The sequence below is a fragment of the Hylobates moloch genome, unplaced genomic scaffold (genome assembly GCF_009828535.3).
Source record: "Hylobates moloch isolate HMO894 unplaced genomic scaffold, HMol_V3 SCAFFOLD_17, whole genome shotgun sequence".
Lineage (NCBI taxonomy): Eukaryota > Metazoa > Chordata > Mammalia > Primates > Hylobatidae > Hylobates > Hylobates moloch.
The window spans coordinates 70,025,023-70,313,380 of NW_026652292.1; the positions used below are offsets into that span (position 1 = coordinate 70,025,023).

The following is a 288,358-nucleotide window of genomic DNA, read 5'->3' on the forward strand; positions in this document are numbered from 1 at the left end:
AGTGAGCAGTTTCAGGTATCTATAGCAATGCAAGAACAGACTAATACAACACCTATATGCTATTTCTTGATGTTTCTGTTTGGGACATTATTCTGTTTGGGACATTATGACATTTTATTTGTTGTAAACCTCTTGTTTACACTGGAGGTAATCATTATCTAGAAAGTAACTAGCTTGCTTTTGATATTACAGGCTCATAGGCAGAAGGCACTTGCCTTGTCTCAGATGAAACTTTGAACCGTGGACTTTTGGGCTAATGTTGAAATGAGTTAAGACTTTGAGGGACTGTTGAGAAGGCATGATTGGTTTTGAAATGTGAGGACGTGACATTTGGAGGGGCCGGGGTGGAATGATATGGTTTGGCTGTGTCCCCACCCAAATCTCAACTTGAATTGTATCTCCCAGAATTCCCACGTGTTGTGGGAGAGAGCTAGGTTGGGGGGGGTAGGGGGGAGGTGGGGCGGGAGTAATTGAATCATGGGGGCCGGTCTTTCCTGTGCTATTCTGGTGATAGTGAATAAGTCTCACAAGATCTGATGGGTTTATCAGGTGTTTCCACTTTTGCTTCTTCCTCATTTTTCTCTTGCCGCTGCCATGTAAGAAGTGTCTTTCACCTCATGCCATGATTCTGAGGCCTCCCCAGCCATGCAGAACTGTAAGTCCAATTAACCGTCTTTCTGTTCCCAGTTTCAAGTGTGTCTTTATGAGCATCATGAAAACGAACTAATACAACTAGATCTCACATCCTCCTCTTTCTTGTTTTATGGAGCACATCTTCCAATAGCTTCTTGAGAAGATACACAGGGACTAAACTTTCTGAGATTTTTTGCATAAGAATTCAAAATGTCATTATTCTACCTTCACACTTAATTGAGAATTTGGTTGGGTTTCTGAGATTTTTGCATAAGAATTCAAAGTGTCATTATTCTAACCTCACACTTGATTGAGAATTTGGTTGGGTAGATTTTTGCATTGCAAAGCATTTCCCTTCAAAATTTTGAAGACTGTGTTCCATTGTTTTCTGTGTTGCTGTTGAGAAATCTGAACCAATTTTCCTATTCCTGTTTATTTTACCTTTTTTGTTGTTGTTTGTTTTGTTTTTTATTCTTTGGCCTGTTTTTTATTCTTTGGCCTGTTTTTTTCTATCTGGAAGTTTCCAGAATTTCCTTCTATTCTTAGGAGTATGAAATTTCAGAGATGAACTTGGGCAAAAGTAGTTGTTTTTCATTGTACTGGACAATCCATGAGCCCTTTTAACCTACAAACTCATGTCTTTAAATACTGAGATATTTTCTCAATTTTTTGGTAATTTCCCCTCCTCCAAATTCTGTTTTCTCTTTCTGAAATTCCTATTACTCATATAGGAATGATTTCCTTGTTAGACTTCCTAGTCTCTAATTTTCTATATTTTCCTCTTTTTTCTTTACTTTGTCTTCTTATACTTTCTTGACTATAAATTTATCATTATCTTCCAACTTCTCTGTTGATTTTTTAAATTTATACTATATATATCTATATATACATATATATACAGTTGTGTTCTACATGTTCAGGTCTTTTTGCTTTTTATAATCTTCTCTTGCTGTTTTGTGAATATTTCTGAGGCTTTTATTACAGATGTAGGTTTTTCATTTTTCTTTTAAATTTTCTTCTGCCAATGTCTGTTTCCTTTGAGTGCCTTATTTCCGTTTTGGTGACTGGCTTTAATGTGAGAAGTTTCCCTCAAATAAACTGATGACCTTTGGCTGATTATTTTTACAAACACAGGAAAACATAAGGAACTGTATTAGTTTGTTGTCGCACTGCAGATAAAGACATACCTGAGACTGGGTAATTTGACAGAAGGCAACAGGCATGTCTTACATGGCAGTAGGCAAGAGAGAGCTTGTGCAGGGGAACTCCTCTTTATAAAACCATCAGATCTTGTGAAACTTATTCACTATTATGAGAATGGGAAAGACCCACCCCCGTGATTCAATTACCTCCCACTGAGTCCCTCACATGACATGAGGGAATTGTGGGAACTACAATTGGACAGTCCGTTTTTCCAGAGAGTATTATTCCTTTTTTTTTCTTGCGCCCGCCACCACGCCTGGCTAATTTTTTTTGTATTTTTAGTAGAGATGGGGATTCACCATGTTACCCAGGATGGTCTCGGTCTCCTGACCTCGTGATCCTCCCACCTCAGCCTCCCAAAGTGCTGGGATTACAGGCATGAGCCATCGTGCCTGGCCTAATATTCCTTTTTTCTACCTGGAAGGATATAAGCCTGGATGTTAGCAATGTGGAGCTGAGTCGGGGAAGGTGGCTGGGAGAATCTCACTATTCAGTATAAAGATTTTCACTTATCCCTCCTCTCTCACCACATTTTTAGTAGAAGCTCTGGTGTCAGTGATGCCTGGTACCCCACAACATAGAATCTTTGGTCTACTCTTCAGGAAATATGTTGCTGCACAGGATTAGGAAGGGCATTCTTGGACTTCCAACTACCTTTTTGACTTCCAGCCCTACATCCACTCCCACTTTCATCTTAGTGACAGACCGTTCTTCCAGTTCCTCTTCCTTTTGAGGGTTCGTGGCATCAAACAACTTTCTTCACAGCTTACATTCTCTTTCCCCACTAGCCAGCTGAGGTTTCGGCCTTCACTGGCCAACTAAATTGTTACCCCTTCCTCATTTTCTTTCCACCATCCCAAATTCTGTTTCTGACAATTCCTTTTCTTTTCTCTTTTCCCTCATGGTTTACTCCTTTTTCATTTTGTTTCTATTCATCTTATTTATTGTCATGGGGGATGAGTTTGTTTTGAGGGAAGAAGTCTTTCATACCTCACAAACCCTCAAAACATGACTTCATCTTGATGTGTGAGGCAACAGGAAATACACAGCACCACTTCTGAAGTATCCATGCATCTGTCTGTCTATCTATCTATCTAATCTGCATCTAGCAAACCTTCAGATTTAACTACAGTTTTCAGGAAATATAGAGGATAGAGGGTCATGTTAAATGATACCACAGGCAGTCATGCACTGAAACTGGCTGACAATATTTGACAGATATATTTTCAAAAATGTATCAAAAATCTGTGAGCCATTTGTTAAACACAGTCATATTAAAAATTAAATTATATAAACTTACAATAAAATAAATTATATTAAAATCAGGCTGGGTGCAGTGGCTTACACCTATAATCCCAGCACTTTGGGAGGCCGAGGTGGGTGGATCACGAGGTCAGGAGTTCGAGACCATCCTGGCTAACATGGTGAAACCCCGTCTCTACTAAAAATACAAAAAATTAGCTGGGCGTGGTGGCGGGTGCCTTTGGTCCCAGCTACTTGGGAGGCTGAGGCAGGAGAATGGTGTGAACCTGGGAGGTGGAGCTTGCAGTGAGCTGAGATTGTGCCACTGCACTCCAGCCTGGGCTACAAAGTGAGACTCTGTCTCAAAAAAATAAATAAATAAAAGCAAAGGTAATAAACATCCAAAATACATAACTTCTTAATTATTTTACTACATGTTGCTATTATTTATGCTCTTGGGGATATTTATATTTATATCTATTTTATTTTCGGTCTACATACCAAAAGTCAGAAAACAAATTTATGTATTGACATTTATCAAAGCTAAGAAATTCTGCTCTTCAAAAAGTGCCACTAAGAAAATGAGCAATCCACAAATTGGGATGTATTTGCAATACATGTATCTGACAAAGGCATGTATCTAAAAAACAGGGTTGTCCAATCTTTTGGCTTCCCTGGGCCACATTGGAATAAACCACACATAAAAAACACTAACACTAGCATAACACTAACACTAACTTCAGCCACACATAAAAAGCACTAGCATTAGCTGATGAGCTTAAAAAAAAAAAAGAAAAAGTTCTGTGTGTTACATGTAGTTAGACAGGCATGAGTGGAGCAGGAGAAGGCTCTTCCCACACCCACTAGGAATGTCAGGTGATGGTTTGGCACTTATTACATTGCCTCTTTAAAAGTAATAAATTGGCAGCTGACACCAGGGAGAGGCCATTTCCTTATGGTCCACACCTGCGGCACTAAACTGTTAATTGAATGCAGAGACCAGGGAGAAGCAACTTCCAGGGCATGTACATTAAGAGACAAAATGGTGCAGTATGACTTGCCGACTTGCCAGGGGCACTCCCCTGGAAAATGGAAGAAAGCCTCCGATGGCATGCATACAGCTTCCTAAACACATTGCGCATGCTCACCTCCCAAGCACATTAAATAAAAGCAGTTGTTATGCTTGTGTGCATGGTTGGCTGGAGGCCCAGAGTCCCCTTTCCACTCGGATGGTCTCCCATTCGACCGGGCATGGGCTGCATGGTAGCTCTCTTCCAGGATTCTACGGCTTGGGTCAACAAATCATGCCAGGCTCTCTCTCCACTATGTCCCGAAGTCCAACACCCTGCGAGTCAGCCCCCGAGGACCATTCAGCTTCCTTTTCCCGACCTCAATTTCACCTTGTGTCTGTCACCACAGGGGGAGAATTTGGCATTCCTTGGAAGCTTAATGGGATGCCATGAGCTTAAGCCTTTCCAGGAGCTTACCCATCAGTCTGCCTTTAGTCATCCTCAAACAGATGTATGGTGGTATTGTGGTGAACACTTACTGGACACTCTGCCAGGTAACTGGAGTGGTACTTACGCTCTTGTCCAATTGGCTTTCCCTTTCACCCTGACATTTCATCAACCAGAAAAAGAAAAACCACAACACCTCCCCCACCAAAAAAAACAAGAAGAAGAAAAGCCCCTTATGGGTCTTTTGACTCTCAAGTTAACATAGACGTCATTGGAGTCCCACAAGAAGTGCCTAACAGATTCAAAGTCCATGACCAAATAGTTGCAGAATTTAAACCCATATTTCCACCGGTAACTATTAATAAAAATGTAGCTTGGATAAATTACATCTATTATAATCAGCAACGGTTTATTAATTACACCAAGGATGCTATCAAAGGAATAGCTGACCAGTTAAGGCCTACTAGCCAAATGGCTTGGGAAAACAGAATAGCTCTACACATGTTATTAGCCAAAAAAGGCGGGGTTTGTGTTATAATTAAAACCCAATATTGTACCTTCATCCCAAACAACACTGCTCCCAATGGAAGCATAACAAAGGCCTTGCACGGATTTACCGCTTTATCCGATGAATTAACTAAAAATTCTGAAGTCAATGACCCTATTTCAGAATGGCTAGGAAAGTGGTTTGGTAAATAGAAAGGAATCATAGCCTCAATTCTTATTTCTCTTGCAATCGTACTAGGTGAACTTGTTAGGTGATGTGTCATACCATGCATCCATGGGCAAATACAAAAGATTGTACAAACAGCACTTACTAAAGCCTCCCTTAGTTCTCCTCCACCTTATTCAAGTAAGCTTTTCCTTTTAGAAGATCAAAACAAACAGCAAAGCCAAGACATGTTAAAGAGTTTGAAGAGAAAAATCGTAAGAAAATTTAAAAGGGAGGAATTGTAAGATACAATGAATTTCTCCGAGTTTCTCTTCAAAAATGTAGCCTGCTAACTTCCTTGTCTTTTGTTCTCAAATTCAACTTTCCTGGCTGGGCGCGGTGGCTCACGCTTTTAATCCCAGCACTTTGGGAGGCCGAGGCGGGCCGCTCATGAGGTCAGGAGATCGAGACCACGGTGAAACCCCGTCTCTACTAAAAATACAAAAAAAAATTAGCTGGGCGTGGTGGCGGGCGCCTGTAGTCCCAGCTACTCGGAGAGGCTGAGGCAGGAGAATGGCGTGAACCCAGGAGGCAGAGCTTGCAGTGAGCCAAGATTGTGCCACTGCACTCCAGCCTGGGTGACAGAGCGAGACTCTGTCTCAAAAAAAAAAAAAAAAAAAATTCAACTTTCCTGTTCCTCCTTGCCCCTAGTTACTGTAAAACAGCCTACCCTTTTTCTGTCATCCCTAATCAATAACTCACATCTGTTCCCCTGGTTACCTGCACCCATCGTGTCCCCGAAACTGCACATCTCACATGCTCCACCTCTGTACCTCACATCCCCCTCCCCTTTTATATTTAGAAAAATATGTACAAGTAGCCAATAGGTTCAGCTCAGATCATGCAGTCCAACCCTAGCCCATGGGGGAGGGACACAGAAGTAGGAATTGCGTTAAGGATATAAAAACCCCCCAGTCTCCTTTGTTCTCTGTGCTCTTGCGATCTTAATTGACACAAGTGGCACCCTTCTGCTGAAGTCAATTGCCTTGCTGAGAGGATTAAACTTTTGCCTGAGTGCTCGTTTTACTTCATGGCACCGAGCATTTATTCCTGGAGCTTTTTATATCCAACAAACTCAAAAATAAGAAAGACAACCACATCTTAAAATTGGCAAAATAGTTGAACAAATGCCTCACCAAAGAAGATATTCCATTTCTAGGTATTTACCAAAGGAAAGATGAAAATACATCTATGCAAAGATTTGTGCCCATGTTTGTAGCAGCTTAATTCGTAACTCAAAACAGTAAACAATGCAAATGTCCAACAAGAGAAGAATAGATTAATAACTTGTAATATCATCATATAATAGAGTATTATTTAGCAATACAAAAAAATGACATCTTTTCAAAATATGCTGAATGAAAGAAGCTAGATGTAAAAGAACACAAACTATTACTCCACTTATATAAATTTCTACAAGAAATAGTAGTATGCTGATATACACAGGTGGCGGAAAAGAGATTTCAGATGGAACGAATTGCCTGAGCAAAGGCAGAAAAGGAAAAACCGTGGAGCTTCTGAAAACAGTTGAAAGTTTAGTTTGATTGGTAAACAGGATGCAGATGGAGATTGGACAGGAAAGTTAGGGTCATATCTTAAAACCATTGAGCACAATGCTAAGGCATTTTCACTTTGTTCTCTTAATCATTATGAGTTATCAATAATTTCTGAGCTTCCTTATTGAAAACTGTGTTTCTTTTCTTGGCCAGAATTCTTGATTGCCAGAGAATGAAGAGAGATTATGCATTTAAAGGCCTTAGAATAGTGTTTCATAGTGTGCTCTCAGTGATGGTTTTGAATGCTTATCTAATACGTTCTGTGTGTTTATTGTCTGTTGTGGAAGGCTGAAAAATAGCCCAGCAAAGATGTCCATGTCCTAAACTCTGGAGCCTATGAATACGTTACTTTACATAGTAAGAAGGCCTTTGCAGATGTGATTAAATTAAGGATCTTGAGATGGGGAGATTATACTGGATGATCTGGATGAGTCCATTGTAATCTTAGGAGTCCTTACAGGAGGAAGTCAGGTAAATCAGAGACACAGAGAAAATAATGTGATGGCAAAAGCAGAGAGATACTTGAAGATATTATGCTGCTGGCTCTGAAGATGCAGGAAGGAGCCATAAGACAGGGGACGCAGGCAGACTTCAGAAGCTTGGAAGGGTAAGGAAACATTCTTCCCTGAATAATCCAGATGGAATGAATCCTGCTGACACCTCGACTTTTGCCCAGTATACATTGGACTCCAAAGAAGAATAAATTTACGTTGCTTTAAGCCACTATGTGGCAATTTGCTAAAGCAGCAATAGGAAACAAATACAGATTTGGGTACCTGAAACCATCACTCTTTCTGCCCCCTTTTCCCTTCATTTGTAAGGTTGTACTTGGGAATCACCAGGAGTAGGACTATTATTCTTGTTTAATCTTGACCAGAGTCCACGAGGAAGGAAGAAAAAGCAAGATTGGAGAATAGGTGAGTTCAGTCATCGAGAGAGATTTTTCTGGCCCCAAATTATGACAACTTTGCTGTAACAAATACTAAAATTACAGAAGTAATTTGGATTTGGATAATCTGTAGAGAGACTGGAAGAATTCTTAGGAATATGATAGAAGAGGCCTAAATATGCTCAAATAGGCTGTTAGTAAAAATACGGGTGTTATGAGGGCTTGGAAGTGAACAGCATGGTAGAGAAATCCTGTATCATATCAGAGAAAATCTTAACACACCATAAACTATAGAAACATAGATGTTAAAAGTGCTGCTGGTGAGGGCTCACAAGAAATTGAGAAACATATTTTTGGAAACTAAAGGAAAGAGGGTTCTTGTATACAGTGGTAGAAAGCTTAGATGAATTATGTCCTATAATTGTAAGAAAACAGAACTTTTAAGCAATGAACTTGTATAGTTGAAGTTTCCAAGCAGTGGTTAAGGTCTGACTTGAATTTTTCTTGTTGCTTTTAGAAAAATGAGAGAGAAAAGGGATAAACTGAGAGAACTGTTAGAAAATGAAACTATGATTTGATGATTTGAGAAATTCTCAGCCTATCCAGATTGCAAAAGATGCCAAAGCTAAGAGATCCACTGTAAGGAAAACATGCTCTGGTGAGAAAGCCAACAATATGGCTGCACATCCTTCTTTAAAAAGTTTTTGAATTTTAAATTGTGGCAAATATGAAATTTATTATCTTAACTATTTGTAAGTGTGGGTAGTCTTTTGCTACTGCTTAGGAAGCACAAAAGATTACAGTACTCAGATACACAGAGGGCTCTTTGAAGAGCCATGTGACTCACAAACCCCCTCAACCAATCTCAGCAGAAGCCCCAACTAGAGATAGGATTATTCAGGAAACATCTGTTGAGAAGCCTCTTTCAATGGAGTGAATCCCTATGACTCACAATGCTTTGTTTACCAATAGAAACACTGTCAAATTGGACTAAAAGGGACAAAGTCGTTGAAATGAAAGAAGGCAACCAAGTTCCCTAAATTCTACCAGCAGGAAATGGGCTAATAAAACTATTTAGTAGCAGACATGTGGTACTCCTCATCAAAAAGGATGGCTCTGAGGGTGGACCCCCCAGGTACAGAGGGCAGGTGCAGGAGCCACAGCTATTCCCAGGCTTAGTAACCTAATGCAGTTTGTCCATGGGATTTTGAAAGGGATTGGCTGGTGTCTTCTTTTTAGCTTTCCTTTTCTCCCTTTTTGAATGGGAACATCTATGACTGTTACCCTATTTCTGTCGCACTACTGTTTTAGAGCACAGAACTTGCTTTCTAGTTACATAGGTCCTTAGATAAAAAATTTTGCCCCAGAATATACTCAGAGCTGCACCCATATCTAATTTAGATATGAGATTTCGGACTTTTTAGTTGATGAAACTTAGATGAGATTTGAACTTGAGCTGATGCTATAATGGGTTGAGATTTATGGGGACCTTAGGATGGGTGAATGTATTTTTCACATGGGATGGATGAGTCTTTGGGGACCAGAGGGTGCTAGAGTAGGCTTAATAATGGCCTCCCCAAAGATGTCTACATCCCACTCCCTGAAACCCATGAATGTTACCTTACATGGTAAAAGAGATTTTACAGAGGAGACACACAGAAACACACACTCTCTGGATCAGAGACACAATTTCTTATTCATAGCAAAAACAGCAGCCAGAGTAGCATTGTGTGTGTTCCCTATGCTCCAATTCCTATAATGTAATACAGTAAGGGTCAGGTGTTACCTCTGCATGGAGTGGGTTGCACTACAGAAGAGGAGCCCCAAATTTTAAGTCTCTAGGCTTTTATGGGGCTGCCGACATGTCTGCCCATCTTCTCCAGAGAGATTACTCATTATTTCTGGAATGTAAGCAAATTCCCCTCCTGGCGTGAGAAAAGAGAAGGCTTTATCTTTACTTCCCTGGGATGTCTCTAGGGGAGGTGCTATCTCTAGCTTCACTATCCTGGAATGTTTCCTTTATACATTCTCAATTTGGATGTGAACACGGTCAAATAGGGGATTCGGACTGTGCAGAAATATGAGCTATTCACAGAGAATTGTTTTTCAACACTTTATTTCAAGCATCAAAAAAAAGAAAAAATCAATTACCTTCAATAGAATAGAAAATCTGAAAAATTAAATAAGGCTAGGCATGGTAGCAGATGGAAAGGAATTGCTACCCTGTATGGTTTTAATGAGAATGACCATGCCAAATAATATCACCCAGTGGGATAAGGGAGTACACAGAGATGCAGAAGTTGAAATTAGTTTGAAGACTATATTGTATATTACGCAATATACCTTGCTTAAGCATCAGGAACAACGTGAAGAAGCAACATCAATGCCGTTTCTGGATGGTTACAGAAGTTATGTCAAAATTAGATTTTTAAAAGTAAAAAAGGCAAAGAAATTTGCCACATATTTAATAATTACTCTTGGGAATGACTGCAAATTAGAGATGTTAGGTATTATTGATTCATTTATTCTTTAGCAAATGTATATTGAATACATACTATGTATCAGGCAAATGGACATCATCTCCCCTACTATGGAAGAATAATAGTAATCAGATAATTAAAAATTATATACTCCAGGGTGGCAGAATGACAATCAGTAATCAAAATTATTACAAATTATATACTACAAGGAAAACAAAGAAATAAAAGGAATAATGGAAGATTTACCCTAGGGTGGTTAGAAAAGGTTTTTTTTTAGGGAAGTAACATTTAAGTTTTTTGAGACAGGGTTTCACTCTGTTGCCCAGGCTGGACTGCAGTGGTGCAATCATAGATGACTGCAACTTCAAACTCCTGAGCTCAAGCCACCCTTCTGCTACAGCCTCCTGAGTAGCTGGGACTACAGGTGTGAACCACCACACCTGGCTTATTTTAAAAACATTTTTAGTAGAACAAGGTCTCACTATGTTGTCCAGGATGGTCTTGAACTCCCGGGCTCAACAGATCCTTCTGTCATGGCCTGCCAAAGTGCTGGGATTACAGGTCTGAGCCACCATGCCCAGTGAGGGGAAAGTAACATCTAATTCACACTTACCCTAAGAATTTAAAATAGTGACCAGAGTGTCTTTTAAAACCTAGCTCAGATCATTTCTCTCCTTCACTTAAACCCTTCAACTGTTCTCTAGTCCACTGACAAAAGCCAGAGGCCCAATAATGGTCTACAGAAACCTTCATGGTTTGGTTCCCCAGTGCTTCCCTGACCTTCCTTCTTACTACTCTTTCCATAGCACTTAATAGCTTCTAAATATTATAAAGCTTATTTATTAGGTTTATTGTCAATTTATCCTTGCCAGGATATAAACTCTACTAGGGAATTATCTGTTTTGTTCACTTTTGTATCCCAAATGTCTCTGGAATAACTCCTGGCCTCTAACAGAAATTCATTAAATTTTTGTTCAATGAACATAAAATAATTTTATTAAATATAACAAAAATTAAAACATAACAAAAGTATCACAATGTTATAGTACCATTTAAATATAACATAGAAAATACTACAAAATAAGAAATACAAAAACAAAAACTAGGTAAGATTTTTATTTACTATGATGGGTGTGCTTGCCTGTTCATAAGTTCATTCCAGTCTGGAACACAGGAAGATAATGCTACCCGCATAGCTGCTGCACAATTCAGCCCATTTCTTTCCTTTGTTTTTAACTGGGTTAAGATGGAAAACCCTAGTTCACACAAACTAGTTGTTGTGAATGGTAGTAATAGCAGGACACTCTTTCTACTTAACAATGGAAAGTCTTCCTTTACCTTCATCCAAAATGCTGATAAACTTAAGGTCTCATAATCATTCTTCAATGTATATGAAGAACTAAGCTGCAATAATTCATTCTCTTCTTCAGGCACCAAGTTTAACTCAATTACTGATTCAGGGTTTCGAAAAGCAAATGGATCTTTTACCCAACTGTTTTCCCTTAATGTTTCAAACTTTTCTTCTGGAAAGAAATGGTTAAAAGTTTGAGACAGAGAAGTGAGATGCAACAGTATCTCTAATTTTATTTCTTTCAAAATGTCTTCATTAATAATATTCTCTTCAATATGTTGCAAAAATCTTGGAAACATGTAATAGCTAGGACGATTACTTTTAAGTCTTACTTGCCATAACAATAATGTCTTTCGAAATCCCTGGATACGTTCAACATGTTGGAATACATCACTGTTTTTCCCCTGTAGTTTTAAACTCAGTTCATTAAGAATGCTAAAAATATCAGTTAAATATGCCAATTTTGTTACCCAAGTATCATCTTCAAAAATATTTGCCAAATGAGATTTTTTTTCAATGAGAAAAAAGTGAATCTCATTCCTGAGCTCATAAACCCTGCTTAGTATTTTCCCTTGAGACAACCAACGAACTTTGGTATGATATAGTAAGTGGGTATGATTAGTTCCAATCTCTGAACAAAATGTTTCAAGAAGCCGGCTATTCAATGAGCTTCCTTTAATAAAATTAACAACTTTCACTGCATTTTTCAATACTTCCATGAGATTCTGTGGAATTTCTCTGGATGCTAAACCTTCACGATATATAAAACAATGATTCCACACAGCACCATTATTAGTAACTTCTAGTAATTTTTTAATTACTCTGCTATGTTTTCCAGTTATGGTTGCTGTGCCATCACTTGTAATTCCTTTACAGTTTTTCCAGTTTAATTTATATTGGCCAACTATGCACCGTTCTAATTCTGTAAAAATATCTAATCCACTTAGGTGTGAGGTTAAATTTAAAAAACACAAAAAATCCTCCATAAAATCGTCTTGCCACGCATATCTGACATACACTAAAAGTGTTGTGCAGCTTCCAATATCAGTGCTTTCATCAAGCTGGATTGCGAAATCTATACCAGACTGTAAACGAGTAATAAGCATTGTTTCTAAATGTTCTGCAATAGTACAAATTCGAAGAGATACTATGTTATCATTAGGTATAGTTTTTAATTTATCAGCTGATTTATCATCAAATATCGTACGCACCATATCCAAACATGCTGGAAGAATAATTTTTTCAGCAGCTGTGTTAGCTATTTTCTCTTTTGCCACACGATATGCAACTAAATATGATGATAATAAGGCTTTCTCACTAACAGTAGTAGAACAACTAAGAAATTGTGTTGATAACTTTATGTCTTTTTTCTTTCTTTGAAAATATTCAAGAGGCTTATCAATAAGTTCAGCATGCTGAGTTTCTAAGTGCCTTTTTAATTTCGAAGGTTTTAAGCTTTCATTCGCAAGAATATTATTACAAATAACACACTGAGGTCTGTCATTTTCAAAGGGTTTTTCACATTTGATAAAGCCATATTTTAAGTAATCTTCATTATAACGTCTTGCACTTACTTTTTTCTTTTTGAAATGTGGCTCAAATGAAGTTGAAGTTTGCAGATTGGAGTCAGTATTTTTCTCAATATTGTCACTATTCACAATTCCAGATTCAACAGATGAACTTGAACATGCTTCTGTATATTTCACTTCACTATTCCTCTTTCTTTTAATAAAGAAATGATCCATTTTAATAGCAATTTGTTCCAGTTTGATTAAAATGTTATAAATGGCACTAACTCAAAAAAGAAGAAAAAAATATAGTCTAAATAACATCTTTTCAAAAACTACACTCAAAGTTTGCAATTGAATTGAATATCTCAGACTTCACAACTAGTTGCAAGTAATTGTAATATAAAACTTGACTATACAACATTAACCTTGCTATTAAGAAAATCAAGCAAGACACCCAGGAATCAATGACTGAAAACCATTTCTTAGCCAATATACATTCTATTCATCATATCTCCTCCATCAAATACCCGTCTCACATATTGAAATTGACCTCAGCATTCCTTGCTATGTGCACAATTCAGGCAAAGGATTCATGCAAAACACTTTGGCATTTTACATTTTATTTTGTTTTTTAAAAAAACGTTCATTGTGACTCACAGAATTGATTTCATGCCTCACTAATGGGTCTCACATATACCATGAAAAATACTGATATAGAGACATTTTGTGCCTTTGCTGTGTTGGTACCTTGAGTATGTCTGCTTGATGATGAAAGAGACTAGCTGATCTGCTAGACTGTTGACTTGTATAAGAACATCTTGAAGTGGTGGGAATTTATCTTAGATTTTCATTCCTGAATCATTTTTATGGTCTGATCTAGTGAGGAGCCAATGAGGTTTTCCATGGCTAGGTCAAGTATCAGGTTGGAGTTGATGGTGTATTTTTATGGAACTTTCCTGGAATGCATCCTTGACCTGGGAATAAGACCAGAGATAAGACATTAAAGCATCACAGTACAAAGTAATATTACTGCCAGCTATGGGGGCCTTTATGATATCCAAGATCATGGATGGTGAGGCAAACAGTCTATAGTTCTCTTTATCACTATCTTATATTGGCTTAGGCCTATTTCTGTAAGGCAAACCACTTCAATTGAGATTGGTAAATAGAAAAATAGCGACAGTAAAACCCAGAAGTTGGCATCAGGAGTTGGAAAGTATATTAACAAAACAGAATACAGCAAGCCATGAAGGAGTATAGCTTATTCACCATACATACTTCCTTTTTGCTTGGCCGTACCTATCTTGGTCATGCCTGCCTTGGTAGTGCTGCACTGCTCTCTTGGATCATAGTATATTTCAGTCTTATGACCATAACAGTAGTTTCAACCCTTCCTTACACACCTTTCCATCAAATTATCTCAAATTTTTTGGGAGGGGTGCAGTCTTACATTTACTGTAGTGTTTATTTATTAAAATTTCCACATCTTAACTATGTTAATACTGTATCTTTATATGACTGTTTGTATTAATTGTACTTTCTTATTTTTGTATTGTTAATCATTTGGTATCTAGGTGGGTCCTTGATGACTGGAGAGGTACTACCTCTCCCAGGGTTAGCTAATTCCTAAGCAAACTAACCAATCCAGAATCCCTCTACTCCCAACACAGACATCTTGGGTTCTTATACTCCTGGCCAATAGTGCCCTATCCTAATCACTCCAGACCAGCTACCAGGCAACTAGGGATATCCCCGATGCCCCAAGTCAGCCAGAACTATTTAAACTAGCCAATTTTAAACCTGTTCAAGTCTGCTTATCCAGTTTTGCCCATTCCTTCCTAAGAAAACCAAATAAAGGCTTTCCTGCAGTTTCCTTGTATTTCCTCTCCCCACTGACCCTGCTGCTTCCAGGTATGGCACCCTTGCATGGTGTAAGGTGCCATGCTTCCTGTTTCTAGGGATCCATGAGTATAAAAATTTCTTCTTTAATAACAATCATTTTCACATCTGCATATCTTACCATATCTGATTAAAATAAATCCTGGGTACATTTTAAAACACTTTGTGTTATTGGTCTAGTTAAAAAGTTGTATAGTTTGGCCCTAAACCTCTTTTTCCTGATCAGGTTTTTTACCTTTTAATACAATTATTTTGTAGACCATGAGTTCTTCTAGGAAATCAAAGTCCTAAATGCTTTAACGATGGTTAAATAGCTACAGATTACATATGGTACCTGATTGCACCTTAAAAGGTGTGCATCTGGGAGAGAATTCAGGACCTGGTAGATGCCTTTGACTTAATCTTGGTTAGATGCTTCCTTGAAAGATGACATGTCACAAATAGTTAACCTTGGCTGGAAAGAGACAAAGCTTTTCTTAGGAGGTTTTATGTCCTCTGCCAAAGACATTAGCAGGACCAAAGAGTTTATGGTACATACATCTTGGATGTCCCAGCACAGTGGGTGGTCATCAATGTATTAGACCAGAACCACACTGCTGAAGGCAAATGCATCTAGATCTCTTTCTAATGCATAAGAAAAGTTGAAGGGCAATACACAGCCTTGAGGCAGTCTAAGCCAGATAAACAGCTGCCTGAAAGGGAATACTGACTCTTCCTTCCATAGTTAAAGGTTCATATACGGATGCTAACATGTTTTAATGCTTCAACTTTCCCCCAAGAAACCTCAAACTACTACACTTTTGTCCTTCTGCCACCTCTCCCTAGATATTTACCATATATAGCTCCAGAAAAAGTGCTAAACAAAACGTTAAACAAAACATGCTACAGTCTTTTGTTTGACTTTCTTTACTTGTATCTCTGAAAGCGGCTTTAATGAGAAGCCAGAGGAACTTTAGGGGAGAAGTTCAAACCTGAGGTTCTGGCCTAACCATAAGTTCCAGAACTTTAATTTAAACAGACATGCTCAATTAGTACTCAATGTAAATCAGAGCACGTTCTACACAAACACGATCAAGTACACCAGTGTGATTCCATAACCCAGGTGGGTTCTGCTGGCCAAAACACCAAAGACCTATACATGTGTACACTGATGCTTAAGATGTGCGCACTGAAATTGGCTCCTGTGGCTACATGGCAACATTTCCAAGTAATAACTTTATTCAGCTATCCATCTACTTAGCCTCCCTTAAGAATTGCAATTAAGGTAATCAAATATTTGTAGTTGAAAGTTTCTCATACACCAAGGTGCATTAACATGGTTATATGATGTGGTTTTAGGTAAGTGATTTTCCACTAATAAATCTTATCTACCTGTTCCTAGAATAGTGCTTGCTGTATGGTAGTTACTCAATGCATTTGAGAGAATGAGAAAATTAATGACACCTGTAGTAAACTGTACACTGTACCTTCTATTTTTATCACAGTCAGTAACAAATAAGTTATCCAACTATATTTGGACAACTGGGAAATATGTAAGACAAAGGCTAATAAAACATATTATTTCAAACAGGATTGTCAAAGATTCTACTTCATAATAAACTGCTTATGTTAAGAAATAGTAGAAACAATGATCCTATAAAAACATACATGTAAATTTAGATTTAGCTTTTAAAGCTTAGAACCTAAATCTACCTGAAAAAAAGAAACATACATTAAAAAAGTATCTTATTTTTATATTACTATATATGGATCATTATTCTCTTAGAAGCAATTGTCTTTTAACTATTCCATTCTTTCATATTCTTACTATTCATGTTTCAATTGCCCCTTGAAAGTTTATAACACTAGTTCAGTTACTATTGTATTAAAAAGGCATTTTTAAAGGGTTTACTCTCCCTCCTAAATCAGACAGTTCATCTATAGTAATAGCAGTGGCAGTATATTAGGGAACAGGTCTGGTAGATGTGGTGATGAAAGCATGGGGAAGTTCTTTTTTAACTGAATAGGATGTGAGGTATCTTCTAAGTGAGAGGCCGAAGTAGAAAATGTTGCAAGTTTGTCAGAAGAAAATATGAAATATTAGTAATTGTTTAGGAATGTGATAATATGATGGACTAGGAAAATGTTTTAGGATTTTTAGTCTGGCTGGTGGTCTTACTTGCTTAATGCAATGATTGTTATTGTTATAATGCTTGATAGTCTAAAATTCCCTGTCATTGATCTTTTATATCCTAAGATATATCTCTAGTGTGCTGTGAGTATCATCTTCTGAAAATACAGCTCTAATCAGCTTCTTCATAACTGGAAAAGCATTTAATGGCACCGAGCTTGTGTAAGCTCTTCAGGATAATATCCTTTAAGCTTAAGCCTCATCTTTCCAGGTTTCTCCTTCATCACATGATCTCCATACATTCTACATTTCAGTACTAAAAGTATGGAAATTCTTGAAATAGTTCATGCACTTTCATGTCTCTGCTTTTGGCTAGTATTCCTTTTGCCTGGAATACTCTTGTTGGGTCATATTAAGTCCTATTTATTCTTTTGTACTTAGTTCAAATGCTACAGCAGCCATACATTCAACTAACATTTAGCTACCTACAGTACCTAAAGTATGTCAGGCACTGGAGATACTAAACAATGAACAGTGACATATTAAAATAACAGAATATCCGTTCAGCTATTAAGATGAATAAGGTGGAGTTACACAACACTGACAAATCTCAAAAACATTATGTAAAACAAGCTAGCTCCAAAAAGATGTACACATTACAGATTGCATAAAGATGGTTGGGAGAGTGGTTTCATTAGGCAAAAGGGAAGAGAATGAGATGGGGTAGGGCTGACAAAGGACTTCCATCGTTTATATAATCATTTATTTCTCCAATTCAGTGGTGAGTACACATGTGTTATAGTTTTGTTTTTACCTTTTGTCTGTTTAAAATCGTCTATTTTAAAAAAGGATTTATAAGGCTGGATACCTTCCTGAAGGCACTGGAAATCTGTCATACAGCCACTAACTTAAAAATTACCTTCCATCTCTTGCATTTCCCTTTGTTTCCTGTTTTGACATTGCGCACACATTAGTACACTAGGCCTAAAGAGCGGAAACTGCCAGGTACCAGCTTTAGCTAGATTAAAACATGACCCTCTTCCCAGGAGACTCCCGACCGGTTTTCTCGTCCTCCAGGGACCCAGCTAGGATTTCAATGAACTTTGGCCTGAACCCGTCGGCCGACCCTAGAATAATAGCCCTTCAGGCCCGGATTGCTTCTGCTCTCACCTTCCCTGAATTCATACGGGGGTCAAAACCAGACTGTACTTCCCGCAACGAACCCTGGAATGTTTCGCTTTAGCGGACTCCGGTCCACTCCCATCAGAGGATGCCCTTCTTTCGCCTCACCTCCAGCCCAGCGTTGCAAGCCTCAGGTCTCTCCAGTAAAGCTGCACCTCCGCTCTTCCCACAATTCCCTCCGCAACACCACTTCCGGCCTAACTCACAAAGTCCCCATTCCAGCCGAAAAAGAACTGGATCGGCCCTCTGCGCATGCGTGAGACCGGGGCGGTCTCCGGGGGTGCAGAGAGCGGGCGGTGCAGGCTCCACTTTTCCACTTCCCTACTCTCTGTTGGCAGTCTCGCGGGATTTCCGCCTCTCGCGGGAGTTATTTGAATGCCAGGGCGGTAACGACTCCCTAGGCGCCTGGGGCCCTCTGACAAGAAACCCGAGGAGACGCCGCGGAGAACTCTGCCTCTGAGCTGGTGGGCGGGCCGGCTGTAGGCCAGCGCGGACAGGGCTAGTCCGGACAGAGTCCCAGAGCCATGGGAGCGAAAAGAGACTGCTGCGGATTAAGGAGGCCTTTCGGTTGGCGCAACAGCCACACCACAACCAGGCGAAGCGGGTGGTGGCGCTGAATCGCTCCTGCCGCGGGGTAAGCGCTCCCGGCCCGCGCCCGCCCCAGCCCCGACCTGGCGGGGCCAGGACGCTGGTTCATACACTCCAAGGTGATTTTCATAGTCTTTGTGGAAGAATTAGAGAATTCTGAACTTTGATATCATTTCACCTGTTTACTTATTTAGAGAATCGCGTTGTGTTTAATAATCATAGTATTCCTGTGCGACTCTTTAGGTTAGCAGATCATTGATTTTTAACATAAACCTGCATTTCATTAAATAGATTTAAATATGTATGTATATTTCTGTCCTCTAATGATTGTAACAAAGCACACTTCTTGATCATTAACAAGATAGGTTCGTGCAAATAAGTGCATCTTTGTCACAAACCAAATATGTTTCTGGTTGATATATATATATATATGAAACAAAAAATATATAAAGGACAATATATATATTCTTATATATATAATATATACTCCTTTATTTTTTGGTTTGACATATATATGTCATATATAGGTTTTTTAATTCTACCTTAAAGAAACAGGGAAACAAGTGTTAGATACAGAAGCTTGAATTTCTTTTTTTTTTTTTTTTTTTGAGACGGAGTCTTGCTCTGTCGCTCACTGCAAGCTCCGCCTCCCGGGTTCACGCCATTCTCCTGCCTCAGCCTCCCGAGTAGCTGGGACTACAGGCGCTCGCCAACACGCCCGGCTAATTTTTTGTATTTTTAGTAGAGACGGGGTTTCACCGTGTTAGCCCGGATGGTCTCGATCTCCTGACCTCGTGATCCGCCCGCCTCGGCCTCCCAAAGTGCTGGGATTACAGGCTTGAGCCACCGCGCCCGGCCACCAGAAGCTTGAATTTCAACTCTGAAACTTAATGCGACTTTATCAGCATTTCTCTTCCTCAAGCTACTTACTTCTTGTAGGATTACACAGTCAAATTTAAAAAAGTTTTTGATTCTTCAACTGGATTTTTTTTTTTTTTTTTGAGACGGAGTCTCACTCTCTCACCCAGGCTGGTGTGCAGTGGCGCAACCTCGGCTCACTGCAACCTCCACCTCCCGGTTCAAGCGATTCCCCTGTCACAACCTCCCGAGTAGCTGGGATTACAGGCGCCTGTCACCACACCCGGTTAATTTTTGTATTTTTAGTAGAGACGAGGTTTCACCATGTTGACCAGGCTGGTCTCGAACTCCTGACCTCAGGTGATCCACCCACCTGGGCCTCCCAAAGTGCTGGGATTACAGGGGTGAGCCACTGCACCCAGCCTCTCCCACTGGATTTCTAAAGCTGTTTTTTGATTAGCCAATATTTCTTTTACATGGCTCAAACTACATGAAAAGAAATGCAGCGAGAAACACTTCCTCCCTAGTCCCTATCCAGTACCATTCCTAATAGTCTTCACGGGTAATCATTTTAAATTAGTTTCTTGTGTATCCTTCGGGTATTCATGCAGAGATACAAGCGGATGAGAATATACAGTCTTATTTCACTTGGTCTCTCCTTCAATATTTTCTGCATTGTTCATGTTTTTTTTCCCGTTTTACTGTATATTCTGGATATTCCTCCTTATCAGTATTCAATTAAACTTATTTTTTTCTGTCACATACTCCATTTTGTAGATATACTCCAGTTTATACAGTAAATCACGCGTAGGTGGACACTTGGTGTTGTTTCCAGTCTTCAGATATTAGAAACAACTCTTCAGTGAATACATGTCATTTCTACATTTGCAGGGGTAACTGTCAGATTCTTGCTGGATCCAAGAGGAAATATGTTTGCAAATATGATAGATATTTACAATTGCCCTTCATAGAGTGATCCATTTTACACTCCTATCAGCAGAGAAGAGAATGAGAGATACTGCTTTTTTTTTTTTTTTTTTTTTAGGGGGCTTGGAAAGAACAGGAATATAATTGGGATTTTTTGATAGATAAGTAAAATCCTGAAAAGTTTGGGAATATGAGTTAGAATGATAAAATGTATAACAAAAATAAATTGTTGTGTGATAGGAAGGCTTAATTTTAAAAAGCAGTGTTGAATTGGGACCATTGGGTGTTGGTTTTTTTCTTTCTTTTTTTTTTTTGTTCCTGAACTGTACCTTTAGCACATTTCTCTAGATAGAGTCAAGGATATTTAGAAAAATCAAAATCTCTTGTGGTCAAAATCTGTGCTGCCTTGCTCCATGACAGAAGCAATTCAAAAACAAGAGACTTGGGTAAATATTACTCAGGTTTATTTTCCTCAGTTTTTTCTACTGGATGGATAATTAATACTTGTTAAAGAGTAGATATTTTAGCCCGACACGGTGGCTCACGCCTGTAATCCCAGCACTTTGAGAGGCGGAAGCGGGCAGATCATGAGATCAGGAGATCCTGACCAACATGGTGAAACCCTGTCTCTACTAAAAATACAAAAATTAGCTGGGTGTGGTGGCACGTGCCTGTAATCCCAGCTACTCAGGAGGCTGAGGCAGGAGAATCCCTTGAACCCAGGAGGCGGAGGTTGCAGTGAGCCGAGATCACGCCGCTGCACTCCAGCCTGGTGAGAGTGAGACTCCGTCTCAAAAAAAAAAAAGAGATTTTAGTTAGGTGAAAAATTGTTAAGATTTTTGAGAATTATGATAGTGCTAGGGACAGAGGCTATTATCAATGTAGTTTGTGAAGGGTTTGTTTTTTATTTCTGCTGACCAGTAAAAGTTTTTTAAGAGGCATTTGTTCATTATATCAATTAAGCTGTGATGATCTGCAAATATGAACCAACAGTAGAGTGAGAAACAGAATTTGCAGCAGTTTATTACATCATTTCACCAAACAGAAGATAATGAGAAAAATGAAGACAGTGACATTTCAAACGAAATGACCTTATAAATATTTTTCTGTAGGCTAAAATAATAAGCTTATAATTAAAAGCTAATTTGTTAGGTAATAGTAGCTTACATGTAAAATTATAAGAAACCAATTTTAGGTAAATACACTTAAATTAATGCTCTATCTAGGAAGGAATGCAAAAGATCTTTTTTTGGTCAAAGAGTTGTTGCATTCTTGTTATTTAGCAAATATTTCAGACAAGGACTATTTGAGACTATGTAAATGTATATTTAGTATACCTATGCATGCAAGTAGCATTGTAGCTTTTCTTCGTTTGCATGAATTGTAACCCCTTTGAGTTATTAAAATCTTCACTTGGGGAAAATCAAGTGGTTGTTATAATGCCACTTGGGAATAAGTTTTCATTTGTTTTTGTTTCAGTACTGAGGTAAACAGCAATGAAGTTTTTGATGTGCCAAATTCTGAGTAAGTTATTGGGAAATAAGCCAGAAAATGCCCAGATTGATAATGTTTTGTGTAAAAAATTAATGAAGCCATTCTTGTTAGATTGAAAGATAAAATTGCAAATGAGAGAATCCAGGCAATCCTGCCTCTTTTGAGACTTAACACCTATGAATAATGACTTGTCCCATAAGTTAAAAGTATGTGCAACTTCATAGTTTTTTGTTTGATTTTTAAATTCACAGTAGTTGAATTATTCCTTTAAATATATGATTTATGAGAAAAGAAAGTATGTATGAAAGACACCCACCCGCCCATTTAATAATACATCATTCCAATAGCAATTCCCTGACACCAGCTGAATGTCCTACAAGGCAATTCAATTTTGTTACTAATTGCCTGAAGTTAGCGCAGTTGCCACAGGTTAAGTGCTCAGTCCCACAAGACTGCCTCCATTTCAGATGCCAGCCACAAGTCTCAGGTATTCCCAACCTACTTGGACTTCTTCCAGGCTGACTCCATATTTGGGCATTCCCATGACCTACCCCCCAAGTTTGATAATTTGCTAGAATGACTCACAGAACTTAGGAAAGCACTATATTTACTACTACAGTTTTTGTGTAAAGGATAGAACTTGGGAACAGCCAAATGGAAGAGACACATAGGGGAAGGTATAGAGGACAGAAGGTGCAAAACTTTCATGCCCTCTCTGTGCCACCCTCCCAGCACATTATTGTGTTTGGAAGCCCCTTGATCTATCATGTTTATTTTCTGTAAACTAATAGTAAAATTTAGATGCTTGATTAGGTTCAGGTTTGACTACTTGGGCGTGAGGGCAAAAATGCTTCTTATGCGGTAGTTTATAAACATCCTATTGCATCATATCAGGAGGGAAAGGCTTCAATAATATTTTTGAAACAGTGTCCTAATATATATGGATTAGGGATTATAGAGCAATAATATATAATTTCCATAAGCTGTGTTGCTCTATAGTCATATCTCCTCTAACCTCCTTTCTGGTTTTAGATAGAGAAGCTAAGGTCCAGAAAGTTAAGTATTTGCCAAAGGTCAGGCAGCTAATTTAATAGTAAAAGTAGAGCTCTTTTTCACCTCTCACTCCTTTTAAAATTTTGTCTCATAAATCTTTGATATCTGTGGATCAGAAAGAATTCTGTTTGAGGTAGTCGGAATAGCATTTCCGCCTATTCAACTAGAACAGGAGTTTTAGCCGGGCATGGTGGCTCACGCCTGTAATCCCAGCACTTTGGGAGGCCGAGGCAGGCGGATCATCTGAAGTCAGGAGTTCGAGACCAGCTTGGTTAACATGGTGAAACCCCATTTCTACTAAAAATACAAAAAATTAATGGGGTGTGGTGGCAGGCGCCAGTAATACCAGCTACTTGGGAGGCTGAGTGAGGAGAATTGCTCAAACCTGGGAGGCAGAGGTTGCAGTGAGCTGAGATGGCGCCATTGCACTGCAACTTGGGCAGCAAGAGCAAAACTCTGCTTCAAAAAAAAAAAAAAAAAATAGGAGTTTTGTGACTGAGAAGTTAAGACATAGTGAAGGTTCAACTCCTTGAGTGGTTCTGTTTTTGCACTGCCTGTGTGGTAGCTAAGACTTCAGTTTGAAAGCAATAGTTAGAGGGGTTAGATAGAATCTAAGCCTGAAGCCTGGTAAATCCAGGATAGGAACAATGCAAGAAAGTCTTTATAGGCTATAATAGTAGTTGGTCATTTAGTCCTAAATAATTTTTATTTGTGGTACTTATTCACCTCATTTTTATATACTAGTATTTTGCTTCCCATATTAATTTCTACTTGTCTTATAAATGTTAAGTATAAATTAATCTTAATTTGAAGAAAATGAATTATGGAACAAAATATAGCAAGTGAAAACTAGAGGGAGGTAGCTTTCCTCTATAAATTATGTGACTTAACATAAAAAATCAATGATGTGGAAAAGTCTTCTACAAGCCTGGTTACACATCACAGAAATACCTTACAGTTGCTTCATCTGTTTGATGCATAAAGTGTTTTGTAGTGGCAGGCCCACTGCTTTTTTTTTCGTGATTCCTAGTGAACTGATGGGAATTTGTGCAAACAATGATTGTAAGTATATGACAAATTAATTTATCATTAAAAGCCATAACTGACCAGGCGCAGTGGCTCATGCCTGTAATCCCAGCACTTTGGGAGGCTGAGGCAGACGGATCACAAGGTCAGGAGATCGAGACCATCCTGGCTAACACGGTGAAACCCTGTCTCTACTAAAAATACAAAAAATTAGCCGGGCGTGGTGGCATGCACCTGTAGCCCCAACTACTAGGGAGGCTGAGGCAGGAAAATAGTGTGAACGTGGGAGGCGGAGCTTGCAGTAAGCCAAGATTGCACCACTGCACTCTAGCCTGGGCGACAGAGCAAGACTCTGTCTCAAAAAAAAAAAAAACCCATAACGTTGATAATCTTCTAAGGTGATAGAAATGAGTTGATAAGGAGAAAAGAAGGTTTTACGATTAAAATGAAAGTTTCATGGTAATAATTTTATTTTGTAAGAAAAAACTTATGATTACATATAATTTCACTAATATATAAGTGTAAAATGGAGAAATAATCCCAAATAAATACAATATAATAAAAATTGGGGGACATTTTATTTAATGTGATGAGTTTATTTCAGTTTGGCATCTCAAGTGCAGTTCTCACATACCTGGTACAGTGTTAACTCTGTTTCTTTGTTTTTATGGGTTAAGAATTAAAAGTACCAACAGCAGTACTACATTCATTCTACTTAACAACGAACAATCCTATTTCCTCCAAAAGAATGATACATCATTATGACATAGGGCTAGAGAGTTAAAAAAAAAAAAAAAAGAACGATGCATTTGATGTTTCATAATCATTCTTTAGTATTTACAAAGAAGTAAGCTACAATATTTCCTATTCTTCAGACACCAAGTATAACTCAGTTTTTGATTCAGAGTGTTGGAAAACAAATCTATCCAGTATTTTTCTTGAATGCATCAATTTTTGTTCTGGCATGTAATGGTTAAAAGTTTGATACAGGCCAGAAACAATGAAAAATGGACAAAATATATAAAACAATGTTTTCCAAGATATTGGATATCAGGCAATGAAGGACAGTGAACCTTGATCAACAGGAAACAAAGTGAGTCCTATGATTGCCTCAGTTTATTGCCTTGGGAGAATTTCTAAGCCGTAGTACAGGGAGAGGTGAACATATGCAGCCTAGTGGAATCCCTCTGTTGATAGAGCCTGGAGCCTGGTGAAACCAATGCAGCCAGAGTTTGCTAGAAGGGAGAGAGCTGCATAGAGAGAGAATTCTAGTGATCTGGAATGAATCTCTCCTGATTCTTCAGGTAAATATTGATCACTGCATGCATGTGAGGAAATGACCTGAGGCCAAGGAAAGAATCATCCAAAAATATTACAGTACAGTCTTGGATCACATAAAGACATTTTGTTCAATGATGGACTGCATAAGATTATAATGGAGCTGGAAAATTCCTACAACCTAGTGATGTCATAGATCTCAATGATGATGTCTTATGTGTCTGTGGTGGTGCTGGTCTACTGTCTTGCTGATACATTTATCCTTATTTTATCGTTTTTTTTTTTTTTGAGATGAGGTCTCATTATGTTGCCCAGGGTGGAGTACAGTAGTGCAATCTTGGCTCACTGCAGCCTTGACCTTCTGGGCTCTGGTGATCCTCCCACCTCAGCCTCCCAAGTAGCTGGGACTACAGGCACACGCCACCATGCCCGGCTAATTTTTTGTATTTTTTGTAGAGATAGGATTTTGCCATGTTGTCCAGGCTGGTTTCAAACTTGTAGACTCAAGCAATCCGGCTACCTCGGCCTCCCAAATTGCTGGGATTACAGGTGTGAGCCATTGCACCTGCCCTATTGTTATTTTAGAGTATACTTTTTCTACTTATATATATTTTCAAAAGTTAACTGTGAAACAACTTCAGGCAGATCCTTCAAAGTATTACAGATGAAGGCATTGTTATCATAGATGACAGCTTTGTGCATGTTATTGCCCTCTAAGACCTTCCAGGGAGACAAAATCTGGAAGTGGAAGACAGTGATATTGTTGATTGTGACCCTGCGTAAGTCTAGGCTAATGTGTATATATTTGTGTCTCGTAAAAATAAATTTTTTAAATAAAGTTTATAAAATAAGGATATAAAAAATATTTTTGTACAGCTGTACCACATGTATTTTAAGCTAAATGTTATTACAAGAGAGTCAAAAAGTTAATTTAAAAAAATTTTAAAGTTTATAAAATAAAAAGTTACTATTGAAGAACATTTTAAAAATAAATTTAATGTATTTAAGCCTAAGTGTGCAGTGTTTATAAAGTCTACAGTAGTGTTATAATAATGTCCTAGGCCTTCACATTCACTCACCACTCACTGACTTACCTAGAACAACTTCTAGTCCTGCAAGCTCCATTCATGGTAAGTGTGCTTTACAGGTATACCATTTTATCTTTCATACTGTATTTTTACTATACCTTTTCTATGTTTAGATACAAAAATACCATTGTGCAACAAATTCAGTACAGTAACTGAATGCTGTACAGGTTTGTAGCCTAGAAACTATAGGCAGTGCCATATAGCCCAGGTCTGTAGTAGGCTGTGCCGTCTAGGTTTGTGTAAGTACTCTATGATGGTCACATAATGATGAAATTACCTAAAGGTGCATTCCTCAGAACATATCTCTGTCATTAAGCAATACGTGACTGTAATTGTGTCATGCTCAGAGATGGCTGGGAATATTGGCTGTTTCCACAAGACAGACTGGAAAGCCTCATTCACGGAGCATTGGGTAGAGTACATAGAATGGGCCTTGCCTCAGCTGTGGGAAACAATTAGCCCTAGACTGAACACTGTCCTTGTCTTGCCTAACAAGTGTTTAAAGCAAGGCCTGAAAGCATCAAACTGTTTCTAAGTAGCTTAACTGAATTCTAGAACAAAGCTCAAGAAGATTTATAGGGATACAAAAACATCTAGCACCTAGAAAGGTAAAATCCACAATGTCATCTCCAAACTAGCAAGGATGCAGAAAAGCAGGAAAATAGGACCCATAATGAGATAAAAATGACATATTAGAATTCACACAGTATTTCATATGTTCAAAAAGTTAAGTAGGGACATGGAAGATAGATGTCAATCCAACTTCTAGAGATGAAAACTGCAATGTGTGAAATGTAAAACACTGTGTGGGATTAATGGCAGATTGGACATTGTGGAAGAAAAGATTCATGAGTTTGAAGAAGACATAGCAATAGAAACAAATTAAAGTCACACCAAAAAGATAGTCTATCAGTGAGCTGTGCACAAGTTTAAGCACCCTAGTGTGTAATGGGAGTAGGGGAAGGGAGCATACAAAGTATTTGAAGAAATGATAGCTTAAAAGTTTGATGGAAACCATAAACCCACAGATTCAGAAGATATGAACTCCAAGCACAAGAAGCATAAAAAAACCACACCACCCAGGCGTGGTGGCTCATGCCTGTAATTCCAACACTTTGAGAGGGTGAGGCAGGAGGATTGCTTTGAGGCCAGGTGTTTGAGACCAGCCTGGGCAACGTGGAGAGACCTTGTCTCTTAAACCCAAACCAGAGCACACCATAATCAAATTGTTTAATACCAGTGATAAAGATAAAATCTTAAATGGACTAGGGGCAAAAAGGTACTGTTTTCAAGTGACTTGGAAATAGTTACAAAGGTAAGAAGTTAGATTTCTTATAGGCAACAATTTGAGAAGCCAGTAGAGCAACATATTTCAAGTACCAAACAGAGAAAAACTCTGTCAACCTAAAATTATGTGCCCAGGCCAGGTGCGGTGACTCACGCCTGTAATCCCAGCACTTTGGAAGGCTGAAGCTGGCAAATCACTTGAGGTCAGGAGTTCGAGACCAGCCTGGCCAACATGGAGAAACCCCATCTCTACTAAAAATACAAAAATTAGCTGGGTGTGGTGGCGGGCACCTGTAATCCCAGCTACTCAGGAGGCTGAGGCAGGAGAATCACTTGAACCCAGGAGGTGGAGGTTATAGTGAGCTGAGATCACGCCACTGCACTCCAGCCTGGGCAACAGAGTGAGACTCAGTCTCAAAAAAAAAAAGTCTATGCCCAGAGAAAATGTCTTTGAAATACAAAAGCAGCATACTTTTTCAGACCACAGATGAAAGGATTCATCAGTAGATCTGTTGTACCAGAAATGTTAAAGGAAGTTAAGTCAGGCAGGTAGAAATACACTAGGGACCAGAAACCCATGGTCTTCAAGCTGCTATTTTACTGCCTGCAGGCTAAGAATTTTTTTTTTCCCTTTTTTCAAGGGTTATAAAAGAAAACCAAAAATAACTCCTGACATTGCTCAGTGTTTCTTTTGTGGGGGGAGGGGGCAAGGGGCAGGGGACATAAAACTGCCTTCAGTTGAGAACCACTGGCTCTATATGCATCCCAGTTAAAAGCTAAAGTTGCTGCATTGGATAAAACAAGATCCAATTTTATGCCTCTTATAAGGCACACACTTTAAACGTAAAGACCCAAATAGGTTAAAAGGATGAAAAAAGATATGATGGTAACACCAATTAAAGCTGGAATCTCTGTATTATTAGACAAAGCAGATTCTAGAGCAAAGAATACTGCCAAGGATGAAGAATGCAAAATGGAGCAACCACTGGAAAATACTTTGACTCCTGTAAAGTTAAATATGTATCTATCATACGTATGATCTAGCCATTCTACTCCTAGGTATTTACCCAAGAGAAAATGAAATATTTGTTCATGCAAAAACAAATGTCCATTGTAGCTCTATTTGTAATGACCAAAATTTAGAAACAATCAAAGTGCCTATCAAGTGAATAAACTAGAATACAATGGAACACATATGAGAATACTACTCAGCAATGAAAAGGAATCAACTGTTAATACGCACATGCAATTCAAGGTACACCTCCATAAAGCTTGTTATAAGCTTGAGTCAGGAAGTGAGATATAACAATACAGTAGCTCTAATTTTATTTCTTTCAAAATTTCTATAATAATGTCCTTTTCCATATGTTGCAAAATTTCAGGAGCATGTAGTACCTAGGGTGATTACTGCCCCTTTAACAATAACGTCTTTTGGAACCCTTGGATAAGTTGGAATGTTGAAATCCCTGTAATTATAAATATAGTTCATAAAAAATGCTGAAAAGATCAGTAAAATGTGTGATATTATTACTTAGATAATGTCTTTGGAAATGTTTGCCAAATAGTAATTGCTTTTCAATAAGAGAAAAAGTACTGACCAAGTAGTATTGAGTATTTAATAAAAATAACTTTTCATAGTGTGAAATCAGCAGACTGTCTTTGGATGCCAGAGTTTTGTTACATTTTCTGTGGGTTGATGATCATTGAAGCCAAGTATTGGGTAAAAGGGGAGTATTTATTATCATTCTTTCTACTTTTATGTTTGTTTGAAATTTTTTATCATAAAGCATTCTTTTTTTGAGACAAGGTCTCTGTTGCCAAGGCTGGAATGCAGTAGCACAACATTTAAAAAAATTTATATTATCTAGCAATAGATATTCTATTCCTGAAAATACATTTCTGTTTGATATGTAATGGCATTCTGTTAACAAAACACTACATATATGATGGTGGTCCCATGAAGTAATACTGTATTTTTACTGCACCTTTCCTAGTTTTGGATACATTTAGATACAGAAATACTTCACCATTGTGTTACAATTGCCTACAGTAAAGTAATATGCTGTACTGGTTTGTAGCCTAGGAGCAAGAGGCTATATATATAGCCAAAGTATGTAGTTTGTATCTGGGTTTGTGTAAGTATGCTCAGATGTTTGGGCAGTGACAATCGCCTAGTGACAGATTTCTCAAAATGTATCCCTGTTGTTAAGTAACAAATACTCAACTATATATCTAATTCACTTGTGTCTGAGGTTATATTTAAACAACATGGTGTATCCTGTACTAACCGATCTTCCTACATTTCTCTACAAGTGTTATGCAGCTTATTTTCAACAAGGTGGATTATGAAGTCTGTACAGACTTATAGTATTGCTTCCAAATGTTCTGCAGTGGAAAAAATAAATGAGCTACTGTGTTGTCACTCTGTATAGTTTTTAATTAATTAGCTGAGATTTAAAGTTGTACATACCATATCCAGACATGTTAGAAGAAAATATGTGAGTTGTTTTCTGTCTCACAATATGCTTTAATGATGATAATAAGGCTTTATCACTAACAATAGTGCAATAACTAAGAAATTAGTCTGGGAACTTGAATGTATTTTTTTCCTTAGTAAGTTCAGCATCTTGTATCCAAATAGCTTTTTTAATTTTGAAGATTTTAAGCCTTTATTTCAAGAATACCATTGACACATTTGATAAATGCACATATTAAATTATCTTCATTATAATCTTTTATACTTTCTTTTTTCTTTTTAGAATGTGACTTGTACGATGTTGGCTGTTGGTTTGAAATAAAGAACAATACAAAAACCAAGTACAAAAAAAATAAAAGAATGTGATTTGAATAAAGTCACAATTTGCTGTTTAAAAACTCAACACCTTTCTCTGTTTTGTCACTTATTTTACATCCCAGATCCAGCAGTTGAACTTGAGCAGTTTTTACTTCATCATTCTTGATTATTTTTATTTTTGAAAATGTGGTTCAAGTGTAATTTGTAGTTCGATTAAAATGTTACAAGTTAAATTTGAAAATACCATACTAGATGTGTTTTGACAAATGAACTGACCGTTTACAACTGATACTTTTTTTGTCTTTATACTTCTGTCAGTAGCAGATGAAATCCTTCACACATTAAGTCACAAATAATTGAATTTTATTAACCAAAATTTTAATTGTTACAATCATTGGCTTTTCGATTAAGTTGATAGTTAAATTGACCATCTGTTTTTTTTTTTTTTTAGAGATGGAGTTCTGCTCTTGTTGACCAGGCTGGAGTGCAATGGCGCAATCTTGGCTCACCGCAACCTCCACCTCCTGAGTTCAAGCGATTCTCCTCCCACAACCTCCTGAGTAGCTGGGATTACAGGCACCTGCCACCACGCCTGGCTAATTTTGTATTTTTAGTAGAGACGGGGTTTCTCCATGTTGGTCAGGCTAGTCTCGAACTCCTGACCTCAGGTGATCCGCCCTCATTGGCATCCCAAAGTGCTGGGATTACAGGTGTGATAAATTGACCATTTTATACCAGGAAGTCAAATGAGAAGACATCAGTAAAAATATTCTGGCCAACTCATGTTTTATTTATCATATCCTCGTCATTAATTGCTTCTCATAATGCCACAGTTTGTCATGGTATTTGTGGCAGCAGGCAAAGTCCTTGTTCAGACTTTGATTAAATTGCTGTGGCATTTTTCTATTAAAAAGATCTCCTGTTTCAATTTATAGTTTGCCTGTGATCTGTGGGTTAAAAAGAGCACTATACTATTCCATTTGATTCAGTGTTTTGAGATAATATATGATTTGCTTAGTCTCATTTGGATGAAATGAATATTTCCAGATCTAAATGTCAAATAAGAGGGTACTGCAACTTAGTGTGTAACTCCTAAAAAATAGAAATTGTTTAATATGAGTTAAAACTTCAATTTTAACAAATGTTGAGTGCCTATATCATATGCCAAGCATTGGACTAGGTACTTGTACATGTTTTCTCGTGGACTACCATCAAGGTTAAAGAGGTTGCCCATGATCATGTGGCTGTTTAGTGAAAGAGCCAAGAACCTAAGTACTACGACATGTATTCAGGTGCCCTTTGTACTGTCCCATGATTCAAATCATTAAAGGTGGGATGTGATTTTCAAGATTATTTAATAGCTGCAATTTGTAATGGGTACAAATATGGTTTATAATGTTTACATTAAACTAGAAACTATGCAACATCTAGTAATTTTTAAATTACGATTATTTTGATTGATAATTTATAATTGTATACATTTATGAGATAGAATGTGATGTTTTGATACATGTCACAATGTGGAATGATTACATCAAGCTAACACATCTAGCACTTCATTTGCCTATCTTTTTTTTTCTTATGGTGGGACATTTGAAATTTACTCTTAGTTTAGTTTAGTTTTGTTTGTTGAGACAGGTGGCAGCTCTGTCACCCAGGCTGGAGTGCATTGTTGGGATCACAGCTCACTGTCGCCTCGACCTCCCAGGCTCCAGCCTCAGCCTCCCGAGTAGCTGGAATCACAAGCACACACCACCACACCTGGCTGGTTTTTTTGATGTTTAGTAGAGACAAGGTCTCACTATGTGTCCCAGGCTTCTCTTAGTTATTTTGAAACATTTATTATTATTGACTGTAGTCACCCTGCTGTCCAACACATCTCAAAACCTATTCCTCCTGTCTACCTGACACTTTGCATGCTTTGATCAACAACTCATTCCCACCCCCACAGCCTCTGGTAACCATCATCCTCTCTTTACTTCTATGAGTTTAACTTTTTTAGATTCCACAAATATGAGATCATGTGGTATGTGTCTTTATTTTATTTTTTGAGGCAGGGTCTTGCTCTGTCTCCCTGGCTGGAATGCAGTGGCGCCATGATGGCTCATTGCAGGCTGGACCATTCTGGGCTCAAGCAATCTTCCCACCTCATCCTCCTGAGTAGCTGGGACTACAGGCATGCACCACCATACCTGGCTAATTTTTTAACTTTTTGTGGAGGTAGAGTCTACTTATGTTGCCTAGGCTGGTTTTGAACTCCTGGGCTCAAGTGATCCTTCTGCCTTGGCCTCCCAAAGTGCTTGGAGTACAGGTGTGGACCACCGTGCCCAGTCCCAAAATTCATATTTTTAAACTGTGAAAAGCCAAGTCACCCTAAAAGGTTTGTATTACAAGAACAAGATAAGGAAATGGTCACTAAAAAAAAAAAATTGTCAGTAGGAAATTGAGGCAATTCTGTTTGTATGCATTTGGCCTCAAGGAAGTGATTCAGCTTCCTCTTGCATTAGCTCAAGGGTGTGGCTTATGGTCTTGGACAGTTCACTTGTGATCCAGATTCCTTTGGAGGGTGTGAGAACAGGTGCAGGTACACTAATCATCAGATTCCTACCAACAGCCAAAATCCATCTCAGTTGAGAGCCATGTATTTTACTGGGTTCTTTTTTTCCCTTAAATTTAAGAATTTTGGATTGGGGGCCAGATATTCTCATCCTAAGTTTGTGTTTCTTTTCTCAGATAAACTTTATTTCTGCTCAACTAGCATAGAATTTTATTTTTTATTACATATTAAAAAACATAACAAGGCTCTAGTATGCACAATGCTGTAGGCTAGGCAGTGGAGTTGGGGAGAAGAGAGGGAAAGAGTGAAACAAATATAAGCTTGGGTTATATTTGAATATTAGCTGTGGGTGCTTTAGCATTCAAATAATTTTAGATACATCTCGCAAATTTGTAAGGTAGTCCCAAATTAAGTTTTACTGAATTGGTTGGGGTAATTCCTGCAAGGTAGACCATCCTAAGGGTAGAAGAAATGAGCTGTACTAATAATACGCCGTTGTTGGAGAGAAGGAGGGATTCTGATTATAGAGGTATGGCTGTACCTCAAGTTTGCCTTGGCTAAGATCCCTGACACCATATCTGATTCCCAGGGAGGTAGGGGGCTCTAAGTAAATACGGTTGAAAGCTACTTCACGTAAACACATGAGTTGAAACAACCCGCCACTGGAACCCCTTTAACAATATGTCACAAATAAGAAAGCCATTCTTTCCTACATTGTCAGCTAAGCTCATAATGGCCACCTGAAAATAGAGGGTTCAAGGAAGAATGGGAGAGACACAGTGGCTCAGTTTCATCTGGGGTAGCAATGCAGCTGTAGCGGGAGTGAATTTGTGACTGAGCATGTGGAAAACATTCCTGATCATTCAGAAGCCCTTTGCATTAAGGGTGGGGAGATTTTGCTGAAGTTTAGGTTCTAAACTTCAACCTTAAACTTAATGAATCATTAAGATTCACATATTAATGATATTGTGACCTCATTTGTACCTGTAGGCTGTTGGGGACTGCAGAAATAAGGGTTATATAAAGATAAGCAGGCCAGGAGTGGTGGCTCATGCCTGTAATCCCAGCATTTTGGGAGGCCAAGGTGGGCAGATCACCTGAGGTCAGGAGTTTGAGACTAGCCTGGCCAATATGGTGAAACTTCGCCTCTACTAAAAAATACAAAAATTAGCTGAGAGTGGTGTCAGGCGCCTATAATTCCAGCTACTTGGGAGGCTGAGGCAGAAGAATTGCTTGAACCCGGGAGGCAGAGGTTGCAGTGAGCTGAGATTGCACCATTACACTCCAGCCTGGGTGACAAGAGTGAAACTCCGTCTCAGAAAAAAAAAAAAAGATGAGCAAAACTGTGTCCCTACCTTCATAAAGGGCCCACTTTGGTGGGGGAAAAAGATATGTTTATGTCAATAAAATAAGAAGCAGTATATTCAACTTTATAAGTTGTACTAGGTACCTCATCGGATGACACATAAGAGTGTCTGGGTCCTGTTCAATAGGAATTAGTGTGCCAATATGTTTTTAACTGAGGGAGAGTCATTAGATTTTTTGTTTTAGAAACATTGCTGACTAGCTGGTTTGGTGCAAGGATTGAAATGAGAAGCTAAAAGCAGGGAAACTAGTAGTTCAAGCAGAAGGTAAGTAGGGCCCATACTAGGTCTGTATTAGTGTAAGCAGAGAAGGGATGAATTAGAGATGTTTGAGAGGACTATGTGTCTTATTAGATACTGAGTGATGGAAAAATGAAAGCTTTTAAGATAACTCCAAAATCTCTAGAAGCAGTATTCTATGTTACCTAAAAAGATGTAAGGTCTGAAGACAGACTGCCTAAGTTTGAATCTTGGCTCTGCTATTTCTTAATGGAGTAGTCTTGGGCAAATTATGTACCTTCCTTAAGTTTTTTGTCTGAAAAATCAGGATAAGAGTGCCTACACTTCATGCAGTCATTCTGTGAACGTAAATACTCTAAAACCGAAAAGTCTTTAGATTGGTGACTTGCACTCAGGTTTGTTTGCTATCATTATATTAGCCAGGGTAAGTCAATGAACAGTGATGAAAATGAGATGAGAATGCAGAAACCTTGGCAAACTCAGAGGACAGAAAATGGTGAGTTCACTTTTGGACTTACTGAATCTGTAGCTTCTGGCAAATGATAGTCACCTAGTAAGTGTTTGTTCAGTAGTGACAGAAATAAGCACATTTTTCTTTTTTTTAAAAAAATTATGTGACAGGTACTGTTGTAAGCTCTTTGACTATATAATCTCATTTAATCTCCACCACAGTCCACTAGAATAGGTAGTAGTATTTCCATTTCACAGATGAGTGAGCAGAATAGTGAACAGGTTTGTGGCTTAATGGTAGTAGCAAATTCTCATTCCCAGAAGGCAAAAGAGGTTCTGTTTTACCCTGCTGGTAGTAAGAATGTGGACCAGCTGAGATTTGAACCCAGACAATCAGTCCAACTCCAGTGTGTTGAACCACTACAACAGGTCAAACCATTTTGAAACCTCTGGCCCCTAATATCTTAATAGAGATACTGAGACTAGAGTCTATTTTGGTATGCTGTTTCATACAGTGTTAGGTGTCTAATAATAAAGATACCTATCATTTATTGAATGGCTACTATTTCCCATGCAGTGGGGTACCTAGTGTATTGTTAGTTTTTCAATAATTAATGACTATTATCAATGTATAATATTACCTCTATCTTTGGAGAGAAATATCATAGAAATATTATGGTATATGTAAAGGAAAGGATATCATTTCTAGGAATTTTCAGTAAAAGACTGGCAAGAATAAACATATGTAAACTTGTAATTCTTCATGAATAATAGCATTCCTTTTATTTTGACCCATCCTAAAGCTACCCGAATTAGAAAGTTACATTTGGTAAATATTGTACAACCATTTCTTATTTACTCATTGCTTACCCTGCACACTAGGTCAATATGCTCTACTGTTTTATGGGTCAGTTGTTCAGTGACAGAAAGATTATTTTGACAAAGATCTGGTAGTAACAGTTGTGCACACTTAACATTTTTTAAAATCTGGGAATAATGTTTAGCCACAAACTTGTTCATTATTCTGCTGTTCCTTGTCAGCAACAAGAAAACCTTTGCAAAGACAAAAAAATTACATCTTACCATAGTATCAGCTACCTAGGAATAGATTACATAAAGATAATGGATTGAATGGATTGATTCAATTTTAACTCCCTCTAGAATGATACTGAAAAAAACAATTTTTATCCTTCACCATTTCTGGGCTGGGAATGGAGACGAGAGGCTCACTTGAATTATCCAAGTAGAGCTTTTTTATTACCAGTGATTTCTAAGCTTGACTTTTTCATGGAATAATGCATATCTGATGATCTCTTGGGATATTCTCATTATTTAATGTATATAGCAATATTAAAAGATAGTATTGAATGCTTAATATGCCAAGTACTGTGAAAGCCTATTACACTTATTCTGTTAATCTTTACAACAACACTATGAAGTATGTTTTACTCTTTTTCATAGTTTATTAAGTGAGGACCCAGAAACTCAGAATAGATAATTTGCCCTTGGTCACACAAGTGCCACCACCTTTGAACTTAAATATGAAGACTACCCTCTAGAGTTGGTAGAGCCGTGGAAGGAGCCTATGCCCCTAAATAAAGTAGAGCTGTCAAACCAGTTCTGGACCACTTACATGGTGTATACATGAGTTTAGTAGCCAGCTTCAAAGATGGCCCTCAATTAATCCCTGTGTTTATTAGGTACACCGTTGTGTAAGCAATCCCCTCCCACACTGTACTGGGGTTGTTCTGTATGACCAGTAGCATACGCATGAGTGATGGGATGTCTCTTCTGAGATTACGTTGTAAAAGACTGACTTATCTTGGGTTTGAAATCATTTGGTCTCTCTCTTTCTTGGCCCTCACCTTGAGGAAAGCAAGCTACCATATTATATGTAACTCTAGAGAGAGTACCATGTGGTGAGGACCTGAGGTCCTTATTCTAACAGCCTATGAGGATGTGAGGCCTCCCAACAGCCACTTGAGTGAACCTGAAAGCAGATCCTTCAGTCCCAGGTTTTGTCATCAGATGATCGCAGCTTTGGCTGCCAATTTGACTGCAGCCACATGAGAAAACCTGATCCAGAACCACCCAGTAAGCCACTGTAATTCCTGATCCTCAAAAACTTAAATAATAAAGCCATTTAAGTTTTAAAGGGTGCTTAAGCCATTCAAGTTTTGGGTTAATCTTAAGCAACAACAGATAACTAATACAAGAGAAAAAGAGAAAAAAAGACCCCATCTTGCTTAAGGCACTGTTATTTTCTATTTTCTGTCACTTACAACTAAATGTAACAAGACCCTTCTCCAGTTAATTTGTAGAATTAACCTAAAGAAACAGCTTTGAAATACTATTCCTAAGGTTCCCAAACACTGAAAATTGGCAGAGACCAAAGAGAACATCACGACCAATCTGCTCATTTTACAGGTAAAAGTAATAGCTAACATTCAGTGCTTCCTATGCCAGGCTCTACTAAATTCCATAAAACACTTAATTCTCAGGATACTCTGTGAGGTAGAGACTTACTATCCCTTTAAGGATGAGGATACTGGTTCCACACTCCAACCCATTTTGCTTTACTGTCTCTTCACCATAAAAGAACACTTTCAAAACTGCAATTACAAGCACATGCCAAAGTTTTGTTACAACCTTGCACACAGGGGAAACACCTATAGTAGTCCAAAGAATCATCTTGGTAGAGACATTTTAGGGAAAGTGAATGGAACTAATCACAGTTAAATTGGTTACACAAATAAAATAATGATTCGTTAAAGGTTACCTAACTAGTTTGTCTGTCTCAGGTGGTCAGTGTCGATTGCAACCTCCTCTGCCTCAGCCTTTCCAGTAGCTGGTACTACAGGCGTGTGCCACCATGCCCGGCTAATTTTTGTATTTTTAGTAGAGATGGAGTTTCGCCATGTTGCCCAGGTTGGTTTCAAACTTCTGACCTGAAATGATCTGCCCACCTCGGCCTCCCAAAGTGTTGGGATTACAGGCGTGAGCCACTGTGCCAGGCCACCTAACTCTAGACTGACTTATCTGGACGACTGGTGACGGATTTCCCTTAACAAGTCAGCCTCGGAGTGTCCTTTTTACACGTGTTGTAGATTAATTAATATGTATTAATAATTTAGCACCTTTTATCACTCAAAAGTGTCCCAAACCAAGTCTCCACAGTTGAGGAAATGAAAGCTACAGAATGGCCAAGTGATTTGCCCTAGATCTTGTGGGTAGGTAGGTAGTGAGAAGTGGGATTAGAGTTCAAATCAATGTTTCATGTATTAGCCAGGCTATTAGTCAGTGAACACAAATGAGATGTATACATGACATCTCTATTTCTAGGTAGCTCTCAGCATTTAAATTTTTTAGGAGGTGTCTTGTGTAATTGGGGATTTTTTTGTACTCTGTTTTGAGTTTTTAAAACAACGTCGGGGCTGGGTGCGGCGGCTCATGCCTGTAATCCCAGTGCTTTGGGAGGCCATGTGGGAGGACTGCTTGAGGCTAGGAGTTCAAGATCAGCCTAGGCAACATCATGAGACCGCACCTCCACAAAAAATAAAAATAAAAAATTAGCCTGGTGAGGTGGCACGGGCCTGTAGTCTTAGCTATTCTGGAGCTGAGAAAGGAGGATCATTTGAGCCTAGGAGTTTGAGGATGCAGTAAGCTATGTTTGTGCCACTGCACTCCAGCCTGGGTGACAGAGTGAAACCCTCTTTAAAAAAAAAAAAAAAAAAAAAGTCAGGTGTAGGGAGGAAGAAAACAGAACTGATACTTTCCTAATACTTTTTTTTCCCTCTCTGTAGGCAGGGATTAAGCAACTGCCTGCCAGATTTCATCATTACAATGAATGTAACTCTGACACTTTACAGGAAGCTTATCATTTCTTTCCATTCCAGAAACTTGTGATACTTTCTCACTACATGGTGCAAACAGCTGAGTCAAGTTGTCCCTGAGAGTAGCCACCTTTCCCTCAGGCCATACACATGGGACCATTCTTTCTCCCTACAAGTCAGCCCATAATAGAGCCTCTGATTGAAAATCAAGATTTTGGTGTTCACTTGGCAATATTTACTAAGAGGTAAATGACACAAGGTAGGTGACATAAAGGTATATTTGGGAAATGGAAGGCTCTTTTCTGTCTGAAAATTTTGCAAGGAAACTTTATGGACCACTATACACATTATATCTCCAGATTTAAAATGAAAGAAACTATGATTTTAGAATTATCTAAACTTCTCTTCAAAAGGAGATCTAAGGAATGGGACTACTCTATATTTGGACAGTTGACGTAGTTTGTGGTGCAGCTCCCATTCTCCTGGTAGAAGGAACTGGAAATCTGAGTAAAGAGGTTCCCAGAACTGAATCTCACCCAGTACCCAGTTTAGGAATCAATTTTTGCTTATGGGGTCAAAATGAGAACCCTTTAAAGGAGGGTAACAATTGTTGAAAGTAAGAAGGACTTTAAATATAGCTTGTTTGGATTAGTTTTTCTTAAAAACCATATATGTATATTACTGAATAACAGGAGTATTTTGGTTTGTAAAAACTTCAAATTCTCATTCATGCAGCAAGAAATATTTTATGCCTACTATGTATGCCTACTACTTGTTCAGGGAATGTAGATAAACATTATTACATAATGTCAGGTACCTACAATTGCTAAGAAATTAATTATTTTACTGGGTACCCTTCCATTTATGGCATTCTTCTGATTTTTTGTCATTAAATATATTATTTAGTTAAAGCACAGGAGGGACTGGAATTAATGAGGAAGAAACATCGATCACTGCAGCTGATTCAGGATGGGGTGGATAGTATGAAACTTTGAATTCAAAAGCTGGGAGATTTCCAAGAACAGTAATCTGGATTTATTCAACTTTATGTCTCAAGCTCCTGCTGCATAGTGGGTGTCCAATTTAATGCTGAATATGAAAAAATTAAGTCTCTGGAGTCCCAGATGGATAATTTTTCTTAATATTTAATGCGGAGCTTAAGGGCCACTTCCACCAGAAAGCCCTCTGTGGCTATCTAGAAAGTAGATTAAGACACCATCCTATATGTGCCTGTCTTAGTCTGTTTTCTATTGCTTATAACAGAATACCGGAAACTGGGTAATTTATAAAGAAAAGGAATTTATTTCTTACGGTGTGGGGCTGAGAAGTCTATGGTCGAGGGGCTGCATCTGATGAGGGCCTTTTTTCTGGTGGCGACTCTGCAGAGTCCCAAGGCAGTGCAGGACATCACATGGCGAGGGACTGAGCATGCTGGCACAGGTCTTTCTTCCTCTTGTAAAGCCACCAGTCCCATTCCTATGATAACCCATGAATCCTTTAATCCATGAATGAATTAAGCCATTCATGAGGGCAAAACTTTCATGACCCAATCACCTCTTAAAGGCCCCACTTCTTTTTTTTTTGAGACGGAGTCTTGCTCTGTCGCCCAAGCTGGAGTGCAGTGGCGCAATCTCAGCTCACTGCAAGCTCCGCCTCCCAGGTTCATGCCATTCTTCTGCCTCAGCCTCTCCGAGTAGCTGGGACTACAGGCGCCCACCACCACGCCCGGCTAATTTTTTGTATTTTTTTAGTAGAGACGGGGTTTCACCGTGGTCTCGATCTCCTGACCTCATGATCCGCCCGCCTCGGCCTCCCAAAGTGCTGGGATTACAAGCGTGAGCCACCGCGCCCGGCCAAGGCCCCACTTCTTAATACTGCCTTATTGGGATTAAGTTTCGGCATGAGTTTTAGAAAGGACAAACATTCAAACCACAGCAATTCCTAAATCAGCCTGCTGCAGCAGTTGTTGATTGACTATTTTGATGGACAGTAAGGATCAACTCTGGTACTGAGTGAGGACTATGATTCCAAATGGGTCAAAATGTAAACATTCTTTCATTGCTTGTTTTCACAACTAATCCCCTATTGGGGAAAGTGCTGTGTCACATACTCAAATAAACGGAGTGAAATGCCTTAGAATTGACCTCCCCTGGCCAATAACCCTTTCCAGGGTTCTCAAAATTAGGCTTGGAAACTACTATAGAAGAGGCCTATTGATAACAGAATAAGTTATATTTTTAGGTTGCCAGAGAGAGAATGAGAGTAAGTAAGACAAACGACCAATTCTACCAGTCATTCTACAATGTGGGTTTTCACTGCTCTGTTCACATGCCTTATTCAGACTTCCTGTGGTGGTTAATTGCTAGACCGTCGTTGGAATTATCTGCTGTCATATACCCAAAAAGTTCTCACAGAGGGGTAAAGTGACAACCTTGGCCTTAATAACCCTTCCAATCTGCTGTAGTTGCAGTAACCTGTGGTAATGATACTACATTGATCAACGACCTCTCTAGAGCTAAAGTTCAGTATAGGTCAGTCATTTATTTTGGATATATCAGGTGATTAATTGCTACATAATTCAGCATATGGAGCTAATGTTAATAGCTTTCCATGGGAAAAATTACTCACAGGGCTTATTTTTAAAATCACTTTATTTCTTTCATTTTGTCATCTAAAACAAATTCCTTGAAATGGCCAGTGTCCAAAGTGGCTGTTATTACTTTTCAGCTGATTATAGAGCTTCAAATCTGAGTTACAGTGAAACTGTGTGGATGGACTTTTTTTGTTGTTGTTGCCAAATACCTTTTTAATGTGTCTGGTTCTAGAGATGGATACACTAGTGAACAGCACAAACAGTTGATTAGAGAAGACAACATAGCATATTAAATGTTAGTAAAAATGAAGAAATTACACAGTGCTATGAACTATTCTCATTTTTTTTCCAACATATTTACTGAATACTCACTTTATGACAGACATCATTCTAAGTGCTGTGGATAAAACAAAGTGCATGTTCTCATGGAGCTCATTTCTCTATATAACTGGTTCACCTGAGGTCTGATTCTGCATTCCAAGATAGCTGGAGTGAAAGATTAGCATGAGGTAAAGAAATAGAGGGTAAATAAGAAAATGCTCTCTGGGGGTTATTAAAAAATACAGAGGCAAAGTCCTGGGGAAAGAACAGAGAAAGAGAGCGAGAAACAGGGTGAAAGGGAGAAGGAGGAAGAGAGAAATGAGTCTTTATCAAAGATTTTATTATTCTATTTCTTAAGCATTATTCCTGCTTCTTAAGACAGACTGTGAATAAGCCATCTCTGTATCCCAACTAATGCAATGACTGTGGGGGTATTGTCAGATCCAGATTTATATGACCAGATTTTTCACTTACTAATTTGTGGGACCCTAGGCAATTACTAGAATGTCTTGAAGACTTAATTTCCTGCAGCACTACCTCATAGAGTTGCTTTGAAAAAGTATTACTAGCTTACAGACGGTACTGTTATAAGTGCTTCAAATATATAAATCCTCATAAAGATTCTGAGGTAGGTATTATTAGCCTCATTTCATGTAAGAGCAAACTGAGGCACAAAGAAGTCATATAGCTTGTTAACGGTTGTACAGCTAGTGTCTGGCAAAACCAGGAATCTTAACTTCATTTCCAGAGTCTGTGGTTTAACCACTGTTCACACTGTCTGTAATAGCATATAGTAATATAAGATTAGAACTAAATAGGGTGCTTTCCACTGCAAAGTTCTTTCTCACCTCCTTCTACTCCATTATTTGTTGACTATTTACTGATCCCCATGTTGTCTTGCAACTGTGATAGGTAATAGAGAACAAGGGTGAACACAGCATATCTGGTTCTTGCCCTCCGGGAGGTTCTGGCCATTAAGCAAATAACAATTCCTCCCAAGGTTCTCAGGCTTCCCTGTTTTCTCCTATTTCTCTATCTGTCCAGCAATACTCCAGCCAACCAATCTAAGACTGACCGGCGTGAGCAGAGAACAGGGTTTCCAGGAGGTCTGTGGCAAGGGCCAGGCGATTTATGGGGAAGAGAGAGACATTTCCCTGGGTTAGGGACCTTGTTTTCTCTCCGAACCTCCGCTTAAAATGGCGGGATTTGTACCAAGGTTCTTTCCCGCACTAACCTTCCATTATTCACCCTTCTCCCCACCCCCAAGGCCCGTCGGGCCTATCCCTGACCCGCGTTCCTGCACTTGAGGTGCATTTCCGCACCTGGATCCCCAGATACTGTTTTTCCCCCACGTTGAGTCTCCCGAATTTCACCAGGCCTCTCTCTCGCGGTCTCTGCCCCGCCCCTCGCACCCACGCCCCGCGCCCGCTGTGGGCGGCCGGCCGGGACCGAAGCTCTCAGAGCCCGCAGCGCTGGTTCACCCACAGCTGGGCGGGAGCCAGGCCCGGCCTTTGACTGGCGGGCGGGGTGGTGTGCGCTCGGCCCCAGGAAAAGTCTGGCACGGACCAATTGCAGGGAGGCGAAGGGCAGCTCTGGAGGTGCCAGCCAGACGCATTGATCACCCAGGCCAAGCAGGCGTCGGGGCCTGGGCACAGGCAGAGCTCGCGGCCCCGACCGCGGCCATTGTGCTTGGCTGCCTCTCCTCAAGGCCTGGTGGGCAGGGCAGCAACGGGAGAAGCGCCGAGAGCGCCACTGAAACGACTTTCCCCTACCCTCAGATACTGTGCTTTCATGTAGTGAAAGAAACAGGGAAAAGGTTTGGGTTCTTTCTGCCGCATATGAAAACGACAAGAAACGAAAAGAGCGGGGGCGGCAAGCAGAAGCCGCGAGCCTGTGCGCGCGCCCGGTCACGTGGGCAGCAGGGACCGCATGGCGGCGGCCTGCGCGCCCCCGCGTCCCCGCCTGCCAAGCGGACCGGGCGCGCGCGCCGACGGGGCGGGCGCATGCGCAAGGGGGCGCGCCGCCTCTGCCCCGCGGCGAGGGTGTCTATGGAGAGGCGGCGGCCGCGGCTGCTGAGGCAGTGGCGATGGCGCCCTTCCCTGAAGAAGTGGACGTCTTCACCGCCCCACACTGGCGGATGAAGCAGCTGGTGGGGCTCTACTGTGACAAGGTAACGGAGCGCCAAGCCTCCCGCTGTGGGCGGTGTGGGCGGCGATGGGGAGCGGGCTGGGTTCCTGGGGCGGCCTGGCCTGCGCCGCGCCCGTAGCCCCGTGCCGTCGCCGCGCGAGTAGCCGCCTGCGCAGCTGTCAGCGCCGCCCGCTCCCGCAGCCTCCGCGCCCGTTGCGGGGTCCTCGCAGAGCCGGCCTCCCCGCCTGGCCGCCGCCTCGGACGTGCTCTCGGGGCGGGCGGCGTCCCCTGCCGAGGGCCTGGCGGCTGAGGAGGGGCGCTACCGGCGTCACTGGCCGCCCTCGGGCCGGCCCCACCGCCCTGGGACTCCCGCTGCTGCCTCTCAGGAGAGCGGCCCTACCTCCTCGAAGCCCTGGGTGCCCCGGCGGGCCACCTGCGGTGGACTCCCATCTGCACCGAGTAGTTGTTCCCGTCCCCCGTCACTCCCCCGGGCCTATTCGGGGCTCTCCGTGCAGACACCCACCCATCCTCTGAACCTCTCGCTGGCTTCCTGGCTGGAACTGCAGCGTCTCCCAGCTACACGGTTCCTTTTACCCCCAGCTTTCTTCACTGGTTTGATTTGGGAGAAAAGCCAAGTTTAGAACTGAAGAACCTTCACTCTTCATGTGTCGTTATCGTTTTCCTTGCAACTTTTATTGCCCTGAACACTTACTGGATGTAGATTTTGTTATAAGACAGCAATTTTCTCTTGGATTTTTTTTTTTTTTTTTTTTTTTTTTTTAGACGGAGTTTCGTTCTTGCCCAGGCTGGAGTGCAATGGCACAATCTCGGCTCACCGCAACCCCCGCTTCCTGGGTTCAAGTGATTCTCCTGCCTCAGGCTCCCGAGTAGCTGAGTTTACAGGCATGCGCCACCACGCCCAGCTAATTTTGTATTTTTAGTAGAGACGGAGTTTCTCCATGTGGGTCAGGCTGGTCTGGAACTCCCGACCTCAGGTGATCCGCCCGCCTCAGCCTCCCAAAGTGCTGGGATTACAGGCGTGAGCCACCGTGCCCGGCCTTCTCTTGGATTTCTTTACATGAGCTCGAATAAAGGGGGCCTCGGGAAAAGTTGGTTTAACTGTGAGAACCATTTTGGGCTCATAATTGGTGCAGCATAAGCTGAAGAGGCACTTTTGTGGAGATGGTTCAGGGCCCTTTGCTAATGATTTTAAAACAATATTAACATTCCACGTATTCGTCAGTTTATGTTGGGGAAAGTCATGGATATTTGCAAACCTCAGGCAGTCCCGTTTCTTGTGGAAATGATCCAGCTAAAGCATTCAAATGACTACTGTTTAAGCACAGAAATCAACTTTTAGGAATTCTCAGAAATTGCATAGTATTATACAGAACCATTGTCTACAGAAAAGAGGAGTGTTTCATAGCTCAGCCAGGCGATTGGAGGATGCCCAGGGTATTCACTGCTAGGCCACACTCAAGACCAGCAATTTAAAGCAGTGACGTTGAATTTCAAATCTTAGCACTCCATCTTCTCCCTCCCTCCATTCTGAAAATTTAGAAATACCCAGTTCACATGTCGTTGGAAACACCAGGACTGTCTAGGACAATGGTTTGCAACCTTGGTTGCTTATTAGCCTTAACCTAAAAACTATTAGAATTCCTGATGTCTAGGTCACTAAAATTAGGATTTCACCCAGACATCAGGTATAAATGATTAAAGCTCTCCATTTGAGTGCAGTATGCAGCTGAGGGTGCGAACCACTCATCTAGGAGAAGCATGAGGAATGGTTAAGCCATTAAGCAGAAGGGTATATCCCTGAATTTTTTAGTTAGCAGTATTGTAATGTTTTTATCCTCTCTGGCTTTTGAATATGGTTCATTCAGACACCATTCTTTAGTAGCAGGAAAGAAAAAAAAATTGGTCTCAAAAATCGAAAGTGGAAGTGAAGACTAACAGAATCCAAGGTTTTCTCTCCAGTTTAGACTGTAGAGAGGTAGCCTAGGATCACCTGAAATTATATGGAAAATTTTGTGCATGTGTCCATTTTCCTAGGGGGTTGGTAGCTTTCGTCGATTTCCAGATGATTGTGACCTCCCAAAATGAAGAATCACAATTTAATTTACTTGCAGACCAAGGCTAACCAGCCTTATTTTAAAATTTTCAAGAAGTTAGTCACTCTTTTTCTGTGTCTCTTCCTGGTGGTTGAGAGTATTTGAACAGATTTTGAAAATGCAGTTGCTTTTTTACAAAATACCTGAGTCAAGTAAGAAGAGTCTTTTCAGTAATGTTCCCACTTGCATAACTAGTTTAATAAAGCATTTTCAATTTGACATAGTGTAAGTCAAAATTATTACTAATTCTGAATTAATTAGATATAGTTAATGAGATTGTTGTATATGTTTATCACGAAGATTAAAAGTCCAATTTTCTGAACTGAGACCGAGGCGATTTAGGGAAAAAAAAAAAAACTGCATAGGAATTTTACATCCGGATTTCTTCTCGATACTGATAGCCAGTGGAAATCTCTCTTAGGATGTCCTTTGGGAGCTAGAGTGGAAAATAAGTATTTTGTAATGGTTCAGTAATCTTAAAGGAATTAAAGGAAGAGTACCTTGTTTGTTTTTATTCATTTATCGTCTCACGTTTTGCTGTTATCCGTTGGTTGTATAGACCAAGGATATCCCACCAAACAGTTTACAATAAAGCTATACAAAATGAGAACTAGTTTTTATGCTCAAACTAAAAAGGTACAAAATAGTTATTTCACTGTACAAATTTGGGCTCTGAATCCCCAGTTATTATAAAGAAGGCAGTTACTATTTTCAATATTGAACTTCTCAAGTACAATGTATTTTAGAAGCATCCATTTATTTACTAGCATCAAGTAAACCACTTATATGCTTAAGCCAGTTAGTATAATGTATTCCAAAGTTATCTTAGTCTACTTACTTTTTAGGTATAAAGGTGAATAGGATGAGAAAATAAATTTTCAAAAGCTGACCGATGTATGTCTTAGACCATTTTAAATATTGCTATACAATACCCGATTTAGTAATTTGCCCATGGATTTCTTTTTACATGTGTAAAAAGTTTTATGGAAAGGTTTTTCACCTTTGTTATTCAGGCAACAGTGCTTTGAGTTATGTAAAGACAAGGTATTTCTGTTTTATAGCTGGGGACTTAGAGGCCTAGATTAGCTAGGCCAAGGTTACATAAGCAGCTAGTGGTAGATTCAGATGGAAACCCAAGTCATTGTTAGGATTCCTAGTTTAATTTTCTTCATATTAAATCATAGTAGTTTCTTACTTTTTTGGGAGCAATCTGCTAAGAAATCTCCTGCTAATTTACTGACCTTTCAAACTGGAATGATGTTAGTAAATATTTATATTGAATGACATCCTTTTTCCATTTTACTTCAATTTCTCAGTCTTTTCTCCAGTTCTCCAAGATTAACTCCATTAATTCTGTCAGTGAGCATTGGAGTTTCTACCGTCTACTCTGTAGTAGCTTGTACTACAGAAAGACGTTGGCAATGTGACATGTGGTCTCTACTCTCAAAAAGTTTACAGTCCAGTATGTAATAACATCTATGCTAGGATGGAAATCCAAATAGGGTATAGTGGGAGCAAAGGGAGTTACATGGTCAGCTCCACATTAAAGTGTCAGGAGTGGTCTCTTTGATTTCTGAGAGAAGAGTAGGCTGTGGTTGTCAGGATGTGGTTCGTTCAGAGATTCCCAGGCTTATATATAAACCAGTTATTAAAAACTCAAGTGGTGGAGGCCTTAAGGCGTGCCCAAATTTTTCAGGTAAGGGTATTAAAAGTGCTGTTTACTTTTATTAAAGAATTTAATTTATTTATACATTTATTTATACACATAGGACATTTTATGACCCAAAACTCAAGTGGGAAGAAACTTAGAGTAATTTGAATATATTCTTTTTTAAAAAAATGAGTGAATATAGCTTTATGGTCAGTTTTCCTTCCCCCCTCCCCCATTTTTCTGCATACCTGTAACAATTTATTGACTGGCATTTGAGAAGATTGGCTTAGTGGAGAAAATATTGAATTGAGACCTGTGGAAGAAGGAAAAGGGAATTTAATGAGTTCTTACTACATGTCTACATTGTTTCTTTTAATCTTCACGAACTACGTAAGCCAAATATTATCCTTCATTTAAAGTTGAGGAAACAGTCTTAGTGGTTAAGTAACTTACCCAACTCATTCAACTAGTATTTAGTAGAGCCTGAATTTTAATCTTAGGATTTTTTTTGCCTTCGGAAGCCCATGGGTTTTGCATTACCTTACTAGTTCTGCTACATATTGGTAGCTCTGTGATTTTATGCAAAACAGTTTACCTGTGGGTCATCATTTTTTCCATCTGTAAATTTGATCGGATACTTACTAAGGTTTCTTCACTGAGTATAAGTCTCCCTTGATTAAATTAAAGCATTGTCTGAGTGAGTAGACAAAGTAAAAATGTATTTGGGGGGAATAATATATGTGTTTTTGTTATGCCGTTTTCTTATCTATTTTTGAATGTACTGTATCGTCTTTAAGTGACATACCACTTTTGAGAATCAGTTTGAAACCAGGCTGTAATACTTGATTTATCACTGTAGAATGAGACAGAAAGTCAGTTGTAGATTGGGTGCAGTGGCTCACGCCTGTATCCCAGCACTTTGGGAGGCCGAGGCGGGTGGATCATGAGGTCAGCAGTTCAAGACCAGCCTGGCCAGGATGGTGAAACCTCATCTCTACAAAAAATACAAAAATTAGCTGGGCATGGTGGTGGGGTCCTGTAATCCCAGCTACTCAGGAGGCTAAGGCAGAATTGCTAGAATCGGGAGGCAGAGGTTTCAGTGAGCTGAGATCACGTCATTGCACTCCAGCCTGGGCGACAGAGTGAGACTCTGTCTCCAAAAAAAAAAAAAAAGGCAGTTATAAATCCTTTTAAAATGTGGAAGATATCATGTTACTATTTGTTAATTATCTGTGTCCTTTTATATATATAAGTTCTTCAATTTGTGAGGCTTCAGAGTATATAACTTTATAGGTCACTAGGAACCTTTATATTTTACTGTAGAAGAGTGCTCTTCAAAATGTGTTCTGTGACCTATTAGTAGTAGGTCATAAATCTCTTTTGTGGGTCCAAAAAGCATTAAAAATTTAAACCGAAAAGTAAATATTAGAGTACATCACAGATTAGAGAGGGAAATACTGTTCCCTGAAATTTGTTTGAAGTGTTTGTGATGCGTGTGAATCTGGATTGCACTATATTTCATACTAAAGGTCATGGTTAACAGTATTTGAAAAACGGTTTTCTAGAGCAACATTTCTTAACCAGAGCATTATTGACATTTTGAGGCAGGTGATTTCTTTTTTATGGGGGCTGTCCTGTGCGTTGTAGGATGTTTAGCCACATCTCTGGGTTTTATCCACTAGGTGTCAGTAGTACATTTCCAGTGGTGACAACCAAAACTGGCTCCAGATCTTGCCTTTTATCTCTGGGGGATGGGTAGTGGGGTGGCAAAATTACTGCCTTGGTGAGAACTGTTGCTTTAGAGCAAGTGTTCTTTCTGACAATTTACTCTCTTGGATCTGAAAAGATAGCTTTATTAATGGGACTAACATTGTGTAGGTAGAAAAGTCGTAGGTGTTAGAGTTTTAGGGACTTGGTCTCGGTTTTGTTGTTCTCTAGTTGTACGATGTGGGGTAAATCTTCTTCCTGAGCCTCTGTTAGTCTGTAAAATGAGGATTTTAATATCTACTTTTTAGATTGTTTTAAGAATTAAATATATAAAAACACTACAGTAATTTCTCACACATCATTGGCTTCCGTATGTCCTAGAAATTATTAGTGTCCAGGTTTTTTTTCTCCATAAAGTCTATATGTGAAGGCAAACAATTTTAAAAACTATTTATATAAACAGATTTCAAAAAAGTTAAATTGTGTATATTCTGTTTATTCTTTTTTTTTTTTTTTTTTGAGATGTAGTCTCGCTCTGTCTCCAGGCTGGAGTGCAGTGGTGTGATCTTGGCTCACTGCAACCTCTGCCTCCTGGATTCAAGCGATTCTTCTGCTTCAGCCTCCTGAGTAGCTGGGACTACAGGTGTCTGCCAACCACACCCAGCTAATTTTTGTAGTTTTAGTAGAGGTTAGCAGAAATGGGGTTTCACCATGTTGGCCTAGATCTTTTGACCTCGTGATCCACCTGCCTCGGCCTCCCAAAGTGCTGGGATTACAGGCGTGAACCACCGTGCCTGGCCCTAGTTATTCTTCTACCTGCTAAATTTACTAACTTTAGGTACCAGGTTAAAAACATTTGCACTTTGCATGTGGAGAAAAACTGAGTTGGGTAGTATCTTTAAGGACTTTTCTCTCTGTTGCTCTTTTTTTTTTTTTTTTTTTGGCTTTGTTTTCACTTCATCAAATCAACAAACATGTTGAGGATTTAATATAGATAGAAATCTTATTTCTTCAACCTGTTGTACAAAATATTTTGTATCCTCCACCAAGAATTTAACTTGATCTGTTGATCATTTTTTCCCAGCTTTATTGAGGTATAATTGACAAATAAAAATTGTATATATTCAAGGTGTACAATGCAATGGTTTGATATACATGTACATTGTATAATGATTACCAAAATCAAATTAACACATCCATCACCACAAATGATTACCCTTTGTATGGGAGTGGTAAGGACACATAGGATGTACTCTCAGCAAATTTCAAGTACATAATACAGTATTATTAGCTATAGTCACCATACTATACCTTATATCCCCAGAACATACTCATCTTAGAACTGAAAGTTAGTGTTCTTTGTTCAGCATCTCCCCATTTTCTCCATCCCCTGCCCCCTGACAACCACCTTTCATACTCTCTGCTTCTATGAGTTCTACTTTAGATTCCATATATAGTGAGATCATACATTATTTATCTCTCTGTATGTGGCTTATTTCACTTAGCTGTTTTCCAGGTTCATCTATGTTGTTGCAAATGACAGGATTTCCTTTTTTATGACTGAATAATATTTTATTATATATATCACATTTTCTTTACTCATTTGTGGACAAGCACTCAGGTTGGCTTCATATCTTGGCTATTATGAATAATGCTGCATTGAACATGGGAGTGCAGATATCTCTTAGAGATCCTAATTTTATTTACTTTGAACATATACTCAGGAATGGGATTGCTGGAACTTATGAAAATTACATTTTTAATTTTTTGAGGAATTTCCATACTGTTTTCCATAATGGCTGTACCAGTTTCTTTCTAATGATATTTTATTTTGGTCTGAATACAGAATTAATAACAGAAAAGCCTACTAAATAAGGCTTACAGATGCCTAGGTAGGGCTTACATTCTGTGTTCTTTATATTAACTTATTAAATTATCACAGGTAGCCAGGTGCAGTGGCTTGTGCCTATAATCTCAGCAACTCAGGATGCTGAGTCAGGAGGGTCGCTTGAAGCCAGGACTTTAAGACCAGCTTGGCCAACATAGTGAGACCCGGTCTCTAAAAAATAAAAAAGTAACTGGGTGTGGTGCGCACCACACCTGTAGTTCCAGCTATTTGGAAGGCTGAGGCCAGCAGGAGGATCACTTGAGCCCAGGAGTTTGAGGTTGCAGTGAGCTATGATCATGCCACTGCACTGCAGCCTGGGCGACAGAGCAAGACCCTGTCTCAAAAAAATTCTCACAAGAACTCTATGAGGTAGTTAATGTTATTAGCCCTGTTTTACAGATGAAGAAACTGAGGTACAAAGAAATGTAATGACTTGCTGGTAGAATGGATTTACCCCTAGGCAATCTTGCCCTAGAGTCAGTGCTTTTAACTACTGTGCTAGATTAGCTGGATATAGATTCTATCTGTAATTTGAGTCTCTTTATATAGTTACTATAGTTAATTTGACTGTCAGTTTGTGGCATGAAACTAATCTTTACCTTAATGTGTTATTAGATCTAAAAGAATTTCTAATAGTCTAATGAGAATATATGCAAAATTCCCTGTATGTCTTTTAAGATACTATTTTTCTTAACTCATGTTAGGGCATTACAGTCTTCCCTTGGTATCTTCCTATTTTGTGGGAGATTGTTTTCAGGACACCCATGGATACCAAACTCCATAGATGCTCAAGTCCCTTAGATAAAATAGCATAGTATTTGCATGTAACTTACACATATCTTCCCATACGCTTTAAATCATCTTTAGATTACTTATAATACATAATACAGTGAAAATGCTATGTATGTAGTTGTTATATTGTTTTTTATTGTTATTTTTAATTTTTATTTTTTTCAATATTTTCTTTTTTTTTTTTTTGAGACGGTGTCTTGCTTTGTCGCCCAGGCTGGAGTGCAGTGGCATGATCTCGGTTCACTGCAACCTCTGCCTCTTGGGTTCAAGTGATTCTCCTGTCTCAGCCTCCCGAGTAGCTGGGACTACAGGTACACACCACCACTCCCTGCTAATTTTTGTGTTTTTAGTAGAGATGGGGTTTTGCCATGTTGGTCAGGCTGGTCTTGAACTCCTGACTCAGGTAATCCACTCACCTCAGCCTCTCAAAGTGCTGGGATTACAGGTGTGAGCCACCATGCTCAGCCTTTTTCAATCCACAGTTGGTTGAATCTGTGGTTTCTGCATCCCCACGGAAGCTGATGGTGTTTACTTTTTGCCATTAAAAAACTAATATCTAGAAGCTGGAAACCATCATTCTCAGCAAACTATTGCAAAGACAAAAAAACCAAACACCGCATGTTCTCACTCATAGGTGGGAATTGAACAATGAGAACACATGGATGTGGGAAGGGGAACATCACACACCGGGGCCTGTTGTGGGGTGGGGGGAGGGGGGAGGGATAGCATTGGGAGATATACCTTATGTTAGATGACGGGTTAATGGGTGCAGCACACCAACATGGCACATGTATACATATGTAACAAACCTGCACGTTGTGCATATGTACCTAAAACTTAAAGTATAATAATAATAAAAAATAATATCTAGCATTAAGGGTTTCTTTTGATTTGTACTCTGCTTCTACTAAGGCTATTTTTAAGTTTGCCTTTTTTTTTCCCAAAAAATGATACATGATAGTATTTGCAGAGATTAGGCACTAATGGATTTTATTGTAATCTTGTGGGGCGTTTCTTATGATTTAAAAAAAATCTATAATATGTATTTAACCAAATCTGTCCTACTTGTGTTTTTTGTGTGGCTTAAGAGCCAAGCATCACTTTCACATTTTTAAATAGTTGGAAAAAATCAAAAGAAGAATAGTATTTTGTGACATGTGAAAAATTATATGAAATTTGAATTTCAGTGTTTATAAAGTTTTATGGAAATACAGCTACAGTCATTCATTTACATATTGTCTATGACTACTTTTGTGGTACAACTGCTGAGGTAAATAATTGCTACAGACCACATGGCCTGCAAAAGTTAAAATATTTGTTATCTGTCCTTTTATAGAAAAGTTGCCAATTCTTGCTCTAGATTATTTACTTGTGTATTGCAGTTAACTGTTCATTGTCTTATTTACCTTCACTGGAATTGAAACTCCATAAAGGCAAGAAATCTTTGTTTTGTTCATTGATATATTCCAGGTACCAAAGAACAGTGCCTACCTCATAATAGCTACTCAGTAAATATTTGTATAGAGTAAAAAATGTATGAATTTATAAAAAATGAATATTTAATTTTCAAAATGATAATAGCTAATGTTTATTGAGTACCAACAACCATGTGAAATACAGATGTTTTATTATATCCATTTAACATCAAGATTAAACTAACACATAAAGAAAAGTAGGCCAGGCGTGGTAGCTCATGCCTGTAATCCCAGCTTTGGGAGGCCGAGGTGGGTGGATCATGAGGTCAGGAGTTCAAGACCAGCCTGGTGAAGATGGTGAAACCCCGTCTCTGCTAAAAAATACAAAAATTAGCCGGGCGTGGTGGCGAGCACCTGTAATCCCAGCTACTTGGGAGGCTGAGGCAGGAGAATCGCTTGAACCCAGGAGGCAGAGTCTGCAGTGAGCTGAGATCATGCCACTGCACTCTAGCCTGGGCGACAAAGCAAGACTCCGTTTCAAAAAAAAAAGAAAGAAAGAAAAGTAACTTACCCAGGGTTACACAGTTAAATAATGGTAGAACTGGTATCCCATCCTAGAGAATCTGACTTTATAACGGGTACACTATGACTCTTAAAATGCATAATCCACACTACTTTTTATAGAAGATAGTTAATTCTGTTATGTATAGTAGGAATAATTTTGTTTTAGGAGCTTGTATGTCATCTGTTTTGATGGTCTGTCATCAGACTGTCATTCCTGCTGATAACAGGTAATAAGACAGCTTAGATTATATTCCATTTTAGGAATACTAGATACTTCAGAAAGCAAGTCTAGGAGGTATGGTGTTAGTAGCTTTTCCCCTTTCATCTACCTGTCTGTTGTATTTAACCTAATCAAGTTTCCCTCTTTAAAATTTCTGCCTGCCTGTATTTAGCATACATATAGAGTAATGAAATTTTAGGTTTAGAAGGGGCCTGGTTTAATCTCTTCTATTTAAAGAAACTGTGATTTGCGCACATATCATTTTTCTGTATCACCAAGCCCTCCAGAATGCAAACCAACATCTTCCTGGCCTAGTGCACTTTTTATTATACCATTATAACTTGTTAATTTATGAATTTCTTTTATTTGTACTTTAACCAAGTGTAAAGGAAGTATGCTGTGTGCAAAAGTGAATAGGGATGTATTTGAATATTTTTTATTTGTGCATATTTGCACGTATTTATTACACTTTTCTTTTTAAATTTTTATTCAGCTTTCTAAAACCAATTTTTCCAACAACAACGATTTCCGTGCTCTTCTGCAGTCTTTGTATGCTACTTTCAAGGAGTTCAAAATGCATGAGCAGATTGAAAATGAATACATTATTGGTTTGCTTCAACAACGCAGCCAGACCATTTATAATGTACATTCTGACAATAAACTCTCTGAGATGCTTAGTCTCTTTGAAAAGGGACTGAAGAACGTTAAGGTAAGTTGCAAAAATGGATATTCAGCTGTCAAAACTTGTGCCATCTTCTGGTATGTCATTGGCAAAACTTGTCACTGTTTTATAGTAAAGGATGTAATGTTGAAAAAAATTATTTTGTCACTTGTTAAAAATGGCAAGGAAGACTATTTAAAAAGAACTACTGCAGTGGGGAGTTTGCAGTAATAGAGAGAGATCAGGCCCAACACTGAATACAGTAAGGACAAGTAGGGATTTATATCCAAGGGGCAAAGTGGGAAGAGTGGATGGAAAACTACTGAGGAAACATCAAGGCCAAGGGGATTCTTGCTAGACTAACTATAAAATTCTTGCTGAAGGCAGGAGGATAATAACATATTGAAGGATCAGTAGTTTGATCAGATGTAGATGCAGATCAGATACTAAGGCTGAGAGATTTTCACTAAACCAATTCAGCAGGATTTTTGCTGAAACTGGACTAAGCCGGACAAGAACAGAGTATAAGGTCAGGCCTAAGTTGAGAAGAGGGCCCAGAGGAGCCTGACTCAGGTTTGGTGAGAGTCTTTGTCAGTTACCTCTTTATTACTGTTTAATAAAATTTTGTAATGAATGCTACTCACCAAGTCTGAAAGCTGCTTTTGTAAGTTGAAGTTTTAATTATAAAATTTTTACATTCTGTTAACATTTGCTGAATTCTTAAAGGAAAGCTATCCAGTTAATGGTGACCAAGGGTATAATTATTACGTAGAATGAATAAACACTTTAATTTTATAAATTTTACTTGTTTTAGAATTGAATACCAGCCAGGTGCAGTGTGCGGTGGCTCACACCTGTAGTCCCAGCACTTTGGGAGGCCGAGGCTAGTGGATTACTTGAGGTCAGGAGTTCTAGACCAGCCTGGCCAACATAGTGAAAACCTGTCTCTACTAAAAATATAAAAATTAGCCAGACATAGTGGCAGGCACCTGTAATCCCAGCTGAGGCAGGAGAATTGCTTGAACCTGGGAGGCGGAGGTTGCAGTGAGCTAAAGATACTTCTGGGTATAGTTTAGGATAATGATGCAGAGAGACTTTCTTCTTAATTACATTTATATATTATAGGATTTTGAAATTTGATCTTAGTTTATTTCCCTTCTGGCTTGGTGAAGCGTAAGCTTAAGTTACAACTCTGTTAAGCCACCATGCGCTCTTCACCTGGAGATTTATGTTCTGGAAAGGCTGTTCTACAGCTTAGGGAGGATGAATTAAAGATAAAGAAAAGACTAAAGGAGGAAGACCATTATTAAAAAATTATTCTAATAGTTTCTGGAAGAATACTTAGTAGCTACTTGGTGGGGAGGTGTGGGAGGTTTGGTTGGGGTAGGGTACTAGATAGTAATATTAATAGAAGGGAGATTTACTTTATTGAATATTCTTTTATATTCTTCGAATTTTGTATCATATTATGTATTGCCACATGAATATACCTTCAATAAATCTGAACTAAAGTCATGACTAGTTGAAATAAAGGGGAGGGGATCAGACTTGAGAATTATATAGGAAATAAAATTGGTAGAATGTAGTGATTATACTTACAGGGAGGAGGAAAGAAGAGGAAAGAAATAAAAGTGAGGATTCAGCCTGACTTTCTAGAGTATATAGAAGAGGGTCAGGAAATAAAAAGATTCATTCTTGACAGATTAGGTTTGAACTGCTTGTGTAATCCAGATGGGCATTTATTAATAGAAGGTGGTAAAGATGGGTTTCATGGTCAGAAGAGTGACCCAGTATGAAAAAGCAAATTTGATAGTTATTATTAGCATATAGGTAGGAATGGAAGCCATGTGGATATGCTTAGGGAAAATGTGTAAAATCATTGAGAGAACAGGACATTAGATTGAATATTGGGAAGCAGTTGAATAAATTAGTTCTGGAAAAAGAGACCAGAGAAGACTTAACAGAGATAAAATATTTTCATATTTTAGAAGTTTTCATAGGCTGGGCATGGTGGCTCATCCCTGTAATTCCAGCACTTTGGGAGGCTGAGGCGGGTAGATCACTTGAGGTAAGGAGTTTGAGACCAGCCTGGCCAATGTGGTGAAACCCCATCTCTACTAAAAATACCAAAAAAATTAGCTGGGAGTTGCGATGTGCACCTGTAGTCCCAGCTACTCAGGAGGCTGAGGTGGAAGAATCGCTTGAACCTGAGGTTGCAGTGAGCTGAGATTGCACCACTGCATTCCAGCCTGGGCAACAGAGCAAGGCTTGTCTCAAAAAAAAAAAAAAAAGTTTTCATTATTTTATAAATTTTCCACATGCTTTGAGAGGGCTGATATAGAAGTGGGGAAATGTGATTTTAGGTTATGAGGAGGAACTTTATAGCTCCTTAGAATTGCCCAGAATTAGAATGAGTTACTTCAAGATATAGTGAGCACCTTGCCTTTAGAAGTGTTGATATATATGACCTTACATCAAATAATTTCTTTTTTTTTTTTTTTTTTTGAGACAGAGTCTTGCTCTGTCACCCATGCTGAGGTGCAGTGGTGCAATCAATCTCGGCTCACCTTGCCTTTAGAAGTGTTGATATATGTGACCTTACATCAATAATTTGAGTCTTGCTCTGTCACCCATGCTGAGGTGCAGTGGTGCAATCTCGGCTCACCGCAACCTCCTTTTCCCAGGTTCAGGCAGTTCTCTGTGCTTCAGCCTCTTGAATAGCTGGGATTACAGGTGCCCATCATTACACCTGGCTAATTTTCGTGTTTTTAGTAGAGACAGGGTTTCGCCACGTTGGGCTGGCTGGTCTTGAACTCCTGACCTCAGGTGATCTGCCTGCCTCTGCCTCCCAAAGTGGTGGGATTACAGGCGTGAGCCACTGTGCCTGGCAGGATAATGTTAACAGGTACAGTTGACCCTTGAACAACATGGGGATTAGGGTTGCCAACACCCTGTGCTGTTGAAAATCCATGTATAACTTTTGAATCTCTCAAAACTTTACTTATAGCCTACTACTGTTGACTGGAAGCCTTACTGATAACATAAAACAGTCGATTAACAATTATTTCATATATTATATGTAAAATATGTATACTGGATTCTTACAATAAGGTAAGCTAGAGAAAAGAAAATGTTGCTAAGAACATCATATGGAAGAAAAAAACATATTCACTATTTAGTGGAAGTGGATCATCATAAATGCCTTTATCCTCATTGTCTTCACATTGAGTAGGCTGAGGAGGAAGAAGAGGTGGGGTTGGTCTTGCTGTTGCAGGGGTGGGAGAGGCAGAAGAAAATCAGTATTTAAGTGAACTTGCACAGTTCAAACCTGTGTTGTTCAAGGGTCAACTATATTCTGAATTTTTTAGTGGAGGAGACACTAGATGACCATAAAGGGATTCTGTAATGATACAGTCCATTAGGCTTGGAGATATATTAAGAGAACTGACATATAGAAATTATATAAATGTATAATTAGAAATCAAATCAATAAAAGTTATGGGCAGATACTTGCTATTTTTAGACTTTTTATGATATTTTTAAAATATGGGGTTACATACATTACTAAAGTAATTCAAAGCTTACTGTTTTACAGATACCTTTTATGCTAAAAGTACAGAGACCACTTTGCAATTTGTCTATTTTTTTTCCGGAGGTTTTATGTCACATTTTAAACTAGCTTCCTGGAACCAGACATAATTAATGAAGCAAAACTTTTATAAAAATATTTTTTTTTTTTGGTTTCCAGAATGAATATGAACAGCTAAATTATGCAAAACAACTGAAAGAGAGATTGGAGGCTTTTACAAGAGATTTTCTTCCTCACATGAAAGAGGAAGAGGAGGTAAGCATAATTTTTCCCTCTTGTGATTTAGATTTATAACATTCTTAAAATACTATTTTGCTTTAGAGACTCTTCAAAATAATGCATAGGAAGATGTATCTGGTTGATGGAGAGAAGAACCCAGTTCTTTTTGGGAAAAAAGAAAACCCAAGGAAAAAAAAAACATTTGTTTTGTTTTCTCAGAAAGGTTGTTGCTTTTCATTGAATAGATGATTTAATTAATTTACTCAGGAAATATTAATTTTCTTTTTTGTAAATGGCTCTGTCTTAAATGTTAATAATTTATGCTACCCTAATGTCTTTTCAGAACCTTTAGAGGATTCTTTAAACTTTTAAATATTTTTTTACTTTTTCATGCTATGTTTAAAGATTTTTTCATGTTTTTTTTTTTTTTTTTTTCAGTAGTGTACTTTAGTATTTAAATGGTGACTTTAAATTTATTAGTCTTGGCTGAGCGTGGTGGTTCATGTCTATAATCCCAGCACTGGGGAAGCTAAGGCAGGAGAGAGGATTGCTTGAGCTCACGAGTTCAAGACCAGCCTGGGAAAAATAGCAAGACCTCGTCTCTGCTAAAAATTAAAAAAATCAGCTGGGCATGGTGGCATGTGCCTGTCATCTCAGCTGCTTGGGAGCTTGAAGTGAGAGGATTGCTTGAGCCCAAGAGGTTGAGACTGCAGTGAGCCATGATTGCGCCATGGCACTTCAGCCTGGGTGACAGAGCAAGACCGTGTCTCCAAACAAACAAAAACATTTATTATCTTAAGCCTACTTACTATACATGTATTAGGGTATCATTGAATGAATGGGCAAAACGTTTTCCCTTTTTCTTCTGTCTCTAATACGGGGTGAATATCAGAGTAAGAAATAGATAAATTATTTTATGAGGAACTGAATACCTGTTCAGCTGTAAATCAGTTATTATAGTGATTCTCAACTATAGCTTCACCTTATAATCAAATTGATATTTAAACAAACAAAAGAAACCCCAACAGTATTTTAAGCCCTTTCCAGACAAATTACATCAGAGTTAAATCAGAGGACATGCATTGACCTGGGTATTTTTTCAGGGCCCCCAACTCGTTGTAATATACAGCCAGTGTTGAAACCACTGAATTTCTAGACTGACCAGTGTTTTTTAACTGTATGATATCCATTACAATTATCTGTGGAAGTGAAAACAAAACAAAAAAAGCCTTGTTTCCAACCTCTAAAGATTTAATTCTGTAAATTGGAGGTTGAGACTAAGCATCTGTTTAGCAGAAGAAATCTCCATAGATAATTCTTGTAGGAACCACTGTTGTAAAATAATGATTTGAGGGAACATTTCCAAAATCCAGAAACAATATTGAAAAGTTAGGTGTCTCAGTAGAGTTCTGACTTTTATGGTTCCGGTACACTGGGTACTATCATGTGAGCCAGAGGCTCTGTCTGAGTAGAGTTCAGTTACTCTAGTACCAGAAGGCAGTTAACTGACCTAAACATCTAACAGAATGATTAAGAGTGTTTGACAAATTCTATGAAGGAAAGCCTTCTGGTCCTCATGCTTTAAAATTGTTTTGGATTGATTTACTAGCTGGGGAACCATAACAAGAAGGATTTATTTTATTTATTTATTTTTTTTGAGACAGAGTGTTGCTCTTGTTGCCCAGGCTAGAGTGCAATGGTGCGATATCGGCTCGCCGCAACCTCTGCCTCCCGGGTGCAAGCGATTCTCCTGCCTCAGTCTCTCGAGTAGCTGGGATTATAGGCATGCACCACCACACCCGGCTACTTTTGTATTTTTAGTAGAGATGACGTTTCTCTATGTTGGTCAGGTTGGTCTCGAACTCCCGACCTCAGGTGACCTACCCGCCTCGGCTTCCCAAAGTGCTGGGATTACAGGCGTTAGCCACCGTGCCTGGCCAGGATCTTCTTGATATACTCTTCTCTGCAATTTTTAGATAAACTAACTCAGTGGTAACAACTAAAATTTGTATCTTTTTGAGATATATGGTCGTAATACGACATTCGAGCCATTAATAATTTAAAAGGGTGTAGAGTAAATCAACACGAATTAAGCATCTTTCCTCATGAATATTTTGTTTAATTCAGGTTTTTCAGCCCATGTTAATGGAATATTTTACCTATGAAGAGCTTAAGGATATTAAAAAGAAAGTGATTGCACAACACTGCTCTCAGAAGGATACTGCAGAACTCCTTAGAGGTCTTAGCCTATGGAATCATGCTGAAGAGCGACAGAAGTTTTTTAAATATTCCGTGGATGAAAAGTCAGATGAAGGTGAGATTCATATATATAAAGAACAATTTATTAGTTATAAGGTCATTGACATCTTACTGATATGAACTGTAGATTTTGGTTGAGAAATAATTCAAGTTAGGCCTGCACTGTGGTCAGTTAAAGGTGTTATTTTCATGTATCAATTTAATTGAAGACGATGGTTCTCATTTTAGAATTTAGTGTTGTGTATGATAATTTAACATATATTTGGGACATATTCAGTGTAGTGTTTCTTGAATAAATTTATATATGAATGAATCAAAATTATTGAAAACTACCAGTACAGAGCACTGGCCCGCTCAAAATTGATCAGTCAAAATTGTTGAAAACTACCATTACACAGAGCGCTTTTGCCATATCATCCTGCTTCCTGAGCTTTATTGACCAAAGTGGCTGCTTTTCTCTTTCCTTGTGTTTTTTCATTGGTTTTCAAAATTAATTATGTTTATAGGTTATTTTCATCCTTTCCTATGTATCATTTTTTCAGCTTGTATCCAGTAATATTCAGAGGAATGAGTACTAGAGGCAGAGTTTTTCTGTATTGTTACTCTGAGAATACAAACGAGAAATGCAAATAAAAACATGCTGCCTTTTTTAAAAAAAAAAAAAACTACTTCCTCAGTAATTATTTATGTTCAGTAGCTTTGCTTCTTCAAGATTAGTGGCAGCAGTGGGATTTCTGTTAAAATAGCTTGGAGTTTTTTGAAATTGGTCCTTTTATTTTTATTTAACAAAGTAGGTGAAATGCATGTTGAAACTAAAATAATTTTACAAGTTAAGCTATAATTAATCCCATAAAGCTTGTATGCCTTACTCTGAAATGTAACTTGTGCTTTAGATACCCAGCTAAGACTTGTTGTATCTGGTTTAATTGTAATTATAACATGGGATTTAAAAGCATCACACTTATTACATTTTATTTTCCCACTCCTTCAAAGCAAATTGTAGCTGTATTATATTTAAAATATTTGGCATTTTAAAAGTGGTAGTTTAAAGAATGTGATCATAGCATTTCTATATTTAAGTTGCTTTGTGAAACAAATCAGATATATGAAGTACTCAAATTCTTCATAGGACTTTAATGATGAATCTTTTTTTTTTTTTTTTTTTTTGACGGAGTCTTGCTCTGTCACCCAGGCTGGAGTGCAGTGGCGCAATCTCAGCTTGCTGCAAGCTCCGCCTCCCAGGTTCATGCCATTCTCCTGCCTCAGCCTCTCTGAGTAGCTGGGACTACAGGCGCCCACCACCACGCCCGGCTAATTTTTTGTATTTGTTTAGTAGAGACGGGGTTTCACCGTGGTCTCGATCTCCTGACCTCATGATCCGCCCGCCTCGGCCTCCCAAAGTGCTGGGATTACAAGCGTGAGCCACTGCGCCCGGCCAATGATGAATCTTTTATATTTTTTATTGTAACACCTCATTTTCATTTTCATTTTGGAAATTATTACTGAAATAATACATTATAGGTTTATACATCCATAAGTACTTCCTGCAATAGTTGCTGACAAAAGATTCCTTATCAATGTGAAACAATATCAGAAATACTTACATTTTGTCATCTCACCTGTGACATAAATAATTGAAGTAGTTTAAAGCACCTCTAGGTTAAGGCAGTCAGATTTCGCAGACCTCTTGTATGAAATGTGAAAATCAGAGAGGGACTATAAGGAAGATTATTGACAGGAGTCATAATGCATAAATGGAAAAGGTCATGAGATTTGTGTGTGTCATTAAAAACGCTTTGGAGGTCTCATAATCTGGCTGACTCTATACTTGTTGATTTAAAGCCGTATAACCTGTTTGGTTCCTTTTTTAAGTGATGCTACTTAATGTTACAAAGTGAGTATTGTTTTTTCTGTGATGCCTTTGTAAGAGGAAGTTAATTCTGTGTTCATTATTGTAGCTCCCTCTGATGAAGTATGATTTGGGCCATGATAGTTTAACCCTATTGGTTCTTGACAAGTTTAACATCCCCATGTTACCTCTAATACATGTTATTTCATTTTCACATCTTGCAAGCAGGAAGGAATTGACTTCAGGCACTGGATTGTGTTTATAGAAATGTAATTGTAATTTCTTATTGCATTTGCTCTTTAGCCTTTACTGGTAAAGTTTTTCTTTTTTATTTCAGAAGCAGAAGTGTCAGAACACTCCACAGGTATAACCCATCTTCCTCCTGAGGTAATGCTGTCAATTTTCAGCTATCTTAATCCTCAAGAGTTATGTCGATGCAGTCAAGTAAGCATGAAATGGTCTCAGCTGACAAAAACTGGATCGCTTTGGAAACATCTTTACCCTGTTCATTGGGCCAGAGGTAGGTAAATGGGTTTTTAAAATATTTTCATGTATTTTTCTAGATGAATATTCATTTACATTAATGAGCAAGGCCAGAGAGAGAAACTCTGAGAGGTCGATCAAAAAGTAGATTTTATAGTTAGATGATGTGTTGGTGGTATATATTTTTGGAAAACTAGCAATGCTAAAGTTCATGGGTAAATTATAATGATGTCTATAATTAAAAATTAGGAAAACATATTTGTGGGAGGGGATGCAAAAAGATTGACAAAATATTGATAATTATTGAAGGTAAGTGATAGATACATGGGGATTCATTATATTAGTTCTTTCTGCTTTTGACTGTTTTTCAGAATTAAAAGTTAAAAATTAAATTAGCTTTCAAAACTGCTTTAAATAATTATGTTTAATAATAATTATATGACTATTTTTAAAATACAGAATAAATTCTATAAAATTTAAGGGTGATATACCATTATGGCTCCATTTTGGTGATGGCTCAAAATAATTGTGAATCTGTTTTTGTCTTTGACCTATCTTTATTTGATTGGTAATGCCACATTCTCTGAATCACAGTTTCATATTAATATCATTATAGTAAGTTACTTTCACATGTGAACAGTTAAAGAAAATTTTCTTTTCATCAACATATAATGCAGTTATGGGTTAAATACAACTAATATAGCATACATTTTTTCTGTGACTGAATTAAAACAATTTCTGCTAGGTGAGGTTTTTTTCTTTTTTTTTTTTGAGACAGAGTTTCGCTCATGTTGCCCAGGCAAGAGCGCAATGGCGTGATATTGGGTCACTGCAACCTCTGCCTCCCAAGTTCAAGCAATTCTCCTGCTTCAGCCTTCCAAGTAGCTGGGATTACAGGCGTGCACCACCACACCTGGCTAATTTTGTATTTTTAGTAGAGTTGGGGTTTCACCATGTTGATCAGGCTGGTCTCGAACTCCTGACCTCTAGTGATCCACCTGCCTCGGCCTCCCAAAGTGCTGTAATTGCAGACGTGAGCCACCATACCCGACCCAGGGGAATATTAGCTTCCAAATTCACATAATTTTTAAAAATTTTCTGTTTATGACTTTATGTCTGATTTAAATTGTGAGTCTGATTTAAAAGCAATTTTATTCATTACAATAACGTATAGCACTTTTTTTTTTTTTCGAGACGGGGTTTTACTCTCGCCTAGGCTGTAGCTCAGTGGCACGATCTTGGATCACTGCAACCTCCACCTTCCAGGTTCAAGCGATTCTCCTGCCTCAGCCTCCCGAGTAGCTGTGATTACAGGCGCCTGCCACCATGCCCGGCTAATTTTTTGTATTTTTAGTAGAGACAGGGTTTCACCGTGTTGGTCAGGCTGGTCTCGAACTCCTGACCTCAGGTGATCCACCCGTCTCGGCCTCCCAAAGTGCTGGGATTACAGGCTTGAGCCACCGTGCCTGGCCACGTATAGTACTTTTAAAATAAGCTGTTAGATATTTTTTTGAATGAAGCTATTTGGAATATTAGGTAGACTTATATCATCTAAATAGTTAGAGTTGTTATGTGGGATAATTTTTTCTGTTAGTTGTAGGATAATGAAATATTTAGTAAAACGACAAACATGGATGCAGAAAATATTTTCTCTGGCTATTTTTAATTTTTAAGAATTATGTCATGATTTGATAGGAATGTCAAATGTGATAATGCTGTGCTTTCATGAATTCACCTAAATCTCAAATATACTGCTTTTTTCTGTTATTAATATGTTTAAACAAAAAGTTCCAAGAAGCCTGAGCAACATACAGAGACCTCATCTTTACTAAAAAAATAAAAAAAATGGCCGGGCACAGTGGCTCACACCTGTAATCCCAGCACTTTGGGAAGCTGAGGTGGGTGGATCACCTGAGTTCAGGAGTTTGAGACCAGCCTGGCCAACATGGTGAAACCCTGTCTCTACTAAAAATACAAAAATTAGCCAGGTGTGGTGGCAGGCACCTGTAATCCCAGCTACTTGGGAGGCTGAGGCAGGGAGAATTGCTTGAACCCGAGAGGTAGAGGTTGCAGTGAGCCGATATGTGCCATTGCACTCCAGCCTGGGCAACAGAGTGAGACTCCGTCTCAAAAAAAAACAAAACAAAAAATAAAAAAAATTAATCAGACGTGGTGGCACATGCCTGTAATCCCAGTTACTTGAGAGGCTGAGGTGGAGGGGAGGATCATTTGAGCATGGGAAGTCAAGGCTGCAGTGAGCCATGATCACATCACTGTACTCCAATCCGGATGACAGAGGGAAGACTGTGTCTTGAAAAAAAAAAAAAAAAAGCCGGGCGCAGTGGCTCACGCTTGTAATCCCAGCACTTTGGGAGGCCGAGGCGGGCGGATCACGAGGTCAGGAGATCGAGACCACGGTGAAACCCCGTCTCTACTAAAAATACAAAAAATTAGCCGGGTGTGGTGGTGGGCGCCTGTAGTCCCAGCTACTCGGAGAGGCTGAGGCAGGAGAATGGCGTGAACTCGGGAGGCGGAGCTTGCAGTGAGCCGAGATTGCGCCACTGCACTCCAGCCTGGGCGACAGAGCGAGACTCCTTCTCAAAAAAAAAAAAAAGAAAAAAAAATCAATAGAAATCGGTTTTTATCTGTTTATAGTATTTGCTTTGAGTGGTTCTCAATCAAATTGATTTTTCCCCCTTCCAGGGGATATTTGAAATATCTGGAGGAATTTTGTTTGCCCCATCTTTGGGTATCATACCGGCATCTAGTGGGTAGAGGCCAGGGTTGTTGCTAAGCACCCTATAATCCACAGGACAGCACCCAAAAACAATTACCCAGCCCAAGATGTCAGTGTTGTCAAAGTTGAGAAACCTTAATTTAGATGTAATGTTAAGAGTTCAGTAAATTGGCCAGGCACGGTGGCTCACGCCTGTAATCTCCTAGCACTTTGGGATGCCAAGGCAGGCAGATTGCCTGAGCTCAGGAGTTCGAGACCACCCCGGGCAACAAGGTGAAACCCTGTGTCTACTAAAATACAAATACAAATAAAAATAAAAATAAATTAGCCAGTGTGGAGGTGCATTCCTGTTATCCCAGCTACTTGGGAGGCTGAGGCACAAGAATCACCTGAGTCCAGGAGGCAGAGTTTGCAGTGAGCGGAGACTGTGCCATTGCACTCCAGCCTGGGCGGCAGAGTGAGACTCTGTCTCCAAAAAAATGAGTTCAGTAAATTGATTCCGCATAATCTCATTTCATGATCATATAATTTAGTTGCAGTACATTCTCCAGGATCTATAAATTTATAGTTAGCTTTACATTAATCTTTCCCTTTGCTTCTGTTCTCATCTACTTCTGAACTGCTGACTGGTTGACTATAGAGTAGACAATCCTGCTTCCTTTTATTTATTAGCTGTTATCATAATGAAGCTATTGTGGGAACCAGTGTGAAATGACAGCAGGGGAAAATGTTTGCTCCTCGTGATTTCTAAAATTTTATCCAAGACTTGATAATCATTAAGCTTATTTCTATAAAAGATAAAGTTGAAAAACTTTTTGTATAGAGAGTAAATACATAGCAGGTACATAGCAGACGCTATACATTTTTATAGTTATTGTTCTGTTTCCATAGTTTGAAAGAGAAAGATTTACTTTGGGAAAATATGAACTATTGGTTAATTGATTATTATTGTTAGTTGAACCCACCTATCATAGTTCTTCTCAGTGTGTCTGAAATGGAATCCTTTGCTTATTTCAGTGTAACTTTTTTTTTTTTTTTTTTTTTGAGACGGAGTCTTGCTCTCTGCCCCAGGCTGGAGTGCAGTGGCGCGATCTCGGCTCACTGCAAGCTCCGCCTCCCGGGTTCACGCCATTCTCCTGCCTCAGCCTCCCGAGTAGCTGGGACTACAGGCGCCCGCCAACACACCCGGCTAATTTTTTGTATTTTTAGTAGAGACGGGGTTTCACCGTGTTAGCCAGGATGGTCTCGATCTCCTGACCTCGTGATCCGCCTGCCTCGGCCTCCGAAAGTGCTGGGATTACAGGCTTGAGCCACCGCGCCCGGCCATTTCAGTGTAACTTTTTTTTAACCATAATTAAATATTTCTAAAAAATTGCCCATTGCCTGGGCAAAAACTGGAAGCGTTCCCTTTGAAAACCAGCACAAGACAAGGATGCTCTTTCTCACCACTCCTATTCAACTTAGTGTTGGAAGTTCTGGCCAGGGCAATCAGGCAGGAGGAAGAAATAAAGGGTATTCAGTTAGGAAAAGAGAAAGTCAGATTGTCTCTGATTGCAGATGACATGATTGTATATTTGGAAAACCCCATTGTCTCAGCCCCAAATCTCCTTAAGCTGATAAGCAACTTCAGCAAAGTCTCAGGATACAAAATCAGTGTGCAAAAATCGCAAGCATTCTTATACAGCAATAACAGACAGAGATTCAAATCATGAGTGAACTTCCATTCACAATTGCTACAAAGAGAATAAAATACCTAGGAATACAACTTACAAGGGATGTGAAGGACCTCTTCAAGGAGAACTACAAACCACTGCTCAACAAAATGAAAGAGGACACAAACAAATGGAAGAACATTCCATGTTCATGGATAGGAAGAATCAATATCGTGAAAATGGCCATACTGCCCAAGGTAATTTATAGATTCAGTGCCATTGCCATCAAGCTACCAATGGCTTTCTTCACAGAATTGTGAAGAACTACGTTAAAGTTCACATGGAACCAAAAAAGAGCCCGCATTGCCAAGACAATCCTAAGCCAAAAGAACAAAGCTGGAGGCATCATGCTACCTGACTTCAAACTACACTACAAGGCTACAGTAACCAAAACAGCATGGTGCTGGTACCAAAACAGAGGTATAGACCAATGCAACAGAACAGATGCCTCAGAAATGACACCACACATCTACAACCATCTTCTTTCACAAACCTGAGAAAAAGCAAGAAATAGGGAAAGGATTCCCTATGTAATAAATGGTGCTGGGAAAACTGGCTAGCCATATGTAGAAAGCTGAAACTGGATCCCTTCCTTACATCTTATACAAAAATTAATTCAAGATGGATTAAATATTTAAATGTTAGACCTCACACCATAAAAACCCTAGAAGAAAACCTAGGCAATACCATTCAGGACATAGGCATGCACAAGGACTTCATGACTAAAACACCAAAAGCAATGGCAACAAAAGGCAATATTGACAAATGGGATCTAATGAAACTAAAGCCTTCTGCATGGCAAAAGAAACTACCATCAGAGTGAACAGGCAACCTACAGAATGAGAGAAAATTTTTGCCATCTACCCATCTGACAAAGGGCTAATATCCAGAATCTACAAAGAACTGAAACAAATGTACAAGAAAAAAAAAACCCATCAAAAAGTGGGCAAAGGATATGAATAGACACTTCTCAAAAGAAGACATTTATGCAGCCAACAGACACTTGAAAAAATGCTCATCATCACTGGTCATCAGAGAAATGCAAATCAAAACCACAATGAGATACCATCTCACACAAGTTAGAATGGCCATCATTAAAAAGTCAGGAAACAACAGATGCTGGAGAGGATGTGGAGAAATACGAACACTTTTACGCTGTTGGTGGGAGTGTAAATTAGTTCAGCCATGTGGAAGACAGTGTGGTGATTCCTCAGGGATCTAGAACTAGAAATACCATTTGACCCAGCCATCCCATTACTGGGTGTATACCCAAAGGATTATAAATCATGCTACTATAAAGAGACATGCACACATATGTTTATTGTGGCACTATTCACAATAGCAAAGACTTGGAACCAATCCAAATGTCCATCAGTGATAGACTGGATTAAGAAAATGTGGCACATACACACCATGGAATACTATGCAGCCATAAAAAGATGAGTTCATGTCCTTTGTAGGGACATGGATGAAGGTGGAAACCATCAGTCTTAGCAAACTGTCACAAGGACAGAACCAAACACCATATGTTCTCACTCATAGGTGGGAATTGAACAAAGAGAACACTTGGACACAGGGCGGGGAACGTCACACACTAGGTCCTGTTGGCGGGGGGGTAGGGGACTGGGGGAGGGATAGCATTAGGAGAAATACCTAATGTAAATGATGAGTTGATGGGTGCAGCAAACCAACATGGCACATATATACCTATGTAGCAAACCTGCACGTTGTGCACATGTACCGTAGAACTTAAAAGTATTAAAAAAAAAAAAGTTGCTTATTGCCTAGGGCTCAGGTGTTTTCTCTGTGTAGAGATTTTTATTGTAAATAGCGTAGTTTTTCGTAATTGCAGACAATCTGATATTATTTTGATCCTTTTACTTGTTTATTCATTGAGTAGGTGACTGGTATAGTGGTCCCGCAACTGAACTTGATACTGAACCTGATGAAGAATGGGTGAAAAATAGGAAAGATGAAAGTCGTGCTTTTCATGAGTGGGATGAAGATGCTGACATAGATGAATCTGGTAAGCTTGTTTGAAATTAAAATTATTACATGTTTCAATAATTTATAATTAAGTACTTATAATTATTAGGTATTAGATTTATGTATTTTGTGTTTTGTAAAGAAACGTGTTTCTAAGCCTACTACTTTTTAAAACTTGAAGGAATAATAATAAAATTTTAAATTAGTTGTTTGACATACTTTAAAGAGTGCATAGGATTATTTCTCTTATTTTTATATTAAAATCAAAAATCAGAAAATGGTACTTTTTTCTTATGAAAATAATGTACATTTATTATAGTGCTTTATAGTTTACAATGTGATTTTAGCACCACTTCAAGTGATCAGTTGCACAGCATCTATTGAGTCATCTGTGGCTTGAGGGAAATAGGATGAAACTGTTGAGTTGACTTACTCATTTGTAAATAGTCTTACTACTTGCCTAATAAGATTATTGTAGAAGTAAGAAGTAATATACATAAATATTCTTTGTAAATGGTAAGGGATTACAAAAACTAATGTAGCCATTCATTAAACACTGGGAGAGTTCAAGGGTGGATAAGACTTAATCGCTACTCCAAAGAACTCACAAATGAGAGAGAATTTAGAAAACATAATTTTTAATTTAAAGTACATGATGGAAAAATGCTGTCATACTTGTGCAGAAAGATGCTATTTGGAAGTATGAGGAGGAAAACAAATTGTCTTGGATATTCTAGATAATAATTACTAACAGATGGTAAAATAGTAAAAAATGAACAGATGAGACATTCTTCTAGTTGGTAAAACTGAAACTATAGGAAATTTTATTTATAAAGTTACCTGCTTAAAGTAATTTGGTCTGGCGAAAGAACTAAATGTGGAAAGAAGACACGTGGAAAGTAGCAGTGTAAGTATAAAGATTGTTGTATCAGCAGCTGAAGTAGTTTATTTTTATGAAACGCAGGTGTGCCACATTTTGATATAAAGATTCAAAATGTCCTATATAAGGAAAAGGTCTATTCTAGTTATGATAGATTTGGTGATGTGCTTACCTGTGGCAGGCATTGTTTTAGGTATGAAGGATCTAATGGTGAACAAAATGGAAAAAAAAAAAAAACTGGCCCTCATTGAGCTTAAAATTTAGAGACGGGAGGCAGACAATAAATACGGGTAAAATATATTCCATATTAGATGGTGACAAGTGTTGTAGAGAAAAATAAAACAAGGAAAACATGCCAAGAAGAATTTAAAATTGCAGTTTTAAATTGAGCGATTAGTTAAGGTCCTTTGGGAAATTTGAGTAAAGACCTGAAGGAGATGAGATATTTGCTCAGATTGCAACTTAAGGAAGTCTCAGTTTATTTGTTCTAGAAAATTAATTCATAATACCCGTGGTAAGAATTTTGAAGGTTCTCACAAATTCAGTGTATTTGTCTCAATACTTGAAGATAGCCAGAGCAAAGACTGTCGATTTCCTTCATATTGAAAAGGAAAAGTTAACGCTATAAAGATTGAGCCTTTTTAGATAGTATATCTGTTAATTATTAAAGATTAAACTGCCATTTACTTCAGTGCTTTTTTCGGTTTAGCTGCCTTGTCTTTTTACTTGTCCTAAGAAGTTACTGTTTTTCATAGAATGTTTAACTTTCTTAAAGATTTCACAGTTCCAATTACCTTGATTTAATCATCACACATTGTATACAGGTGCCAAAGTATCACATGTACCCCCAAAATGTGCATAATTATTGTATGTCAATAAAAAATTAAAAATTTAAGAATTTCATAGTAAATAGTATACATTTAGATAGTGAGGGCCACAGAAACAAAAGAATGGCTTGGGAATAAAATTATAGTAGAATGAGTAGGGCTCAAGTAATTTTTATCTCCTTAATATTTTATCTTCGTGTGTGTGTGTGTGTGTGTGTGTGTGTGTGTGTGTGTGTGTGTCTGGGTCTGGCTAAAGGAGGAATTTAGGATAATACCTAAACAAGGAACCATGAGTAACAAATTCTTATAGTTGATATCTTTTTGTCTGCTGTACTTAGTTTTGTTTTAAATGAAACCTCCTTAACTTATTCTGTTAAATCGTTTTATGTTTAAAGACATTCAGATTGGTCTTTAGGTAAGAATAATAACAATAGGATCCTGAGAAAGGCAATACAGTACAATTATTCATTCTTTTTAGTGTAGTGTGTTTTTTCCTTTTTTTGAATTGGAGTTTATAGTGTTTTCATGGTGGATGTTACAGTAGTACATTCTGTTGTAAACATCCAAGCTTTACAGAAGTTATTAAGTAAAACCAAAAGCCATGCTCATTTTTAGCTAGTTAGAAATTCTAAAGTACCTTCCTTTGCTTGATTCATTATGATCAGGCTAATTTAGTTGAGTTTCAAGTCTTTTCTAGCTTTGTGCCCTTTTTAGTTATGTGGAATCAATGATAGTATGTTTTACTATGGATCATTTTTCTTTTGATACCGTATTTTCTTTTCTCTTGAAAACTTTTACTGTTCTTTTCAGTTTTCACATTTTTTTCTGAAACTTTTTCATTGCCTAAAAATGGGATGGTTTACATAAGAAAGTATAAGGATAGCACAAAGTATGTCATATTTAACAATTTGGTGAGCCCTTGAGTAGCTTAATTATTACCAGTTTATCAAGTTCTTAGACTTTTGAATTCATTTTACAGAAGAGTCTGCGGAGGAATCAATTGCTATCAGCATTGCACAAATGGAAAAACGTTTACTCCATGGCTTAATTCATAACGTTCTACCATATGTTGGTACTTCTGTAAAAACCTTAGTATTAGCATACAGCTCTGCAGTTTCCAGCAAAATGGTATGTTTAAATTAACACTAGTTTGGGTATTAAGAAAAATAGTATGATAAGACTTTGGTTTGCTTATTCCTGAGTTTAATTAAGGGGAAACAAACCCAAAAATGATTATTGAGTGCCTTGCTATGGGTAGGCATACACTGCTAGGTTACTTATTATTTCATTGCAGTTCTCACAACAATCTTCGTAGCATAATTATCATTACCTGTGTGTTATAGATGAGGAAACTGACTAGAAGAGGTTAAACATTTTATTCAGTTTCACAGATGTTAAGTGATAAAGCCCAGTTTTATGTGATTTTTAAAGTAATATGTAAGGCATGGTAAGATGGGCAAATGAGATGAAATCACTGTTTTATAAAAGTGGATCTTACGATTTCATACATCAGAATCTTGAGTGTTCCTTAAAAATGTAAATTTCCTGGTTTAGTCTCATAACTGCCAAAATAGATTCTTGGGCGGGTGCGGTGGCTCATGCCTGTAATCTCAGCACTTTGGGAGACCGAGGTGGGAGGATCACGAGGTCAGGAGTTCAAGACCAGCCTGGCTGATATGGTGAAACCCCATCTCTACTAAAAATGCAAAAATTAGCCGAGTGTAGTGGCATGTGCCTGTAGTCTCAGCTACTCAGGAGGCTGAGGCAGAAGACTCACTTGAACCCGGAAAGCAGAGGTTGCAGTGAGCCAAGATCCTGCCAACTGCCCTCCAGCCTGGGTGACAGAGCGAGACTCCGTCTCAAAAAAAAAAAAAAAGATTCTCAGGGATTTGAGCCTAGAATATTTTATTATACTTTATTCAAGTATTCAGGTGATTTTTTTTATATTCACAAACTTTGTGAACTAGATTATGTTTACTAATAGTCATTTGTTACTTAGCTAACTGAAGTTCTGCAGATCTTCACAATGACAATTTTTTCCCTTTTAGGTTAGGCAGATTTTAGAGCTTTGTCCTAACCTGGAGCATCTGGATCTTACCCAGACTGACATTTCAGATTCTGCATTTGACAGGTTAGTTATGTTAAACAATTTAAATATAATGAAAAACTATTTTATAAGGTTTCATTTATGTAATTGCAGTTTAATCATACTATTATTTTTTACTATCAAATCTCAGTCATGTCTAAGTATAATTCGATAGCACCCTCCAGTTCTTCACTTCTTATTCATAGGTCCCAGCTGATCCAAAAATCCCATCTTTATTACCTTGCAATCTCTGTAGTCCTATATTTTGTCTAGGCCCTTGAGCCCTGCTGTGCAACCATATAGATTGGTATTATGTGTTTTTAAGAAGTTTTAGTTTTAGTTGGGCTCTAAGTGCCATTTGGCAAAGCTCCCTCTTAGATTCTTCACAGTTACTCTGAAATAGTATAGTATAACTTTCTTCAAGCCACCTTCTTCCTAGAATATATCTCCTTGACCACCAATTCTCTGTATTATTGCTCACTCCCTCTTTCCCACCCAACCATTTATATCAGCACCTTTTTTCCTGCTGCAGAGGAAGAGGTATACTCTTCTCAGGCTAAAGCTTCCTAGAGCTTATTTCTTACGGATCTTCCTCATTAACCATTAGTTATTCTTCTCTTTCTTTCATGTGTTTGCAGCCTTCTGCTGATTACTTTTAGGATATAAACTTAAGTCTTCCAATCCTTACTCCTCTCACATCCTGCCCTTCTGTTAGTTAGGAATACTTTGACTTCCTAATTACTCTCATTGAGTTTTTGTATCCCTAGCATCAAGAATAGTACTTAACAATAGATAATTCAGTAAATGCTTAAGTGATTATATTAGATGTAAAATCTTTCTTCTGGTTTTCATCTACATACATATAGTCAAATGCTTTTGAAAAATTTAACAATATTCATTAATAGTCTTGTGTTTCAATTATAGTTGGTCTTGGCTTGGTTGCTGCCAGACTCTTCGGCATCTTGATCTGTCTGGTTGTGAGAAAATCACAGATGTGGCCCTAGAGAAGATTTCCAGAGCTCTTGGAATTCTGACATCCTATCAAAGTGGCTTTTTGAAAACATCTACAAGCAAAATTACTTCAACTACATGGAAAAATAAAGACATTACCATGCAGTCCACCAAGCAGTATGCTTGTTTGCACGATTTAACTAACAAGGGCATTGGAGAAGAAATAGATAACGAACACCCCTGGACTAAGCCTGTTTCTTCTGAAAATTTCACTTCTCCTTATGTGTGGATGTTAGATGCTGAAGATTTGGCTGATATTGAAGATGCTGTGGAATGGAGACATAGAAATGTTGAAAGTCTTTGTGTAATGGAAACAGCATCCAACTTTAGTTGTTCCACCTCTGGTTGTTTTAGTAAGGACATTGTTGGACTAAGGACTAGTGTCTGTTGGCAGCAGCATTGTGCTTCTCCAGCCTTTGCGTATTGTGGTCACTCATTTTGTTGTACAGGAACAGCTTTAAGAACTATGTCAGCACTCCCAGAATCTTCTGCAATGTGTAGAAAAGCATCAAGGACTAGATTGTCTAGGGGAAAAGACTTAATTTACTTTGGGAGTGAAAAATCTGATCAAGAGACTGGACGTGTACTTCTGTTTCTCAGTTTATCTGGATGTTATCAGATCACAGACCATGGTCTCAGGTGAGTTATCAGTTCCAGAATATTAAGAAATAGATGTGTTCTCATTTCCAAATGGAATATAAAAATTTTGATCTAAGTCATTCTTTTCAGTTGATTTACTTAAGCAAAAAGAGTTAACCAAGATCTGCCCTACTTCAGAGTGTTGGAGCAGTGTAACTTCTGTTATCAGTATGAAATTTCATTTCTGTCAGTTCAAATCCATTGTGATGTATGGAAGAACATAAATTTGAAAGTTTAATAAATGCTTAGTAAATGGCTACATCACATATTTTAAGGTACTTTAGTGGATGAATAAGGTGTAATTTTTACTCTCAAGAACATGTAACAAGAAAATATGCATATTCTGTTGCTGTGTATTATTTCTGTATGTTATAGTTTTATATTGAGGGTTTTGGAAAATGTAGGCTGTCCATGGAAGTCATTTAGTCCAACTACACGGCTGTCAAGTGTTTACAAAAGCCAAAGCTGAGCTAGAGTTTTATATGTAGCTAGAGTTTAGAAATTTGGTCTTTGATCGTGATCAGCTTACCTTCTGTTGCTTTTTTAAGTCATAAAGAGAACATGTGGAAGAAGTTCTACATTTTCTTTTCTGTTTTTTTTTTTTTATAAGCATAATCTTCAGCAGATTAAACCGACTTTTTTTTTTTTTTTTTTTAACCTCCTAGAGGAAAGAAGAGCCGAAGGTGACACATGTATCAGCCCAGACAGGTAGCTCTTTTCAGCAGCTAGGTTTTATATGTTTTATGGGACCCAGTTCAAGATTTTTTAGGTTACGAGTACTCTTATGCACTGTTGGGGAAAATACCATGGTGCACTGACTTGGAAGCATGGCAGACTTGATATAGATTAATCTTGCTTTTTTCTGTATAACTGGCTTCGTGCAAAATACTTCACCTTATACTTTGAGGCTTATGTAAGAGGAATATATATAAGGCATCTAACAATGATACACAATAGATTTTCAATAAGTGGAAACTGATGTGCAGTAATCAATTATCTTTGACATGAGCCTTTGGAAATTGGATACATGTTTTTCTTTGATAATGGGATGTCAGATATTTTATAATGAAGAATTCTTCCAGCATAAAACTTAATACTCCCTACCATTATAAAAGATACTTAATATGAAATTATTATAGGCTGGGTGCGGTGGCTCACGTCTGTAATCTCAGCACTTTGGGAGGCCGAGGCAGGTGGATCACGAGGTCAGGAGATCGAGACCATCCTGGCCAACACGGTGAAACCCCCGTCTCTACTAAAAATACAAAAAAAAATTAGCCGGGCACGGTGGCGGGCGCCTGTAGTCCCAGCCACTCGGGAGGCTGAGGCAGGAGAATGGTGTGAACCCAGGAGTCGGAGCTTGCAGTGAGCCGAGATCATGCCACTGCACTCCAGCCTGGGCGACAGAGCGAAATTCTGTCTCAAAAAAAAAAAAAAAAAATTATTGTAAAATATTTTCGTAAGTCATATACAGTAACCAAAAGTGTTTTCCCCGAGGTAACTGGTATAACAGTGGTTTGGCTGCTGTGAATCATTTCATTAATTTTCTGTTTTCTCAAATCCAAGGGCATATGTTATAGTTTAAAAATATAAGCAAAGATAACTTTATTCTGAGTTTTATTCTTTAAAAAGGTTTTACTACATGTGTGTATTCCTAACTGTAATATGATTTTGTTTTTGAATGCAACTTGATTTTAGAAAGTAAAAGCTATTTTTAGTTCAATTTAAAACCTCGTAATTCATTTTTCATTGTCATTTTTTTTCATTACCGTCATACCTTATTGAAATTTATTTATGGCTCTATTCAGTTTGCATTTTCAGTATGACCAGTTTTTGTGTTTTTTTCAAAGAATGAAGTAATACATGTGACCTTTCAGAGCTGCAATGACTTCTGACCATGTGGCAGTTTTCTTATCTTTTAGTTTTTTAGGCTGTTTTAAAAAATAACCCAGAACTTACTAAAATTTTATATAATTAAAAATTGATTTCAAGAGCAGTCAAAATTTTGATGAATCAAAATTTTGTTTTTTTTTGCTTTCAAAGTATTTAGAAACTCTTCTAGTATAAGGTTTTGGAAAAAACTAGAAGGGAGCACATTTTATTTAAAAGCAGAATTGCAACGTTTTATTTGAGTACCAAAGAGTTTCCCTCCCCACTTCCTGAAAAGGCAGAGAGTTAATTTCTTAAGAGAAATTTGAAGAAAAGCAGAGAAAAGGTTTTTAGTTGTTGTTTTAGGGTATGATTTTTGGCACTTTATTAACAAATTCTGATATTATCAACCTGAGAACAAAGTGGATAATTTACTGCTGTTGGGATTGGAAATAAATTGCACTTCTTCTTTAGGGTTTTCCTGAGTAGTAGTGAAGAGCTTGCACGTGAGGTATTCTTGAAAAAAAAGTTTGCATTTGAATTGAAGGAAAAATTCATTTTGGGAACAAGGGAACACATAGGATCTGTCTTATCTGTGGCTAATTGAAAAAGTCTTGTCTGAGTGCAGATTCCCTCATTTTAATTAAACCTTATCTTGAAGGATTCTTTCTAAACATTTAAATTTTTATTGAGCACCTACTGTATTTCTTGCACTGTTCTAATTGCTAGAGGTCTAGAGTAACTAAGACAATTCTCTGCCTTCATGCAGTTTATAATCTAATGGTAGAAATAGACAGAAAACATAGTATCAGACTGAATGTTCTGAAGAAAAGTAAAGTATGGGTACTTTACTTAAGAATACAGAGAATGCCACTTCATATTGAATGAACCAGGAAAGGCTTCTTTGAAAAGAAACAGGCATCATTTGAGTAGGGAGAGAGATAAAATTAGGGCATTCTGTGTACATTTCCTGAGAGACTAAGGAAATAGAAAACAAAAATTTAATTTTTAGAAGCAACTCTTTTTGCATTCATTGTATCAATTTAAAAAGTGTTTCAGTCAACCACTTACAATAGTACAACTTGTGTCAGTAGGTTTGAGGAAAAAATGCAATTCATGTAAACATACAACTTAATTTATAGGAATAGAAATGTTCAGGTATACCAGTTGGGAGCATTCAGTGTATCCTGCTTTAGTCATTATGTTTATTCAGGATGAGTAGCATGAGTTTTGACAAGTTGGTAATGTGGAGCTTGTTAAAAGAGCATTGAGGCTGGGTGTGATGGCTTACACCTGTAATCCCAGCACTTTGGGAGGCCAACGCAGGAGGATCACTTGAGCCCAGGAGTTCAAGACCAGCCCAGGCAACATGGCAAAATTACATCTTTACCCAAAAGAAAAACAAAAATTAGTTAGGCATGGTGGCATGCACCTGTAGTTCCAGCTACTCAGGAGGCTGAGGTGGGAGGGTGACTTGAGCCCTGGAGGTAGAGGTTGCAGTGAGCTGAGATGGCACTATTGCACTCCAGCCAGGGTGACAAAGCCAGACCCTGTCTCAAAAAAAGGAGCATTGACTGGAGAATGTTAAGTTGATAAGGTTTTAATTAGATTGAAACCATAGGGAACAGATAGGGCCATTTGTGGTCTTAATACATTATTTTCTGGCTTTCATAGGAATGAAAATAAATCTTGGCTGTTAATTAAAAATAGCCTCTTATCTAAATTTTTAACTTTCTTTGGGCCCCTCATATAAGTGGAATCATGTATTACTTGTCCTTTTGTGTCTCACTTATTTCACTTGGTGTGTTTCAAGGTTTATTCACATCCTAGCATGTATCAGAACGTCATTCCTTTTTACGTACTACATTTTGTTTATCCATTCATCTGTTGATGAACACTGAGGTTGTTTCCACCTTTGGGTATTGTGAATAATGCTGCTATGAATGTTGGCATGTAAATATTTATTTGAATTCTTGTTTCCATTTCTTGTTTAATTCAGTGTACAAGTCCTTGGTTAAATTTATTCTTAAATATTATACATTTTGATGCTATTATAAATACAATTTTATTTCTTAAACTTTTCAAATTGTTCATTGCTAGTATATAGAAATATAACTGAGTTTTGCATGTTGATTTTGTATCCTACTATTCAGCTAAATTTATTAGTTCTAACCATTTTTTTGTGAATTCGTTAGGGTTTTCTATGTATAAGATCATGCCATCTACAGACAGATAATTTAATTTCTCATTTTCCAAAACGGACTGCCGAGACCAGCTTGGTCGGGGAGACCCTAACCCAGCGGTGCTAGAGGAATTAAAGACACACACACAGAAATATAGAGGTGTGAAGTGGGAAATCAGGGGTCTCACAGCCTTCAGAGCTGAGATCCCTGAACAGACATTTACCCACGTATTTATTAACAACAAGCCAGTCATTAGCATTGTTTCTATAGATATTAGATTAACTAAAAGTATCCCTTATGGGAAAGGAAGGGATGGGCCGAATTAAAGAAATAGATTGGGCTAGTTAACTGCAGCAGGAACATGCCCTTAAGGCATAAATCGTTTTTATGCTTTTGTTTGTGGCTTAAGAATGCCTTTAAGTGGTTTTCCGCCCTGGGCAGGCCAGGTGTTCCTTGCCCTCATTTCTGTAAACCCCCAACCTTCCAGCTTGGGCATTATGGCCATCATGAACATGTCACAGTGCTGCAGAGATTTTGTTCATGGCCAGTTTTGGGGCCAGTTTATGGCCAGATTTTGGGAGGCTTGCTCCCAACAATAGACCTTTTATTTTTCTTGTCTAATTATTCTGACTAGAATTTCCAGTGTTATGTAAAACAGAAGTGGCAACACTGTTTTGATTATTGTAGCTTTGTTGTAAGTTTTGAAATCAAGAAGTGTGAGTTTTCCAACTTTGTTTTTCCTTTTCAAGGTTATTTAGTATCTGGGGTTCCTTGAGATTCCATCAGAATTTTAGGGTAGGTTTTTTCTATTTCTGCAAAGAATGCCATTGAGATTTTGATAGGGATTTCATTAAATGTGTAGATCCCTTTGGGTAAAATTGACAACAGTATTAAGTCTTTTAACCCATGAATGTGGGATATCTTTCCATTTGTTTAGATCTTCTTTAATTTCTTTCAGTAGTCTTTTGTAGTTTTCGGTATCCAAGTCCTTTACCTCTGTGGTTAATTTCTTAATATTTTATTTTCTTTGATGCTATTCTAAATGGGATTTTTTAAAATTTATTTTTCAGATTGTTAATTGTTGCTGTATAGAAATGCAACTGAGTGTTGTGTGTGTCCTCTCTTTATCCTTCTGAATTTTCTTTTTGTTCTTTTTTGAGACAGGGTCTTGCTCTGTCGTCCAAGCTGGAGTGCAGTGACGTGATCATAGCTCACTGCAGCCTCAGACTTCTAGGCTCAGGTGATCCTCTTGCCTCAGCCACCCGAGTAGCTGGGACTATTGGCATGTGTACTTGGCCTGTTGAGTTTATTTAGTTCTAACAGGTTTTAGGGTTTTCTGTATAGAGGATCTTATCATCTGTAAATAGAGATAATTTTACTTACTCCTTTTTCTTTTTTTGGGGGGTGGGGGGAACTGGGTCTTACTTGTTACTGAGGCTTAACTCAAACTCCCGGGCTCAAAGGATCCTCCCACCTAAGCCTGCTGACTAGCTGGGATTACAGGCATGTGCCACCTTGACATTCCTTTTCAATTTGGATGTCATTTATTTCTTTTTCTTGTCTAATTTCTCTGGCTAAAACTTCTAGTACTGTGATAATTAGAGGTGATAATAGTATACATTTTTACCTTGTTCCTAATCTTAAGGGAAAAGCTTGTATCTTTCACCACTGAATATGATGTTAGCTGTGAGTTTTTCATATATATGACCTTTATCAAGTTGAAGAAGTTCCCTTCTATTTCTAGTTTAAAGAATATTGGGGGCCGGGCGCGGTGGCTCAAGCCTGTAATCCTAGCACTTTGGGAGGCCGAGGCGGGCGGATCACGAGGTCAGGAGATCGAGACCATCCTGGCTAACATGGTGAAACCCCGTCTCTACTAAAAATACAAAAAAATTAGCCAGGCATGTTGGCGGGCGCCTGTAGTCCCAGCTACTCGGGAGGCTGAGGCAGGAGAATGGCGTGAACCCGGGAGGCGGAGCTTGCAGTGAGCCAAGATGCGCCACTGCACTCCAGCCTGGGGGACAGAGCAAGACTCCGTCTCAAAAAAAAAAAAAAAAAAAAAAAAAAAAAAAAGAATATTGGGTTTTGTCACATGTTTTTTTCTCAGTCAGTTGAGATGATCATTTTTTTCCTTTATTAATGTGTGATTTGTTGGTTGATTTTCGTATACTGAAAGTTGATAGAAACCCACTTGGTCAGGGTGTGTAGTCCTTTTAATATGCTACTGAACTCAGTTTACTGGTATTAGCTGAGGAATTTTGCATCTGTATTCATAAGGGACATTGGCCTGTAATTTTCTTGTTGTGTCTTTGGCTTTGATAATACTGGTTTCTTAGAATGAGTTCGAAGTCCTTCTTGTCCATGTTTGGAAAGAGTTTTTTTTTTTTTTTTTGAGACAGGGTCTCACTCTGTCACCTAGATGGGAATGCAGTGGTGCTATTATGGCTCACTGCAGCCTCAATTTCCCAGTGATCCTCTTACCTCAGCACCCCCCTCCCCCACCACTACAAGTAGCTGGGACCACAGGCGTGTGCTACCATGCCCAGGTAATTTTTGTATTTTTGGTAGTGATGGGGTTTCACCATGTTGCTTAGGCTGGTCTCAAACTCCTGGGCTCAAGCAGTCCACCTGCCTTTGCTTCCCAAAGTGTTGGGATTATAGGCATGAGCCACCACACCCAGCCCTCTTTTGGCAGAGCTTGAGAAAGGTTGATGTTAATTCTTTTTTTTGAGATGGAGTCTTGCTCTGTTGTCCAGAGTGCAATGGCACAATCTTGGCTCAACTGCAACCTCTGCCTCCTGGGCTCTAGCGATTTTCTTGCCTCAGCCTCCCAAGTAGCTGGGATTACAGGCATGTGCCACTGCGTCCAGCTAATTTTTGTATTTTTAATAGAGACGGGGTTTCACCATGTTGGCTAGGCTGGTCTTGAACTCCTGACCTTTAGGTGATCCACCTGCCTTGGCCTCCCAAAGTGCTGGAATTACAGGCATGAGCCACTGCACCCAGCCAATGTTAATTCTTTTTTAAATGTTTAGTAAAATTTATCAGCGAAACTATTTTGTTTTGGTCTCTTTGTTGAGAGGGTTTTGATTCATCTTCTTATAAGTCAATTCAGATTTTCTGTTTCTTCTTGATCAGTTTGGGTATTTGTTGAGTTTCTGGATTATGAGAGTATGATCTTTTAATTATTTTCATCATTATTATATTTAGTCTCATTGTGTTGCCCAGGCTGCCTTCAGACTCCTAGGTGTAAGCAATCCTCCCACCTCAGCCTCTTAAAGTGTAGTTGGGAATACAGGCATGCACCACCATGCTGGCTTCTTGTGATCTTTATTTCTATAAAATTAGTGGTAATATCCTCTGTTTCATTTCTGACTTTGGTAATTTGTGTCTTCTCTTTTTTTCTTAATCTAGCTAAAGGTTTGCCAATTTTATTGAAATTCTCAGAGAACAAACTTCTGGTTTTGTTTTTCTTCATTATTTTTGTATTTGTCATTTAAAAAATTTTTGCTCTCATCTTTATTGTTTCCCCTCCTGTTACTTTGGATTTAGTCCATGTTTCCTTTTCTAATTCCTTTTTTTTTCTTTTAACTTCCAACTTTTAAGTTCAGGGGTACCTGTGCGAGATGTGCAGGTTTGTTACGTAGGTAAACGTATGCTATGGTGGTTTGCTGCACAGAGCATCTCATCACTCACGTATTAATCCCAGCATTTATTAGCTATTCTTCCTGATCCTCTCCTTCCTCCCACCTACTGCCATTTGACAGGCTCCAGTATGTGTTGTTTCCTTCCATGTGTCCATGGGTTCTGATCGTTTAGCTGCCACTTATAAGTGAGAACATGTGGTATTTGGTTTTCTGTTCCTGTGTTAGTTTGCTAAGGATGGTTTACCAGTTTGCTGGTTTGTTAGTTCCAGCTCCATCCATGTCCCTGGAAAGTACATGATCTTGTTCCTTTTTATGGCTGCATAGTATTTCATGGTGTGTATGTACCACATTTTCTTTCTTTTTTTTTTTTGAGACACGGAGTCTCACTCTGTTGCCCAGGCTGGAGTACATGGTGCAATCTTGGCTCACTGCAACCTCCACCTCATGGGTTCAGGTGATTCTCCTGTCTCAGCCTCCAGGGTAGCTGGGACTACAGGCTCACGCCACCATGCCTGGCTAACTTTTTTTTTTGTATTTTTAGTGGAGATGGGGTTTCACCGTGTTGCCCAGTCTGGTCCAGAACTCCTGAGCTCAGGCAGTCCACCTGCCTTGGCCTACCAAAGTGCTGGGATTACAGGCATGAGCCACTGTGCCCGGCCTTGTACCACATTTTCTTTATCCATTCTATGACTGATGAGTATTTAGGTTGAGTCCATGTCTTTGCTATTGTGAATAGTGCTGAAATAAAAATATGCATGCATATGTCTTTATAATAGAATGATTTCTATTTCTTTGGTTATATACCTAGTAATGGGATTGCTGGGTTGAATGGTATTTCTGCTTCTAGGTCTTTGAGAAATTGCTATACTGTCCTCCACAATGGTTGAACTAATTTACACTCCCAACAGTGTAAAAACATTCCTTTTTCTCCACAACCTCGCCAGCATCTGTTGTTTTTTGACTTTTTAACAATAGCCATCCTGGGAAAGAGGCAGCTTGCCACTGCAGGCTCTGTGAGACAGCTGAAAAACTGAGTGCCCAAAGTGTGACAGGGAAATGTCCGCCTCTGAACACAGCATCCTCACTTGGGAACCTGAAGGTTCAGATAACGGGAGAAGGATTTGAGCTTATCTAGAGCTGAGATGAATTTAGAGAGCCGGGCAAAATACAGGGGTAGAGGAAGCAGTGGGGAGATCCCTGTGGGCATTCTTGGTCCCCTGGGAAGTCATTTCTGACTTTTTCTTGCAGAGGTCCTTGGGGAGGGCTGTCACTTGAATTGGGGAAAGACCACAGGGAGAAGGAAACTTCCAGCTGAACTTTGTTGTAACAGTTTCAGTTGAATGGGAAGTTTCCTGGACAGAATCTGGGGGAAGGGATGAAAGGGGAGTTCAGATACGAGCACAGAAGCCATGGCAGACAGGGAGGCATGAAACTCGAAAGCCCTGCTTGCTTTCTCAGTGGGGAGGCTTGTAGTCTAGGCAAGATCTTAGCGCTGCTCACCAGCTGCCTGGTTGAGGGGGCATGGTGCTGTAGGGGGTGCGTGCTGGGAGTGAGACCTGCCTTTTGGGCTGTGTGGGAACTGGGTGAGGCCTGTCACTGCCAGCTTTCCCTCACTTCCCGGGTGACCTGTATGACAGCAAAGGCAGCTGTAATACCCCTGGGAACATAACTCCACCCCTACTCCTGGGAACATAACTCCACTGGCCTGGGAACCATACCTTAATCCCCCACAGCAGCCGCAGCAAGCCCTGCCCAAGGACAGTCTGAGCTCAGATGTGCATAACCCTGCCCTCACCTAATGGTCTTTACCCACCCTGGTAGCCAAAGACCAAGGACATAATCTCTTGGGAGCTCTATGACTCCGCCCACTGCCTGAGAAACCTGAATACTTACCCAGGTGATACCAGGGCAAACTTGTACCCTCCCTATACTACTGCAGCTGATGCTTTCTTGAAAGCGGCACCTCCTGGCTGGAGGCCAACCAACACACTAAAGAAAACCACAAACAAGGACCCTCACAGAGTCCACTTCACTCCCCTCCTATCTCCACTGGAGCAGGTGCTGGTACCCATGGCTGAGAGACCTGAAGACAGATCACATCACAAGACTCATCACAGACATTCCCCAGTACCAACCTGGAGTCCAGCAGCTCTGCGGGGTGGCTAGACCCAGAAAAGAAATAACAATTATGTCAGTTTGGCTCTCAGGAAGCCCCATCCCTAGGGGAAGTGGGGAGAGCACCACATCAAGGGAGCACTCTTGTGGGACAAGAGAATCTGAATAACAGCCCTTGAGCTAGATCTTCTCTCTGACATAGTCTACCCCAATGAGAAGGAACTAGAAAAACAATTCTGGTTATATGACAAAACAAGGTTGTTTAACACCCCCAAAGGAACACACTAGCTCACCAACAGTGGATCCAAATGAAGAAGAAATCTCTGAATTGTCGGAAAGAGGAAATCAGAAGGTCATTTACTAAGCTACTCAAAGAGGCACCAGAGAGGTGAATACAAAGTTAAGAAATAAAAAAAAAACAAAAGTTACAAGATATGGACGGGAAAATCTCCAGAGAAATTTATAGCTTAAATAAAAAACAATCTCAACTTCTGGAAATGAAGGACACACTTAGAGAAATGCAAAATACACTGGAAAGTCTCGACAATAGAATTGAACAAACAAAGAACTTCAGAGCTTGAAGACAAGGCTTTCAAATTAACCCAACCCAACAAAGAAAAAAGAATAAAAAATAAAATAAAATAAACAAAGCCTCCAAGAAGTTTGAGATTATGTTAAATGACCAAACCTAAGAATAATTGGTGTTCCCAAGGAAGAAGAGAATTCTAAAAGTTTGGAAAACATATTATTTGAGGGAATAACCAAGGAAAACTTCTCTGGCTTTCCTAGAGATGTAAACATCCAAATACAAGAAGCCACCTTTTAATTTTATCCTATTTATGTAAATACTGCTTTTATTCTTCTAGGGTATGCCATTAGGTTTTATTTTTTATTGAAATATAATTAACATACCATAAAATTTACTGCTTTTTAAAAGTATACGATTAATTCAGTGATTTCTAGTATATTTACAGGATTGTTCAACCATCCGCCACAGACTAATTCAAAACATTTTCATCATCCCAAAAAGAACCCCATACTTATTAGCAGTCACTTCTCACTCCCCCTTTCCCCAGCCTCTGATAACCATGAATCGACTTTGTGTCTCTGTGGATTTACCTCTTCTGGAATGATAATATTAATGGAATCATTCAATATGTGGCCTTTAGTATCTGGCTTTTTAAAATTAGGTTTATGTGTTCAAGGTTTATGCATGTTATACTATGTGTCAGTACTTTGTTGGCTGCAGAATATTTAATTGTATGGATTTACCACATTTTATTCATTTATTAATGAATGGACATTTGAGTTGTTTCTACTTTCTGTTATGAATAATGCTGCTATGAACATTCATGTGCAAGTTTTTGTGTAAACATGGTTTTAATTCTCTTGGGTATATACCTAGGACAGGAATTGCTGGGTCATATGCTAGGTGTATCTATAATTTTTTTTTTAGAAACTGCCCAACTGCTCATTAGGTTTTAAGCTTCAGTAATTTTCTTGATAATTTTTACTTACTGATACAGTTGGGTAGGAGAATGAACATTACACCTCCAGGGTTCAGTACTTCCTCTAAGAATTGAGTTACCATGATGTTCTTATAAAGAACAGTTTTATAGATTTCTTTACTGAATGTTGTTAGGAAAAATGTTGAACATTTTCTGAGTTAAATGTATTTCTGCCTAAGGATGAGGTTAGTTATCAGTGTTTTACAGAAATTCTTAAATTTTCTCATTACCATATTGAAAAGTATGTAAAATAGTGGTTCAGTGGACCATAGGAATACAAATGTTTTTATAGATTAATATCTTCTAATTGTCAAATTATTTTTCTTACAGGGTTTTGACTCTGGGAGGAGGGCTGCCTTATTTGGAGCACCTTAATCTCTCTGGTTGTCTTACTATAACTGGTGCAGGCCTGCAGGATTTGGTTTCAGCATGTCCTTCTCTGAATGATGAATACTTTTACTACTGTGACAACATTAACGGTAATGCCTTTTAACAGTGCGATAATTTTGAAGAAATTAATTTGAATTTTTTTTTAGCAGTTCTAATAATTTTTCCGTTTAGTTTTCTAGATTTCTGATTACCAGACTGTCTTACTTTCAGATTTAGTTAAATTTGATAAAATTTTAAAATTACATTTTCATTAATTAACATCTTGAAAGGTAAGTTTTTCTTGCAGATGTATATTCTAAATATCCATTGTGTCAGATTTTTGAGGCATGTAATAGTGTAATCAAGAATGGTAAGTTAATAGAAATACTAAAATTCTTGTTAAAAGTTTTAGGTATTCCTCTAGAGTTTTATAGCATTCATTAAAAATTTAGAACTATTTATGTTCTAGATACACTGATTTCTTAGGGATAATAGACACGTATTTCTTATAAGACAGCTTTATCAAATGTAGAAAAATGAGGACTTTGGTAATGTGGACTTCCAGAGTTTCTGGATCTGATGTCAACTCCTAGCGAAGATTGAGGGGAGAGGATAGTATGTAGTATTGAGAAGAGGCTGAGATGCTTTAGACATGACTAGAATTCCTATAGTATTTTGGAAATTGATTCCTGAACCTACTTTCAAAAATCACAAGAAATATTTCTTGATTTTGTTCTTTTAAACATATTCTACCCTACAGTGGGCTTATTGAACATGCTTTTTCAAAGTATGTTCAGTGCCTTTTTGCACATTTGATAGTCACTGGTAGAGACTGAATTTCCCAGAAGCATAAAAAGCTGCTCTTCTGTTATTAGTAAGCAAATCAACCTCCTGTATTTATAACTGGAGGCAATTTTAGATGGCTCAGACTACTATGTACCTGTCTTTTTATACTGCGCCCTATTGTCTTTGAGTGCCCAATTCACCTTAAGATGACAGGAAAATCAACAAAATTTTTCTCAGGCACAACAATTGACAGGAGTCAGGAAGACCAGAGGGAGTAATGACATACCAGAAAGTGGAGAAAACTGCTATTTCTCGAGATTAGATTTTCCTTAAAATATATAAGAGGAAACTGGAGATTGTAGCTGTCTTATTTCAGGAATCACATTGTTATGCAGGAGATGACCTCCCATGTTCTTGATATATCAACACTAAGTTGGACATTTCTTTGTTTTCTGTTGCCTTCTGTGTATAATCAAGGAATGGCCAAAGTGAATGTCATCGTAGTTGGTGAAAGTGAATGTCATCGTAGTTGCAACATGCTAAGCCTATGAAAACAAAGTGTGATTGATGCAGTGAAGCTGTTACTTTTGTGGATGCTGTGGATTTGAGAAGGGAGTTTTGTTTTGTTAACATAAAGTTATTTCATTGTAGGTTTAGTGCTATACTTCCTAAGGCTTATAGGACATATTATCAAGAGTAATAAGCAATTGTTTTTTTATCAGAAAAAATTTTATTTGTATGTTGCACTTGAATTTTTCATATTGATTTCAGCATAGGTTATGCTTTGGAATAAATCTCACTATCGAATTCATTATATTTATTTTTGCATTCAGAGATGTTATTGGGTAGAGGGAGGGGACTGGGTTTCAGTTTGTTTTTATGCTTACTTGTTTTATGTTTGTATGTTTTTAAACTTTGAAATAATTTAGATGATGGGATAAAATGAAATACTTAAAGTCTTTTGCACTTTGTCCTTATGCATTTCCTCTAAACTTGTTTTGAATATATAGTTTCAGAGGAGCTATTATATTCCTTTTGTTGAATGTGAAAGTTTTTTTGGATAAATGATTGATTTTTTAAAATAAATGAATTGTAATGAAGATATCTGACTTTGAAAGATTTGAAAGGAAATTTCAGTGTTTGTATAATCCAATATTAACTCTCCTTTTATGGCTTATTGAAGCATGATTTGGGGGAATGGAAAGCCTTTAAAATTTACAGGGTGACTTGTTATATAACTTGTGTCTGAGTTCCACATAAGTTGTTCTTAAAGCAATGCTCTCCTGTAGTCTTTTCCTTAAAAGGATATGTGGACAACCTAGAAAGTGTTAGAAAGAAGTTGTTTGCAAGATGACACTTGTTCCAGTATCTTTCAAAACAGCTCAGCTTGTATAGTAGATATCTAGTGAATGCTGAGGGGCATCCTTGTTACTATTTTTATTGTTTCTGAAAGTAGTGTGTTTTAATACATGGTATTAGAGCAATGGAGAAGTGTATTTAGGTGACAAATTATATTTCAGATATTTGAAAGTGACATTTAACTAAAAATACATTTTTTAAAAGAAAACATATATAGTTAACTATCAGGTTACTAAATATAAAAGAAGTAAATATTGATAAACATTAGTCATTAAGTAATACATGATAAGTAAAACAGAATAATCTATTTTCCAAGCATTAGCAGAGATTTTGGAGATGATAAGCTAGTTATCATATATTCAAACAGTAACTACCTTGAGCAAGACACTGTACATAAAGTGTCTTGATATAAAATGCAAATCTAGATTCTTCTGAATGATTCTTTATGACTTTTAAATTTATTTGATAAGATTTGAAAAGTCTTCTTAGCCATAACATTAAAAAAATTCTTAAGAAGAGTTAAATGGAATAGCATAATTGTAGAGCTGTGAAGAACATTTGAACAATGATAGAAACTAAACTTTTTTACTGATTTGCATTTCAATGTATGTATAATTTATAAATTAAGATAGATTAGCTAATAGTTTTGGAGGTGACACAGTCTCAGATGATGTGCTCTTTTATGTTTCTAATTTAAGTTAAAGAGGAATTAAAGGTAAGTGAAGGTAAGTGCAGACATACAGCATAAGTAATATACTTAGAACTCAGTAAAAACAAGTTATTCACTAATAAAAATCTGGAGAAATAATAGCTAACCTTATACTTCCTGTCATCTGATACTTAAAAATGCTTTCTTACAAGATTATTCTTTACCATGCATTTAAATATTTTTATGATTATTCAGTTACCTTTTTCTATTTTCTTTATTATTCTTTAATGTAATTTAGGCTTTATGTATCTTAACCATTTGGGTTCTCTATCCTACATCGAGATGGAAGTTTGCTGGTGATAAGTCAAATATTTAAAGGGAACTACCTTGTGAATTGTCTTTGTCTATTAAAGCATAGCTGTCTACCTGGCAATCCATCATATCTTAGTCATATTTCTTTCTAATGTTCCTTCACCTTTTCTGTTGTCCATTTATTCTGTTGTCCATTTATTCACTTTTCTGAACAGTCCTTCTGTGTTACTTAAGGATTTTATTGTTAATGTTGCTTATACTTTCCATGCTTCGGAAGGTGCTAGTCTCCTGTTTTCTACAGTGTGATACTGAGTTTAAAACAGTGCTTGTCTTCATTTTTGTTTTGGCTCAGGCCTTCAGCAGATCCTTTAAATGGATGCTGTCACTTTCATGATTACTGGGATCAAATACCAGTAACTACTCTATTATTTACCTTATCATAGGATTGTAGTTTTGGGTCATTTAATACTATAGTTACTGATTAAGTTCATATAGGCTTCTTTAAACAGATTCTGCTTTCAAATTTGAAAACAATATATTCTCTCTCTTTACTCTGTACACTTAGAATCTCACTGAAACTCAATTCTGGTGAACTTAGAATGTATTCAGAGTTCTTGCCTATATTCATATAAAATGTGCCTACTCAGTGAGTAGGCACATTTTATATGAATATAGGCAAGAACTTTGTTTTGTGATAAATAAGGAGATGCTGACAGTAGGTTTGTGCTTTTTACCTAATACAGGGTAAAAACTTTTATTTCTACATTTTTCTTCCCCCATTATCTCTGCCACCATCCCTTAGACTTCAAGAGCATAATGACCCAGGTAGCTAGAGTGGAAACTGAGCATGTGGACCCTACATCTTTTGGGGAGGATGGTGAAAAACCGTGTCATGTCATTCTCCTGAATCTCTAGGAGAATAGCTTTTTTGATCTGTTTGCTCCTTTGAGTCTCCCTTTTACTTTATCCTTTGAAAATCAGTTGCATACTTCACTTCCATTGCTTCCAGACATGGCATATGATTTTTCTTAGGCTACTGTTGAAATTTAGCATAATATTTCTCCCTTACCTTTCTGTCCTTTTAAAAAAATAGGACTATAGTAAGTCCTCAGTGTCGGCGGTATGTTTTTGGAAACTGACTTGAAAGAAAACAACATACAGGAAGTCCTCAAATAGTGTCATTTCATTATAATGATGCAAACAAAACAACTACCTTTGTTAATACGTTATTTTGCTTAGAGTCGCAGTTTCTAAGAACCTATCAATGTTAAGTGAGGACTTAATGGTATAGACATTTTGAAGTAATTGGGGGAGTTGCAGTTTGGAAAAATTATGTGAGAGTCTTCATGTCTCTTCTTATTTCTTTAAAAAAATTTAGAATGGAATTTTAATCTGATAAAATGATAATCAGATCCATTTTGGCAAAACCCAGTGAATCTGGCATTTTGTGATGGACCTAAGGGTCAGAGCAGGAGAATGGCAGTGAGGCAGGGCTTGTGTCTTGAGGAGAGGCACTAGGTGATTGGTAGACAAAACAGCAGTGTAAGGGGTGAGGAAAGACAAGCTAAGAAGGGGAATAATGGGGATTGGGTGGTGCACAGTAGGTAAAGCTGGCATTATATTCAAAGGAAAAACTTGGTTAAAGATTGGCAGTGGGAGAAGAATTTCAGATCATAGGGTTCCTTCTCAGGGCATTTTTATTAAGTATTCAATATATACTAAAACATTTTATCTTGAGTTTGTGATTAAGATGATTAACATTGTGTTATTTTAAGGGAAAATAATTTTAACAAAATGCTGCTTTGTGAATTTTAAATATTTAACATATTTAACTTTTCATTTAAAGACCAGAAAAGATTGTTACTTTGATTAAGTAAAAATTGGCTTTAGTAATTCAACTTTATATTTAAAATAATTTTAAACTTCCTGTTATGGAAAAATTTAACATCGAATAATATAACGAATCCTCATGTACCATCAGCTTCAGCAGTTATAAACCTGTGGCCAGTCTCCTTTCATCTATACCATTGCTCATTCCCATATCTACTCCCCCATTAAGCTAATCACAGGTGTCATATCAACTTAAAAATTTAATATGACTGAAAGCATAAGCTATTGTAGTTCCACATATTTGCGTAATGTTTATTAGTTTCTTTCCTAAGACTGTATGTCTTAAGAAATTTGCCCTTTGTATTTTGTATGTGCCATTTGGGGAATATAAGGAAAAGTTAAATTTCTGTAAATTAATGTGTTCTATGTGTTTAGTTGGAAGTAATTATTATGGTAGTATTAGCCTAGTTGCTTTTTTTTTTTTTTTTTTTGCAGTTGAATGCTGTTTTAGAAAACAAAAAGTAAATTTAAAATGTGTTTTTGAGTTAAGCTAGATATCACCCCAGAGTACTGTGATTTTTCAGTTACAATCCATTTGATATATTCTGCAGTAAAATTATATTTCATGTACAGTTTTCATTTTGTATTGTTCCTTATATCACAATTGCAAGTATTTTGGTTGCTCTTGTTGATACGTAAAGAACAAATTAACTACTCCTTATTTGTTCATGGTGCAGACATAATGAAAGACTTCAATATAGTTGAAACAGTCTTTTCCACATTTGCCTGCTTTTATGAAAATATCATTCATTCAGAGTACTTGACATTTGAATATGTGCTATGAAACTTCTTCTTTGATATTTTCTAATTCTCAGCTGTGTTCCCTAATGGATCTTGTATCTAGTGCCTGGGTAGCATAGTGTGACTGGGATAAAATAACAGTTATTCCACAAATGTTTTATTATTCTTTGTAAGTGAATGATAATTTTTACTATGTCTTAGATAAAGTTTAATTGATCACTCATTATATATTTAATTTTGGAAAATAATTTCATCTAACCCTACCATATATAGATATTTTTGGCTACAAATACTATATAAAAATATGGCAAATATATTAAATCTATGTCTATATAGTTTATTTTGCTTTAAAATTTGAATATAATATTTATTGTAATTGCTCAATACTGACTTCTTTAGCTGATCGATTACAGTTAGGGCTGTTTTTTTTGCCTTTATTACATTTCTAGGGAGGATGTTCAGATTATAAGAATCTTTTTGTAAGTTAGCTTTGCAATCTTGCTTCTGTGGATTGTCTCATTTCCATTTTGGATTTTTATATTGTAAGTTGTCGCTAAAAATTATTTTTTTCCCTTCTTCCACTTACCTTTTGGACCATGAAGGATATATTAATTAAAGTCAAGCTGCTATTGAGTTTTGTGTCTGAATAATTTCTTATACACTCATCATGAGATTTACTTCTATCATATAAGTACTGCTAGTAAAACCAATGAAAGTTTGTAACTCCTTCATAAGCAAAATTATTTTTATGTGATCTCTAAGAAATTCCTCCTTTCACATTTTTCTGTTTTCATACAGGTCCTCATGCTGATACCGCCAGTGGATGCCAGAATTTGCAGTGTGGTTTTCGAGCCTGCTGCCGCTCTGGCGAATGACCCTTGACTTCTGACCTTTGTCTACTTCATTTAGCTGAGCAGGCTTTCTTTCATGCACTTTACTCATAGCACATTTCTTGTGTTAACCATCCCTTTTTGAGCGTGACTTGTTTTGGCCCCATTTCTTACAACTTCAGAAATCTTAATTTACCAGTGAATTGTAATGTTGTTTCTCTTGCAAATTATACTTTTGTTTTAGAAAGGGATTAGGTCTTTTCAAAAGGGTGAGAACAGTCTTACAGTTTTCTTTTAAATGAAATACTTTAAAGAATGTTGGTAATGCCATGTCATTTAAAGTATTTCATAGATAATTTTGAGTTTTAAAGTCCATGGAGGTGATTGGTTCTCTTTACACATTAACACTGTACCAAGCTTTGCAGATCTTTTCCAACATACATGTCTGAAGACTTATTTTCAAAGACAGCACATTTTTGGAAACTAATCTCTTTTCCATAATATTTCCTTTATTTCAACAATTCTCAGAAGGCCAATTCAAACAAACCCACATTTAAGGTTCTTTAGGATTATAGAATAAATTGGCTTCTGAGTGTTAGCTCAGTGAGCAAGGAAAGCACCAATCCATATTTGTTTCCTTTAAGGATACCTTGTTCTCACCACTGTCCCTATGTCGTCAAATTTGGGAGAGATTTTTTAAAATACCACAATCATTTGAAGAAATGTATAAATAAAATCTACTTTGAGGACTTTACCAAGTAATACTGTTGTGTTGTGATTTTTATTATAAATCTCAATCCAGGTTTACTTTAGTATAGAATAGGACTGAATACTTTGTTTTTGGAGCTCCCATGAACTTACTACCCTGACAAATAGTTTTAGACAGATACTGAATTTTATTGAGCTGAATTTTCTTTTTGAAATGAGTTATTCAGTAGTCAAAATTTGAATCTGTAGGTATATCTACTTTGCTTTGTTAAAACATCATCAGAGTGGAGGCCTGCCACCCCAAAAGGCACATACTAGTGCCTTTTAGTACAGTTTTATGTCATGTAGAAGAAAATGGCAATGTTCCTCCTATCAATATAGATACAGGCATATGTCATTTTATTGCGTTTTGCTTTATTGCACCTTGCAGATAATGCATTTTTTGCAAATGGAAGGTTTATGGCAACTCTGTGTTGAGCCAGTCTATTGGTGCCATGTTTCCAATAAAACTTATCCCTTCATGTCTCGTATATTTTGATAATTCTTGGAGTATTTCAGTTTTTCACTATTATTAAATCTGTTGTGGTGATCTGTGGCCAGTGATTGTTGTTACTATTGTAATTGCTTTGGAATGCTATGAACTGTGCCCTAATAAGACAGAGAACTTAATTGATAAATATTATATATGTTCTGATTGCTCCACTGACCAGAGGTTCCTGTCTCTCTCCTCCTCAGACCTCTTTCTTCCTAGAGACACAACAATATTGAAATTAGGCCCCAGCTTATAACCTTGCAGTGGACTTTAAGTGTTGAAGTGAAAGGAAGAGTCATGTCTCTCACTTTAAATGAAAAGCTAGAAATGATTAGGCTTAGTGAGCAAGGCATGTCAAAAACTTAGGCCCAAGTCTATGCTTCTTGTGCCATACAGCAAAGTTGTGAATGCAACAGGAAAGTTCTTGAAGGAAATTAAAAGTGCTACTCCAGTGAAACACCCAACGATAAGAAAGTGAAACAGCTTTATTACTGATATGGAGAAAGTTTTAATGGTCTGGATAGATGAAACTAGCCATAAAATTCCCTTAAGCCAAAGCCTAATTCAGAGTAAGACCCTAACTCTCTTCAATTCCATGAAGGCTGAGAGAAGTGAGGAAGCTTCAGAAAAGGTTGAAGCTAGCAGAGGTTGATTCATGAGGTTTAAGGAAAGAAACCTCTATAACATAAAAATACAAGGTGAAGTAGCAAGTGCTAATATAGAAGCTGCAGCAAGTTCTTCAGAAGATCTAGCTAAGGTCATTTATTTGAAAGTGGCTACATTAAATATCAGATTTTCAGTGTATAGACAAAACAGCCTTCTATTGGAAGAAGATGCCATCTAAATCTTTCATAGCTAGAGAGGAGAAATCAATGCCTGGCTTAAAAGGGCAGGTGGACTCTTATGTTAGAGATTGATGCAGCTAGTGACTATGTTGAAGAGAATGCTCATTTGCCATTCTGAAAAACCTAAGGCGCTTAAGAATTATTGTTAAATCTACTCTGTGCTCTGTAAATGGAACAACAAAGCCAGTATGACAGTACATCTGTGTACAGCATGGTTTGCTGAATATTTTAGGCCCACTGTTGAGACCTGCTCAAAAAATTTCTTTCAAAACGTTACTGCTTATTGACAAGGCTCCTGGTCACCCAGGAGCTCTGGTGGAGATGTACAAGGAGATTAATGTTTTCATGCCTGTTAACACAACATCTATTCTGCAGCTCCATGCAGAATTATTCCATGGATCAAGGAATAATTTTGACTTTCAAGTCTTATTAAGAACATGATTGTATATCTAGAAAACCCCATTGTCTCAGCCCAAAATCTCCTTAAGCTGATAAGCAACTTCAGCAAAGTCTCAGGATACAAAATCAATGTACAAAAATCACAAGCATTCTTGTACACCAATCACAGACAAACAGAGAGCCAAATCGTGAGTGAACTCCCATTCACAATTGCTTCAAAGAGAATAAAATACCTAGGAATCCAACTTACAAGGGATGTGAAGGACCTCTTCAAGGAGAACTACAAACTGCTGCTCAATGAAATAAAAGAGGATACAAACAAATGGAAGAACATTCCATGCTCATGGGTTGGAAGAATCAATATCGTGAAAGTGGCCATACTGCCCAAGGTAATTTATAGATTCAGTGCCATCCCCATCAAGCTACCAATGACTTTCTTCACAGAGTTGGAAAAAACTACTTTAAAGTTCATATGGAACCAAAAGAGAGCCCGCATCACCAAGTCAATCCTAAGCCAAAAGAACAAAGCTGGAGGCATCACGCTACCTGACTTCAAACTATACTACAAGGCTACAGTAACCAAAACAGCACGGTACTGGAACCACAACAGAGACATAGATCAATGGAACAGAACAGAGCCCTCAGAAATGATGCCGCATATCTACAACTATCTGATCTTTGACAAACCTGACAAAAACAAGCAATGGGAAAAGGATTCCCTATTTAATAAATGATGCTGGGAAAACTGGCTAGCCATATGTAGAAAGCTGAAACTGGATCCCTTCCTTACACCTTATACAAAAATTAATTCAAGATGGATTAAAGACTTACATGTTAGACCTAAAACCATAAAAACCGTAGAAGAAAACCTAGGCAGTATCATTCAGGACATAGGCATGGGCAAGGACTTCATGTCTAAAACACCAAAAGCAATGGCAACAAAAGCCAAAATTGACAAATGGGATCTAATTAAACTAAAGAGCTTCTGCACAGCAAAAGAAACTACCATCAGAGTGAACAGGCAACCTACAAAATGGGAGAAAATTTTCGCAACCTACTCATCTGACAAAGGACTAATATCCAGAATCTACAATGAACTCAAACAAATTTACAAGAAAAAAACAACCCCATCAAAAAGTGGGCAAAGGACATGAACAGACACTTCTCAAAAGAAGACATTTATGCAGCCAAAAAACACATGAAAAAATGCTCATCATCACTGGCTATCAGAGAAATGCAAATCAAAACCACAATGAGATACCATCTCACACCAGTTAGAATGGCGATCATTAAAAAGTCAGGAAACAACAGGTGCTGGAGAGGATGTGGAGAAATAGGAACACTTTTACACTGTTGGTGGGACTGTAAACTAGTTCAACCATTGTGGAAGTCAGTGTGGCGATTCCTCAGGGATCTAGAACTAGAAATAGCATTTGACCCAGTCATCCCATTACTGGGTATATACCCAAAGGAGTATAAATCATGCTGCTATAAAGACACATGCACACGTATGTTTATTGCGGCACTATTCACAATAGCAAAGACTTGGAACCAACCCAAATGTCCAACAATGATAGACTGGATTAAGAAAATGTGGCACATATACACCATGGAATACTATGCGGCCATAAAAAATGATGAGTTCATGTCCTTTGTAGGGACATGGATGAAACTGGAAACTATCATTCTCAGTAAACTATCGCAAGGACAAAAAACCAAACACCGCATGTTCTCACTCATAGGTGGGAATTGAACAATGAGAACACAGGGACACAGGAAGGGGAACATCACACTCTGGTGACTGTTGTGGGGTGGGGGGAGGGGGGAGGGACAGCATTAGGAGATACACCTAATGCTAAATGATGAGTTAATGGGTGCAGCACACCAACATGGCACATGGATACATATGTAACAAACCTGCACATTGTTCACATGTACCCTAAAACTTTAAGTATAATAATAATAATAAAAAATACATTTTGTATGGCTATAGTTGCCATAGATAGTGATTCCTCTGATGGATCAGGGCAAAGTAAATTGAAAATATTCTGGAAAGGATTCAATTAGAAGGATTCACTATTCTAGGTGCCATTAAGAATATTCGTGATTCATTGGAGGAGGTCGGAATATCAACATTAACAAGAGTGTGGATGAAGTTGATTCCAACTCTTAATGGATGTCTTTGTAGGGTTCCAGACTTTAGTGGAGGAAGTCACTGCAGATGTGGTGGAAATAGAACCAGAATTAGAAATAAAGCCTGAAGATGTGACTGAATTGCTGCAACCTCATGATAAAACTTGAATGGATATAGAGTTGCTTCTTACGGATGAGCAAAGAATATTTGTTTCTTGGTCGGGCACGGTCGCTCACTCTTGTAATCCCAGCACTTTGGGAGGCTGAGGCAGGAAGATTGCTTGTGTCCAGGAGCTCAAGACCAGCCTAGACAACATAGTGAGACCCTGTCTCTACAAAAAAATGAAACATTAGCTGGGTGTGGTGGCGTGTACCTGTAGTCCCAGCTACTTGAGAGACTGAGGTGTGAGGATTGCTTGAGCCTAGGAGGCTGAGGCTGCAGTGAACCATAATCACACCACTGCACTCTGCCTGGACGACAGAGCAAGACTCTGTCTCAAAAAAGTTTTTTGAGATGGACTCTACTCCTGGTGAAGATGCTGTGAACATTTTTCAAATGACAACAAAGGATTTAGAATATTACATAAACTTAATTGATAAAGCAGTGGCAGAGTTTGAGAAGATTGACTCCAGTGAATCTTCTGTGGGTAAGATGCCATCAACATTTTGTGCCACAGAGAAATCTTTCATGAAAGGAGGAGTCAGTCAGTGCAACAAACTTCATTGTTGTCTTATTTTAAGAAATTCTCACAGCCACCCCAACCATCAGCAACCACCAGTTGCTAATCAGCCAGCAACATCGAGGCAAGACCCTCCATCAGCAAAAAATTACAACTTACTGCAGGCTCAGATGATCATTAGCACTTTTGAACAATAAAGTATTTTTAAATTACGGTATGTACATTTTTGAGATAATGCTTTTGCACGCTTAATACACTATAATACAGTATAAACATAACTTTGCACTGGGAAACCAAAAAAGTTGGTGTGACTCATTTTATTGCAATATTCACTTTATTGCAGTGGTCTGGAACCAAGTGCACAGTATCTCCGAGGTATGCCTGTACATGCAAACCTATGGAAGATGAAGTAATCTTGCAGTCTTGGATATTTATTTGTTTTGTTTATTTGGAGAGAGGAGGAGGAGTAGCAATCAAAACTGGTAAACATTCAGTTCAGGCAAAGTGTCTTAGTGTTGTCTAAAGATAAAGGAAGAATCATTTGATGGAATATAAATAACTGACTACTGCTTTTTATTTCAACTAACATTTGAATTAAACACGACAAAGGAGGAAGAACTCTAAAGGCTCTAATGATGCTCTCTTTAAAGCTTTACCTTGCTCTAAGGTAAAACTCGTTAAGTTTCTCTCACTTTCCTTCCATTGCTGTTAATATTTGCCCAAGCAAAAGGTAAGTAAGTGCAAAGGAATAGAGACAGGAAGCTCATAATGTATCCTACTGTGAGTAGTCTCAATTGAATTTCAGAGTCAAGTAGCAGAGACAAGGCAGACTGCTAAATAGAACACTTTGCACAGTTTGAAAACAGTTGATAATTTTATTATTTGCCAATAATATGTTCTGATGTGATGCATATAATTTAAAATTTTCTCATATCTTAAGTGTAGTTTTTACATGATACAAAAAGTACAGTGAAAAAAATTACCTGTTGCGTATAAGAGAGGCAACATAGATCCAAACAGAAAAAACATTTTTGGGGTATGGGTGTATGTATACAGCTAAAGCAAATTCAACGTTAGGAACATCAATATTATGTACTCCAGTACTATACACAGCATCAATTAAAGGCTTCACTTCAGAATAAGGCATGTGAAGAGGAAATCCAGAGAACTGAAGGGAAAAAACATTTGTAGTCATTAGTGAAGTTTGAAGATTTAATACATTTTTTCCTACATAAATATATGCAATTAATATAATAAGTCTTCTGCATCTCAGTTATTTGCTTGTGTTTTTCTACTCAGCTATTTATTAGCAATACAGAAAATGGAGAGTTGCTTAATATCCATTTTGTTTTCCTTGCTAGCATATAGGTGTATACGCCACCTGTTAGTCACCCCATCACTGTTCTCTCTTTTTGAAAGTACCTAGTACGCATAGTAACCATTTTAATTCCAGAGACATAGGTTAAACTAACAAATACATTTCTTTTTTCTTTTTTTCTTTTTTTTTTTTTTTGAGACAGGTCTCACTGTTGTCCATGCTAGAGTGCAGTGGCATGATCATGGCTCACTGCAGCCTCGGCCTCCTGCTGGGCTCAAATGGTCCCCCCACTTTAGCCTCCTGAGTAGCTGGGACTGCAGGCAAGTGCCACCATCCTGGCTACTTTTTGTATTTTGTGTAGAGATGGAGTTTTGTCATGCTGCCAAGGCTGGTCTTGAACTCCAGGGCTCAAGCGATCCGCTGCCTCAGCCTCCCAAAGTGCTGGGGTTACAGCTGTGAGCCATGGCACCCTACAATAATTTTCGTCCCCTTGGCTACAATGATTGATCCACGGGGATGGGCAAGTGATCAAAGGGAGTCTCAGAGGGAATCTCGGGAAACTTTTTAGGAATAATGGCACATGATGTTCTCCTGCTTTGGGTAGTATGTGCGCAGATGTGAATTCTGTAAGTGTTCCAGCATTTGCTTCCATGAGGAAACCCAGTCTCAGGATGATGCCATCATACGGAAGAGGAGGGCAGAATGGGAGGACTTGAAGAAGAGTGGGACAGCCCTGATAGCTACCCTCTAAGCTTTACTTAAGCCAGTAGATTCTCTATTGCTCAAGCCTGTTTTGAGTTTTCGGACACTTGAGCTGAAAATATCCTGGCTGAGAACCTGCCTTATAAGTTAAAGGATAAATTTTACTCAGTGAGTGATCTAATTTGACCTTCACACTGTTTAGCTAATAAGGCTTACTGTTCAGTTTTAGTTATTAGCCTGCTTTCTAGGTTTTATTATCCAGCTATAGCATGTGAACACAGCAGCAGGCAGTAGAGAGGGTATATCGTCTATTAATAACCACCTTTCTTAGCAATGAAAAGCAATCAGTATAAAACCATATCCTTAAAAAAAAACTGCTCTAGAGTGTTTTGATCCTTATGCACTGTTGTGTCTAACATGATTTAGCCAGATGTTTTCATTTTATTTGATTCGTAAATGTATTTCATAAAAGGTATTTTTCATGGGATACTTATATGAAAAATGGTGGTATTTTGCTATTTCGTGATTATTGAGGTTTAAAACTTATGATCACAGTTTTTAGTTTATGCTGCTTTAAATATGTACTTCTGGGAGGAACTTGGGTCTTTTGATTCCAGAAACCTATTATTGGCTAATTTCCAATTTGAAACAAATCCACAGTCAGTTTAGGATCCATTTGTAACTTACCCTGTAGTCTCCCAGCTGTTTTAGCAGTTCTGCTCTGTGGTCATCTTCTACATCTTCTCCTTGACTTTTTTCTAACAGAGGCAAGAAGTGACGCAGAGTAGAGGTACAATACCTATTCCACCGAGTCAGATGGCGTGGCCTCCAGTCCATGATTTTTTCTTTTAGTATTTTTTCAATCCTGGTCACAAAACATAAATTCCATTTTTTGGTGACTCACTTTTCCCTTGTTAAAAAATGTATGTAATATGTAGTGGGGATTCAGATGATTGTATAACTATATTTTTGTTGATGGAGTTGTGATTATCCAGGCATAGTTAATGTCTAATAATGAGCTACTCTCTGGGGATTCAAAATTAACATGCAGTCCTGTCCTTAAGGGTTGTATATGAGTTGAGATGGGAAATAGTCCTGCAAATAGAAAGTATGTGTATCCTAAGAGCTATAACAGATGCTTGAAATGTAACACAGAAGAGGGAGTACTGAATGACTTGGGGATAGCTAAATTCAATACGTGCAGCAAAAGTTTATTATTATTAATTTTTTTTTAAAGGCAGGATCTTGCTCTGTTGCCCAGGCTGGATTGAAGTGGTACAATCACAGCTCACTGCAGTCTCAACTCTCGGGCTCAAGTGATCCTCCCACCTCAGACTCGTTGGTAGCTGGGACCACAGGTGCATGCCATTATGCCTGGCTAATTTTTTTTCTTTTTTGTGGAGACAAGGTCTTGCTGTGTTGCCCAGGCTGGTCTCAAATTCTTGGGCTCAAGTGATCTGCCTTCCTTGGCCTCCCAAAGTGTTGAGATTACAAGTGTGAGCCACTGCGCTTGGCCATGAAATGTTTTTTTGAAATGTTATGACTATACTCATTGGTAGTATATATACAGACAGATGACTTAGACACAGGCATAAGAAGTAGGGCTTATGTTGAAAGCCTCATATTTGTGGGGCTCTTAGTGCCTCGTGATTTATTCACATCATGAATAGTGAATTCTATTCATGATGATGAATTTTTTTCTAAATTGCCTTAAAACTGCCTTTAAAATACCAACATCATTGAAACTATTTGTGATAAGTACAGGTATTGGGTTCATAGGGTATGAAGTTTAAGCATGGAATGAAGGAAAATAGCTACTATTTATTGAGCCATTATTTACCAGATACTGCGCTAAGTGCTTTTTGTAGATTTTTATTTAATCTCAATAATAACCTTATGAGGTAGGGGATATTGTCCTGATTTTACAGATGAGGGGACAGTTTGAGGCAGGATAAGTGATTTGACTAAGGCAAAGGAGCTGGGATTCAAATTGAAACCCTGCTGATTCTAAAGTCTCTTGTACATTCCCTAACTAAATGCATGGGTTTAGAGACCTAGCTAGCTTCTCATTGTTCAATAGTCATAGGGATCATTTCTTTTTTGGCACTTAACACATCTTTGTTTTGGGTTTCAAGATAGTCTGCGCAAGAAAGTGTGGACGAATTGTCAGGCATTTTAATATTGGAGAAATAAATGACTTGGGTCCAATCTATAGCATGTTGAAGCTATCAGAAAAAAACAAAAAGGTTGTTTGGAGATTAGTTCTAGTTGGGAATCTTGAATAACGCATTATGGAGAAATTGAGAGTAAATGAGTGTAAACCGATATTTTCTAGTAATAATGCCTCAAGAGGGGTCACACAGCTTAATACAGTAGAAACAGTACACATGCCTTGAAATCAGAAAGGTTGGGCTGGGCTCAGAAGCCCCCTTTAACACTTAACAAGTATGTGGACGTCTCTGAGCCTCAGTTTTCACATTGTGAAACCAGGAGAGTAAGTTCTATTTTTACAGGGTTATGAGAATTACAGAGACTCATATAGGCTCTTACTGATCTTCTCCATGTGTTAGGTCCATAAACTAGCTGCAGTTCAATAGGACAAAAGAGGTATATTTAAGCTGGTAATTATGATGTGCCTCAACACCTACAACATGATGTTAAACACCAATCCAAGGTGAAGTCCCTGTAGAAGTACGTATTACTGGTGTTCCACTCTGGTTGGTTCCACAGGATGCTGATGCTAAAGGCTCCTTTTGAGCCATGGGATTTAGAGATCACATCTGTATTTGGAATCTATACACATGAATTAAAGTTAAGTTGCCTAAATTGTTTCACATTCATCCAGGCTGACAGTGGTTTAAAGTTTGGTATTATACTCCTAGTGACAGATTACATGTGGATTTATGGATGTTATGTTACCTGTCTTGTAGCTCAGCTGCAGCTGCTTTGTCTGAGCACTGGTAAATTAGCTCTTCAGGCTATAGAAGAAAAAAATAGTTCAGAAAGTATAAAAATCACCTACAGTTAATTTGAACATCCTTTTAAAAATCTTAAAAATCATTGAAGTCTCAGACATCAAGATATAGAAAATAATATAATGCATGCTGATGTACCCATGACCCACCATAAGTAAAACATCATAATATAGTTCTTTCTCAATTTCATTTTTCTTCTCTCTTACCACAGAAGTAACCATGAGCTGAATTTGTTTTAGCACCCCTTCATTCAATAAGTACTGATTGCCTGCTGTGTGCTAGGCACTTTTGTAGGTGAGAGGGATAGGGATTTGGCTATAAATAAAAATTCCTGTCTTCATTAACACAATGTGTTTATGATTTTATTACAGATATAGGTACCCCTAAACAACATTTTATTGTTATGCATGTTTTCTAAACTTTACATAATTGTTTTATGAACATGCAACTTGTACTTTCTCCCTTAACTTTAGTGGCAGCAACAAACATATTTTTAGAGGGCTTACTAAGATTCATTACTGCTGATTGTTCTAACTACTGTAAAATATTCCATCGTGTTACATAATTTTTCTCTTCTGTCATTCCAACTCGTATGCTATTTCAAGCAATTCTCCTATTAAAAATCTTGTATATATCACCTTATACACATATGGGAGAATTTCTCTAGGGTAATGTTCTTCAAAGCTTTTTCTGAAAGGTAGATCCAGAGTATAAAATACATTTCATTACAAACCTAGTACACACATACATATATCTATCAAATGAAACAAAACTTTGAGTAAACTGCTTATGCTTACTACTTAACAATCTGCTACTGGTCAGGACCCTGTAAGTTAATTTTATGAGCCCCTAGTGGATCATACCCTGCAGTTTAACTTGATGTTTCATTAAAAGTTATGAAATCTATTTAGTGAATTGAGATGAGCATTTAAAAAATTTAGATAGAATACATTTTGTGGGACTTTTTATGTCATGAAACTTTTTATATCAACACTTTCTTCCACATGCGTAAGATGTGTATACTGGTCCTTTCACATATATGTAAACATATATATCTGTTTCTTGTTGTGAGTTGAGCTCAGATGCGTTTGATAAACAAATACTGTTCTAGACTACCCAGAAGTAAAAAATATCTTGTAACCCAGTATAATTTCCTATCTTTCACTTTGTCTACATTTAATTGTTAATAAAAGATTTATACCTGAACACTGGAAAGGCCAGGATATGGAAGGCTTCTTGAAAAGAAAGATTTCCATAGCTTGGGCCTGGTGACATCAAAATTTATCCTTAGTGGAGAATCATATCGTTGAATATTAAACCAAATCTAAGAAAGACAAGACTACATTAGCATATATGTTAGCATATATACATGCACATGTATGTGTGCATGGATGTATGTGTGGCATAGAGGCAGCAGAGAGACAGCAACTGTTCATACAGGCCGCATACTTTTCGTCATTTTTTGATTATAAAAATTGTATTTTACAATCAGTGGCATCATACAGTTGTCATTGGCCATTTTTTCACATTTTTAATCTGAAGTTGGGGGTGCACCTTAGTGTTGACTGTAGATTTGATAAAAAGTGAGGTTTTTTTTTTTTACAAAAGCCAAGGCCACTTCTTTCTTAGGCTAGTCTTTCCTGACCCTTCTCTTCCCAGCCTCCTAATTGAATTGAGTGTCCATTCATCTCTGCATCCATAGCAACGTGCATTCTCTGAGATAGCCCTTGTGTTGGTGAGGCAGCGTAGCATGTTGATTCTGGAACCAGACCACTTGTGTTTTAATTTTGGCTCCAACATTTACTATTTGTGTGACCTTGGGTGATTTATGTAACTTCTGTATGCCTCGGTTTCCTCTGTATAACAGTGGGATAATACATAGTATCTACCTCAAGGTTGAGTTGATTCAGTGAGTTAATCTGTACCTCTTCGAAAAATGCCTGGTATGTAGTAAGTGCTCAATAATTCTTAGCTATTTTAAAATTATTATTAGTTAGCATTGTTTATAATTGCCTGTCTATTCGTGTCCACACTAGGCTGTTAGACTTTTGTCCTGAGGACATTAACTATGTGCCTTATTTACCATTGTATCTTTAGCACCTAGCATAGCTCCTGGCATACAGTAGTCATACTGAGTAAATATGTACATGAATTTGTCCATTCAGTATATTTAATCAGCTACCTACCTATGTTGAGGCTCAGTTCTAATTACTGGGGATAAAGCAGTGAATGAAACAGATTTTCTACCCTCACAGAGTATCTAATAAGAAAAGATAGCAAACAAATAAGTAAACAGTCAGGCACCGAGGCTCACACTCATAATCCCAGCAGTTTGGGAGGCCAAAGTGGGAGGATCACTTGAAGCCAGGTGTTCAAGACCAGTCTGGACAACATAGTGAGACCCCCATCTCTAAAAAAAAAAAATTTTTTTTTTTTTTCTGTTTAAGAAGTAGCCAGGTGTGGTGGTGTGTTCCTATAGCCCTAGATGCTTGAGAGGCTGAGGTGGGAGGATTGCTTGAGCCCAGGATTTCAAGGCTCCAGTGAACTGTGGTCACACCACTGCACTCCAGCCTGGATGACAGAGCAAGATCCTGTCTAAAGCAACAAAAACAACAAAAACCAAGTAAACACAAGGGATATCAGATGATGTTGCATGATGTGGTAAATTGTATCATTAGCCCCAATTCTGCACTCCTTTCTATATGCATACCTTTTCTCATGTTACTTTGCAGTTCCTCCCACTAAAAGAGAAAAAATACACTTCTGCATTCCTTGACTTTTGGCCAATAGACTGGGACAAAAGTCAGTGTATGGCTTCTGAGTCTACGCTTAAGAGGCTTTGTGTGTTTCTGCTTGTCCTTTTGTGCCTCTGCCATTGTCATTGCACTGCATCCCAGAATAAACACACCTGAAGCTGAGCTCTCCCAGTTGACCTACAGATCTACTGTGAGAAGCAGAGCTTGTCTTGCTACCACAACTTGCAGCAGAGTTGCCCAGCCTCAATTAGCAGAACCTCCCTAGCTGACTCAGATCCCTGAGAATAAATGTTTGAAGCCATTTAGTTTGGGGGTGGGTTTTTACTGTCTTTATTGTGGCAGTAGTTAATTGTGCAAGGGCTGTGGAGAAAACAAAAATGGAACATTTTAAGGCAGGCAGGGAAGTTCGAACTGGAAAAATCACTTTTCATCAGAAATGCAAGAAGTGAGGGAGAAATCTATGACGATAGCCAGTAAGGGGGCAGTGGTCATTTATGCCTAGGAAACAGCAAATGTAAAGTGTGCTTTGTTATCTTTGAGGAACAGCAAGGAATATGAAGTAGTTTTAAAGAATGATCAAGCTGGAGAGAGCAAGTAAGAGATGACATTATCAGAGGAAGGGGGAGAGTGGTGGGTAGGGTGGGTATCAGATTATGGAGGCCCCGTAGGCCATTTTGAAGATTTAGGCTTTGACTCTCAAGTGAGATAGGAAGTCACTGAAGTATTTGGGTAGAGGAGTGACAATTTGCCTTTTATTTTAACAGGAATTTTCTTTGCTGTTTTGAGACTAGACAAAAGAAGGTAGGGTCAAATGGTGAAACCTTCAGTTAGGACACTTATTTTGAAAAATCTAGGTGAGAGCTACAGTGACTTGAACGAACATGCTAGTAGTAAAAGTGGAGAGATGTGGTTGGACGCTGGGTATACTGTGAAGGTAGAACCAGTAGGATTTGGTTTGGATGTAGGAGAGAGAGGAATCAAAGATGACTCCAAGGATTTTGGCCAAAAAACCGACTGATGGAATTGACATTTATTGACACAGGAAAGACTGCAAAGGGGAATCAGGAGTTTGGGCATCTTAAGTTTGAGATATCTCTCTGACATCCAAATGAGGATGTTGAGTAGGTGATTGGATATTTGAGTCTGAAGTTCTGGGGAGCTAGGTGAGCTGGAGATATAAACTTAGGAATCATCGGCATATATATGGTGTTCCCTGGGAGGAAGTATAGGTAGAAAAGAGGTTTGATGAACTTTGAGGATCTGTAATGTTTCAAATTTGGAGAATACAGAAAAAGTAGCAAAGGATATAGAGAAGTAGAAGCCAAAAAGGTAGGAGGCCTTGACGTGGAATCCAAATCAGAAAATTGGCTTAAGACATGATCTTTAAGAACTATAATTTGGCTATAGAATAGGGAATGTTCAGGAAAGTAATGGGAAATTGCACTGCATACATAGGGCTTTGAAATCCAAGGTGGAAAGTTTACTCTTAAATCTGTATGCAGTAGAGTGTCCCTAGTACTTTCTGAGCCAGAAAGTGATGAAAGCTTAATCAGGTATCCGTGTATCAAAAAGTGAACTCAATTGGGGATCCTATTTAGTTAGTCATTTATAGAAATGTAGGGCAAAACAATAATGGCATGACCTGGGAAATAGCAAAGATAGTGTCTATATGACTTGGCCTCTATAATTAGGATTGAAGTAGAATGAAGTAAGGGAGAGGGAAAATCAAGAATAATTCGAGAGTTTGAATCAGGATAAGTGATATCCATAGAAATAGGAAGCCAGGAGGGGGAGCTGGTTTTGGGGAAAATGATTTGAGTTTTGCATGTGCTGTGTGAGATTTTGATAAGGCACCTGGGTGTCTGGCAAACAGTTGAAAATTCAAGACAAAGGTTCTGGGGCTGGTTACAGATTTATGACTTCTCTACCAGGATAAACTAGATAGAGCCACAATTAATAATAATAGGTGTGGTCCTAGAAGAATCTAAATATAGAATCTTGAGGAACTTCTATTTTTAAGGGGTGGGAAGAAGAGCCAGTGAAAGAAACATAAGAAACAACTGCAGGGTAATGAAGAGCAAACCGTCCTTTATCAGTAAACTACAAAGGGGGAAAGTGTTTTTTCATGAAGAACATTAGTTGTGATTTTTATGTTAAATGACAGAAAAGGAGAGGAGTGAAAATGGGAAGCAGCCATTGGATTTATTTATTCATTAGCAAGACAATGGTGCTACTCAGTTTAATTTCTGCAGTATGGTCAGGAAGGAAGAGCTAGATTACAGTAGGTTAAGGTCTGAGTGTGCTTATAAAGTGAAAGCAAGAGATATAACTAGTATTTTAGTATTTGAAGAACTTGGGGAGGAAAGGAAAGAAAGGCAATGTAGTTTTGGGTGTATAGCCAGGTTGAGAAAAGGGTATTTTAGAATTGTTGGACTCCTTAGCGTATCAATAGATAGAGAAGGAGAGAGAAAAAGTAGAGGAGCTAGTTGGATGGAATAGTGGAGCATGGAATGGGAATGGAAACAAGCACAGTGAAAAGGGAAGAGACTTATTCCTTGGAAAAGAAATGACAGGAGGAGAAAGACTGACATCCAAAGTAGTTGTGTGGTGGAGTAGAAGGCAGTTGAGGTTTCACAGTGCCAGGCCAACAAAGCCAGGAGGAGGTCCTCTGCTGAGTGGCCAAGGCTTACAGCAGGTTTAGAAGAGCTACAATGGGGGATGCACAACATCATAAGCTATTATTACCCATCTCAGAGAAGAGGAGAAAAGAACTTTCTTTCTCACAAAACCTTAGCTTTATGAGAATTAGTCAAACATATAGTAATTGTTTAGAGAGCTGGTAATAATTTTGACAGATAACAGAGTTATTTGAAGGCTTTTTCAGTGCCTGTTAACCCTGCTTGATTACTAATGACCTTAAAATGATCCTCTAAATGTAGATGAGGCTTAGCAGATCACTTTTGATTATAATGACTTTAATTAATAATTAACATGAGAACGGTGTTCCACAGTGCTCTTTACATTTGTAATAGTGCTGTAGTTGCTATTTGCTGAACACATGAAGGACAGATATTTTGCTGGGTGCTTGGCATATATTATCTCTAATTTTAGCAGTAATGCTTAAAAAAATAGGCTGATGGGGCCGGGCATGGTGGCTCACACCTGTAATCCCAGCACTTTGGGAGGCTGAGGTGGGCAGATCACCTGAGTTCGGGAGCTCAAGACTAGCCTGACCAACATGGAGAAACCCTGTCTCTACTAAAAATACAAAATTAGCTGGATGTGGTGGTGCATGCCTGTAATCCCAGCTACTCAGAAGGCTGAGGCAGGAGAATTGCTTGAACCTGAGAGATGGAGGTTGTGGTGAGCCGAGATTGCTCCGTTGCACTCCAGCCTGGGCAGCAAGAGTGAAACTCCGTCTCAAAAAAAAAAAAAAAAATAGACTGATGGTCTTCAGAGAAGGGTGCATACCCCAGGAGGATGGGAAGAAAAAAATAGATTTTCTAATTATTTCTTTTTATGTTTAAAGTAGTTTTTGGTATATTGATACAAAAATATATATAATTCATAAAAATATGCATGTTGGGGATGCATGTGCAAACGGTTTTTATAGACAGAAGCACATAAAAACAATCATTCAATAATTTGCTGGGTGTGGTGGCTCGTGCCTGTAATCCCAGCACTTTGGGAGGCTAAGGCAGGTGGATCACTTGAGGCCAGGAGTTCAAGATGAGCCTGGTCAACATGGTGAGACCTCATCTCTTACTAAATTAGCCAGGCAAGGTGGCACGTGCCTGTGGTCCCAGCTACTCGGGAGGCTGAGGTAGGAGAATCGCTTGAACGCAGGATGTGGAGATTGCAGTGAGCTGAGATGGCACCACTGGACTCCAGCCTAGGCGACAGAGCAAAACTGTCTCAAAAGAAAAATAATAATAATTTAAAAAATAAAGAGTTGTTACTCTGTTAGGTGCTTAACATTAATTATCTCATTCACTTCTCACAACTACTCTATAAAGTAGTGACTTTACATTTCTAAAGTAATGACTTTACTATTACCTCCATTTTACCAACGAAGAAGCTGAAGCTGTGAGAGATTGACTTTCCCAAGCCCACACAACCAGTAAATGATAAAATTGGAGTTTAAACTGAGGCAGTCTGATCGCATAACTCATTTTTCTTTGAGATGAAGTCTTGCTCTGTTGCCCAGGATGGAATGCAGTGGCTCCATCTCAGCTCATTGCAACCTCCACCTCCTGGGTTCAAGCAAGTCTCCTGCCTCAGCCTCCCAAGTAGCTGAGATTGCAATGCCCAGCTAATTTTTGTATTTTCAGTAGAGACGGGGTTTCACCATGTTGGCCAGGCTGGTCTCGAACTCCTAACCTTAGGTGATCCACCCGCCTCGGCCTCCCAAAGTGCTGGGATTACAGGCATGAGCCACAGCGCCCAGCTCTGTAACTTATATTTTTAACCACTACTTTATTTAGTACCCTTCACAATAAAATCACGTAGCCCTTAAAACTGGCGCAACTAGAATTACCTGGGGCTGTTGCAGGCCAGGTGAGACCTGGGAATTTCCCTTGAAAAAAGAAAGAGAGAAAGAGACAGAGAAACCCAATCTGCTCAGGTGACAAATTTGCCTCAGTTCTTAAAACACTACGAATTAGAAATTGTAAACTCTGTTTTGGATGAGAAGACTAAGGGCAGACCCAGGACACAAACTCAGGTCCTCTGAATCTAAATCCTGTATTCCTTTGTTATTCTGCTTTGTCATTCTGCTTCTTGGGCAGATCAGGTGACTAAGTGAACCAAAAGTTTTATTGAGCACAGTTCCGCCACTGTGCTTGACACTGCATTTCTTTAACTGGTATATATATATATATGTGTGTGTGTATATATATATATATTCATTTATATAAATATTTTGGTTTCATAAAATATTATTTAAATCAATAGGTCAGTTATTTAAAAGAAACAACAGCTAACCATATTTAAGAAGAAATGTTAATACTTACATTATCAGGACCTATTAAACAGCCCACATTTTTCAAGGGACAGAATGTATCAAATTGTCCATAAAAATGTCCACTGCAGGGATTCCATATTAAATAATGACCTTGCTCCCAAGTTAGCACATAGGCAGTTGGACCCTGAAAGAAAATGGCCATTAAAACTAGTTTTCAACTATTTATGCAATGAAGGCCAATAGTAGTTTGCACAGACAATTCATTATTTTACTTGGACCCCTAATTTCTGAAATTTCATGGTTAATGGTGAAAACTACTTTGAAGTTCTAGGTTATGCTGAATTTAAAAAGTAAAGTTGAATGCTTAGTTTTGCAAAATTCTTGCATCTGATACTAGTACAATGACCAAAAAAGGACAGTCATCATCTTACTCAACCAATATATCTTAAGATTGGCTGAAGAACTATTATTAGTGGAAATAAGCAGTCACTGGCGTTTTCTTCTTAGAGTCAGTAAGACTGCCATTTAAGTCTATAGAAGGCTGATTATGTCTGAATAGAAATATTTCTATTTCTAATATAGTAATTTACATTTGATAAACATTTGTAACTATGTAAATGCATAGTAGATTTGGAGGGATATGTACCAAACAGTTAAGAATGACTGTACCTGGGGAGGGGAGTGGAATTGGGGGTTGGGGAAGTAGAAGTCCCTTGTCAAGGTATTCTGGGTCTTCTGACAAGGGACTTCTACTTTTTACACAGAATACTTATGTATTGTTAGATTCTATTTTTACAATGAGAATTAATTTTTTATTATTTATTTAAATTATTATTTATTCATTATTATTATCATTTATTCCCCCTGTATGATTTCACTTGATGCTCACAACAGTTTTCTGGGGAAGGCAGGGCAGAAATTATCCCAGTTTCCTATAAAACCCAGAGTTGTGGAGTGACCTACTTAGTGTCACACAGCTAATGAGGAGTGGGCACAGAACCTTGAACTTCAGCCTCCTAACTTCCAAGCCCAGTGTTCTTTTATTGGGACCAGACTATCTGGGAGATAATGATGGAGAATGAATTTGAATATGAATATGATATTACTTTATTACCTGCCTTGCAGTAACTCATGCTATCGAATTTCCAAGGATTCCTAGAGCCTTGTGGCCTCTTTGGATAAACTGCTCTAATCCATGTGAATTTTCTGAACTTACCTATTTGTATCCCAAATGTAGGGATATTTGTAGTGGGCTAGGGAAAAATTCTTAGTCTCCAATCTAATAAAAATAACAATGTTAATATAAAAATAAAGCTGCTAACGTTCTTTTCATTCCTCCTTATCTGGCTTATTCCCCTTCGCATGCCAGGCTATCAGCAGATACCTATAGAAGCAGTAGGCATGAAAGGAGGGATCTCTAACCTTACCATACACACTCCTTTGGCTCCTCTTCATTGCAAAGCATGAAGACTACCACATCATTAAGGAAATCTGAATTCTTGGGAACATGGCTGGGAAGAGGCCCATACTAAAAGGACAGAGCTAGGTGGGGGCTTTGGATGTTAAAGGGTTCGGGTTTGCCAAAAAATAATCTGAAGTGTTGCATGGGGCCCTGAGGACCACTGAAAACCATTTCATGTCTTGTCACTGGTAGTTCTCTCGCCTGTTATGGCATCTGTGGGCCACTTTCCTAGCAACCCAAAGGATCGTTATGAAAATACGTCCTGTGTATGATCTGGAACACACAACTCAATTAGACAACTAAACTCCTCTGTTAAAGGCAGCCTATGTGGTCTTACCTCAGGAATAGCATTGCCCATCAACAGCCAGGCCTTCTTACCCAGAGACAGAAAGTAATTACACAGTAGTACTGCATGTTCTTCTTCATCCCCTGCCAGAAGATCAAGAAATTGCTGACAAAAAGAAAAAAGAATATGTTGTATGACTCAATGCTTTATTCTGGATTGGTTGTGCAGGATTCTAATATGTCATAGTAGAGATTAGTGCCTTGAAGTGTAAGACCTATAATCTTGCCCCAAATTTTGATACTATGTTGATAATTCATTTTTTTGAAAAACCACTTTTAGTGAACATGGTGTTTTCTCTGACATTGATGATGTGGATTTCTAGAATCAATAGTCACTATGATTGTTGAAGGGCCAGGGAGAAAAATTTCAAAGTTTCGTTTTTATTTTTAATGTATATATAGTTCATGTGCTAAACAATCTTTAAAGCACATTACTTCATTAAACTTATTTAATTCTAGAACAATTTGCATATTTTACAGATGAGCAAGTTGAGGTACAGATTAATAAGGTAACACTTAGGAAGTAGTAAAGCCAGTCTAGCTCTAGAGCAAGGGTCCCCAGCCCCCCAGCTGTGGACTAGTGCCAGTCTGTGGCCTGTTAGGAACTGGGCTGCACAGAAGGAGGTGAGTAGCAGGTGAACAAGCATTACCACGTGAGCTCTGCCTCTTCTCAGATCAGTGGGGGCATTAGATTCTCATAGGAGCGCAAACCCTATTATGAATTGCACATGCAAGGGATCCAGGTCATGCAGCCCTTATGAGAATCTAATGCCTGATGATCTGAGGTGAAACAGTTTCATTCCAAAACCATTCCTGACTCCACCACTAACCAATCCGTGGAAAAATTGTATTCTACAAAACTAGTCCCTGGTGCCAAAAGGGTTGGGGACTGCTGCTGTAGAGTACACAAATTCTACTCTTTCAGTAACTTCTTATAGATGTCTCAAAGTTGTAGAAATTATCTCTCTAAAATTGTCAACATTTATGTTGCCAAAATGTATCGGGGAACAAAAAATTTAAAGTGCACTTAAATTTCTTCAATTTAGGGCTATATTTCAAAGGAAGTTGTATAATGCAATTCAGTTTTATGCAAAAGCAGTACAACATGAGATCCAGAAGTATAATTAATACCTGTGATAATATATGCTTGTTTCATACTACCTATGATCTATTTGAAAGATTATGCAGCATACATAGATTATAAATTTCATGAGGGCAGAGACTATGTTTATTTCACTTATAGCCAGAATTTAGTACAGCATCTGGTATGTGGTAAGTGACCAAGAAGTACATACTGAATAAATAACAATATGCCATGCCTTACAAAGCCCACAAATTAAGGAATATATCACTTCTAATTATAATATAGAATGTAATTTTGGTATTTTTCGTGAACAAAACCAAGAAGTTTTACAGTAATACTGGGAGGGTAAATCAGCATTTAAGACATCTGAAGTGTTACTTTTAAATTTTTTTTGTAATTAATTTTTTGTTAACTTCTGAACTTTGAGAAAATTGAACCAGGAAGAAAAAATACTTCAAAATTTAGTTCATACTACTAAACAGACAGCCAATTAGATTTTCATGGCTAATGAATGTTGCAATTTAAAATTATGCAAGCCAGTTAGCTAATATTTCATTAAGTCAGCTCAAGTTAGTAAATCTCTGAAGAAGAACTACTTACATCAGATGTGCTCCAGAGGTCACAGATACCACCAAATGAGACAGTGTCAGGCAAGAAGGGAATCAAGGACACATATCGAGCCACCAGTTCCTGTATAATCAAAATGAGCTTTACAAAAATAATTTCTAATAAAACAGAATGCTGCATCCCCTACCTCATTTCCTAAATCTCAAATATTACAAACACATGTACAAAATGAAACTAATGCTCACTAGATGCTTACTAAATATTGTATTAATATCATCTCCATCCTCACCAAACATCCTATATGGAAGGTTATTGTAATTACCCATTCTTTACAGATGAAGAAACTGTGTCCCTTTGACAAGTCTTTTTTTAATTTTCTTTCATTTTGCACTACTTTACTTTCTGATATAACAAGACTTTCTAGAATCATCTTGAATTTTCACTTGGCCCAGTCTTGAAAGCAGTCATTTCTCTAAGGAGCCCTGGTTGAGAGGGTAATAGTACTTGGGAACCAAAACAGTGTGAGGTTTCAATGCATTTATACATTGTATAATGTTGAAATCAGGGTAATTGGCATATCCATTACTTTAAACATTTATCATTTCTTTGTGGTGATAATATTCAAAATCCTCTCTTCTAGTTAGTTGGAAATATACTATACATTATTATTAACTGTATTCATCATACTGTGTAATAGAACACCAGAACTCATTCTTCCTAACTGTAACTTTGTACCTGTTGAACATCCTCTCTCCATCTGCGCTCCTGCCTTCCCTCCCCAGCCTCTAGTAAACACTATTCTACTCTCTACTTTGAGATAAACTTTTAGTTTTCACATATGCGTGAGATCATGTTGTGTCTATCTTTCTGTCCTGGCTTATTTCACTTAACATGCCCACCAGCTTCGCCCATGTTGTTGCAAATGACAGAATTTCATTCTGTTTTGTGGTTGATTGGCATTCCATTGTGTATATATACCACATTTTCTTTATTCATTCATCCATAGATGGGTACTTTGCTTGATTCCATATCTTGGCTATTGTGAATAGCACCACAATACACGTGTGAGTGCAGATACTTCTTTGATATACTGATTTCATTCCCTTTGGATATATACCTGGTAATGGGATTGCCAGATCACATTGTAGTTCTGATTTTAATTTGTGAGGACCCTCTATACTGTTTTGCAATATTGGCTGTATTAATTTACATCCCTACCAACTGTGTATAAGAATTCCTCTTTCTTCAGACCCTTGCCAGCATTTGTCATTTTTTATCTTTCTGAAAAGAGCCATTTTAACTGGAGTGAGGTGGTATCTCATGGTTTTGCTTTGCATTTCTCTGATGATTAGTGATGTTGAACATTTTTTCATATGTTTGTTGGACATTTGTATGTCTTGAGAAATATCAATTCAGCTCTTTTGCTAATTTTTAAATCAAACTATTTGGGATTTTCTGCTATTGAGTTGTCTGAGTTCCTTACGTAGTCTAGATTTTAACCCCTTGTTAGACACAGCTTGCAAATACTATCTCCTATTCTGTGTAGGTTGTCTCTTGACTCTCTTGATTGCTTCCTTTGCTGTGCAGAAGCTTTTTATATTGATGTAATGTCATTTGTCTATTTTGGCTTTTGTTGCCTGTGCTTTTGAGGTCTTATTAAAAAAAAATCCTCCCCAGATTTCATGAAGTACTTCCCTTGTATTGTCTTTTAATAGTTTCATAGTTTCAGTTCTTACATTTAATTCATTAATCCTTTCAGAGTTGATTTTTGTATATGGTGAGTGATGGGGGCTCTAGTTTTATTCTTCTGCCTGTGGATATCGTTTTTCCAGCACCATTTATTGACCAGACTGTCCTTTTTCCCAGTGTGTGTTCTTGGTGCCTTAGTCAAAAATCAGTTGGCTGTAAATGCATGGACTTATTTCTGGGTTTGCTTTCCTCTTCCATTGGTCTATGTGGGTTTTTAGACCAGCGCCATGCTGTTTTAGTTACTACAGTAGTATATTTTGAAGTCAGGTAGTGTGATACTTCCAGTTCTTTGTTCTTTTTACTCAAGGTTACATTGGCTATTTGGGATCTTTTGTTATTTCCATATGAATTTTAAGATTTTTTTTTCTATTTCTGTGAAGAATGTCTTGGTATTTTGATAGTGCATTGAATCTGGATTGCTTTGGGCAATATGGATATATTAACAATATTAATTCTTCCAATCCGTGAACACAGGATATCTTTCCATTTATTTGTACCTTCCTTAATTTCTTTCATCAGTGTTTGTAATTTTCTATTCTTTTCTTTTTTCTTTTTTTTTTTTTTTGAGATGGAGTCTTGCTCCGTCACCCAGGCTGGAGTGCAGTGGCACGATCCTGGCTCACTGCAAGCTCTGCCTCCCAGGTTCACACCATTCTCCTGCCTCAGCCTCCCGAGTAGCTGGGACTACAGGTGCCTGCCACCATGCCCGGCTAATTTTTTTTTGTATTTTTCGTAGAGACGGGGTTACACCGTATTAGCCAGGATGGTCTAGATCTCCTGACCTCATGATCTGCCCTCCTCGGCCTCCCAAAGTGCTGCGATTACAGGCGTGAGCCACCACGCCAAGCCCAGTGTTTGTAATTTTCGTTGCAGAGATCTTTCACCTCATTGGTTAAGTTTATTCCTAGGTATCTTATAAATTTTTGTAGCTATTGTATATGGGATTGCTGCTTGATTTTTTAAAGCTAGTTTATTATTGGTTTATAGAAACACTACTAAATTTTCTATGTTGATTTTGTTTCCTGAAACTTTACTAAACTTATTTATTAGTTCTAACAGTTTCTTGATGGGGTCTTTAGGGTTTTCTAAATTTATGATCATGTCGCCTGCAAATGAGAACAACTTGACTTCCTCCTTTCCAATCTGGATGCCCTTTATTTATTTCTTTTGCCTAATTGCTCTAGCTAGAACTTTCAGTACTATGTTGAATAGAGTTGGAGAAAGTGGGCATCCTTGTCTTGTTCCAGATCTTAGAGGAAAACTTTTCAACTTTTCACTGTTGGGTATGATGTTAGCTGTGGTTTGTCATTTATGACCTTTATTGTGTTGAAATATGTTCCTTCTATACCCAATTCATTGAGTTTTTATCGTGAGGGATGTTGAATTCCATTGAATTCTTTTTCACCATCTGTTGAAATGATCAAGTGGTTTTTGTCCTTGATTCTGTAAATGTGATATATCACACTTATTGATTTGCCTGTGTTGAACCATCCTTGCATCTCTGGAATGAGTCCCACTTGACCATGTTGCATTATTTTTTTAATATATTATTGAATTTTGTTTGGCAATATTTTGTTGAGGATTTTTAGAGCTATGTTTATCCTAGAATATAGGCCTGTAGTTTTATTGTTGTTATGCCTCTGGTTTTGGTATCAGGATAATGCTGGCCCATAAAATGACTTTAATAGAGTTCCCTCTTCTTTAATTTTTTTGGAATAGTTTGAGCAGAATTGATGCTAGTCCTTATTTAAATATTTGGTGGAATTTAGCAGTGAAACCATCAGGTCCTAGGCTTTTCTTTGGTAGGAGACTTTTCATTACTGCTTCAATCTCATTACCTGTTATTGTTCTGTTCAGGTATATTTCTTCATTATTCAGTCTTGGTAAGTTGTATATGTTCATGAATTTATTTGTTTCTTCCAAGTTTTGTAATTTGGTGCGTAGTTGTTCAAATAAGTCTCTTATAATCCTTTGCATGTCTGTGGTATCAGTTGCAGTGTCTCCTTTTTTATTTCTGATTTTATTTAAGTCTTCTCTCTTTTTTCTTATTCCAGCTAAAGTTTTGTTGATTTTATCTTTTCTAAAAATCAGCTCTTTGTTGCATTGTTCTTTTGCATTTTTAAGTCTTTATTTTGTTTATTTCTGCTCTTATTTTTATTATTTCTTCCCTTCTACTTAATTTGAGTTTAGATTCTGTGTGCTGTATTCCAAATAATTTCTTTGCATGTGTATTCCAGTTCAATAATGCTCTTTATATTTAACTGTATGTAATTTACCTCTTATTTAACTGTATTCAATGTTTTGTTTAACCTGTTTAATTTCTAATTTTAACTATTATATCTTTTATTGTTTTAAGCTCCATTTGGTACTTTAAAAAAATCTGCCTGTCAATTCCAATGCTCTACTGTTTTTAAATTACACTTTAAATTCCCCAAATTTCTTAAACATATCAAACATGTCTATTTTATATTGTACATCCAATAATTCTCCTGTCTGGAGTTACTATGGCCTGATTCTTCAGTTTGTTGCTTTTGTGAATGAACTCTTACCTTGTTTTTGGTGACTTACTTCTTCATTGATGATCTTTCATTGTATGTTCATGTTGCTTGGAATTTTTTTCTGTGGAATTTTTTTGAGGCTGAGTTAGAAGGGCATTCTTCTAGGAATATTTGTGGTATTTATGTTTGCTTTCAACAGGGATCTAGGGGCATTACCAACAGGAAATACTTTCAACTAGATTTTCAGTTGAAGTTTTTTTGGGTTATACAGGTAGTATAAATTTCAGTCTCAAATGTGAGTAAATACAGAGTAGGGGTTAGAAAATTTTCTTTTTTTCTCTTCCATCCAAAGTCAAGACTGAGACAGGCAGTGTTCCTTCTTTAGACAGGGCATTTCGTAGTTTATCCATTGATGGTATTATCCTGAAGAGTCCTAACTCTGCATTTGAGTCTCTAATTCAGTCTTCCAGGCTGCTCTAGCCCCATGCATTATCCCTATCTCCTACAGCCTTGTGGTCATTGAAACTCAGCTATAGTCATTAGGAATTATCAGATGACCTGAGAGCAAACACTATTTCAAGCTTTCATCATTGTAGAATCTTCCTTTCTTATTTCTTGTCTCTTATATTTTCCCTTTCACTTTACTTTCATTTCAGCCATGACTTGTTAGATATTTTATTCATCACTCTTAAGTGTTCTCTACTGGGAGAAATTTTCTGTACATCTACTATGCTAGGTAGAATAGAAGTCCCTATTATTGTTTTCTATAAAAATTGAGTAACATAAAAAGCAAATGAAATGTAGAACACAAAGTGGGGTTTTTTGATACATCTATGTCTACAAAAAGATATATCATTACCTTGCTTCTAAATTACTATATTAGTGACTATTAGTAGCAATAACTCCCTATATTATCCACTCTCCAAAGGCAGTTATGGGTTATGGTATCCACGTAAAATTAGCCTGGTTAACGTATGGCTTCTGATTCACACAAGTTTGTGATGGGTATGGTGCTCTGAAGCCAGAGAATGGTGCATACATATTTGATGGCCCAGTGTGGACGTACTTTGGAATGATGGTCTAAATGCTGAAAATACTTAAATATTTGAAATAATTTTTGCTTAATTTGAACTCAGTAATACATATAGCATTAGGCGTAATACTGGATAGTTATCTTAGTACAGTTGAATGTGTATAACTTCTGAAGTCAGAGGCATCAGTTCAAATCCTGACAAAGTTATTGAGAATACATAATGAAAACATGTTTCTGTAATACATTTTGGAAGTGTAAAGTATTTTCCATATGTTAATTTTCCAACATAAGGAAACTGTCATCCCTGGTACCTTTAGACTTTTTTTTTTTCTTTTTTTTTTTTTTTGAGACAGAGTCTTGCTGTGTCGCCCAGGCTAGAGTGCAATGACACGATTTTGGCTCACTGAAACCTCTGCCTCCTGGGTTCAAGCTATTGTTAGGCCTCAGGCTCCCGAGTAGCTGGGACTACAGGCATGCACCACCGCACCAGGCTAATTTTTGTATTTCCAGTAGAGATGGGGTTTCGCCATGTTGCCCAGGCTAGTGTCAAACTCCTGGCCTCAAGTCGTCTGCCAAAGTGCTGGGATTACAGGCATGAGCCACCGCCCAGCTGCCTTCAGACTTTTCTAAAGGAAGAAAACCTCATGTTAATAAAAATGTTTTAATCATTACTTTTGTCATTAATGATCTCAATATAGTTAACATCTTAAGCACTATGAAATATGGTAATTAAAATGGCAATATATTGAAATGTGAAAACAGTTTTAGCACAGCACTTACCGACTGTGAAATACTTACTGCAGTTGCCTGTAGATTATTGGGGTAGACATTAAGGAGCTCCTGAGGAGGGTTTAAAGGTTTGAGATAACGTGTGATAAAAACAGTTTTTCCGCTTATATCAATTACTGTTGTAAGGCACTGACGATTTGGAAACTTTAAGGCACATTCAGCTTGAAACTTCTCAGTTGCTTGAAGTAATTTCTCATCTTCCTGAGACTCAAACTTCAAAAAGAAAGACTTCATGGAGTTTATATATGATTACAAGAGAGAAAGTACGCGTTCAGATTCCACAATCAACATGCAGGAAATGTATGGTTTGGGAATATGACTGACTCCTTACAAAGCTGTCATGTCCTGGTGTCCCTGCAGCTTTATTTAAATTAAATTTGTAGTTTGAAAATTAGACCGGCTCATTAAATATTTAAAATATATTTGACAGGATTGAAATAAGTAGTCAACAGGTAAGCAGCCATATGGAAACTACTACATTAATAATCTGAAAATTAGACTGTGATGTACTAATTCTGATTGATGAGGCTAGAATTAGGCAGTAGAGTTTTGTGTGTATTTTGATGGTGGTTTTAAGTGTGCAGGCTGGGGGGCGGCCTCAGAAAATCTAACATCTCAAATGTAAATCTTAGCAACTCATGTTAAATGGGCAGCAAATTTATGGATCTATATCGATGTGTTAAAATGTTTCAAGTCCATAAGCAGTGAAGTAACTAATAGTAATGGATCTCAAAGGAAAAAAGAGGCAGAACTAGAAACATCAAATGTATAAGAATTATTTTAAATAACTGGTTGCTCATCTTGGTTCTCTGAGCCAAGAAAAGCAAACAATTCCCAGACTTTTTTTTTTTTTTTGAGACAGGGTCTTATTCTGTCACCTAGGCTGAAGTGCAGTGGCACAAACACAGCTTACTGTACCCTCAAACTCCTGGGCTCAAGTGATTCTCCCACTTTGGCCTCCTAAAGCAATGGGATCACAGGCATGATCCACTACATCCAGCCACCAATTCCCAGACTTTTAAAAAGTAACTCAAAGCGGATGAAACAGAATGAATGTAGATTTCCTTTACACACATATTGTCATTTCCCCCACTAAAGCTGCTACTAACAAAAATAACATGAAAAAGAGTGGGTCTTTAAATATTTTTAAATGATTTTTGTTTTCTCGTATAAAAATATTTGCATAGTTGGTTACATTTTAAAGGATTTCAGAACAAACTGAAATTTTTATTTTAAAAATTAATTTTGGGGGCTGGGCACAGTGTCTCGCACCTGCAATCCCAGCACTTTGAGAGGCCGAGACAGGAGGATCACCTGAGCTCAGGAGTTTGAGACCAGCGTGGGCAACATAATGCGACCCTGTTTCTATTAAAAAAAAAAAAGGCCAAGTGTAGTGATGCGTGCTTGTAGTGCCAGCTACTTGGGAGGCTAAGGTAGGGGGCTCACTTGAGCCTGGGAGGCAGAGGTTGCAGTGAGCTGAGATTGAGCCACTGCACTCCAACCTGGGCAACAGAGTGAGACTCTGTTAAAAAAGAATAATAATTTTAAAATAGAATTTGGAGGCAGTGCTTGAAAATGTTTTTGACATTGTGATATATTTGTTTTCTCAGTCTTTCCCACAAAGTAAGATTCCTGACTTCAGGGATTTTGTTTTTTTATCTCCAGTGTGGAGAATACTACTTGGCACACAGTAAGTATTTAACAAATGAGTGAATGAATGAGGCAATGGAAAACATTTCATTACTTTTTATGACCTCGAATAGAATCTAGATTATCCCAATTGTTCTTGTCTGCCCCTTATATCGGGGCTGAACTGTGCCTTCTATTTCAAATTTGATTACTATACCCTAAGAAGTTGGAGTAGTGGTTGTAGGGGTTATTTAGGATGGAGACATCTCCAGAAGCCTCCTATATATTCTCATAAAATGTCCCTTGACATCTAAATCTTAGCATCATCACAATCATAACTGCCTACTGCTGAGCATAGTGTCAAGACACAGTAGCTACCTAATAAAAGTTATGATGAATATATAACTAAGTGAAAGAGGTAAGCTCATATGGCTTTGGTGTAGGTGTGTCACAGATTTCTAATGTAGAATGATCAGTCCAGAAGCAATTGTAATTGTGGAAAAATGGAGAATTATAAAACAAGAATGATGTGCAAAAAAGGACACAGTTGAATTCATCCCTATTCCTCTAAACTATTTCATTTACTCATTCATCCAAGTTTTGAAAAATGTTTGTTGGGAGTCTGAAAAATTCCAGGCACTCTGGATAAATGGGTATGAAAGGATCCTCCAAAAGAACTTTTAGTCTACAGGGGAACATTAATAAGCAATCAGGGACTTGAGACCTACAGTGCTGTGGGAGCATTTAAGAGAGGCAGCTATAAGCACTGTCCAAAAGAACAACAATCTTGAATCAGTACTGATTATTGGCCTTCCAAGTTAAAAAAAAAAAAGTGTGTCTAAAGCTTTTTCTGCCACTTTGGAATGTTCTGTTGAGTCACTTGCCTCTATAAGCAGTGCTTCTTGAGGACTGTGTTTGAATATTCCTTATGTACACCTAGCATACACATGGTAAGCATTTAGTCTTTAATACTTGTCTAGGCCACCAAGATGCCATTTTATGGTGTGAGACAGGAATTTAAGGATTAGTAGTATGCTATGTTAGTGATCTAAGAAGTGCCAAGAAAAAGTCAAATACTGAAAGAATTTGGGTCATTTATGATGAAACAAATTAAGATGGAGCTGACAAATTTCAGTTTGATTCAACAGAAAATTTGAAAGGTTCTTGACTGGCTCAATTCTTTGGCCTCTAATGTAAACATTTGTAAAAAACTGAATGGGTGTATGTTGCCTTTGAAAAGCTACACTGGCCAGGCGCAGTGGCTCACACCTATAATCTCAGCACTTTGGGAGGCTGACGCCAGAGGATCACTTGAGCCCAGGAGTTTGAGAGCAGCCTGGGCAACAAAATGAGACCTCAACTCTACGAAAAAAATAAACAAAATTAGCTGTGCCTAGTGGTACATGCCTGTGGTCCCAGTACTTGGGAGGCTGAGGTAGGAGCATCGCTTGGGCCGAAGAGGTCGAGGCTGCAGCAAGCCGTGATTGCACCACTGCACTCCAGCTGGGTGACAGAGCAAGACCCTCTCTCAAAAACAAAAAACAACAACAAAAAAGAAAAGCTGTACTGAGACAGCCCCAACCACCAGAAATAACTTTCAGAGATACACTGTAAGAAGCAACTCATGGGTTTTATAGATTTGCAAAGAGTGGAGCTAGCTCCCAGTATGCAGGTGACATTCAGACTGACGACTTCTTAGATTCAAAGCTAACAGTCTTTCTGGTGAAATGAAATGGGCCAAAAGACAAGGCAGGACATTCCTCATGGAACTGGAGACATCTGTAATTCAATGCCCAGGCATTACACATACGTTAGGACATAACACCTGTCCCTCAGGTGGCAGTGGACAGAAGCAGCTAATTAAAGCCTAATAACTATTGACCAATAAAATAGTAAAACAAAATACTTAGTACCTTCTTAAGCATGTTACTCATCTATCAGAGGCAAGAAAGAAAGAAAGAAAAAGAAACAAGAGGCAGGCTTTAGTAACAGAAATAATCTTTTAAAAAAACTTATTTTTAAGAAGATCATGTAAGTGATATTAAAATAAGTTTCAGGAGTTTCTATCCATCTTTAAAAATTTTCCATTAGTAAATATGTTTAAAACATCCTATGAAATGGTTCCATATGGCATGGTGGTAGAGGAGAGACTGTAATCTGCTAATCCGGGAAGTATTGCTGTAAGTGGAAAAACAATTCCAGATTGTGGACCCTATAATTTTAGGATGAGAACTTCTCTTTCCTGAATTGTCTGCAAGTGAATCACTGAGCAGTGTTTTCTGCCACTGCCTCTTTTGGACATAAGGGTTCTGTCAATCAACATGCCTTCCTTATCAAACAGCCACAAAGAATCTGCCTTCCATAGGGGTTTTTTAAGCCCTTATTTTAGAGGTCTAAGATAAATGCTTCCTACAGCTACAGTGCGGTAGTGACCTGCCACCAAAGGCAGAATCTGACTGCCATTTTACAGCTTTAGGGAAGGAAGGCTGCAGGACTTGAGGACTGTGGTTCAGAGCCCTGGAGGCCTCTTCAAAGTCCTGCAGTAAGAAGTCAGGGCCCGTGAGGGATGCCTAGTGTGGAGGAGTCTTGGGCTTTCATCCTTTCTGCCAGGATAGACTGCTTTCACATGTTTTAGAAACACCCCCCCAAGGTGGGGTCCTAGCTGACTGCCTGTTCTTCAGTTACATATACATAGAAACAGCAAAATCATCTTTTGTCTGGAAGTATTTTTGTGTGTAAACATGTTTGTTGGTGTTCATTTGAATTTATATGATACATGAAGACAAACATTCAGAATATATTTTTCCCTTTCTAAAATATTTTGAAATGCATATATCTAGAGAAGCACTGTTTTACTGACAAAATATACAATTAATTTAAATTTCAGTGCATTGCAGATGGGAGATAGTGATAATATTTTTCTCTGGGAACCAAACTGTAATACTGGAAAAAAAGGAATATGTTTGTTTTTTTCCATCTCTATCTAAGTCTTAATTATAGTGGATAGACTAGAGTAAGCACAATAATCTGTTCACTATAGGTTAGTAGTTAACAACTTACGCTTACATGTGAATATAAGCTTGGAGGAATTTTTATCTGCTTTTCTAGCCTACTGTACTCCCAGTGCCTAAGAAATGTCTGTCACATAGAAGATGTGCAGTAAATATATACTGAATATATACAGTTTAGAGTCAGACAGACATGTGTTACCTCTGCCTATGTCACCCTGCATAAATCGAAGCTTATTTTCCTCTTCTGTAAGTTGGAGAACCCTTGTCCAAGACACCTATGCATATTCAGGTGAGAACATGTATCCAAGGTTTGACGTAGTGCTGAGGACAGAGTAAGGATTCAGTACAGCATGGTGGTTGTTGTTGATGTTATTACTGTATTTGTTTACATGTGAATAAGAGGTCACCATCAATATATTCTCCCGAATCCAATGAGGGCAGTATGTATAAATGCTGTACAAGTATGTTACAGGAAGACATTTATTTCTTAACACATTTATGCCTGAGGTTGCAATTTTTTGAATTCTTGCAATCAGACCTTGGAAATGACCTTGAGAGGTAGGATATAAATAACTCCCATATGCGTAGCATTCCAGTAATGGAACACTAGGCATAAATAGGTGTAATGAAGGTTCGGGGACAGTTGCTAACCAGTGAAAGTTTTGGAAACTCTTTTCTAGAGCTGTTTAAAAGCACACTTGTACATATATTTATTTGTTTCATGAAATGAATTGAGGTGACTCATGAAGGTTATCTAGTCATGTGATCCTATGAATTGATTCAATGCATACCATAGCCAAGGATGTAAGATCAGACATGGAAATGTATTCTTGCCAATACTTGTCAAATAAAAGAGCAATCTGATTTTCTAGTTTGTGATATTTCATTTTCTTCACATTGAGAACATTCTTCTAGAAGTAGAGCATGTTTATATTTGTCTTGCTTTGACTAAAAGTCTTAAGTTTTAGGCAAAGCAAGATAAATGTAAACATATGGCTGATTGACCCAATTACTGGTTCAGTGAAAGTACAAACCCACACATCTGTTTTCTCACCACCATTCTGTCTAAACTGAAAGAAGAATAAATGGAGATTGAAGTAAGGAAGCCTCTGTTTGTGTAGTACAAAGTTCATAAAAGCATAGCCTAGCAAGCATTTCTTATGTTTTATCAACCGACATGGGTTTCCAAACTATAAGCAGTTACCTTTTCTCGAATGGACTCTCCAGGAACCAGCTGGGGCTCAATGGTAATAAAGAGGGTAATATAGGAGCCTTCACTTAAGCTTCGGACAGAATCAAAACCCCGCTCAAGAATCATATTTCGCTCCTTACTGTAGCCCAGAAGAACTGGGGGAATATCTATTTTAAATGTTCCATCAATCTGTGAAGAAAATATGATTTGGTAAACATCCTGATGCTTTTTCCAACAGAAGTTCAGAGGCAGGTGTCAACGCCTCATTGTTTAATAAATTGAACCAAAATTGCTCAGACTGGCATTCAAAGCCAATCCCATCTTTCTAATCTCATCTCTCTAAGCACTCGCCAGAAAGGGCTCTGTACTTCCTCGCCTTCTTTTCATTGTTTAGCAGAGGGTGTACTGAATATACAATTTGCTTCGGTTCAAATCTTGGTTTAAATGCAGTTTTGGGTTCAAAACTTGGTTTACAAATGAGGAATCTGAGGCCTCCTCATTAGTGAAAAGACAATAATAGTAGCTACTTTTTGGGGTTGTTATGAGTAGTGAATGAATAGATATAAAACACTAAGAAAAATGTCCAGCATATGGTAAGCAATCAATAAATATTGGCTACTGGCCATTCCCCATTTCTAGAATGCCCAGCTTCCCATCTCCATTTTTCAGAGTTTTTATTATATTCCAAAGCTTTGATCAAATGTTATCTAAAGATACAGGAAAACAAGAGTATAAAAACTATGGCAGGCCAGGCACAGTGGCTCACGCTGGATATCCCAGCACTTTGGGAGGCCGAGGCAGGTGGAGCACTTGAGGTCAGGAGATTGAGACAAGCCTGGCCAACATGGTGAAACTCCATCTTTACCAAAAATACAAAAATTAGCCAGGTGTGGTGGCACATGCCTGTGGTCCCAGCTACTTGGGAGGCTGAGGCAGGACAATCGCTTGAATCTGGGAGGCGGAGGTTGCAGTGAGCTGAGATGGTGCCACTGCACTCCAGCCTGGATGACAGAACCAGACTGTCGCAAAAACGAAAACAAAAAACTATGGCATGGAAAGTACAGCTGAAATAATCGAGCTTGTTTATTCTGTAAAATAGATGACACATGAGGGAATATGTGCCATTTTTGAAGATTTGAAGTATAAGGATTTAAGACAGGGTTTCTCAGCTTGGGCACTATGGTGGTTAAGTATCAACTTGATTGGACTGAAGGATACAAAGTATTATTCCTGGGTGTGTCTGTGAGGGTGCAGCCAAAGGAGATTAACATTTGAGTCAGTAGACTGGGTGGGCACCATTGATCAGCTGCCAGCATGGCTAGGAGAAGAGCAGGCAGAAGAACGTGGAAGGACTAGACTGGCTGAGCCTTCCCCCCTTCATCTTTCTCCCATGCTGGATGCTTCCTGCCCTCAAACATGAGACTCCAAGTTCTTCAGTTTTTGGACTCTTGGACTTACACCAGTAGTTTGCTAGGGGATCTAGGGCCTTCAGCCCAGACTGAAGGCTGTACTGTCAGCTTCCCTACTTTTGAGGTTTTGGGACTCGGACTGGCTTCCTTGCTCCTCAGCTTGCAGATGGCCTACTGTGGGACTTCACCTTGTGATCGTGTGAGTCAATTCTCCTAATGAACTCCCTTTCATATATATATATCTATCCTATTAGTCCTGTCCCTTTAGAGAACCCTAATACAGGCACTGTAGATATTTGGCCAGATCATTGCTTGCTATGGAGGTCTGTCCTGTGCATTGTAGGAATGTTCAGCAGCATCCCTAGCATCTGCACACTAGATGTCAGTGGCAGTACCAACTCTTACTAGTTGTGAGAGCCAAAAATGTCTTTAGACATTACCAAATGTGGGTACACTTGAGAACACACGCCTTGGAGTCAAACTTTTTAAATGACAGAAATAATAAAGTCATTCTCCAAAATGTACTGAAACATAGAAACGAAAAAGTTCAATAGTTTTCTCTGCTTTTACCAACCTCATTTCCCAGGGATAAGCAATGATAGTATATTGAAAGCCAGTACAAGTTGAATCCCACCTCTATTGTAAACTTTGTGATTTGAGCAAGTTACTTAACCTCTCTAGGCTTCTGCTTCTTCATTTATAAAATGAGGATGACAATGCCAATTATGTTGTGAGGTTTAATTGAGGTGATGTATAAACTACCCAGCAATAACATATAATATGCACCTAATAAATATTGTTATTAATATTATTATTATTGCTGAATCAGGTTTCTACTTGTTATGTGTGGCTCCAGAGAACTGAACCAGGACCTAAGAATAGGAATTACAGGGAAGTGTATAGATTATGGCACAGTTCAAGGAAAACCTTTATGACAGAGCTGTTGGGAAGAGAGCAAACTGCCTCAGAAGGTAGTGAGTTTTAGAGACACCCACACAGAGCACAGATATTACCAGAATATAGTGAAGGAAATTCACTTGTCAAGGAGTTTAGAGTAATTATTTCTGAATACCTTCCCAAATGTGAAATTTAGCAATGCCAAACAACTATCACAGGCAGTGTGATTTGCAAAATAATGTGCTCTTGAATTTTTTTTCTATTTAAAATCTATTCAGAGAGGGAAATGTAAATTATTTCGACAAACATGTCACTGCATAACCTGTAACTAATCCCTTTTGCCTAGGGAAGATTGCATTTCCAATTGATTCTTGGGATACTAACCAATTCAAGCCTCTCAGACTTGAGTTTTGGTCTTTTTTTTTTTTTGGTTTAGACAGAGTCTCGCTCTGTTGCCCCGGCTGGAGTGCAGTGGTGCTATCTCGGCTCACTGCAAGCTCTGCCTCCCGGGTTCACACCATTGGTCTTGGTCTTAATGGACAGTCTGTGGTCCAGACAGCATTTACCCTGTGTGGACATTACAGTGATTCAAAGCCTCCTGTTGCCATGGACTTAATACGGGGACTTTAAAGTGATTTCAGAACGTTTAACTGTCCTAGATTAGAGCTACTAAGTCGTTCAAGAGTTGTCAACTTAATGGATCCCCTTAATCAAACCATTAACTCTGAAGAAGGGTGTCTTTGTTAAGCATGTCTTTGCATTTTTCATGTTTTAAATAGTGAGGACTTGTAGAAATATTAATGGAAAGCACTTGATTGAATGGGCTTTCAACTACCCTGTTTTCTTCAAGTTACTTTCAGGCATCTATCCATTCCACCTTTGTTGTTTTGACAAGTTTCCACTTTATCCCACCTTATTCTTTAATTTAATATTTAAAAAATTATTAGATTTGAACAGTCATACATTAACTACTAATTCTAAGGAACATAGACACTTAATGCAAATATGACAGAAGATCAATGGCTTTAGAGGTTTGTTTCTTTTGAGCCTTCTATGGGCTTTGCATATATATTCTTCCAGTGTTGAGGATGTACCGCACAAAGAAAGCATTTTTTTTTTTTTTTTTTTTTTTTTTGACATGGAGTCTCACCCTCTCACCCAGGCTGGAGTGCAATGGTGCGATCTTGGCTCACTGCAACCTCCGCCTCCCTGGTTCAAGCGATTCTCCTGCCTCAGCCTCCCTGGTTCAAGCGATTCTCCTGCCTCAGCCTCCCGAGTAGCTGGGATTACAGGTGTGCACCACCACGCCTGGCTAATTTTTTGTATCTTTATTAGAGATGGGGTTTCACCATGTTGGCCAGGCTCGTCTCCAACTCCTGACCTCAGGTGATCTGCCCTCCTTGGCCTCCCGAAGTGCTGGGATTACAGGCGTGGGCCACCATGCCCGGCCCACAAAGAACGTTTTAATAGGAAAAATGGATAGAGAATTTCCCTGCTCTCATGGACCTCTGACTTTAGATACCTACCCTTGCTTGGAAATATATTGTGCTAAATGGAATTTTCACACATCCCAGCCAGTGTCTCTCAATACGAGTATGGATTCCACTTCCTCTTTCACGGTCATCCTAAAGGAAGGGTGGGAAGTAATAATTGCATAAGAACTCCAGAAACTCATTTAATTAATCTGGCAGCAGGAAAGCAGCAAGATTTTAGCTGAAAGCATGTGAACTTACATTAGACAGACCTAATCAAATTCTGGTACAGATACATAATGGCTTTGTGGCCCTAGGAAAGTCATTTGACCTCTCTCAACCTCAGTTTTCTCATCAATAAACTAGAGATTTAACACTCTATAGGATTATTTAGAATTAAATCAGACAGTGTGTGTAAAGCACCTAGTACGATTTCTGGCACAGTGCAGACACTCAAGTGAAAATAAAAAAACTAGCTCCTTCTCCCTCTCCCCTGTCCTCATTTATACATGTCAAGTTTCAAATATTTCAAACACAAGAAAGATGGAAAATGTTACCAGAGGCGTTTGAACCAAAGCGACTCCATCTTGAGTGAGGGCTAGGAAACATGAGGCTGGGACTTGCTGGGCTGCATTCCCAGCAACTTAGGCATTCCTGGCTTCTAGATGTTTACAGTTAAGGGAACAGACTGATAATATTTACTAAACAGACCCAGACTTAGGAGTGTCCTGATATCCCGATATCTTGAGAACAGAGGCATTCCTAATTTTGCTTTAAATATAATAAATAGATTCTTGCAAAATACAGTAATTTAGGAAATTAATCCTTTATCACAAACTCCTGTAGCAGAGCACATCTTCCCATGGTCTTTTTTTATCCTATATCTAAATAAGCATTGTACCTAGGGTAAACGCATTCTTCCTCTTACTTTCGAGAACACCCTGTTCTGTCTATGGAGTAGCTATTCTTTCACCACTTTACTTTCCTAATAAACTCGCTTTTGCTTTGCACTCTGGACTCGCTCTGAATTCTTTCTTGTGTGATATCCAAGAACTCTCTCTTGGGGTCTAGATCGGGACCGCTTTCTGGTAACAATGTGATTGGAACTTATGTAGTGGGTAGAGGATATGAAAGTGAATACAAGTGTCTTTCTTAAAACTGAGAACTTACCTCTAAGACATCATGCAGTACTTCATCAAAAATGTTAATGAACACAACATCTTTCACTGACTGCAGACTGGCTGTGCTATAATCTCCATTAGGAGCCCTGCAAGACAGTACATGACTAGGGACTGTGAAAATAGGCAACATAGAAATTATGAGCATTCAAATGTCAGCATTTGAAAAATACCCAAATATGAGCATAGATGTTAGAATTAAAAGCATTGCTTTCATTTCTAGGATTTCTCTTGTACAGGGATACTATAATACCTACATTCAAATGGACAGAGCATTAGATTAGAGACTCTATGCAGAGACAAACCCTCTGCTGGCTTGTCCTGGTGAGTCTCATATTCCCCCACACCCTTGTGGTAAGCTTTTCAAGGAGGCAGCTTGCCAAGACTGAGCTGGCTTAGCGGACAGGCTGCAAGGTTTCCAGCTGACACTGGAGCTAGTATATGGACTCTCTAAGCAACTGGGCCCCAGAAGGGTGCTTCTCCAGCAAAACCACTCTCCAGTGATAAACCTCCTACTGGCTGGTTGGTTGAATGGTCCCTGCCTCACACTCACTTTTTCTGTATATAAGTAAAGCAATACAGGGGTAAGGTCTCCTGCAACGTAACCCACTCTGAGTCTAGCTAAGCCTGGAGCAACCGTGCCTCTGCATGGCAGGGCTGGTGTCTGGGGTAATAGGTGTATTTTGTTGAACATTTGACTTTATGTTTTCTTGTTCTTTTTGCTTGTTCTGTGCATAATAGTGGTAGCTGTTACCTTCTTCTGACTTAACTAGTTCTTATTTATTTATTTATTTTTGAGACAGAGTCTCGCTCTCTCGCTAAGGCTGGAGTGCAGTGGCGTGATCTTGACTCACTGCAACTTCCACCTCCTGGGTTCAAGTAATTCTCCTGCCTCAGCCTCCGAGTAGCTGGGATTACAGGCATGTGCCCTGGCCTCAAGTGATCTGCCCGCCTTGGCCTCCCAAAGTGCTGGGATTACAGGTGTGAGCCACCATGCTCAGCCTCACTTAAGTAGTTCTAATCCTTGCTCTGTCTCTAATTTACTGTGTGGCTTTAAGTAAGTCACCTTCCCTTTTTGGGTTTTAGTTTCTTCTCCATAAAGGTAGAGGTTGGACTAGATAATCTCCAAGGTTGCTTCAAGTATTGAAATAATAAGAACCATTTAAATATCTAAAATCCTTTGACCAAACTTCTGAAATGCCTATTTCTTTCTGGTGAGGAAGAAAGTATGATTTGTGGGAACTAAGGAGTTTCAGATTTACTTGAGGGGACACGAGGAAGAAAGGAAAGCAGTGTAGGTCATTGGGGTCAAGGGAATGAAAAACTTTGGGCTTTAAGAAGCCAGAGCCTGGAGGAGCATAGGATGTCCCAACAATGAATCTGGGGTTTTAAAAGTTGGACATTTTTCCTTTTTATTCTTGAAGGGAGTCAGCTGTGGTACAAGAGGAAAAGCATGGGACTTGGTGTCAGGACACCTGGATCTTGTTGCCACTCACTAGCTACAAAACCCTTCACCTTAGCTGTTTCTCATGAGCCTGCTTTCTTCCCACTTCTTCAAAATGTCCTATAGTTCTTTAAAGAGGAAAATATGCTTACCTAAATGGAAGTTCTAGTTCTTCATTCCAGCTGGGGTTTGGTCCTTCAGCCGTAGTTGTGTGGCAAACTGTTCGTTGAAAAGAGACTTCAACAAAGGGACGTACTAAAACCTTAAAATCAAGGGCAAATTCTGAGTTCCCAATGGTTAGTCAAATTATTTTATTCTTAGCAAAAATAGAGTATATTTACCAAGTAGTATGTTTCCAAAGAAAATGAAGCAGAGAGCAGACTATCCATGAAGTTTACAGGCATTTCTTAAAAACATAAGGGGCAAGATGGAAAGCTGAAGTCCAGCATCTCTCACCTGGCTGAGGGGGTAGTCAGCATTGTGGGTTGGGCTGTACGTGCTTGGGGAAGCAGCATGCTTTTCACTGAACATCCTTGAAGACCTCGACGGCTGCTGGAATTTGCTAGGAGGGAAAATGTATGAAAGAAATTAATGATAGAGGAAGTCTAATTATGTATTGAGAAGACGATTATTTATTTATTGAGATAGGGTCTCACTCTGTCGCCCAAGCTGAAGTGCAGTGGCATGATCTCGGCTGGTGCAATCTCAGCTCACTGCAACCTCTGTCTCCCAAGCTCAGGTGATCCTCCCACCTCAGCCTCCCAAGTAGCTGGGACTACAGGTGTGAGTCACCACACCTAGCTAATTTTTGTATTTTTAGTAAAGATGTGGTTTTGCCATGTTGCTAAGGCTGGTCTCAAACTTCTGAGCTCAAGTAATCTGCCCACTTTGGCCTCCCAAAGTGCTGGAATCACAGGCATGAGTTACTGCGCCCAGCCTTATTTTTATCTTTAAAAAATTTTTTGAGATAGAGTCTTGCTCTGTTGCCCAGGCTGGAGTACAGTGGCATGACTATGGCTCACTCCAGCCTCAACCTCCCAGGCTCAAGCGATCCTTCCACTTCAGCCTCCTGAGTAGCTGGGACTACAGACACACTCCACCATGCCCCGCTAATTTTTAAAATTTTTTTGTAGGGACCAGAGGTCTCAGTATGTTGCTCAGGGTGGTCTTGAACTCCTGCGTTCAAGTGATCCTCCTGTCTTGGCTTCCCAAAGTGCTGATATTACAGGTGTGAGCCACCATGCCCAGCTTGAGAAGATGCTTTTTTCCAAAGATGTATGGGCCTGGTGGCTGTGGTGACAAACATTCTCCCTTAAGCTTGTTGACATTGCAGAAGGCTTTAGTATGCTCTGGTCCCCACAGAGTCACCTAGAGATTGCTAGAGCCTTCCCCAACTTCCATGCCCAGGCCTGTGTGCTGAGAACAAAGGAAAATGTCTCCTTTCTCCTCCCCTCTAGGGGGCGCCTGAATGGGGGACCTGCCTTTCCCTCCATAGGTGAGAGCCTCAATCCCTCACAGGTAGGAGATCCTGAGCTTCCTGACCAGCCTGCCCCATCTCCATCCAGTCCAGGTTCTCCCCACTGTATGTTCTTTGTACCTGCACTCTCCAATAACCCCAAGCTACACATGTCAGGCAACGAATCTCCTGGGGCCTGCCAAGCCTCACCAGGAAAGGGAGGTGCAGGGATTCCTAGCTTGAGTTACGATCAGCGAGTCTTATCCTCTTCTCCCTTCTCATTTGTTCTTAAAGGAACAAATGAAGATCAAATCCAGAGAGCCTCTTCCAGATACCTCCACCATCACCCTAACAACATACTTACATATTTGTATTGAGCCTTATGGTTTGCCAAGTATTTCACATTCATCACTGGGCAAAATACAAATAGTCTCTTTCTATAGACTATTACCTTTCACAGCTAAGGTTTCAGACAAAGGTAAGTGGAACATTTAATGCAACAGCTACCATAGAAAAGCTCTTTTCTCTTTGGAAAACTATCAGTTACTTTATTAAACAAACACTTGTGACTGGATGCAATGGTTCATGCCTGTATTCCCAGCACTTTGGGAGGTCAAAGTGGGAGAATCGCTTGAGCCCAGGAGATCAAGACCAGCCTGGTCAACAGAATGAGACCCCATCTGTAAAAAAATAATAAAACAAATTAGCTGGGCTTGGTGGTGTGTACCTGTAGTCTTAGCTACTTGGGAGGTTGAGGGAGGAGGATCTCTTGAGCCCAGGAGTTCCAAGTCTGCAGTAAGCTATGATTGCACCACTGCATTCCAGCCTGGGTGACACAGCAAGACCCTGGCTCTAAGAAGTAAAATTAAAAATCCCCCAAAAACCCGTTTGTTTAGTAGCTATATTTTAGGCCCCATGTTAGACTTTGGGCTTTTAAGATGAAGAAGATAACACTTCACTGCAGACTAGACTGGAAGGCAGACACATAAACAAATCATCTCAATAAAGTGAGATAGGTATTAGACTAGAGGGATGGTCAGAGGCTGTATGAGAACAGTGAGGGAGGCAAAAAAAAAAACCAAAAAAAACCCAAAAAACCCCTATGTGGATGAATGCAAAGGTAAATAGTGAAGACTTGGGCAGGCTTAATGGAACAGTTGATGTCTGAGCTGTCTCGATGTATCTGCATTGAATGTGTAGCATGTAGGATCAACTGTGCTCCCTTAATTTAGTTGAATAAAATGATTTAACACTTAAAAATAGTCTATGGAGGTGAAAACTACAAGAAGCACCTATATGTTCTTTAAAAAATAGTTTTTCACCCCAGTTGAGCTTTGAGGCAATCAGGGTGAAAGGGTAGGCTGTGAGCTCAGGAAAGCAATGCCACAGCAGATTCAAGAGCTTATATGGACATTTACAAGTAACAAAGCATTAGGAATAGTTGATGATGGTAGATGCTAATAGGTTAAAGAATTAGTTAAAAAATAAAAAGACACACATACACACAAATATGTAGGGGCCGGGTGCAGTGGCTCATGCCTATAATCCCAGCACTTTGGGAGGCAGAGGCAGGAGGATCACTTGAGGCCAGGAGTCTGAGACCAGCCTGGGCAAAATGGGGACACCCTGTCTCTACAAAAAATAAAAAATGAGCCTGGCGTGGTGGGGCACACCTGTAGTCCCAACTACTTGGGAAGCTGAGATGGGGAGGATCACTTGAGCCCAGGACGTCGAGGTTGCAGTGAGCTGTGATAGCACCACTGTACTCAGCCTGGGCAACAGAGTGAGACCCTGTTTCAAAATAAAAAATATAAGGCAAAATAATGGGGTGAGAGGAAGGAGAGAGACAGAACTAAATTAAAGGGGAAGAACCTAGGGAGAAAAGACTCCAAGGGCTGGAACAGTGCTCTTCCAAGGGGACAGGTAGCGCTGAATGACCTTAGCCACGCCACTTATACTCTCTTTACTTCCATTTCCCCTTTTGTGAAGTGGAGATAGTAATAGCAGTAACAGTTAAATGAAATCTTATATGTGAACCTGCCTACCATGGTGCTTGAAACATGGTGAATGCACGTTAAGTGCTACTTTCTCCCATTACACTGGTAAGGGCACTACCAAAAAGAAGTTTCAGGCCAGGTGCATTGGCTCACACCGGTAATCCCAGCACTTTGAGAGGCTGAGGCAGGAGGATTGCTTGAGGCCCGGAGTTCCAGACCAGCCTGGGCAACATAGCAGGACCCTGTCTCTACAAAAAAAAGAAGTTTTAATTTTTGGTCCTTCCTTCTCTGTTTCCTCAGACTCATCTTCCCAATGGCTGAAGGCTCCCTGTTGCCCCTAGTGTAGTGAATTCTAGTAATCATAACACATTTCTCAGAACAGATGAAAGGGAAGCCACATTTTTATGTTCACAGCACATATGTTTCAGAACCTTGGACAGACACCTTTTGTGAATCTCCCCAGCTCATACTCACTTCTCTGAGATCTGTTCCTATCTTTGGGGCTGGTGCTTTTGACCCTGTCTCTCTGGCTATCGGCGATTAGACCATGGATCAACACCTGACCAAGTTAGTACCTTCATACTTCTCTGGAGAAAATGATGCTTAGTTGGTGGTCCTCTAGCTGCATGGGCCACTTCCATCACATGGAGAAAAATGAAGCAAACTCAGAGGGAGGCAAGTGAGAGACCATGGGGCCTCAGGAGAACTATCTTATCCCTGCAGTCTACCATGTAATTCAGCTATACTTCTTGTCCTTGTCCTGAGTTATTTGAGATGTTCTTAATAAATCCCCCCTTTAGCCTGAATTGATGGATTCGGAATCTATTACTTGCAAACAGTAGGGCCTTGGCTTTGCAAGGACCCTCAGCCCCCTGCTGAACAATAACCATGTTAAGAATGACAGTGAGTGTGCTGTAAAGGAGTGATTGACTTGGCTGGGACGCTGCACACTGCATCTCGGGCTGTTGGGAGGGCTCTCACCTCACTGCCGGCTTCCTCACTGGAATGTCGTAAGCTCGGACAATGTTCACCAGCAGCTTTATGTCTCCATCAGACAGATTTTGGGCTGTCACCTTCTTCCGACCTTTTCTCCTTGGCCGCAGTGGTCGCTTTTGTTCTGCCAGCTTGAAAAGGCTTAGGCCCAAAATGCTAATGATTACAGAACAGGATCAGGACTCTAAGAAAAAGAAAGGTCTGCAAAATTCTGAGATGACTTCCCGAACTCTGCCCCATGGTCCTGCACAGGCCCCTGAAAAACTCCTTGTCCTTTGAAGGTGGGTGGAAATAGTCTAGAAATTCTCCCAAATGGGAGAGATCCTACTGCATAGATTGTTAAAACTTATTCTAGCTGCTGCTTATCCGAGGAAGAAAAGCCATGCTCTGGCCCCTAGGTTTCCTGCTTTATCTCTACCTTGCTCACCCACCAGTTCCTCAAACATGCCTATGGTCTCCCACCCTTCACATTTGCTTGGGCCAGTCCTGCAGAGGGAATGCCTCCCTGCATCTTCCTTGTCTGGCTAGTTGGTTGCAGTTTTACCCATCCCTTGGCGCCAGTGTCCACCTCCCCCAGAGAGACAGCTACTCCAGCTGGAAGGGTTACTCTCTCTTCCAAACCTCTTGATCTCCTATTAGCCTGTTCCCTTCACATGACAGTGGGTGTGTACAGCTGCTTAGGCAGTTCCTGGGTTATCTCTTTCACTCTGGAGTTAGAACTGGGTGTGAATCCTGGCTCCACTCTTTGCCCTTGGGCAAATTATTTCACCTCTTTAAGTCTCTGTTTCATCATCTGTAAAATGTGGATAATGATACCTACTTCTTTGGATTGTTGAAGGGATTGAAGAAGGAAGTGTGTGTAAAGCACCCTGACACTGGTCTAGCGTTTAGTAGATGTCCTAAAATGGTAACTATTGGGTTGATGCCAGTGATTAAGGTGGAAGAAGAGGAGGAGGTATAGGGAGGAGGAAGGGGTTAGGGGAGAAGCAAGAGGCTCCTTCTCTCATGTCTCTACCTTTCACGGAGATGATATGCAAGAAACACTTCCTGGAAGATGAAAGCAGCAGAGTCAGTGAATCATAGGAGAAAGGCTCATGGACCAAATAAACTCTGGCCCAGAAACTAAACAGAAACAAAGATGTGACTTTGTATCTGGAAGCTGATGTTAATGGCTGTGTGAAACAGCCAAAGAACAAAGCCAGCTCTGCAGAGCTGGCCACAGGCTATAATGCACATGGTTCTCTGCTTCCTTCCTGAGGATCAGAGCTGGCTAAGTGACCTCTTGACTGGAGCCCCTCTTTGCAAGAGGCACATGCCAGCCGAGGCTGAGGTCTCTGCAGCTCCTGTCTAGGCACTGCTGACAGCTCCTATAAGGAAACCCAAGGAAGTTCCAGGATTCCAGGAGCTGTTGTTCCTGTTTGTTCTCCAAGGTTTTACACAAAATAGCTACCATTTATAAGCACCTCCTATGTATTGAGAAGAGTGCTGGGTGCCTTACATATAACATTTCTAATCTTTACACATATAATATTTACCCCGTATTTCAGATGAAGAAATTAGAGGCTACGAGAGGTGTTATGATTTGCTGAAGGTTCCTTAGTAGTAGGAGGGAGAGCAGGGGTTCAAACTCAGGTCACTGTGACTACACAGCTCATGTTTTTAATCACTCTGCCAGGACACCTACCTAACCCAAACTAGGGGGCCTCAGAGACAGAACTTTGTTAGAGGTCCTAACATGACAACACTCTTCCATTGTCAATGCTTCCTCCCTCCCCTGGAGGTAAGTCCTCCCTGAGACTTTGATGTCTCCATAGCAGTCAGCATGGGAGCATCATGTCAGCCAGGACCATCAAATACAGAAACATCTTAAAGCCAAGAGGGAACTGAAATTAAAAGAAGAAAGAACATACCCTGAGCCTTCAGAACTTAATGCAGAAAGTAAAGCAGAAAAAAAGGAAGGAAAAGAAAAAAAACAAGATGAAAAATCATCATCTATTCTAAGTGTAATTTTCATGACTTTGAAAACATTCAATGACTGGACTGTGGGCCTGGAACAGAGAGAGAGGTTTTGCATGGATTTATGTGGGTGTAGCCTCCTTTCTATATATGGAAAGGGGCTGCTATGGATTGCACATTTTTTTTGTCTCCTTCCCAACTTGATGGTGGAGAGAAAGTACATGCATAGAAAAAACCTTTTTAGGAGACCAAGAGACTTAATCACAGAAAAGGTCATGTGGCCTGCACAAGACCACCAGTATGGGAAATTATCTTTCATCTTTTCTGTATCCATACCCCTAGTTGAAGCCATTTGACAATTATCCAAACTAATGAGTCAATCAAGCAAATACAGTCAATTCCCAATATCTGTGTGAATATCAAATCTTCCCTGCTGTTCTACACTCTCACCAAGCACATGCACCAGCTCTCTGCCCACCAGCTGTGGTGCTGGAACCAGGTTTCCTCGTCCACCCCAGAAGCTTGTGGGTGGGGTCTCAGCCACATCTACTGCCATGTGTCAGGAGAGTAGGGGGAATGTCTGGCACTGGGAGACTAGGATAACAGGAGAAGTACTTGCAGGAGGGAAATGCTGTCAGGTTTAGTTCAATGGGAATGAGAAAATGGCAAAGGCTAATGAAGGTGATTTGGAAGTAGGGGAGGTGAGATGGGCTTCGTTGGGATGCGATGGGAGAGGCCCTAGGAAGACTTGTTCTAATAGAAATCCCTCAACTAATGTCATCATCAGGTATTAACCAGGCTTAATACATTATTCCTGGCCCAAATGCATACCATACAATGATTTTTAAAAATCTTATATGACACCTTTCATATAATAGAGTACAAATAATAATTTTTATAAGAAGTGATAATAATGGCTTTGATTATTTTTACCTGATATTGGGAACTTCTTCTTCTACTATCATATCAGCAAGAAGAAAATACTGTTTTGCAATTAAGAAACGATTTATCACTGATTCTCTAACCTGGGGGAAGAAATCAGCTTATTTAAAATGTTATTATTTAAACTTTATAGTTCACTCTCCACACTCTAAGTTTTTACCCTAATGTCATTTCAGTGTCCCCCCAATCCTCCAGCCCAACTGTTACTTTCCTCTGCAATGCTGGTCTCCTCTTGCTGTAAACGCTCTAGCTTTCTGTACTAGACTGTAAGCTCCCTAAAGTCAGGGGTTTTCCTGTTTTGCTTACTGCAATATTGGAGTTCCTGGCAAAGTTCCCGGCATATAAGATGGCAAAATTTTGCTGAATTAATGAATTAACCATTACAAAAAATAGGGCCAGTCTCAAAACACACATACTTAAGAACTGATTCTTAAGTTATTCCCTTATTCAGAATGATTCACTTCTTAATTCCAGAGGACCTCTGGCTGGGCGCGGTGGCTCACGCCTGTAATCCCAGCACTTTGAGAGGTGGGTGGATTGCTTGAGCTCAGGAGTTCAAGACTAGCCTGGGGCACATGGCAAAACCCCATCTCTACAAAAAATATAAAAATTAGCCAGGCATGGTGGTGTGCACCTGTAGTCCCAGCTACTCGAGAGGCTGAGGTGGGAGGATGGCTTGAGCCTGGGAGGTGGAGGTTAGAGTGAGCTGAGATCACACTACACTACTGCACTTCAGCCTGGGCCACAAAGCCAGCCAGCCCCCTGTCTCAAATATATAAAAATAAATAAATAAATAACCTCTTAAGTCATTTTTTAAAATAATACATGAGCCACAGGGTAGATACACTGGATGGGGAAAATGCACTGTAGTCACTGTAGCATTTGTGGCAAGTTAAGTTTATTGAAGGAAGGAAGGAAAGAACGAAACCAAAAAGGAAGGAAAAAGGACAAACGAAAGGATGTTTCAGCTTTAATTTTTAGTTTTCTAGTGCATAAGGGCAGTTAGTATATGGTTTAAAAACTTTTGTTTTTTTTCTGATTACAAAGGTAATCATTGTAATGCAATGCAACATTCAAATATTAGAAAAAACATGACTTAGAAATTGAATCCCTTATAATTATGACCCATTAAAAGATAACCGCTGATAATAAACTAGAACATAGCCTAGTTGTTTCATATATTTGAAAGGTGATGATAGTTGTCAATCAATTATATATTTGTGTTTATGAGGAAATTTATGCAAGCTAAGTGGCTTGCATAAGCTCACATAGATACTTAAAAGAGTAGAGGACTTTCCACCTTAGGGTGCTGGCTTTTTTCTCCCTATGAAGACAGTTTTATATGATTTTTCTTACCTGCTGGAGGTACTTGGCTACTATGGCCCTATGGGTGTCTATGTGTTCCTTGGTTTCTATTACATTTCTGTCTCGTAACCGTTTCTCATAGTCCTAAAATTAAAAAGAGGCAATGATTTTAAAGCACTCTCTGGTGCTTTTCTTAAGATCAGGGAATTATTTATCACATATGATTTAAGTTATAAATTGTGGTTTTAAATATTTCTTCCACCTTCTTCCTAACTTTTGGTTCAGAATTGGTCTTTGATCCAGTAACCAGGATTCTGAGACAGGTGGCTGAAATGCCTTCCTAGTAGAAGAGAATTCTGTATAGTAGTTACAAGTTAAAACGTTAAGTCAGGAAGAAATAGAGACCACAGAGAAGCTCTTCCAAGCAACTTAGCCAAAGCTCCTGCTTAAGTTTTGCCTTTTCTATTTTAAGTAAAGTTTCAGTTAAAACATTACCATAATCATAAAACATCTGGCTGTAGCTGAGTCAGGTCATCTGCTTGGAGGAGAGTGATGCATACATTTGGCTTTGTCTGCTCAGGCCTCTCCCCTTTTCTGTCAACAAAATTATATGTGTGCCCTGGGAACTGCTATGTTCTCCTCTAATCCCACTCTCTGGTCACAGTTGAATGCCTGGTAGTGGTACCTAACTCAGGCTCGGAGGACACACCTCTGCTGGCTGAAGATACTTGATGTGAACTTGTATGATGTTGGTGACCATGTGGTCAAGTAGAGAAAACCTGTCTGCAAAGGAGGAGCATGATGCCAACACATCAAAGAAGCTGAGAGAGGATGGAGAAGGGTCCTGGCAGCAGGCCAGGCACAGATGCACTCTTGCCATTCACACGTTTTTAGATATTTAATGCTATTTTGAGATTTCATCATCCAGTAAACTCCCCTTGGTGCCTAAGGTAGTTCAAAATTGGCTTTTATCTCCTGTGATCAAAGTCCAAACTAATACAGAGAAGAACCAAATAACCAACCATATTCTTCAAGAATAGTTTTGGCATGAAAAATATTCCTGGTACTAATTCCTGATGACTCTCCATTTACCTTGTTAAGTATTAATAAAAGTGCATGTGTCTACAGCTCATGAAAAGCAGGGAAAAAGAAAAACAAAGTGCATGCATCTGGTTTCACTGGCCTGCCCCACCTACACAGGCCTGTTACCTGCAGTTCCTCAAAGGCTCCTCCACCTCACACGTGGAGGTGCGATCTGCCCTCCTCTGAGTCTTTGTTCCTCCTGCTGCCCTTGACCAGGATGAATGCCCAGCCCTGTTCCTTTACCTCCTTCCTGCCCCACCCATCCCATGGCTATTCAGATCCTATCCCTCTAGTTTTCTCTTTAGTGCTTTACCAGTGTGCTGAGTACACGACACTTAGTAAATACTACATTAAAATGGAATTGAATTCCTGACTAAGGCATTCAATAATTAGCCATATTAATAATCAACTAGCCATATTATTAGCCATATTTACCCCTAAGATATTTTTCAACCCTACAATTCTAATTGTATGCAGTTCAGTTGACTCAGAATCCTGGTTACTGATTAGTTTATATATCATTATATTGAGGCGGAGAGATTATTTAAATGGTGAATTCAAGAAAAAGCATGGAAAGGTTATGTATAAAAGTGAAATAAAATAGAAACCCCTATTGCTAGTGACAACATAACAAAAACAAAATACATATACAGTAGTATACCTAACAGCACAGCAGGTACTTTGTTATTTTATTAACCCCTCTGTGGCAGTTTCTTACCTGGAATATCTTTTCCGTAATTTCTCGGTCATAGACTGGAACTTGCTTATAATTTCGGAATTCTGGCACCTCTTGGCTTCTAAGGTGAAGAAGCCTAAATCGTTTGGACCTATTTAATTCTTGATCTGAAACAAAGTTAAACTCCTGTTGCAGCTGCTCCAGTCTAAAGAATTCAGGGACATAGGATTCACCACTGGTAGCAACCTATAAAAAACGGAAAATGCAAAACTCCAGATGACAGTCAGATCTCATCCAAAGAAACTTGGCGCTGAGTGTCAAGGAACATTTAACAGTTTTAGATTAAAAGACTTGAAAGACAAAATACTTTAAAATATAATAATAACGAGTCACATGCTATTGTATTCATTTAGTAGCTATAAACAATACCACAAATCATTTTCCAAACAATAAAAATTATATGTTTCACTTTTGGTATTCATGCTTCCCTAGTAGTGTTATTATGCAAATATACAGACTGAAAAAGAAGGGATTTGTGCCAGACTACAGTGTATTACTAGGTGCCTACTAGAAATAAGATTACCCATATACATATCGTATATAAAATCGAATATATGACTTTTTAATGTCATGCGCATATGCAGATAAAGGCCTCAGAGGCAGCTGGTCAGCTCTACTTGGCTCCACAGCCATGCTTTCCTGACCCTGAATAGCACCTCACAGCCTTGGTCATTGAGAAAAGTTAGCCAGAGATGGATCGAGCCCAGCCAGCCTCCAAGGCCCCTGTGCATTGTCTCAAGAAGGCCAAGTCTGACACCTCTGAGAAGCTGAGCAGATGTGGACTGCACCTCACCCAGGTGCTGCCTGCCTCTCTGCTTGGTGCTTTGCTGGCTGTAACCTCCTCCTGAGCAGAGGGAAAGCCAGTGCCCCAAGATGTGCTGGGGCCTTGCATGGGAAAGGCAATCCTGGTTCATAACAAGAGACCAGTCAAGAAGGCAATCCCCGTTTTGTTCTTTGATGGGAAAACATATAGTTAAAAAGAAAATAATGAAAGTGACGTGTCTATTGAAATGTGATTTGAAAACTTTACATGGAATAGACTACGTTTTAGGTAATATGACCCAATCTTCCTAATATTTCTATTAGGCACACTAAGGTGTATCATGTTGAAGGAGAGTTTATAAAGATAAAAGTCAGAATAAACCAAGGTTTGTTATGGGACTCGGAAAAACTAGAACCAAAATGAAAATGTTCATACCGGCTACAATTATCCTATTGATAAACAGATACTGATAGCCATGATCATAAGGATGTGTTGCTAGGGCTACCCTCTGGATTTACCTACTTGTTTATTATGGTTTTGTGTGAATAATGAAGTTGCCAATAAAACCAATTGTATTCGATACCAAGAAAAATAAACTAATGTTCCAATTTATTTGTAAATTCACTGAAGAAAGAATTTTGAATATTATGGTAGATATGAGCAATTTATCTGGTAAATACTTAAGTGAAACCTAAATGATAACTAATTAATCAACAACAAGAAAACAAAACAAATTTTCCCTAAAATGCCCCATCAGTGCTTTAAGTTGTGATGAAAAAAGCAAGTGTCCTGAAATCAAATCAACTTGTTAGCTGAGTGACCTTAAGCAAATAACGCTGAGTTTCTGAACTCAGCTTCCTCTCTGGAGAAGGGAAAACAAAACCTTTAGGAGTTTTACAGAGGTTGGAGGTAGGAGTGACAACAACAACAATATTTACTGCTCACAAATTGTGTGCCCAGATAAAGGGGTTTTGTTTGTTTGTTTGTTTGTTTTTGAGATGGGAGTCTCACTCTATTCAGACTGGAGTGCAGTGGCAAGATCACAGCTCACTGAAGTCTGAACCTTGTGGACTCAATTGATCCTCCCACCTCAGCCTCCTTAGTAGCTGGGACTATAGGCGTGCGCCACTGTGCCAAGCACATTTTTACATTTTTTGCAGAGATAGGGTTTCATCATGTTGCCCAGACTGGTTTCAAACTCTTGGGCTCAAGCGATCCTCCTGCCTTGGCCTCCCAAAGTGCTGGAATTACAGGCATGAGCCACTATGCCCAGCCGAGCTAAGTGTTTATCTGCAGCTGTTTATTTCCTCATGACCGCACTATGACAGCAGCACAGGGCTTAGAAGCACTGAATACTTGCCTGGGTCCCATAGCCAGGCAAGAAGCAGAGCTGGAATTCAAACTTGGCATTCAACCCAGCACCCATGTTCTTAAACAGTATTGTGTAGGAGAAGACAGTGTAAAGGAAAATTGTGTAAAAGGCCAAGTCAAGAAATGGCGTGTGTGCCTCCTGCTACATACCGAGATTAGCTGCATCAAAGGGGCATTGTTGGGGTCATTTGGGTCAAGCTTGGACTCTGCTGCCCACTTGGCCAATTTTTTCATGTCCGTCAGTCCTGATGTGCCAATAGATGAGATGGCATCTGCTTTCTTCAAAGCACTGAAAAGAACAGTTGATTCCATGAGACTGACTTGACCACAGAACAGTTTGCATCAGGACCTCAAGTTCTAGAGACAGCATCACTTAAGGAAGCTATTATCCTCCATGAGAGGAAATGTTATCATAAGGAAGGATTTTGTCATTTTTCTTTACATGATGATGGCTATTAAACATATTATAAGGACAATAAAGAAAAAGGAATGGAAGGACTGCAGATATGACTAATTCCTACAACTCTGTCCAGTGCATAAAAGTGCCCCTCAGTCCCTGGATTCTGGCCAGTGAAGAGGAGCCTCTGTATCTGGTGCTGGAAGCCCACAAAGCCTCACATCCCAGGCCGCTGGGGCCCACTATAGCTGAGGACAAACCAAAAGAAAAAGAAACAAAACCAACTCTTTTTTTTTGAGACAGCCTTGCTCTGTCGGCCAGGCTAGAGTGCAGTGGCACGATTTCAGCTCACTGCAACCTCCACTTTCTAGGTTCAAGTGATTCTCATGCCTGAGCCACCCAAGTAGCTGGGATTGCAGGCATGTGCCACCATGCCCAGCTGATTTTATTATTTTTTTTTAGTAGAGATGGGGTTTTGCCATGTTGGCTAGGCTGGTCTCAAACTCCTGATCTCATGTGATCTGCCTGCCTCGGCCTCCCAAAGTACTGGGCTTATGGACCTGAGCCACCATGCCCAGCCTTTTAGGTTTTACCAAGTACTAAACAACGAACTTAAGCACCAGCTTTGGACACATGGAAATCAAAGGAAGCCACAGTAGTCAGCAAGGTTGAGCTGGGGCTTTATTAATAGTCCTGCATATCTTGTTACTCACATTGTGTTTTACCTTCTATCCTGAGGAGTTGAAAGCTTTACTCCCCAGGAGATTTTTCTAGCACTAAACACAAGTGAAATGAATGCAGACATCTTACATTCAAAGGCATAGTCAGGCCTCCACTGGAAGTGGCTTCTAACTTAGAAAGCACATAGCAGCATCTCCTTGTGGTTTTTATCACATAGACATGTGTGGTCGTTATGGGGATTGAGAGCATCAAGGGAACTAAACGAGCCCAATTCTGTTTTTCCACAAGTTGAACATGACAGCCTGTGACTTGCAAAGTGTCTTTTTGATGATCACAATGAATCCTTTTATTTTAGAGATGAGGCACCTGAGGCCTGGAATGGTGAAATGATTGACTGTAGACACATCTACTGGGGAATGACAGAGAGAGGCTCTGACAGAGGAAGACCCAGGCCACGGGCTACCACAATCTAAGCTTCAGGGACAAGCATCAAACACAGGGAGGGGCTGGCCTAGGGTGAGGCCCAGAGTGCCTTTCTTCTGTTCTGAGTAGAGACTCAAGGATATAGCGATCAAGGGAGGAGACTGGAGAATGGGGACTTTCATGTAAACAGCAGATCCTACACCAATCATCATTAGCAACAAACCTTTACTAAGGGCCAAATATATACAACTGTGATGCTGTGCATCTCCCCCATCTGTAAAATAGGGGAGAGAATACCTCCTAGAGTTACTGTGAAGATTAAGTTCTTTTCACTGTATCTAATACCGATAAACACTTAATATTTCTTAGGCTATTAATATTTTAATTTTTTGGACTAGAGGTTATTATAAAACATTTTTTGTTTTTACCTTAAGAATAAAAAACTCTTGAAAATACTGGCACCTGACAATAAAAGGAAAGAATATGATATTGCAGGCTTTCTTTCCCCTTGGGTATCTTCAATGATAGCACTAACATTGCTCAGCAATTTACTCTTGCCATGTATTACCTCCGAAATCCGATGTTCTGCTGTGACAATGGAGGAATTAAAGGTATCCCGTTTTCTCCAATGGCCCATGCCACACTATGAGACACTTTCCCTGAGGTCATCAGAGTCAGCTGGTTACTGCCATCAGCTTCAAATGAGAAGGGCACTCCTAGGGAAACAACAGATTAAACAGGCTGCTGTTTAGAAAGAGGGGCTGAGCCTAGTCCTGGCAAGAAAGCAGATAGTAGACAAATGGAACTTGGAGTGGGTGGGGGTGATGAAGATGGAGCATGTGATTCAAGCCAGTGTCACTGAATTTCTTCAGGTGATGATGCTGACAGCTGCTCAGCTCTGTCTCTGATGGCAGAGAGTAGACATTCTCATGACGCACTCTCGAGTGGGTCCACCTGCTTCACAGCTTTGTGACCTTGGACAAATTAGTTAACTTCTCTGAGCCATAGATTTTAATGTATAAATCAGGGATACTAAATAGCACCTTCTTTGAAGAGTTATTTCAAAGACATTTATTTACTTAGTCATTCAAAATACTTATTTGAGCTTCTACTTCATGCCAGGCACTATTGCAGGCACTGAAGATAGCGCTAAAGAAGCAAAACTGGTAAGAATCCCTGTTCTAAAAACTGAGAAAGAAAAGAACTTCTGATCTCATGGGGTGTATATTTGAGTCAGGGAGAGAAGCAATACTAAGAGAAATAAGAGAAATACTTAGTATGTTAGAGACTGTATGTAAGCATGTTAGTATACTAAGAGAAATACTTAGTATGTTAGAGACTAGTATGCAAGTGCTAAAGAGAAACAAATTAGGGAAGGTATATAGAAAATTTGTGCTTTGGAGAGTGGAGAGGGGATAAACTTTTAGAAGGGGTGGCCAGGAAGGCCTCAATGAAGGCGACTTTTGAGTAAATGGCTGAAGAAAATGAGGAAGTAGAGGTAGAGGTGTATTATTTTGGGAAAGAGCATTACTGGCAGAAGGAACACGTGCAAGCACCATAAGACAGAAGTGAGGAACAGGAGTTAAATAAGTTAATATTTGCAAAGCACTTTCACAGTGCCTGGCAAATAGTGATCACACAACACATGTTAATTATTACTAAGCTGTTGTGGCTACAGTAAACTCTCACTGATTTGGCCTCTACCAATGGGAATTTAATGGTAAAAACGCTCTGGGCAGTTATTTAATCAACTGAAGGAGAAGATTTTCAGGCATTAAATGAAGTAACTCTAGATCTTTCCTTCATATTGAACATCCTATCTTGATCTTCAAAATAACCTTATAAGACATTAAAGGAGCTATTAATAGATCCATTTTATAAATGAGGAAAATGATAATGCAGAGAGGTTACATGACTACCAGAGTCTCACAGCTTGCGAATATCAGAGCTGGAACTAAAACCTACGTCTCTAGACCTGAGGATTGGATTTGGCCTCAAATAAATAATGCAAATAAAGTTCCAGATATAAGTCACAATAAAAAAACAGACACATGAGGAAGCAAGACACCATAAACAAGAGGCAACAGAATCAGACCAATAAGCAGATAGGTATTGGAATGATCAGATACCTAATATTTAAGAATATTTTAAATATATTTAAATAAATGAATGTATAAAAGAAATGATTGAGAGTCTGAGGAAAGGAAAAAAAAGCTGTCAGAACTGACCACACTGATTGGGAAAGAACTAAACATAATTTCCAGAGTTGAAATATACAGTAATTGGAAGGAAAAGCAGAAAGGATTAGTTCCAATAAGAAGAGACAGCCAAAAAGTGAATTCATGGCTTGGAGGACAAATTTAAAGGAATTATATAGATTGTAGCAGTGAAAGAAAATGACAGCAAAGGTAATAAAGAAAGGTTAAGAAACATGGAGGAAGGAGTGAGAAGATCCCTCATATATCCAATTGGAATTATAGAAGGAGATGAGAGAATATTAATTAAAAATCTCCCTGTTATAATTATTTCAAACTTTTTGGGCTTATGAACAACACTGTGATGTACATTTTTATGCATACATCTTTGTCCTCATTTCAAATTATTTTCTTAGGAAAGATTCCTAGAAATAAAAGTAAGGCACCAAAGGTCATTTTCAAGGTTCTTAACTTACACTGCCAAACTACTTCGTAGTTGCAGAGTTATATGCACTTACATTGTCACCAACAGTATATAAAAAGCAACTTGGCAAAAAGTTGCATAGCATCATTGTTTGAATTTGAATTTTTGATATCAATTTTATAATTCTGTGGTTGTCTGGGAAGTGAAATAGATATATACACATTCAAATCTGACAATGAAACAGTGAACCATTGAAGATATTAGCTTTCTATACCACTTCCAACTCCCTCGTGGTCCAGTGTCACATGCTGATTACTGCTAAACTCCACTTCTTCAGTAGGAGCCCTTCCAGTGACAACAGTAGTCTCAGGAATAGGCAGAAACACTTCAGCCAGCAAGGTGGGACTACTGTGTCCAATAGTTTCATAGACCTGAAAACCAGAGAAGAGAAATAGCCAATAAAAACAGCAATAGTGTGCGCTCACGCTCAGATAATCAGTCCATGTTGTATTTGTGCTGGTCACTGTTCCAGCCCTAAGAGCTCATCTCAGTGTGGAAAGTTGAGTTGTGTTACTATGGTTTCCATGGAGATGAGCTTACAACTGTTTGTGGTCAAGTTGTTGACACCCAGCTTTCTTGCCTGGACTAATCTTCTGGGTAGGGAGGCTAATCAAAGTAGCAGGCAAGGATAATTGTTTTTATTCAACCAATATACAGCTTGCTAGGAGAATGGGCCTCCTCCTTTTCCAGGCTCAGGTTGTATTCAGACAGTAATGCCATCAGGAGGAATGGGTGGGACAGTAAGGACATGCCTCCAGATGGCTTATTATCTGCACCAATCTCCAAATCAGTTGGAGAAGCTCCATATGCAGAAGCACTCCAGAGTGTTACATTTTTAGTAAATCTATCAAGTTCTTCTCTGTCAGGCCTCATTTTATCTGTTAGCTGCTGAAACTCCAGATTTTTCTCAGACCTTCTCCTAGATGGAGCCAATTAGACCATCAGCAGCCCTGCTACTGATCACTGCAGTGTGTCTCATTATGATGCCATCACCATGAGGTGAAGGGCCCCATTGCAGGGCGACCATCGTTTCAGAATACACAATCCAGCCTCAGTTGGACCCTTGGCTCCATTCGATCCCCTGTATTCTTGGCACACTTCACTTTTGCAATATGACATAATATTCCACAGTTCTCCTGGCTTCTTTCCTGTGTTTTATTCTTTCTCTACATGAGGTCTCTGTGACTGGTTTACATTTTTTGAAAAATGCTGATTTTACTACTTTTATTTCCACTAATTAATCTTTATATTTTTCTTCTTATGTAATAGTCCCCCACTAGTTAATATTTTCCACTTACCACTTGAATGCACAAAGATGACACCATGGATCCTTTCCTCCAACCCTCCCTTACAGGGCATATGATCTGAACTTTTCTTTTTTGAGACGGAGTCTCACTCTGTCACCTAGGCTGGACTGCAGTGCGGTGATCTTGGCTCACTGCAACCTCTGCCTCCTGGGTTCAAGCGATTCTCTTGCCCCAGCCCCGCAAGTAGCTGGGATTACAGGCGCCCACCACCATGCCTGGCTAATGTTTGTATTTTTAGTAGAGACAGGGTTTCACCATGTTGGCCAGGCTGGTCTCCAACTCCTGACCTCAAGTGATCTGCCCTCCTCGGCTTCCCCATGTGCTGGGATTACAGCCTGATCTGAATTCTTGTCCAGGAGTGAGGATGAAGTGGTGACTGGCTACTATCCTGGCCTTGCCTCCCCAGTATCCATCAGCTCACCTTTGCAAGATGGCTGGCTGAGCATGGAGGGGCACTGGGTCAAAGACAAAGGCAGAAATTGTACAGGTACTGAATTCAGGACCCCAGACTTAATTTCGCTGTGAGCTATTCTAATAGGCAGGAGTTCAGAAGGAAGCCCATAAGTGGCACACTTAAAACACACTCTCTAAATTCATCTTTATCAGTTAAAAAGGCAATATTTTGATCTATACTAAAAAGTCTTTTATGGAAAATTTCAAACACACAGAATGCAGGAATAATAATATACCACAGACCTGTCACCCCCAGCTTCAATGATCACTATGTTATGACCATCTTATTTCATCTATACTGTCAACCATTCCCCTCCCTCCATTATTTTTAACCTAGACATCATTTTATCTGTAAATATTTCAATATGTATCTATAATAGATATTTTTAAAAAGCATAATTACAATACTATTTTTATAATAATTCCTTAATAACCTCAACTATTAATAAGTTTCAAATTTCCTTGAGAGCCTCAAAAAATTCTGTAACATTTTGTTTGAATCAGGATCAAAATGTATTCCATATGTTGTAATTGACTGATATGTTCCTCAAGCCTCTATTAATTTATAAGTGATCCCTCCTTTTTTAAAAAAATGTTCTCTATATTTTTATTGGTTCACAACTCTGATGGGACAAGGAGTGCCATTTGTTGCTTGACCCAACACTCTTAAGAGCCTATAATTCTATAATCTTACACAGCTTAAAGAGCATGTAGTAGTTATCATTTATTGCACTGGAGACCTTGGTTTGACCTCTTAATTACAAACTCATTGGCATGAAGTCTTGTCCCAAGAAAATGGTGTGTTTTCTTTCATTTTGTTTGAAATGAAAGAAACCACAATTTTTTTTTTATTTTTTGCCAGAATTAATTGAGACAAAAATTTATTGAGACATCCTTTTGTAGGAAGCACAGGGACTTAAGGGACTTTTGGAGTGGTACCTTGTTTAATCTTCACCACAATCCTATGAAAGGCTATGAAAGGTGGTTTTTACTCCTCATAGGTGTTCCCTGTGCTGGTCACCATGCCTGGTGATGACCAATAAAACCTAAGTAATCACATAAAGGATGTTTCTGAGGACATCAGTGGAAGGCAGCTTATTCCTAGTTTCTGGTGCCACATTCCTAGCTGGTGCCTAGAGGGGAACTGAATGGGGGCTCTTGGTGCCAAGTCTGTAGGCAGAGGCAATCATGGACTCTAGGGAAGTGGAGGGTTTGCTAGTTGGTGTTACTGTCTCAGGAGATATTTATCAGATTTTTTTAATGAGAAAAAAACGATTCCATCTGACAAAGCCAAAAAAATCCAGAATTTCCCCAATCTTTATTTCCTACTCTCTTAAGATAGCAGAAGTTCTTTTATTTATTTATTTATTTTTTGGATACGGAGTTTTGCTCTTGTTGCCTAGGCTGGAGTGTAATGGAGTGATCTCGGCTCACAGCAACTTCCGCCTCCTGAGTTCAAGCAATTCTCCCGCCTCAGCCTCCCGAGTAGCTGGGATTACAGGCATGCACCACCACGCCCCGCTAATTTTCTATTTTTAATAGAGACGGGGTTTCTCCATGTTGGCCAGGCTGGTCTTGAACTCCCAACCTCAGGTGATCCACCCGCCATGGCCTCCCAAAGTGCTGGGATTAGAGGGTGAGCCACTGTACTGGCCCAGAAGTTCTTTTAAATGCTAGGAAGAAATGCTATTTTTAAAAATTAGGAAATGGGTACTTTGAGCCTTAAGTAGGTATTTATAAGTAGATCTCTGTATAATTTAGTTTCATTTTTGTTTTCTCTCAATGGTGCTGAGGGTTCTCAGGCCAAGTAATTCTTTGTTGTGGTGAGTTGTATGTTGTAGGATGCTTAGCAGCACCCCTGGCCTCTCACTAATATATAGGAGCCTAAAAAGCTGATCTTATGTAGGAAAAGAGTAGAATGATGGTTATCAAAGGCTGAGAAGGGAGGAGATAGAGGAGGAGGATGAAGAGAGGTTCATTAATGGTATAGAAATATAGTTAGAAGGAGTAAGTTCTAGTGTTTGATAGCACAGTAGGGTTACTATAGTTAACAATAACTTACCATATATTTCAAAATAGCTAGAAGAGAAGATTTAAAATGTTTGTAACACAAATGATAAATGTTTGAGGTAATAGATATTCTAAATACCCTGATTTGATCATTATACATTCTATTCATGTATCAAAATACCACATGTACCCCATAAATACATACAATTATTATGTATCAATAAAAAAGTTTAAAAAATCACAGAATATTGTAAAGGAACAAAAGAAAAGTAATCACGTGTTTTGTTTTTCCCATCTAAAATGACAGCATGGAATCAGCATGTTTTTTCCCTGCAGACGTTTCTATATCTGTCATTTTGTCAGAGAAATAAAGCAAGGAAAATTTTTTTTTTAATGGGAACTCTCCTATTATAGTACCCATGGCTTTCTTCAGCATAGCACGAGATAACATATGTAAATATTGTGGTTCTGCAGTAGACACTTAACTAAACATTTCCTAGAGATTTCCCAGTTTCACAGGCCCTGTCTCATTCAAGCCCTCATTGTCTTACCTTTAGATGACCACACCTGTCTTCTTGCCTCATGCAACCCGTCTTCCCTGCAGCCTCCAGCTGACTTCCTACCAGCCCTCAACCACCTGCACACACCTGACCTTTCCAACTGCACACAGCAGGGCTTTATGGGATCAGCAGTCTGACTTGCTGTCATCCAGTTTAAAGCATGGCAAGTAAGATGTATGTGAAAACATCTGTTTTGGACTTGGGTCTGTAAAGAACCAACAGCAACCACAAAAGTGAGGTAGGCGAGGGTAAACAAGGACACCTCTCCAAATATGACTGTTATTCCCACGCTGATAGAGGAGGTATTCCTCAGATGAGCCAGAGAAATTAGGAAAGGCCCTGAGAAGAGAAGGCTGAGCCATCACCAAGTAGGTTAAAAGGAGAATTTCCCTATCTCAATCCACATGCCAGGAATACAAAAGCTTAACAGGATTGACTAATAAGGAAAAATGATAATGTTAAAAAATTTAAAAGGCACCCAGCAATATTATACCACTGTTGTTAGTTGTTTTGGTGTTGAGAAGATGCATGTAGGATAAAGTTACATATGCGAATGACACAAAAATGAAGGCAAAGCTTTTTAAGTTTCTAAGCCAAATTTCATTTTAAAAACCCTACACATTTATTTTGGAAAGGCCTCCAAAGCCAAGATTTTCAAGACCTTTCTGGAAGGACTGTGGCCTGGCTCCAACTCCCCTGTCCCATGAAGTCCAATCTCATCCTTCTCTTGGGGCCAACTTTTTTTTTTGAGACAGGGTCTCACCCTGTCTCCCAGGCTGGAGTGCAGTGGCGTGATCATGGCTCATTGCAGCCTCAAACTCCCAGGCTTAAGCAATCCTCTTGCCTCAGCCTCCCAAGTAGCTGGGACTAGAGGTATGTACCACCATGCCCAGCTAATTTTTTAAAATTTTTGTAGAGATGGGGTCCCGCTAGGTTGCACAGGCTGGTCTCAAACTTCTGGGCCCAAGCTATCCTTCCGTCTCAGCCTCCCAAAGTGCTGGGATTAGAGGTGTGAGCCACTGTACCTGGCCAACTCTGATTCTCCCCTTTTCACTTCAAGTTAAACTGTCATCAAGCTCTGTGGATTCCACCAATTCTGGCTGCAATCTTACTTTAATTAATTCCTTCTTCCTATTTCTACTGCCAGGCCCTGAGCCCATCCCCTCACTTCTGGCTTTCTGTGCCAGCCTTTGGACTTACCTTCTGCTTGTAGAACTGCCTTGACATTCTATCTCAAGCCTGGCTAGAAGCTCTGAGCCTTATGGTTACAAACATGCAAGAAATCAGACATCACAGTCTACACTGCTCCTTTCAAAGGTCGTTAACATCTATGCACCAGTGAGTATTGATTCTTTGTAGCTCTCCCTTATATCCTAGCTGGACTGAAACTCCTGAGGCAGGGTCCCATGTGCCCCTCTGTATACATGGCTTCCAATTCTCCACAACACCCTGGCTTAGATACTCAGTTGGCTTTTCACAATCAAGCAGAAAACATTGACCGCTTGGTTGCTGAGTTATCAGTTGATGCATTATAGTTTTGAGAATCTTAGAACTTTTTCTGAAATATACTATGCTTTAAAGTTAAGAATTTGATAGCATTGGCATTAACAGATGTATTTTAGGTGAGTTTTTCTACCCTCCTAAAGTTGCCAGTAATTCTTCCCTAGTTTAAATCTAGCAATCATATGGAAAATTTCCAAATAGCACAGTACTTACTATGACTAGAGACTTGAAATACAGTATCTCCTGGATTAATTTAATCTGTAGTCACTACTCAGTCTTAAAAAACTATGCCATTATGCCATTGTGATATGAGATTTGGGCAGTTATCAAATCCCTTTAAATAGCTTAAGAACTTAGTCAAAACTCCCTTAATTTATAATTTTTTGAAAAATTACATGATTTATTTTTAGGACCAAGCTTATTGCCTAGGAATATATTCTGGATAATATTCTGGGTAACTTTGCTTTTTTATTTAAAAATGTATTTCATAGTATTGTCACATTGGTTTTCCAAAAATTATTTTGACTATAACATCCACAGCAAGCTAATATTCAAGGCAATAAGCAGGAGATAGTATTGAAGGCTTTGTTTACATTTTAGAATATATGTGAAATAAAATACTGGTGTGCTGTGGGAGACAGAAGATAGTCTCTCCCTCTAAAGTAATTCAGAACATTCAGAAGTGCCCATAGTGGGAGTGTGTTTCACAGGCTGCCTGGGTAGTCTGAGCTCTCACTCATCAGTGGAGGCATGGCTGGGCAGCTGCAGGAGGGGAGGCCTTCTTGCCTTCTCTCTCGTCTTTCTGAGTCTGCCAGCGGATGTCTCCTGGCCCACTTCCTCTCCTTCCTGCCTGCCTCGTTACTGTCTTCTGCTCTTCCTTCTAGCTCTCTATCTGGTCTTCTCATGTTAATCTTGGTCTTCCTGATACCAGCTTTTCCTCTGTAGGGGAGGAACAGGAAGGATGAGTTGATGATGGAAGTCAGACTAGGAAGCAGAACTCTGAATACTGACGTCTTCACTATTGATGCCTGTAGAAAGGGAGGGACTCCTGTGGGCCCCTGCAGTTCTTCCTCTATTCAGGGCAGGTGACAGAGGAGCAGCAAGTGTGCTTCCGGAGTTTGCGTTTCTTTACTTTCTCAGTCAAGTTTTAGTCTTAGTTTAGACAATGTTTTGTGTGTAGTAAGTCTTACTTTAAAATTTAAGTGAACGTGTTCAAGGGCACAGCAGACAGGTTAATGTGGGAGGCAGTGAAGATGGGAGGCTTCAGAATTCAACTCTACCTAGCAAGGCATTCGGATTTTAAATGTTCCATCCAAATGGAAAGGAATCCCTGCAGGGAATCCCTGGCTAAGAAAGGCTGCTCTTAATCTGTTGTTAGTGGCGTATAGTGTAATACACTTTATCATTTAAACATATCTGAAATTGAATGGTGTCTTCCAGTTGTGATGATGTACATAGTTTAAGTGGCTCAAATAATCATGCATCCCAGTGAGTGGCGATGAGATGAAGAGATTAGCTGAAATTCAGGAAGTAGGATAACAGACCCCACTGACACTGCTAAGAGGACAGAGGAAGAGAAGCCCTTCAAGTGTTCCAGGTCATCAGCCTCTGCAGAAGCCCCAGAGGAGATGGAATAGAGAGTCCACATGGACCCCACAGGGATGGCAGGGACCTCACAGGGGCTGTGTCCAGCAACCACGTATCTGAAGGCTGCCCCTGCTCTCCTTTCCCATGCAGAGTTGGGCAACTCTCTACTTTTACCTTCAGAGAAAATCACCTCATTTCATTCTCTGTGTTCATTCAGAGTTATAAATCAAGGAAGAAGTAAACATTAATAGAAATTATTTTCCACCAACCATCATTCTCAGCAAACTATTGCAAGGACAAAAAACCAAACTCCGTATGTTCTCACTCATAGGTGGGAAGTGAACAATGAGAACACGTGGACACAGGAAGGGGAACATCACACACTGGGGACTGTTGTGGGGTTGGGGGAGGGGGGAGGGATAGCATTAGGAGATATACCTAATGCTAAATGACGAGTTAATGGGTGCAGCACACCAACATGGCACATGTATACATATGTAACAAACCTGCATGTTGTGCACATGTACCCTAAAACTTAAAGTATAATAATAATAAAATTTAAAAAAAAAAGAAAGTATTTTCCACCGGTTGATATTCAGAAAGGGAATTTTCAGGCTTAAGAAAATCTCAGGTTTTCACCAAACCTCCAGCTCCAATCCCCTTTCTAAAACCATTTTTTACTTGCTTTCTCCTCTCACTCATATTATGTTTAAGTTAGCAGCCAAAAGTTTTTTTTTTTTCAAGTTTCAGAATACACAGACATTTAAAAAAATTAGATGGCATTTTAAAGAGTTATATGAGTGACAAGACTAAGCTAAATTCTAAAGTTCTAAAATTTCAAGAAAAAAATTTCAGCTGTGCAGATATCAATCCTGTTATCAGTACAGCAAAGGAATTTTGCTTGAGTCTTGATGCTTGGTGCTTTGTAAATGAGGACCACCCCTGCCCTCACCCACCCCCAGATCACAGATTAAAAGGTACAGGACAAAACTGCCACAGGCTCTGGAGGAATTCTAAGCCAAGGCAGTTGACCTTGGGTGCCCAGTGCCGGCCCTTTCAGTTCTGCCTCCCATTTCTTGGCACCCCCTCCTCTCTTTCCATGCAGTTCTGTGCTTCCTTCCCACTGTCAAAAGAACACATCCCAGCTGTCGTGAACGTCCTCTACAGGTTGTAGAAGGTTTTTAACTACTGAGGTCTAGGCGGGGCTTGATATTCAAAATACTGAACAATACGCAGTACTGAACCCACCTCCTGGGTTCATTAGAAGAGCTGCCCACCACACCTTGGGAACAAGACCCTGGAGGCAATGGCCTTGGTCAGCCATCCCCTTTAATTGGTCAATTGTGGGAAGGTCCAGGGGTCTTTGAAGTGGGGCTTATGTGGCCAGGATGGCATCTGGGAAGGTCAGGGCAGCAGCTATTTATCAGTCAGTACAGAAGTATGTAAATATTTTATTAATTATACAGCCGTGATGGTACCTGCAGACTTTGTCAGTTGTACTCACTAGGAATATAGTTATAGCCACTAGGTAGTGGCTACCTGAAGTACTGTATTGAGAAGAGTTCTAAAATTATATTCAGGCTCAGTGGGAAAACACAACAAAAATAGCACCATCAATTATTGCTTTCTGGCAAGGGTGGTGGAGGGGAGTGAGGAATTTCTGCCTAAGTGATGGATGAGGATCTGTGATTTCTGCCTGGCTGGTGGTGGGGAAACAAGGGCATGCATGCCACAAAGCTGCAATCCTAGTTAACAAGCCTGTTAGGATCATAAGAGAGACCTGTTAGCATTGTGGGAGAAGAGTCACCGAAAGAACAAGCAAGACTGAAGACATTGTAATGGGTTAAATAGCATCCTCCACATATTGATGTCCACCCAGAAACTCAGAATGCAACCTAATTTGGAAATGGGGTCTTTGTAGATGTCATTAATTAAGGATGAAGATAAGGTCATATTAGATTAGGGTGGGCCCTAAATCCGATAAGAGTGTTCTTATAAGCGACAAAAGAGGACCCACAGAGAGAGATACAGAGAAGGCCATGTGAAGATGGAAGCAGAGATTGGAGTTATCCTAACACAAACCAAGGAACTCTAAGTGCCAGGAGGAGCTGGAAGAGGCAGGGAAAGATACTCCTGTAGAGCTTTTGGAGGAGTATGGCCCTGCTGACACCTTGATTTCAGACTTTAGGCCTCTAGAACTGTGAGTAAACACATTTCTGTTTTGAAGCCACCAAGTTAGTGGTTCCTTGTTATAGTTTAGTTTCCCCAGGAAACTAAAATAGACTCAAATAAATATATTGCTAACGGTGGGATTTAGGCTAATGGGGAGATTTATTAATTTTAGGGGGATCCTAGCACCTGTATCTTTCCCACATCATAACCTCCTGTGATTGTGGCATAATTGATTTCTCTGTTGTATTACGCTAGAGTCCTTGTAGAGGGTGATGTTGAAATATGTCTTCAATGAATGAGCTGGAGATCTCCCTGTGCCCCACTCCCTTCAGCACCCCTCTCCCATCTCAAGGCAGACACTCCAGAGCACTGTGGCCAGAGTTATTCTGCCAGCATTTTCAGTAGGTGAGTTGAGGAACAGATCTCTTTCTTCCAAGACTTTAAGAACAGATGTGCCAAGGAAGAGGCTTGAGACTCTTATCAAGACATTTGTATAACCAATGGATGATTTAAAATCATCTCACACCCATAATGAACAAAAAATTATTGGGGCAGTAACTATAATAATAATTATTATTACTATTGTTTTGAGACAGAGTCACACTCTGTCGCCTAGGCTGGAGTACAGTGGCGTGATCTCAGCTCAATGCAACCTCCACCTCCTGGGTTCAAGAGATTCTCCTGCCTCAGCCTCGTGAGTAGCTGGGATTACAGGCGCCCGCCAGCACACTTGGCTCATTTTTTTTTTTGTATTTACAGTAGAGATGTGGTTTTGCCATGTTGGCCAGGCTGGTCTCGAACTCCTGGCCTCAAGTGATCTCCCCACCTTGGCCTCCCAAAGTACAGGCATGAGCCACAGTGCCCGGCCAGTAACTATAATTAAAATGTGTACCTGAAGTGTTAAACTCTCCGGCCAGTTGACTATTTGCAAATTGAAAATCTGCCCAAAGTGAACTCGGAAGTCTGCTCCTAGTGGCCGACTGACTGTCCTGGACACCTCCTTGCTGTTGAAGAGCACTTTTAAATACACTGAGCGCTTCTTTACATCCTCCCTTCTTGAGACCTCCGCTCTGCAAAAGGAGACCGTTCACAGGTGGAGTTAGTAATAATTTACTAAGATCACCAAAATATATGATAAATAAGAACTGAACAGAACAAGACACACTGCAGGCAACTCTCCCAATCATGTCAGCCCTTATTTAACCAGAGGAGCCACACGTCTTGCAGAGTAGTATAGAATTTATGGAGAAGCCATTAATAGACACTCAAAAGGGCACAGAGGATTTAAGAACTAGAGTCCATTCATCGTTGTGCTATAGTCTCCTCAGGTTTTTCAGGCAAGCTTTACATTTGTGTCCCAAAGTTTTAAGTTCACATATTCCTTGTTAAATGGAATAAATTCAAGACATGAGGGATAATAATGATTTATATTTGGGTGAGAAGTTTTATTCTAAAAATACAGCAGCATATTGTAGCAGTAAGATCTAGTTCATTTTTCCAAGATACCAAGTTTTTCTCAACGTTTTCAGGCAGTAAGTGAATGTTCAATGGATGCAGAGTATTAATAAATGTTCCTTATTTTTAAAGATAATCTGAATCAGAAAGTTAAAAAAAAAACTCCCATTGGTCTTTAATTTTATTGTACATATGTGTACAGACGTCCACAAAAAATGCCAGTTATTGGTTAAGTCAATAGCAATTCAAGCTAATTGAGGAAAGGAAAAGGTTAGGGCATCAAAATTTGAAACAAGCTTAGGTTTTTTTTTTTGGGGGGGATGGTAGTTTATTAAAAATTGTTCCATTGTGGTAAATATGTATAACATAACGTAATGTTTCTCACTTTAACCATTTTTAAGTGTATGGTTCAGTGGCATTACATACAATTACTATGTTGTCTAACCATCACCACTATCCATCTTCAGAACTTTTTCATCATTCCAAACAGGAATTCTCTACTCATTAAAGGGGGTGGTAGTTTTAACTTTTTACATGTCTATAATTTAGACTTATTCTAGATGAAATAGCTCAAATTACTTCAGCATTTTTTTAATAAAGGATACTTCACAGCAAATTTGCAAGAAGTATCCAAGACACCCAAGACTTAGACTCCACTCATAAAAGATTACCAAATCAAGCCCAAATTTTCCTTTTAGAAAGCATGCTGTGTCATCACATATTCTGAACATTCAGGTCAAAATTATAGGGTATGGTACTTTTGCCTTGAAAATTGCTTACTTAGTGCAGGGGAATAGTTTATGTATAACATCTTAATATGTGAAGTTGAAGGAACACATGAAAATGCACAAAAAGCTATAATTTAAAAATAATCATTAGAACATTAGCAGAAGTTTGAAACCAAGACTGAGAAGTCTTATAATGACATCCTAATTAACTCCCACATTTTAATGAACTCGGAGGCTGACTGACTTTATTTGAATTCTCATTTTTCACGTTGGGATATTGAAGATTCCAGTGTACAATAGTCCCTGTATTCATGATAGATATTCTATTTACTGGAGAACTAAGCCTGAGATTTTGTGGTATCGATTATTTTAATGGACTCCCTTTAATTAATGATAATATACCATAACATGCATCAGAATCACTTGGAAACCTTGTGAGAACAGTTTTCTAGGCCCCACCTCAGGGTTTCAGGTTCAGTAAGTCTCAGGTAGAACTTGTGAGTTTGCATTTCTTTCTTTTTTTAAATTATTTTTAAAATTTCTGTTTAGTTGGTTGACTTTAAATAATTGTCTGGCTAGTTTTTATTAATCTTTCTTAAACGTATTTATTTCAATGTGAGGTATTAAAAATGTTTGGGGTATTTATTTATTTATTCAATAGAGGTGAGGTCTCATTTTGTTCCCCAGGCTGGTCTCCAACTCCTGGCCTCAAGCAATCCTCCTGCCTCGGCCTCCCAAAGTGCTGAGGTTACAGGCATGAGCCACCATGCCTGGCCTGAGTTTATGTTTCTAACAAGTCTTCAGTGATACTGATGCTGCTGATTCCAGGGCTATACTTTGAGAACCATGGCTATTCGGTGAAGGAAAGAATAAACAGGAAACAAAAATATTTTTATTATGTTATAATTTTAAAAAAGATGAACTTACAAATGTATGTTTATGAATTATTATATGTACAAATGTATATAAATCAAGTGATGTTTCTCTTAGGCATCAAGTGAGAATGACTAGACATGTATTTTTATCAAATCTGGAGGGTGTGCTTCAGATGGCCTGACTTAAATACCACCCACAACTTTTTTGGGGGTCTTCAAGGAGAGAAGCTGATCCCTGGAGCAGCTGAAATCAAGGAAGGGGCAAGGAAAGGCATCCGTGCCTGTGCCAGAAAGGTGGGACATGCTACCAGTGGACCAAAGGACTCATTGAGGTTGCAGATAAGGGACTCAAATCAAAAGCCACACAGACAGCCACTGTGAAGAGCAGGCAGAGATTTGCAACTGGGATGCTTCTCCTACAGGGAGCTTTCCGGTGTGCTCCTGAGTGGCCAGTGCAGATGCATGAGGTAGGTGAATCATATGAAATCACCTAAAGTGGGCAAATGTCAGCAATTTCATGTGGTTCAACCTAATATTCATTCAGAGTTAATGATTCTCCTGATGCTCCTGTAGGTCAGTAAGTGTACACTCCCCATGTTGTGCATGTGTGTGTGCATGTGCCCACGTGAACATGTGTAACAGATGTCAGCCTCATTTATGGTCAGAGCATCCACTCACCTGGGGCACTGGTCATTGGGTGTTATGCTTCCCGCCAGGCTTAGTTCCGGGACCAGCGTGGGCTCCCAAGGCCTTCTCCTGCTCTGGGCTGCTCTCTCCCTCACCTCCTGCTCTATCACTGCCCGAGCAGTGGGCTCTGGAGGGCTGGGCTTCACAAGGTCCTCCTTGGGATACGGCTCTGCAATCTCATCATCGGGATGTTCTGCTGCTGCTTGTTTCCTTTTCTTCTTCTTGGCCCTCTGTTGAGTTAGAGGCAACATGACATCAAACGGGAATTTTGGAATTTCATTTAAGAGCACAGTCTTCATAGCCAGATGGACCTGGATGCAAACCCCAGCCCCATTTCAACCAGATGTGTGTAATCAGGCAGGTCACTAAGCCACCTGACCTCTCTGTGCCTCAGTTTTTTCATCTACAGAATGGAGCCCAGGAAATTTCTCCCAGGGCTGTTGAAAGGAGACTGTTGAAATGCCTAAAAAGCATTTGTCATACAGCCTAGTCCCTAGAAAGAGCTTAAAAAATGGTAGGTATTCATGTAATCATTAATTTTGGTTTTCAAGGCTAAGGACACATCTTAAAATATTAAAATAAGGCATGTAAGCACAATGAGCATTGCAGGTCTACCTGATCTATTATTTGTTGCCCTTGGATTCAGTTTTGTAGGGTCATGTGCATAAAGTTATATAATTTTCTGAAGGAAACTCAGAAGCATCAATCCCTACATTTAATGGAATAATGCATGTAAGATACTCAGCACAGTGCTGGACACATTGCATTAGTGATTACTACATTATTACGTAAATAGTCACAGAGTGCTACCATAGCATTCTCTGTGGACAAAGCTGGCTCTGGTATCAGTCAGCTGGGTGGCTTTTTAAGCAAATGCATTAGCCAGTCACTTCATTCATCCTTTTATCCCTTAGCCAGGGGATGGGGAAGAGACAGAGGGAGCCACAGGATACTCTAGTCTGCCAGTCTGGTTTCCCCACTCCTGTGCTGGAGGCTGCCCTCCAAGACCCTTCCTGGCCAGCCCTATTCCAGGCTGAGTGTTTGTTTACATACTTGCGCTTTCCTCCAGGCCTTCCACTGGTGTAACGACGTTCTGTATTCTTCCATCTTCTGTGCGTACTCCTCCGTGTGCTCTTCTAACAGTTCACTTATTTCAGCTTGAATTTCTGCTTCATACGCTTCTTCATCTGCTTTCTGGTCAGCTTTTTCCCTTTAAAATAATTTGCAGTCCCTTGGTTATTTCTGGAAATTAAGTAAGAGAGCAATAATAACAGCAAATACTTATATTGGGCTTCCTATGTGCCAGTTCCTCTTCTAAAAATGTCACACATGTAAACTCACAACCCTGTGAGGCAGATGCTATTATTATCCACATCTTATACATGAGGTGACAGAGGCACATAGAAGTTAAGTAAGTTACCCAAGAACACACAGCTGGTGAGTGGAAGGGCTGCATATGAGCCCAACCCACTGAACACTGAGCCGCCATGCCTCTCTGCGTTAAATGATCTGTGTGGTATGCTGACATGGGGCCTGTAAGTTCTCAACTGATAGTGGTGGAAATTTCATTAGTTATTTTATGACTTCTTCAAGTCTCTGAGGAACTGCTTCATTTTGTTGCTACTGAGTCCCTGAAACCACTTTTTAAAAAAATTTAATTTTAATTTTTTAAAATTATACTTTAAGTTCTAGGGTACATGTGCACAACGTGCAGGTTTGATACATAGGTATACATGTGCCATGTTGGTTTGCTGCACCCATCAACCCATCATCTACATTAGGTATTTCTCCTAATGCTATCCCTCCCCCAGCCCCCCACCCCCCGACAGACCCTGGTGTGTGATGTTCCCCACCCTGTGTCCAAGTGTTCCCATTGTTCACTTCCCACCTGTGAGTGAGAACATGCGGTGTTTGGTTTTCTGTCATTGTGATAGTTTGCTGAGAATGATGGTGAAACCACTTTTTTCACTTTGGATGGAGGATTTGGGTTTTTCTTTGATGATTTTGCTTATACTCCTCCAGGAGATCAGCCCAGTTCAAACCACTGTTTCCCACAGTGTATTCTGTAGGACATTAGTTCTGTGAGATGTACCACCAGGAAAAGATATTGTGGTCATATCAACACTGGATTAATAAATAAGTGTGAAAGGTTCCTTGCTGGTCATCTTTTCAGAGCCCTTAACACGTTGATGAACAGCATGGCTCTCCTGGTAGATGGCGGCAAATGTGCGGTGACTGCATCCATCCCACCCAGCACTTTGGAGATGGTGCCGAATACTGACTGCCCTATTTCCCCCAAGGCAGTTAAGCTTCGTAATCCATTTTACATAAACCTAGACAAGTGCATAAAGCTGACAAATATTTGCTTATGGACACATGTCGCCTGGAGTTTAAGCAGTTTACAGTCCCCCAGGGCACAAGCTCTTACAGCTCTCTAGGATGACTACCAAGTAAATCACTTTGGATGCACAGTGGTACCCGAAATTTATAAACACCAGGGGGAATTTGGCCTCAAAATTATGTTCCATCTCTGATATACAGGAAACCATTCACTTTTCTCATTGCTATTCAAAAGCATGAGTAAACTTGAATAGTTTTTTTTGTGGGAAAAACTATGCTTTATTATAAGGTGGCTAGATGAATCAAGAATGTGAAAAAAGGGTACTCCAAAAGAATTTGGAAGATAGCTACTTATCAGGGGAAGGAGTGTTATGACCTTATGGGTAAAATGCCTATAAATTTAGTTTACCCTATAAACTCAAAAAGAAGGAGGGGAGGGATGGAGGGAGAGTTAGCAGCAGGGATGATGGGAGGGAGGGAGAGAGAAAATAATCTGCCAAGGATTTCTGTACTGCTTCTGTGGGAGGCTCAGCCTAGGAGATGGAATTTGAAAGCACAAACACTGGAATTTCTGGGAGACAGCCATTATTTTTGTGGGGTAGCATATCTGAATTTGTTAACCAATATTAACTGAGCAGATACTAAGTGGCAGGTGCTCTTGTAGGGACCAAATATACAATGGCAATAGGGTCCCTCCTCTCAAAGATCACACAGTCTTACACTTGTCCTGAAAACCTTTTTTTTTTCAATTTTATAATTACAGCTAAAGAAAAATTACAATTTGCAGTTCTCTTTGGCTGAAATATGGCTGTTTTCAAAGCAATATGTCAGATAACTGCCTAAATTTGTTACTATTGTTAACCAACATTAACTGAGAAGATACTCTGGTAGTGCTCTGGTAGAGACCAGATATACAACGACAACAGGGTCCCTGGTCTCAAAGATCACACAGTCTTATACTTGTCCTGAAAACTAAGCTTTTTTTTTTTTTCAATTTTATAATTACAGCCAAAGAAAACTTACAATTTGTAGCTATCTTTGGCTGTAATATGGCTGTTTTCAAAGCAATATGTCTGATAACTGCCCACATTTATTACTATTTGTGTCAGTATATGGACACAACACTTATCCAGGTGAAACAATCAGAAAGGGACCAACACCAGCAGCATAGATGCTCTTGTTGTGATAAGCTGTACTCTTAAGCATATATAAAAGTCTAGTGAATTAGGTAGCAGAAATATTATCAAGCTTACTTTCTCCACACCACAAATGAAGGTCAATTCCAAATAAATTAAAGATGAAATGTGAAAGCTAAAACTATAAATGTTATAGGAGACAATATCATAGAATGTCTACATGACTCAGGGGAAGCATTTCTTAAGAAGCATAAAAAAAGCACCAACTGTAAAAGAAAAAAACTAATGTATTTTGTTTTTTTAAAGTTAAGAATTTGTATCCATCAAAAAGCAACAAAAAGAGAGTAAAAAGACAACTAACGAGTAGGAAAGGATATCTGCAATACACACCACTAACAAATATCCATGTTATATGCAGAATGCCTACAAATTACCAAAAAAGATAACAAGATAAATAATCCAGTCCAAAAAGTGACCAAAGCCTTGAACAGACACCTCACAAAAGAGGAAATCCAAATAGTCAATGCATGTATGAAAAAATGCTCACCTTCATGAATAGTCAGGAAAATATAAATTAAAACATGTCAGCAGGTCAGCAAAATGTTAGGTGATAGGCATGATATGGGTGATATGGACCTACGAGAACCCCCGTGAAGACATGAATCAGCACAACTTCTGGAATATGTTTAGAATCAGCAATGTAAAGTTGAAATGAAATCTTGGGGACATGTACCCTAAAAGACAAGTACAAAAATGCCAAAAGTACAGAAGTGGTTTCTGTAACAGTTGAAAATGGAATAAACTCAAATGCCCATCAACAGAAATGGACAAGTTTGGCTATTTTCATATAATGAAGTATTATAAAGCAAAGAAATCTAACTACAGCAATGTGCTGTCAAGTAGATGAATCTCACAAACACAATACTGAAGAAAAGAAGCATGTATATATTCACTAAAGAATACACACAACATACTTTCAGTTATGTATAAGTCAAATACAGGCAATATTAAACTATATATTCTTAGGGATTGCACATAGTTGGCAAAAGTATAAAAGCAAGAAAACAATGATCACAAAAGTCCAGGTAGTTGTTATTTTGGGGATTGAGGAGGATGCTATTTGGGAGGGGCTGCTCAGGTATGCAATGTTCTATTTCTTAACCTGGGAAGTGGTTACATGCATATTTGTTTGTAATTACTTTTAAAACTATATCCATGTTTTATACGTTTTTCTTAATGTATGATATAGCCCAATAAAATAATTTTTCAAAAAAGCCTACTTTCTCAAAACAAGTTTCAAGGGAGTATTTGTAAATCTCTGGAACTCTCGAAGGGATTTCATCTCTTTCCAAACTTTTATGATGGTCTTAAGCAATGTTCTATCTTTTTCTTGTTCAGCATCACGGAATTTTCTTGTTTGTCTGCAAGATATAATAACACATGAGTATATATTAAAAAGTCAGGTGTGTTTGCAAAAGAAATTAATAATGCTACAGTGATTGTATATTCAATTTGATAGCTACTGTATTTTGAAACAAGTACAGAAAACTAAATACAAATGCGAATGTAAAGACAATAGGATGTCAACCTGTCTTGAGAGATTTACTTGATTTTGTTCTCTTTAGGCAGATCTGAACTTTAAGTACTTAAAAAATTCATATTAAAACTATGCATCCTTCAACAAATAGTCACCTTTGAAGGTAAGAAAGGCAGTTCTCATGGACTAAATTATTATAAACACAGCAAAGTACGCTGCTGTCCTAGTTAGCAACAAATACATTTAAAGTCTTCCGTGTTAACAGAAATCACAAGTTCCACACTGAGGAGATGAAGTATTGTTATTGCATGCCTTCGAGATTTTCAGTATTCACTAGATTACCAATATTTTTGGCTTGATCTGAAAAGGCATCATTTGAAAATGCTTTCATCTTTATTTTATTTAATACCTTACTTTAAGTTCTTTTTACAAATGATAGCCATATTTAGATACCGAATGCATTTTATTGCATAATGAGACAATTACTAAATTTTTGAACAAGTGCCATGAATCATTCCAGGGGATTTAGAAGTGTCTAAGAGACAGAAGATATCTCCGTATCTCCATCCTCAGGAAGTTTATAGTTTAGCTCAGGGGACAGACACATACATAAATGATATCAGTGTGAGGTTTGTCTAAGAAAGTATCATGAGAAACCAAGGATGTAGCATTTCACAAATTATCACCTCATGACCTCCAGAAGGCAGGCCTAAGTCTGGAGGTTGTACGTGTGATGACTTAGTGGTACAGAGAAATAAGGGGGTCTAGGTTTCTAATAGATCAACTGGTAGCTGTAGAAAAGGAAGATGGCAGAAAATGATAGTGGTTAGGTAGTCAAGATCTAGGACTCTCTGAAGCCCTTAGAAAAGCAAAAAGGCAACAAACTACAATAAGAAACATTCTCTTTGAGGACCAGTAAAGCATTGTGGTTAAGGGTGCAGTTGTTGCAACCAGACTACCCAGGTTTGAATCTTGGCTCTACTATTTACTAGCTGGATTGGGTAAGCTACTTCCCTTTGCTGGCTCACATCTGTAAAATGGGTATGGTAGGAGTTGACCGCACTGGGTTGCTGGGAGGAGTTAATGAGCTAATCCGCATAATGTGCTTAGAACCTTGCCCAATACCAAGTAAGAGGCCCGCAAATGTTATCTGTCACCATCAGGTGGTCAGTTCGTCTCCTATGCCTTTAGCTGTTATCACCCCCTGCTTCAGTTTTAAAAACCACAATATAAAATTATTTTACTGAGTTACATGACATCTTCAGCCTTTCTGATATATTTTCTACTTTCTTTTTTAGTACCTAAAAAAAAGATAGTTTCCCAGAAATGCTAAAAAGAGCTCTTAGCAAGAAAAATTTGCATACGAGCTAAAGAAGCAGAAAATTACAAAATAATATTTAATTAAAATTTGTGACCAGAGCTGGGGAGGAAGAGGGAAAGGCAATTTTGATTAGGGAGTCAGGAACAGTTTTCTGAAACCTGATATAGATGGGGTCTGGACGGTGCAGTGGACTCCTCCTCAGAAATGAAACTTTGGGAGCCACTGGCATCTGGGTGATGTTTAAAGCCACAAAGTGGATTCATTTCAGGAGAAAATGCAATTTAAAAAAGGGTTAAAAAGAAAACAACAATAACACCTGAGACTCAGAACATGTATAAGCTGGACAGAGGAGAATGATGGTCAAAGAATGATGAGAAAGACAAATGGCTGGAAAGGGACGAGGACACCCAGGAGAGGGTGGTGTATGAAGATGCAGGATGTCCTGACAGGCAGTGCGTGGGGATGGTGTCTGAGTTCAAGCACTGAGCAGGCTGAGAGGTTCCATTCCACTTTCCCAGGTGGAGGCCCCCAGGGGCTGTGGCAAGATTTGCTTCAGAGGAAAGGTGGGCACAGCGGTGAGATAGGATGGTTTGGAAACAGGAGAGAGCGGAGATAGTATGAATAGCAAATGTTTTCCTGGTGTTTGGCTGTTAAAGGAAATATAAAGTGGTAGCTGGATGGCGACTTGGGGTCATAGAATTTTTATGTGTTCAAGACTGAACACATCTGAGGGCAAAGACCCTACAGAGAGGTTAAGTAAAATATTCCTATGTTGCATGACTATTCATGTTTTCTTCCTTCTATATCCTGGTTCCCATTCAGAGAATAAGGAATGTAGTCATGATGCCGCTATGGAAAATAAAATGGAAAATGCTTTATGGTGCTGGCCCAGGTTAACTGCACCAGTGGAGGGCTCAGCAGATGCTTGAGGTGGGGAGTTCTCGGGGGTGGCTGATTAGATCCCAGGGGGCTTGAGGAAATGGATCCATGTGATGAAACATCCAGCAATAGATCATCTGCTTAGAAATTGTTTTGCCACCTAGTGAAAAGTCAGCAAGGGATGGAAATCTCTTTTACTGGGTCAGAAATGCCAAATCTCAAAGACTTTCATCTCCAGGGGCACAGAATTATGGTAATGGGTCTGCTGTCCATGACTCTGCTGGGCATTGTCTCTAGATCTCACACGCAGTTCTGATGTTTTTCAAACAGTGACCAATAAAGACAGTTCCATATAAAATCACAATTGCTTTCAGAATAGCTTTTTGTCACTTTTTTCTTAATGTATGCCAAAACAAAAATTATTCTCACAAGGAGACTGCAATATGTTTTCCTTTTAATATAAAAATAATTTTTATTAAAAAATATACTCCATACTTTTGCAATTATAGGTTACAAACTTCACTAAATTTCTACTTTGCTGGAAGAATTTCCAACTCATAGCTAAATTGTAAAAAGAAAAGTATACATTGAAATGTCTCTGGCCAGGTGCGGTGGCTCACGCCTGTAATCCCAGCACTTTGGGAGGCCAAGGTGGGCGGATCACGAGGTCAGGAGATCTAGACCATCCGGGCTAACGCGGTGAAATGCCGTCTCTACTAAAAATACAAAAAATTAGCCTGGCGTAGTGGCGGGCGCCTGTAATCCCAGCTACTCGGGAGGCTGAGGCAGGAGAATGGCGTGAACCCGGGAGGCAGAGCTTGCAGTGAGCCGAGATCGTACCACTGCACTCCAGCCTGGGCGACAGAGTGAGACTCCGTCTCAAAACAAAAAATAAAAATAAAAAAAATGCCTCAATTTATTATTTCCTGTTCTGAGGATTTGTTCTGTGGAAGTACTCATACAGGTAAACAAATATAATATTTAGGAATTTTAATTACAGTAGAATTTAAATAATAAAAAATAGAATAGAAATGCAAATGCATATCAGTTGAGAATTATACAAACTACAATAAATCTACATAATGCCAGCCTTTAAACCATGATATAAATCTACATGCACTGTGACAGGAAAATGTCTAAGATGCATTGTATATAAAGAAGCAAGTTGCAGAATGGTATACACGAAATGATTCCTTATCCATGTTGATACCTGCAGATATGAGTCAGTCATCTTAACTGTGATACAGAAATACACTGTAAGCCTATACCAAGATGGGTTTACTCTGCTACTGGGTTATTTCTAGTGGCTTCCTTTTTTCTTTCTTTCTTTTTTTCTGAGTCAAGGTCTCACTCTGTTACCCAGGCTGGAGTGCAATGGTGCAGTCCTAGCTCACTGCAGCCTCAAACTCTTGGGCTCAAGCAATCCTCCTTCCTCAGCCTTCCGAGTAGTTGGGACTACATGCACATACTACTATACTCAGCTAATTTTTAAAATTTTTTGTACAGGCTAGTCTCAAACTCCTGGCTTCAAACTATCCTCACCTTGGCATCCCAAAGTGCTGGGGTTACAGGCATGAGCCACCGTGTCCAGTCTGTCTTACTTTTGAATGATGCTGTGCATATCTTTGCACATGTCCCCATGTACATATGCACACGTAGCTCCTTAAAGAACATCTTGTATCTGAATCAGAATTGCTGGGTCCAAACTGATGAGCCTCTTCAACATTTTATGAGTTAGGGCCACGCTGCTCTCTAAAGTGGTAGCTGTAGCAGTTTTCCCTTACACCTGCAGAGTGACCATTTCCCTACATCCTCATTCACATTATTGGACTTCAAATACTGTGTTAATATGATAGATGTATTTGATTGTTTTATATGGCGTAATTTCACATGTATTCATTGCATTCAGAAAAAGTATCTGGAAAAATAAACTCTAACAAGCGCACATCTAACAGGCGAAAAAAAGTAGTTACACTGAACAAACTTTACTCACCGAATTTCAGATTTATACTCATTGATGGTTTTTTGGATGGTATCGAGAGACTGATGAGGTTTTTCTGGATCAAGGCCAGTCTGAACAGCATTTCTTAGAGCTTGGAGCTTAAAAAGATATGGATACAAGTTTTGGGTTACAAACTCTATTCCCTACTGCAGTGCAACTGGACCCACCCACTTCTCCTGGGTAAAATGGTGCCAGCAGTCTGTGAATGGAACGGATGTTCAAGCATCTGGCTGTCTCCAGACTTCACATAAATGAATTATGATGGAGAACTGTTTCATCTGTTCTTGAAGAAACTGGATTAGTAAAGCATAGTGTATGTCCATCCTTGTTCCATGGCCCAGATAATCAAGCTGCTCATGAAAATATTACTTTTATATGTATATCTTAGAACCAAGTTTTCTTCCAAAGCTAAAAGCAGGTTTGTCTGGATCCAGGACATATGATGGTATTCTTGTGATATAAAGAAACTATAAAATTACAGACTTGTAAAACGAGATATTCTGAAGTTATCTCTTCTTTGGGCAGTAAGATTTTAAAGTCAGGGCATGAGACCAAAATTGCCTATAGTCAAAATTATCCACAAAAATCCCATGGGATAGTGTCACATTGGGAATAAATCCAAATGCTTAGCCATTCCTTTGAGCATCAGTTGAAACACTGACTTGTGTTTAAGTGCTACACTATGGGGTAATAAATATAAAGATGAGAATGTTTCTAAGGACAGATATTCTCAAGCCACCAATTTTCTTAGGTTCTGAGATCACGTAAGCAAGTAATAGCCACATATCTTCCACCTAACACCCACTTCTGGTGGGTGCTGTACTGTTTACAGAAAGCCTTCTGTTTAGGGCGAGTGTGTGCCAATAAATTTGTACACATCACATGTATACCAGCTCTATCTTTCCCTTTGTCTCTAGCTGGATAATGTATCACACATCCTAGACAGAGGAAACATGTGAAAGAGGGGCATGAACATTTTGCTGTTAGAAATTTTCATTGTTTGGGCTCATTGGAAGAACCAACTCCATTGACAATCATTATGGAAGAAATCACATGTACCTTATCAGTAAGAAATTTCGTCTTGTTTCTCTGATGTCTTGCAAGATACTGGTCATATAACTGGGCCAGCTTGGCTGCCAAAACATGCTCTCGGCTAAAACAGGGATGATGAGTGAAGATTAACCCTGAAATATCAATGTCCAGTTGGAAATTTCCAGGAGGGTCTCCAGATCTGATCACATGCTGACTACTGTGAACGTATTTTACTGCCTGTCAAGGAAAGCAGAGTGTAGACAGAACACAGTTAAAGCACTTACTAGATAATGATTCTCTAATCCACAATGCAAAAACAGTCAGATGCAAAATACTTCCTATCCTGGACTAGTCAGGTGAAAAATGCTTGATTACTTATTTCCAGGTTTTAGAGGCCAGCTCTTTTTTGAATATTTGAACGGCAAAATGAAAGACTGGGAGTTAGAAAAGAAGCCATTTCAATCTTGCTTTCCTAAGTCTTTTAGGTTTCATTGCTTGCCCAAGTCGTAGTTCTAATCTTTTTCATGCAGACTACCTTGTTTCTTGGAATCTTGGGTTTTGTAGCTGGTGACCTTGAAATTCTTTTAATGGGAGGAGCATAGATTCTAGTTCAAACCGATCATTATTTGGATCCCGGACATACCCCATGTATTTACATTTTAAAACATGTGGAGAAGGCTTCATTTTGTAGACAGCAGCAAGGGACATTTACCTAACTGAGCATCATGCTGGCACTCAGTCTTCCTGGGGAGGAGGGATGTTGGTTTGCAAAGTAAGAGTGGGAGCTGTGCAACTGAGCCAAGTGTGTAGAAAACAGAAACAGAAGTCTCCAATAGGAATTTCTTGGATTATTTGGTATACAATGTATCAGATACATCTCTTTGCTTTTCTTCCATAAAATCTTCAAGATATTTACTTTGATTACTACAGCTACTGTGGGTGGGAGCTCAAGGGTGGAGAGGAGACATCTTTGATTTTGTGCCTTTATTTTTTCTCATTGTAAAGACTGACTACAGTAAGGATATGGTGGTTAAGACATCACTTGATCCTTCCTTTTTGCAGAGATGAGCTATTTATCTAGAAAATGATAATGTATGATAATGTGGCATAAGTGAATTATTTACAAATTATGAGCTTAAAGAAAAAGTGTAAAAATTCTAATCAGAAAGGAAGCTTTTATTCTCCCTAATTTATGGGTAACATGTTCAGCAAACTCTTCATTTAGTTCTTTGCATGTTATTATGTAAAGATGCTAGATCTGGGCTAGGACACTTGGATTCTAGGCCTGGCTCTACCTTGAACTTGCTCTGAGACCTTGGGCAAGTCACTATACATCTCTGGGCCTCTAATTTTTCATATGTAGAAATAGGAGGCTAAGGAAAAAGATTAAATTAGCATTTTGTAGATCACTAGGTATCATATCAGGCATTTCACATGCATCAACTCATTTACTCAACAAAGATTAATGGATGTCTACAGTGTGATACAGCCTGTCTTCAAGCAGCAATCAATTTAGAAGGGAGGACAGCCCTAGGATCTAAAAGCATGAAGTCTGGGATGTGCAGAGGGAGGTAGGAAGCCCAGCCCGGAAGAGGGGATTCCAGCATTAGAGTTCTATCATTATAAGATTTGAACAGATTGTTTTATTTTAAAAATGCCCTTATAAAACTGGAATGTGTTTACAAATATTTTAGGCACAAATCAGGATGAATTGACTATATTGCAGTACTTTCTGGAATATGCTGTATTTCCCAAATCTGCATTAGCCCACGTTCCAATAATTGCTGGTGGTCTCTGCTTTTTGCTTAGCCCAACGAAGTATAAAAAGCTTCCAGCACTCCTTGCAGCCACTGGGCTAGACTGCCCAAAAGACCACAACTCCCATGCTATTAGAGAGAAAGACCTCCAGTTCCTTTTCTCTTTGTTGTATCTGTTCCCTTTCTTATATATCGAGAACTATTATGAACACAGTAGCAACAATTTCTTTCAAGAATCTTCACTTGGATTTATAGGAGGAAAAACCACTGGGACATGGATCAGCTTCCACTGGTCTTTTGCATCTTATGAAAGCCCTGGGTGGCCTTTCAGAGATCAGATCTGGTCATTAATATCCCTACACTTCAGACTGCAACAATGGAGGGCCATTTTTTTTCTCTTTCATTCAGGTAAAAGTATTCAATTATAAACTGCATTAGTATTAGAAGTTTTTAATCTCCATGTGACCACTCTGTGTTTTATAACCCAGATTACCTGAATTAAAAATTTCCACCTCACAAATACATGTACAACTAGACTTCAAACCACAGACATAATGGAAAATTCCTCTCTAATTGCTTTGCAGCTGCTCATTCTTGCTTTGCCTTGCCTCTTACCTATGGGGTTCCAGAGTTATGAGATCACTCAGGGTGTGGCTCTCAGGTTCCATCTTGTATGCTTCTTGGTATGAGTAAGTAACATGGGTAGAGTGGTTCTATTTACTTGTAATGTAACTTAGGTCACCTGTACTTTGCACCTCCTTCCACAAATCTGCATTAGCCTAAGTTCCAAAACCTGCTAGTGGTCTCTGCCTTAGGCTCAGCTCAAGCAAGTGTAAAAGTGTTTCAGGACACTTAGTAGTCGCTGGGCTAACTGGATCAAAAGACCCCAACTCTCTTCCTATTAGGGAGAAAGACACCTAGTTCCTTGTCTTTCTTTTTGTTGCGTCTATTTTCCTTTCTTATTTATTGACAACTATCATAAACACAATAGCAACAATTACTCCCAAGGAGGGATAATATTTAGAGTATATTTTAACTTTAAAATTGATTTGATTTTTTAGTCTTCAACTGAAAACAAATGCTAAGAGGTGATGAGTATGGATTATCTTTTGATGTTCTCACCATGTGCAGAGATGCATACAAAGGAGAAAAAAAATTAAAGCCGGGCACAGTGGCTCACGCCTGTAATCCCAGCACTTTGGGAGGCCAAGGCGGGCAGATCACGAGGTCAGGAGATCGAGACCATCCTGGCTAACACGGTGAAACCCTGTCTCTACTAAAAATACAAAAAAATTAGCCGACGCCTGTAGTCCCAGCTACTCGGAGAGGCTGAGGCAGGAGAATGGCGTGAACCCGGGAGGTGGAGCTTGCAGTGAGCCGAGATTGCGCCACTGCACTCCAGCCTGGGCGACAGAGCGAGACTCCGTCTCAAAAAAAAAAAAAAAAAAAAAAAAAATTAGCCGAGCGTGGTGGTGGGCACCTGTAGTCCCAGCTACTTGGGAGGCTGAGGCAGGAGAATGGCGTGAACCCATGAGGCGGAGCTTGCAGTGAGCCAAGATTGCACCACTGCACTCCAGCCTGGGCGGCAGAGCAAGACTCCATCTCAAAAAAAAAAAAAATTAAAAATTGTACAGAAGGCCGAGTGCAGTGGCTCACGCCTGTAATCCCAGCCCTTTGGGAGGCCAAGGCGGGTGGATCACAAGGTCAGGAGTTCAAGACCAGCCTGGCCAAGATGGCGAAATCCCGTCTCTATTAAAAATACAAAAGCCAGGTTTGGTGGTGGGTGCCTATAATCCCAGCTACTCGGGAGGCTGAGGCAGAGAATTGCTTGAACCCAGGAGGCAGAGGTTGCAGTGAGCCGAGACTGTACCACTGCACTCCAGCCTGGGCGACAGAGCGAGACTCTGTCTCAAAACAAACAAACAAAAATGTACAGAAAATTAATAATCACTGGTAAGTTTAAAATACAAGTTTCTACATTTGCCCTGAAAAAATAATAGCAACAAAGTCTGGGTCCACCTCAGAGCCTGCAGTAGATTCTAGAATTATTATTCTGGTCTTCCCTGGGAAGCTTTCTCATTTCCCATCTTCTGGAAACATGCCATGTTTCCTGGACTTGAGGTTAGTGGATAATGGTCCGCTTGCCACTGACTAGAGTTTATTTTTTGGTATTGATAATGTGAACTGTGGGGAAAAATATGATTCTTTCCTTCTGGAGTTGTTAAGCTTAGGCTATCAAAGGACACATCCCCTTATATGTAGAGAATTCTGTCGTGCCTGCAGTTGCAGAGAATGAGGCCCACCAGTATTCAAGAAGAACCAGAGAAAAGAGGGGTGGAAGAGAGGCCTGCTGGCATCAAATCCCTGGTTCTAGCCCCTGAGACCTTGTTTCCTAAAGGTTCTCCTTCATTTTATGATTTATTCCTAGATCCTTTCCAGTTTTTTGGGCCACTAAGTTCCCTCTTTGCTTAAGCTAGTTTGCGATGGGTTTCTGTCATATGCAACCAAAAGAGTCCTGTGTAGTGAAGTGCTTAGAACGCAGCAGATTAACAATGCTTTGGTGAAAAACTGGTGAGAACAATGATGGGAAAGTGACACTTTTATCTAGTGGTACCTCTGTGGGAGCTTGGAATCATGACACAGTCCTCCAATGGGTATGCAGTTCTGAAAAAGGGAGGCTCCTACACATTGCAGGGCCTTTAACACCTGCTTCCATTTCTGTCTTTCCAGCCAAGGCACAAAGTCTCTCTATGGCCAAGCTAAGATTGCTCCCTCTGTATTCCCAGAATTTAGCACAGCTAAGAATATAGTAGACTTTTAGTTAAGTATTTTTTAGTTAAGGATGGAAGTAATAAAAAAGGAAGGAAGGAAGGACAAAGGAAGGAGAGAAGGAAGAGGGATGTTTGTACTGCTTTTCAACAACTTTTTTTTTGAGATGGAGTTTTGCTCTTGTCACCCAGGTTGGAGCGCAATGGCATGTTCTCTGCTCACTGCAACCTTTGCCTCCTAGGTTCAAGCAATCTCCTGCCTCAGGCTCCTGAGTAGCTGAGATTACACCCACCCACCACCCCCACCTAATTTTTGTATTTTTAGTAGAGATGGGTTTCACCATGTTGGCCAGGCTGGTCTTGAACTCCTGACATCAGGTGATCTGCCCACCTCAGCCTCCCAAAGTGCTGGGATTACAGGCGTGAGCCACTGCGCTGGGCCTGCTTTTCAACAACTTTAACCCTACTCTGCTATCATGATTAGGCAAACTGCATTTTATATTGTTCATGTTTTACCTGCAATATCCTATCTAGCATTTTAATTTTTTACTTTTGCACTAATTACTTCTTAAGATGTATTAAATTGTATTCTTAGGCCAGGCGCAGTGGCTCACGCTTGTAATCCCAGCACTTTGGGAGGCAGAGGCGGGTGGATCACGAGGTCAGGAGATCGAGACCACAGTCAAACCCCGTCTCTACTAAAAATACAAAAAAAAAAAAATTAGCCGGGCGTGGTGGCGGGAGCCTATAGTCCCAGCTACTCGGAGAGGCTGAGGCAGGAGAATGGCGTGAACCTGGGAGGCGGAGCTTGCAGTGAGCCGAGACTGCGCCACTGCACTCCAGCCTGGGCGACAGAGCAAGACTCGTCTCAAAAAAATAAATAAATAAAAAATAAATAAATAAATTGTATTCTTTCTTATTGGATGTTTAACAGTTTTTCTTTGCATGGCAGCGAATTCCTTTTTGCATTTTCCTATCTTTAATTGTCTCATCTCAATTTAAGAACATCTTAATATTGAGACAATATTAGGAACAGAATATTTCACTTTTAAAAACTACTTGTTTCCCCCTCCGTAATTAAAAAAAACATTCAAAAAGGCAGGGCTGAATACCAACTCCCTTCTAAATAAAACTCTTAAATTCTCTAATAGGAGGGTGCACGATCCATCATTTGAGTCAATAACATAGTATTTCTAACAAAAGAACAACTGGGCTTGACTCAAACGGGTGATCAGTGTTGGTCGATCCTGCTGGGTGAAGTTAGCATCAGACCCAAGTGCTCTGAGGCGTAAATTCATCAAGGCTCTCTGTTAAGGGCCCAAGGAAATGCCAACTTTTGTTTTCTTAACGTTTTTCCTTGTATGTATGTATGTATGCATGTATGCATGTATTTTTTAGAGACAAGGTCTCACTCTGTTAACCAAGCTGGAGTGCAGTGGTGTGATAATAGCTCACTACAACCTTGCACTCCTGGGCTTAAGTGATCCTCCTGCTTCAGCCTCCTGAGTAGCTGGGACCACAGGCATGTGCCACCATGTCTGGCTACCTTTTCATTTTTTTGTAGAGGTAGGGGGTCTCACTATGTTGTCTAGGCTGTTCTCAAATTCATGGCCTCAAGCAAACCTCCCACGTTAGCCTCACAAAGCTTTGGGATTACAGGTGTGAGCCCCTGCTCCTAGCTGTAATTGCCAACTTTTGATTTGGCACTCTGACTTGGTTTTCCATTATGTGGTTGCCAGGACTAAACCAGAACCTAAGGAAAGCTAGTATTTTGCAGGATAGACAGCCGAGTCAGAGACAGGCATAGAAAAGAAGGAATTTCTTTTAATACACGCAGCAAAGTCATTTTAATGACATTCAATTTGCGCTTTTATTGAGGTATTTCTATGTTCCAGGCACACTGCCAAGTGCAAGTTAAGAAGAAGACTATAATCCAGTTCTGGTCCCTAAGTCACTTTCAGCATAGCCAGAGAGGGAGAAAGAAAATGGATTAACAGTACATGAGCAAAACAATCTTCGCCTGCCGACCTATTTCTTTGCTCTTGCATCATGCCAGAAACTCCTAGGTGGAAAGTCTGTTTGGAAGTAAGACTGAAAATAGAGGCTGTAGGCATTTAATTTTTTTTTCTTAAAGGCAAGCCCATTTCATGGAATAATGGAAAAGCTATTTTTGGCAAGAGACAGACTGAATAAATGAAGGAAAAGATTAAAGTAAATAAATACAATGATAAAAATGTTAATTGTGAAAGAAAAGCACTGTGTTTTGAATAATTGGAAGGTTACATAATTACATTTTTAAAAAAGACTGAGGTATATAATTCAACAATAAACTTAGTAGGTAACCTGTTATGGAATAACAGATATAATATCTCCTCCATTTAACTTAATCCCCTTTGCTTCTTTCTTGTGCAGTCTAAGACATTCTTCATGTTTTGTTGTGTTCAAAACATAGCCCTCCAATAAATGCCCTTGGAAGATGTCAGCCCCTTTGGACTTCTTCCTTCTCTAACTTCCTTTGCTCTGTGATGCTTTATGACAAGCCCTTGTCAGTAGAACTCTTCTTTCTTGACTTTCCTATTTCTGCTTGTATGATAGGAAGATTTTGCTTCTCAAAAGTATTGAAAGGAAACCCTCTGTCCTTCTCTACCCACCCTTCCAGCCCTACTGGCTGCTTCCCAAGAGAGAAGGAAGGACATGTCTGACTGGAGAGTCAGCTGGAGCCCAAGATCCTTAGTCCAGGTTACCTGCAAAGCTAAGCAGTGGCCCCTAGCTGTCCTGTCTTAGGTGTCTCCAAGGAGAGTTGTTCACTGGCCTGCATGGTCTGCTTGGCATCCCACCTCATAAATACACCAGAGCCGCTTAGCTTATGTCTAGATGGGGAACATAATTCGTGAGAAATGGAACAGGAAAGTATCTGGTCTTGGGTTCAAGTGGCATTCTGCCATCTGGTTTTACCCTTAGTGCAAGGGATATCTGGATCCCTCTCTGACTCCAGTGTATTTCCAAGTTAGTTTAGAATTTCAAAAGGAGACAGATGAGATCCATTGGATCCCTCATGCCCTACCTTCCATATTAATTACTCTTCTGTTTTCTAACTTTAACCCATAATTCAATGTTCATCATATCTGTGTTTATTAGAATGGATGGATGATGATACAGATTGATGGGTTATTCAATAAATGCATAAGTTGATATCGTTTTGATCACTAATTATATCATATATTTTTGTCATATAACCAAATAGACAATAAATTCCTCATGGGCTGGAACTTATCTTTACCCTTGTTTTGTAAATCTGCCTCCAGGATCACATTTCTGTACAAAGTAGCCATCCACTGATACTTGTCAGTAATAATATTTTATAGAAATTTATAGTTTTTAAAAAGGTCATACTCATATATCACTTCACTACTCATCATGACCCTATGAGGAAGAGAAAATGATTATTATTCCTATTTTTCAATTAATAAAAAATATCCAGAGAGGTGAAGGAACTTGCCCAAAGCTGCAAGCTAATTAGTTAGTAGGACAGCAGGACTGTACTCAGAGTTTCTGCCTGGGCCTGTGTTTTCTCTGTTCATCATTCCTCTTTATAGACAAAAATGATGATTGTTATACCCACCCCATTCTGTTTCATGTGATCAGTGCTGAATGTTACAAATTTAAAATTACACAGGTTTCTGAAGGAGGCAGTCCCAGTGATATGGTTTGGCTGTGTCCCCACCCAAAACTCATCTTGAATTGTAACTCCCACAATTCCCTCATGTCATGAGAGGAACCAGGTGGGAGGTGATTGAATTATGGGGGTGGGTCTTTCCTGCACTGTCCTTGTGATGGTGAATGAATCTTATGAGATCTGATTGTTTTAAAAAGGGAGTTTCCCTGCACAAGCTCTCTTTTTGCTTGCTGCCATTCATGTTAGATGTGACTTGCTCTTCCTTGTCTTCCACCATGATTGTGAGGCCTCCCCAGCCATGTGGAACTGTAAGTCCATTAAACCTCTTTCTTTTGTAAATTGCCCAGGCTCGGGTATATCTTTATCAGCAGCATGAAAATGGACTAATACAATAAATTGGTACCAGAAGTGGGGTACTACTGAAAAGATACCCAAAAATGTGGACGCAACTTTGGAACTGGTAATAGGCAGAGGCTGGAACAGTTTGGAGGGCTCAGAAGAAGACAGGAAAGTGTGGGAAAGTTTGGGACTCCCTAGAGACTTGTTGAATAGCTTTGACCAAAATGCTGATAATAATATGGATAATGAAATCCAGGCTGAGGTAGTCTCAGATGGAGATGAGGAACTTGTTGGGAACTGGAGCAAATGTGACTTGTTATATTTTAGCAAAGAGACTGGTGTCATTTTGCCTCTGCCCTAGAGATTTGTGGAACTTTGAACTTGAGAGAGAGATGATTTAGGGTATCTGGCAGAAGAAATTTCTAAGCAGCAAAGCATTCAAGAGGTGACTTGGGTGCTGTTAAAGGCATTCAGTTTTATAAGGGAAGTAGAGTATAAAAGTTCAGAAAATTTGCAGCCTTACAATGTAATAGAAAAGAAAATCCCATTTTCTGAGGAGAAATTCAAAGCAGCTGTAGAAATTTGCATACGTAACATGGAGCCAAATGTTTATCACCAAGACAATGGGGAACATATCTCCAGGGCATGTCAGAGGTCTTCACAGCATCCCCTCCCATCACAGGCCTGAAGGCCTAGGAGGAAAAAAATGTTAGGCCAGGCCTAGGGTCCCCATGCTGTGTGCAGTCTAGGGACTTGATGCCCTGTGTCCCAGCTACTCCAGCCATGACTAAAAGAAGCCAAGGTACAACTTGGGCCATGGCTTTAGAGGCTGCAAGCCCAAGCCTTGGCAGCTTCCACATGGTGTTGAGCCTGCGAGTACACAGAAGTCAAGAACTGAGGTTTGAGAACCTCTGCCTAGATTTCAGAGGATGTATGGAAATGCCTGGATGCCCAGGCAGAAGTTTGCTGCAGGGGGAGGGCTCTCATGGAGAACCTCTGCTAGGGCAGTGCAGAAGGGAAATGTGTGGTTGGAGCTCCCACACAGAGTTCCTACTGGGGCACTGCCTAGTGGAGCTATGAGAAGAGGGCCACTGTCCTCCAGACCCCAGAATGGTAGACCTACTGACAGCTTGCACTGTGTACCTGGAAGAGCTGCAGACACTCAACACCAGCTCATGAAAGCAGCTGGGAGGGAGGCTGTACCCTGCAAAGCCACAGGGGCGAAGCTGCCCAAGACCATGGGAACCTACCTCTTGCATCAGCGTGACCCGAATGCGAGACATGTTTACCCAATACCTGAACCTCCATTGTATCTAGGAAGTAACTAACTTGCTTTTGATTTTACAGACTCATAGGCAGAAGGGACTTGCTTTGTCTCAGATGAGATGTTAGACTGTGGACTTTTCAGTTGATGCTGAAATGAGTTAAGACTTTGGGGGACTTCTTGGGAAGGCTATGATTGGTTTTGAAATGTGAGGACAGATTTGGGAGGGGCCAGGGGTGAAATGATATGGTTTGGCTGTGTTCCTACCCAAATCTCATCTTGAATTGTAACTCCCACAATTCCCAGGTTTTGTGGGAGGAACTGGTGATTGTGATTGAATTATGGGGGTGGGTCTTTCCTGCACTGTTCTCATGACAGTGAATGAGTTTCACAAAATCTGATGGTTTTATAAATGGGAGTTTCCCTGCACAAGCTCTCTTTTTGCCTGCCGCCATCCACGTAAAACGTGACTTGCTCCTCCTTGCCTTTTGCTGTGATTGTGAGGTCTCCCCAGCCATGTAGAACTGTAAGTCCATTAAACCTCTTTCTTTTGTAAATTGCCCAGTCTTGGGTATGTCTTTATCAGCAGTGTGATAACAGATTAATACACCCAGGAAAGCAAGAGCAATGTAATTAAATATGAGGGCAGGCAACTGTAATGATAGCCAGCAGTTACTAAGCTCTGTTTTAGGCGCTTTTTTTTTTTTTTTTGAGACGGCACTTATGTGGATTACCTCATTCAATTTACACAGCAAGCCTAGGAGGCAGACACTGCTATCGTGCCTACCTTACAGATGAAGACACTGAGGCATGAGAGACTAACGGCCAGGTTCACCCAGTGAATGGTAGAGCAAGGGCTGGAATCAGGCAGCTTGTTACCAGACTTAGGAAAATCCTTTACAATATAAAGGATTTGCAAGGATAGAAACTCTCCAGTTATATAATAAAGAGACAACAAATGGGAAGTGGTCCTGCAGCAAATGTGAGATGACAAGAGAAAAGAGAGGGCAAAAGAAGAAAAGTAAGGGTAGCTAACCTGGATGTGTAAAAAAAGATGCAGACTCAGTCATTCCTAGCTAGGAAACTCACTCCTTGTTTAAGAAGGGATGCATTGAGTATAATTAGACTTACTCTTACATAATATGCCTGATGTTTGTTCTTTATGTGTAAGATAGTGAATTATTTAAAAAATTAAAGTAGAATGTTATAAACATAGCACCCCAAGCTATTCAGAAAGCAAAGCACTTTCAATTTCATTTAATAAAAGTGGAAAGAGGGGAGTGTCTACCTTTTTATACAGTGTTTCAAGCTCTGCCTTAATGCTCTGCTCCTGTGTTAGTACTGGTGGCCTTGAAGGAAATGGCTTGATGGGGTTTGGCAGAGCTAGGATCCTGCCGTCATCTCCAAACCATCTTCTTTCCTATAGATGAAGCAGCGGGAATGGCAACATTTTCTTCTAATCGAACAGAAAATGGTTCACAACACAAACAACGTTTCTTGAAAATTTTGTGTCAACATATATATTTCATGTACTTCCTCCACCAACAGAACTGTAAAAGTCTGTTTCCATTAGAAATCAAGTCTTCACTAACACCTCTCACAATTGATTTAAAATAGACACCCTGGCTTCCTAAAAAGTATTTTAAAGGGCTTAAATGAATGCTTAAGAAAAATTTATCTTCTATTAATTAAACATTTAAGAAAAAAAACAATAAAAACTCAAAAGTGAGACTATTCTACCTATGGATAATTTAAAAATTCTGTCAAGTAGGAAAAGGTTGCCAGGATCTGGTTTAGCAGGAAAAGTCCAGATCTAGCTAGCAAAGATGGGTTTTGAGCAGTTGAGAAGTTATGTTATTTGAGGATCAATAAATGTACTGAGAGAGAAAGTTAAAAAAAAAATAAAGAACCACTTTCTGTGGATAACCTCAAGAGGAAATGAGTACAGTGGATGCAATGACTGCCCTGTTAGGAAAATAGAAGCTATGTCTAGTGTGCCCAGGCTACACTTGAGAGCAGAGGGTGCACACTTACGGGGTCCTGCATCAGCAATCTGTTCTCCATGATGTTCTGATTGGTGCGTGCCACCTCTGGTCTTACCCCGGTGTAAAGGCCTTCATCTTCCAGGAACCTGGGCTGTACATTCTCAGGAAGCTTTTTATATGTAGGGACTAGATCATTTATAAATAAATAAAATAAACATTAGGGCCAATCTAAATATCTCAAACTGCAATTTGGTGAATTAATCACCAGAGATTTCATTTATGTTCTTAGAAAATGCAAATTTTCCAAATTAATTTTTAAAAGCAGAACCAAGGAAAAGATGAATGTGCTCACTTGTAGCAGTATGTTGTAGAATCAGGTATTTAAAGAAAACGCCTAAATAATTTAATATGTAACTCATCAGTGTGGCATACTGAGAAGAAGGTAGTATTCAAATCATGGGATGAGGGACCAGTTTTAGCTCTATTACTCTTCAGCTAGGTGAATTAGGGCCAGGCACTTCTTTGAACTCTCTCCTCCTGTACAAAAGAGATAATAATCTACTTAACTGGGCTTCTGGGAGAATTAAATGAGGTAAAGTATGAGGACGTGCTTTGTAAATGAACAAGTTTATTTGAGTGAACGTGATCATTACCTCATTTATTCATTCATGGGTTTATTCATTCATAGAACACATCTTTACTGAGAGCCTCCTTGTGCCAGGCACAGCTGAGACTCTGGGAATCCAGGCCAGGCCCCTGCTGCCTTGGAGTTTGAATCGTAGTGGGAGTGACAGGCAGCAACAGGAAGCAAAGGTCTCTACAAGATCACGCCATAGAGTAGTAAGAAAATACACAGGGGATGGTGACTTAGGGAAGGGTGGGGATAAACTTAAGACGAAAGAAAGGCTGTTCTCATCAACTCTAAGCCCCTGTAACTGATCACTGATTTGATAAAGGGTTCCCACAGTACTCTGGTATATCTTCCATTAGTCTATCAGTAAGTGTTTGTTGAATGGATATTTTTCCATGTTGTGTTTTTTTTGCTTGAAGACATTTCTTGATTGTTAGATCAGAAACTGGAATCAGTTCTGGAGATGAGGCATCCTTATACACTAGCCATATTTCATGACAAGCTAAGTGACAATGTCTAAGCTGAACAAGAAAATAAAAAGAGCAAGTACCTGTCTGCCTACTGGGTATGAAGAGCATTTCTCTTTCCATCTGCAGCCGATGATGGATGCTTTCATAATCTGCAGGTCTGACTGCTACAAAATCGTCAGCCACGTGATCTAAGCCCAATAGGAAGTCCTCGGCATCATCACCATTAAGCAGTTCTTCCTCATCCTGCACAATTGTTAAAAAGTAACAAGAAAAAATCATGCTGAGATTCTTAGTTAGAAAAATAATTCACAATATCAAACTCATGAAACTGAACATTTCCTACAACTTTATCTTTTCCTTTTTTTAAAAAAAATGAAAGCACAGAACTATATAACCTTTCGTATTTAAGAAGTGGGTTTTTAAAAAAATTGTTTTGCAGTATTCTGCACACCTGGAAGATGTCAAAATCAGAGATGGCTGTTTCAGAAGAGAAGTGGTAAGCAGAACAATCAAAATCCCAACAAATCTGGCCTCCTATGAGACTGCTTACTTTTTGCCATTTATGTAAAGAATTGGGCTCATAATTTATGTAGCAGTTTAACCTTCCACCTGGCACTAAACCAAGGGAAAAGGCACCAAGTGTATAGGTGCACAGTCCACACACCCTGTTCAGACTGCCTGGGTTTAAATCCCAGCTTCACCATATACTGCCTAAGGAACTTGAAACAGCTTATTTAACCTTCTGATCCTCAGTTTCCTCACTTATAAGATAGTTATAGTAATAGAGCTTACCTCTAAGCACTCTGTGGGGATAAAATTAAATGATGCACTTAAAAATTCAAAGAGGCTATAATCACAAATGTTAGCTGACATATATTGATTTTGTTTGGATATTTTCCAAACGTCTTCTCCTCCTTCCTCTTCTTTTTCTTTCTCCTTCTCCTTCTTTTAAAAATTGAAACGTGGTGTCCATTTATGAGCAACGTCTTTTAAAATCCTGTGGAGACTTTCAAGTAGCTAAAGACAATGATGGCAGTCTAGCTACCTGCCTCTTAAGATTTCCTCCCCAAGTACACAAAAGAATAAGAAGGAAAAAGGGAATCTATGTAGAAACCATGCTTTTAACTTAACTTGAAGACAGAGAATGCCAAAACATCAAACAAGTGAAAAGAGAAAGATCACCAGATGGCAGTGTGTAATCTTCCTTCTCCTGCCCCACCTCTGCTTCGTGGTGAGCAAAATCACCCAGAGAAAAACTGCAGAGAAGACAGAAAAGGGAAGCTAGCGAAAGGGGCTACAGAGGATCTAAAACTTTGTTCAAAAAGACTAAATCAACCTTGAAGATGAAAATACTTTAAGTGTCTGGGCAGAGCAGAGCATGGACTATAGGGAAGGGGCTTCCAAATGTGTGTGATTTAAAAGATCAGTTTTAGGAACACAGAGCTTCTGGGGCAGTGAATAGGCAAAAGGAAGGGAGAAGTGGCCTTTGGAGGAAAGTGCCATAATTTCAGAAGATGTTCACAACTGGAGACTTCTATCTTCAACAGGTGAAGCCCAATTCTCCTCCATTTGAGAGTGCACTATGTCTTGTGACTTGCTTCTCCTGAGTAGAATATGACAGAAGTGACAGTATGTGGCTCCTGAGACTACATCATAAAAGGAACTGTGGCTTCTTTTTTGGGTTCTCTCCTAGATCACTTGCTTTTGGGAAGTTAGCTGTCATGTCAGGAGGACACTTAAGCAATGTTGAACGATCTGAATGCTGATTTGTAGAATGATTGTTATAGAATCAGCTAAAATATTCCCAAGCTTCTGTAGATCTAGGTAAAAAAGGTACATTTCCGGGAGGCATTTTTCAAGGGAGGAGATTATAAGTGAAGCACAGAAGTATGCCAATTATGCGAATATTAGAATATCCTAGTGTGTTTTCCTTATTTTTAATGTGGTAAAATATATATAACATGAAGTCCACCATTTGAACCTTTTTTTTTTTTGAGACAGAGTCTTGCTCTGTCATCTAGGCTGGAGTGCAATAACGCAATCTCGGCTCACTGCAACCTCTGCCTCTCGTGTTCAAGTAATTCTCCTGCCTCAGCCTCCTGAGTAGCTGGTTTATAGGTGCCTGCCACCACACCCAACTAATTTTTGTAATTTTAGTAGAGACAGGGTTTCACCATGTTGGCCAGGCTGGTTGCGAACTCCTGACCTTAGGTGATCCGCCCTCCTCGGCCTCCCAAAGCTGGGATTACAGGCCACCGCACCCGGCCCATTTTAACCATTTTTAGGTGAACAGTTCAGTGGCATTAAGTAAATTCACATTGTGATTCTACCTTTACCACCATCCGTCCATCTTCCCAGACTGAAATTCTATAACCATTAAACATTCCCTCCTTCCTCTAGCCTCTGACAACCACCATTCTACTTTCTGTCTCTATGATTTTGACTATACGATGTAGCTCATATAAGTGAAATTGCACAATATTTATTTATTCTTTTGTGACTGGCTTATTTTTCTTAGTGTAATATCTTCAAGGTATATCGATGTTGTGGTATGTGTCAGAATTTCCATGCTTTCTGCAGTTGTATAATATTCCATTGTATATTTATGTTTATCCATTTATCTTCCGATGAACACTTGGGTTGCTTCTACCTTTTGGCTTTTGTGAATAATGCTGCTGTGAACATTGGTGCACAAGTATATGTTCAAGTTCTTGTCTTCAGTGCTTTTGGATATATACACAGAGTGGAATTGAATTGCTGGATCATATTGTAAATCTGTGGTTAACTTTTGAGGAACCACCATACTGTTTTTCATGGCAGCTGCACTGTTTTACATGGCTACAAGCAATGCACCAAAGTCCAGTTTCTCCATATCCTCTGTGACACTTATTTTTTGATAAGAGCCATTCTAATGGATGTGCAGGGGTATCTCATTGTGGGTTTGATTTGCATTTCCCTTATGATGAGTGGTGTTAATTATCTTTTTATGGGCTTATTGTCTATTTGCATGTCTTCTTTGAAGAAATGTCTATTCAATACCTTTGCCCATTTTTAAATGGTGTATTCTCCTTTTATCTCACACATACCACCCACAGTTGCAGAATTTGAGTTGTAGCCTGGGTGTGGTGTTTGGTCACAAAAAGCTGCTTACTTTGTAAGGTTGTGGTAAGAGAGAGACCGAGATTTCATTTTCCTTGCAGAGGAACATATTTTGCACATGGAATAAATACTAATCATTATGTGGAGTCTTGCAAGAAAAACCTCAAGCCACATTATTTAATTCTTTTTTCCACAAAAGAAAAATGAACAGGTTTAATCAAGGTTCTTCCTACCACATTGTAGGGTCTAACCCAGAGCTACAGGGAGCCATGTGAATTCAGTACTTGGGATTTCAACTCAGACGTGGAGTGTCGTTCTCCTGGTAGTGGCGGGTTTCTCCTCAGCCACTTTCTTTCTTGCAGGGACATCACCCTTTTCCTCCTAGCCCTCCACCCACACCTCATTACCATCCTGATATTAAATACCATTTCCTTTCCTCCTCCTTGTGCAGGTGGTTCTTCTTCCCCTTCCTCCTCCTCTTGATTAGTTCCTGCTCTATGTCTTGCTTTTGGTTTTTCCTCTGATCCTTCTGGTTCGGGATCAAAGTTGAAAGTAAAGAAGTTATAGGCCTCTTCTGCAGAAGGGAAGCCAGGTGGAACCTAACGAAAAGCAAGGAGCAATTGCAATTTCCCATTTATAAGCTGTAATGAGCTCTGCACAATTAACTGACAGCTGGCTTGATGCTAATGAGATCAGGCATATTCCAGGCCTCCGAAGCATATTGTCTTAGTTAAAGGTGTGAGATTACTGGTAATAAACTTTAATACCTGCCATAGGCAGTTGGAGGCCTCCTTTAATAGTAACTCTAATTAGTGACTTTAACAAAACCCAGCAATTATTTACATTCCAATAAGTACATACATTATTTATAGCAGTAAATACTTTAGATAAGATTATCAAAATGACAAACAGTGGATTTACTGTTTTAACGGCCAATGCTGAGATAGTTTTGTTGTATTATGAGAAATATAGAATTTTTAAATAAATGACCTTTTTTTGTTGTTTCTCTTTTTGAGTTAGTACTCTCCTTTTTTCCTATAATGAAAGCCGGGGCAACTTCAGAGCTGAACAAACTGTCTTATCACCAACATTTCCTGTCTTTCCGTGCACTCCCTCTTCCTCAAGTCAGGCAATATTCTGATCTCTCCAGTTAGTATGAAAGTTGGAATCACTTCTCATACTTTTTTCTTGCAGACTGCATGGCAACAGGAGTCAGGTTATATATGTAGTAATTTATTTTTAATTAAGAGATGAGGTCTCACTCTGTCACCCAGGCTGGAATGCAGTGGCACAATTATGGCTCACTGCAGCTTCGACTTCATGGGCTCAAGTGATCCTCCCATCTCAGCCTCCCAGGTAGCTGGGACCACAGGTGTGTGCCACCATGTCTGGCTAATTTTTGTATTTTTTGTAGAGATGGGGTTTTGCCATGTTGTCCAGGCTGGTCTTGAACTCCTGTGCTGAATCTATCTGCCTGTCTTGGCCTCCCAAAGCGCTGGGATTGCAGGCGTGAGCCACCACACCCGGCCTGTAGTCATTTCTCATTGGATATTTGTAAAAAACACAAACAAACAAATGATTTAAAAAGACAAGATTTCTCACCTGGGGTTTAGGCTTGATTTTTCGTGCGGAATCACGGAACTTGACTCTTGAATAACTTTGGGAATCAACTTCTTGTTGAGTCCTTTCTACCTCTTCCCCTGGCTATATGAGTGGAAAAAAATGATAGATAAACCATTTAAACCAAGAAACTTAGGCTGTTCTAAAATGAAAGTTAACCCCCCCACCCCAAAGGCTTATCTTCTGACTGCTGCTGCATCTTATCATTCCTAAGGCATGGAATACTGGCAAATTTCAAATGCAGTCATGCACTCCATAGTGACAGCCTGCAGAACTGCATGCATGACGGAGGTACCATAGACTATAAATACAGTATTTTTACTGTACCCTTTTTATGTTTATGTAAAAAAATACTTACCATTGTGTTACATTGGTATTTAGAAAAGTAACATGCTCTTTAGGTTTGCAGCCTTGGTGTGTAGTTGGCTGTCCCATCTAGGTTTGTGTAGGTACATTCACACAATGGGTTCACACAATGACGAAAATGCCTAAGAACACATTTCTCAGAACATATCCCCATCACTGAGTGATGCAGGACTGTATATTTGAAGGTTGATGTTGATATTTTCTTAACTCATCTCTCTCAAGACTAAACAAATATAAAATTGTATACTCAGTAAGCTTTAAAATGAAAACTGTTGGCCAGATGCAGTGGCTCATGCTTGAACTCCCAGTACTTTGGGAAGCCGAGGTGGGCAGATCACCTGAGGTCAGGAGTTCAAGACTGGCCTGGCAAACATAGTGAAACCCCACCTTTACTAAAAATACAAAGCTTAGCCAGGCGTGGTGGTGGGCGCCTGTAATCCCAGCTACTGGGGAGGCTGAGGCAGGAAAATCCCTTGAACCTGGGAGGCAGAGGTTGCAGTGAGCTGAGATTGCACCACTGCACTCCAGCCTGGGAGATAGAGCAAGACTCTGTCTCAAAAAAAAAAAAAAAGTGTTATCCTATAAATTAAGATTATCCACTTCACAGAGGATCATTTCCAAACAGTCTATAAAGAAAAACATTAATAATGTCTGATTGTAAATAAGTCCAACACACATCCTCCAAGGTACATGGCCTGTCCTCACTGAACCTCTGGTCCTGCTATCCACTCTGGGAAGCTGAGCCCTCTGCCTCTACTTGCTCTATGTGATAGTTATCATATGGGTATTCCCTTTTGCCTCTGAAAGCTAATCTGCAAGGTGCTGTTTCCAACTTCTTACCCATCTCTCCTTCTAATCCACCCCTTTTAAAACCCAGATACTCCTCCTTTTTCATGAAGCACAATCTAAATGTCAAGCAATTTTGAGCAATTCTAAGCCATCCCAGTAGTACATATAGGTGTTCATGGCAAGAAGGAACATACTTATTCTACCTATGACAGAAACTTGATCATTGTCATATGGACAGAGAATTATTTCACAGCATGGAATAACTGTCACCCAACAACAGTAATGTAGTGTGCCATCTTCACTGGGAACCTTCAATATATCCTTCCCAAGTCCTACCTGTTCCTCAAGACCACACAAGGCTACTTCCTTTCTCCATCCTAAAATGAACTCTCTTTTTGGAATCAAATTGTCTGATTCATGTCAGGCACTGTCCTGTAGAGCTTGACAATTGAAACCATGGGCTCTGAAGTCTGACTGCCTGGCTTTGAATTTTAACTCTACCACTTACAACTTAGGCCACTTGAGTAGAGCATCAAATAAGGAAATGTACATAAAATATAACCAGTTAGGTGCATTAATGGTAGCTATTATTATCATATTACTAGCTTTTTCTTACATGTCTTTTTTTTGGTCTATAGTTTGTATGCTTATGATATGACTAAACATTTTAGTTTAGCCCATGGGAAACCAGAGCCTGTGGCAAGGGTTTTTCTGTGCCTGTAGTTGACTCTGAGAAGTGACACCAAAGAACAGGAATTGGGGACTGGGAAGAATAAAGCAGGTGGAAAGTGAGTGCAGGAGAACTTGACTGACAAGGCTACCACTGTGGGCAAGAGAGTTTAACCCACAGGGATCCTCTGAGGAGTCATGTAGACTGCTTCTCAGAATTGTCCGCCAGGGACACAGAAGAGGGGAATATTTGTCTAATGGCTCCTGTCCCCCAGGTGGTTGGAGGGGCTCAGAAACAGATGGCCCAAAATATGATGCTTTGACATGCTGAACTGAAGAAGCCTCAAGGTCTCTCTGACCTCCCCTACCCTGGATGCCAAATTCCCTATCTCTCCTAAAGCACAACATGAGGTTGTTCTCCAAAGTCCCCTTAGCTGCCTGAGTCCAAACCTGCCAAAGAAGAAAACAGGGACCTTTGGTCCCTCTCCTGAGTGTTCATGAACTGTACCCATATTGCAGGAAGAAAGGCTGAAGTCCATCAACACACTTGGACAGACGTCAGTCAAAAACCATTGTCTGCTCTGCAGGCCCAACAGACTTTGTCCGAGGCCACTGTTATGTTCTTCAAGCCCATTGAATTCCCCTAAAAATCATTTGCTACTTGCTAAAATCACCCACACTTCTCCATCTCTCTTTCCTCTAGGATGAAGGGTACGTAATTATCTGTACTCCTTGCACACTAATAAATGTGTATGCCTTTTCTCCTATTAATCTGCCTTTTGTCAGCTGATTTTCAGTGAACTTTCAGAGGATGACAAGGAAGTGTCCCCTTGGCCTCTACATAGTTGGTGATTGCACCAGAGGGTGTTAAGCCCCTGGTGCTTCCAGTCTTGCATATGTGTCAGAATACATGAGTGGGCCTCTGCAAGCCTTCTGGAGAGGCAGGGATACCCCTGGAATGAAACCTGGAGGTATAGCTAAAGTGAGGTGCTGTCAAATTTCACTTAGGTGCAGCCAGATGTCTAGTAATGGCCATAATAAAAATGAGGGTGTCAGTTGGGCATAATCTATCATAATATCAAGCGACTGTATACAGTTTCCTTTTATGTGGAATTCTATACTTCTCCTTCATTTTCTCATTTTGTAGTGTTAAGGTTAAATAGTTATCTACCAACTCAATTGTACAGAAGTTGAAGCTGTGCTAATCAATACATTCCACAATGCAATGCTAAATGAAGTTATTATTTGTCTTAGTAAATTTCAGTATTTTAAATGTTTTTGAGGATGAGGAAAGAAGCAGATGAGTATTACCCAGTGTAAGGATTTTTTTTTCTTTTTTTTTTTGAGATGGAGTCTCGTTCTGTCACCCAGACTGGAGTGCAGTGGCGTGATCTCGGCTCACTACAAACTCCGCCTCCCGGGTTCATGAGATTCTCCTGCCTCAGCCTCCCGAGTAGCTGGGATTACAGGCACCCGCCACCAAACCCGGCTAATTTTTTTTTGTATTTTTAGTAGAGACGGGGTTTCACTATGTTGGCCAGACTGGTCTCGAACTCCTGACCTCGTGATCTGCCCGCCTCAGCCTCCCAAAGTGCTGGGATTACAGATGTGAGTCACCGCACCCGGCCTAGGATTTTTAAAAACTGCAGTGGAATAAAGATCAGATTCCTGTGCTTGATCAGGAAGGCTTTTTAAGATTCTGCCGGCCAGGCGCGGTGGCTCACGCTTGTAATCCCAGCACTTTGGGAGGCCGAGGCGGGCGGATCACGAGGTCAGGAGATCGAGACCACGGTGAAACCCCGTCTCTACTAAAAATACAAAAAATTAGCCGGGCGTGGTGGCAGGCGCCTGTAGTCCCAGCTACTCGGAGAGGCTGAGGCAGGAGAATGGCGTGAACCCGGGAGGCGGAGCTTGCAGTGAGCCGAGATTGTGCCACTGCACTCCAGCCTGGGTGACAGAGCGAGACCCTGTCTCAAAAAAAAAAAAAAAAAGATTCTGCCAAGTCAGGTCCCCTTGTAAAATAGGGCTAAGACTTTCTCATGCATTGTTGATGATGCCATTCTATTCCTGTCTGCTGCACTTCCTGTAGCAAAGGAGAGAGACTGATGTGTTTGAAAACACACAAAACAAACCGAGAAGTCAACCCATGAGAGAGAAACTTGGCTGTGTATAGGCAAGCCTTGGGCTTTAGAGATCTGTGAAGATGATGATAATAAAATACAAGACCAGGCAGAAAGCTTAACATTAGTAATCTAGAAAATAATTAGGTTAAATTCCATGGGGCAAAATATGTGGAAATTATTATTTTTGTTTCCTTCCATTGGGTTGGTATAGAAAATATGCTCAGATAATATAATTTCATTGATGTGATTTATTGCAGTATTGATGGTTTTATTACAGTATTTATGGACTTGATAAAAAAGTATATAATGTAATTTTTGTCAAAATCTTAAAAGGTTTCAAAGTCAATTATATTAATACATTTAAGGCCATTAATTATACTTAAAACGATTGAGCATGCTGAAGTAAATTTTAAAGAACTATAATACATTTGTATAATCTTAAAGTAATAATTACATTCAATTTCAATCCAGCAATAAAATATTGAGTGCCTATCATCATATGTGCACATATCCATCTAGAAATTCTTTCTCACCCTTAAATTTGTTGTATCCTCCAAGAAGGCTCTAGGCCTTCTTCTAACTTGAGCTAGACCAATTCAAGTCCCACTGCTTTTGTTATAGCATAATTACAAAATGTATTAGCTCTAGCCCTGATCTGTCTACTAAAGCGTAATCTAAACCGATTTCTTAAAAGACACCCTAATCTGATTGTCTTGTAGACCCCTCAAATTTTTATATATGCTTGATACTGGTCCTGATACTAATCAAGTTGCATGATTTGCAAATAACTTCTCCATTTCATGTGTTCTTCTTACCTTGTTCAATGGTTTCCTTTGAAGTACAGGTTTTTAATTTTGATGAAGTCCAATGTAGCTATTTATTCTTTTGTTACTTGTGCTTTGGGCGTCAGATCAAAGAAAGCCATGGACTAATTTTTATATAACATGATTTTGAGGCTGGGACAAGGTGCCATTTTGGTGGGCTGCTAACAGCACCCACCACAGAGCTGAATCCCCCTATATCCCCACTGGCTGTCAACTCCACTGAGCTCCTCAAGGGTGAGCTGTCACTGTCATCACTGGGTGTTCTGAGCCTATCGGACACCTGGCAGGAAGGAGTTTCTCATAAGTGCTGGCTGGGTAACAGGTAAATTAGATTCAAGGATCAGATCTTGGGTAACCTGAGACAGGGAACCAGGGCCACATGTAGAGAAATTTTGGTCATATCTAGTGGAGGCTAAGTTTTCAAGGTTCTGTGTTACTTCTACTTTGATGTTTATGTGTTCTTAGAGATTTGCATTTGTTCACCTATCACAAATCTGCTGAGCATAAAGTGAAAGGAAATACAAAAGAGATTAAGCAGTGGTTTGCGTTGGTAAATTTGGATTACTGACCAAAATATTCCTAACTGGTTTCTCCTTTTCTCTCTGAGTATACAGCATCTAACAATCATTAATACCTAAATACAGAGGGCTGACCATGTGCCCGGTACTATGTGAAACACTGTAACATGTATTCACTCATTTAATCCTCAAAACAATACCAAGAACTAGGCTCTGGAATTACTCCTATTTTATAGAGGCGGGAAGTGGGGTCTGGAGAGTAGCTAAACTCAAAGGTCACATCACTAGTGAGTGAGGTTGGCAGCCTTTAGCCCTGGTCAGCTGAAGTTCAGCATCTGTGCTCTTTGTGTACTATATTTTTTGATGAACAGGATGTTGAACCATTTTTTAGATATTCCTTCTGGATTTGAGGTATATACATGAAGAAATGTGGTTGTGAGATGTCCTATTATGAGTATGTGACTTGGTCTAAAGACAAAGCAGTTGATGTTTGCCTCAATATTGTAAGAATGGTCCTTAGGGAATATGGAATATTATGAACATACAAGCCAAGTCCTGATCACAAGGAAAAATAAACACCCTAGTAGCCCTGGGAGTATATTTTTACTTCTACAACTTCCAGCTTTATTGGAGATATCAGTATTTGTGGCCCATGGACAGTGAGAGCTACATGAATAATGATATCTATTTTTTGAAATGATGTTGTGAAATGATTTTCAGTCAGAAGGTATAGAAAAAGCCAGATATGAAAGACCAGAACCTCTTATCACTTAGCCAACATGACCAGATGCTTAGCCTCACATGCCCACCAAAATAACCAAAGTTCTTGTGGCAAGCTGATGGGATTATAGATATTTTTCTTTATTTTCCAATATTTTTAAATTACGGCTTTTGTAGTAAGAAAATAAATGGGAATTAAAGGAAAGAAATGCTTTTTCAGTAGAATGGATCATGAGGGCACATGACAAATAGTCATAAAGCCATTTCATTGGACCGACCAGTGTTCCTACTGAAGACCACAAAACATAAGCAAGGCTGCAACATTCCTTATAATTATGCAACTTGTGACTTCTTTGGGGTGAATATAGGTAACATTTTATAACACCTCATCATAGAAAAAGAAAAGGCATCATTTAAAAAATCAGAAATATCCCTAGAGCCTGGGCTTCTTTGTCTTAATGGTTAAAAACAACCCAAACCAATAAAAACAACAAAAAACCAATTGGATTGTAGTTGCAAACACCTCCTGAGCCATTTGCTGTTTTTCTTTCTGTTCCTTTTTCTGCCGTCTTAGCACTTACCCCTCATTGAAATCTCTGTTTTTCTTTTCCTGGCTCCCTCTCCTCCTTAACAGCATTAACTCTAAGGTTTTCTCCAAAGGCACTCTCAAAACTTCAAACACTCACCACCGTGGAAACACTTCCTAAATCTATTTTTCCAGGTCTGGGCCCTTCCTGTGTGTCTCTGGAGGAACACATATTGAGATTCCTCACCAGCACCTCATATGCAAATGAAATTCACTCTAGTGCATTCAGACTGCTTCCCCTTCCTGTTGTCAATAGCTTTCCATGGCTTGTAGAAAACTACCGAGGCTCCTGAATGTGACATTCAAGGACCCTTAGCATCCGATTCTGTTTTTCTGCTGCACTTTTATCTCTCTCCCTGCTTTCCAGGAAGATACATGGATCCAGCAATGCTGACCCAATGAGACAGACTGGAAATGATATAGAGCTGGGATCAAATCCCAACTCTTCCACATGTATGCTCTGTGACCCAGGGTGGTTTCCCATCTACTCTGACCCTCAGTTTCCTCATTTGTTAAATGTGAATGAAAATAATAGTACCTGCCCTGTAGGGATAATGAAATGTGATAACATGGGACAAAGGTGGTAAAATGCCTGGCACAGAGTAGTACCTGATAAATAGTAGCTATTGTAATTATTAATATTTTTGAAATAGGATCTCACTGTTGACCAGGCAGGACTGCAGTAGCACAATCATAGCTCACTGCAGCCTTGAACTCCTGGGCCTAAGTGATCCTCCCACCTCAGCCTCCCGAGTAGCTGGGACTACAGGCATAAGCCAGCATGCCCAGCTAAATTTTTTATTTTTATTTTTAGTAGGGGTGGTGTCTTGCTCTGTTGCCCAGGCTGGTGTTGAACTCTTGGACTCAAGCGATCCTCCCACCTCAGTCTCCCAAAGTGTATTATAATTATTAATAAGTATTTAATACCTCCTCTGTGCATAGCTCTGCTCTAAAAACTTTTGCTGGAAACTTTATATTCTGCTTTACTGGTTTTGATCACAAAGTAGAGAGGGTATTTCTCACCTCTGTGCCAAATTCAGTCTCCAATTCTTTCTTACTGGGACTTCGTAAGCGTCTGGGCCGAGGAGTGGGGATTTCCTGCAGCAGTGCACTTTCTGCTTTGGACTAAAAAGTCAAACAGAAATTTACTGCTACATGATGTCAGGAATGCCGAGAAATAATCAATAAAAAATACATGCTATCCTTCTTTAAGGCGAAGAGCAAGGAAAATGGTTTAGAAAAGTGACATTAAATTCTGAAGCATAATTTTCATCTGCGCCAATGCAAAATAAGACATTAACATTTAAAACTTGAAAGACAAATTGAATGGTATTCAAATCCATGCAGTTTGGGGCATAAAAAGTAAGCTAGACAAGCCCTGGAAGATTGCAATCAGCACTGAACAGAATATTCATGTGGTTTCTCTCACCCTCGCAGCTTGCAATTTCTCCCTCATGCGTCCCCTCATGGAAAATTCTGCAAAGCCTGTTCTGGAAGTTGAAGGAATTGGAGGTAAGCCTAAAAAACAAAAACAAAACAAAATAAAAAAAAAAAGAAAAAGAAAAGAAAAGAAAAAGGAAAATTACTTTAAAACAATTCCCTCCCCCCAAAAGGGAAGGTTAAATTAAAAAAGAAATAAGAGAACATAATTTTATTTTGCACATTTAGAACTTCACATAAGCAAACATGAGATCACGCTAACAACCATCCTTTTGATGTAGTAAGTACATGTCTTGGCTTTTCTGAAACTGAAAGCCAAAACCTCAGTCCTGCCTGACACTGTCATCTTGACTTAACTAAGAATGAAATGAATGACACTTGACTGTTCAAGGCACAGGAATACTTACCAATTCAATTGCCCCTGGGAAAAGGCTCTCAAATTTGCTGATTTGAGAAACAGGCTTGTCGGGTGAATGGGTGGCTAATGAGTTTGGGGTTTCTGGGTTTAACTTTCAATTGCACTGATATCTTTGATCAGAGAGAAGGATCCTCACACTTGTAGACAATGACACTGTCGTGGGAGGAAGGCAGCAGGTGAAAGTAAAAGTGGTAGAAGGAAAAGTGGCAGAGAGAAGGCAAAGATAACAGGTCTGCAGGTTCCTCCTGAGCCTGCTTTATGCAAGCAAAGACAACAATCACCGGCCTCAAAGCCCATTTCTGCAGCACAGCCACTCCGTTTCTTGGGTTGTGCCTTCTTCCATATGTGTGATAGAAAGCTATAAAATACTACTTATATCATGCCAACTATCACTTAATGTGTGTATGGAGGCATGAAATATTTATGGTAATGATTAGAGTCTGGCATGCATGTGTTGAAGTTCAAAGTTCTTTAAGAGAATCTCCATTAGCTTAATAAAATGGCCTTTGGCATTCTTTTAAAACTCACTTAAAATCAAGTCATTTTTCATTTTACAGATAATATAACTATGGTAGATTATGTTCCTGTGGCATATCCGCAGAGTCCTGAGACTTCCTTCATCTGTCACATTTTGAATTTATATACAGTTATGTACTGCACAAAGATGTTTTGGTCAATGGCAGACCCCATATACAAAGGTGGTCCAATAGGATTATAATGGAGCATATGTAGAGATCTGATCTATGGCACCTGATATTGGCTTTGCAGATCAAGTAGGAGAAATAACTGATATTCAGTAATGACGCTGGGACATTTGGTTTTCCATATTTAAAAAAAATATATATACACACACACACACTATCTAGGTTTGTGTAAGTACACTTTATCATGGTCCCATAATGACACAATTACTCAGTTATGCGTTTCTCAGAATGTATCCCTGTCATTAAATAACACATGACTGCATTTGTTAGGCTATTTGATTAGTACCCGTTTCCTCCTCAGGTTCTAAGGTCCCCAGCCACGCAGGGAAGGCACACTGTTAAGTATCACTTAGCATGTGTGGAATGCCTGGGTGAGTAAACAGGGGCTTCTAGACTGAACCCCCCCTTCTTGCCAATGCTTTCCTCTGTCTGACCATTAACTGTGCCTCTGTCCCTATCACCAACCCCCTCCACCACCAATCAGAAGCCTTTTTCAAAACTAGTAAGTGTTTATGAACATGAAAAATAATCTTATTTACCCCCCTTTAAAAATTCAGGGTTTTTTAGTTTTCATAAAACAGTTATTATTTGTACATGGTTTACTAGAACAATTTTATGAATTATTCTTTAGAAGAGAGAGAAGATATTTTATTAAACACTATCTCTTCTGAATAAAGAAACTGAAGTAGGTTTATTATTACTTTTAAAAACATTGACAATTTTTGAAACCATAAAAAGTAGCTCTTGTCAGATTCTTTTTTGAAATTATGACATTTATCACTTTTAATAGACTTTAATTTTTTAGAGCAGTTTTAGGTCCCACAAAAAAGTTGAGGGGAAGTTGCAGAGACTTCCCATATATTCCAGCCCCAACATGCTTAGTTTCCCCGATCATTGCACCCCCCACCAGAGTGGCACATTCATTACAATCGATGAACCTCCATTGACGCATCAATCACCTAAAACCCATAGTTTGCTTGGGGATTTACTTTTGGTGCTGTATATTCTATAGATTTGGATAAAGCTTATAATGATACACATCCAGCATGATGAATGATACAGAGTAGTCTCACTGCCCTTCAAATCTTCTGTGCTCCACCCATTTAGCCCTCCCTCCCCTCTACTTTCTGGCAACCACTGATCTTTTTACTGATTTTGTTTTTAAAGCCTGTGCTAGTAAAAGACATGTAGAGGATTTAAAGATTTCCAAATCAGGTTTGTACAACTAGCTGATGGCATGTCATCTCCCCAGCCAGACTGTGACCAGCTGAGAGCAAGAAACATATTGGAGGACTTTTGAACTTGGTTTTTGTAGTATTAGATCAGTGAAGGAAAAACATAGAAAGGAACCATGATGGTGTGAGGGATATTATACTCAAAAAGGTATTTCAAACAAGATAAATGTAATCTTCATTTGTTTGAAACCAGATAATGATGAAGACTTTTTAAAAAAGATAATATTACTAACATGACATCCATGGAAGCCAAAGGTACCAGTTCCCTCCCTTTGACATCATAGCTAATGGGGTTAAGTACTTTCATTTTTGTCTTGGTAGAATATGGCAAACAGTGTTTCTTTAAACAGCTGGAAATACTAAGACAACCCTCATTAAACATTTTTCTTCTAATTTATTGTCAGTTGCTCCACTCCATTACTAATCAGCTACATGATCTCGAACTGGCTCTCCCTTTCAGGCCCTGCGGGTGAGAACTGATCTGCCAGGCTTGAGGAAGCGCTTAATTTCACATTTACAAAAAGAGGCATATTCAGAAAATGGCCCTTTGACACAGCTAAGAAAATTTGACATGAATAAATTTTCTGTAGCATCAAATGCAAAGTGTGATGAAAATAATTTTTTTAAGATTTGATTTGAGGGCATGCAAGAACTTATGGATAACGACAGAATTTTAGGACATTCCATTAAAAATATATACATAATGTCAATGTAGCATGAAATGTGGATTTATTTGGCAAAGTGATGTTTTTCATCAGACACAGCAAGAGACTAGATGTTCAGCAATGTTGCTCTTGCTCCCTAGCAAACCCATTAACCCCAAGGCTACATGAGCCTTGTGTTTGAAATGGCTTTCAGATCTTCTCTGCACTCTCTCTCCTCTTTCCTATCACCGATACTCACTGTTCCCCAGTTCTTTCTCTTTTCAGGCTTAATAAAGTAGTGGACACTCTCCATTTTTCTCCTAAGGACTTCTGTTATACCTGACCCCTCAGAAAACACAACCGTGTTTTCCTAACAAACAGGTATTTCATTTCAAATAATTTTCTGTTCCTATCATGTCCACAAATTGATGTGATCCAGAATCCTGATGCCTTACCTATGTTTTTCATTAATAACAGTTTTATTGACATATAAGCCATATACCACAAAGATCCTGCTTTTAAAATGTGCAGAACACATGAATAGGCATTCTCTGAGAAAGAAGTACAATTGGCTAACTAGCACATGAAAAGATGTTTAACATCATTAGTCATTAGGAAAATGGAAACCAAAACCACAATTAGGTACCACTTCACCCCTATAGGATGACTATAATAAACAAGAGAGATAATAACAAGTATTGACAAGGATGTGGATAAATTAAAACTTCTGTGCTGGTAGGAATATAAATTGCTGTACCTACTTTGGAAAACATTTTGGTAATTCCTCTAAATCTTTGGCAAATATTTAAAAGTGTGATAAAAATTTATGTCAACTTAAAAATATGCAAGGAGAACCTAGTATTTCCATAATTATTGCAGGGGAGGTGGACAAAAGAGTTACAAGGACACAGGCCTGAACTACCTTTTACTTCTGCCTCTCCATTCCCAGTGCTCAAACCTCACCACAAAATTATCTTTCCCTAATTTAAAATTCCAGGATAGACTATAAAACATAGAGATAAGGGGGTAGGAAGAGGATGGGGCAAAAACCAGCTTGACTTCAGTAGCAAAAATGGGAGAATAACAGGACTAAGAGGAAAAATGTATTTCTGGGCTCTCTAACCTGTTCCATTGGTCTGTATGCCTGTTTTTGTACCTGTACCATGCTGTTTTAGTTACTGTATCCTTGCAGTATAGTTTGAAGTCAGGTAGTCTGATGCCTCCAGCTTTCTTCTTTTTGCTTAGGATCATGTTGGCTATATGGGCTCATTTTTGCTTCCAAATGAATTTTATAATAGTTTTTTCTAATTCTGTGCAAAATGTCATCAGTAGTTTGATAGGAATAGCACTGAATCTTAAATTGCTTTGAGCAGTATGTCCAACCTAACAATACTGGTTCCTCTTATCCATGAGCATGGGATGTTTTTTCATTTGTTTGTGTTATTTCTGATTTCTTTCAGCACTGTTTTGTGATTCTCCTAGTAGAGATCTTTTACCTTCCTGGTTAGCTGTATTTCTAGGCATTTTATTCTTTGTCTGGCTATTGTGAATGGGATTGTGTTCTTGATTTGGCTTTCAGCTTGGACATTATTGGGGTGTAGAAATGCTACTAATTTTTGTACATTGATTTTGTATTCTGAAACTTTGCTGAAGTTGTTTATCAGATCTAGGAGCCTTTGGGCAGAGACTATGGGGTTTTCTAGGTATAGAATCATATTACTTGTGAAGAGAGATAGTTTGACCTTGTCTCTTCCTAGAAATAAAGCCACACATCTACAACCATCTGATCTTTAACAAAGCTTACAATAACAGCAATGGGGGAAAGGACTCCCTATTCAATAAAAGGTGCTAAGATAACTGGCTAGCCATATGCAGAAGACTCTTTCCTTTCACCATATACAAAAATCAACTCAAGATGGATTAAAGACTTAAATGTAAAACCTAAAACTTTAGAAACCCTAAAAGTAAACCTAGGAAATACCATTCTGGACACTGGCCCTGGCAAAGACTTCATTATGAAGTCTCCAAAAGCAATTGCACCAAAAACAAAAATTGACCAGTGGGACCTAATTAAACTAGAGAGCTTCTGCACAGCAAAAGAAACTATCAGCAGAGCAAACAGACAACCTACAGAATGGGAGAAAATATTTGCAAACTATGCAACTGACAAAAGTCTAATATTCAGAACCTATAAGAAACTTAATTCAATAAGCAAACCACAAACAACCCCATTGAAAAACAGGCAAAGAACTTGAACAGATAATTTTCAAAAGAAGATGTACTTGTGGCCAACAAACATTTGAAAAATGCTCAATATCACTAATTATTAGGGAAATGCAAATAAAAATCACAATGAGATTCCATCTTACGCCAGTCAAAATGGCCATTACTATATTAAAATCTCAAAAAATAACAGATGCTGGCAAAGTTGAGAAGAAAAGGGAACTGTTATACACTGTGGGTGGGAACGTAAATTAGTTCCGCCACTGTGGAAAGCAGTCTGGCGATTTCCCAAAGAACTTAAAATAGAACTATCATTTGGCCTAGTAATCCCATTACTGGGTATACACACAAAGGAACATAAATCATTCTACCATAAAGACACATGTACTCACATGCTCATCACAGCACTATTCACAATAGCAAATACATGGAATTTACCTAGGTGCCCATCAGTGGTGTACTGGATAAGGAAAATGTAGTACATATACACCATGGGATACTACATAGCCATAAAAAAGAATGAATTCATGTCCTTTGCAGCAACATAGATGGAGCTGGAGGCTATTATCCTCTAAGCGAATTAATGAAGGAACAGAAAACCAAATACTGCATGTTCTCACTTATAAGTGGGAGCTAAACATTGAGCTACATATGGACAAAAAGAGGGAAACAATAGAGGCTGGGCGTGGTGGCTCATGCCTGTAATCCTAGCACTTTGAGAGGCCGAGGTGAGAGGATTGTCTGAGCTCAGAAGTTCAAGACCAGCCTGGGCAACATGGTGAAACCCCGTCTCTACTAAAATACCAAAAATGAGCTGAGTGTAGTGGCATGTGCCAGTAATCCCCTCTACATGGGAGGCTGAGGCAGGAGAATCACTTGAACCCAGGAGGCGGAGGCTGCAGTGAACCAAGATTGTGCTACTGCGCCCCAGCCTGGGCAACAGAGCAAGACTCTGTCTTCCAAAAAAAAGAAAAAGAAACAACAGACATTGGGTATTTGAGGGTGGAGGGTGGGAGGCAGGTGAGGGTTGAAAAACTACCTATTGGGTATTATGCTGATTACCTGGGTGACAAAATGAACTGTATACCAAACCCCCGCAATATGCAGTTTACCCATGTAACCAACCTGCACATATACCCCTTGAATCTAAAATAAAAGTTGGAAAGACAATTAAAAAATAGATAATTTGTGAAGTCACCATTCTTTGTTTTTAAATTTACATATGCTTCACCCTGTTACATATTACAATTGTTGTCAATCAAAGCATGTAGTTGATTAATACTAATTAAAAACTTTCAAATTTTGAGGATTAAAAAAATGTAATTAGTGGACAATCTGATGCAAGACCCTAGGATAGCCTTTAAGCCACAATTAATGCTATGGGTACATAGGACACAACCTTATTGTCAGGCAGGTTTTTACCCAGGGCAAGAAAAGGGCCCAAAAGCTTATTGGTGGCTGTAACTAGAGTTTAAGAAAGTAGGTCATTGATTTCTTCTCCTGATTTTCTAATTTTTATGAAATAGACTAGTATCACTTGTGAAAGTATCACTACATAAAAAGAAAGTCAGAATGGGCTGAGAACAAACTGGCTGTCCCTGTATGAGCCCCAGCACTGCTGATAGTTCACATTTGCTGAGGTGCTCTGGAGGAACTTCTCTGGTCACTATCTTTTTTTCTAGTTCTCCCAGGCTCACTCTTTCCGAGTCCCACCAGCATTTTCATTTTATGTTAGCTGAAAACTCAGGAACCCTGGCTCTGGCACATGCGTCTCTTTCTCATGTGGGGTCTTGGGATCCTGGCCCTGCCCAGTGCCCCTTCCTCTTCTTTATACTTCAGCAGATGGCGCAGGCTTGGGGATCATCAGCCTGGACAAGACTCGGTGCTCTCATGCTGTTGTGGTGGTGCACAGGGCACGAGGCTCCAAACAGGACTTTCAGAGACTCTGAGAGTTGTCAAGAATATCACAGATATATTTTGACGTGGAGATTCTACTTAGGATTGAGTCTTCCCCATTGTCTTCTACAGAGTGGAAAAAAATATTAACAGGTATTCAGGAGGGCCAAGAACTGCATGAGAAATGCTAGGTTAAGTGTGTGTAGTCTCAGAACAAGCTTCATGAATTTCCAAGAGTAGAAATGATATGAAAAGTTTCTCAACTTGAATTCTTTTTTGGGGGCAGTTCATTTCTAAGAGGATACTAGTATTCTACGAACTCCAGTTTTGGAAATGCTGGATTACAGAATCTTGTCTTGACTCTTCATTCAACCAACAAATATTCTCTGAGCATCTGTTATGTGTTCAAGGTACTAGGGATAGGGCAGTAAACAAAACAAATGAATGCCTCCACCCTCAGAAAGAATGTATGCCAGTGGGGGAGATGGACCACAAACAAGTTCTGTAGTTAGTATGTCAGATGGTGATACAAGTGTAGAGACAAATAACACAGGATCAGGGGATAAGGTGGGCCAGGAGGGAGGGGTGAATTGCAGTTTTAAATAGAGTAGGCCAGGTGCAGTGACTCAAGCCTGTAATCTCAGCACTTTGGGAGGCTGAAGCAGGCAGATTGCTTGAGCTCAGGAGTTTAAGACCAGCCTGGGCAATATGGTAAAATGCTGCCTGTACAAAAATTAGCTAGGTATGGTGGTGTACACCTGTAGTCCCAGCTACCTGTAGTCTCAAAATTAGCTAGGTGAGGTGGGAGGATGGCTGTGCCCAGGAGGCAGAGGTTGCAGTGAGCCGAGATTGCACCACTGCACTCCAGCCTGAGCAACAGAGCTAGACCTTGTCTCAATCAATCAATCAATCAATCAAGTGGCTAGGTAAGGGCCTCCAGGTGACTTAAGAACAGGTGAAGAAAGTGGGGGATCAAACCATGTAGACACCTAGGGGATGAGAATTTCAGGTACAGGTAATACTATCTGATGCAAAGACACTGAGATAGGGTTAAGCCTGATGTGAGGCCAGAGCAGAAATGGGGAACCCAAAAATTGAGGGAAGGAATGGAATACTAGGATATTAGGTCATAGAAGTAAGGGGAAATGCAACCACATAGGTCATCCTAAATAATTAGGCATTAACAAATATGATGACATCAAGAAGGTGGTGAAGCAGGCATCAGAGGGCCCCCTCAAGGGCATTCGGGGCTACGCTGAGCACCCAGGCTGTCTTCTCCGACTTTAACAGTGACACTCACTCTTCCACCTTTGATGCTGGGGCTGGCATTGCCCTCAGCGACCACTTTATCAAGCTCATTTCCTGGTATGACAATGAATTTGGCTATAGCAACACAGTGGTGGACCTCATGGCCCACATGGCCTCCAAGGAGTAAGACCCCTGGACCACCAGACCCAGTGAGAACACGAAAGAAAGAGAGGCCCTCAGCTGCTGAGGAGTCCCTGCCGCCGTTAGTCCCCCACCTCACTGAGAATCTCCCCTCCTCACAATTTCCATGCAGACCCCCTGAAGAGGGAGGAGCCTAGGGAGCCCCACTTTGTCGTGTACAATCAATAAAGTCCCCTGTGCTCAAAAAAAAAAAAAAAAAAGAATTTGGCATTAACTCTGAGTTGAGTGAGAGCCATTGGAAGGTTTAAACAGAGAAGTGACATGACTATTTTCATAGGACCACTCTGGCTGTTGGGTTGAAAATGAGGGGTGAGAATGGAAGCAAGAAGATCAGTTAGGAGGCTACTGCAATATTCTAGATGAGAGGTGAAAGTGGCTTAGATCAGGGTGGTAGCAGTGGAGAGAGTGAGAAGTAATCATTAGATCTATTCTGAAGGTAGAGCAGACAGGATTTGATGGTAGATAGGATGTGGGCAGACAGAAGACAGGGGTTATGGATGACTCCAAGTTTTTGACCCAAGCAATAGAAAAAAATGTAAAGTCCATTTAAGGAGATGGGATTGAGTCTAGGAGAAACAGGTTTGGGTTGACAGAAATAGATCAGAAGGTCAGTTTCAGTTAAGTAAAATTTGAGTTGTCTAAAAATACATAATAGATCTAGAGAAATGTAAGAGCTAAAACTATAAAATTTCTAGAAGAAAACATGGAAGAAAATTTCCATAACCTTGAGTTGGGCAACTAATTTTTAGATACAACCCCAAAAGCACAATCCATAATAAAAATATAATAAATTTGAGTTTATCAAAATTTAAAACTTTGTAGTTCAAAGACACTATTAAGAAAATGAAAAGACAAGCCATTGACTTGGAGAAAATATTTTCAAATTATGTATCTGATAAAGTACTTGTATCTAAAATACATAAAGAATTTTTACAACTCTGTAGTAAGACAACTCAATTAATAAATGAGTAGAAAATGTAAATAGCTGGGTGTGGTGGCTCACGCCTGTAATCCCAGCATTTTGGGAGGCCCAGGTAGTTGGGTCACTTGAGGTCAGGAGTTCAAGATCAGCCTGGCTGACATGGTGAAACCCTGTCTCTACTAAAAATACAAAAATTAGCTGGATATGGTGGTAAGCACCTGTAATCCCAGTTACTCAGGGGGCTGAGGCAAGCGAATCGCATGAGCCCAGGAGGTGGAGGTTGCACTGAGCCAAGATCGCACCACTGCACTCCAGCCTGGGTGATAGAGCAAGACTCTTGTCTCAAACAAACAAACAAAAAGTAAATAGTCATTTTACTAAGAAGATATACAAATGGCTAGTAAGAATATGAAAAAAATACTCAAATCATTAATCATGAGGGAAGTGCAAGTTAAAAGCACAAGACACCACTATACATCTACTGTAAAGGGTATAATTAAAGACAGATAATACCAAGTGTTGGAAAAGATGTGGAGAAACTGGAACTTTCATACATTGTCAGAAAAGTAAAATGATGCAGCCACTTTGAAAAGTATATCGGCAGTTTCTTAAAAAGTTACACGTAAGTTTATCATATGACTCAGAGATTCTACTGTAGCAGGACAAGCCGCCGACAAAACCCCTTAGACACCAAGTTAAAGAAGGAAGGGCTTTATTCGGCCCGGAGCTTCGGCAAGACTCACATCTCCAACAACTGAGGTCCCCGAGTGAGCAATTCCTATCCCTTTTAAGGGCTCACAACTCTAAGGTGGTCCGCGTGAGAGGGTCGTGAGAGAGGGTCGTGATCGATTGAGCAAGCAGGGGTACGTGACTGGGGGCTGCATGCACTGGTAATTAGAACAGAACAGAACAGGACATGGATTTTCACAGTGCTTTTTTTATGCAAATAACCAATTAGATCAAGGGTCGATCTTTAACTACCAGGGCCAGGGTGTGGCACCGGGCTGTCTGCTTGTGGATTTCATTTCTGCCTTTTAGTTTTTACTTTTTCTTTCCTTGGAGGCAGAAATTGGGCATAAGACAATATGAGGGGTAGTCTTCTCCCTTACCACCACTAGGAATCCTCCAAAAAGAAATGAAAACATAAGTTTACACAAAGCCATGTTGCAAGTGTTCACAGCAACACTGTGGATAATAGCACCAAACTGAGTATAATCCACATGTCCATAAACAGGTGAATGAATAAACAAAGTATAGTGTGTCCATATGATGAAATGTAATTCATCAACAAAAGAAATGAAATTGAAATGTGGATACATGCTACAATACTTATGAATCTCAAAAATCATTATGCTAAGTGAAAGAGGTCAGGTGCAAATCACTACATATTGTATGATTCCATTTACATGCAGTGTTCAGAAAAGACACACAGGGATAGAAAACAGATCAGTGTTTGTCTAGAGCTAGGGCTAGGAGTGGAGGCAAATAGGCACAAAGGAACTTTTTAGGGTGATAAAAATGTTCTAAAACTGGATTGTGTGATATTGCATGTTTATCTATCTCCCAAAAATTCCTTAAATTGTACACTAACAATGGGTGAATTTTATGATATGTAAGTTATATTTCAATAAGCCTACTAAAAATATGAGTTGTCTTATTAGATGTGCAAAAGTGGATGTTGAGTACGCGGTTGCATATTTAGTCTGGAAGAAGTCCACGCTAGAGATAAAAATTTGGAACTGGTCAGTATATAGATTGAATTTAAAGTCTTGAGATGACAACAATAATTGAGTATTGATAAAGACAAGAGAGCCAAGCACTAAGCCTAGGGTGCTCCAACATGGAGTAGTCGGGATGTGAATAAGAACAAGCAAAGGAGAAAGAGGTACAGCCAGTGAGGCAGAAGGAAAACCAGGCAAGTGGAGTCCTGGAAGCCAAGTACAAGAGTAGGAGAGAATGATGAGCGCCATCAAATGCTGTGAAAGTCAAGTAAGATAAAGACTAAGAACTGACTATTGAATTTAGCAAATGTGTGAGTCATTGGTCACCTTGGCAAGGACATTTTCAATAAATGGGTGGGAGTGTGAGTTACATTAGAGTGATTTCAAGAGAGGACTGGAGACAAAAATGAGAGAAAATGAGTTTGAAAGACTTTTGTTGTAAAGAAGTTTTATTTTTTTGTTTGTTCGCTTTAAAGGAGGGTAGGGAATTGGGGCTTTGAGTACAGATTAATTGTGGCCTTGGCTTTCCTCATAACTAATAATAGGTAATATTTATTTATACGTATTAGTACTTTAATTTAGTCTTCCCAGTACTGTGTGAGGTAGTGAACTGCAGTGTTAGTGAATGTCTTGACGTTTCCTACATTCTCCACTGTGCATCCTTGGACTAGAATGTTCATCCCATTCTCCAGCTGGTGGGCACTAAGGTAACCCCCAAGGCCCGGCTCCTTCAGGCAGCTCCCCTCTATGTCTCATGCTGTGCTTTATAACATTCCCCTCCCACCCCAGGCCAGTCTCTCCAGGTCCTCATGACTTTTAAAAAGTATGCCTAAAATAAACACTTTATTTCCTTTCATTTACATCATATTTCACTTGATTCTGAACTTTCTTTTCCACCAATACTGACAAATTGGCTCCGAAATGATGGTTTAATCAGAGAAACTAACATGAATGAATGGAAAACAGATGTTAGTAGTGAAGAAATTTATGTTCATAAGAAACTACTTAATGTGTGATAGTTACTCCCTCAAGAGATGGTGCAAGATGGAATCATGGGGGAGTGTGTGTACTTTTAAACTAGATGTTTATTTTATTTGGAACTATTCCATGTTCAGGGAAATGCCTTCTTTATTTGGAATGTCATGACTATATATATGTTTGAAGAGCAGATTAGAAGCCAAGCTTTCACTGCATGGGTTTGTGGTGCGGTTCATTAGGGAGATGGCACCTCTGGGCATGTGCCTGAAGCAGTGTGTGAGGCCATAGGTTAGGGGTGCTGCTCTCTGCATCTCTAAATGCAGCCTGACCTTGACAATACTTGGAGCCTCGTAGGACAGAAGGTCACAGGTTCAAGGTGAGGAGCTGGGCTGCTATCACTGAGGGACAGCCCAGACTCATGAGAAGTTTGGGAAGTAAAAGGTCAAAGGAGTAATCAAACATGTGGATCCAGATGTTTGAGCAGACTTGGTTGAAAAGACCTGGTGGGCATGGTGGTAAGTAAGCACACCTAAGGCAGAGCAACACCTAGAGGGAAAAGCAGAGAGGCCACTTGGAGATACTGTTCACCCAGAGTGCCATCTGCATGCCAGCACTATGCTAAGCAGAGCTGAAAGTCAGGCTCTGCCCTCAAGGACTGCTAGTTTGGTGAAGGAGGGGAGGAGGTGTACCAATGAAAAGATGCCTCTGGATACTCACACAGGCACAAGGGCCATGGGAGCAAAGAGAAGATCTACTCAGCTTACTCTGGGGAATAGGGGATGTTTTCCAAAGGGGAAGACATGTATATATTGATTTTTGAGAGATAAATAGAATTAAGACAAATAAATGAAAACCCCAAATAGGAAACATGCTGTTCTAGGGAGGGAGAGAGAGGTGGATGATCTACCTGAGTATCATTCTGTTTTTTTATTTTTTTTTTTATTTTGAGACGGAGTCTGGCTCTTTCGCCTAGGACGGAGTGCAGTGGCGCTATCTCAGCTCACTGCAAGCTCCGCCTCCCAGGTTCACGCCATTCTCCTGCCTCAGCCTCCCGAGTAGCTGGGAATACAGGCACCCGCCACCACACCCGGCTAATTTTTTGTATTTTTAGTAGAGACGGGGTTTCACCATGTTAGCCAGGATGGTCTCAATCTCCTGACCTCATGATCCGCCCGCCTCGGCCTCCCAAAGTGCTGGGATTACAGGCGTGAGCCACTGCGCCCGGCCTCATTCTGTTTTTTAAAAAATGAAGCACAGTCAGATTATCAATCTGGTGAACACTCTAAACTTGTTTTATGCACCATATTAAGATTCCTCTGTGGGTTTCTGGACCCACTGTTGACAGTGCTGGCTGGGTCATAGCATTGCCATTGTACCTTCCATGGGTAACTGTAAACCATCAGATCCAAAGATCAAAGAGGGTTCAGTTTGAAGCTATGGAATGATGCTGGAGTGCAGCAATTAGGAATATAGGTTTGGATGTCAACATATTGGAGTTTGAATTTTGGCCTTACCACTTCTGACTGTTGGTTTTCTCTGAACTTTAATCTCCTAATAAATGAAACAATGCCTCATAGTAGGACTGCTCTGAGATTTAAATAATATAATGCATGTAAAGACCTTAGCACGACGCCGGCAAGCTTTTTGCTTAACTCAGAACATGGTCTTAAGTTCTCAGAGTTCAAGATGTCAGATTCATCATCTGTTTGCCTGTCTGTCTGTTTGTCACTGCTTCCATCCCCCACTCTGGGAGGGTAAAAGCCTCAGGTAAACCAGTAAGTGCTTAGAGAAGAAAAATAAAATTGAACCATGCAAGCGTAAAAAGTCCCATAACTTTCTCAGCATCCATCTGTGAGCATAAACTTTCTTGTTATGGCTGAGGAGACTACTGAATCTGAGCTTCCACCTTGGAAACCTCACGTAAGGTAAGCAGTGTTTATAAATTAGTCATGAGGAAGAGCTTCATGATCCATTTATAGAGTATTAATGTTAGCTCAGGTTACCAAATCTTACCTGCAGGCATGCTTCCAAACATGCGACTCTCCCCTTAACATTTAAAAAAGGGGAGGGGAGTACAAGGATGGGCTCAATGTTTGAAAATCAATAAATGTAATACACTGCATTAACAGAATGAAGGACAGGAAGTGCATGATCTTCCCAATTGATGCAGAAAAAGCATTTGATAATGCTTTTTGCAATTTAATGGCTTTTCATGATAAGACCACTCCACAAACTAGGAATAGAAGGAAGCTACCTCAACAAAATAAAGGCAATACAAAAAGCCCATCACTAAGACGAGTCTCAATGGTGAAAAACTGACAGCTTTTTCTGTAAGGTCAGGAACAAGGCAAGAATGCCTGTTCTTACCACTTCTATTTAACAGAGTATTGAAAGTCTGAGAACAATTAGGCAAGAAAAAGGAAATGAAAGCCATCCAAATTGAGAAGGAAGAAGTAATATTATCTTTGTTCATGGTGACATGATCTTGTATATAGAAATCCTAAAGATTCCACAAAAAAAATTGTTAGAACTAATAAAGAATTCAGCAAAGCTACAGGATATAAAATCAACACACAAAAATCAGTTGCATTTGTATACATTAAAAATGAGCAATCCAAAAACAAAATTAAGAAAACAATTCCATTTACAATAACATAGAAAAGAATAAAATACTTAGGAATAAATCTAACCAAGGAGACAAAGAACTTGTACATTGAAAACTATTAAAAATTGCTTAAAGAAAGACACAAATAAATGTGAAGACATTCTGTGTTCATAGATTGGAAGACTTAATATTTTTAAAATGTCAATACTACCCCCAAATTATCTACAGATTCAATGCAATCCCTATCAAAATCCCCATGGCTTTTTTTTTTTTTTTTTTAGAAATAGAAAAATTCATTCTAAAAATCTTATTGAGTATCAAAGGAACTCAAAGAGCTAAAACAAATTTGAAAAAGAAGAACAAAATTGGAGGTTTCACATTTTCTGGTTTCAAAACATATTACAAAGCTACAATGATCAAAGCAGTTTGGTACTAGCAAAAGACAGATATATAGACCAATGGAAAAGAATTGAAAGCCTGAAAATAAACCCTTGAGTATATGGTCAAATGATCTTCAGCAAGAGTGTAAAGACCACTCAATGGGGAAAGAGCAGTCTTCAACAAAAGATCTTGGGAAAACTGGAAATCCACATGAAAAAAAAATGCAGTTTGTCCCTTACCTTATATCATATACAAAAATTACCTCAAAATGAATCAGAGATCTAAACATAATACCTAAAACTATACAACTCCTAGAAGAAAACATAAAGGAAATTTTTATGACATTGAATTTGGCAATAGTTTCTTGGATGTGACACCCAAAGTACAGGCAATGATAGCAAAAATAAACAAATGGGGCTATACCAAACTTAAAAACTTCTGTGTAATTATCCCTCCCTTAGGAACACCAAATTGAACAATTATCTGTGTAAGAAAACACCATTATAAGAACCAAAAAACCAGGTGAGTGATCACAGTATCTAGTTTTAACATAATAACAAGGAAAGATGCATTGAGGAGGGTAGGAAGGGCAGTCTTTCACTGCCTACACCACCCTTCCCCCAAGCCCAGGCAGCACAGCACAGAGAAAGAATCTATGTACTTGGAAGAGGAAGAGTGAAGTGAGTATGGGATTTTGCATTGGAACTCAGTGCTGTGCTGACACAGTGGAACACAATAGTGAGCAGAATTCTGCTGGTGCCCATGGAGGGAGCATTTAGATCAGTCCTGGGCCAGAGGGGAATCCTCCCCTCTTCCCAGTGGGAAAAACCTGAGTCCTGGCCAGCCTCATGACCAGCTGACTAAAATCGTCTACTTCTCTAAATAAATTGCACTGGCAGTCAGGCTACAATGACTGCAGTCCTTGGGTAAGCCCTGGTGCCATGCTGATCCCACAGGCTGTGGGGTGGGATGCAACCCAGTGAGACATCAGCTGCAGCAACTATGGGAGTGATTCATGACTCCTTCCTAAATCCAGATAGTACAGTGTGGAGAGATACTCCTTCCACTTGGAAGAAGGAGAGAGAAGAGTACAGAGGACTTTGTCTTGCAATTTGGGTACCAGCTCAGCCACAGTAAAATAAAGCATGAGGCAGATTCCTGAAGTCCTCCATTCTAGGACTTTGCTCCTGTACAGTGTTTCTAGACCCAGTTTGGGCCAGATGAGAATCTGCTGCTCTGGTGGGATGTACCCAATCCTGGCAGGATCCACCACCTGCTGACTAAAGTGGCCTTGGGCCTTGAATAAACAACAGTGGCAGCCAGCCAGTAGTGGCTGTGGGTCATAGGCAAGCCCAGTTCCATGCTAGCCTGGGAGCCTGTGGGATTCAGATGTGACCCAGCAAGTGTGATCAGCAAGGTGCCAGCTGTGGTGGCCACAGGAATGCCCACACTACCCTCCTCCAACTTTAGGTAGCCCAGTGCAGAGAAAGATTCCTGCTTGGGGGAAAGTGAGGGAAGAGAGCAAGAGACTTCACCTGGAAACCAAGGGAATTCTCCCTTATCTTCCCTAAGTTTATCAAAGCTGTGTTTCTAGGAATGTGCGAGAGTTGCAGTGTTATTGGGCTTAGGGCTCCCCTAGTGCTGAAACAGCTGCAGTGGCCTCAGGCTTAGATAACTACATTCAATCCCCTTTGAGTTTTTGGAAAGCCCTCTTAAAAAGGATGGGTACAAGCAAGCCCAGACTATGAAGATTGGAATAAATACCTAACTTTTTGATGCCCAGACATCCATGAACAATCATTAAGAACATCCAGGAAAACATGACCTCACCAAACAGACTAAATAAGGCACTGACCATTCCTGGAGTGATAGAGATATGTGCCCTCTCAGACAGAGAATTCAGAATAGTTGTCTTTAAGAAGCTCAAGGAGCTTCAAGATAACACGGAGAAGGAATTCTGAATTCTATCAGAGAAATTTAACAAAAAGATTGAAATAATTTTAAAAAATCAAGCAGAAATTCTAGAGCTAAAGAATTCAGCTGACAAACTGAAAAATGCATCAGAGTCTTTTGACAGCAAACTTGATCAAGTAGAAGAGAGAATTAGTAAGCTCAAAGACAGACTATATGAAAATACACAGTCAGAGAAGAAAAATGAAAATAAAATAAAAAAGAATGAGGTATGCCTACAAGATCTAAAAACTAGCCACAAAGGCAAAAGCTAAGGGTTACTGACCATAAAGACGATGTAGAGAAAGAGCTCAGGGTAAAACATTTATTCAAAAAATAATAAGTTTTCAAACTTAGAGAAAGATATCAACATCCAGGTACAAGAATGTCAAAGAACACCAAAACACTCAAATCCCCTAAGACTACTGCAAGGTCTATAAAAATCACACTCTCAAAAGTCAAAGACAAAGAGAGGATCCTAAAAGCAGCAAGAGAAAAGAAACAAATAACATATAAAGTAGCTCTGATTCATCTGGCAGCAGACTTCTCAGTGGAAACCTTATAGGTCATGAAGGAATGGGATGATATATTCAAAGTGCTGAAGAAAACAAACAAACAAACAAACAAACAAAACTTCCAACTTAAGAGTATTATATCCAGCAAAGTTATCCTTTAAACATGAAGGAGAAATAAAGACTTTTCAAGGCAAGCAAAAGCCAAGGGATTTCATCATCACCAGACCTATCTTACAAGAAATGCTAAAGGGAGTTCTTCGATCTGAAAGAGAAGAATGCTAATGCGCAATAAGAAATCTGAAGGCTTAAAAATCACTAGTGAACATAAGTACACAGACAAATACAGAATACCCTAACACCATAATTGTGGTGTTTAAATCACTCATGTCTTTAGCCCTGAAGACTAAAAGAGAAACCTATCAAAAATAATAACTACAGCAATTTGTGAAGAGATAGACAGTACAAAAAGATACAAGTAGAGACAACAGAAAATAAAAAAGCAGGGGAGAGACAGGGTTAAAATATAGAGTTTTTCAGTTTTTGCTTTTTATTTTCTTTTCATTGGGATCAGAGTTAAGTTGTCATCAGCTTAAAATAACTGGTTATAAGATGTTATTTGCAAGCCTCATGGTAACCACAGAGCAAAAACCTATGACAGGTACAAAAAAATAAAAAACAAAAAATGTTTAACTTATTACCAGAGAAAATCACTTATACACTATGAAAGACAGGAAGAAGGGAGAAAGGAAGAGAGGACTAACAAAACAACCAGAAAACAAATAAGAAAATGGCAGTAGTAAGTCCCTCCCTATGAATAATGATGTTGAATATAAATGGACTAAATTCTCCCATCAAAAGACATAGATTGGCTGAATGTATTAAAAAGATAAAAAAAAGAGCCAATTATATGCTACCTATAAGAAACCCACTTCACCTATAAAGATGCACATAGACTGAAAATAAAGGCGTAGAAAAAGTTATTCTATGCAATGGAAATGTAAAAAGAGCAGGAGTAGCTGTATGTATATCAGATAAAATAGATTTCAAGACAAAAACTGTAAAAAGAGACAAAGAAGGTCATTATACAATGATAAAGGGGTCAATTCAGCAAGAGGATATAATACTTGTAAATACATAGGCACCCAATACTGGGACACCCAGATATATAAAGCAAATATTATTAGAGCTAAATCCCAATACAAGTCTCCCATTAATAATAGTTGAGGATCTTAATACCCCCTTTCAGCATTGGATAGATCATTTAGAGAGAAAATCAACAAACTAATATTGGACTTAATCTGCAAATAAAACAAATGAAACTAACAGAGATTTAAAGAACATTTCATCCAACAGCTGCAGAATACACATTTTTCTCTTCAGCACGTGGAACATGCTCAAGGATGGACTATATGTCAGGCCACAAAACAAGTCTCAAAAAATTCAAAAAAGTTGAAATCATATCAGGTATCTTCTCTAACCACAATAAAATAAAACTAGAAATACATAACGAGAAACTCTGAAAACTATACAATTTCATAAAAATTAAACAATATGCTCCAGAACAACAACTGGGTCAATGACAACATTAAAAAAATAAAAAATTGACTGGAACAAATCATAATTGAAACACAACATACCAAAACCTATAGGGTGTAGCAAAAGCATTACCAGAAGGGAATTTTATAGCAATAAATACCTACGTCAAAAATGTAGAAAGATTTTAAATAACCTCACAATGCATCTTAAAGAAACAGAAAATCAAAAGCACATAAAAACTCAAAATTAGTAGAAGAAAAATAATAAAGATCAGAGCAGAAATAAATGAAAGTGATACTTAATAAAAAGTAGAAAAGACCAATGAAATGAAAAGTTGTTTTTTGAAAAGATAAACAAAATCGACAAAACTTTAGTCAGATTAAGAAAAAGAGAAGACCCACATTTTAAAATCAGAGACAAAAATGGAGACATAACAACTGATACCACAGAAATTCAAAGGATTATTAGAGACTATTATGAGCAACTATATGCCAATACATTTCTTCTAGAAAGCTAGAAGAAATGGATAAATTTCTAGACATATACAACCTACCAAGATGGAAACATGAAGAAATATAAAATCTGAATAGACAAAAAACAAGGAATGAGATAGAAGCAGTAATAAAAAGTGTTTCTCTTCAAAGAAAAGCCCACGACCTCATGGCTAGCCTGCTGAATTCAACCAAACATTTAAAGAACTATTATTAATCCTACTCAAACTATTCCAAAAATCAGAGGAGGGAATACTTCCAAACCTATGGTACAAGGGTAGTATTATCTTGATACCAAAACCAGACAAAGACATAACAACAAAAAACTTTACAAGCCAGTATCTCTGATGCACACTGATGCAAAAATCATCAACAAAATACTAGCCAACTGTATTCAATAATACATTAACAACATCATTCTTCATGATCAAGTGGGATTCATCTCAGGGATGCAAGCATAGTTCAATATATGCAAATCAATAAAGTAATACATCATATCAACAAAATGAAGGAAAAAGGACATGATGAGTTCAGTAGATGTGAAAAAATATTTGCAAATTACTCCTCTGAAAGGGGACTACTATCCAGAATATACTAGGAACTCAAATATCTCAACAGATAAAACATAAATAATCTCATTAAAAATAGGCAAAAAACATTGATAGACATTTCTCAAAAGAAGACATACAAATGGCCAACAGGTATATGCAAAAATGCTCAAATTCACTAATCATGAGGGATATGCAAATTAAACCACAATGAGATATCTTACTCCAGTTAAAATGGCTTTCATCAAAAAGACAAAAAATAACAGATGCTGGCAAGAATGTAGAGAAAAGGGAATGCTTGTATACTGTTAGTGAGAATGTAAATTTGTACAGCTGTTATGGAAAACAATATGAAAGTTTTTCAAAAAACTAAAAATAGAACTACCCTATGATCCAGAAATCCCACTGCTGGGTATATATCCAAAAGAAAGGAAAGCAGTATATCAAAGAGATATCTGAACTCCTGTTTTTACTGAAGCACTATTCACAACAGCTAAGATATGGAATCAACCTAAGTATCCATCAATGGATAAATGGATAAAGAAAACATGCTGCATATACACAAGGAATATTATTCAGCCATATAAAAGAATGAAATTTTGCAGTTTGCAACAACATGGATGGAACTGGAGGACATTATGTTAGTGAAGAAAGCCAGGCACAGAAAGACAACTAGTACATGTTTTCACTCATATATGGGAGCTAAAACAATTGATCTGATAGAGATAGTGAATAGAATGATGGTTACCAGAGGCAGGACCCTGTCTCGAGCATTTGTTGTTATGCCCATGACAGTTTTTCAACATATGTTTATCAAGCTCCAAATATTTCATTGGGGAATAAGCAATGAATATAGCAGACAAAGTCTTGCTCTCAGGGAGCTTTCCTTCTAATGATCAAGATAGTCAGCTGATTGGAAAATGCCAGGAGGTGATGAGTGCTCTGAAGGAAAATAGAACCAGCTGAGAGGAAAGAGGACAGAGGTGGGAAAGGAACATTCTAGATAAAAGGTCAAGGAATCCCTCTCCACTCTCCACCTCTCCCCAACCACCAGATCCCTATATCCATACATCCATGTCCACTGGGATATTCAATAGGCATCTCAACTTTGCATGTCCATTCAATTTCTACCTTCAAACCTGACCTTTCTGCCATCTTTTCCTTCTCTGAAACTCTATTGGGAAAACTCTGAAACTCTATTGGGAAAATGGAGTTACCCATTTTTGACTCAAGTCAAAAACCATGGAGACAACCTTCCTGCTTTTGTAATTCTTGTTCAATCGCGAAATATACCTGTTTGTCTCTACCTTCCAAATACCCAGATTTCCCACACTCTTTCCACCCCTTCCACTACCCGCCAGTCCCATTCCCCAATAACTCCCACCTGGATTTTTGCTGTTGGCCTCTACCTGGTCTCTGTGCATCTGCCCTCACTCCTTCCAAAGTCTACTCAGCATAGCAGCCTTCATCCTTAAATCTGATTATATCAGTCCTGGGCTTGAACCCTCCAATGACGCTCATCTCATTCGGATTAAAAGTCAAAGGGCCCGCTAGCCTGGGTACAATTCCCCTCCTCCCTTCTGACTTTATTTTTTTCCTTTTCCTTGTTGTTCACTCTCCACCACCCTTGCCTCCTGGCTGTTGCTTAACATCGCAAGCACATTCCTGCCTTAAGACCACTGCCTGGAACATTCTCCCCTTGGGGATCACTCATTTCCTTTCATAAATGCACCTCATCCTGTCACTCCCACTGCAGTCCTGCCAATATCTTTCTCTTCAGCACTTCTCATACCTGCCATACCCTATGTTTATCTAGTTTACTTCATTTGTTTTTCTCTTTTTTCCTCTCATCCCTCCCACAACTGGAGTATAAACTCTGTGGCAGTGTTCACGCAATCTATTATTGTCCCTGTTTTACAAATAAGGAAACTAAAGTTTAGGGAGGTTGGCGAACTTGCCCAAGGGAGTAAGATAGGTAGAGACTGGTACCCACTCTTGTCTAAGCCAACGCCCATGGTCTTAACTGCAACAGCTCAATTGCCTTTCAATCACAAGCTTAATAAAGACGCAAGTAGAGAACTTTCTTTAAGTGGGAACCAAAGCCCAGGAATGCTGAGGTGGTCTTGAGGCATTCAGAGGCCAGTAAGGAGTCAACCAAAGTGGAGCACACTGGAAAAGACTGGAAAATACAACCGGAAGGAGCCCAATTGCATAGAGTCTTACAGCCCGGAATACATAAGAGAGTGTGGATTTTATGTAATGTAATATAATAGATTTTGAGTAGAAAAGTGAGATAAAGAAGAGTTTTAAAGAAAAATTAATGTGGTAGTAAAAATGTCCATACATTCTTTGACACTCCTTCTTTCAAAAGAAGGAGGCTGATTTTCCTCCTCTTAAATGTGGGCTGGATTTAGGGACATGCTTCTAACAAATATGTTGAAAGCACTGATAGGTGATTTCCACGACTGAGTCAGAAAGCACATGGCTGCTTCTATCTTGCTCTCGACCCTCTCCGTGTTTTCTGCGCATACATCTGTGTGTTTCCAAGACCTGAACTGGGAATCCTCCTCACCCTACAGTTCCCCATGCAGACTCCTCCGTATGTGGAGGCTCCATTCTTCTGTCACCTCCCTTGCTACCCTTGCCTGCCTACGGCAGTCCTGCACTCTGCTGTTTCTGCCAGCACTCATCATTCCTTTTTACTTGTCTGTCTCCTGCTCTAATGCCACTGGTATAATACTACTTCCTCTGCTCTCTTGACTTTGTCTGCTGGCTTTGACTTCTCATTTCTGACAGATGCCTGGCTCCACAGGCTCCTTATCCACCATGTGCTCCACCCCTCACTGCTTGGTTTATCAGTGCTGCCAATTCATCAGCAGCTTCCAGCTCCACCCAGGGCTTCCCAGACACTGGCTGGTCGTGGTGTGGCTCCAGTAGGCAGGTCTCAGCCTTCTGTTCATTCCAGACCTCTCCATTCCCCAATTCAGAAATAGTGCTTTTTGTGGGGGAAGGGACTAATGCATAGATCATCTCCGTGGTGACAGTGGACAGTATCTTCTTCATTTTCGAGTTAGAAAATAATCCACTTTTTATGTCACAGAGCCTTGACTGGTGGCCACCTCTTCTGGCAGTTTTTTTCTTGATTTTAAAATAAATAATTAAATATCCAGTAGTTGTGCTAAGGACTGAATTGTGTCCCCCCTCTGAAAATTTGTATGTTGAAGCCTTCTCCCCCAGTCTGACTGCATTTAGAGATAGAACCTGTAGGAGGTAATTAAGGTCAAATGAGATCATAAGGGAGGGGCCCTGATAGGATTAGGATTAGTGTCCTTATAAGAGGAGACACTTAGAGCCTCCCCCTCCCCCAGTGCAGGCACAGAGAAGAGGTCATGTGAGCACACAGCAAGATGGTGGCCACCAACTAACCAGGAAGAAGGGCCTCACTGGAAACCGGCCATGCTGGCGCCGTGATCTCAGATGTCCAGCCTTCAGAACCATAAGAAAATAAATGTTGGGTGTTTAAGCCCCCCAGTCTATAGTATTTTGTTATGGCAGCCTGAAATGACAAGTTGTAATCCTTGGTAGTAATAAATAATTTTGAGCATTTAGAAAAAGAAACAGCCATATGAGATAAATTTTGGTTCTGTTTTTATTAATTCATAACAGCTCTCATTGTATCATTGCTTTTAGATTAGAACCACATTTTTCCAATCTAAGAGTCAACTTGCTTCCAAAGTCCTCTAGTTTCCAACAGTTACTTATTTCCCAACTTTGCCATAGGGAAAACAGTCTAACAATTATGTAACAATTAAAAAGTGTAACCACTTCTCCTCTTGTCTAATCCACTTTTCATGAAAAGCAATGCCTGAAGGGTGGTCATTTTCCCTATAATGAGCAGGTAATTCCTAATGTTCATTGTACTGGGGAAGAAGAAAAGGCATGTGTAGGGGGAGAAGTATATGTGTCCTCAATGGCAAGGTCACCAGGAGCCTCAGAAACCTCCCTCATTTCTTCCAAACATCTGATTCAAGCCTCACTAGGTTAACACATATGTCTTCCCTAACAATTTCATCTTCCTTTGAGTTTTTTGCATATTTAATTTCTATTCGAATTAACACTCCCTAACTTATGTATTGTTAGTCCATTTTGCATTGCTATAAAGGAATATCTGAGACTGGGTAATTTATAAAGAAAATAGGCTTATTTTGGCTCACTGTTCTGCAGACTGTACAATAAGCATGGTGCCAGCATATGCCTCTGGTGAGGCCTTAGGAAGCTTTCACTTATGTCAGAAGGGGAAGGGGAAACAGGTGTGTCACATGGTGAGAGAGGGAGCAAGAGAGAGGGGAGGAGGTTCCAGGCTCTTTTTTGTTTGTTTTCTGAGATGGAGTCTTGCTCTGTTGCCTAGGCTGGAGTGCAGTGGCCCAATCTCAGCTCACTGCAACCTCCACCTCCCAGGTTCAAGCAATTCTCATGCCTCAGCCTCCCAAGTAGCTGGGATTATAGGCATGTGCCACCACGCCTGGCTAATTTTTTTGTATTTTTAGTAGAGATGGGGTTTGTCCATGTTGGTCAGGTTGGTCTCGAACTCCCAACCTCAGGTGATTTACCCGCCTTGCTGGGATTACAGACGTGAGTCACCGTGCCTGGCCTGCCCAGGCTCTTTTTAACAACCAGCTCTCCTGTGAGTGAATAGAGCAAGAACTCACTCATTACTAGAGGACAACACCAAGCAATTCATGAGTTGTGCCCTCATGACCCAGACACCTCCCACTAGGCTCCACCTCTAACATTGAAGGTCACATTTCAGATTTGGAGGGGACAAACATTCAAAGGATATTATGTGGTTATAGAAACACATCCTGAAACTATGTGTCCTGTCTCCTTGGCAGGGATTAACTTAGAAAGTCACTCACCAAGTTGGGGTAAAGTGGGTGGAGCAGCTGTGGCAATGCATGAAAAATAACACCCATAAAAAATCCCTATACTGCTCTGTGCTGAGCTCACAGTAGGCAGTTAACAAGCACCAGCTGAATGGAAGAGGGGCACTTACTCCGTGGGCCTCTCCGAACTGTCATACTCAGGAGGCGGGTCTTGGGCTCCTCCTGCACAGGATCCTGCTGGTTGCCAAGGTGAGACTTTTCAGACACCATTTCCTTGGGGACAGCAGTTGGTGGCTGGAGGAAGAAGGTCAGAGGTTCAGAGACTCCCAGGACTTTATTTGAGTCTGTTCCTCTCTTGGGAAGATGAGTCACCATTGAGGGGACAGGCCTTAGTACTATTCACATCTAGATAACCACAGTCCCTGTCACCTGACTCACTGTGGGTACCCACCAGGGAAGAGGTGCCAACCCAGACTTTCTCTAGAAATGCTTTTGTGAAATTATCAAGGCATCCCCAAATAACGTGATTATTTTCACTTTTTCTAGGTAAAATGTGTAGAGCTCTGCAGGAATTTGGAGGAAAGAGAAACAGGAAAATCAGTTTGTTCCCAACTTCAAATAGTTTGCAAACAGCAGCTAAAGTGTCACTGGGTAATTCAGGGGCAAATATTTAGTCCACCCTTTGGGCACCCCCAAGAATAGCCTTTGGTTCCTTCTCCAAACTCTCAGTGAAGGAAAGCAAGGAAGCAGAATTTGCAATAACACCTCTGAGGACAGATAGACTAAAGCTTGCCTCTAAACTCAGATTGACTGTGGGACTTTGGGCAAGTTATTTAACTTCCTTGTACACTGCTTTCTTATCTGTAAAAGAAAAATATAATAAAAAGAGCCCATTTGTTGAGATGCTACAATGTATGAGTTATTGTAGAAAGCACAGAGATTCTGACGTAAATAGATGGCCCGGGGTGGAACCTATTAAAAAAAAAAAAAAGTCCCCATGTGATTCTGATTCTGGAGTGCAACTACATTTCTTGCAATGCTCTCAACCTATAAAGTTGAGAGCTGTTATATTCCCTTCTCCATCCTTGCCCCTTTCTCCTCTTCAGTCTAAGCTCCATGGCAGCCTTGGCACTGGTCACCCACTGCTCACTGTGCCTGTGACTGTGGAGCTAAGGGCTTGAACCCTTTTCATCTACTGCCTCCATGGCCCCTGGCCCTGGGGTGCAGAGCTGCAGACTGACCCCACAGGAAGGGGTTAAAGCTTCGGAGCTGTGTCTGGCTGTGGGTCTCCTCAGTCCCCAGGAGGGGCCAGAGAGCTAGCCCACGTGGCCAGGCAGTACCTCCCCAACCACCTGGACCCTCCCTTGAAAGGCTGAAAGTGGCTCCTCTGCCCAGATTGCCCCGAGGAGTGTGCTGAGCAAGAGGGGAGCTAGGAGGGAGGTCTATTCTGTCTCCCTGTGACCTCCTCATCTCTCCTGGCCACCCCACTCTGCAGCCCCTTCACGTGACTGCTGGCTCAAAATGGCGCTTCCCTCCTCTCCCTCCCCTGCTGGCATCTCGATTGTTCCAAGCAGAGCTCCCATCCACAATAGCTGCTTCCCTGCCTCCCGTCTCAGAGGACAACTTCTTACCAAGGACTTACCTTGAAAAGATTTACCCTGCACGGATGCCCCCAACCTAGGAGGGGAACTCCTGCGGAGAGGTGGGGGAGGATCTGCCAGCAGGCTCAGGAGAAAGGAGTTGGCTTCTGCCTCAAAGACGGAATTTGGGCTTGGAGTTGGAAAAAGAGGGAGTTTCCCAAGATTTGTAATCGTGTACTGCCATCTACTGCCCATCATAGTCCATGGCCTTCAATGAAGCACTAAAACAGGCTCCTTCTGTCTTTTCTAGACTCCTCTCTAGGAGATGGGAGAAAACTTACAGTAAAAATGCTCTAAGTATGGACCCCTGCCTTATTGTGAGGCTCATCTATAAGTCTCTGAATCAGGATCCTGCACCCTGGACCATCCATCTGCATCCCCACCTCACAGTCCCCCAGAGCAGGCTAAAAGTTGGTACCAAAAGAAGGAAGGCTGCCTTTGTGGATTCTGATGGCCCTGGGAATGCAGGCGGGTTGTTGATCAATGACACAATACGCAGACACAGTTTCTTGTCACTTCCTACCTGTTTCTTTCTTGGCTGTCTTCGAACCTTTGAGTTCTTATTCTGTCTTCCCATGTCTGCATCCTCATCATTTTCAATGAACTCCTTTGTTAAAATGCAAGAGGGAGAGAATCTTAAGACAGGAAGAGAGGTATGACTTTTAGGTATTAAAATTAAAACCCTCATCTTGACCCTGGGCTTCTATCCAGTAATGCTGAGTGTGAGTGGGGGGGACAGTTAACAATCTGTGCGGCTATCGTCATCCACTCTTCTCAACATAGACATGTTTTCGAAAAGTCATATCCATATTGGAACATCATACACAAGATGATGTTGGATCTTCCATTGTCCCAGGTCCTCATTCATGCATACAGCATTTATTGAGCATTTACTATGTTCCATGCTCTTGGGACACAGAATTGAAAGCCACATGCTGTCTGCTCTTAAAAGTCACAATCTAAGAAAGGCAACTAACAAGTGAATCTGCTAGGACAGACAGAGAACCACAGCCCAGGACAGACATCAGAATCATATTAGGGATTTCAGAGGTTAAGTTTTTCTGCTTTCCAGCCTTACCAGCAGGAAAAGGATAATAATGATACATGTTACATCATCACAAATGCTTCAAGTTAAAGGAAATTTTGGCAGATTTTTTTTGAAAAGGAAAACAATCCTTTAACAGTGCAAACTTCATTTCCTCTTTCCACCTTACACTTTCTAATATTTTAGTCACAAAATGTTAGAGCTGCAAGCTCTAAAGTCTACAAGCTCTAAAGTTTTTTAGTCCTAGAGTTTTATAAACTGGGGCACAGGTGCCCCTGGGTGAACAAGAAGTTGCAAGATAAACAGAACCTCTCTGGGGTACACCAAACTTACTAGAATTTTTTTTCCTAAAATTAGGATTTTTTTTTGTTTTTATACTGAAACAAATTTGGAACACAAAGTATGAATTTTAAAGATATATAATTTCAAAGAAATATCATGCAGGTTTCTGGGCCAGACCTCAATTACTCCTGACTCCCTTTGGCCACTGGGGTTAGGGAAGACATGAACCGCAATAACAGAGGAAGGAAGTGAGGTAGAACGAGAGAATAGCCTTGGTTTGGGCCTGATCTCTGACTTGTCCTCTGAGCTGCATCCTCACTCTGGACTCTTTCTTTGGGCCTGACTAATAGGGAGTGTTCTTAGTTCAGGAGATTCGCCAACTTAGATTACAAGAAGATAATTATATTGAGGTGTGCAAGCATGGCTTTCAATTCAATTCTAAGTTTTTACTGACTTAGAATGGACTTGTGAGAAACCTACGTAATCTTTTGCTTTTCCGTGATGTTTTCATCCTCTATTCTAACTATCCAGTAGGACTTCAAATAAGATAGAATGTAAGTTCCATGAGGGAACAAGGTTTGTTTACTGCTGTATTCCCAGGGAATAACACAAAACCTATTTGGTTATATGAATGAATAAGCAAATATAAATTTATGTGGGTTTGTCGGTACTTGATCTTGCTTAAAGTTTTGTTTTGGTTTTTTTGTTTTTTGAGATGGAGTCTTACTGTTGCCCAGGCTGGAGTGCAGTGGCGTGATCTCGGCTCACCGCAACCTCTGCCTCCCAGGTCAAAGTGATTCTCCTGCCTCAGCCTCCCGAGTAGCTGGGATTACAGGCATGCCCCACCACGCCTGGCTAATTTTGTATTTTTAGTAGAGATGGGGTTTCTCCATGTTGGTCAGGCTGGTCTCGAACTCCCAACCTCAGGTGATCCACCTGCCTCGGCCTCCCAAAGTGCTGGGATTACAGGCGTGAGCCACCATGCCCAGCCATCTTGCTTAAAGTTAATCTGCATGGTTTTATAATGAGTTTCCTCAGGCTTTTTGGAGCACTGCATTGGACAGCACATATCGTCTCCATTTCCGTCTTTGTTGTCTCAAGCCAGTGAGCCCTTGAAACGAGAGAGAAGTAAGGATTGAGAGGAATACTCTCTCTTTTGTTGGATGGTCTGCAGTCTCCAAATTAGACAGCCTCCCTTCTCTGGTGTGGGCAGTGCTTTAATGAGTTTTTACATACAATGAGTCAGAAATTGCAGGACTCCAGGACAGAGGCTTGTATTAGCAGGTGTCTACAATTGTTACCTTCATTCTGAATGTCTTTAGAAATCAGCGTGCTTCAGGCAGAGCTAGGCCCAATAATAGGTAGTAACTTAGAGCTGCTGTGTGTCAGAGTTCATAGAACGGTGACAAAACAGCTTCAGAGCATTCAGGTAGAGGTAAGACCTTGGAATGTCAGCAGGACTGCATTTCCTTCAACATCCACCTCCCCTTCTCCACCACGTATCTGATACAGCACCCTCAGGGTGCATTTAGTAGGTGTGTGTTAAATTAAACTAAATGTGGCTTGAGGATACCTCTGTACTTTGAGTTCTTATGTAACAAACTGCAATCTTAGTAAACTAACTGAAAGCCTAATTTAGGAGTATGCTTCTGTAGCAGGTGGCTGAGTCTCAGCCAATCGCAGCAGCTGAGCGTCAATCAATCACAGGTGGCCTACTGATCAGACTGTGTTTAAATAAGGCAACACTGAGCTGTAACTAATCAAGCTGTTTCTGTACTCCACTTCCATCTTCAGTCCATAGATGCTGTCTGCCCAAGAGCAGAGCAGAGCTCTCTGAATCTTTTCAGGTTCTGAGGGCTGCCCAATTCACAAATCGTTCTTTGTACAATTAGACTCTGTTGAATCTAATTCATGTAAAGCTTTTCTTTTAACATGTGCAATAGATGCTGGTTGGCCTAACTTCCTCATTCACAAACACGTGTAACATAAGCATGCACACACAAACACATCCCTAGAAGACATCAAAGTGGCCACTTACCTCTGTAATTATTTTTACTTTTTCTTCCCTGGGATTCATTTTGGCTGGGATGGGGCCCTGACAAAGAACAATGAAGAAGTCAGGCATTTTGAAATCAGTGAAATATTGCTTCTCTTACTATGGATATATAAGAGGCTGGCCGTGATGGTAAGTGAAGTGTTTGAGCTGGGTAGACTTTCCACTCACCAGGAACCCCGGCAGACCCCAGGATTGCTGGAGATAAGTGCCAGAGGAAAGGAAGGATGCCAGGTCTCCCTGTCCCCGGGAGCCTGCCTTTACTGTGCCCATAGAGTTGGATGGCACTGGTTGGAATCCAGCTCTAGAAGGACCATTTTATAGCTCCTCTCCGCTACTGCCTCTCTGCACTCTCTGCCCTTGACCTTGGCCCTTATTTCACTAAGTAAAAAGACAAGACCAGAGAGGGCTTCTACATCCCCTTCCCCTCCCACCACATTGAGCCACTGCCACCTCCTCTGCTTCCACTTGCTACTATGAACCCCCATGTTCCCATGGGGCCCCTCCTTCAACAGTGCACTGGGCCCCATCATTCCTCCTCCTCCAGGCCCTTGATCCTGACAATTCTTCACTTTCACCTAGATTTTCTTCCTGCTTTATTGGCTCATTCCTACCAGTGGAAAAAATGCTGTAATTTTTCCCTTCCTTTAAAAAAAGGCCCCCACCCCCCACCCTTTTTCTTTTGAGATGGAGTCCCACTCTGTTGCCTAGGCTGGAGTACAGTGGCACGATCTCGGCTCACTGCAACCTCCGCCTCCCAGGTTCAAGCGATTCTCCTGCATCAGCCTCCTAAGTAGCTGGGATTACAGGCGCATGCCACCATGCCCGGCTAATTTTTGTGTTTTTAGTAGAGACAGGTTTTCACCATGTTGGTCAAGTGGGTCTCGAACTCCTGACCTCGTGATCTGCCTGCCTGGGCCTCACAGAGTGCTGGGATTACAGGCGTGAGCCACTGTGCCCAGCCAGAAAAAAAGCCCTCTCTTAACTCTACTTCTCTTTCTAGCTGTTGCTCGATTTTTCAACAATTACAGAAAAATCCCTCAAAACATTCCCTCTCTTTTCAGTTTTATTTTTTTTATTTTTGGGATCTAGCATGCTCTGCAACTGCGCTTGCCAATGATTCATCTCCAGTGACCCCTGCATTGCCATGTCCAGTGATCAGTTCTCGGCCCTCATTTTACTTGACTTAGTCAGAGGCATTTAAAACATTTTCTAAGTTTTTAAATTTTGTGGATATATAGTAGGTGTATATATTTATGGGGTACATGAGATATTTTGGTACAGGCATGCAAAGCTTAATAATCACATCGCAGAAAATTGGGTATCTATCCCCTCAAGCATTTATCCTTTGTGTTACAAACAATCCATTTATACTCTTTTAGTTATTTTTAAATGTACAATTAAATTATTATTAACTATAGTCCTTTCATTATGTTATCAAATACTAGGTCTTATTCATTCTTTCTATTTTTTTTGTATCCATTAAACAACCTCCCCTGACCCCTGACTACGTTTCCCAGCCTCTGGTAACCATCCTTCTCTTCTCTATCTCCATGAGTTCAATTATTTTGATTTTTAGATCCCACACATAAGTGAGAACATGCCATGTTTGTCATTTGCATGTTCTCACTTACTTGTGGGTGAAATAAGCCAGGCACGGAAGGGTCAGAAACATTTAGTGATGAAAGTGAACCATCCGTTTCTTTCGAGATACTTTCTTCAGTTGGCTCCTGGGACAAGTTCTTTCTTGGTTTTCCTCTTACCCACTGACTGCTCCTTCTCAAACTCCTTTGCTGGTTTCTCCCCATCTCGCAGACCACCAAAGATTGGAATGCTCTGGGGCTTAGCTCTGCCTGTTTTCATTCCTCTGGCCATCTCACCATGTGTCTTGGCTTTAAATACCATCTGCATGCTGATACTTCCCAAATTTACATCCTGGGTCCAGACATCTCCCTAGAACTCCAGACTCAAGTATCTGCTTGATGGACACCTTCACTTGGCTTGACATACCTCAAATAAAGTTCTTTGGTTTTACTCCTGAGCCTGCTTTGTACTTCAGTTTTCCTGTTGTAATAAACAGAAATCCATTTTGCTCAGGCCAGAAACCTTGCAGTCGTTCTTAACTCCTTTCTCAGTCTCACATGACACACCACACTGAATCCATCAGAAATCCTGCCAGTTTTGGCTTCAAATTATATTCAGGATCTAATCACTTCTAAACATTTCCACTATTATCACCATGGTCAAACACCATCTTCTCTCTTGAAATCTACTGCAAGAAACTCCTAATTTCTCACCTTCCCACATTGCTGGGCTACCATATTCTCTGCATTGAAGCCAGTGCAAATTGATGAAAATTTGAGTGACATCATCACATTGCTTCACTCAAAATCCTCCAATGATTTCCCTTTGTCAACAAAGTAAAACCCAGTTTTTTCCAAGGCCTATAAGCCCTGTGTGATTTGCACTTGAATCCTCTTGCCTCAGTACCTTTGCACCTTCGGTTCCTGCTACCTAGTTCTCCTTTTCCCCAAGATATCTGCATGGCTCTTGCTCTTTCACTTTCTTCAGGTCTCTGCTGAAATTTTATTATCAGAGAGCTCTTCTCTGACCATTCGTAATACAATGATCTCCTCCCAACACCCTCCTGGAATTCCCTAACTACCTTACAATGATTTTTTCACAGTGCTTATCACCACTCAACATACATACTTACTTGTTAATGTCAGCCCATATCCATTAGAATATAGCTACAATAGGGCAGAAACATTATTTTGTTTATTGTTTACCCCCAGAGACTAGGATTATGGGACATCATGGACATTCAATATATACTTGCTGAATGAACGACTAAGTCACTGACTTATTGGCTGTGGTTCCATAGCCACATTCTGGGACTATTTAAAGCTCCATTGTTTTTTCTAGGCTGCTGTGAGGATTAAGTGAGAAAACACGTGGAGAAACAACAGGCATATGGCTGACAAATCATAAGCCCTTTCTAATATCCATGGAACCCAAATCTTAACTGGGACTTGGTCAGGTCATTTAAGCAGCTCGTCTGAGCTCAAGGTTTCCCTGACCCTACAGGGGAATTAGCATGTTAAAGGGAAATAAAGCATTTGAAATTCTATTGTCTTCTCTACAAACCTCATCACAGGGTACAAAAAATAGAGGAAGGAAAATGTAAAAGCAGCTAAGAGAATAGAGAGGCAAAAAGATAACCTAGAGTGAATGAGGGGGCAGATAATAAAGACGAAATGCAAAAGTACACGAGAGCTCTCTAATGAACAACTCTGGTCATTGCAAACTCGGAAAAAAAAAAAAACCTGTGAAATATTTTAGTAACTAAAAAAAGTTCCCTATAAGTTAAAAAATGCTTTATATGAAAGAAAAAAAAAACAGAAGTAGAAAATGAAAAATGTAATGGGATTTTCTTTTTTCCTCGTTCTTTCCTGATTTCCTTTAAATGAGTTTCTAAGGAAATCAAATGACACTGAAATTTATTTTTTATATGAATACTGTTGCTAAGAAAAGATCAATCAATACTGCCTGGTTTTAATATGCAGCTTGCCATCATCTCACACATTGGTACTTGTTAATATATTCCTACTGGCAACATCAAAATAGCTATGATTTACTGCACACTTATTTTGTTCTGACTCTAGACATATATTCTCTTTAGTCCTCACAATAATATGTCTAGCTTAGTAGTATGTGCCCCAATTTGCATATGAGTAAACTGAGGCTCTGATAGTTTGCATGATTTTCCCAAAGTTGTAATTATTAAATGTCACATTCAGAACTTGACCCCAAGACTCTGTGATTCCCAAGTCCTCCCTCACTCCACTCTACCTCTCCATCTCACCATTTATTCTTGCTTTTGCAATGGCATCAATAATTATTCTATGCTTTCCAGAATAGCCCACTCTTCTGGAAATATTCACAGTTGAAAGCTGTGAAGCATTGCACTGGTGAGAAAAGGCTTAGGCTACATTAAGCCAGTGATTTATTTTACTCAGTGCAGAAAACCAGACATATTTTTTCAAGGAAAGTACTGACACCTTCATCTGAATAAATGGACTATTCCTAAGAGTCATCAATGGGTCAGAGCCATACCTGGAGGCTGAGATACGATGCATCTCAACTCCATATTGGTTGCTTAAAAAATCATACAATATATATGCCCTACTCCAAGATGGCAAAAACATGGGTTTATAGGAAGAGTTGCCCACATATTTCTTTGCCAAGGAATATGTGGACCTGAGTTTCAACTTCAGCTTTATTTATTAGCTGTGTGATCTTGGAACAATGCCCTCCCTTCTCTGAGACACATTTTTTTTTGTCTGCAACATTGCAGTCATACTTCCTACCTTGAAGGATGATTAATTTATAAGGGCTAAATTATGAAATGTGTGTAGTAAAATGCCTAGCACAGACTGGGCTCTCAATATTGGTAGGTTTTGTTACTAAGAAAAAGTGATTGGGGGAGGGAAAGTGGAAAAAAGGAATGAGGAGGGAAAAGAGCTTGGGGGATAGAAGAGGAGTCATGAGAAAGACCTTAGGTGATGTTCAAGCCCACCCACCTTCAGCTCCAATCTTCCACCTCCAGCTACCATAACTCATGTTTCATGTCTCCCTCCCTTCAGCAGCCAGGCCCAGGGCAGTTGCCTTGCTGTTTCCATTTATGGTGCTTCTGAAACCTTCTGCACTTCTACCCATGAGTATTTTCTTCCTCACACCCTGAGAACATTTTTCTGTGCCATCCTGGAGCTTGGACACCTGGGGAGGTACCACATACATTCTTTTGCAATATATTATCTTATTCTACAAGTTATTCCAGCTGCAGTTTCCCTTAGCATAAGGTTAGTGACAAATAGCTTTATAGAATCATTTAATCACCTCGATATAATATACATTGGCCTTGAATAGTACATATGAGTACCATATTTGAGCTGTGTTATGTGATATATGACCAGTGCATTTACATGATGTGCTAAGTGCTGGAAGCCCCTCCCTGGATGTCATCCCACTGTGCTCTCAGTGTTTTTATAAATCTCTTATGGCACTTAGCTCATTGTACTCTTATCATGTGTTTATAAGTCTGTTTTCCCAGCAAACTCTGAGCTTCTGACCTAATCTAATTTATGTTTGCACACTCTAAACTCAAGTTCATTGCCTGGTGCATTGCTGATGCTCCATAAATGTTTGAATGAATGACTCTCTAAGTGAGCTCTAGGAGATATATATATATATATATATATAGAGAGAGAGAGAGAGAGAGAGAGAGAGAGAGATTTCATGCTGGTGCTGAATTTATTTGCAGAAAAGGTTATATGAAAATGCAATAGCAAACATATTTCTTATTTGACTTTATTAGCTTTTCATAGCACCTCTTTGCAATGAAGGGAAACAAACAATCAGCTTAAGTTGTAGCCAGTAGATTTTCTTGAAGTCTTTGGAAAGCACAGCAACTCTCAGCACTGTGGTTAGTAACCCTTTCTCTGTCTAATACCAAGAAAAGTGTATTTTGCAGTAACTAGTGCTTCTCCCCTTAAGTCAGTTTGAACTAAAAGGCCCATAAATGCAACACGCAGCTAATGTTTCACAGAGCTTTGGTCAGAGAGCATTTTCACTCAGGACTTGTGATGAACTGGACTTACATTTCCTGCAAACCAGATACCAGATAGCAGCTCAAATCAAAGCTGCCAAGTAATGGTCTATGTTCCCATTTCAGAAAGTAAAAACATAAATAACGATGAGGGCCCCTGAATTTACAATTCATTAAATCCAGTCTCACGGTATCCTGGAGAGGCTGAACTTCAAGCCGGGTAACTGAAAACAGGAAATCATTGTTGCAGCCCAAAGTCCGGTTAGGGACTGATTTACCTTAAGAAACTTTACAAAAGGCACTTTGCAGATTCTGCATTCTAGGATGGAAGTGGAGAGAGACGGTGCTGTTGAATCTTTTAAAAGGGTCTGGAGGGAAAGGCTGACTGTTGGAGATGCCCCTGGGCTCCTCCCTGGAAAGCTGCAGCCATGTCTTGGAGCAAAAACACCAGCTTAGCAACCCGTTCCTAAGGAAGGTCACTCGGTGGCTTTTTTTTTTCTTTTAAAGTGACAGGCTACTTCCAGTAGTGGAGTACAAGCATGCTGGGTAAGCAGAGACGCATAGCCTGCAGGAGAAGAACAGAGAGAAATCAACATGAGCAGCACTGGAAATTAGGTCAAGCCTTAAGAGCCACCCCTCCCTCATGTCATCCGGTCATCTTGCATTTCCAATGAAGAACAGGCTCAGAGGTGGGGCGATTTAGAATCTTAAAAGGTCATCATTGCATGGTGAAGCTGTCTAACGTGGCAGCAGCAAAACCTCTGTGGAGGTGCTGCAGGGTACCAACAAATGTTGCACTTGAGTGTTTTCCAGTTAAAAGTGGAAGGTTGAATGCACAAGTTTAATCTTTGCCTATTCTCTGAATCCCACTGCAATTCCTGAAAACGGATATAAATGTTATGGCTCAAAAAAGTTGAAAAAAAAAAAAAAAAGAGGGAGAGGTAGAAGGCAAAGTAGCTGGAAGCGTAATAGAATGAATGGAGCCAAGGAAACACACTCCAATAGACTAGTGGGTATGTGCACATGTGTTTGTGTGTATCTGTGTCTGTGTGTATGGTGTGTGTATGTTTGTATGTGTATTGACTGTATTTTCTTATTTTCTGTATTCTCGATGCTCTGGCATTTGGAGCCTTGATCCTGGAGAAACTGATTCTCCTATGTTAGCTAATTTCTAGAGATTGCAAATGATTCCCCTGAAATATGCAAAGTCTCCTTTGATATACCAGCCAACCAATCCAGAGCCCACACAACCAACCATCTCCATTATCAAACTCTCACACACTAAGCCAATATTCCTTCTGTCCTAAGACACCCCAGGTCCAGATACCAGACCACTATAGCCCAGAGAACACCACGATTATTCAAGCTATCCACTCCTAAATTTATGCAGCACCCTACCCTGCTTCGCTTGTTCCTTCCTGGGAAAACCCTGGTAAAGGCTGTGTGCTGTACTCTGCTGTCTCCCTTCTGCCTTCTGACCAACACTTGTTCTTCCCTATGTGGTCCTGTGTGGCATGCCATGTTCTATGATTTGAATGTGTCTCCCCAAAAGCATGTATTGGAAACTTAATCCCTAGCACAATGGTGTTAGGAGGTGGGACCTAATGAGAGGCAATTAGGCTGTAGGGCTCTGGCCTCATGAATGCATTAATGCCATTATTGCAGGAGTGGATTTCTTATAAAAGAATGAGTTTGGCCTCCTTTTCTCTCTTTCTCTTTCTTGCTCTCATGTTCTCTTGCCTTGCACCATAGGATGGTGCAGCAAGAAGACCCTTGCAGGATGCCAGCCCCTTGATCTTGGACTTCCCAGCCACCAGAACTGTGAGAAATAAATTTCTGTTCATTATAAATTGCCCAGTCTGTGTATTCTGTTACAACAACAGAAAATGAACCAAGACACCATGCTTCTTGTTTCTAGGGATCTGTTAAGTATAAACTTCTTTTGTGCCAGTCATGTTTGTGTCTGTGTGTCTTACCATGCCTAATTAAAACAAATCCAGAGTACATTTTTTGACACAGCCTGCATGCGTGTGTGTCAGTGTATTTGTGTTTGTGTCTCTGTATGTGTATGTATGTGTGTGTGTCTGTGTATGATGGGGTGTGCAGGTAGGCATGAATATGAGGAAATGAGCTGATTTACTGTGCCGGGATTTGGGGCAGCAGTGTTATAGCTGAATCGTGTTCTCTCTCACCCTCAAAGATGCTGAAGTCCTAACCTCAGTATCTCAGAATGGGACCTTATTTGGAGATAGGGTATTTACAGAGGTAATCACATTAAAATGAAGTCATTAGAGTGAGATCTAATCCAGGATGATTGTGTCCTTACAAAAGGGGAAATTTGGATTCAGAGACAGACAAAATAGAAGAAAGGCAACGTGAAGACATGGGGAGAGCACCATCTCCAAGCCAGGGAACACTCAAGGCTATCAGCAGCCAGGAGAGAGGCCTGGAACAGACTGTCTCTTGAAACTTCACAAAGAATTAACCCTGCCACACCTTGATTTCAAATTTCTAGTCTCCTGAATTGTGAGAAAATTTCTGCTGTTTAAGCCACTCAGTGTGTGGTACTTTGTTACAACAGCCCCAGGAAACGAATACAACCATAGACTAAAGAAGGTGGGGAGAGATATGGGGCTAAAAATGCAGGAAGATTTGAAAATCTCTATATTAAGGGATTGATCCTCAGGATCCTTTTTCTTGGCAGCCTGAAAAATGCCCATTCCTCAGGCATAATTTCTGTCCTCCACATCTGCCTCATCTGCTGCTGTCCAAAGGAGATTGGGGGTTTCTTTTCTAGGGAAGTTAAACCAGAGACTCTGATCTCAAGTTCCCAGGTACTGCAGAAAGTGAGTGTGTCTCAGGACTGAAAACTGTATATGAAATGAAGATGTTGCAGGGCCCTTTCTGAACCTTTCTCAAGAACTTAGACAATCAAGAACATACCATTGGCCCCCCCATCCTACCTCTACCTGCACAAAACTGGAGAAAGTAGAAAATTATTTTCTGGAAAAACTGAATGGTTATAAAGCACAGACCCCACATACTGACATTTCTGAATCCTCCAATGAAAAAGCTAGCATATTGCCCTTACAGAAAAGCATTACAAAAAACATTAAAGGATCTCAGGCTAAGAAATTTAATGCTTATAGTTATAAAAAGAGAGAACCATGAAAATGGAAAAGTATAATTTACCAAAGGAGTAATACAAGAACAACTGTATGAAAGAATGTATTTTTCAATGAAGGGGACGATCTAGTATCTCATAGCAGATAGTACTACTACATACTATCTCGTAGTAGATAGTACTGGTACTGCTGTACCAGCAGTACAAGAAGACAATAAGAAAACTTGTCTGTCTTGGCTTGTATTCTGCATGTGGTGAGAAAAATATGAAGCATTTACAACCATTGGTTTGCACCATGCAGTTTGTCTTATTTATGCTCCTTATATATTTTAGGAGGCCCCTAAGTGACAACTTTTAAAAAGCGGCCTCTGTCTACTATATCCTCGTGGGGTGCCAGGCAGAAGTTATTACAAAACTTTTCTGGAGGAACACACCTTCAATTGGACAATTCAGGATGTCCACAAATAAGCACAGAGGAAGGTGAGCTCACAACCCAAAATTAGACAATACAAGAGAAACACTCAAGAGTCCACAGACAAACCAGAGGACACTATTAGATACTCAAGAGTTTCTTGCAATACAATAATCAGATGGAGAGTGGAAAAATAACAATGACCAAATATTCAAGAAGATAAAAGGAGGATTTGAAAATATGAAAGAAGAGTGAGACACATCAAAAAGATCAGACAAATTCAAAAAGGAACCAGATAGAACTTTTAGAAGTAAATAATACAGTCACAAATTTAGATAAAAGTCAAAGAATGTGCTAAACTGTAGATGAGAGAGCTGAAGAGATGCAAAAGATAGGTTTAAAAAATTGAAATGTGGCACAGAGAGATGGAAAATAGGAAAAAGTAGGTAAAAGATACAGGGAGAAATTGATGAGGTCCACCATATCCAGTACAGTACCAGAAGGAGAGGAGAGAGAAAGAAGTTGAATGCTCTATCTTACAACTGAGCAATCTCAATCAACTTCCTTAACCTTTGTAGGTTTCAGTTTCCTTCTCTGTAGGAAACTGAGTTTTAATAATAGTAACTATTCCAGAGGGTTGTTAGGAGATTTGTTAAGTTAATAATTGTAAAGTGCTTAGGACAGTCCTGGCACATAGTAAATGTTGCGAGGTTTATTAAGTGAAGAAAAATATGAATGTTTACTCTAAGAGATTATCTACTTGAAATGGTCAACTGCCATGAGAGGGAGGACTTGTTCACCACTCTTTTGCTAATTAACTGTCTGATTAATACCTCCCTGATCTTTTAAATGTTTCATACTCTGCCACCTGAGCTAGCTGGGCATGTCCTCTTTGATCTTTAATACTGAACTAATTCATAAGAATTATACAACTTCTTGTTAAGTTCCAAAAATATTAAAAAGTATCATTCCAAAACACCATTACTTGCAAAAGTTCTTATGTAAGCAAAATAAATGAATCTAGCAAATTTATTTTACATCATAACACAAAAATATCATTCTTTTGGTTAAGTGTTCCTAGTTGGCTAAAGAGTTTTTAATCAAGAATAAATGTTGAATCACATTATCACAAGCTTTTTTCTATATCTTTTGAGATAATTAAATATTATTTTTATTCTTTCATCTGTTAGTGTAGAGAATTGCATTATCAGGCTTTTTAATGTCAAATTCTGCTTGCATTCCTGGGATACACTCAATTTTGTCAAGATACTTCAAAAGTTAATATTGGATTTAGTTACCACTTTCTAGAAATTTTTGCATTTATGTTCTTAGCTGAGATCAGCCTTGTATTGTTCTTGTCTCATTTTAGGATAAAGGATAGTCTAATCTCAAAAAAAAAAAGCAGACTAATATTTCTGTCTCACTCATCTCTGTAACAGTTCAAGTAAAATTAGCTTTATCATTTCTGTGAAATCTATACAACTGTCTAGGTCTAATAAGTTTTTTAAAAATTATGGTAAAATGTATATAATATAAAATTTGCCATTTTACCCATTTTAAAGTGTATGATTTAATAGTTTTTAACACAGTTGCAATGTTGTGCAACTGTCACCACTGTGCTTCCAAAACTTTTTCATCACTCCAAACAGAAACTCTACACCCATTAAATGATAACTCCCCGTTCTCCATTCCCTCTTTACCCCTTGGTAACCTTTAATTTACTTTCTGTCTCTTTCATGCGCGTCCGTGTGAAGAGACCACCATACAGGCTTTGTGTGAGCAACATGGCTGTTTATTTCACCTGGGTGCAGGTGGGCTGAGTCCGAAAAGAGAGTCAGCAAAGGGTGGTGGATTATCATTAGTTCTTATAGGTTTTGGGATAGGTAGTGAAGTTAAGAGCAAAGTTTTGCGGGCAGGGGTGGATCTCACAAAGTACATTCTCAAGGGTGGGGAGAATTACAAAGAACCTTCTTAAGGGTGGGGGAGATTACAAAGTACATTGATCAGTTGGGGTGGGGCAGAAACAAATCACAATGGTGGAATATCATCAGTTAAGGCTATTTTTACTTCTTTTGTGGATCTTCAGTTACTTCAGGCCATCTGGATGTATACGTGCAAGTCACAGGGGATGCAATGGCTTGGCTTGGGCTCAGAGGCCTGACAGTCTCTATACATTTGCCTATTCTAGATATTTCATATAAGTGGATTATTACAATATTGTCCTTTTGCATCTTGTTTAGTTTACTTAGTATAATGTTTTCAAGGATCATCTATGTTGTAGCTTATATCAGTATGTCATTCCTTTTTAAGGCAGAACAGTATTCCGTTGTATATGTAGACCACATTTTGTTTACCCATTCATCTGCTGATGGACATTTGGGTTGTTTCCACCTTTTAGCTATTTTGAATAATACTGCAGTGAACATTTGCCTAAAAGTATTTGTTTGAGTATCTGTTTTCAATTCTTTTGGGTACATACCTAGAAGTGGAATTGCTGGATCGTATGGCAATTCTGTTTGACTTTTGAGGAACTGCCAAATTATTTTCCACAGTGGCTGCACCTTTTTACATTCCCAGTAGCCCTGTACAAGGGTTCCAATTTCTGGACATCCTTGCCAACACTTGTTATTTTTAGTTTTTTTCTTAAATTATTAATTTATTTGAGACTGAGCCTCACTCTGTTGTCTGGGCTGGAGTGCAGTGGCACGATCTTGGCTCACTGCAACCTCTGCCTCCTGGATTCAAGCTATTCCCCTGCCTCAGCCTCACTGAGTAGCTGGGATTACAGGCACCTGCCACCATGCCTGGTTAATTTTTTTTTTTGTATTCTTAGTAGAGACGGAGTTTTGCCATCTTTGCCAGGCTGGTCTTGAACCCGTAACTCCAGGTGATCTGCCTGTCTTGGCCTCCCAAAGTACTAGCATTACACATGTGAGCCACTGCACCTGGCTGTTTTTAGTTTTTTTAATTGTGGCCATCATAGAAGGTATGAAGTGGTATCTCACTGTAGTTTTAATTTGCATTTCCCTGATGAGTAGTGATGTAGAGCATCATGCTCCATTGTACGTATTGGCCATTTGTATATCTTTTTTTGAGGATTGGTATATGTGTGTAGGTGGTTGTAACTAGAATTCTGACCACTGACTCAGTTTCTTTAGTCCCTACCAAAGTATTCAGGCTTTACATTTCTTCTCATTTCAGTTTTAGTATAGTATATGTTTTTAGGAAATTGTCCTTTTTCTTTTTAAATTGATTAACATAAGGTGTTTCGAAATATTCTTTATTATTTTAAAACTGATAGACTTCTGGTTATATTCCTTCGACTATTCCTAATAATCAACATCCTGTGCTCTATCTTGGTATGCCTTTATGGTGGCTTTATAAACAACCCCCCCAAATTCTTTGACACCCCTTTTATCAAGAAGTGGGGTCTATCTTTTCTCTATTTGTAACTGAGTGGACTAGTAACTGTATTGACCAAGAGAGTATAGCAGAAGTGATGCTGGCTTCCTGGCTAAATCAGGAGGCTAAGCCATAAAAGATGACGTGGTTTCTATGTTATTTGCCCAAACTTTTATACTTAGAGACCTGACCCACCATGTGAGAAGTTTGACTACTTTGAGGCCACCATGCTATGAGGGAGCCAGGCCACATGGGAAGGCCACACATATACACTCTGTTGGCAGTCCTAGTCTGAGTCGTCCTAGCCAGGGCTCTAGACATGAGAGTGAACAAGCATTCAGATGATTCCAGCCCCAGGTTGCTTAGTTGCCTCCTCAGGTTCAAGTTCTCTAGCGAAGACTCCAGACATTGTGGAGCAGAGATTAGTGAACTAGCTGTGCTCTGTTCAAATTCCTGTCTCCCGGAATCCATGTGTATTCTAAAATAATTATTTTAAACCACTACATTTTGAGGTCATTTGTTATGCAACAATAACAACTATAGGAGTTATATCTTTAAATAAATGAAAAAATATGAATGAATGAATGAATTAATTAATGAAATGCAGTCATGATTTTTTTACATGGAATTCTGAGGGACATACTTTTTACATGCTGCTGTAGTTTAAATGTTTTTTTCCACAATTTGTGCTGAAGTTTAATTGCTATCGTAACAGTGTTGAGAGGTGGGACCTTTACAAGGTGATTAGGTCATTCAGCCACCACCCTTATGAATGGATTAATGCTATCATTGAGGGAATGTGTTAATGATCACAGGAGTAGTTTTCTGGTAAAAAGAATGAGTTCTGCCCCCATCCTCTCTCTGCCTCACAGTTTGCTCACCATGTGATCCTTTCAGTATATTATTATGCAGCAAGAAGACCCTCACCAGATGCCACTTCTCAATCTTGGACTTCTCAGCCTCTAGAACTGTGAGCCAAACAAATCTCTTTTCTTTATAAATTATACAGTCTTTGGTATTATTTTATAACAGCAGAAAATGGATTAAAGCACATGTTGTCTTAGTTGGCTTGGGCTGCCATAACAAAATATCATAGACTGAGTGGCTTAAACAACAGACATTTATTTCCTGCAGTCCTAAATGCTGAAGTTTGAGAACAGAGAGCAACATGGTCAGGTTCTGGTGAGGGTTCCCTTCCTGGCTTATAGATGGCCACCTTCTATCTGTGTCCTCACAGGCTAGAGATCAAGTGAGCCCTGCTCTCTTTCTCTTCTTATAAGGACACTAATCCTATCATGGACACCCCACCCTCATGATCTTGTCTGAACCTAATCACCTTCCCAAGACCCCACCTCCAAATACCATCACATTACGGGGTAGGTCTTCAACATATGAATTTTGCAGGGAACACAAACATTCAGTATGTGACACATGCATACCTAAGAAAAATAAGCAAATGCATTGAATGCCTTTGAGGATAATGCCACTAAAGCATGTTGCATTTGAAGCCTCTTTGGGAGACTAGGATACTGTACAACACTAAAAATTATAGAGCCCGATATGAGACTACTATGCTATATTCTCTTTGAGGTAAAGCTGCAATGGTGCATTATTTAGGTCAATAAATGACTAAAATATGCCTTTCACACCTGTACATGTGAAACACTATCATAGCTTTAGATGAATGTGTCATTCTTACTGGTTCTTTGAATTTTATACTACTTTTGATTGTAGCTGATTCATTCTCTCTGAAAGAAAAATTTACAAGGGAAAACCTCACTAAAATAAGGTTCGAGTTGGATGCTGAAGAATGACTTTTGAATCATAAATTTTATAAAACCATGCCTTTCCATTTGGATTTATCTTTTCCAGTTTACTGAATTACATACCTCTCTCCCTCAAACGTAACTTGAACTCCAGCAAATTGGAACCTCTTGGGTTTAGAGTAAATAGAAACACTTATTGACTCAGATACATTGACTGTGTAGCCCATTTTTATTTTATAGATACTAAAGCATTTAATTTTCTTCCTCTAGTGCTATGATTTTCAACCTGTTTTGAATTGCACACTTTCTTCTTATTGCTGCATTTCACAACATTCTCACTTTCTAAGAGAGCTGTTGGAGCTATGGAGAATAAAATGCTGTAAGATTCATTTTATTTAGAGTCACATCATAATTTGAATTAACTAGAGATGCTCTTACATATCAGAGAAAACTGCTGTTCCAGTATAAGTAGTGAATTTTTATTATTTTTGTTGAAAAGTATATTTTTCTACAATTTTCATATTCTTTTCTTTCCAGCTACTTCCCTTAAATGCATCTCACTGGCAGTACCTGCTTCACCAGCTTAGTGTACAAATATCATCACAACTCTTTCATTTTCTGTGTAGTTGCTTGAAAATGTTCTTGCCGTTTTTAGCAGGACAGGTAATGTCTCCATCTTGAAGCTTCATTGCTATCTAGAATTGCTCATAAATCTTGAGGGGCTCACTTGATTCAAAGGGTAACCCTTTGTGCAAATGCTAATGGAGAGAGAACTAGCTAGTCAATTACTGCTGGAAATGGTTCCCAAGAAGTCTAAGCAATTTTGCTCTCAGCTACATTGATGTGCCTGCTAGTCATACCAGCTACCTCACATTAGAGATTACAGGTTTACCTTCTTTCAGGTTATACTAGTGCTTTTCAACCAATGTTGACCCTCTTGGACATTTGGCAAAGTTTGGGGATATTTTTGGTTGTCACAACTTGGTGGGGGGGAAGGGAGTGCTACTGGCATCTCGTGGGTAGAAGCCAGGAATACTGCTAAACATCCTACAATGCATAGAACTATCCCTGCACTGCCATTCCAACATAAAAAAATTATCTGTCCACGTATGTCAACGGTGCTGAGGTTGAGAAACCCTGTTTTTTCCAATATGGTTTACACCCATATGATCTGCTACTGCTTCCAGAATTTAGCAGGTTTTAAGACCTCAATCCCAGGTTACATTTAAACCATGAATGGACCCTCCTGGAGCCCAACATCCTCTGAGTTCTAGTTTGAACCATGGTCACTAATCCACAGCCCACAGACTCCCTTTCCTCATGTTGCATTCCCCTCCATAGAGGCAAGTATCCGTTTTGGCTAATTAATGTCAGTTTTAACTAACCAAGTTTATCACTGAGTTTTTAATGCTATTGAAATTCAGCAGAAAAGAAATTAGTATCAAAATTTCTTTTTCCTCTGGGAGGTTTCTTGGCTCCCTTTGCAGATTTATTCAATGTATGTCAAAGAGCACAAGGGGCATTTTGAAAATTGGGAAGCATCAGTTATGCCACAGAAAATGATGTTATAGTCCCATTTTCCAGGGCAGTGGGTGTCCACTTGCCTTACATTTGCATAATCAAGATGAGTTGCTCACAGGACACAGGACTCTCCATTGAAACAAGATCTTATCCAAGGAGACTTACTGAGCTTACTGGACAGAGGATTAGCTGATAATACCCTCCTGATTAAAAAGTAGGTTTTGCTTTCCTACACAGCCTGATCCATCTTTCATTTTTTCATGCCCTGTGATGCCACAAATTGTACTGTATTTCCTTCCAATGCAGCAATTGCTAAAGATACTTGGGAAAAAGGCAGTTGGCTAGATTCAATATAAGAATGATCTCTCTGCTATTCCAGCTCAAGAATTTTCAACTCTTTGCTGTTTGTAGCCACAGCTCCTGGTAGAGACAACTTTGCTTTACCCTCTGATGCAGAAGCTTGGGGACCTGTGGGTGTTTGGGTGCTTATATTGGTACAGAGCATAGTTTGGTTAAAAAAAAAATACCCAGGAGCATCTATACTTGTTTCCTGAGTTCTGCTGAATTGAGGAGCTATGTTTCCAACATCCTTAGATGGACTAGGGTATAAATAGAATTTTCATGGACTCGCCTCTGTTCTCAGTCACTGTTGATGTTTTTGGAAATGCATGGCAGATTCCAAAGAACTGACTAGCAAACAGATTTCTGGAGTAAAATCCATCCATAAATTGGTAGCTGCTTGTGTTCTCACTATTTGAGAGATGGAATTTGGAGCAGAGGACAAAGGGTTGCCTGCTACTGTGCACCATTCTGCTCTTGGGGCTTGGACTCTGAGGGGCTTTGCCATACTAGAGGATTTTCCTGGCAGGGAAAGATGGACACTGCCATGTACTGCCAGACAGAAGAGCAGTAGCACTACAGGGACCCAGCCAACTTCATGAGGGTGGACTAGATTTTGTGGATCACAAGTGCCATCATATCTAGTTGCCAGCTTTTGGTAATTCTCTGTGTGATAATTTTCCCCTCTTATCTCTAACACATCTGTAAAATCTTATAATTATTCCCTTAGAGACTCATCTATGCTGTGGGGGAATTACAGAAAGAATTTATATCCATGCTCGAGATGAGAGGGTAAAGTAAAGAATAATTTCAGGAGCAAGAATGATGGTATCAGTGGAGATTGCTAAAATTCTCAAAAGGCAAGTAAATTTTAGGAACAATGATTGGGGATCAGTGTTGAGTGTAAGTTTGCCCCTTCCTATATGGAGATTTTCTCTCTTCACTGCCAGCCTGGGTTATTTTTCCAAGGGATCCTGAGAATCACTCACGCTTTCTCCATGATTCTAAAGTATGCTTGAGACCTTCAAGGCTCCCTCCTAATTCAAGTCTCTGCTAACACTGGAGAAGGATCCATCATCATTAACAAGCCCTTCTTCTTTCTTTATCCTTCTAGTGCTTACCACTAGCATAGCTGTTGACACATCATTTTGTCTTTCCTGCTGGGTTTACATTGCTCAGGGAAGCTCCTGGTGCATAGTAGACACTTAGTAAATATGTTGAGTGATTGAAGGAACAAATCAACACACAAAGCAAAGCCTTCACTGAGTCCTTATTTAAGGACAAAAACTTATGACTGAGAATCTAAAAAACGTATGACTGAGATCTAAAAAACACAGACTGATGACTGAGAGTCTGAAAAACATAACCTACTTTTGAGTCAGCTGTGTGGATTCAAAGAGCCAGAAATGCTGCATCTGTAAAATCTGGGAAAGTCGTCACTAGTAGGAGGGTGTTCCTCGGGCCAGTGAAGGGGTCTTTTAGGAGTAGTAGCATTTAGTGTGAAACTGAACTGCTGGCCTCAAATCCTAAATCTGCCATTTGCTAATTGGGTAGCAAGACAGGTAGCTTTTGGTTTTAGTTGATGCTTAATTTCAAATTAAAATTTATCTTTCCATCAATTTATTCATCCATCTGACATTTATGTAATGCCTGCCACATGGCAGATGTGGTGCAAAGTACTAGAGATTCAAAGATGATTAAGAAAAAATCCTCACTCTCTAGCTGTTTACCATCCAATGAGGTTGAAACCTCTTTATATGGTTTGGCTGTGTCCCCACCCAAATTTAACCTTGAATTGTAGCTCCTATAATTCTCATGTGTTGTGGGAGGGACCCAGTGGGAGATAATTGAATTATGGGAGTGGTTTCCCCCCTACTGTTCTTGTGGTAGTGAATAAGTCTCACGAGATCTGATGGTTTTATAAGGGGAGACCCCCTTCACTTGGATCTCATTCTCTCTCTTGTCTACTGCCATGTAAGATGTGCCTTTTGCCTTCTGCCATGATTGTTAGGCCTCCCCAGTCAGGTAGAACTGTGAGTCCATTAAACCTTTTCTTCTTTATAAATTACCTAGTCTTGGTTATGTCTTTATCAGCAGCGTGAAAAGGACGAATATACCTCTATTCACACTTATCCAATCAAGCTTTGCAGGAAACCACAGAGGGATTATCTGATACTGAAATGTCACGTTTACTCTAATTGTTCATTAATTACAGTGTATATGGCTAAGTAGCTTTAATAAATGTATACTAGGCAATGGGAGGAGATCCACATGGAAGACAGAAGACCTTGACTCTAGTCCCATCTTAGCGACCACCGACAAGGCCCTCATCCTTTATGGATCTCTGTTTCCTCTTCTGGAATATGAGGTGGGCAGAGAAAGTTGATTTCTAAAGTTTCTCCTAGCCCACACTTGGATTTTACATCATCTCTGGAAATTGTCTCTAATAGAGTAGTTATTGTTGCTGGCCACTAGAGGTCAGTACTTTAAAAAGTAAACTGGATTCTCCTGCCATCAAAGTATGCCTTGAAGCAAAAGCAAAATTACTGTTTTCTTATCTTGGTTAGGAAGAAACATTCCCAAAGAAACAGTTTTCTCCTTGACATATTAGAGCTTGTAAGATGACATTTCCAAACTCTGGCTGAGCATTCACTGCAGAGTTCGCTAACAATCTTAGCGTGAGAGATGAAGGAGCAGAAGGTCCGGCCCTAGCTAGTGAGGAACGTATGGGTTTCTGCACAGACCTGAATGCATTGATAGCTGTGTAACAGGAGGAAAGAGGAACTGAAAATGACTCTTCTGTAGAGCAAGCCCCTCACTGTATCCAATGGTGCACTTGCCCCTATCTGGTCACTGAGAATTAAAAGGTAAATACGCTTTCAGATCAGCTCTTTTCTCATAGATGTGGTAGGGAAGGCACAATTTTTTTTTCCTTTCCCTGAGTTCCTGCCGCTCTGAAAGGTAGGAACTTCCACTCTCTTAATAATTAGTGGCTTATCTCTCCATGGCTCCTTCTGGTGGAGGGAGGAGGAGGGATTTCTCTGATTGGTGAGATGGCGAGTCTGGCACCCCCTGAGCTCTGTGTTGGGAGTGGGCTGTGTGTAAAAAGTCACTTGCACATGTGGCCTCTCTTGGGTTCTATGAGCTTGATTTGTGGGGAGGAAGACCTCTGTTCTCTTTGAGGCTGAATGGAAAAGTTTCTGTTCTGGGACGCTAATCAGGTCTAGACCTGGAGGCAACTACTGGGAAGTTTGTTTCAGCCTCATATCTAAGTTGCTTTCTCTGATTTGGTGCTACCAGTAGGAAGACCAGTATTTTGGTACATATGTGGCTTCTGTGTGCATTTCTCAATTGACTTGGCACTCTCAGGGGTGAGGAGCAGGATTAAATGGAAGCCCTTCTCAAATCCTATCAGTGGAGGTGGATTAATACTGTCCCCTCACAACTCTAATGACTGCAGGCTTGCTTGTGATGTTGTTGGTGTAGGGTTTAGGTAAGAGTGGGGCTCAGGGTTTTCCTTGGGGATACAGGACCAGGGAAAGGAGACAGATATAGCCCTCAACACCTTATGCAGCTGAAACCAAACTGAAATGAATATAAGGGGCAAATAGTAGAAAAAAATCATTAAAATTCAACTTGAGGAGTGTGTAGGAGAGAGATGTTTTGTTCTGCTTTGCCTAAGTCATGGTAGTTGTGCAAAAAGAGTTGGTCTTAAAACTCAGGCCTCTTTTGGTACAAGGTGGTTCTGTGTCCCCCACCTGCTCCCCTTTACCCTCTCCCATCCCGTTACCTCTTTATTCACAAGAGAAGAAAAATAAATAGAAAAGATCTCCAACAATTGTCCAAATAATTCATTCATTTATATAGACATTTCTTCATTCATTCATTCATCCTACCAGTATTTACTGAGCTTTGATTATGCACCAGGCAGTTTCAGGTACAGGGAACTAAGCAGACAATACCCCCTTCCCTTGTGGGGCCAACATTTATTTGAGGGTTGACCAAGTACTGTGAAGTCATTGCCTCTTCCATATCCCTTGCATTAACCAATTCAGGGTGCTTTGGTAGATTTTTAACTGTCTTATCTCCATCTCTGTGCCTGAAGCCTTTTTTCAGAACCCTGAAAAGCCACTTTACCTGAGCACCAAAGGCACTCCCAAAGTGCTGGAAAAATATTGTTCCTGAGAGCGGTCCTCAGCCAATGATTCTTGGGAGTTGGTGTTTCAACACTCCAGCTTCCTCCCTTTTTGAGTGAGCTGATTCGGTGTGTGTTATCCTGTTCTCCCGGGCAGCTCCTTGAGATGAGCTTCAGTCAGTCACCATGACAGTTAGCTTAGAGACACAGTTATTGTTGCTCTGTTGCTTCCTCACTACCCTATTGGTGTTTCCTGCAACTCCCAAATAACCACTTATACTCAAGTCCTTGTCTCAGAGTCTGCTTTTGGGGAAAATCTGCTAAAATTATCATTTTTTACATATGTTACCACATTTTGTTCTTGCAAAGACTCTGTGAAATTATGAACTGAACATCGCAGTGCCTACCTGATGACACACTTTTGGAAAAAAATAAAACAAAACTGCCTACGTCTCCTGCTGATGGGCTTTGAGCAGGCAACTGTGCTTTATACCAGTATTCACAATCCTAGCTGATGGGACCAAAGGAGGGTGTGGATCAGCTGCAGCCAATCCCCAGCCTGGCTTTTTGGTAAACAGGAGTCTGCCAAGCATGAGATCCTCACTCTGGGGATTTGAACTGAGACATGAAGAAAGAGTCAGCAGGGATTGAGCAATTGGAGCTAAAGCAAAGAACATGTCATGAACTAGAGCTGGGCTGGGAGATACCAGCAGAGATTGAAATGATGAGAAATCAGAATCCATGCTGTTGAAAAGACAGATACAGGGTGAGGAAACCTGTGAGTGGTATGAGAAGCCCATGGATACCAAAGAAGCAGAGACGTGAAGCAGAGTGGAGTCAAGTTCTTCACTAAAGGCCAGTGTCAGGATCTACCCTGGCCTCCACCAAGGCCCTGGAGGGCTGTTGGAGCCACTCAGCTTGAAGTCATGGCCTATAAGGCCTGGTCCAAGCAGAACTCCAGCACCCATTACTCCTGCTCTGATTTTGTAAAATATTGATTTCAGAAGGCAGTTGCCAAGTTTTGCTTTTAATTGGGAGTGCAAAACTAGGTATAGCCTTGCCTATTGAATTAGAATACAAGAGATTCCAAACTTTCATTAGAACTGGAAGGGAAGCCAAAGGCTCCTTTAATTCAGGGAAGGCAAGTTGATTTGATCTCGAGGGTGCATGCTTGTTGACGGATGGACCTGGAGACTTTGTTGAGAATTCTGAGGCTGCCCTGGGGCACAGTGGGAAGAAATGCTGCTACCTATTAGCAATGTCTGCCATGAGTTTGGAGAAAGATAGCAACTTACTTTCCACCACCAATCCAGTGTGGAATCAGAGGCTTAAAGGATTTAGGTGATTTGTCTAAAAGTCACAGAAAGTTGATTATTGGAATTCCTGGGGCTAGATCTTGTCTTCTGACTTTCTACCCAAAAGATTCTCTAATGGCTTTCTCATCCAGCTAACTTTGGCCCTTTAAAGCTGTTTTAGGAAGCTAAGAATCCCTTCTCAAAAGAACAATTACTTCTTGTTATATGAGAAATTATATGCACAGCCTTCCAAAAAGTTAGTGGGATTCACATTTATGTTTTTGTAGGTGACTTTTAGTTTATAATTTAGAGTTGCCAAATGTAGCAAAAAGGAATACAGGACACCCAGTTAAATATTTGAGACAGATTTCTACTAAATGATTGTTATGTGAAATTTTTATTTGAATCTTCTGAATTTTATCTGGTAACCCTAAAGGGGAATCAGGTGGGCAACTCCTTGTGTGGACACACCTTGATATATTGATGGATATATGGCTTCTGGGCCCGGACCATCTCACATACTAACCTTCTAGTTATTATTTGTCAATATTCTGACCAACTGGGACATCTCAGGAGGCTGTGCTTTAATTTTAGTTCTGCATGTAGTAAGACCTGGATGTTTTCTGTAGAAAATCCTTGCAACTCTCTTTGTTGTTCTGGAGTAATAATAATAGTAAGACTTGAGTGTTTTCTGTTTCAGTAACAATGGGGATGCTCAGTGGTGCCAAATTTATCTGAAACTGTGGTTGGAATAGATCACTGAGACTTTGTTTTTTCTTGTTTATTTCCACCAAGGCAGCATCTCACAATCTTGTAAAAGATAGCACTTTTATAATGAAAGAGCATCTATGCAACCCCTTAGACTTTATGATTTTTCTCCTGTTAGTGCTAGCAGATCATTTTTTGGAACCCTGACTATATTGGGCAAGTCTTTACTTCAATAAGTTCTGCCACCTCCATGATGGCACTGGAGTGAAGCCATGAATTCAGTCTTCTTCATATAGCTGCTCATAAATGCCTTTGCCATCTGACAAATGCATTGGTTCTGTATGACTTCATACTGTAGTAACCCATTGGGTTCATAGTTCTAGACTAAGAAAAACTCAATAAAATGATGTAAACTCAAGACTCATTTCCTTCCCTGTTCTAGTTAGGAAGAAACAATTTAAAAACATATAAACTAGTATTATTTGGTCGTATTCTTGCTTTAAAAAATCCTCTGGAATAGACATCCAGGTATGCCACCAGGAAACTTTAAGAATGATATTGTGTAAGGCCGGGCGCGGTGGCTCACGCTTGTAATCCCAGCACTTTGGGAGGCCGAGGTGGGCGGATCACGAGGTCAGGAGATCGAGACCACGGTGAAACCCCGTCTCTACTAAAAATACAAAAAATTAGCCGGGTGTGGTGGCGGGTGCCTGTAGTCCCAGCTACTCGGAGAGGCTGAGGCAGGAGAATGGCGTGAACCCGGGAGGCAGAGCTTGCAGTGAGCCAAGATTGCGCCACTGCACTCCAGCCTGGGCGACAGAGCGAGACTCCGTCTCAAAAAAAAAAAAAAAAGAATGATATTGTGTTTTACACTTCAACTCCTAAGAGTTTTATTTCTCTCTCCTTAGACATTTTCTCTGCAATTTTTGGAAACAATATGCAACTAGCCTAAGAGCGTACATAAAATATTTTATGTAAAATGAGTACAATGTTTATTATAAAAATTAAAAATAAAGATCAAAAGAGTAGAGATTTAAAATTCCCCATTAATATTTTAATTTAGACTTTTTCTATGCATATGGGCAAACAGACTTTAAAAATGAAATGAGTACTGAAAATATTCCTTAGTCATCTACTTTTGTTTAGTTAATATTTTGTGAATATCTTATGGTGCCAATACATTTCCGTCCTCTTTTTTTTAAAGACAGGGTTTCCCTATGTTGCCCAGACTGGCCTCAATTCCTGAGCTCAAGCAGTCCTCCCCAGCAGCTGGAACTACAGGTGCGAGCTCTTGTGCCTGGTGGTGCATCTTCATCATTTTTTATGACTCTGTTTCATTGGATGAGTGTATCACAGCTCATTTTACCCATGTTGAGGCTATTTCTTAATTTTCCATATTGCAAGCTTTGCTGCAGGGCTCTTTCTGCAATTAAACTTTTGCACACGTTATTATTTTCTTGGAGTAAATTCTTAGAAATGGGAGACTTGGTGATTTTTGTATGTTAGACAACATTTTAAAAAATCCTGGCTATAGTAAAAGAGAATTTGGATGAGGGCACAGTTTCTTGCTATTCCTGTACACCTTCCAGGATGGAGTCCCTTTAACTTGGGACTCTCACAAGGGAACAGATATACCTGAAATGAGGAGCAGCTAAGGGGTCATTTCTGTAAATAAAGGTCAGTTGGAAAAAGTAGATTTTGGGGGCTGAGTAGACTCTCTCACCATGACAAGACTGTACAGATATGGTTCACAAGTGGTTCTCAATTTTGACCCCCCAGGAGATATTTGGCAATGATAAGATATTGTTGCTTGTGATGACTCACGTAGTTGGGTGGAGATGCTACTAGCATCTAGTGGGTAGAGGCCAGGGATGCTGCTAATGTCCTATGATGCACAGGACAGCCCTTAAAAAAAGAAAGATCTGGCTCAAAGTGCAAGATTCCTACCGAATTTAGGAAACAGTGATGCAGAGCAGAAATAAAAAGGGATCAATGAGTCTCTTGAAAACCATGGTACAGCACTGCAAATTTTATGTTTTTTTTTCTTTCAATTTTCTCTTTCAAAAGACTCTTCAGTTACCCAATATATTTGGCATGTCTCAGGCTGATCTACAAACCACATTAGGGGACACACAAGGCCTTGGAATGTGTGGTCCTACTTGCTCCTGGCTTCTGTTAGGATTAATCTTGACAAGAATGTGCAGTGTGTATAGAGGAATTTAGACTGCCTGGATTTTTCTAAGCATAATAGTACAACGATGATGCTAAAAGATTGCCTAGGTTCCTTTTGTGGAACTAAACCAGATGCAAAGGGTCAGCATCAGTCCTTTGGGGCCAGTCTCTGTTCCTTGGGCAGAGCAAAGTAGGTTGTTATATTTGGGACTCCTTAGAGTTTGCCGAGCTGCATGTTCTGGCTGCACTGAATATTTTGATCATGAGTAAGCCAGTCATGATTGTGACAGGCTTAGCTCCCAGCTAAGGTCAGAGGAGAATGATGTTTGCTAGGATCAAAGGAAGATAATTGCGGATGTTGCATTTCCTCCATAATGCAATGATCTTGCTGTGAAAACATGTCTAAAGAAGAGGCCTTGAGAGGCAGGGGAGTGCAGGTTTGTGTGCTCATGACAGGGCATGGGCATTGCAGGTGGATGGGCAGAGCTAGAATATCCCACATTTATTAAGGCTTGTCATGGGCAAATTGCTCAATTGCTCTGAGCCTCAGTATTCTTACCTCTAAAGGGGTAAGAAGAGTATTTAACTCATGATGAGCTGGAAAGCTACTAGGTTAGAATCTTGAACTCCTAAATCTCCACCAGCTGTTTGTTGCTGTTGCAAGTTTAGGAGAGGGACTTAGAGAGGGACACTGTGGCAAAAACCCTCTGTTCATCAGTCCAAGGACTTCACTCCAAAATCCCATGCAATTTTTTTGTAAGTGGAGCTGGGCCACTTCTGCGACTCAAGGGTTCCTTGTGCATAAATTACACACAGCTCTGGAAAAATGTTCCTTCTGCTGTATGCATTCAAGGAACCAGTAAAAACAGGGAGCCAGTTTTATTGCATAAGCTGTGCGGGGTTTTAGAGAGACTTTAGAGAAGGAAGAGATCTGGGAGGGGAGCCCTGTGCTGGTTGATTTCCGTTGCTCCCACCCTCTCTCCTGGCTCCCATCCATTTTCTATCCCTGTTGGTTCTGCGTTTTGCCCAAAAAGTTCATCTCTGTGCATTGCATCACCAAGACTCTCTGAGCACCTGGAGTCATGGGCTTTGACCAGTGAGGGATATAAATAGGAGACTGAAAGGTAGAAGAGGGTGGTCAGGGGATTCACAGTCCTGGCTTCTTCCCTACTTCTGGCAGTGGCTGAGCTCTTCTGCAGGTGTAGCTCCTGTAGGCTGGTCCGTCTGCCAAGTCTCCAGTTCCTCACTGCACTTTTTGCAACCACCACTGCCTCTCCTCCTTTTCAGGCTTTGGGATGGTGAAGGATTCCTGCTGTTGCTGTCCTTGGATACTTCTGCATCCCTGCATGGTTCTTTTCACCCCACCTGCACCTTTAATACAGTTCTTTCATTCGACCTTCCATAGTGAAATCCTTTTGAAAATGTTCTGCTGCCTTCTGCCTGAACACTGATAGGCACATCCTGGAGAGAGAAGAACCCCTAGAGAACTTGGTATGTGGCCTTGAGAGTCTTTGAACTTCTCCATTCTGATGCTGAAGTGGCATCCCAGAACTTGGGAAGCTTCCATCCCAATGTCCATACAAATGCTACTTTTCTTTCTTTTCTTTTCTTTTCTTTTCTGTGTGTGTCTGTGTGTGTGTGTGTATGTTTTTTTTTTTAGAGAGGAAGAAGGTGAGAGTGGTACTGAATTCTCTCTAGAGGTTAGAAGAATGCGCCACTGACAGGGGCTCTTCCTGAGGATAAAATAAAGTACCATGCTGAAAGGATCCAGTATGGTGCCATTTACTAGGCACACAGTAAATGGTAACTGCTGGTATCATGAGACACTGACTGGTGATCTCTCAAGGAAACAAGAAGGAAAACATGAGGTCAGCAATGGAGTTAACAACTGAGAGTAGCTTTTTAATCTCTCCTTTCAGGGCTGTCATTATGTGTTGGCCGAGGAATGAATTGGATTTAGGGGCTCCTTTTTTTTTTAAAAAAAAAACTTTTATTTTAGGTTAGGGGATACATGTAAAGGTTTGTTACATAGGTAACCTCGTGTCATGGGGGTCTGTTATACAGATTATTTCTTCACCTAGGTATTAAGCCCAGTACCCAATAATGATCTTTTCCGATCCTCTCCCTCCTCTCCTTCCACCCTCAAGTAGACCCCAGTGTCTGTTCTTCCCTTCTTTGTGTTCATGAGTTCTCATCATTTAGCTCCCACTTATAAGTGAGAATGTGTGGTATTTGGTTTTCTGTTCCATGTTAGTTTGCTGAGGATAATAGCTTCTGGCTCCATCCATGTTCCTGCAAAATACATGATCTTATTCTTTTTTATAACTGTGTAGTATTCCACAGTGTATATGTACCATGGATTCCGTCTTGATGGGCATTTAGATTGATTCCATTTCTTTGCTGTTGTGAATAGTGCTGCAGTGAACATTTGCATGCATGTGTCTTTGTGGTAGAATAATTTATATTCCTCTGGGTATATACCCAGTAATGGGATTGCTGGGTTGAATGGTAGTTCTATTTTTAGCTCTTTGGGGGAATTGCTGTACTGCTTTCCATAGTGGTTGAATTAATTTACACTCCCATCAACAGTGTGTAAGTGTTCTCTTTTCTCTGCAACCTCAAACTGGCTCTTTTTGATACCATAGAGACTTATCTCCAAGGATGCTCTTCCTCTTCTTTTTATCATTATCTAAAATAGTTGCATATGTTATTGCCTATTTTAGTGTATTGATGTCAAAAATCAGAGAGTTTGAGAGGAAGAAGAAGTATTTCAGTTGGAAATAATTTATTCTTTCATTAAAAGTGGCCATTGGAGATCAGCATTATGACAGCCTGTAGGATGACATCATCATAGATGCCAGGCTTTTACCGTATGAAATATTTAGTCAATTCTGACCAAATATTATAAAAAATTAGATTATTTCAGGGAAAAATCATTCTAACAACACGTTTATTTTGCATCATGCAGACAAAATAAATGTGGTTTTGATTTTATATGAAAACAGCTTAGGAAATCTCTAGTTAATTTTGTCTGCCAATTAATTAATCTCTCTTTTTCTTGACCCGGAATCTTCATTTTCCTTTGGGAAATAATTTCCTCCTCCTCCTACCACCTCTGTCCATGTGATTTAGATGAGATGGATTTTTCTTTGAGCTGTAGTGCTGGGTTGTGATGTAAGCCTGGTCAATGGCAACATCACATTTCTTCGGCCAGTTGTTGGTTGAGGGATAGGCTCATGATTCAGGTAGAACCATTCAGAATCAAAAGGCTGTCATTTCCAGGTATTTCACTGGAACTATTGAGGAAGATAATCTTTTCTTCCCCCCGCTAGGACTGCAAAATGCAAACCTGAGTTGCTGGTGGCCATCTGCGCAATAAATAAAGGCAATACCCTTCCTGAAAGTGAAGCCAGCAATGTGGGGAGCTGCTCTATAGGAGGGAGAGAGATAAGATCCTGGTGACATTGTTTGGGTACCTAGGCCTGGCTCTGGGATTTTTGTTATTTCAGTGAGTTTCCTTTTACTTGAACCATGTTGAATTGGAGCCTGGCAGTTATAATCTAAATGATACTGATTAATGTACAAGATGATTATAGGATTTTCCTGTTGTGACACCTCCCCCATTTGACTCTGACCACATGTGTAGATTGTGACTGAAAAGAACTTGTCACTAATTAATTCATCATAATTTTATTGAGCACATACTATAGCAGTCATCATGTAGAGTCCTGGGGTATAAAAATCAATAGGGCAAACAAACTCTCCATCAGATAGACAAATGTAAAAAATATATGAGCAATATGCCAGCATGGTGGTTAAGAGAGTGGGCTTTGGAGCTTCACTGCCTAGGGCTACTGTGCCACTTACTATTTACTTCACATATTTCGTAACCTCTCTGCCTCTCAGTTTATCCATCTGTAAAATGAGGTGAATAATTGTTGTGAGGACTGTCTTAATCCATTTGAGCTACTATAACAAAATACCAAAACCTGCATAGATTATGAACAACAGAAATTTATTTTACAGTTTTGGAGGCTGGAAAGTAAGATCAAGGTGCCAGCAGATTTGGTGCCTGGCGAGGGCCTGCTTCCCCATTCATAGATGGCCATCTTCTCACTGTGTCTTCATGTGTTGAAAGGAGGTCTTTAGGGCCTTTTATAAAAAATAAGGGCACAAGTCCTATTTATGAGGGTAGGGCCTTCATGACTTAATTACTTCCCAAAGTCCCCACCTTCTAACACCATCCCACTGGTGATTAGGTTTCAACATATGACTTTTGAGGCTACACAAACATGCAGACCGTAGCAAGGACCAAGTGAGCTGATACATGTAAACCACTCAAAAAGTGCCCAGTAAGTGTTTGCTATTGCTACCATGACTATGCACTGGTTTTCAGATGGCAAGGGGCATACACGTGGTCATCTGTAATTCTCCTTAGGCACAGGGGAAGGGAAAGATTAGAGAAAAGAAAGTAACTTTTGAGCTGAACCTGAAAAGGTGAGGCACCCCAGGGCAAAGTACCCTAGAATTGCAGTTATCTGCATATTCTTGGATAATAGTTACATGTGGGTGACTTTTGAAGATGTGACTGTAAAAGTTTGCAGAAGCTACATCCTCAAGGGCTCAATGCACCATGCTAAATGATGCTTTTATGAGTATTAGGTAGGATAACATCTTTTCCAAGTGATCAAATAATCAAAGGGCTTAAGTAAAAACAGCATTTAACAGTTACCATAATTGAAAAGTCCAAGGGAACAGCTGGCTATAGGTATGTCTACATCAGGGTTCAAATGGTGACTCCAAGACCCATTTTCTCTCTTTGTCTCTCTGCTTCATCTGTGCATGGGTCTATTCTTGCATGGTATTATGCTCTGTGGTGGTAATGTGGCTGGTGGAGGTTCACAGGCTTAAGTCCAATGGAAAAGAAGGAGATTCTCTTCTATAGATGTCCCAGCAAAGTTTCATTGACTCTCATAGAGTCACGTGAATCAATTATTTTGGTGAGTGGGATGCTATACTCTGATTACTTAGGCTAGAGATTTACATACTGGAAGTTTCAATTCCACTGAGAAGCTCATAGACTTAGCATGTAAAGGAAGATGGTCCTTCAGAAGGAATTTAGGTATGGATACCAGAAAACAATATGAAATACACACCTGATGGCAAAACATATAGAAGTTCAAAACACCTTTTATAATGGAGGGATTGGGAGGGTCATTGCTGTTTTCTAAGCTGGGAAATGGCATGCACATTTTCATTTTAAAAGGATATACTCAATCTAGTGTGGAGGATGGATTGAAGGGTTGTGGTTGGAGGCAAAGGGCCAGTTACAACGTTTTTCACTGATTAAGGGAAGTGATGATGAATGTATGAATGACACCTTTTGCACCGGGAATGGAAAGGTGCAATGAATCAGATATGTGCATTTAGTGGCTGGAACCATAAGAATTTTATGCTGGGCAAAGTTCAGTAGGGAAGGGAGGGAAGACATTTTGTTTGCACCTTAGGGTTTTGGCTTTGGTACAGGGTGGGTAGAGATGCTATTTACTGAAAGTGGAGCTACAGAGAGAGAGAGACAAAGAGAGAAATCTAATGATGTGGTTTGGATGTTTTTGTCCCTTCCAAATTTCATGCTGATATATGACTCCCAATGTTGGAGGTGGGCCTAGTGGGAGGAATTTGGGTCATGGGGGTGGATCCCTCATGAATGGCTTGGTGCTATCCTCATGCTAATGAGTTCATGAGAGATCAGGTTGCTTAAAAGAGTGTGACACCTCCCTCCCACTCTCTTGATCACTCTTTCACCATGTGATAGGATGGTGGTGCCCTCTTCATCTTCCACCATGATTGGAAGCTTCCTGAGGCTGCACCAGAAGCAGATGCTGGCACCATGCTGCTTGTATGGCCTGCAGAACTGTGAGCCAAAATAAACCTCTTTCTTTATAAATTACCCAGCCTCAGGTATTCCTTTATAGCAATGCAAATGGACTAACCCAGCTCATATCTAAAATTTATTTACGTCCATGATCTTTTACACAGATTGGTAGAAAAAAAGTATATTTAGAGTTTATAGAATCTATTTTTTGTCATAAGCAACACTATTCACAATGATAAATGACCTGGAAATACCCTTGTGCATGCAGGGGCACAAAGAAACATTTGTGGCCTGAAAATGTGTAACACAGGCACATGCATGTTCATGTACACACAGCATTATATTAGCCTCATTATTTTCTTTTTTCTTTGTTTTTCCCATTTCTTCTCATCTGCTTTTTACCGCTGTTTTCTTTTTATATCTTATTTATCTTCGTAAGTGGCTTTAAACTCTTCCAGAACAAGATGGTATATAGTCAATAAATATTGCTTAATACATATTCATTACAAGTCAGCCTTTACAAAGAGTGATTGGAATGAGGCTTAGAATTTTTTAAACCAAAACTGTTTTGCTATTTTCTTTATACAGATATTTACAAATGTGGATAAACTGTATCTGCTATTTTTTAAGAATAAAAGACACCTACGTTTGCTTAAGATTTTATTCGTTTAATACCAAAACAGCTCTTCCTTTCTCATGTTAGTTCTCTGATCCCCATTACCATCCCACCAGATATTTCAAAACAAAATTCATCTCTAGGCTTCAAACCAATTAAAGGAAATTCAGTTTTAGAAGCTACTCAAAATAGGCTTTGTAATAAAAGAAACATTTAAAAGATAAGTAAGCAATGTCCAAAAAATGAATGCATTTGTGGATTACGATCAGAAGAAAATTTTAATCACAGTAATCTGTGGTTCATGACTGTCTGCAATAACTTCTCCATTTCCAGTTTATCTAGCGAATCCTGTAGTCTTCAAAGGGCCCGTATGTTCATTTTTCCCAGATTAGTTACTTCTGTTGGCTCTTTTTTATGCTTTATAACTTGGAATTCTATCTTTGGCTGTTATCTGTAAGCAGGTGACTATCTGAAACCACCTTTGCTCTCTCCTCTTTTTCTAATACTCATTGTTCTTGGTCTCCTGTACACATGTCCTGACTCAGAAGGAAAGCAATAAGTGCACAAAGTATGGCAGGCAAATGAAGACAATGAAAGCAAGATAGGGTTGAAAGACAGGAAAAGTAAGCCTTACCCTTACACACAACTGCTAGATCATTGCAACTTTCATCTGTGGTAATGGCAGTGTCCAGCTCTGAAATACACAGGGTCTCCACACTTTCTTATGACTAAATCCTCCAATTCTCAGGCTGGCTTTCAAAGCTCTTACAAATATGGTCCATTGATTCTCCTTCTGGGTCTCTGTTCTCACTTCGTCCCCATCATTACCTCTGTCTCAAGTGCGCTTTCCTCCAACTTGTGCCACTCCAAGTGTCACCCATCACGTAAGGCCCAATGAGCACAGAGGATTTCCCTGTCCCTTCTCTGTCACATCCTAATTTGGAAGTAAACATTTCCTCTTCTTTCACAGCATTTTGCCCTTATTTCCAGCCTAGAACTTAGCATATTTTATCATTTTCTCTTCCAAAATTATAGGTATTTTTGTGTATGTGCATGCCATTTCCTTTCTGGTATCCTTAGAAATTTACTAGTCAGAGCTGGCTCTTGCACTGTCTGGGAAGTGAGGAGCACCTCTGCCCGGCTGCCCCTCTGTCTGGGAAGTGAGGAGTGCCTCTGGCTGGCAGCCGCACCATCTGGGAAGTGGGGAGCAGCTTTGCCCAGCCGCCATGCAACCCTCCAAGTGTGAAGTGGCAGCCTTGTGTGTGATGTTTCTGCCCTCCCCAAGTTTGCATTTTTGACAGTAAAATTTACTTTTAAATTAAAAAATCTAAATTGGGGAAGATTAAAAAAAGAAATTTACCAGTCGAACCTATACTATTAATATGTTAATCTTGATACTCTTCTGTCTTCACAGAATCTAGCATGGTGATTCAAACATAAGAGGTATGAAAACTATAAGTCAATGAGCAGAGAAAGGAATACATAGAAGGAGGACTGGAAGTTACCAAAAGGGAGGGATGAAGGGAATACTATTACCATAAACCATAGGAATGGTAGATCAGACAGAATCATGGAAGAGAATAATTGAAGAATTGCAGTTCAGTGAAGAACAAGGTGCTGACACAAGCAAGAGTGGGACTAAGGGAGGTGTGAGACTTGGAAGGGATGTCTGTTTACTCAGACATTTGGCTCTTTCCCTCCTTCTCCTGTTCATTGCTCTCATCAGCTTACTCATAAGTCAGTGAACATATGCCTTGCTTTATTTGAACTAAATACCTAGCAGATCCATGAGAAGCAATGTCTTACCACAATGTAAAGTGGTGCCCATATTTATGAGAAAGCTATTAGGACAAATGTTTGTCTTGGGAAACCATCACGCTAAAGGATTTAGAAGAATCACCTGCTGGCTATTTCTCTTCATTTCAATCTTTATTTTTATCGCCCCTGCCAGGCCTCCTCTGTCTCTAGATTTTTCACCCCTTTGCTGTTGAGAATACCAATCATGCACTGAGAGTGCAAAGAGAATGCAGTGCTGAATTCATCATTCCCTTTGCATCCATCACACCCGCTTAAACACATACACCTTGGCATGATTAGTGTTTTTCCATGTGTAAAAGCTTCTCTGGCCCCCGGCCTCAGGAATAGCAGACCCTGTGTGCTTTTAGCATCAAATCCATCTGTTTGCTATGCTGCTCATCACACTGAATTGTGATAGTTTGATCACCACACACTAGCCCGTAGGTAGGGGCTTTGTCTTAACTCATTATTAAATCTGTTTCAGCGCCACAGTGTCTGGTCCTTACAGGCTCATTAAAGGGTTGTTGAGTGAATATATACAAACATGAAGGAATAAATAATAAAACAAAAGACATTTATCATTTCTCTGTAGCTTGCTTGAAAAATAGGTAGCATCTCTTACCTTTGGTTTTTGACTTACTATATAGCCTTTCAAGAATTGTCAAAGATTTGGGGATGTTATGTTTTTCTTAAATAATGGACTAAAATATATTTTTTGAAGATTTAATAAGGCAATATTATTGCCAACTGGTTTTATCACTCAGGGCATTTAATAGAAAATTTGTTAACATTGTCTTTAATTTGCTTAAATATTTATGAACATTTCTTTCAAGAGAATTTATATTTGGGGCTATTCTTTAATAGAATTCATTTTGTTGTGGTTTCAACTTTTCTGTGTTTCATCTTGTTTTGATAAATTCTGTTAGAATTGTCTTTAAATGCTTTAGAATCTGAGTGGGATTCTCTTTGGATCCCATCCCTGCTTGTTCCACCTTCTGGAACCCCAGATTCAATCAGAGTGTCTACCACAGGGATCTTGGTCCTGATCACAATTCATCATCTTCTGATATAGAATCTAGGTAATCCGTGTCAACATATAAGAGAAACCCGGAGAATAAGCTGTCTGCCCAACCTGGGTCTGAGAAAAGGCCATTCTGGTCTGTGAAGAAGATCTCCAGCCAGACTTCATCTTCTGGCTGCAGATAGATGACTGTGGACCCCGAAGCCACATCATGGTTTCCTGTGTTGGCGTCGAAGGTCTTTATCCGGTACTGCCCATTGTGTACCAGTCCGATTGCCAGATGCTTGTTAGCCAATGTGATGTCATAAGAAAAGTAATAGATCCCTGGGAAAGCACAGATGAACTTCCCTGTGGCAGGGTTGTAGTGCTCTCCCTCATTGAAGAGGACCTTGTTAAATATAATAGGTAGTCTTTCTTCTGGGTAGCTGGTTGTGATGCCAACAGAAAAGGCGGATTTGAGCACGATGCTTCCACATCTGCAAACTCCAGGCAGCCCCGGGTCCCCTTGTTCTCCTCTGTCTCCCTTTGGTCCAGGAGGACCAACTGGACCTATTTCTCCTTTCTCTCCCTCTGGTCCCATGGGTCCTTTCTTCCCAGCCTCTCCTTGGTCCCCTTTCTCGCCGGCAAGACCCAGTGGTCCAGTCTTACCTCTCAAACCTTCAAAAAGAGTATATAGTTTGATTAATAGTTCCTTGAAAGATATAATCACAAACAGTATACCTATATGGTCCCAGCACATCCCACCTTTGTCTTTTCAGGCAACCTTTAACAGTGTACTACTAAATAATAAACTTTTTTTTTTTTTGAGATGGAGTCTCACTCTGTCACCAGGGCTGGAGTGCAGTGGTGTGATCTTGGCTCACTGCAACCTCTGCCTCCCGGGTTCAAGTGATTCTCCTGCCTCAGCCTCCCAAGCAGCTGGGATTACAGGTGCCTGCCACTACACCCAGCTAATTTTTTGTATTTTTAGTAAAGACTGGGTTTCACCATGTTGGCCAGGCTGGTCTTGAACTCCTGACCTTGTGATTCACCCACCTCAGCCTCCTAAGGTGCTGGGATTACAGGCATGAGCCACTGTGCCCGGCCAATAATAAGCTTTTATTATTATTATTATTATTATTATATATTTTTTTTGAGACAGAGTCTTGCTCTGTCGCCCAGGCTGGAGTGCAGTGGTGCAATCTCAGCTCACTGCAAGCTCCGCCTCCCAGGTTCACGCCATTCTCCTGCTTCAGCCTCTCCAAGTAGCTGGGACTACAGGCACCCGCCACCACACCCGGCTAATTTTTTTTTGTATTTTTAGTAGAGACGGGGTTTCACCGTGGTCTCGATCTCCTGACCTCGTGATCCGCCTGCCTCGGCCTCCCAAAGTGCTGGGAATAATAAGCTTTTAAAAGATCACTGGTGCACTAACAATAAAAATAGAAAATTTTCATCAAAATTTAAGTCAATTTTCCTGAATATGTAAGAAATAATTTAAATCCTGATGAATTTAACATAATTAATTATCATTTTGATGATGGATCACTTGCCACTATATTATTCACATATAGGTACTGGGCACTACAGGAAGGGTTCAATGAGCATGATGATATTATTTCTCAGAGTGCGCCCAGAGGGGCAGACAGAACCAGGCAAATCCCTAGAGGCTTCATTCTATTTCTATTTGTGATAATAATAAAAGAATTAATCAAAATTAAATTTGCTTATATTTATGAAGGATTTACTATGTTCCAGGGACAATGTTAAATGCTTTATTTGCATGCATTATCTTATTTAAGTTTCACATGACTTTATGAACTCAGAATTATTATTACTTTCATTGCAGATGAGGAAGCTGAGCCACAGAGGAGTTATTTTACTTAAGAGAAGAGAACTAGTGAATGACGGAGCTGTGGTCTGACCTCATGCCTGCCTGACTCTGGAGCCAGAGCATTTGGCAGGAACATAAATTATTACTTTTTTCTTTCTTTTTTTTTTTTTGAGACAGAGTCTCACTCTGCTGCCCAGCTGGAGTGTCATGGCGCAATCTTGGCTCACTGCAACCTCCACCTCCCGGGTTCAAGCTATTCTCCTGCCTCAGCCTCCTGAGTAGCTGGGATTACAGGTGCGCACCACCACATCTAGCTAAATTTTTGTATTTTTAGTAGAGATGGGGGTTTTGCCATGTTGGCCAGGCTAGTCTCGAACTTCTGACCTCAGGTGATCCGCCTGCCTCTGCCTCCCAAAGTGCTGAGATTTGGGAGGCCTGAGCCACCATGCCCGGCCAGCAGGAGCATAAATTCGAAAGTGCATCTGGCACATAGTGAGGGCTCAACATGCTACAATAACCAAAAAACAATGACTGCCACCACCATGCAGTAGCTTCTTTTGTGAGGAGAAAACTGAGTCCCACGCAGGTAAAAAAAAACTTGCTTCTGGGCTGGGTGCAGTGGCTCAGGCCTGAAATCCCAGCACTTTGCGAGGCCGAGGCAGGCAGATAACGAGGTCTGGAGATCAAGACCATCCTGGCTAACACGGTGAAACCCCGTCTCTACTAAAAATACAAAAATTAGCCGGAAGCGGTGGCGCGCGCCTGTAGTCCCAGCTACTCGGAAGGCTGAGGTGGGGCAATTGCTTGAACCTGGGAGGTGGAGGTTGCAGCGAACCGAGATTGCACCACTGCACATCAGCCCGGGCGGCAGTGCGAGACTCAGTCTCAAAAAAAAAAAAAAAAAAAAGTTGCTTCTGTAGCAATGCTAGGACTAGAATCCAAGCCTTCTTAGTCAAATGATGTTTCCCGTTCATCAAAATGCCTTTTACCTTTGGGGCTGGAGTCAAGAATCTTAAATAGTGCTTGGCTCTGTCACTAAATGGTTGTATCATTTTAGTTAAGTCCCTTAATTTTTCTGAGTCTCTTTATACACAGAAAAGGCATAATTGCTGTGAAAGAATTTTCACAAATTCCAAATCACCATACAGGAATATTTTCTGTGTGTCTAAATCTTTATATCTGCAGACCAACTATAGGCTAAATACAGAAAAATGGTGATCCTGGTTGAAGGAAATAAGCAAAATCAATTTAATTTATATAAATGGTTTAAAATGTAAATAGATTATACATGTAACACATTATATATACAATATTTTATATATATAAAATCTATATGACATTGATTTTGTATATGACATTGACATTTTATATATAAAATAGATTATATATAAGACATTGACATTTTACATGTAAGGCCTTGTTATATATATAAAAAAGCAATGATTTTATATACATAGCAGCAGTGATTTATACCACTGAAAGATATCATTCAATTTTATGGCCAAATCTATTTCACAAATAGTGCTTGTATGATGATATTTCCTCAAAAAGTATCCAAATTTTTAGTAACCTGTAGTGCACTTTTGTAGTCAGAGTAAATATATTGGTGATGAATTGTGTGTTTTACTTTACCTATGTATTTGTTCTTGAGAACTTTTATTAAGCTAAACCTAAATTTAAATTTTGGGCAAGTCATTTCTTTTCTGGGTTTTAAATGCTCCATTTGTAATAAGGGGAGATTGGATCTAAGTCTAATCCAAACTTATTGGGCAAAGCAGCAAACAGACATGCGATAAAACCCCAGTTCAGCCATGGATTAGTTAGGTGAATTTTAAGAAAGGGCTTGATCTCTCTGGCTTTAGTTTCCCAGTCCTTGAAATGAAGGTGTTGGACTAGATTGTTTGAGGTCTCACCCTCTTCAAAATTCCTTGAGACCAAATCATACATTCTGGGATGCAATTTTACAATGCTGTTCACAAAAAGGCCTTCACAGCCTGAAAGTTTGGATTTTCTATAGTAATGTTTGTTTGAGATGCTGAATTGGGTGATAGATAATCATGGACTAGCTGTAATAATGTATAGTTATTCTTCCTGTTTGTATGAAGAATTTGCTCACATGCTTAGGTTCCACACATTAAGAGTGGAAAGAAGGGATGAGTCATTGTCCTTCTCCCTATTTAGTCAGACATATGCTTGGGTAGAGTGGAGGATTATGGGGGTAAGGGTTAGTCTATGTTTAAGTATTGAAACTAGATCAGAAAGGATTTCTTTATAGTTCTCCATGAAATGGGTCTACCTAGATTTCTTCTTCCATGCCATTTCTTCCTTCCATCCATTCATTCATTCATTCTATCCTTCCATCCATCTATCCATGGATCTATGCATACATACATGCATCCATGTAAACCATCTAACATTAATTGACCATCTACTACATACCAGTCATGGACTAGGGGCTAAGTGAAACATGGGCATGAAAGACATCTGCCCGAACCTCAAATTAGCTGTTATTACTTATGACCTTGGATCTGCAAATATGGGCCATAGTTAAGTTCATGAATACCTAAATCCATATGATAAACTGGAATGAATGATCTTTTTCATGAGGTTATTCTGGTGTTATCTGAAGATTTTTATATGCATATGTACCCAGATTAAATTAAATGTTAATATTATGCTACAGTAATAATTGCAACAGACCAGTGAGGGAGACAGATACTTTAATAGAAAATTTATAACTTTGTGCAATAAACTCTGCATTTCTCATTTAGGATAGGGAAGTTGGACCAAAATTATGCTTGATTGGACTTGGTTGGGGTGGATGTGGTGAGGGTTTTCACCAAGAGTACGTGAATGAGAAGGCACTTGTAGTGTCATTAAAGGGGAAACAGGGAGCAAGTACTCCCAGCCAGGTTGTGCCCAGTTACAGCCATATTAAAAACACATCCCCAAATCTCCCAGGCTGTTCCTGTAGTTTATAAGTGAGGTACACCTCTCTTCATCAATCATATAGTTATTCCTACCTTTTCTTTCTGAGCTGTTATGTATCCTATGTGTGTATATTGTATTTAAATAATCTCAGGTTAGGAAAGTCATTTTGTTTTTGAATCTCAATTTTTTTCATGTGTAACATTAATTTTATTGCTGATTATAATTATTGCTAATAGGGTTATAGTAGATATTAAATATGAAATGTAAAGGCCCTGACAAATAGTAAGTTCTTAGTAAATGGTTATTATGATGATGTATTTTAATTATGTCTGTATATATTGGCGTCCCCCACATGAATGTCTGCTTATCAAGGCAAGAACAATGTCTTATGCTTGCGTTCCCAGTGTCTAGAACAGTGTTCTCAACCAGGTGCAATTTTGCACTGTCCATCTTTCTACCCAGTGGATAGCTGGCTACTTATAGAAAAATTTTGATTGTCAGTTTGGAGAGGAGTGCTACTAGCATCTAGTGGAATGCTATTGAACATCCTGCAATGCACAGAATAGTCACTCCACGGTAAATAACTATTCTACCCAAATTCTCATTAGTGCAGAGGTTGAGAAACACTGGAAGAATAATATTGGATAGTAATAGGTGCACAGAAATATTATTGAATAAATAATGCTTGGATGCATGGATGAATGAATGGATCTATGAATGTGGTGGTATAGTTGGCCTCATATATGGTTAAAACTGTAGCAGTTCTGAACATTTAATTTAATCTGAATGCATATCCACATATATGTCTTTAACATTAGAACTACCTCATGAAACGAATTACCAATGTCTAGTTTATTATGCAGCTTTCGCTACTCACAAATTTAGCTGTGACTCATATTTGCAGATCAGAATTTAATAAGTTATAACATTTACTGAGTTTTTATCACATAGCAGTTATCCTGTGGAGGGTTTTGCATGTACTCTTGACCTTAAACTTAACAATCACCCTTATTACCACCAACTTACAAATGAGGAAACTGAGCCTCTAAGAGCATATGTGGCCAAGGATACTAGATCAGTAATTGAAAGAGCTAAGATTTGAGCCAAAGTCTTTCTGACTCCAATGTTTGTTTGTATAGCCACTACATTATTGCTTCCAGACCCAGTAAACTAATAGCAATATATGACTATAATCCTTGTGTTATTATAGGATTTCAAGAATATTCATAATTATGACTCAGTGGTAACTTATATTCACAGGTGTTACCTTATAGATGTCTTTAATAACTTACATTTTAGCTCCAAATTAAAGCTTCTTATCTGATGTTGAAGCTTTCCCTAAAGGTTCTTTATTATTGTGCAATGTTCGTAGATGTGGTAATTGATTTGCCAGATATTATCCGCATGGCAAATTCAGAAATGAATTATTATCCAATAATCTGAATATATTTTATGATTTTGTTTTACAGAACTCCAGTAAATCAGGTGTGATGATTGGAGATACATAGAATTTTTTCCTTCCTATCTTTTGTCCCAACTTTTATGCTCAGCAACTTGTCTTGAAAGATTGATTCCAAATCCCTTCCTCTTTTAGAGTTAACACAGCCTGTCTAGAATTTCAATTCAGTTTACTCTGAAGGACTGCAGAATCTGGCAAGCTTCCTGGACCAACTTATTTTGGGGGGAAACAAAGTGAAAATTACTGAAGGACTAGTGGGCAATTGTGTTGCTGTAAAGAGCTGTAAAAATCTACTTTTTAGCTGCTATGTGTCAGGTGGGAAAGTGATGAGCTAGGAAAGGTAGGCTTTACAGTGCTATTGTCACTTCATCTGTGAAAAATAAAATTTGGAAGCCCTTTATGTATCTTTGTTCAGGATATTCGTGCTAAGCAGGATGGCATCTGTGCATCTGGCTCCTGGTTTTTGCCTCTGATTAGTCTGTCCATTTCCCCTTCTGTCCATCTGTCTGTCTGTCCATCCATGCGCTTGCACATCCAGCCATTGCCTGCTGGCTGCAATAGCCTGGTACTTCTGGACATCAGATGTTTGAGTCCAGCTCTGGCAGCTACTAGCAGTGCACGTCCACCCCAGTCCATTCTCAGTAATTCATTTAATCACCCTGTGGCTCAATTTTCTCATCTATAAGATGGGATAACGTTCAGCTGAAAGAGTTGTCATTGCAGTGAAATAAGGATGCAGGTACAGAGTTTAGGGAAGCATCTGAAGCCTAGTAAGGGCTCAGTAAATTGTTATGATTAATGAAAGTACAGAAGGGGTTTAAGGAGTAATTCCCATTAGAAAAAGTAACAAAGAAAGGGGAACAGTTTTAAGGTGGGGGTGAAGGAGAATGTTTTATGCAACTTCTCATTCATTACCTGCAGTTCCCTTTTCACCTTTCTCTCCTTTCCTGCCGTCTCTACCATCTCTTCCTGGAAGGCCGATGCGACCATGGGGCCCAGGGGAACCATTTGCTCCAGGGGGCCCTGGAGGTCCAGGCAAGCCAGGAATGCTGCAGATATACCTGGGGGAGTAGTTCTCTCCTTTCAACTGATTACCCCGGGGTTGTCCACTGGCACAAATGGCAAAACTTGTAACATAGAGCAAGACAAACATCTTTGGCTCTGGAAGAGAAACACATGGACGTAAATGAACTTTCTGTGTTGGGAGGGGGGTGGTTTGGCATGATTCAATCAGTTTGAACACGAGAATGTGCATTTGCAACAAATCACTCCAGTGTTCATTTTTTCACACATGTAAAACCTTGTTTACCTTCATAATTCCATTGAAAATTATTAACGTATTATTGATATAGAGTCCTCAGTGCCCTACACGGGAGTTGGTGCAGATGAAGAACTGGTTAAAAACATTTCAAAATAAACCACTGCATTTATTCTTCAGAAATCAATGATAGACTTAAAAATGGCATTTTCTTTTTGCAAAAGTAGTGCATTTTTTAAAGAATAAAATTTAGACCTGGAAATGAAAAAGATAAACATCAACATTATTTTTACCACCTTGAGATTTACATTTTAGTATATATATCCTTCCAGTCTCTTTTGTCTATACGATGGAGAAAGTGATACCATGCCATTTCTACACTTCTTTAACTTCTTTCACTTGACAATGTATCATGAACACCTTCTATGTCAAAATTATGTGTAACATTAAAAAATAATTGCTTTTGTCTCTACTATCTTTTATGTACAGAACCCCCATTATAGATATTTAGGTTGCTTCCAAAGTTCTCCCAATATAAACATCATGCTAGACATCATTCTAGCTAATCTTTGCATGCACCTATAATTGTTTTCTTAGACTTTATGGACTATTTAAAGCTGGAGAAAAGAGGAGGCATTTTCAAGAAAACCATGGTTTTCACTTGGTAATCATGTATAATGCCAATTAGTGTTAATTGGAGTACTGTGTATGTCCTGAGGGGGGGTCTCAAACGTTAATTTAAAATCTGCAGGATATAATGTCGTGGTGTCCCATTAAGCTGTTAGCACTGGGGTTCAATTAAAGAGCTGTGTGAAATTAAGCCGCGCATGGTGCCTGTGCCCCAAGTGAAGCAGGCAGCAGGTCTCTTCAATTCTGATCTAATAGGACTTGGGCCCCAACCCTACTCTCCCACAAAGCCTAGAAGCTGAGAATGATGGGTCATTTATTAGTATGGCACTTTGGCATACAGGCTGAAGGTGAGACGGAGAGCGGTATAGATTGGAGATACCCGATTTTTTAGGCTAAATGGTCCTTAGGAGTAGCAGTTTTTTAAAGGGAAGAACATATACAGGTGGTTCTGGGGTCATGCAAATGAGTTGTGTTTGGATGGTTGGACCCATGCGTTAACAAGAAATCTATATAGTGCTTGACCTGGTGTATACTCTCCCAAAGGAAATCATCACAAAATGTGGGGAAAGCAATCAGATGAAATTTCTTTTGTTTTTTGACAGCCATGTAAGAAAACTGACCAGGCACACCACCACTTTTGTGGTACCCATGGGGAAATTGCAACATCTTGGAATTAGACCCAGAAATTTGCCAGAGCATAGGAATGACAAACTAAGAAAAATACAGTGTGCACATGTGATTTTGAAGTCAGCTGATTCCTAGAAATCTTATTAGTGAAAAACCAAAACAACTTATCCGAACTCAGGCTCTGTAACTTTGACTAAATCTCCGTGTTACTAGTTGAAAAAAAAAAAGCGAGGAGAACATTTTTGCCATGCTCTGTCTGGTAGACATTTTTGTATGCCCTTGTCATACAGCACAAATCCAAAATTATTGATTCTATTGCTCAACTGGGATTAAGGCACTTTCTGACAAGCCCAGTGCATTCAATACAGGCCTTCCAAAGGAGCTTCAGATGAAAAAAAATATATATGGAAAGAACATTCTGTTCACACCCCCTGCCACAGTCAGAACAAGATGCATTGATTAAATTAGCAGTTCCCTCTCCCTTGTGAAAGGCCGATTAGAGGAGGCTTTGGGAAGGAATGAGAGAGTGGCTCTGTCTGGGGCTTCATCTTTAAAATGTGGGGGAAGCAAGTCTGATCTCAGGAGCTTTAAAGCCCTTCCTCAGGGGGCCACCTTTCTGGGACTTGCCAAGCTCTTTGGGGCCTGGAATCACGGTGGGCTACCTGCTGAGGAGGCCGCCTGGAGATTCAGGCTGTCCTGCGATTTCTGGTGATACGTGTTCTCACTTATTTGTCTGCTACTTGTGTCTTGAAATTTAGAATCATTTCCCATAGAATTGTTGCTATTTGACAGGAAGAGAAGATGGGCTAGAGTAAATCCAATCTTAAGTTCTTGTCTTGTTACCATTTAAAATGGACATTTAATTTTTCAAATTGCTGTTGGTGCCTAATCACTTAAGTTATTAATCTATTCTGCTTTCTTTAAAGAATTTTAATACATATCCTGGGAGGGAACGTGTTCAAGTAGGTCATGTTTTTGCTGTGGTGATACATGATGCAGGCCTGGAGCGTGCAGGGCCCATTTTTCTGTGGTGATGGAGCAGGACAGCGATAAAGTCACCCCCCTCCCCAGAAAAAAAAGGCTAGGTATGGTGGCTCACGTCTGTAATCCCAGTGTATTGGGAGGCTGAGGTGGAAGGATTACTTGAGCCCAGGAATTTGAGAGGAGCCTGGGCAACATAGCAAGACCCCACCTCTACCAAAAAAATAAAGGTTCATAGAAGATAGTCATAATGAGGCTTTTAACTAGACATGGGGTGCAAGGCTATAGGCTGAGGCCAGAGTTGCTTTCAGGACGGACCTGAAAGCATCTGAAGAGAAGTTGATTTGGACAGTGGCTTCTCAGACATGGTGATGCAGGTGTGAAAGCCCAACTATGCCAATAGTCACAGGAACAGTCTGTGAAGAGGAGTGTGGTAAGTGTCTAGTTGATGGTGGGCAAATGAAGCAGAAATTTTAAAGATGTGATTGGAAGAAACGATATTCAGTATTGCCAATAGCCAGGCAAAAAGGCACTCAAAGAAGGAATAAATTAAAACAATGGAAACAGATTTATTCATTGAATAAATAGATCGCTTTCATGACAAGTGCGGAAGAATAGTACTGCCTATATAGGAGTCTAAATGCTTCAAACATTCCCAATTAAAACTTTAAAAAAGGCACTCAAAGTGATTATTCCATAAAAATCCTTATCAGAATTGAGGAACAGGCTGGGCGCGGTGGCTCATGCCTGTAATCCCAGCACTTTGGGTGGCTGAGGTTGGAGGATCACTTGAAGTCAAGAGTTCAAGATTAGCCTGGCCAATATGGCGAAACCCATCTCTACTAAAAATACAAAAAGTAGCCCTGCACGGTGGTGTGCACCTGCAATTCCAGCTACTCGAGAGGCTGAGGCAGGAGAATCACTTGAACCCTGGAGGTGGAAGTTGCAGTGAGCTGAGATTGTGTTGCTGCACTCCAGCCTGAGCAACAGAGCCAGACCCTGTCCCAAAAAACAAAAAGAATTGAGGAACAATGTGTTGTGGTGCCTGATGCATGCTAGTGGCACGATGGTGACTGGTCAGTCAAGTACTGGGACTCAGTTGATGCAAGAAGACCACGGGGTGTGCATTATAATAGAAAAATCACAGTGGGATCGTGCTGTTTGGTTCTTCATTGCACTTAAGGGCCCAAAGCTTCATGTTACATGGTGCGATGGTCTACAAGGCCCTCCTTATTTCCCTGACTTCATCTTCTATTCTCCTCACGTTGTCAGCTCCAGTCACACTGGATTCCTTGGTGCTCCTCAAAGACACTAGGTATGCCCTGCCTTAGGGTCTCACATGTCTCTTCGCATTGTCTAAATCCCTCTTCACCAAGATGTCCATATAGCTACTTCTTCATCTCCCTCTTCACATCGTTGCTCAAATGGCATCTTGTCATTAAGTTCAACTCTTATCACCATGCTTAACACTGCAATCTGCCTTCTTCTGCCCGTGACCTTCCTTTTATCTGCTCTACATTTTTTCTATTCTCCATTGTACTTTTCACTTCTAACTCAGTAGCTAATTCCTATCTTTATTTTATATCTACATTTTCCCTGATAGAATGTAAGCTACATGAGGGCAGGGATCTTTGTTGAAGTCATTAATGTGTCCAACCACCTACAGCAGGGCTTAACCCAAAAAACATGGCTGGAGAAAGAGGAGAATTTTGTGGGGAGGTTTGGGCTTTATGGGGGAAAAAAACTGGTGAGAAATTATGAAATATGAGAATATTACACAAGAAAGAGGGAAATGGGGTTTGAAGAAATCTCCCTGGAGTCTGTGTCCTTTTTGCAGTGTTTCAGAAATACAAATACAAAACTTGAGTTGTTTTAATTTGACAAAGTCTAGGGTGTTTAAAAATATTTTAAAATTAATTTTTTGTAAGGAAATACATGTACGTTTCATAAAATTCAAAAGAAAAAAGAGTATGCAACAATAAGTCAATTTCTTTGCCTCCCTTTGAGTCTTCTGGATACCCAGGTTCCCTCCCTAGAGCTGATCACCTTTGCCAGTTTCTTGCATGTCCTCCTTCCCCGTGTTGGCATCCCATATACAATGTTCTGTACGTTGCCTTTTCACTTAGTTTCCATATGAGTATGTATAGCTTCTGTATTGACACCTATATGTGTAGAGCTGTCTTGTCCTTTTTTATTTAATGGATAAAACAATCCATCATATAGATGTGTTTGTAATATTTAACCAGTTTTCTACTGATGGGTATTTGGACTATTTTCTTTCTTTTGCTATTATAAGCAATGGTACAATGAATCTATCTATCTATCTATCTATCTATCTATCTATCTATCTATCTATCTATCATCTATCTGTCTGTCTATCTATCTTAATCTACAAATGGCTTATGACATGAGCAGCAAATAATTTCCCCCAGTTTGTCCTTTGTCTTTCCTCATGTATTTTAAAATATTTTTAACATGAAAATATTTTTTGAGGTTCAATTTATTGGGTTTAGAAGGCCTTCATCACTTTAAGGTCCTGAAAAGAATCCTTGTGCTTTTCTTTCAATTTTTTTGTTTCATTGTTTCACATTTAAAAATTTGTTCCATCAGAATTTTTCTGATAAAAAGTGTGAGGTAGGGATACAACTTTATATTTTCAACTCCTTTTATTGAATAATCCACTCTTTACCCACTCCCCCACTGCCTTGCAATGAACTTGGTTATTTTGACTGGGAATAAATCACGTGGGTCACAATTTCATAAACATTACAATAATTTTTAACAGCTTTATAAAGATATAATTCGCACACCATAAAATTAACCAAAGTGTACAACTCAATGTACATCACAATCCAATTAAAGACTATTTTAAAACTCCAAAAAGAAACCTGTACCCCTTAGCTGTCACTCCACATACAATATGCTTTAAAACATTGAATTGAATTCATGAGTAGCTGGGACTACAGGTGTGTGCCACCACACCTGGCTAACTTTTGTATTTTTTGGAGAGATGAGGTTTTGCCAAGTTACCCAGGTTGGTCTTGAACTCCTAAACTCAAGCAATCTGCCCACCTCGCCCTCCCAAATGCTGGGGTTTCAAGAGTGAGCTGCCACGCCCAGCCTGGAAATACTATTAATCTTGAACATGTCTGTCCTGGATGCTAATTATAAATAATTCTCAGTCCTATTTTTCTGTAGGGATTACAAAGTAACAGGTTTTTGTTTTTAAAACACATTTAAAAAATTTAATTTGTATTACTTTAGATTCGAGAGTCTCCATGTTAATGTGCTTATATTTGAGGCAGAAATGTTGTATATAGTATTTTGTGAATTTATTTAGTCATGGAGCCATTTGTTCTCGCTAAACTAGCCATGGGAAATACTTGGAGAAATACTAATTAACTCAGTACAAAGATTGAAATCCTGGAAAACATGTTCATAGATTGAGATCCCTTTGTAAATAGCATATTATTTTTTCCCCAGTGTAAGTAGACTCCAAGTATATTTTTTTCTTGGAAAAATAAAATATGTTGGTGGTGGGAATGTAAAATAGTGCAGCGCCTGTGGAAAACAATATAGTGATTCCTCAAAAAAATTAAAGAGAATTACCATATGATATAGCAATTCCAGTTTGGGGCATATATCCAAAAGAAGTAAAATCAGGGACTCAAACAAATATTTGCACATGAATGTTCATAGCAACAAGGACTCAAACAGATATTTGCATAGCCATATCTGCAGCATTATTCACAATAGCCAAAAGGTGGAAGCAACCCAAGTGTCCATGGAAAGGTGAATGGATAAACAAAACCTGGTCTACATGTACAATGGAATCTTCTTCAGCCTTAAAAAGAAAGGAGATACTGACACATGCTACAACATGGAGGAACCCTGAAGACATTATATTGTGTTAAATAAGCCAGTCACAAGAGGACAAATGTTGGTGATTCCTCTTACACAAAGTTCCTAGAGTAGTCACATTCATCAAGACAGAAAGTAGAATACTCGCTGTTGGAGGAAGAAGGGAAGAGGGGAATGGGAATTTATGGTTTCATGGGTATAGAGAGTTTGTTTGGGAAGATGAAGAAGTCCTGGAGAGATGGTGATGATATTGCATAACAAAATGAATGTATTTAATGCTGCAGAACTGTACACATAAGAATGGTTGAAATGGTAAATTTTATGGTATGTATATTTTACCATAATTAAAAAAACTGAATAAAAAATGAATTGGAATGCAGGGAGAGACCAGTATTCTTATTTCTGTGCCAGGTGTTTTAAGGACATCCTTTACTTTTTCCTCACACCACTTGTTATAAAGTAAGTGCTATTATTTTCACTTTACAAGTAAGAACATTGATACTCTGTGGGCTCAAGTCCACACAGGCATGAAATGGTGCAGCCAGAATTTGTACTGAGTTCTTTTGTCTTCAAAAGAGTTTCTCCCTACATCATGTGAGGGAAACTATAACATATTACTTCATGACAAAGGGCTGGACTTGATAATAATTAATTCAAGTTGAAAATGTGCTTTGCCTGGAAATCATTAAGAAGAGAATAGGTAACCAGGAAAAGCCAAAACGGGACATTTTCTTGGCCTGCAGAGGTGGAGATTTCACAACAGCAGCTTTGTGCTTCTCTTGTTGCACTGGGAGTGGCACTGTGATTGGGACAGGATGGAGACCTGAGCTGCTCATGCCTCAGTTCCTTTTATGTTGTTGTTCACCAGTTCCTTGCCTTTGGGGGCTCCAATTGTCCTCTGCAGAACTGCTTTTCCTGTTTGCCATGAATTAACCTCCTTCTCCTCCTGGCACTACTCAAGTCCCTGCAAGGCCACACAATTGCACTGTGTTATGGCTGTCTATTGACTTGCTTGTTTCCCCACTAAAATGCAAACTCTAGGACAGAGATTAGTCTACAGTAGAGGCTCAATGAAGAAAAAAAATTCATCAATGTTTATTATTGTCAACAGTTCATTATTGATAAAGTTTTGGCTGCTTTATGGCACAGTGATTAAAAAAAACCCCTGACATTTGCAAAACATTTTATATCCTAGAGAGCAATGCTAAGCCCATATCATCCTCCCCAAAACCATCTTGTGGTAGGTTAGATGGGGAACCAAGGTCCAGAGAAGTCCCGCAACTTGTCTATGATTAGAAAGCTAGTGTCAGTCCAGAGACTTGAAACTAGGTCTTCAGTTTATGGATTCTTCCTACAGAACCGTCTGTTTAATAAGCTAGAAAGCTCCTGTCACAAGAACAGGCCATTGCATCTACATTTACCAAAATTCTGAAAAAAAGAGTAAACACCATACCTTGCTCTTAGATGGTGGGCTGCTGCAGGATTCTAAATCCACAAGAGACTGAGGATCTTTCATGAGAGCTCAGTGAAAAACTTGCTTTGGTACCAGACAGAATAACAGATCCAAGTTCTCAAAGATTTCCAAATAGTTGTGCTAAAAATAATTTTCTCGTTTAGTCCCAAAGAGCCAAAGGCCCTGGAAGTCATTCATCGAGTGAGGCTCAACTTGGGGACCAGTTAAAATTACAGTTTTGTTTGGGATAAACTTTAAGTGCCTGCTTTCCTTCAGTGGTAAGTTTAGAGCTTCTCCATCTCTGTGTGTTGTGGCCTCTTTTTCAGATTTGTTTACTTAATTTTTCCCTCTTCATTTGTTTTCCACTGAGTGAATGTTTCAGGAAAAAAATTACTCACTGCCTGGAAATTAGTTGTTAACTTAGAGAAAAAAGCCATTTTATATTTGAGAGTTTTGGAGGTAGAGCCTTTAGATTCTGGACTTAGGATGGTGTCTTGTGGAATAATGAACACTGTCCCTATTCTTGGTAAATATGGCAGGAAAATAGCTCCTCATTCTATGTGCTGTGAAAAGAAAGAGGGTTATGAGAATTGCACTGATTTTGTTTTCTTTGTTCTTTGCTGAATGGATAAATGATTGGGTATTTTTAGAAAACTAATATGTCTTTGTGCCTGTAAAGAACTGATCATAACATCTCAAAAGGCAGAATGACTCTCCAAAGCATATGACTAGTCGTCTATGGTGCAATCAATTTCTTTGTTTCCTTCTGCTATGTATTTCTTATATTTCCTTGGCAACAGCAATATATAATTTATGATGTCATTTATGGAAATTAGATGACTGAAAAAAATCTTGTTTTTATCTTTCTTTTCCTCTCATTCTTCTCAAGCAATGAGAACTCTAATTGAAAGGAATGTTTCCAGAGTTAGTGAAGTGGACATTGACCACACACTTGACCAACGAGATTGCTGGGCTCCCCGTTCTGACCAGCTTAATTTTGCCTTTGGGATCCACTCTCCACACTGGAGGAAATGGTCCTTTGAATTTATTGGCTTTCCAAAATCTTAATGCCATCATAGGATGGTCAAAACAATGTCTTGATCATAGAAGCTAGTTGCTAAATTAGATTCAGATTTTAATCAGATAAAGTCTCTGGGTCTGTTTTCTCATTTTCAAAATAAGATGGTTGTCCTTGATTATTTCCAGGGTTTCTCATAGTTCTTAATATTCTCGAACCAAATGATGGCATCTGATGTCACCCATTTACAAGCTTAATTTCAGGTGATACAGCCTTTTAATATGTTCATTTATTTGTTTATAAGCGATAACTTCTTAAGTGGGCTTTTTCCATTATGTCTTCTTTGGAGTAGCCCAGTCTCTGCCAGGGAGCTCAGAAGTGGATGAATTTGTAGACCAATAAAAGAATAGATGCATTCCTATTTTTCTGCCTTAAAGTGTTGATTAACCTCCTTCTCCTCCTGGCACTACTCAAGTCCCTGCAAAGCCACACAATTGCACTGTGTTATGGCTGTCTATTGACTTGCTTGTTTCCCCACTAAAATGCAAACTCTAGGACAGAGACTAGTCTACAGTAGAGGCTCAATGAAGAAAAAAAATCATCAATATTTATTATTGTCAACAGTTCATTATTGATAAAGTTTTGGCTGCTTTATGGCACAGTGATTAAAAAAAAACCCTGACATTTGCAAAACATTTTATATCCTAGAGAGCAATGCTAAGCCCATATCATCCTCCCCAGAACCATCTTGTGGTAGGTTAGATGGGGAACCAAGGTCCAGAGACGTCCCACAACTTGTCTATGGTTAGAAAGCTAGTGTCAGTCCAGAGACTTGAAGCTAGATTTGTGGATATTCATATTTTCTTTTCTGTGTCATTCACAACTTCTCTATTTCTCTTTAATGTTGCTTACCACACAAAATAACGTTTTTTGTATCGTTAAAGTATTACAGTATTTTTTCTGTTCTTCAATAAAAATTGGATTTTTCCTTTTTCTTCTTTATTATTTTCATCTCAGATAATTTATTGTAATCTATGTCTTTCTGAACTCATTCTTCTTCCCAGAGAGAATTAACCTTTGAAAATGTCTCTGAGAGTGTTCAGAACCTCAGATGTTGATAAAGCTTGTCAGTGTCTATTTCACTCAGTTATTTTCACACTTAGAAGCAGTGGTGAAGTGATGGGTAGAAAAATATGCTGAAGGAAGTATTGGCTCAGAGTAAAAGTCAGATTCCATTTTTACCTGCCACTCACCCCAAAGATGGGGTCTTATTTTGTCTTTCCTAGGCAGATAATCTTCCTTTCTCAACTTGTGCTCTTTTTTACCCCTATATCCTTTATTTACTTTTCAATTGAATGCAGTCCATTCCATTCCAATCCCATCAATGTTCCCAGAGCACCTAACAGTTTGCTACTAACCTAGCTCTCAAAAATAAGGTTCAGATTTGTAGTTTTGTTAGTTTTCTTGGAGTGAATACCCCCGACATGGTCAATTTCAAGCTAACAATCTGACCTTCACTGAATGCAGAGTTAGAAAGTTATAGAATGTAGAATTGTAGAATTGGTGCTTGCTGGCAGGTGTAAGCCAGCTCTGCACACCACTACACACATACATACACACACACTCACACCATTTTTCTAGGTGGTAGAAGTATTTTAAAAAGAAGGTTCTAGCTGATACGTAATGAGCATGTACAATGTGCTAAGACATGACAAGCATCACTTTCTTTAATCCTCATCATAACCTCTTGAGGTGAGTAATTGTATTATCCTCTTTCTACAGATGAGTAATTTAGACAGTCTGATCCACAATTGACACACCTAACCACTTACCATATTTCCTCCCTAGGTTGTTGCTAACTTTAAAAGACCATGTTTTTGCATCCAAACAACTTGCAGTTGCATACCCCCTGTTTCTTCCTCCTCCTCTCCTAGTGGGTTCTGTTAGGAATTGAATCTTCTCTTTCTAACCTCAGTGCCTTGCTTATATCATCTCCAGTAGCTGTAAGCCATTACCAAGCATGTCTCCCCTATGCCTCTTTCTCCATCTGTTCACATTTATCTTCTGTATGCATCACTTTCTACAGAAAGTCTTCCTGATATTCTCAAGCAGGTACAACCCTGTCTTCTCCTGAACTCTTCTAGCACATAATTTGGATCTCTCATGCACTTTAGCTCACTAGCTCTTAACTAGATCTACTGAACGAGCATATCAGTAGATTAAGTTAGGCATTAATATTTTTTAAAAGCTCTATGGGCAGCCAGGCTCTAGGAATCTTTGCCTTATCTACTCTTGCTCAAATGATGTCTTATCTGCTTGTCCTTACAAACCAGGGAATTGTAGTGATACAAACATGGTCTTCTTTGTATCTCATCCTGTTCTTTCATTTATTACTTCATCACATATTTATTTAGCTGCTACTATATATCAGATGCTGAATGCTTGGTCTGGGTATTCAGTAGAGAGCAAACAAAGAGCCCTTGTAGAGACAAAATCTAGTGGGGAAGAGAGATATTTATGAAATAATCACAGAACTATGCTTAACAGGATATTAATTGGGAATTCCCATCTACTTGGAATTTCAGCTGAGAACACAAAGCAGAGAATGATAGGCAACCAATGCTTATACATCGACTTAGAACTTGTTAAAATCCAGCTGGATCTGACAGTGACCATCAGCCATTTTCAGTCCACATAAGAGAAAACTAGAAATTCAGAAAGGATTAGTGGTTGAAGAGAGGCGTCAAGGTAGAGTTGTGGAGAAGGGAGAGCAGTGCAGGGGCAGCTGTTAGAGAGGCAAGAATATATGCACTCCCCAAGAGGGAGATGGTACTGAGGAAGGCAGCTGAGTTGGGCCATCTTGATGGGACTTCCTGAGCCAAGGAGTCCTCCTAGTCAGGGGAGGCCACTAAGAAGTCACTGGCTGTATCACTGAGTACAGAATCTGAGGCTGGCGGGGGAGCACTGCAAGCTATCAACCAAGGAACACCTTCACCCTGCAAGAGCCAGCATTTGGTTACCTGGAGTGCACAGCAGACATTGGAGCCAGGAGAGGATCATACAAGTAGCACTTATTAAGTAAAAATAATTCATTCACTTTTTTCCTGATTCTTCTACTCTCTGACCTGACTCAAGAGTTGCTGAAAATGAAAGAAAGTGGCAGGAGATGGGGGAAGAGTGAAAGGGTATAGCATATCCTGAACTACAGCCATGGAGAAGGACAAGTATTGTATTGGATATAAAATAGAAAATTTGATTGAGATTTGTCTTTTTAATATCTGAAAATGAGTCACAATTGACTAATAAAATTGTTCATGTAAATGGAAGTTACCAGAAAGCCAAGAAATTTGCCTGAGATGTCATAAAAGGGCAGGGAAGAAAGATCCAACAGAATTTGGCTACAACAAATGATGGAAGAAAAATGAGGTTATTTCTTATTCATATCATATTAAGGACAGTTAATACCATTTGATAAATTCAATAAGTTTTGGAGAATGCTCTGAATGAAAAAATAAAGGATACCGTGGAGTGTTTAGCTGGACAACCTAGTTGAATCTTGCCTAAAGAACTTGCCTAAATAAGAGAGAACGTGCCTAAAGGAATGACATCTGACCTAAAAGGAGGAAAAACAGTAGGCATGAACCTGGAAAAAGGGCAGGAAAACACATCCAGGCTGATAGAATGTCATATGCAAAGGTCCTGAGGTGGAAGAGGATGATGCTGAGTGGAGGCCAGTGGGAAAGAGCAAAGGCAGGCATGAGCCTGCAGGGAGGATGTGCCTGGGCCAGGCAGGGCTCTGTTGGCCATGGGAGGTTCTGGTCCTTATCCTGGGGTCAGTAGGTTCCTCAGAAGGGCTGTGAGTGGGATTTCGTGAACCAGGCTGTTGACCAGGTAGAGGTGGTGCCTGCTGCCACTTTCCTGGCTTTTCAAGCTGACTTCAACCAGCTGAAACAACTCAGTTTGGTTTGTAAACTGAATCTGCTTTCATTGCAGGGAAAGAGGTGGGTTCTTATGAGAAAAGGAGTTTGCATATTTAAAAATGGCAATTCACTGACTCATGGAATGAACAAATGTCATTGACCCCTGTGTGTGCCAGGCACTGTGCTGGGCCCTGAACATACAGTTTTGAAAGCAGAAGACAGGATCTCAACTCACAGTTCTTACATTGCATTGGGAATTTCACACTGTTAGAGAAGAAGGGATCTCAGAGGTTATCTGCTTGAGTTTCCTGTTTCACAGATAAAAAGCCAGATTCAGTAAGAAGTGACTTGCCCAAATAAAGTATATGCTAAACCAGAACTGGAACTCAGGTCCCTGCAGGGTGGCCAAAAGAGTCTTTGCTCTACAGCCTTCACTGATACCTGGTTCCTACTTCACATGTAGATGACAATCCAGTGTTTTAATCTACATAAATATCCATGCTTGTGGATAAATGTGAATTAACAATATAACATTATCCCAGATCATAATACTTTACCTTGCCCAAAAAATATCACTTCTCATATTTTAAAACATAAAAAACTTAAAAACTTATAGAAAGTTGGCCAGACGTGGTGGCTCATGACTGTAATCCCAGCATTTTGGGGGGCTATGGTGGGAAGATCGCTTGAGACCAGCCTGGGCAATATGGCAAAACCCCATCTCTACAAAAATAAATAAATAAATAAACAAAAAGCCAGCCGTTGCTGGAGTGCATGTATAGGCACATCTACTCAGAAGGCTGAGGTGAGAGGATGGCTTGAGCCCAGGATGTTGAAGCTGTAGTGAGCCATGTTTCCACCACTGCACTCCAGCCTAGGTGACAAAGCAAGACCCTTTCTAAAAAAAAAAAAAAAATTATCGGAAGTTTTAAACATATTAAAAAACAGAGATCAATAGATAATGAATTTCCATGTACCCACTGAGCTATTTGGAAATTTAGCATTGACTGGACAGGAAATAATATTAGATGAAATAATATTAGGTTAGGGTAGATATTAGATGAGAATGCATTTTCCCTGATCCTTTGGTCTTCAGGAGGAAGGATTTTCCAAGTACACTCTTTTCCTCCCTCACCTCTTGATTTATTCTGCCCTGGGGAAGGTAGGATGAATTATCGGATAGGCAAATATGAAAAGAACAACTAGGCATGTTCAAGTCAATGAACTGGAGATAAAAAAATCTGCCAAATCCCAAGGAATCTGGATTAAGAAGCTCCTTTGCTGTCATATCTGAGCAATATCTTTTTTTTTTTTTAAAAAAAGCAGGTTTATTAGAGTATAATTATTAAAATGTAAAATTTACCCTTTCGGTGTTAATAGTTTCGTGATTTTTGGCCAATTTATGCAATTGTGTAACCACCACTAAAAAAGAGATACAGAGCATTTCTATTCCCTCCAAAATGTTCCCTTATGTCCCTTTGTAGTCAATCTCCTCCACCCCAGCTGCCTGCAACCTCTGATCATATATCTGTCCTGTAATTTTGCCTTTTCCAGAGTGTCATATAAATAGAATCTTACAATATGTGGGTTTTTGAGGCTCTCTTCTTTCACTTAACATAATGTTTTTGAGAGTCATTCGTGTTGCATGTTTCTTTCATTGCTGAGTAGTATTCCATTGTATGGTTGTACCACAAATTTTAAATATCTATATCTATACATGTATTAACCATCTACTATGTGCTACCTACACTGAGTCCTGACCACTTAGCAAAGTAGGTATTATTATCTCCTTATTACAGATGTGGAAACTGAAGTTTCTAAATGAGAGCACTGGCCCAAAGTCACACAGCTACTGAGTGATAGATTTGGCATTCAAACCCAGATTTGTCTGACCTTCAAACCAAGCTCTTGGTTTAAGATGAGGAGAGTGATAGTACTTGGCTCCTTGGATTGTTGTAAAGATTAATTGAAATAATCCCCAGAAAATGAGTCCCTGTTGCCTAGCACTTCATGGGTGCTCCATAAATGTGAAGTGGGTGAATAGTGCTGATAGCTGCCGCTGCTCTTACCATTGAGCTTTGGCTACTGTTCTTTGATAAGTGTCATTGACTATCCTGAGTTCTCTATGCTCCTCTTGTTTGCACCTGAAAACCATCCGAAGGCCAGAGACCTGGAAGCAATGCCTCCACTCAATGATGCAAACCACTCCAGCCACAGAATTTTGAGACTGTCTTTGTGACATTATGCAGGCATAAAAATAGTGGTGATCATAACAATATTGTGCTAATACCTTACATTTATATTTAGTAGAAAAAGCTCTTCAACTCTTTTTTTTTTTTTTCAGGTATCTCGGTCTATTTGAACATTTTGGTGTTTCTAAACGTTTATCTGGATAATGGGGTCCCATGTTCTCTGCTTTGTTTATTGCTAAAAACATGTGAGGCATTTTGTGGGGAGGGTGCCTGAAGACATGAGCCAAGTTCAGGGTCAAGAGCTATATTAGACGCAACAAAGGCAAAGATTTAGCGGCAGGTGGTGCCTCTTGCATACACATACACTTCCAGCCAAAACAATGTCCTCAGCAGACTCCATCACATTGGAGAGAGAGCTGGGAAATCCAACAATGACTCATAGTGTGCTGGGAAGGAAAGCTGAGCACTGAGGTTTGGTAAAAAAAAAAAAAAAAAAAGACAAAGCAATGGAATGTTACCCTAAACTAGCAGAAATCTTCATGTCTTCCCCCTTCCCACTGACATTTCTTTGTGGAGTAAGACTGCTGACTTTGAAGGACAAAGTCATCATTGTCCAGCCATGTGACCTTGGGCAAATTGCCTTGGGCAAAAGACTCTGAGGATTACCCCTCTGAAACCTTAGTGTTCTCTTCTATAAATTGAAATTTTAAAAAATGTCCAAATGAAGTAAGGTTGTTATAAAGTTTGATGAAGTAATGCATCTTGTTGACTGACACATTTGTGCTACTCAAACTAAAAAAATGTTGATTTCTGTTGGTGCAGGGAGGAGCAGATTTAAGTTAGAGGCATTCCTTTTTCTTTCAATAGTGTTTAGAGTTTACGTTCTTGTTGGGACTAGGAAATGCATGTCTTTGGAGGCACTTTAGATCTGTGTTTTCAGGATAATCTCATCTACGTGATCAGAAACACTCTCCTTAGGGACCGAACTTCTAAGCAATTTCTTGAAAACTGAAGGATGACTGTAAGGTGTCTGAGAAAATAAGTGCCAGGATGGAATAAGTAGTTTTTTCATGGAGAGCTAATGGTTTCAGTGAAAGCCTGGCATTGAGAGAGAACAAGGCACCTTGGAGAGTGAGAAAGCTGGGGAGGCTGGAGAAGAATGAGGAGGAAGAAGGATGGGGGGTGGAGCCCGTTGCAGAGGCTGTGGATATTGAGGCTAAAACTTTCTTGAGGGACTTAGACTTTATCTTCAGGGCATTAAGAAGCCAGTGAAGAGTTTGCCAGTTATGAGAATCATATATGACTCCTATTAATAGATAGATTTCTTGGACTGCTATCTGGAGAAAGGATGGGAGGCAGCAAAAATGAAGCACACTTGGGCAAAGATAGGTAAGAAAATCACCCCACCACTGGCAAGGATTCTAATATAGTAGGATTCTAGAAGATTAGGCACAGATTTGGTTTGTTTGGTTTTTGTTTGGCCGTGTGTGTGTATGTTTGTGTGTGTGTGTATATATGTATGTGATTTCCTTCTAGTATTTTTTCCTATTCATAGTATATACAGTTTTTGATCAAAATACATATGCTATTTTTTTAACCTCATGTATTTTCTGTACTTGTCCTATGGAACTATTTGTATTTTATTTTAAATATACGCTCACGAAATATCAGGAGGAAAAGGTAGGAAAACAAGAGTAAATAATTATTTATATAGTTCTATTTCTCAGAACTATACCACTGTTACCACTTTAGTTTCTTTCTTTCTGTTATTTTTGTTCTCTCTGTGTATGCATAGGTCTTCTGTTCAAAGATTTGTAATAGCACCTATACACTGTTGCTGTGTGCTTTTTCTTTAATGTAATATTATATCATAAGTGTTTTTCCCCTGTTATGTTTTGGAGCCATTAACAGCCAAACAATATCCATCAAGTAGTTGTACAATAATTCATTTAGCCCCCCTCTCTCCTATTACGGGACAATTAAGCTGTTTCTATTTTTTCCTAGTGTAAATGAGATTACATTGAAAGTTTTGTGCATAAGCCTTTATCCCTATTTAGGATTATTTCCTTAGGATAGATTCCCAGAAATGGAATTATTGGATCAAAAGGTCTGTATGTTTTATGTCTTTTTTGGTACATGCTGCCAAACTGCTTTCCAAAAGGTTGTGTGAATTTACACTGCCCTGTCCCTGTATAAAAACAAAATCCTGGGGAATGTAAGTTCCCCCACAGCCAGGCACCTTTTGTCCCTGGAACACAGACAGAGCCACAGAATCTCAGATTTGGAAGTAACTTTAAAGGTTAGTGAAGCTAACCTCTGCTGTGAAGAGAATGTCAAAGCTTGTTCCACAATGGTATTGGCATTTGTACCATTTTTGAGTTGGGTGGCATCTCAGTGGTCGTTTTGCATAAATGCCCCAAATTCTCTACAAAATCTCAGCCAGGGGCTCTGGGCAGACTCTGTGCTGAGGGCTCTGCATACACCAACTCAGTCTTTCTACAACCACAGGAGAAGGTTACTGTTATTATTCTTTGCATTCTTCAGATGGAAAAACTGAGGCAGAAGAGGTAAATAACTTGCCTGAGGCTGTGTGGTCTTAGGACACTTAACTACTGTATTTTACTATCTCTTTTTAGTAAATACCTATATAACTAAAGAGAGATAAGCACTACAAAGGAAAAGAAGAGGGGTTGGTGAAAGAGATTAAAAAGAGTGCCTACTGTGGTTTGGGAGATCAGCAAAAGTCACTCTAAGGATGAGATACCTGGGGATACCTGAGGATGACTTAGCCAGGCGAAGATGGGATAAAAGCCTCACAGCGAGGGAGAACAGTATGTGAGAGGGCCCTGAGGCAGGAGAGGACTTCGGGAATTCT

At 39.4% G+C, this 288,358-nt stretch overlaps 4 protein-coding genes and 1 long non-coding RNA gene across 12 annotated transcripts; 2 read left to right on the forward strand and 3 right to left on the reverse strand.

Moving 5' to 3' along the window:
* Positions 1–9,780: 9,780 nt before the first annotated feature.
* FAM200B (family with sequence similarity 200 member B) lies at positions 9,781–18,672 on the reverse strand. 5 transcript variants are annotated; one of them, XM_058430243.1, is made up of 3 exons: positions 18,334–18,672; positions 15,278–15,387; positions 9,781–14,008 (listed from the first exon to the last, which is right to left on the reverse strand). In XM_058430243.1, exon 3 carries the CDS (start codon positions 13,266–13,268, stop codon positions 11,295–11,297), a length of 1,974 nt encoding a protein of 657 aa, XP_058286226.1. In that variant the 5' UTR covers positions 13,269–14,008; positions 15,278–15,387; positions 18,334–18,672; the 3' UTR covers positions 9,781–11,294. The 5 variants fall into 5 exon arrangements, with proteins under 5 accessions (XP_058286226.1, XP_058286223.1, XP_058286222.1 ...); XM_058430240.1 differs by having other exon boundaries at positions 15,268–15,387; XM_058430239.1 differs by lacking the exon at positions 15,278–15,387.
* Positions 18,673–18,759: 87 nt separating this feature from the next.
* On the forward strand, positions 18,760–31,546 carry LOC131381704 (uncharacterized). 2 transcript variants are annotated; one of them, XR_009210591.1, is made up of 3 exons: positions 18,760–18,932; positions 22,078–22,122; positions 31,070–31,546. It is a non-coding gene; the product is annotated as an uncharacterized LOC131381704 (long non-coding RNA). The 2 variants fall into 2 exon arrangements; XR_009210590.1 differs by lacking the exon at positions 22,078–22,122.
* A 12,442-nt stretch (positions 31,547–43,988) lies between these two features.
* FBXL5 (F-box and leucine rich repeat protein 5) lies at positions 43,989–94,879 on the forward strand. Of its 2 annotated transcripts, none has more exons than XM_032135873.2 (11): positions 43,989–44,146; positions 54,948–55,163; positions 58,864–58,959; positions 61,051–61,237; positions 63,369–63,551; positions 69,864–69,989; positions 72,636–72,784; positions 73,705–73,787; positions 74,667–75,392; positions 87,045–87,193; positions 93,619–94,879. In XM_032135873.2, exons 1-11 carry the CDS (start codon positions 44,063–44,065, stop codon positions 93,693–93,695), a joined length of 2,076 nt encoding a protein of 691 aa, XP_031991764.1. In that variant the 5' UTR covers positions 43,989–44,062; the 3' UTR covers positions 93,696–94,879. The 2 variants fall into 2 exon arrangements, with proteins under 2 accessions (XP_031991764.1, XP_031991765.1); XM_032135874.2 differs by having other exon boundaries at positions 43,992–44,146; positions 54,999–55,163.
* Positions 94,880–99,797: 4,918 nt separating this feature from the next.
* On the reverse strand, positions 99,798–235,611 carry CC2D2A (coiled-coil and C2 domain containing 2A). Of its 2 annotated transcripts, XM_032135876.2 has the most exons (39): positions 235,436–235,574; positions 229,535–229,591; positions 226,693–226,776; positions 224,700–224,823; positions 199,420–199,508; positions 199,014–199,115; positions 191,378–191,479; positions 190,201–190,374; positions 186,757–186,919; positions 185,625–185,761; positions 184,879–185,010; positions 173,814–174,023; positions 172,746–172,852; positions 168,296–168,436; positions 164,593–164,749; positions 163,531–163,769; positions 160,687–160,864; positions 150,417–150,573; positions 148,092–148,239; positions 146,173–146,311; positions 143,871–144,074; positions 142,121–142,213; positions 140,756–140,847; positions 139,777–139,791; positions 137,855–138,022; positions 133,877–133,982; positions 133,573–133,682; positions 131,969–132,065; positions 130,853–130,951; positions 127,033–127,209; positions 124,731–124,751; positions 121,198–121,401; positions 115,153–115,242; positions 113,461–113,574; positions 111,711–111,845; positions 105,144–105,266; positions 103,887–103,945; positions 101,655–101,832; positions 99,798–100,115 (listed from the first exon to the last, which is right to left on the reverse strand). In XM_032135876.2, the coding sequence occupies exons 2-39, from the start codon at positions 229,571–229,573 to the stop codon at positions 99,927–99,929; spliced, it is 4,896 nt and encodes a 1,631-aa protein (XP_031991767.1). In that variant the 5' UTR covers positions 229,574–229,591; positions 235,436–235,574; the 3' UTR covers positions 99,798–99,926. The 2 variants fall into 2 exon arrangements, with proteins under 2 accessions (XP_031991767.1, XP_032609682.1); XM_032753791.2 differs by lacking the exons at positions 124,731–124,751; positions 139,777–139,791 and having other exon boundaries at positions 235,436–235,611.
* A 27,557-nt stretch (positions 235,612–263,168) lies between these two features.
* On the reverse strand, positions 263,169–270,711 carry C1QTNF7 (C1q and TNF related 7). Its single transcript, XM_032135878.2, has 2 exons — positions 270,459–270,711; positions 263,169–263,997 (listed from the first exon to the last, which is right to left on the reverse strand). Exons 1-2 carry the CDS (start codon positions 270,694–270,696, stop codon positions 263,366–263,368), a joined length of 870 nt encoding a protein of 289 aa, XP_031991769.1. The 5' UTR covers positions 270,697–270,711; the 3' UTR covers positions 263,169–263,365.
* Between the last annotated feature and the right edge of the window lie 17,647 nt (positions 270,712–288,358).

What these genes read in the sequence shown, in the direction of transcription:
- FAM200B (XM_058430239.1), bottom strand. Translation starts at nt 13,268, where the DNA reads ATGGATCATTTCTTTATTAAAAGAAAGAGGAATAGTGAAGTGAAATAT.
- FBXL5 (XM_032135873.2), top strand. Translation starts at nt 44,063, where the DNA reads ATGGCGCCCTTCCCTGAAGAAGTGGACGTCTTCACCGCCCCACACTGG. An exon ending in AGGGACTGAAGAACGTTAAG is followed by an intron (nt 55,164 to 58,863) that starts GTAAGTTGCAAA and finishes TTTGGTTTCCAG; the next exon opens with AATGAATATGAACAGCTAAA. An exon ending in CCCTGTTCATTGGGCCAGAG is followed by an intron (nt 63,552 to 69,863) that starts GTAGGTAAATGG and finishes TTCATTGAGTAG; the next exon opens with GTGACTGGTATAGTGGTCCC.
- CC2D2A (XM_032135876.2), bottom strand. Translation starts at nt 229,573, where the DNA reads ATGAATCCCAGGGAAGAAAAAGTAAAAATAATTACAGAG. An exon ending in ACCTCTGGAGCACATCTGAT is followed by an intron (nt 113,575 to 115,152) that starts GTAAGTAGTTCT and finishes TCTTTTTGTCAG; the next exon opens with CAATTTCTTGATCTTCTGGC. An exon ending in AACAGCTGGGAGACTACAGG is followed by an intron (nt 100,116 to 101,654) that starts GTAAGTTACAAA and finishes TTTTCCCTTCAG; the next exon opens with TTCTCTGGATTTCCTCTTCA.
- C1QTNF7 (XM_032135878.2), bottom strand. Translation starts at nt 270,696, where the DNA reads ATGTTTGTCTTGCTCTATGTTACAAGTTTTGCCATTTGTGCCAGTGGA. An exon ending in AGGTGAAAAGGGAACTGCAG is followed by an intron (nt 263,998 to 270,458) that starts GTAATGAATGAG and finishes CTCTTTTTGAAG; the next exon opens with GTTTGAGAGGTAAGACTGGA.